This window comes from Gouania willdenowi, chromosome 17 (genome assembly GCF_900634775.1).
Source record: "Gouania willdenowi chromosome 17, fGouWil2.1, whole genome shotgun sequence".
Lineage (NCBI taxonomy): Eukaryota > Metazoa > Chordata > Actinopteri > Blenniiformes > Gobiesocidae > Gouania > Gouania willdenowi.
This window is the reverse complement of record NC_041060.1, coordinates 1,246,071-1,462,287: the sequence shown is the minus strand read 5'-3', so window position 1 is coordinate 1,462,287 and position 216,217 is coordinate 1,246,071. Positions and strand designations below refer to the sequence as shown.

General features: G+C 35.8%; 10 protein-coding genes and 1 long non-coding RNA gene across 13 annotated transcripts; 6 read left to right on the top strand and 5 right to left on the bottom strand.

Moving 5' to 3' along the window:
* Positions 1 to 68: 68 nt before the first annotated feature.
* ptbp2b (polypyrimidine tract binding protein 2b) lies at positions 69 to 17,193 on the bottom strand. Its single transcript, XM_028472714.1, has 17 exons — positions 17,072 to 17,193; positions 15,485 to 15,506; positions 15,305 to 15,356; positions 14,493 to 14,656; positions 13,832 to 13,903; positions 13,651 to 13,722; positions 13,389 to 13,547; positions 11,475 to 11,585; positions 11,184 to 11,352; positions 10,065 to 10,142; positions 9,142 to 9,254; positions 6,069 to 6,102; positions 3,904 to 3,996; positions 2,404 to 2,520; positions 2,215 to 2,314; positions 2,073 to 2,141; positions 69 to 1,510 (listed from the first exon to the last, which is right to left on the bottom strand). Exons 1-17 carry the CDS (start codon positions 17,077 to 17,079, stop codon positions 1,381 to 1,383), a joined length of 1,563 nt encoding a protein of 520 aa, XP_028328515.1. The 5' UTR covers positions 17,080 to 17,193; the 3' UTR covers positions 69 to 1,380.
* Positions 17,194 to 18,517: 1,324 nt separating this feature from the next.
* On the bottom strand, positions 18,518 to 42,851 carry dpydb (dihydropyrimidine dehydrogenase b). Its single transcript, XM_028473147.1, has 25 exons — positions 42,500 to 42,851; positions 34,414 to 34,524; positions 33,663 to 33,745; positions 32,210 to 32,297; positions 31,934 to 32,095; positions 30,420 to 30,616; positions 30,154 to 30,235; positions 29,986 to 30,073; positions 29,806 to 29,913; positions 29,088 to 29,257; positions 28,801 to 29,011; positions 27,632 to 27,816; positions 27,338 to 27,553; positions 25,895 to 26,059; positions 24,990 to 25,058; positions 24,783 to 24,866; positions 23,369 to 23,489; positions 23,151 to 23,270; positions 22,053 to 22,195; positions 21,728 to 21,782; positions 20,653 to 20,774; positions 20,379 to 20,528; positions 20,220 to 20,282; positions 19,611 to 19,688; positions 18,518 to 19,531 (listed from the first exon to the last, which is right to left on the bottom strand). The coding sequence occupies exons 1-25, from the start codon at positions 42,527 to 42,529 to the stop codon at positions 19,367 to 19,369; spliced, it is 3,066 nt and encodes a 1,021-aa protein (XP_028328948.1). The 5' UTR covers positions 42,530 to 42,851; the 3' UTR covers positions 18,518 to 19,366.
* A 1,952-nt stretch (positions 42,852 to 44,803) lies between these two features.
* On the bottom strand, positions 44,804 to 52,081 carry odr4 (odr-4 GPCR localization factor homolog). 2 transcript variants are annotated; one of them, XM_028472336.1, is made up of 14 exons: positions 51,933 to 52,081; positions 51,556 to 51,660; positions 50,898 to 51,017; positions 50,707 to 50,799; positions 50,148 to 50,254; positions 50,026 to 50,062; positions 48,977 to 49,120; positions 48,796 to 48,891; positions 46,827 to 46,874; positions 46,612 to 46,731; positions 46,425 to 46,518; positions 45,104 to 45,301; positions 44,974 to 45,027; positions 44,804 to 44,897 (listed from the first exon to the last, which is right to left on the bottom strand). In XM_028472336.1, exons 2-14 carry the CDS (start codon positions 51,652 to 51,654, stop codon positions 44,827 to 44,829), a joined length of 1,281 nt encoding a protein of 426 aa, XP_028328137.1. In that variant the 5' UTR covers positions 51,655 to 51,660; positions 51,933 to 52,081; the 3' UTR covers positions 44,804 to 44,826. The 2 variants fall into 2 exon arrangements, with proteins under 2 accessions (XP_028328137.1, XP_028328138.1); XM_028472337.1 differs by having other exon boundaries at positions 46,612 to 46,728.
* A 1,060-nt stretch (positions 52,082 to 53,141) lies between these two features.
* LOC114478962 (nucleoprotein TPR-like) lies at positions 53,142 to 99,450 on the top strand. Its single transcript, XM_028472335.1, has 56 exons — positions 53,142 to 53,184; positions 53,261 to 53,419; positions 55,274 to 55,378; positions 56,836 to 56,903; positions 57,261 to 57,351; positions 58,203 to 58,306; positions 58,374 to 58,538; positions 58,621 to 58,713; positions 59,750 to 59,830; positions 60,481 to 60,568; positions 60,653 to 60,790; positions 60,876 to 60,970; positions 62,615 to 62,812; positions 62,909 to 63,016; positions 63,118 to 63,335; positions 67,453 to 67,616; positions 67,711 to 67,835; positions 67,916 to 68,064; positions 69,119 to 69,281; positions 70,199 to 70,333; positions 70,775 to 70,915; positions 71,751 to 71,952; positions 72,853 to 73,049; positions 73,116 to 73,256; positions 74,819 to 74,935; positions 75,018 to 75,221; positions 75,322 to 75,500; positions 75,701 to 75,848; positions 77,437 to 77,574; positions 77,983 to 78,114; positions 78,199 to 78,329; positions 79,536 to 79,746; positions 79,847 to 79,996; positions 81,002 to 81,115; positions 81,217 to 81,321; positions 81,402 to 81,593; positions 82,480 to 82,518; positions 83,223 to 83,387; positions 84,370 to 84,481; positions 84,593 to 84,786; positions 87,030 to 87,100; positions 87,245 to 87,447; positions 87,524 to 87,709; positions 89,622 to 89,734; positions 91,048 to 91,119; positions 91,262 to 91,459; positions 92,087 to 92,300; positions 93,769 to 93,977; positions 94,051 to 94,122; positions 94,567 to 94,655; positions 95,371 to 95,483; positions 96,241 to 96,339; positions 96,408 to 96,543; positions 98,433 to 98,530; positions 98,967 to 99,068; positions 99,246 to 99,450. Exons 1-56 carry the CDS (start codon positions 53,181 to 53,183, stop codon positions 99,287 to 99,289), a joined length of 7,482 nt encoding a protein of 2,493 aa, XP_028328136.1. The 5' UTR covers positions 53,142 to 53,180; the 3' UTR covers positions 99,290 to 99,450.
* Positions 99,451 to 100,107: 657 nt separating this feature from the next.
* On the bottom strand, positions 100,108 to 108,882 carry prg4a (proteoglycan 4a). The gene is made up of 14 exons (XM_028473268.1): positions 108,785 to 108,882; positions 107,552 to 107,668; positions 107,113 to 107,226; positions 106,991 to 107,038; positions 106,267 to 106,329; positions 105,308 to 105,418; positions 105,035 to 105,217; positions 104,880 to 104,969; positions 103,726 to 103,812; positions 103,485 to 103,624; positions 103,125 to 103,284; positions 101,723 to 101,809; positions 101,268 to 101,387; positions 100,108 to 100,301 (listed from the first exon to the last, which is right to left on the bottom strand). The coding sequence occupies exons 1-14, from the start codon at positions 108,840 to 108,842 to the stop codon at positions 100,108 to 100,110; spliced, it is 1,572 nt and encodes a 523-aa protein (XP_028329069.1). The 5' UTR covers positions 108,843 to 108,882.
* Positions 108,883 to 113,734: 4,852 nt separating this feature from the next.
* dusp12 (dual specificity phosphatase 12) lies at positions 113,735 to 121,111 on the top strand. Its single transcript, XM_028473108.1, has 8 exons — positions 113,735 to 113,886; positions 114,714 to 114,979; positions 115,824 to 115,937; positions 116,094 to 116,212; positions 116,655 to 116,742; positions 117,526 to 117,617; positions 120,447 to 120,526; positions 120,731 to 121,111. Exons 2-8 carry the CDS (start codon positions 114,717 to 114,719, stop codon positions 120,872 to 120,874), a joined length of 900 nt encoding a protein of 299 aa, XP_028328909.1. The 5' UTR covers positions 113,735 to 113,886; positions 114,714 to 114,716; the 3' UTR covers positions 120,875 to 121,111.
* Positions 121,112 to 123,097: 1,986 nt separating this feature from the next.
* On the top strand, positions 123,098 to 132,088 carry LOC114479783 (BTB/POZ domain-containing protein 2-like). 2 transcript variants are annotated; one of them, XM_028473636.1, is made up of 8 exons: positions 123,098 to 123,754; positions 125,516 to 125,672; positions 126,695 to 126,800; positions 126,866 to 127,063; positions 127,192 to 127,384; positions 128,539 to 128,626; positions 128,701 to 128,847; positions 131,150 to 132,088. In XM_028473636.1, exons 1-8 carry the CDS (start codon positions 123,147 to 123,149, stop codon positions 131,309 to 131,311), a joined length of 1,659 nt encoding a protein of 552 aa, XP_028329437.1. In that variant the 5' UTR covers positions 123,098 to 123,146; the 3' UTR covers positions 131,312 to 132,088. The 2 variants fall into 2 exon arrangements, with proteins under 2 accessions (XP_028329437.1, XP_028329436.1); XM_028473635.1 differs by having other exon boundaries at positions 126,866 to 127,078.
* A 1,012-nt stretch (positions 132,089 to 133,100) lies between these two features.
* Positions 133,101 to 166,094, bottom strand: LOC114479407 (elongation factor 2). The gene is made up of 14 exons (XM_028473072.1): positions 165,952 to 166,094; positions 164,186 to 164,400; positions 163,109 to 163,290; positions 161,883 to 162,094; positions 160,933 to 161,111; positions 141,156 to 141,261; positions 140,824 to 141,076; positions 139,895 to 140,090; positions 139,699 to 139,822; positions 138,564 to 138,806; positions 136,929 to 137,282; positions 136,660 to 136,842; positions 136,257 to 136,389; positions 133,101 to 133,649 (listed from the first exon to the last, which is right to left on the bottom strand). Exons 1-14 carry the CDS (start codon positions 165,952 to 165,954, stop codon positions 133,456 to 133,458), a joined length of 2,577 nt encoding a protein of 858 aa, XP_028328873.1. The 5' UTR covers positions 165,955 to 166,094; the 3' UTR covers positions 133,101 to 133,455.
* On the top strand, positions 159,735 to 160,371 carry LOC114479409 (uncharacterized). Its single transcript, XR_003675992.1, has 2 exons — positions 159,735 to 159,769; positions 160,073 to 160,371. It is a non-coding gene; the product is annotated as an uncharacterized LOC114479409 (long non-coding RNA).
* Positions 166,095 to 174,861: 8,767 nt separating the features above from the next.
* LOC114478839 (cyclic AMP-responsive element-binding protein 3-like protein 3-B) lies at positions 174,862 to 187,604 on the top strand. The gene is made up of 10 exons (XM_028472126.1): positions 174,862 to 175,019; positions 175,465 to 175,560; positions 175,879 to 176,140; positions 178,747 to 178,877; positions 179,181 to 179,291; positions 181,172 to 181,278; positions 183,939 to 184,007; positions 186,182 to 186,269; positions 186,826 to 186,919; positions 187,009 to 187,604. The coding sequence occupies exons 1-10, from the start codon at positions 174,999 to 175,001 to the stop codon at positions 187,158 to 187,160; spliced, it is 1,131 nt and encodes a 376-aa protein (XP_028327927.1). The 5' UTR covers positions 174,862 to 174,998; the 3' UTR covers positions 187,161 to 187,604.
* A 14,959-nt stretch (positions 187,605 to 202,563) lies between these two features.
* LOC114478838 (relaxin-3 receptor 1-like) lies at positions 202,564 to 207,087 on the top strand. Its single transcript, XM_028472125.1, has 3 exons — positions 202,564 to 202,812; positions 204,036 to 204,479; positions 206,404 to 207,087. Exons 1-3 carry the CDS (start codon positions 202,600 to 202,602, stop codon positions 207,004 to 207,006), a joined length of 1,260 nt encoding a protein of 419 aa, XP_028327926.1. The 5' UTR covers positions 202,564 to 202,599; the 3' UTR covers positions 207,007 to 207,087.
* Positions 207,088 to 216,217: the final 9,130 nt, after the last annotated feature.

The window sequence follows — 216,217 nt, the reverse complement described above, 5'->3', positions numbered from 1 at the left end:
ATGAGAGCAGAGGCCGGACACCAACACACACACACACACACACACACAAACACTTCAACTGGGGCTCGTTGGTAGAAAAGATGCGTTTTTAATTTGTGCTAATCTGAAGTTTTTTTTTTTTTTTTTATCACAAATTAAACTTACAACATGTAGAAAATTTACAACAATCCCTCAAAAAGAAAAAAAAAACAAAACAAACTGCCCCAAAAACACACTTTGCTGCTGCATGCTATGATGAAAACTGAAAATAAAGAATCCACAGCTCAAGTTCAAACGCTGTTGGACCAAAAAATATAGATTATCACCAAGACTGAGACGACCACGACACTGCTTCGTCCAAAACCAGATACTATTCATGTTTGAAAGGTAAACACCACGTCACAGACTAAAGGCACATGTACTTTGGTCCTCAATCAGAGACCAGGACCAGCATCACGTTTGAGACCTTGTCCAATCACAGCTGAGATGGCGTTTAAAACAGTAACCTGCTCCACTGACCCCCTCCCCCATGTGTGTGTGTGTGTGTGTGTGGACCACAATACATTCCATGTTGTGCTGTAGACGACATTAAAAGTGAGTTCTTGGCCCCAATTTAAACATCACGAACTTTATGAAAAGCTTCTCACTCGCGTTTTCCTGTGATCATCACATAGAAAGGATTACATTGGTATTCACTTTGTTTTCATTTTTGCATTAAAATCACAAAATTAAAACAAGGATAAACATCAAAGAATTGCGATTCTCTTTTTCAAAAATGGTCAAAAACACTCAGATGTTCAGCTACATTTTTTTTTACAGCTGAAAGCCGTCTCTGCAAAGTAACACTAAAGGCTCACGTTAACATTACATCATCAGAATCACTGAGTGACTCGTCACTTTTCTTTAAAGTGAAAGTTATCAGGATCAGTGAGCAAGTCAAAAAAAAGCTTGAACACAAAAAATATGTCTGGTTCAAAAAAGCAAAACGCTGATGAGATGGATTCTTTTTAATCTCAAACCTCAAGAGAAACTCACGTCTCTGAAAGCAACACAGACTCAAAGCAGCGATGTGCACTTAGTGAAACAACTACTGGAACAAGTCTCTAATTCTCTACGTTTCCAAACCCCACACCAGATTTCAAGTTGCTTTTTTTCCCCCCAACAAATAAAACAAGTTTGCAAAGTGTTGCTCATGGAGACGTTTTTCCAAATCCAAGAATCAGAGGAGCTTTGAGGGTCGACTAAAGTCCTGCTTCTGCAAGATATTCATCTTTAAACGAGGGATTCTTTTTCACAACCCTTCAAAGAAACTAAAAAATACTGCCACGTCTTCCCTCACACGTGTTGGATCTTTATGATGAGGTGCCGGGGAGGGTGTGTGTGTGTGTGTGTGTGTCCAGGTTAAATGGTGGACTTGGAGAAGGAAACCTTCAGGTGGTGATTTCCTCCCATGTCGTAGTTGTGAAGATCCATCAGAGACTGAATGGCTTCCTCCACCGAGGTCATCTGGATCAGAGCCATCTTACGACCCCTGGACGAAGAAAAGAACCGACCCACAAATATTACATTACAGCGTGACACGAGAAATCAGAGACAGGCAGAAATTAAATTCCTCCTATTGTTTTTTCCCTTCACACTATATAATTATTATTAGGGCCTGAGCACAACGGTGCGTAGGTCCTATTGTAATACACCTTGTTTATTATTATTCTGAATAAAAAGTGATTGCATTTTTGAAAGCCTAAACACGTTAAAAAGCTCATGAAAATTTAAACGCATATTAGGACTGGTGAAAAAATTTGATATTTTGGGAGAACTGCACATGTGAATGACAAAATGACTCAATGGTGCCCCCTTGAAAGTTGCATTTGTTCTCAGCTGGGACTGATGATATATCACTGTGGAACTTCTACAACATTCTGTAGAATTCTGACATCACTATAGAGGTCATTTGGATGTAAACGCATTGTGCTAACAATTCGACAGAAGTGAGAAAGACTGATTTAGAGAGGAAATGAATCAATCTGTGTATGCAGGATTAGATGAAGTAAGACTGAGATGTTATAAAAAAGTAAACATCTGAATCCCCTCACTGGAAAAACTTGAAGGCCTTGACGGTTCCTCCGAACAGAAGACGTAGATCTTCTTCTCCGATACCATCTCTGAACACACAAACACAACCTGTCATTCAGTCTGCAGTGAAACACAAAGAGGACAAATGGCTGATTGATCTACTTGATGTTGGACAGGTGGAGAGTCGCTGAGGGCGGGAAAATGTTCTGGAAGTTTTTAGATCCGGGCTTTTTAAAGCGATGAAGGGGGGATCCAGAAAAATCTGGAACAGAAAAACAAACAAACAAACAAAGCCTTGAAAAAGTCCTTCAAAGTAAAAAAAATACACAAATATAGTGGAGTGGGATTTACCTTTAGTGAGCAGCTGGTCATCCAGTCCTTCTCTGGGCAGAGCCACAGTCTGATGCTTGGACAGCGTCACTCGCATCACTTTACCAAACACCTTCTGACCGTTCAGGTGGCTCATCGCTGCACACAGAAGCAACAGGAAGCACGATTCAGTTTGATAAATGCATGACAACAATAAATCTTGAACAAAATTATGAAAAAAATGCAATGAACAGAGAAAACAGCAAAAAAAAAAAAATGCAGTTTTTTGTCTAATGTTCACTTCTCACGATCAAATGCTTTGAAACCACAACCACCGCGTTTTCATGTTACCGAAAAACAAACGTCCCTACACACGAGGACCTGATTTTCGGTGAAAAACACATCATATCCTTTTTTAAAGACAGCAGTATTGACATGTATCGTATCGGCTGATACTATGCAACTGGGTATCGGTAAAAAAGAAAAGAAGGTATTGAAACAACACTATTTTCAGCTTTGTTTTTTTGTCTGCTATGGCCAACATGATATAGGGTGCTTTCACGTATCGTTTCGTTTCACGTATGGAGGACAGCTGATATTTTTATCACCTTGGTTTGAGTTCAGATCCACTGCAAACAGCCTCTGGTGCAGTTACATGAGCTAGCCACTTGGGGGCGTTGTTACTGGAGTAGAAACTTCTCTAGGCAGAAACTTGTGGTTTTAAAGTCATGTTTTGCACCGTCGCCGACTCTCCTGACAACCCACAATGCCATGCACTTAACATCATCTCCCATAGTTTGTGTTTTTGGTCCGTGCTGAGTGCGCATTGCATTCACTGCGTTCCTAATCGCTCTAGACTTCGATTGGAAATGCTCCGAGAAAGGCAGAAACAATCGCCCTAGACTTCATCTGTTTGATCTGCTCTAGATTTAGTTTGCGTATTCACACCACCCAAACAAGATGGACTATTTAAGCAAACAAATCCTAGAGCGTTTTAACCTCTTTAGGGTCCGTCGATGTGAAAGCACCCAAAGAGTATGCAGAATAAAAACTCAAAACATACTCAGGCGGACTCCGCTCACAACGGACTCTCTCCTTAGAGCTTACATACTTGGGCGCACCACCGTGTAGTAGTTTCCATTAAAATCCTACATGTCCCATGATTCTTAGCGCTTCTCTGGGACGTGTTTTAAAGATGTCCGTACTGTCGTAGCTCATCTTCATGTGTTTCACCAGGAGGGTGAAATATAGGTCGGTGTTACATTTAATGCGGGTTGATACAATGCCGAGCAGTGTTTTGTGAGACCAACTACGCGGAGAAGTCAGCGCGGTCGTAAAAACTGAGCTTTGCATGTAATTGACCTGGCGGAGTTTGCTTTGCGGGCGTCCGCCCGAGTATGTTTGAGCTTCAACTCTGTTAATTCTAGTACTGAAACTAGACAATCTCTGCAATTAAGTGTATATCGTTATTGGACAAAAAAAAAAAAATCACATATTGTGCATCCCTAGGATCTATTTTATTTTTCATTTTTGTAGACTTACCGAGTTGAGCTTGATTGCCATCTGACAGCTGGATCAGAGCGCTGTCCTTTTTGTTGTAGAGGATCTTCACCCTCTGGACATCACCATAGACTCCTAAAGGTAGAGAGAAAAAAGGGGCAGAGAGAGAGATAGAGAGAGAGAGAGAGAGAGAGAGAGAGAGAGAGCACAAAGCAAGAGACAAAGAAGAGGAGGATAGAAAAGACAGAGCAGGAGAGATGGAGCCGACCAAGATAAAAGGAGAGGTGTGAAGGATGGAAGGAATAAAGTTAGTGCCAGAAAGACAAATGAAAGAGAAGTGGAGTCTTCCCATTTGATTCCCAACAACAACTCAATCAAATGCTTCTGTTGCAACTTCTGACTGGAGAGAAAACCTGAGCTGATGTTAAGGACTAACTGGTTATGGTTTAGTCTGAGCGGCAGGTGTAGAATTAGTACAACGTAGAGATTATAAATGTACAGCAGCAAAGAGAGGAGAACAAGAAAACACTGGCTGCAGAAGAAAATAAGGACTTTGTTTGGATATCGAAGACTTTCTGAGACAATATTAGAAGAAGCTGCAGAGACATTAAAACTGGTCTGAGTGACTGGGACTCAGCTTTACCACTACTGTGATGAGAACAAATACACATTTTTATTTAAAGACTCATTGTAGAAGAAGCAAACAGGAGTAAAAAGTTTGAATAACAAGAAACATGATGGTGTCGTAGGAAAAATGAAGGATTTGTAAATACATTAGTATTTATGGGAATTTTCACAGTTGGAAACTTTCCATGGGAATGAAGAGAAATTAATAGGAATAAACTGTACCTTAACAGAGATGTTAAATACAGTTGTGAAAATATATTGTTGCATCATCTTGGCTTAACCACATTACATGCAATTATACTTGAGATTCAGGCCACGCCCCCTACAAATAAGGGCTCAGGCAGATGAGTAATATTGTTTTTGTTATGAAATAACTTCAATCAAATAATTTTAGTTCAAACAAACACAGCACCGTTTGTGCTTAAAAAGCAGTTATTGGCATCAGTGCAGCTGTTTTTGCCAGATTGTTTTATTATAAAAGTTGCATTTTTGATGTTTATGATGGTATTACTTTCTGCAAGTCTGGAGAAAAAAAAGCTCTAAGGTCCTTACAAAACTTAAATGACTGTAAAATTCTACTTACAAATATATCTGTTGAAATGTTGTGTTTTTTTTGTATTTATTTTTAATGGATGCCAATATTAATGTATGAATATCAGAGGTGTGCATTGCCTTGATTCTGATGATACGATTTGAATGTCACGATACGATAAATTCCAATATATCCCGATACTAAACAATACGATTACATCGTGAAAATAATTAAAAATTTCACCTTTACAAATAAAAAATGGTTTGAACTACAATTTATTTCATTTATTTAAACTAATAATAATATGATAATTATCATATATGAAATATCATGATGATATATCATGATGACATGATGATATATCAGAGAATGGATTTTTTCTTACATCCTTGATGAATATGATACAGTGATTTAAAATTACTCCCAATTTCCAATTAATAATACTTTCCATGAAATGTTTCTATTTTGGAAAATTCCCCAAATTCTAAAGCTTAAATGCCTGTGCAACTGGACTCAAATATAAAAAAAGAATAAAATGATTTCTTGTGAATTTTAAGAAGTCAGGGCGTAACTATATACAATTTTAAAAAACATAACAATAATGCTAAATTACTTAATTAATTAATAATGCTATGATCATGTCATTTTTGGTTCTTTTTCCTAAAATCTTAAACCTTAAAAACCGCTAACGTGTATTTCAATTTCAATAAAAAAAAACACTCAAAGCAGTATATTTACCTACATACACACTACATTTGCATCTGCTTTGTTTTGACTGAAAATTAATACATGAAAACCAGGATTAATCTTAAATAGAAAAGCTTTGAATTTTTGTTCTCATCAAGTAAAAGATAAGCCGACCAAAGAGACTCAGACTCTGCACATTATTTTTCACACCTTAACTCTGCCGTGAACCATATAAACAGTGGAGAGTTGGAAAATACAGAACGATACAGAAGAACAGTGTCCACGACATCACTGAAGAAAGTGAACAGAACTGGATTAACAGAGAGAGATATACAGATAGAATAGTAGAGGTTGAACATACCGAAGAGGGTAAAGAGACTTTGAGGCGTGACCATCTTTAGAGAAAGAGACCGCAGAGCAGAGTGACAGGTAGAGGAGCAGAGGAGGAGGAAGAGGAGAGACGAAGGTAGAGATCAGATCAGACCGCCCAGCGTTGGACAAGGAGTAGGTGGTGGTTCCAGGATGATGATGAGAGGTGGAGCAAAGATGGAGGCCAAAACGGGGGGTTTGAAATAAGGAGGACGTTAAGACAGCAAAGCCAAAGTTAAGTTCAGATCAGAGAGTAAGGAGGAGGAGGAGGAAGCAAAAATTGATAGTGGTAGAGGTTTGGGGGGAGGGGTAACAGTAAAGTATGTTTGGGCATCAGGAGGTTCCGATGCATATAAAATAAATGTGTGAATGGGGGTGGAGGGGGGGTGGGGGGCAGAGGAGGGAAGAAAGGAGGCGGGAGGGAAGAAAGGAGAAGAGGAGGACAAAAAACCAAAGCAGAAGTCAGTAAACAGAGCATCAGTGGAACATCAACGGAGTCTCATGGGTTCGCGACCAGAAACGCACACACACACACACACACACACACACACACACACACACACACGTATTCCAGTTTGGTTAACACATTCAAACACTCTGCTGGACACAGTTACCCATAAAAATAAATAAATAAATAAAAAAACAATTAGGCAGAAATTAAATATCGCCAAACCAAGATGAATGACAGCAGGAGCAGCAGGATATATTGAACCAAAAGGATGAAAAGACAATGAAACAGACGGCTCCAGGAACCAAAGAACTACAGCCGTCACAGACACGAGGTGACGAGTCACCACAGCTTTACCGTTTTAGTGCAGCAAAGTCATCTGTGACAGCTTTAATAATGTCACTTCCATGAAAAACACACAATTGATACAGTAGAGACATGCAATGTCTTTGCTATTTTTCCTTGTCGCTGTGCCTTTTGCCCATGCAGCATAGACTTCCTGCCTAACTAAGCAAAGAGGAACACCAACATACCATCATCAACATTCATCTTAGAGTCATTATGGTTCAAAATTTACACCATGTGAGAGTTTGCACTGGATTCTCTCAGATGAAGAGAAAAGTTGTCGCCGTTAACTGAAGAGACGAGGAACAACTTAAGCAGATGTAGGTGCGATTATCTTCAAGAAGAAAAGAATCAAAATTTCTTAATTATAATCTACATTTCCAATCAGACAGTTTCCTTCAGGGGAAAAGGAGATATGATTAGAGCTGGGTTAATCGATTCATAAAATCCTAAAATCGATTGTTTACTATGTCTTTCCTAGTGGGCTCAATTCCTAATGTGAACATTAATATTTTCATCACTGCATCAAGTTAGTTACTTTCTACTGTATACTTGGGATGCACCAAAATGAAAATTTTTGACGAAACCGAAAATGAGAAAACCCAAGGCTGAAAATCGAATTGTTATTGTTAGTACCATTGCATTTCTGACTATAAATGTGTTCAAACATCACATAAAAATTAAAGCATTGCAGTTGTATAATTTAATAATAATGGTTCAAAGAATAAATTAATTAAAAATATATGAAAATATTAATTTTGCACTAACGTTCCAACAATGCACAGAAAATAATGTATTTATTTTTTAGGCGTCTGGTGCGTAGCTTGGATTTTTTGGAGGCCTGCGTCAGGCGTCAATGTGTCATTAACATAAATGACATTTGAGTGTGTACTTTTCATAGTTTTTGCTCCGTCTCAACCTCTGCTTAGAAGAGGCTTTAGTGTTCAGATGTGTTGAAACAGCTGCTCTACGGACACGTTGGTCACATCTTCTGACACGATTTGATTTTTTTTTCAATGCACTTAAAAATTTATTGTCAAAAGTGCAACTTTATTGCTGTAATTGTCCTCAAGAGTTAAAATGCATAAAACAATCCCAAAATAAAAAGTAAAGGAGGCACTGTCATTCAACAATTTCAAGCTTTAACCCAGGTTTAAGCAAAAGTACAACAGCAACTTCATAGTAGCTTAAATTTTCTGATTAAGAAATCAGATAACTACATATTTTACAATATATAACGTTATAATAAAAAAATAATAAACTCTTCCCATAGCATCTCAGCATATAAATAAAATAAAACAAAAATTAAACATGCCTGTGGCACACATATAGCCTACTCAAAGGGTAAACACACATAAACACACGCATGCGCTACAGTAACCCATAAGGACGGAACGCGAAAAAGTCAGAAAAAACTGGTGGGGGAGAAAGAAAAAATAAAAAATAAAAATAATAATAATAATGAAAAATATATATAGATATTTTAAAACTCGAATTTGCAAAATAAAAATAGTTTTTATCTACAAATTTGACAACTCGATTAAATTGATTTGTTTTCTGGCCCTAACTGCGGTGTTTCTTGATTCGATTGCGTTGTTTAGGCGTTAAAAGGGTTTCGGTCTAAAATGGCCCAAAAGAGCAGTTTTGGTTTTCGGCCAAAAACTTTCATTGCATCACTAGATTCACTACCTTATACATCATCTGATCTCTGAGAATCCCTTCAACATTCAAGTAAAATCGGTACCATGACTAAAATATCTTTAACTGTATCGGAAATCAAACAGATTCGAGCATCGAATCTGTTCGACAAATTGGAATCGATACCAAACTCTAATCATTATCTACTCTAACACTACAACCTGAAGAACAGTTTAAATGCACCCCAAACCATGCAGAGAAGGGTACAACAAGAAACATGTGAATAAGAAAACTGATCTTTATCTACTTCTGTTACCTTTTGTGTTGCTTGATGTGAGAAAACACATTAACACAAGCCTAAAAACACAGTGTCTGATTCATTAACTTTAGAGTCAAATACATTACCTTCAATGAATATCATAGCCGAGCGACACTAAAAACAGTCACGTTTTAAATATTTTATATATATGGAGATTTTAATAGTTCTTTGATTTAAAGTGGTGGGTGATGAAGTACATAAAGTAAACGTACGAACCACAAGCATTCAAACCACGATAGAATCAAGTGTTTGATAAAAGAAAGGGATTCAGAGCTTGGTTATGTTGCTGGGTTGTGTGTGCAGTGCTCATCGTACCTCTTCATTCAGGTTAGAGGCCAAAAGAACTCCAGAAACTCCCGAACCCGACAGAGCAACACGACCCGCTGCTGCTGCCGCCGCCGCCGCAGCGCTCAGAGGACTGATGGCTCCTGGAATAGTATATGCAGGATTTTTATCAATGGAAATGAGTAATTGTGACTAAAATTGTAAAAGTAATAAAAAACAAACAAACAACAATACATTAGATCTTATTTAAAATAGAAAAATAGTAACTGCAGTATTATAGAAGAATGTATGAAACACCAGGACAAAACAAATGAGTGGATTATAAAAACCTAATTGACTTATGCAAAGCTTTATCAACCTTAAAATGACAAAATGTACAAGCAGGTAAAACACGGGTGTGTATTAAATAAATGTGGGAATGTCATGTACACATCTCATCAAATAATAGGAAATTATCAGAAAAGTTGAGCACTGGACTAATTAAAAATAAATAAATCTATTAAACCTTTCAAATGGAGGTAGATTTGTATCTATTATTCAATTAAAGAAACAACATTTTTAATAGAAGAAAAACATGTTTTAATGCAAACAAATATATAACACCCAAAAAATAGCATTTAACAATTTATTTATTTGAAAAGGTTGCTTTTATTGAACAAAGTGATCTTTTCTTGTATTTGGGCACTATCGTGGGTGTTTCTTTATTATTCAATAAAAATAAATAAAAATTATCCAATTTCGTGGGTGTCAAATATTTGTTTACACTTTATTTTATTTAATTGAAAATGTTTTTTTTTTAATATTGAAAATTGTTTTTTTTTTTTAAATTGTAGCAACTTTTGATTTAAGTTAATATTTTTGATTGAACAATTAGGACATAAATCTACCTCCATACTATCACACTTTGATGGCACAGAAACACAGAAGTGAATAAACAGACGTAATAAACGTACCTCCTCCCTGTGAAAGGGACAGTGAAGACGAGTAACCTCCTCCACTCGAGTAAGAAGCAAGTGCTCCAGATGGTGTTCCTACAAGACAATGATCATCTATTGTAGATTTAAAACCTTTATAGAAAACACAACACAACACTGCTGTGCCGTATTCACTACACACTAAGGGTGCAACGATTAGTTGACATTGTCGACAAAAATCAATAACAGAATTAGTCACCGACAAATGTAATAGTTGACAATTGTCTGTTACATCATCACCCGTCTTTATCAAGCTGTGGACGGAGCTGAACATTGTTTTTCATGTTTTTCATCTCATCTTCTACATATCTTTGCTCAGAGCTATATGCACGTTACGCCCTCAATTTAGCCAAGAATGTCTCTAAAAACCTTGTTCCATGGGAAAAAATTGCCTCCAAGTCATTTTTCAACAACTTATTCCCTGGAGCGCTGTTACCGGGAGCTCCGCGGTGCTTAATTTCATACAATAACACTAATAGAATGACCCACATGCACAAATATATTTCAAAAAATAGCAGCCCATGAAGAAGAACTCTGAGTCAGCAGCTATTGTAGCTTTTTTTAATGTGTATGCTATTACTGAATCAGTTTCAGTATTCAATTTAATTTGTGTTTGTAAGAAACCTGTTTACACTATAAGATGGGAATAATTTTATTTATTTATTTATGGATTTTATTTATCGTAATTTTCATCATTAATGTGATGAATACCAGAAATTATTGAGATACATTTTTAGTCTATATCGCCCATCCCTAGTCTGGGAGCATTTCACTCTTGACACAATTAAATTAAATTACCTGTCCCAAGCCAAATTTTAAAGATTGTAGCAATATAGAGCAAATAATTGTATGATTTATTATCCGATTAGTCGATTAATCGTTTCAATAATCAATGACTAGTCGACTATTAAAATAGTTGTTAGTTGCAGCTCTACTACACAGTGGGACATTCAGTAAAAAAAGCTTTGAAAACTCAACATACGTCTGTTTAAAGCCTATTATTAGTAGATATTAAGTATAATATCCCGATAAAGACTGGTGTCCATTTCCCGTAAAATCACAATTCCAGCTGCACTGGTTCTGTAAGGAGAACTTTACCCAGTAAAGAGTGATCCTTGTTGGTTGACTCTCCATCCCCAGTGGGTAGGTCAGGTCTGGTGTAATCTCGACTCTTATCATTGTTGTATTTGACGTTGAGGTTGACCAGTTTACTGAAGTCTATCCGCAGAGTGCAGCAGGAGTTATAGATGTTCTGTCCATCTAAAGACTGGGATAACAAGAGAATATGTCATCGTTTAAATCATGTCCCAACAGCTAATGAAATCTCATTTGATAAATACGAGCTAACCAGCACAGTTCTAAGTAATATGAAAAGTTTGATGAACGTACCAGTTTGGCTTGTTGTGCATTCACTGGGTCGCTGAACTGAAGAAGAGCCTGAAACTGGTTGTTCTTAGTAAAGGTTATAATCTTCATTACTGTCCCAAACTTACTAAAAATCTGTAAGAAAAAAAACCCCAAAGAAATTAATACCAATGAAGATAAAGCTAACACAGAAAATAAGATGAGGTTCACTTTTAAAGCTTAAACCAGGCTTTTAGAATAAAGGGCCACTCATTTTCCATGGTGACGAAAGCAGACGGAAATAAAGGAACTCACTGAAATTGTGTCTCTTTAATTAAAACTAGGCCCCAACATGACGCAAAAATGCATCACAAGCATGTTTTGTGCATTTAAGTGCTCTTTTCCTGGAAAATGGGTGACTGAATGTTTAGCAAGTGTAGCAAACGGACAAATATGTCCAATTTCTCTCATTGTCTAATTCAAAATCCTGTGTTTCAGTGGTGATCGTGTTATCATGTGACTGAAAATGCATGCAATGTGTGTTTTTAATGTGTTTAAATGAACAAGTGGATTATTATCATCAGATTAGTATGTCTGCTAGGGGTGGGAACCTCTGGGTACCTCACGTTACGATACGATACGCGATACAAAGCTCACGGTAACAATTATCTCATGATATGACGATACTGCTATTATCGATATATTGGTCAGAAATCAATCTACGATAATCTATGACATAAGAGAAAAAAAAAGATTCAGTGAAAAAATACAATTTTTATTTTATATCTCTGAAAGACAAATTGAAAAAGTGTCCTATGAACAGTGACACTATTTTAGTGCAACATTTCTATAAATAAGTGTCAACATACCAATGTAAACGAATAAGTATGTCTAATAGTGCTTTATGTAAACAATAAATAGGGTCTTTCTTAACAGTGACATCATTATAGTGAAATATTACAGTAAACAATATATTGGTTCCTTCAACAAACAGTGACAACATTTCTGTGAAGACGTAACTGATAGCCACTAAAATGGAAAGGTGTCAAAGGTGGCCCGGGGGCCAAATTGGATGATCTAAAGGGCCGGATTTGGCCCCCGGGCCTTGAGTTTGACACCTTTCCATTTTAGTGGCTATTAAAGCAGGAGAAAGTTAAAAAAAATGTCAGAGAAAACATGAGTCATTGTGTAAATCAGGGGTTCTCAACTGGTCTCACCCTGGGACCCACATTTTGCCATGGTCATTAAATCGTGACCCAATTTTTTTTTAGAATTCAACCAATCAAATTTTGTTTTTCAAAAATGGCTGTTGAAAACACACAAATATAATCTTTTTTAAAAACAGAAATCTATACATTTTCCTGTGCAACATGCATTTCACAACATGCCTGTCAAAAGAAAAGTTTCTTTCAAAATAAAAGGCCTATTGAGTATCTATTTATTTATGACTAGTTGTCGGCGACCCACTTTTAAGTCTCGACCCACCAGTTGAGAATCGCTGGTGTAAATGAAAGTCAACAATATTTGCAGGGATTCACAGTTTTTCCGGTGCTCATATTGTAGTTGTTTTTAATGTTAAACTAATGAAAAATACTCAGTATTCTTACAAAATTCTTTAATTTTCCTCAAATTATTAAATAACATTTCCTCAAATAAAAGGAATTGGTCACAAAATCTAAAAAATACAAAGTGAAGATCCTGTTGAGACTGATATCTGTCACTTATCGCTTGGATATCGTTGGTGTCTTACATATTTTGTATTTTATTTATATGTAGAAGTGTAAACTAGGGCACAATAAATAACTCGTTTTCACTCACAAGATTTAACAATAAACTGCTCCGTATTTGACCCCTGAACTAAAATGAGCTTGACACCCCTGGTGTAAACTGACTTTTTTTTAATTTTGAAAGAGAAAATCTGAGCCCCTAAAGATGTTATACAGGGTGTTGAGATGTTACCTGTTGTAACACATCCAGTGTGACAGGATAAAACATGTTGTCGATGATAATTCTCAGGACCGGGCTCGGGGGCGGAGCCAGGTCCAGCATTCCTGGGTCAGAGGATGGAGAGCTTCCATCCTGGACCGCTGACACAGCCTGCAGCACTGCCTGAGCTCTCTGTGTGTGGGAAAAGAACTGAGTACGACAGAACCTGAGCAGGATTTAGGCACATGTGTGTGATGTACATATAATACCCCTATGTGTGTGCATGTGTTTATACCTGGTTCAGAGCAGAGTCTGTTTTCAGTTCCTTATGGTTGGAATACTGAATAAACACAGGAGTGTTCCTGACCTTTATAGGAAAACATTTGTACAGAACATGTGAGTCACTTTGTCCTTTTTTTTTTTTTTAAATCTTAATAATCATGTGAAAGACAAACACGTGAAGATGTAGCTCAGACCTGTGGTGTGACAGCAGTGTAGTAGTTCACCATAGTAATGGCTGCTTCCTCTGTGCCCAACTCTAGAAACGCCTAAAAAAATCAAAAGTCACAACAACTTTAAAAAAAAAACTCTCTAATTTCTTCTTGTAAAAATGAATATTATTTGTATGTGGTAGATTTCTGTAACAGAAGCGTAGTTTTTTTAAGTTACAGCAGCAGTAGAGCAAATATGGGCAACTGACGGCCCTTAAAGTAAATGGAAAAAATAAATCCCAAAAATACACAAAATTACTACGTGAATGAAAGAAAATCCACAAAATGACTGAAAATGAATACAAAACAATAACAAACACACAAAATTAATAGATAAACAAAAATACAGAAGAATACACAAAACAACTATACAAACACAAAACCCTGTGTTCTTCTTGTGTTAATGCTCAGAATGGTACATAATTTAAATTCTGACACCAATAATAATTGAGAATGTGGCCCTCTGATTTTTGCTGCCCCCACTGTGTTGCCTATCTCTGCAGTAAAGACTATAACAAGCTATTGGGACACAGACAGCAAGTCAAGCAAACAAAAGAAACATAACTAATCTTTATTATTTTTAGCTGCCATTTCTGCATATAGCAGCTGTGACTGTGTCTGCACGTAGTGTTTAATGGTGCTTTACCTGATTCTTGCCCTTTAACATGAGGATGTTGGTGACCTTTCCAAAGGGCAGCCCCAGAGCAATGACTTCTGTCTCTGACACCTCGTTGGGAAGTTTCCTGATGTGCAGGACTCTGGAGGGCGGGGATTCGTCCAGGCGCTGTTTCTTACTGTCGCCGCCATTTGCTAAAGCAGACGTCAAGAGTAGATAATAAGACACACAGTTGTGTACAGCATTCAATCTAGGAGCCTGTGCATAAAAAAAAACATTATGGGTTCAAAGGTTGGGCTCTTTGGTGCGTTACATCCTAAAGCTTTTCACGCTAAGCTTAAATTTTCTATTTTAATTTTTTTGAAATCCTAGCACGTCTCTGAGTATAAAGAGTCATATTGGTAGCAATTTTCCTTAAATTAAACCTTAGCTTTAATATTAGCCACTTAATTTTTTTTTTTTTTTTTAAATATTTGTCCATTTTCTTTAAAATAAACACACAATTTAATTAACTAAATACCTAGAGGACTTTGTTGACTAGAGTATAACCTTTAAAGATCAGTGTATTTTTTATATGGTTTAAAACAGTGGTTCCCAACCTTTTTTGTCCCGTGTACCCCCTTTGCAATTTTGTCAAATCATATGTACCCCCTCTTCATATCATACTGTAAGTACCCCTTTCACGATTCCCATATGCTGTTTCATTTATATATTAGAGGTCTCTCCTGAACGCCTTCCTTTATCTTGAACATGCTTTCCTAAAGCTGAATCCACTATTTATAATAATTACTCCTTCATTTGTTTGGAAAACATATTTTTTTGTATTTAAAGACCAAACTCACCAGTCACTGAGGTGGGGCTGCTGCCGTACATGCTGAGCTCATCTGAGCCTCTCTTAAAGGAGAAGGACAAGAATAGGATGAAACCATCATATCGTAAAGACACACACACAACTGTTAAATATCATAGATTCTAAAGTCGTAACATATTTGGTAGGTTTGAAATTAAAAAAATAAGCTTACCTTCACACCAACTGCAACATCACTGCAGAAAAGAGACCAAAAAGGCAAATAAATAAAAACACAAAGACCCCAAATCAACATAGTAACTCTAACTTTGTATTTTGTTTTACATTTTATTTTACAGTCCAGTCCATGTCTTCTCATTAATCAAACATATTAGGGAGATGTTTGTATTCTGGGTAAAGGGGTGTTACAACAGTTGGTCACGGATCTTACTAAAGTGACTTTACTTCAGAAGCTTTCACTAAACAGTATCAGAGGAAGATAGTTCATGGCCACAAATGCAGCTTCATATATAGTAGGACAGCCCTGCATTTAGCAAAAAATACAATAATTACACTGACAGCTGGATGACTATGTTTAACCTTAAATCTGTGACAACGCTTTGAGAAACAAGAATTGGCTAATCTAAAAGGTTTATAAATTTAACCTGAAAAAAAATAATGTTTAAAAAAATCAGTGAGTATGAAACACCTTATTCAGTATATCAAAAGTTTATTATTATTATGAGAATAATGGGAGGTAGTAAGCAAACATGTCGTAGCACTCGTTTATACTTCTTTATAAAAGTTTAGATGATTTTAGGGAAATGAAAATTTGTGGCCGAAGCCAAATAAAATATAAACGCTTGGCCGAACACAAAATGTTTCCCCCATGGGTATCAATTAAGGCGTATTATATATATATATATATATATATTCCGTCATCTATAGTAAATAAATATATAGTCTATTTTAGTGGCTGTGACAAAAGGAACTGTTACTTATGACTTATTCTTCATTTACTAACAGAAAGATAATACTTACGAATTTGATTTCAAAATATGATACATTAAATACAATACTAAAATGAAAAGGAGTTGCTTAGTTTTACTGATTTAAAAAAAGTAATTTCTAACCACTTCAGCAGAAACCCACTGATACAACAAATCAATCAATAATTAATAACCTCGTAATTACGAACATAAAACAATAAATTAAACTACAATTTTCGCATAGTCGAGGTGAATAGGAAGATGTAATATTAACATGACCGTTACATCACAGTCTTTTATTATGGCCCAATGACTGTAACAATGACAGAGGTTGGTAACATCCAACAGAACAAATCAATTAGTCATTTTAAATCAAACAAAGGGACAGTATATGCAGACACTAATATGGCTTTACGACTGTGTAATTACACACAGACAATCCCGTTAATAAGCATTAATACAACAGAAATCACGACAGAATGTCACTAAAAACACAAGCTACACACGTACTGATGTTGAGCTACAACCAAAAGCGGGCAAACAGGACAATACCGAGGTATTAAGACCTTAATGATGTAAAAATATGATTCTGAAGCATTATTTTATGTGTCCCGCAACATAAATATTGTACATATAATAGGACGTACTGCTGCTACTGTTAGCATGATGCTAACGTCACACACTGTTCACAATGCAGACAGACATCATTATCTGCGGCTAACACTTGTGCCTTCCAGACGACCAAAAATAAAGAGCTAATTTAAACGAAATAAACATGTACAGCTCGGTGAAATAGAGCCAGGATATTAAAGTGTGCCGTGATAAATAAATACCCATCCATTGCAGCTCTTTGTCCTCTTCAGTGAGTGGATGTTTGCTCTCGTCGATGCGACACCGGAGCAAAATGGGCGGTTTCTTTTCTTCGTCAATGTGTTTGGGCGGCAACGGTGACGTAGGGGCGAGTTATTGCCTCCTAGTGGCGAAGAGGAGTACTTACAGCAAGGATGTGACGATTATTGTGGAAAAAAAGATGGAACAGTTGTATTATTATGAAGGTAGATTTGTGTCTTTATTGTTAAATTAAAAAAAAGTTTTCAATATTAAAAAAAAATATCACTTTTTCAAGTTTTCAATCAAAAGAGAGTTTAATTCAATCAAAAATAAAATTTCGAGACCCAAATGTTTGAATGTGAACACTTTTTTATTTGATTGAAAATGTTGTTGTTTTTATTGAAAATGTTTGGTTTCTATTGAAAATGTTTTTTTAGATTGATTATTTAAGTCATCTTTTTTCTATTTAGGCCGTGTCATGAGTAGTACATTTGTGTCTCTATTATTCAATTAAAAAATGTAACATTTTTAATCAAAGAAAAAGATTTCAATAAAAAAAAAAAAGACTTTAAACGCAAAAAAATTAAAACCTAAAAAAATTGAGCATTTTCTTTGATAGGAAATGTTATATTTTATTTTTTTTTTTTTAAACCTTTCTATCAAAAAAAAAAAAACTTTAATAATGAAAAAAAACATTTCAATCAAGGAAAAAAAAGTGTTCAAATGCAATTATTTATAAAGTGATTTTATTTATTTATTGAAAAGTTGTTTTTTTTATTGAATAATAAGGTCACAAATCTACCTCCATAAATGTATAGCTTTTTCAAATAAAATTTCTAAGCTTAATTAGACCTAAAAGCTTCCCGAGATGGCTTTGATTTGAAGCTGTACTACAAATTCAGTGATGCTTAATTACCCATGAAATATAACATTTTGACATTTTTTAGATCTTTAACTAATTTGTTTCAGATATGTCAGAACCAGTGCATGTCATGTTGTGCAAACACATACAAAGAGAAAAAGAAAACATGAAATAAAAATAATATTTAAAAGTAAATATATCTAGAAGGCCATATAAATATTTGTTGTATAAAATAATACAACTAAAACCAGTGTATAAAAACAAAAACTATATATAAACATACATACATATTTCTTACATCTGAAAAGAAAATTTGCCTTTTTTCAGAAGCTTGCATTATTAAGGCCCTGGCGATTTACTGTCCAAATTCTGAAATAATGTCAGTGTTGTGTGTTCACCTGTTGCACATTATTTAAGCCCATGGAAAACCATGGAAAATGAAAAATAATGTAAAAATATGTTTTTTGCTAGTGTTATATCATAACTCTGTTGTATGTGGATTGTTCAAAAGTTAGAAAAAGAAACAAGGGCAAGAGGAAACAAAATGATTGAGTTGGCAGTTTAATGAAAAAATAGCATTCATATGTAGTCAAACAGAATGTTTATTGGCTGATCTTTATTATTCTATGCTTCAGCACACTCATAATACATGTGTAATCATATTTCACTGTGTTGAAGGAGGAAAAAATATAAATTACTCTTTAATTCACACATTTATACATTATCATCACACACGTTTGCTATATAACTGTAATATTACTAATAATATGATATATTATGCCACTACAATGTTTTCACAGTATATTTCTACATTTTCATACAATTATATTGGATATGCAACAGTGTAAAATCATTTTAACTATTTAATTTAGTAATAATTGAAATATTTTAGATTTTTCTAATAAGGAACCTAAATATTATTCTTTTTAAAAATGTTATTAATTTAGATGATTTAAATTGAAAACAGGTGAATACAATACTTTGAAAAAATTCTTAGATACTGTTACCTATTCATTTATTTATTTTGCTTTTTTTTAATTTTTTTTTTTTAATCCAGGCAAGCTCACGGTATTTTAGTATTCTAAATTTTTCCACAATGTTTTTTGCTTTATGTAACAACAAACCATGATCATAAAAAGCAATAACTATCTTACCTCTTACCACTGATTTTTATTGTTTGACAATCAAGTTAATTGTAAATATAATTAGTTAACACGCTTAGTTTAAATCAAAGACATCTTCAGGTTACGGTAAATGTCAAAAAAATCTAAAAAAAACCCTCCACATAAATCATCAGTTAACTTTAAATTTAAAATTATGCATTCCTTCTGTTATTTATGTTTAAATGTATATCATTTTTCACATTAGGTTTAAAATACAACACTTTTAATAAAGTCTGTTATCTAATTAATGGTTGGGGTATGAATTTATCCACTCAGCAGACAGGATTAACGGGCACGCCCCTTTTGGGTGTATATGGCGTCGTCCTGGTAACCATCTTGATGCAGTCTATGATGGGACAGACGCTGAAGCACAGAGTACAGCCCGTACAGCTGTCAGTGACAAAGGGGAGGTGGGTCTCAGGGTCAAACTTGATCGCCTGCGTAGAATAATAGTCCGTCACATCATTGATGAGCAACGTTTCAATAATGAGACTAAAAAAGAAAAGAACTTCCCACCTGGTATCCTGAATCATTGCAGGTCATGTAACATTTACCACAGTTGATGCACATTTCTTCATCTATCAGAGCCAGGACCTGAGGGGACAGAGGAGGCTCAGTTTTTAACCAATCAATCAATCAATCAATCAATATTTATTAATAATTAGTGAAGATGCAGGAGGCATCCTCACTATTGTTATTCATTTTTTTCCCGTCTAGAACGTTAACTCCTCCTACACCGTTTGTCCGATTTTGACAAATAAGCTATTAAGAAATTCAGAAAGTTCCAGAGATTTATAATTTGCAACTTTTAAACTTTTTGACTTATTATTTTTTTTCTTTCCAATTTATTTCTAATGGAAATTTCAAGCCCTTCATCACCAGCCATTGTTCAACCGATTTTGACCTTGATGAAAATGTAAGGCTGTAGGAAAAAAAAAACACAACAAATGTGCAAATGATTCTGATTGATTTTCTTTTTCTACATATTTCTTCTTTCTTGAATTGATTTATAAATAAAAGTACATCGGTTCAGTTTAAATGTCCAAACTGTTTTACAAAGAGTGCCAAATTAAACTTCTGTGATGACACAACTGCTTGATTTGTATTAGTCATCAGAGATCGTACCTGTTCATTGTTGTTTAGTTCCTGATATGCTCCGATGTGGCGGAGAGCTCGAGCAATCACGTCCTATAAGCATGACAAAAACGTACAAAAAGTATGTATATATTATGTATGCCATGTATATATGTCATACGTGTGCGCGCGTGTGTGTGTGTGCCTCACCTTGACAGCAGGAACAGGTTTTTTGAATACATTGTTGGGGTTTTTATTGCTTTCAATAATCTCGGTGGTTCCAGCATCCCTGAGCTGCTTTTTATATCTCGCTATTAGTTCTTTTTTCTCCTCAAGATACGGTCCAAAGCTGGGAAGACTCTGTATCAACCAATCACAAAACATTTACTATACGACCTTTATAGAAATCAATAAGAGGAACAACAACCATGCTTTATAAATGCTAATTTTAATCACGTCATGTTTTATCTGAAGGATTCTGTACCTTTCCAACCAGTTCATCCAGTCTGGGCACTGGTTTTCCTTTCTGGTGTCTTTGTGTGGGAGGAGACTGTCCATCCCAGTCATTGAGGTCAAGACTTTTCAGGTAAAGCAGGGCCTTAAGACCTAAACACACACACACACACACGCACGCACACACACACACACACACACACACACACACACACACACACACACACACACACACACACACACACACACACACACACACGCACACACACACACACACACACACACACACACACACAGTGTTACCGTCATGCTTTGAACAATTTTACACACCATATAGTTAACTATAACTAAAAAGTAGAATACATATTTAATATATTTGAGTAGGAGTTTCCTTCCCTGCTTAGTTAAAAATTAAATATAGTAAAAAACATTTTAAAATCTAAATTTAAGTTTGGTATGGGCATGTGGGGTAAAGTTGCGCATGCTAAAATAAACGGCATCGTTTGGAAACATTTAGCAACAAACCACATTTTATAAACAGATGTGAATTTTTTTTGTTACTTTTGACCAGATTTACAGCAATATTTGTGATTTTTTCTTGTAAAAATATAACGTTTATGTTAAATCTAAATCTAAATATTAAATCTAAATATCACATTTAAATCTAAATGATACATTTAAATGTTAATTGTTAAATATAAATTTAAACGTTGAATCTAAATCTAAATATTAAATCTAAATGTTATATTTAAATATAAATAATACATTTAAATGTGAATTGTTGAATCAAAATCAAAATATTAAATCTAAATGTTAAATCTAAATCTAAATGTTACATTTAAATGTTAGATCTAAATTTAAATGTTACATTTAAATGTTAGATCTAAATCTAATTGTTAAATCTCAATCTATATATTAAATCTAAATGTTACATTTCAATGCTAGTTGTTGAATCTAAATCTAAATCCAAATGATAAATCTGAAATGTAACATTTAGATTTAACATTTAGATATTCATTTACATTTGTGCCCTTTCAAGTCTGAGCAATATATACAATCCAAAAGGACGTGACAGTTGTGCATGACAAAGAACCAGTGGAACGTACCGAGGCAGTAATCGTCAATCAATGTGAAGTCCTGGTTCTGAACTGCACTGCAAACCTATGAGATCAAAAAAACACATGTTAACAATACGACAAAGTCACCAAACCACACTTTATAAATTTATAAAGTTAGAGAAATGACCTTCTAACCCTATCATATATGGATAAAATAAAACGTATAAATATTGTCAAAATTCTACCCTTTTTGGGGGGTTTTAAACATTACCACAAGGCTGACACCTTACTTTACAAAGTAAGTGTATATGAATGTCATTGACCTTTTGTGATTTGCGAGAACAAAAGCAGTTTGTGTATTTTCAGCTCTCACCTGTAACACAGAGGCCCCTGCGTGGAGGAACTGGAGTCCAGCCTCTGCTGAGTCGATTCCTCCAGTGGCTAAAATAGGAAAACCAGGAATGGCTCGTCCAATGGCAGACACTGCTCTGAGAGCAATGGGTCTGATAGCGTTACCTGCAGTAACACATCATTTATACATCAATGTTGAATCATGTTGCCTGTACTGTACCTTGTGTTTTGAATGCATTACATACAGATAATGGTCATCCTAGTGTGATTGTATCTGATCACATTTATGTCAGCATGTAAAATAAGGACCAATCTGAGCATTAATACATGTAAGAACAAAGGGTTTATGTGTGTTTTGGTTGTGGTTTTGTGTGGTATTCCTTTCATTTTGTGTGTTTTTGCAGTAATTTTACATATTTCTATTTCATTAAGCATATTTTTATTGTTGTACTGACGTTTTTTGGGAGTTATTTTGGAAGTCATTATAAGTGATTTTTTATTTTGTTTTTGGAATCATTGTTCTGTTGCCATTTTGTGTGTTTTTGTTGTCATTATGTGCTGCTCTGTTGTTGTTTTGTGTATTTCTGTTGGTGTTTTATATACTTTGCATATCCTTCTCTTATTATGTGTTTTTTGTTGTTGTTTTGTTGTCATTTTGTGTTCTGTTGTCACTTTGTGTATTTTTTGTTATTTTGTGCTGTTTTGTAGTTTTGTATATTTTGTATACATAATACAAATATATACAAAATGTCTACATTTTGTATATATTTAGCATGTTCTTGTTGTTGTTTTGTGTGTTTTTGGATTAATTTTGTACATTGTCGTTGGAGAACTCACAAAGTTAAACTGAGGGCTGCATGTTGCCCATGTCTTGTATGAGATTATATTTTAATACATGATAGTATATTTTATTTACCAGGTGCTATTGTTTTTTATTGTACCAAACTACATCACATATTTGTGCTTTGTATGGCTGTTATTATGTTGCTGTATTCAGTTTATCGTCTTAAATCATCTATTGAGGTACAGCTATCATAGTATATTAACTGCATCTTAGATGGTAAAATATCAAATCGTGTTGCGTGTAGATTTTGCGATCCTTGTGCTGATGTAAATTTACCAGACACTCCTCCATATGTCGTGCGCTTGCTTGCACCAACACCCGGCCAGGGTGTTCCATCCGCCTTCAGTCCCATCATACCAGAAACTGTGTTTGTGGCCGTGACTCCATCTGCTCCTCCTTTAAAACCCACAGAAATAGGGATTTATTTCACACATGCGTCGTCGAATTTGGATTACGATCACTTTTTGAGTGAAATAAAGTCAAAGCAATAGTACCTTCGTGAGCAGCTTTAGCAATGTCAACAATGTTAGTGACGTTTGGCGTCAGTTTAGCAAAGAAGGGAATGGAAACAGCTGCACGAACCCAGCGGCAGATGTTACGAACCAGAACGGGGTCCTAAAGACACAACAAATGCTGATTTATTTGCTGTAAGATTGGGTTTCAGGTGTGTGATCTAATTACAGACTTATTGCATTTGAAAATTGAAAATTAATCTTGTTGATATTCTTATTATTTTTGTTCCGCAACTCCTTTGTCGTGGAACTCCTCCAAATCTATTAATGCAGTACCAATGACGCGTATGTCATCTCATAGGGACAATGTCAAGGATGTGCAGTCGACCTTTTTTGGAGCTAAAATATCAAGGTCGCGTCAAGTGTCAAAAACCAAAATATCTCTATGAATATTTATCGTACAAGTTCAATGCTTACATTTATGAAAAGCTCATCTCAAGTAGAGTATTTTATTTAACTGGACCGAAGCTGTACGACCTACCAGTAAAAAGATCGGTAGGGGTCAAAGTTCATGACAACACAAAAAAGCTGTTTTTTCTATATCTTAGCCACTGGTACCATTGAACAACATTTCCTTTCAATGTGTGACCTTGACTGTCACTCAAGGTCAAAATATAAGGTCAAGGTCAGTCTTCAGTTTTTTCTGCATTATTACTTTCAATTTAATTAGTAAAAAGAACAAACTTGTCAACAAATCCAGATGCAGGTTGTCATTTTTGCCAATTTTTTCAAACTGCCAAATACATATTTGCCTAGTTTTACATAATTCTTTGTTTTTCCTAATTTATTTGTAGTTCAGAAGGCTTGTTAAAATACACTAAATTAGAATAATATACAAGTACATTATATTTCTTATTGATAACATTAGGTCCAGGAACAAAATTTCAAAACACAATCAAAGTGTTAGATTACTTCAAACATGTTTTAGTTCAGGGGCCAAATACGGACCAGTTTAATCTCAAGTGGGCCACAGATGTCACACTGGAAAACCAGCAATTTCATAATAATGTACCTTTGTTTTTCGTGTACAATTGATATAGAAAGTATTTAGGAACCTACAATATTCAAGCAATAAATTAAAGATTTTTCTTTAAATTTCCTTGATTTTGTGGCATTTTTAAAATGTAATCTGGGTAAACTGAGATTTGGAAAAAGAAATTGAGTTCTTTCAGCAATTTAAGATGAAAAATAACTGTCATCATGTGATATAAGCATTATATTGTAGAACTTTATTGAATTTGTGTCGTTGGAGGGGCTGAGATATCTACAAATTAAATATTTGGTAATTTACACAAAAATTCATTTTTACTTTCACCTGCGGGCCGAATCGGATGCTTTTAATGGCCAGGTTTGGCCCCCGGGCCTTGAGTTTGGCACATGTGGATTACTTGATTACCTGTCCACAGGCCAGTCCCATGCCTCGCTCCCCCATTCCATGAGGACACGACAGGTTCAGCTCCAGTGCATCTGCTCCTGATTCCTGAACACACACACACACACACACACACACACACACACACACACACACACACACACACACACACACACGTTTCCTATTGTTGGCGTGTTATTGTGCACACGCTAAACGTGCAGCATGACTCACCTCAGCCATCTTTGAAATCACCGTCCAGTCTTCCTTATTGTAGCTGCACATGATACTGGAGATAATTACCTACCAGAGAAACAGGGAACTTACACGTTAATTATTATTTAAGTGCAACCTTTTTCAATACTGTAATATAATGTAATATATTGATAAAAAATGATATAATATAATATAAAATGATACAACACAATAAATAAAAATATAATAATTAATTTGATATGTATAATATATTATAAAATGATATAATAATAATAATGGATTGGATTTTATATAGTGCTTTATCATAGACATTCAAAGCGTTTTACAGAATTAAGGCATTATCGTTTCACTCCATACTTATAAAATATAACATAATATAATGTAATATGATATAAAATGATATAAAAATATAATATAATAAAACATATAATATAATATAATATCATGTAATTTAATATATAATATAAAATGATATAACTTAATATAATGTAATATAACATAATATAATAAATGTATAATGTAATGTGATATATAAAATATAATATAAAATGATATAATATAATGTATTAAAATATATAATTTAACGTAATATATACTGGTATTATATCATGTAATGTAATGTAATGTAATAAGATATTCGATAAAACAATATATTTCATGTCCTAATATGATACTTTTAGGACAGTTTTTTCATGTCCTGAAGGGTCACTGTGTAATTTGTTTTTGATGTTTTCCTGATTCAACACCTGAATGAAGCACATGAATTAGTTTCAGGTGTATTAAAGCAGACACAGAACCAGAAAATAACTTTACTCCAGCCCATTATGAAGAAGACGGATGAATATTCAATTGTGAAAAGCCAAGTTAGTCAGATTTCTGTAAAAATACCAGTGCATTTGGATATTTTGAGATGTGAAACCTACATTATCAGGGAAGTCCTTCTTCAGCTCAGCGACTGACTGACACCAGTAGGCAGCCGTCTTCTCACTGATCAGCTCAATGTTGAGGAAGGAACCCTGGCCTGGTCCATACACGTGACCCGATGTGGTTCCACGCACGATACGAGGAGAAACATTGGTCACCAGATCCTTCAGAAATAACAGATTCAAAGAGTTAGTCATGTTGGATAATTTAACATACTGTACAGATTGAGGGATATATTGTATGTACAGTATATGCTGTAGTGCAAAGGTGTCAAACCCATTTTAGTTCAGGAGCCAAACACGAACCAGTTTCTGCAGATTATAGGCAGAAAAACAAGAAATTTCAAGAATAATATCCCCTACCTTTCACTTCCACCTTAAAATGATAATTAAAGTATGTAAAACACTGACAATATCCAAGCATAAAGTGACAGATCACCAGGATGTTGCTGCAGAAACCATCCTCCCCTCCCCCACCACCACCTGGAACTTTGTTTCTGAACTGGATCTATTCAAGGTTGTCACACATCATCTGACTGTATTCAGAACGGAGCAAAGGGCTGCACGCTTGCGCCCCCCAGCAGCTGGCAATCATTTCCTTTTCTCCCCACTAAACCCCCAACCCCCTTACTCCCCCATGGGAATTCAGTTTAGATCCAGCCTTTTTCCTCCTCTCCCCTCCCATCCCTTTCTCCTGTTTTTCCCACTTTTCATCTAAACATGATGGCGCCACAGATGGCCGCTTCAGTGTGTTGACGTGTGTTCTTTGCTCCAACTACCAAGTTAAATTCCTTGTGCTGTTTTTTAAACTGTACCTGGAGAATAAAATCCTTTATGATTCTGATTCTGACATCAGGCCTTGCAGGATCTTCACCTAAATTTTCTTGCTTTTGTGATTCATTTTTATTTAATTCCGGTAGATCCTGTGGAAAAATTTCAGTTAAATTGCAAAATTTCTGGAAAAATTGTCTGGTTTTGTCAGTTTGTAGTCATTTTGTGTGTTTTTTGGTCATCTGTGTTTTTGTTATTTTTTTTGTTCTTGTTGTAATTTTGTGTATTTTTCTGTAATTTTCTGCATTTATGTTGTCGATTTGTGCGTTTTTGGGGTCACTTTCTGTATTTTTGTTTTGTTTTTCTGTATTTTCCTGTCATTTTGTGTAATTTTGTTGACAGTTTGTGTTTCTTTGGAGCTATTCTGTAATGTGTTGTTGTTTTTTTGTGTTTTCATAGTCATTTTGTTTGTTTAAGTGGTTGTTGTGTCTGCCTTTGTTGTCATTTTGTGTATTTTTTGTTTTTTTTGTGTGCATTTTTCTGTCGATTTGTGTGTTTTGGGAGTTATTTTGTGTATTATGTTGGGCTTTATAATCCTTCTTGAAATACAATTTTTGTGGGCCAGAATTGGCCCCCGGTCCTTGAGTTTGACACACGTGCTGTAGTGTGTACCTTATCTAGTCCAAATGTCTTGGTCAAGGCAAAGCCCCATCCTTGTTCAAAAGCTCTTCTGATCATGGCTGTGCTGGTGGTGGGCGGAGCCGACGCCAGACCAAAAGGATTTGGGAATTTTATCCCACAAACTTCAACACTGATGTCCACCTGATCAATGGCGCTGTAGAACAACGGCAGCTTTGGATCGGCATCCACTGTGTGTTCATGGAGAGACTAAAGAAGGACAAACATCAGTGATTTACCTTGTAAATGTTAATCATTTATATGAAATTATTCACAGTAAACACTGACCTGTATGTATCTGTGAATATGCCACGAGGCCTGTTTCCCATCATTGACTGACTCCACTGTAGTGTTGGCTAAACCAGCGATGTCCCCCCCAGCAAACACCCAGGGCTCACTGGTCTGCATGGTGTCAGTGTTCACCTCTGGAGTCCCCCATCGGTTCAGCTTCACAGGGGCCATGGCTTCAGTCACTGCGTACAGTACGTACACAACACTGATCATGCACGTTTGTCAGGGTCGCCCATGCCACCAAAGATTTAGACTAAAAATGATAAATTCAAATGTTAAACCTTAACTTTCTGGATGATAAAAGAAAGTTAAATTCATGCATTGTGCTCTGTTGTTCTTTTATCACAGCGGGGGCCACAAAAAGAGATGATTGATCTGAGGGCCACATTATTACCATTCATGTTAGCATTTAGATTAATCACCAATCTGAGCCTTAACACAAGAAAGAATAAAAGGTTTGTGTGTTTTCATTTTAATGTTTTGTCATTTATGTGTTTTTTGTTGCTGATGTGCTAAATCTATCTATTGTTTTGTATATATTTCTATTTGTGTGTATTTGTTTTGTTGTTTTGTATGTTCTTTATGTTATTTTTGTGTATTTTTTTCTTTCGTGTTTTGGAGTAATTTTGTTGTTTGTTGTTGCTGATATGCTACTTGCATGTGCAAGTATGAATTGCATACTTGTACATTCATATATATATATATATATATATATATATATATATATATATATATATATATATATATATGCCATTCTGTATTTTGGGTGGTGCTTAGTGTGTTATTATTTTGTATGTATGTACATTTTTGTTTTGAGCATTTCTATCTTTTATTGTATATTTTTCTATTTGTGTGTATTTATGTTGTTGTTTTATATATATTTTTAGGTTCTTTTGTATTTTTTGAGTAATTTTGTGTATTTTGGTTGATATTTAGTGTTAGTTATTTTTATTGTTTTTGCCATTTTGTGTATTTTTTGTGTGTTTTTCTGTCACTCTTTATGTTGTTGGAGTGATTTTGTTTGTTTACTTTGTGGGCCGCACAAAATGAGGCCGTGGGCCGCCTGTAGCCCCTGGGCCACCAGTTGTCCATGTGTGCTATACAGCATGCTTTTCATTAACTCATTCCCCTATTATGCAAATTGGCGTGTTCTGTTGCTACTTTACCTTGTGGTTCACTCAGCATAGAGCCAAAAGCACTGATGATATAATCAGCCTTCAGCTTAACAACCTGCTCCTCATCCTCCAGCCAATCACCATCCTCCATCTGCTCAGTCCGACAAAATTGCAAACCGGCAACTCTCCCGTTCTTCATGATGACCTCACGAGGCGACAGGAAGGGCAGGAACTCACATTTCTCCTCTTTGGCTAACTCCATCTGACAAAGAATCCCTCACGTTAACAATTGAAATGATTAAATGTGTTTGTTTGTTTATTGTTTACGTCAGTCACACCTCCTCAGGAACAGCTCTGATGTTGGTGAATCCTTTCCTGAAGCAGACAAACACCCTCTTGGCTCCACAGCGGAGGGCCGAGGTCGCACAGTCAAAGGCGGTGTCACCGGCCCCCAGAACTATCACCACACCTTTGACCTCAGGGAGGACAGAACGACACTGACACATGCCTACATAAGACACGTGTCATTAGAATAATAGCTTTAGCCAATCAAACAAATAAAGGTGTTTGTTTTCCGTTCTCTGCACCGAAGTAAAAGAGCTTGAATTTGAAAAACAAGACATTTTCTGTTTTTTCATTTTGGTTTTGGAAACAAATATCAAATAATGAGTGGTGTTTTTTTTCATGTTTTTGTTACTCAATGAAAAACAAATGAACGAATGATACACGGACTCTCTTAGAACAAAAATATTATATATTTATCGTAGACCTTTTATAAATATATTTCAAACAAGTTGCTCTTTGGATTCCAGTCACTTGGGTTTCTTGAGTTATTTTGTTTTAATTTGGACTTTGTGGGGTTTGGTTTCAGAATTATTTGGATTTTTGTTCTAGCACTATTCCTCATCTCTGCACATTGGTTCCTCCACCATCTCCTTAAAGTCCATCTTATTGCTCTTAATTTCTTTCACTTGGATATTTGACTATTCTGCATATGCCAATTGGTTTTTAAGCCTTTCTGCCTAGTTTTGATGAAATAGCACATATATTTCTTACCTTTCTTGCTTGCAGATGCAACTATAGGAAGGAAGTCCTTAGAGGTGAAGAAACCCTGATCAGTGGTTAAACCCTGGAAGATTTTTGCTCTGTTAGCCTGAGGGAGACCTGGAACACACAAGCAGCAGTGTTTTAATGAGCAAAGTTATGGAAGTTGTCATATCCAGATGTGCAGCTCACCAATCCCAATGAAGACGGCTTTAAATCCTTCTTCCTTTAGGGAAGTCAGAGTCATTTCATTAAGGCCCAAACCTTTCTCACAAACGACCTGTAACCACCAAACAGATCAATCATCAGCACTACAAGCGACTCATTTTGACTTCACATACTGTAATTCCCAGATATTACCTTAACTCCCAGATCTTTCATCAAGCTGATTTCAAACTGGACGACTTCATAGGGAAGTCGAAACTGAGGGATTTCTGCAGTGCTGCAACAAAAAACATTTCAAGTGTCAAATCTTATTCTCTAGAACAGACCTAAATTTCTCAAAGACAAACTAAAAAAATAAACCTTATAAGATACTGTATAGTGAGATTTAAGAAAACTGGCTTAAATGATCTGTTTCAAACATAAAAGCATTTCATATAGCAACTGTTTGATCTTAAAGTTACCTTAGTCCTCCAGTGTACTTTTGTTTCTCAAATATGGTAATGTTATCGTATCCAAGACGGGCCAGAAAGGAGGCACAGCTGATGGAAGCAGGGCCGCAGCCAATCAGAGCAATCGGGGAATGGTAAGACTCTGGCATCTCATTGGCTGGAGGGAGTTGAGGATTCCTGATTTGAGGAATTCCCATTTTACTAAACACCTGAGAAAAAGGGAGCATTGAATTACAAATATGCATAAATAGTGTCTTCACTTTATTCTTACTGGAGGAAAGTGATTAGCTAGACTCAGTTTTTGTTCTCGTTTGTTCCAAGTATCACCTCACTTCAGCAGACATTCAATTTTGGCTGGATTCTGATCTTTAAGCCCATAAATAATCATATTAATATTGGAGCAACGTTCAGTGAAAACACCAGAAATGTGCTGCGAAAGCACTTTGGCACAATGAATGAAGTAAAAACACACTTCTATGCATCTGTCTACAGGACTCCACATCCCACAATGCAATGGGCTAAACTTTTCAATGTCAATAAACCAAGTGATCACAGTGGAGATAAAAACAAACTTTCGAGCAGCGAATTCAACAGTTTACATCTTTCTTTTTCTCTGGCAGCTTTAAATCGATTTAATGTAAAGTTGATAATAAACACAAATAATGTAGCTGTTAAAGCCAAGACAGACCATCCTCAAAATGGATTTATTGACTGATTGTTTGATTGATGTCTTAATATCAATGTAAAATGAAAAGATCAAAAGTTTAAAAAAATAAGCAAAAATTGACATTGTGTAAACTTCACTACCTATTTTGTCTTTTTAAATACAACTAACAATACAATAATTACTCATATACCATCATACAAACAATCTACATATTCACAAATAGTTCATAGCAAATCAATATTACTCAAAACAGGCAAAGGAAAAAACAACAACTGGTGATTCGTAAAGCCCCTCTGTCTTCATTCCTGTACCTTCAAAATAATAATAATAATAATAATATTAACAACAACAATTCATTGGATTTATATAGTGCTTTACATTCCATTATTCTTTCACTCCACACTCATTGGTGGTAAGCTACAATTGTAGCCACAGCTGCCCTGGGGCAGACCTTGTGAAAATCATTTCCTGTTTTTAAACTGAATTATGTGTAAACATTTTTTTATCTCCACACTTATTCTGTTCCATAGTTTTACTCCACAAATTGACTGACAATGTTGTTCGAACACTTAAAACCTTTAAATTTAACATTTCCTTTAATTGATAACCTACGTTTTGGATATTTTTCCGGCCCAAGATTATTTCTTGCTTTGTATAAAATTTGTGCAGTTTCAAATTCTACGAAGTCACAGAACTGTAAAGTTTTAGACTGTGGGAATAAGGAATGTGTGTGTTCTCGACAACCAACATTATAAATTATAATATCTAGTGCCTGTGTTACATCTATGAGTTATTTAACAGGTCATGTGATAAAGTCAAATGTTTTTCTGCATATACTGTAAATTGAAACGTTATTTACCTCAGTAGCAAACTGTTGCAGTCCTCCGATGTTAATGGGTCCTTCTTCAGACGCGTACAGGTTACATCCTCCAACACACAGTTCTGACGTGGGACAAACCATCCCACAGGTCAGACCGAGAGGGTTGTCTGATAAGATGGCCCGAGCTGCTCCGTAGTAGTTCTGTTCAAACACAAACACACCATATATACATATATATGTATATATACAGTATGTACGTATGTTATTGTAATCCAACAGAGCATAATAATATACTCAAAGTGTGTCGTACGTTACCTTATTGGAAATACTGGTGATAAATGACTTGATGTCAAGGTTGGTGGGGCAACTCTTCTGACACGGAGCATCAGCACATTTTAGACACCTGGAGAGAAAGTTTGCTTTGATTTAAAGCTGAAACTAGAAAGATAAATGGCTGACTGATTTACTACCACAGAGATATGGGGTTCACTGTATCATAGCCCACATATTTTGAACATTTAGCTCACTTTCCTCACATTTACTGTAGCTCATTTTTCTTTAATTTCAGACTGAAATTAATTTAAAACCACATTTTCTATATTATTGCAAAAATGTGTACACCTGATAAATAAATGTAAATGTTAAATCTAAATGTAATGTTAAATCTAAATGTTAATGTTAAATCTAAATGTAAATGTTATATCTAAAAGTAAATGTTAAATGTAAACCTAAATGTAAATCTAAATGTAAATGTTAAATCTAAATGTTAAATCAATGCCCAGGTGTAAAGCTAAATGTTTAGAAATCATGCAAAGTGAACAGGTGAGCCCAATTTATGTGTGGTGCTGAATGTAAAAACTTGGTCACTGTTTCATTGACCGACATATTTTGAACATTTAGCTCACTTTCCTCCTCACATTTAGCCCAGAAATGAATGTAAAACAGCATGTTTTATATCTTTGTTACAAAATGTGTACACATGGAAAAATAAATTGTAATGTAAATGTAAATCTAAATGTTTAATGTAAATGTAACTGTTAAATGTAAATGTTAAATCGGTCACCAAGTGTAAAGCTGTGTTTAGCAGTGCCGTGTGATCGACAGGCGCTGACCTGCCCACGTTGTATGATTTCTAAACATTTAGCTTTACACTTGGCGAGTGATTTAACATTTAGATTTAACATTTAGATTCAACATTTAGATTTAGATTTAACTTTTACATGTAGATTTAACATTTAGATTTAGATTCATTTGTCAAATGTACACATTTCTAACAATGATATAGAGCATGCTGTTTTACATGAATTTGACTCAAATAAAAGAAAATGAGCTAAACGTTAGGAAAGTGAGCTAAATTGTCAAAACAGACCGAGTTTTTACATTCGGCACCCCATAGATTTAGGCCTGATTAACATTTAGCTTTAGATTTAACATTTACATTTAGATTTGACATTTACATTTAGATTTGATATTTACATTTCGATCCAACATTTAGATTTAGATTTAACATTTAGATATAATTTTAACAGTTAGATTTAAATTTATCTTTGAGATTTAGATTAAACATTTTCATTTACACATTGTTAACAATGATATACATGCTGTTTTACCTGAATTTCTGTCTCAAATAAAAGAAAAATTAGCTAAATGTGAGGACAGTAAGCTAAATGTTCAATATATACTGGCTATGAAAGTAACCGAGTTTTAACATTTGGCACCCCATGCAGAGAAGGAGTGTTCATTACAGCTAAATAACTAGAGCTATCACCTCATTGCTTCTCGCAGAGCTCCTCGCTCACTCAGCGTTGTGTGTTTGATGTCATCAAAGTTGTTTTCCAACTTAATGCAAGACTGAGACAAAAAGAATAAAAAAAGAAGTAGAGTGAGCGGAAATATCACATTTGCAGTGGGAGTAGACTCATATGGGACGTCCATTGCAAAGTTGTGCATGCTAAAATAAACAGCAACTTTCTAAACTTTTAGCAACAAACCACATTTAAAAAACATATGTGAATTTTACATGATTTTTACTGAATGTTCCTTTTGACCAGATTTACAGCAATATTTTTGAAAATTGTAATATTTACTTTTATTGTAAATAATATAATCTAAATATGAAATCTAAATCTAAATGTTGAATCTAAATCTAATTCTAAATGTTCAATTTAAATTGTAAATGTTAAATCTAAATTTCACGGGTGAAACTAAATATTTAGTTAATATGCAAATTCACTGGAATTACCAAAATAAAAGAACATTGACTCGAACAAGCGCTATCCACTGTGCAACATTTAACATCTAATTTTTAGAATTAACATTTAGATTTAACATTGCCATTGTATTTTTTACGAGAAAAGTAAATATTACAAATTTAACAAATATTCCAGTAAATCTGGTCAAAAGTAATGTAAAAAATGTCACACGTTTGCTGCTTAATGTTGTGAAAAGTTGCTGTTTATTTTAGCATGTGCAACTTTGCAATGGACGCCCCATATGAATCTATTGAGAGTCGTACACACATCACAGCTCTTCTCTGGGTTCCTCTTCCAGTGTTTCTTCTCCTTTTTCTTGCTCGCTGTGGAGAAGATCTGAGCGTGTGTTTTTACTCTGGGGTTCAGAGCCATGATGCTCTGTACGAAGCACAAACACAGACAACATGTTCAAAAAACAAAGCATTAAAATAAAATCCCTGCTACTTTGGTGATCATTTATGATACATTTTTAAAACTTTGAAGTTTTTTGTATTTTTCTGTTATTTTGTGTGTTTGTTGTTTTTTGATATGTTTTCTAGAGTTGTGTGTTTATGGAGTCATTTTGTATATTTTCTCTCAATTTGTGTGTGCTTGCTGTTGTTTTGTGCTTTATGTATTTTCATTCATGTATTTTTTCATTTTGTACATTTTTGGAAATATTTTACATACTTTTTTTGTCATTTTGTAATTTTTTTTTTTTGTATATTTCTTTTTATTTTGAGTGTGTTTGATGTTTTTTGTGTATTTCTTTTAATTATTTTGTATATTTTTCTGATATTTTGTGTTTTTTTGGAGTCACTTCTTGCATTTACTTTGGGGACCGTGTAAAATTAAACTAAGGGCTGCATGTAGCCCCCGGACCGCCAGTTGCCCATTGCTGTTCTAATTATTATTTTTAATTTTTAATGGTACTACACAGAGATAGAATAATATACTGTGTTTCATCTCTGCAGCAAATGTAATAATATATTTTTTCTTTTATTGTGGTAAATCATTTTGTCTCATTTACAACTTTATTTGTGCAGTAAATACTTTAATTATAACTAACGGTATTTTTCACTTTTGTAGTGGATGTTTTGACTGTGGCACGTGCAGAGATTTTCTGTTGGAAAAACCTCTGGAACATTCCTGGAACGTTGACATTACAGTTTGGACCATCAAACTGATAAGATAAGGTTTGGTGGGTCATTGCACTGAACAGGTCATGTGATCTGTTACATTAATATATAACAGCAGGAATAAATGATTTAAAATGAGGAATTAAAAAGATTGTGGAAAAAAGTGGAAGTAAGTTGAAAAGTTGATTAACATTGGATTGTAGCTCATTGTCTGAGAGATTTGAATCTTCCTGACTGATTATTTATTTTCCAATGGATCCTTCAACCACACATTTGTACACTTACTGTATGGTTATTAATGGGGTTAGAAAAGTCTCCTAATCTGACCATGATCCAGATCACTGATCCAGATAACTGGCTATATATAACAAATATATACACTCTGGTTCTTATGTATTTTTGTCATCATCTTGTATAGATTTTAGTCATTTTTTGTTGTATTTTTGTTTTTGCATTTTTTTCAGTTATTTGTTTTGTGTGTTTTTTGAGTGCATTTATGTATATTTTTTGTATAATTCTGTATATTTTCTGGCATTCTGTGTATTTTTGTCATAGTTTTGTATACAATTTCTTTTTTTTTGGAGTCAATTTGTGTTGTTTTTTGCTGTGATTTTTTGCTGTTATTTTAGTGATTTTTTGAAATATCATTTTGTATATTTTTCAGGATTTTTGTAGCCATCTTTTGTTGTTTTTTTGGGGGGGGGAAACTTAGTGTATTTTTCTGTCATTTTGTGAGTTTACTTTGGGGGCCACACAAATTTTAACCGAGGGCCGATGGGCCCCTGCATGCTTTAGATCAACAGTTAATTGTTGTCTTTGGCTCCGCCCCTCCACCTCCCACCCACTTTCAAGTTCTATGTGATTGGTTCTCCTGTTAGAACTGCATGTCCTGCTGTGGTCACCTGCCTCTTATCACTGCATGTGCATCAAACCTCATGGCTCATCATCACATTACACAATAAAAGCACGTGGGATACACAATATTTCACAATTAACTGTGTTGTCAATGCCAATGAATCTGGTCTTAATGGGATTGATCTATCTTTATCAGTCGTGCAGAAAGATTAGAAATCAAAGTGTTAATGGATACTTCACAGATTAGAATTAAAAGTTCAACTTAAGCTTTCCTTCAAGTTCACTGAGAAACAGGTTCAAGCTCAACTTGTTTAAACTCACTTGAGGTTTGATCACATATTTACCCTGTGATCTTGTGTGTCTACATATTATCAGAGCATGTGACTTTGCACAGCCAATCAGCAGCGATCAAAGTCCAATAACAAGATTCTATTATAATAAAAATCTGCTATCGCTTACATGTTTCTGTAATTATTTTTATTTTATTAATCTATTTCATTTTTATTATAGTTTTGTGACATTTTTTGTAATTGTGTGTGTCTTTGAAGTGATTTTTTATCATTTGTTTTTGTAGGACTTTTTTGTGTTTTACGGTTGTTTTGTGTCTTTGTTGTCATTTCGTGTCTTTTTTTTTTTTTTAAAAAACTGTGTTTTCCTTTTTTGTTTTGTTACCTTTTGTTGTCATTTTGTGCATTTATAATAACAGACGCTAACAGAAAGCTAACACAAGAGGAAGATTAACTTATACTACATTATTTATTTCAGGCTCATTAATTGTAATTTGAATTTTTTTTTACCAATTACAATTAAATTACAATTATTTTTTTCTCCTCAGTAAGTCAATTACAATTACATTTTCAATTACTAAGGTTCAATAATTAATCACAATTACTGAGCCTGAAATAAATAACCTAATACAAGTTAACATTCCTCTTGTGTTAGCTTTCTGTTAGCATCTCTAATGCTAACAAGAACCTAATCAGCTGTAAAATATGCTAAAAACAAATATCTATCATATAATTTATTTCCTATCTATTGATTACCTTGTTAGGCTTCCTAATCAATGTAAATATAGGTTTTAATATTTAAAGTGTGGGCGTCTGAGCCTTTTTTCAATCAATCAATCAATCAATCTTTATTTGTATAGCGCCAAATCATAACCAATGGTATCTCAAGGCACTTTACAGTAGAGCAGTCTTAAGGACGGACTCTTCATTTTATGGATACACACATATGCATATATACGTATATACACATACATATGTATCCCACACCCAACATGAATTCATCATGGCGGCAAGGAAAACCTTCTGTTAAGCAGCAGGAACCTTGTGTGGATCCCATTCCTATGATGAACAGCCATCCACGTTATGCTGTGTTGGGTGTGTGCAGAGAAAAGGGTGGAGACAGAGCCGCTGAGTCTCTGTAACTCCACACTGAGGATCCCACGGACCTGCAAGACAAAAGCCAGAAGGAGTACAGGAGCAAACACACAAGGGAAGTAAGCAGACATAGAGGGAGTGTTTGAAAGAGGAATGGGACCCTCTCCGGTCCCTCTCTAACCTAAATGACCTCTCTCTTAACGCCCTCTCCAACCTCTCTCCAACCGAGCATGCCAGACCCCCCCCCCCCGGCAGTCTATGCCTATTGCATCTTAATTATGAGCTATGAGCTGGTTCCTAACTAAAAGCTTTATCAAAGAGGAATGTTTTGAGCCTAACCTTAAAGGTAGAGAGGGTGTCTGCCCCCCGAACCGTGGTTGGTAGATGGTTCCAGAGAAGTGGGGCCTGATAACTGAAAGCTCTTCCTCCTATACTACTTTTAGAGATGAATGGAACAACGAGTAGTCCAGCATTTTGAGAGCGTAGTGTTCTGGGGGGATTGTATGGCACTACAAGCTCCTTGAGATAGACTGGTGCCTGTCCATTTAGGGCTTTATAAGTGAGAAGAAGAATCTTGAATTCTATTCTATATTTTATGGGAAGCCAATGCAGAGAGGCTAATACAGGAGTAATGTGATCTCTTCTCCTAGTTTTAGTCAGTACACGTGCTGCAGCATTTTGAACCAGCTGAAGTGTCTTAAGCGACTTGCTCGGGCAGCCTGCTAAAAGAGAATTACAATAATCCAGTCTAGAGGTAACAAAAGCATGGACTAGTTTTTCGGCGTCGCCCTGAGACAGGATAGATCTGATTTTAGCAATGTTACGGAGATGAAAGAAGGCAGTTCTTGAAGTTTGTTTTATGTGAGAGTTGAAGGATAAATCCTGATCAAATAGAACCCCAAGGTTTCTAACAGTTGTGCTTTGTGCCAGAGTAATGCCATCTAGGGCAGTTAGGCTAGCATAGGTTTCTCTAAGGTGTCGCGGGCCCAGTACAATGACCTCAGTCTTGTCTGAGTTGAGAAGAAGAAAATTTTGGTCCATCCAGGCCCTAATGTCCTTTAGACAGGCCTCAAGTTTAGATAGCTGATTTGTCTCACCTGGCTTCATTGATACATACAGTTGGGTATCATCAGCATAGCAGTGAAAGTTAACAGAGTATTTTCTCATAACATTACCAAGGGGGATCATATAGATACAGAAGAGGATTGGACCTAGCACAGAGCCCTGAGGAACCCCGTAGCTTACTTTAGTGTACACAGAAGACTTATTATTCACGTGTACAAACTGGTACCTATCAGATAGGTAGGACTTAAACCAGTTTAGGGCAGTCCCTGTGATTCCAAGTAATTTCTCTAATCTCTCTAGTAGAATATAGTGATCTATAGTGTCAAAAGCTGCACTAAGATCTAATAAAACCAGCACTGAGAGTCGTCCTTCATCTGAAGCCCAGAGTAGATCATTAGTTACTTTAACTAAAGCAGTCTCTGTGCTGTGTTGAGCTCTAAAGCCTGACTGGAAGTCCTCGAACAGGCTGTTGTTTTGAAGAAATTCACAGAGCTGAGCTGCCACAACTTTCTCAAGAATCTTTGAAATAAAAGGAAGATTAGATATAGGCCTGTAGTTTGCTAAAGTGCTGGAATCAAGAGTAGGTTTTTTGAGAAGGGGTTTGATTACAGCTACTTTAAAGGACTGTGGCACGTAGCCTATTGATAGGGATATATTTATTGTCTCCAACAAAGATGGGCAGACTAGGGGAACAACTTCTTTAAACAGCTTAGTTGGGATCGGATCTGAAAGGCAGGTCGATGGTTTGGAGGATGAAATAATAGAGTTAAGTTCCTGAAGTCCTATATGTGTGAAACAGTTTAGGTTAGGCCTATTTACATTTAATGGTACAGCAGGCCCAGGTGAAGGCAGGGAGTGGCTAATTTTATCTCTAATCTTGTGAATTTTATCGTTAAAAAATGTCATAAAGTCCTCACAGCTGAGGGCTAGAGGAATCATGGGCTCAATAGAGCTCTGACTTTGTGTTAGCCTGGCTACAGTGCTGAAAAGGTACCTCGGATTATTTTTATTTTCTTCAATTAGTGAGGAGTAGTATGTAGATCGACTATGTCGTAAGGCTGTCATGTATTTACTATGGCTTTCTTGCCAAAGTATTCGTGACTCCTCTGTTTTATTGGAGCGCCACATTCTCTCTAATTTACGGGTTGTTTGTTTGAGTGTGTGAGTTTCAGAGCTAAACCACGGAGCTTTCCTCTGACGTTTAATAGTTTTTTCCCTCAATGGGGCAATTGAGTCCAAGGTGGATTTTAGTAGGCTAGCAGAGCTATCGACAAGCAGATCCAGTTGAGAGGGGTTATAATTAATATCATAGTTATTTATTGGATGGTGCACTGAGTTTAAGGCAGCAGGAATGGCCTCTTTAAATTTAGCCACAGCACTGTTGGATAGATTTCTACTTGTAACTATTTTATTGCACAGTGCGAGATCCTCTAGGATAATGTTAAAAGATATTAAAAAGTGATCTGATAGCAGAGGATTTTCAGGGTAGACTTTTAGTTCATTAATATCAAGGCCATATGTTAGAACAAGATCAAGAGTATGATTTAAACGATGAGTAGCTTCATTAATAGTTTGAAAAAAGCCAACTGAGTCTATTAGGGACATAAAGGCTGAGCTCAGGCTATCACTATCTTTGTCCACATGGATATTAAAATCTCCTACTATCAGTATTTTATCAGAACTGAGGACTAAGTTTGATATAAACTCAGAGAATTCTGATAGAAATTCAGAATAAGGGCCTGGAGGACGGTAAATTATCGCAAATAAGACTGGCTGGCAGGTTTTTGATTCGATATGAGATAAATTTAGAACCAGGCTTTCAAAGGAAGTGAAACTGGCCTTTGGTTTAGGATAGATTAGGAGAGAGGAATGATAAATAGCTGCTACACCACCTCCACGGCCTATGTCTCGTGGCATATGAGTATTTAAATGACTGGGAGGAGTGGCTTCATTTAAACTAACATATTCATCTTGATACAGCCATGTTTCAGTTAAACAGAATAAATCAAAGTTATTTTCTGAGATAAGGTCATTTACTAGTAGAGATTTGGATCTCAGTGATCTAATATTTAATAGAGCACATCTAATGGTTTTATGTTTTGGTGTTTCTAGATTTGAGATTTTAATTTTTTTTCAGATTTTTATAATTGATAGCTCTTTTATTTGATTTTATGTTAAAATCATTGTGAAATATGGGTCGGGGGACTGACACCGTCTCCATAAAATAATATTCATCACCATCACAACAGTTGTCATGGCGATGAACACAGCTATCCTGATAGCAATGGGAGGGAAACTGTCCTAAGGCAAGCGCAGAGGGGCGTGGAGGACTCCCCCTCTGTAACATGGTCTCATTCATGAGATGTCATAAATGTGCCATGTTTTCTGATAGTAGAGATGCTCCCTCCAAAGTAGGATGGATTCCATCTCTTCCTATCAGGTTCGGTTTTCCCCAGAAGGATCTCCAATTATCAATGAAGCCCACCTCGTTTTCTGGACACCACCTCGATAGCCAGCGGTTAAATGATGACATGCGGCTATACATGTCATCACTGGTCAGATTTGGTAAAGGACCAGAGAAAATTACGGAGTCCGACATTGTTTTAGCATAAGCACAAACTGATTCAATGTTCACTTTGGTTGCTTCCGACTGGCGACGTCGGGAGTCATTAGTGCCGACATGGAGGACTATCCTATCAAACTTACGATTACTCTTTGCCAGCAACTTTAGATTTGATTCTATGTCGCCCGCTCTGGCCCCTGGGATGCACCTCACAATGCCCGCTGACTTCGCTAGCTTCACGTTTCTCACTATGGAGTCGCCAATTATCAGAGTTTGTTCCCCGGTGAGTGTGTTGTCCTCACAGAGGGGGGAGAACCTGTTTGAGACGTGAACATGGTGGTGTCCCGAGCGGCTTTTTGACCTTCGACTATGCTTACCACGGACAGTAACCCACTCATTGCTGGCCGGGGGGGAGGCTAAGCTAGAGCTAGCACGGTCCGCACCGGCTAGGTCCTGCTTGCTAGCTTCGGTTTTGGTATCAGGGGTGCGGAACCGCTTCTCCAGATTGTTGATCCTCGCCTCCATATCTAACAGTACGCTACACTTTATGCAACTACCATTGTCCCTAAAGGAGGACGAGGAGTAACTAAACATCTGACACACCGGGCAGGAGAGCGGAGGGGAGGAGAGAGAAGCCATAGGTGCTAAATTTAAGCTAAGCTAAGCTAAGGACAAAAGGAAGTTTAAAGGAGATTGTACTGCCTATAAGAGGCGAGATTGCTTTTTACTTAACCTTCGTACGTTTAACTGTACGGTAAAAAATTAAAACAAGTGTTTTCAAGGCTAAAATATCAATGACAACAAGTTTGATTAGAGTTAGCAGAACACAGTAGTAGAGCGCTGCAAACAGCGGTAGAGTGTAAACAGGAAATGATCGATACGTCACCACGTCAGCACGTCACCAGCCAAAGTACTGGCTGGTGACTCGGGGTGTGTCAGTACACCCCGAGATTTCTAATTTTTAAAATAGCAAAATGTGGGAAAGCTTGATATGATACATATTTTAATAATTGTTAACTCCATATGTGTAGAACTACATACAACTGTAACATGGTTCACCAACTCAATTACAATTTAATTACAATTACGACAGCAACAGATTGTTTGAATTACAGTTACAATTATAATTACACCATAATTGTAACATTACAACCCTAGTAAAGACTGTCACAAGCAGAATGTTAATGAGGTTTTCAGATTAATGTTGTGTAAGAAACGTAGAGAATAATCCTTAAATCCCCTCATAACAACTCTTTGTTTTCTGATCGTCTGCACTGACTGTAAATATTGTGCATTTTTAAATAAAAATGTCTTATAGACAGTATATATAATTTTAGGAAAGAAAAGAATTTAAAAAGGTGTGTGTTTACCTCGATGTCTGGGAGATCTTTGCTCAACATATTTCTGTTCAGCTTCAACTACAAAAATGTCAAAAATATTTCCTGCAGGTTTTTCTGTTTGAATCTCAGGGTCCGGATCTTCTCTGATTCTGATCCAAAGTGTTGTTCTTAATCCTGTTCCTCACTCACTGTGCTTCTACAACACAAACTGCTTTTAAAGTGAACTCTCGCTCAGTCTTTATCACTGAGTGGAATTGTTAGGTCTAAATACGTTAAGACCGTTGCTCAATCACAACTCAGGGAGAAAAACACTATCTGACTTAAAAGGCGACTAGAGGCAGAGAGGTGCGAGCTGCAGCTCGGAGAAAAACCCAACAAAAAGAGACACAAAAGTCCGATATAAGTTGGATTGCTCTGATGGTGATGCCTCAGAACTAGGTATTTATTATAGAAAACATAGACCACACCCAGAGGGCTGTGCAACAGCGCTCTGGGTGCAGGATTAATACATATATGGTAACACAAAAACTTTGGGGAAGAAAAAGCTCATATGTCCATGCAGTGGGTCACATACCCCCACACTGGCCCAAACTAGTTTAAACCAGCTATGGTGGACAATGGATATGTTTTGCAAACACACACACACACACACACACACACACACACACACACACACACACACACACACAGTTAATCATGGATAATTTCATATTCTAACTATCGTTTAATCATTTAACTATAACTAATAAAGTAATAAAAACCACACAGACTATAACATATCTTACAGGAATAATAAGAGTCAAAGTTTAACTCAGCTGCTCCCAAACCAGTGGCGCGTCCAGGTTAGTTTCAGTGGGGGCCAAAGTGGACCAGGTTATGGGGTGCATGCACACAGACCATCATCATATTATCATATTATTAGTGAAGGAAAAATAATGCAAAGCATAAACTTTTTTATCAGGAATTTTCATTAACTTCAGCAGTTTTTAAAACTGAAATAAATACAATTATAATATGCTGCAAACTTTCATAGCAAGTTCTCTAATTAGTAAAATATTCTCATGCTGAAAGATGTAAACAATGTTTAGAGGAAATTAACATTTCCAAATTAAAAGCGACATTAACAGTTTGTTGACCCGCTCCATAGGAGTTTTACTTGTCATTTTTTGTTTTTATTATTTTGTATTCTTATTGTCATTTTGGAGGTTATTCAGAATTTTGGTTGTCGATGAGTACGTTTTTTGTTCTTGAAAAAAAATAATTTTCTATTTTTTGGTTGTAGTTTTGTGTAATTTTGTTGGCATAGTGTGTCTTTGGAGTCATTTTGTATCTTTTCATGTATTTTTGTGTTTAAGTGGTTGTTTTGTGTTTTTGGGAGTCAATTTGTGTATTTCTTAAAATCCTTTTTGTGTTTTACTTGTTACTTTGTTAACTTTTGTTGTCATTTTGTGCATTTGCTGTTGTTTTGTGCGTTTTTGGAGTAAATTTGTGTATAATGTTGGGTTTCATAGTTTAATATTCTTTCTACCCTGAAGGACAAACATTGACCATCATAAATAACTGACCCATCATAAATTATGAGAAACAGTTCAAAGTCTACCAGTGAGAGGGGAGTGGAGTTCTGCACAAAGAAATTCCCATTCTACAGTCCCAAAAGAGAGATTCTGAATTTCAAAGCTGCAATATACCATAGTCTATACTAGACTTGAGCACCTGGTGGCCTGGGGGCCACATGCGGCCCTCGTTAGAATTTTCTGCGGGCCTCAAAGTAAATGCATGGAATGATTCCAAGAAACATTGACAAAAAAAATACATAAAATCACTCCAAAAACACACAACTGCTAGAATAAAAAGAAAGAAAAGAAAATGACAACAAAAAGGACATTGAAAAGACACAAAAAAACAACATGAAAACACACAAGAAAAAAGTGGAAAAGTATTTTTAAAAATTACAAAAAAAGGACTCAGAGAAACCCAAAAATAAAAAACAAAAATATAAAAGAACAGAATGACAGAAAAATATACAAAACAACTAGAAAAAACCCCACAAAAAATACAAACAAAAATCCACAAAATTACAACAGTTATTATTTTAAACCCTGACATGAATGTTGATTGTTGTTGTTTTTGGCCCTCACTTTATTAAAAGTTGCCCATGTCTGGTGGTGGTTTAGATCTTTTGAAGGCAAAATGTGAAATTGACAGAATACAAAAAATAAATCAAAAATCAAAGAAATGTTCACTCAAGTGCTCATTCATGCATTCTATTCAGATTGCTGATATTTAGAGAGAGAATAAGACCTTTAAAACCCTTAAAAAAAAGGAAACTAAATCTATTTGGGGAGACCACTTTAATCTCAAACGTCACTGAGGTACAGCATCGAAGCAGCAGCAGAAAGTAAAACAACAGCAGCGGCCGTAACAACCCCTGAAATAAAGAAGAAATATCAAATATCAGGACAGTAAATAAACCAAAATGTAACAAATGTAAGTGTTTTATTTACCGATGTAATTTGTTCTCCTAGGCTCTGGTGCTTTTACGTCGTCCACAGTGGGCTCTGGTGGAAACACACAAAGCATAATGTTCAAAATTGTTCAAATCAACGTTTAAAATATTCCTGTAGAAGCACAAACCTGCTGTGACGTCATCCTGGATGAGTTCAGCAGCCGTTTCCTGTCTGACGTCCAAGTCTTCATCAGTTGTGCTGATGTCTAACATCTCCTTTAGTCGCTCCGACACCTCACACAGGCCCTCGTCACTGAACTGGTAGTCGCACACGCTCACTGGTCCGTTCACTGGGCAAAAAACACGACGTGGGAGGCACAAATGTTCTGGAACAAATAAATAAATAACAGCTTTAGGAAACGCCATCATTAGAAACTTTTATCATCAAATAAACCTGTAGTTGTGGGTTTAAAAAGGACTGTAACAGAGAGCGACTACAACAGATTGTGTGCATTTTTTAAACCGTTATTAATTAGATGTGGATTTATGATTCATTTCAAATAACACTTAATTAGGGTATTTATTCCTATTATCTATACATGCTGCATTTTCTTCCTTTTCGTTGGAGGAAATCCTACTTCCCGTGTGCGAAAAATCACCAGATTTTGCAACAAGGTCCATTTCCATCCCACATGGCCTCAGATGCAAAAACAAGCCAATCGTCCTAAAAGTGGCCCCACAGCAAACCTCTAAAGTAAACATTTAACATTTAAATAAAACATTTTGAAAAAAAAAAAAACCCAATGAGCAACAGATTTACAACTTTCATCAAAACGTAGCTAAAACACTGAAGGAATCTTTGTATATTTAAACTTATCGCGAATTATGAAGTCCATTACTCTGTTTTTAAAAACATCAGTTTTTCCATTTATGGAGTCAATCAATCATTGTTAAAAACAAACTACCAACATCTCACATCACGCAAAATTTATATTTTTGTCTTAATAACTGAATTTTTACCAGCCGTTTTAAATCTGCCTTTAAACGCTAACAGCTGCTGTTTTGCACACAGGTGACTGGTGTAGTTAGCTACTGAAGCTACATGTGCTAATTAGCTGTTAAAAGTTGAGAGTTAAAGCCTCAGCTTATGCAACGTTTTCATTTTTGCCAAAAATTGCCTGACCCCGACAAGTGCTGCGCAGCGGCTATAATTGTATTTCTATTATCTTTACTATATTCTATTATTATTTATTTCCCTTTATGTCTTTTCTTTTTTTCCTGTTTTTTTTCTTTTTTTTAAAAAAAATCATTTATTTTCTATTTTATAAAATCATAATTATATACTGTATATTTGTTTTTAGTCCTCAGTGAGCTTTGGGGTCCAGAAGTGTAAAGTTCTCTGTTGGTCTTATCAGTGAGCTTCACTGTGATTGGCTGAGCCTGAGCCAACGTACGGTTGACCCTGAGATGTGACTAATGTACAAACACACGGGCAGTAAACATGTGCACCTGTGTGTCTATTGTCCTGGCCTGAGGTCAGCAGCTCCTCCAGCACCATCTGAACCCTGGTGGTTACCGTAGAAACCACATCTCTCTTCAGCAGCTGTACACAAATAAACCTTTTGTTTTACTTTCATTTATTTTCTACGCGTGCTAGTGAAATATTAATAATAATAATAATAATAATAATAATCACCTTCTCTGCTAGTTTGGCCTTTGGTTTGTTGCTGTACAGGAACGCTCTGCTGTGGATCGCTCCACTGATGGAAACGCGGCCTCCAGAAGGTCGGACCAGATCTACAGGACTCTGTTCCTGCTAACGCACACAGTTGTAATATTAATAATCCATTCAGATAAAAGGAAACAATGTATTTATTATGAATGTTTAGGAATACGGTGTGTGTCTCTTACGGCTGCGACAAGTAGCTGAACTTTATATGTCTGTCTCTGATTTCTCCTCTGGAAGAAAAATTATTCATTTTAGAGAACAACACTCAACAAGAGTGTTAAATAATGGTGTAACGTAGTGCTGTGCGATATAGAGAACATTTTATATCACATTATAGTATTTCTTCCTTAAAAGTACATGAAATTACTGGAAAATTCATTATATATAAAATAAACTAATATATATATATATATATATTTAAGTATCCCAAAATAAATGTTACTTCCTCTTTAAGAATCTTCTCAATTAAGGAATATTCGTTGTGGAATACGCGTGTAGACTACGTCACTTTCTTCACTCGCAATCTTACGACGTTTGTTAAATATTTTAATTGTACACATGTAAATATTTGACTGTTTTTGTGGTGTTTTTAATTGTTAATTAAAACAAACAAAAGAAAGACAAAAAAGGAAAAAAACACAGACGATATATAAAAAAAAAACCGATCAAAACACAAAACACAACATTAACGATCTAAAACCAAACAGAAAATAAGACGAAAACCAAAATAAATCAGAAAAAATACATTTCTAATTATTATTTAAATATTTAAATAGCATGCGTTGAAACAATTCTATGGGATCAAATTAGGGTCAAAGTGTGTGTGCACAAAAGAAAATCTGTGTGTGAAAAATAAAATTTATATTTGTAAAATACATTTTGTGTGTGAAATATTTACACCAGACACAAAATTTATTTTACAAATACAAATGATTTTTTGTTGATCAGGCACTTTGATGTATTTGTTGAATCAATAAATAAGCTCTTGATCATTAAACTTTGTTCTCTAGCGCCACCATCAGGACAAACTTTTTAATCATAATGAATTTATCTTGAATAGTTTTCATCCAAATCTTCTTAAATTTACCAACAACAATAATGAGCAGTAGAGTATGTACCCTATTGGTTGCAATGATCATGTAGCGCCACCATCAGGTCAAACTTTCCGTTTTAGAGTCAGTGAATAGAGATAATAATAATAATAATAATAATAATAATAATAATAATATTAGGGTTAAGTCACTGAATTGTTTCAGATCGAATTGTTCTAATTTAACCAAAATTGTCCATTAATCAAATCAGTAACAACGAATCGTGATTCAAATTGAATTGTTAAAACAAATTGTTACTTCCCTAGTGTTTATTTATTGGTTTATTTAACTGGGACAGTGTACATTAATATCTATATAGAACATGTAGCAGATTTAGCCAGAATGATATTTTTAGTCCCTGGAAAGAATGTTCAAATGTCACCCTAAAAAAATTCAAATATACAATAAAATATACAATGACAAATGTAGCTACATAATAACATATCACACTTCCATATTACATATAAAAAATAAAAATAAACAGCATGTGAAAAAGGCTACCGGACTTTACACGCCCTCACTTTGTTCTTCTTCTTCTTGTTGTTGTTGTGTAAACTAGTTAAAATCACTACTTCTCTGTTATTTGTGAACAGATCAGGCTGAAATGATGTAGATATAATCTATAGATGTGTACGCATCGATGCTCAGAGCCACTCTTTTTTCGGCAATTTACATGAAAGTTGTTTTCTCATTTATTTGTGAGTCAAATATTGCGACAGTTGGTGGTACTAAATCATTGCCACATATTAATTTATGAATGGGGTCCATTACTCTGTATGTGACACTGGGGTGCCAGGGGGCCCCATTTCTCAAATGACTCCTAATTCATTAATGCTCGTTGAATCGGGCTGTAATATGACATGGATGTTCTATGAGCGGATGTCTAGAGCCTCTCAGAAACATTTTTTACTCTGTGGAACCGAGTCATTTGACTGAATTCTCGGAAACGTGGTACGTGCTATTCAGCGTGAAACGTTCCGCGTAGTTCATCTGAACTTGTTTATTTATTATTTTTATAATATATAATATTCTTCTCCAGTCGTTGTAGGATTCATCCAACCTGTCCCGCTGTGAGCTCGTGTTCCTCCGTCAGCTTCTTCCCGTCAATCAGACACACTCCGTTGTTTATTTGGTGCGTCCACGTCTTCAGCCCCTCCTGAAACAAACATTTAACCTGAGAATAGTTTCTATTACAGTCACAAATTACAGCTTAGAGCGTGTGTGTGTGCGTGCATGTAAACCTTAAGACATTGATCCAGGTCCTCCGCACTGGTCCGGTTCTCTGGTAACTGGACCAGTAGATCTACGTTGAGACAGCAGGACACACTGGGCCAGGAAGCACACACACCTGATTGGTACTTCCAGTCTGCAGGTTTAGCTGAGCTCTGAAACAGACCAGGAAACACACATGACTGACAGCAGCAAAATACTGCATGGATACTGTGAATTATCAATGAAATAACAGTGATATGAAATAAGTGAAATGTCAAAGATACTAAAAAATGTTACACAAAAACAAAAGTGGAGTTTTAGCTCAGCTAATTCAAATTTAAAAGGACATTATTATATTAAATGCTATTTTTTTCAAAAGATTATTGAAAAATTAAAACGTGTAATATCTTGAGAAGTTTAATCTTTGTTTCTGAATTATTAGAATTGTGCACCGAGTGTTTAAAGCAGACCAGGGTGACTGATGGTCCGGGGGCCACATACGGCCCCAAAAGTAAGCAGGCAAAATGACTCAGTGAAAATATTGAAGAAAAAAACACCAGAAAAACACACAAAATAACAAAAATAAACAAAAGTCAACTAAAATAATCACAAATGCACAAGGTGACAATAAAAATAAAAGAAGAATATACAAAGAACCAACAAAATTACACAAAATAAACAAAAGTCAAGTATAATAATAAAAAACACAAGATCACAACAAAAATAACAGAATATACAAAAAACATCAAAAGTATACAAAATGAGAACTGATAATTACAACAAATGACACAAAACCGCAATAAAAACACATGACTCCAAAAACACGTAAAATTACTCCATTAAACATAAAAAAATCACAAATAAATACACAAAATGACAACAACAACAAAAAAAGTCAATTAAAATAGTATAACAGACAGGGTGACAATCAAATCAAAATAACAGAAAAATATACAAAAAAAAAAACTCAACAAAATGACACCTGAAATAAACAAGTTGACAACAAATTATGCAAAATGCCAATAAAATACACAAAATGACCAAATCTTTTTTAACACTTGTAAAACTTAAAACTAACCTTTGGGTCTTTGACGTCAAATGTTCTGCAGACAGTTCTGTTTAACCATTGTTAAAAAAAAATAACCAGGAACAATTGTTTCTTCTACAAAGAACAAAGTCTTTGGGAGGAAAAAAAGATACTTTCTGGTTTTAGGGTTGACCTGAAGCGTCACATGGTCTGTGATGTCATCATCTGCTGGGGTCCACAGGCAATCTGAGGAGATCAGGTTCTCCACACCAAACACCAGCTAGTGGAGGAGCGCACACGCACGCGCACACACAAACACACACACGCACACACACACACACACACGGCAATGCAAAATAAAAGCTCTGCCAAAATGTCCACTTCCTGTCGTGTCATGGATTGAAAGTTGTTGTCAAAAAGGCGACGAATGTTGATAAGAATCCCCTGAATACGGCCGATACATGAAGTCATATTAAAAAATAAAAAACAAGTAAACCACTGTCTTTTCTGGCAAAGAAACGCAAGAAATCACAAAAGGAATGAAGTTAAAAAAGATAAAAATAAAAAAAATCTTAAACATTTTTCTATGGGACTCCAAATCCCACAATTCAATGCTTTTTGTCAGTAAATCCCTATCAGAGCATTTATGAGAACAACTTTTGCACAACTGTGACTTTATGTGGTTAAGCAGCTTTAAAGTGTACTTTTTGTGTGGCTGTTGATGATTCTCACCTGTCGGAGTGTTGTCAACGTTTCCTTGGAATCTGTGTCAGAGATGAGGAAAACTCCTAAAACAGACAGACCTCCAGGAAGCATCCTGGAAACCTGACAACCAACAGGAACAATACGCAGACACGTTTAATTTTGGTAAACGAAAACAAAAAAACAGGATGTAATACATATTATATCAACGACCATCTCACCTGTCGAGCGTGCTCCGTGACCCACAATTTGTCCACAGGATTTCTGGCTAGCGTCGTAGCATCATCCTCTCTTAGCGGGGTTCGTGTTGCCATGACAACAAAGTCTCTCAAGGCCGAGCTCTGAAGTGATACGATGGAATTGTTGGGAATTTTATATTTTGATAAGCGCTACGAAATGCCTGTTTTATAATAATAATAATAAAGAAAGTTGAATTTAATTGAAAAAAATATATACAGTATGTATATACAGTACGTCATTTTTTTCTTATTCAATGAAAAACAGTGGACTTTTTTCACTTCATATAATGTTATTTCTTTTAAAAAGTGTCTGAAATAGAAGGTGATGTTTTTTTTCCGCTAGTCTAAAAACAAAAGAACAACAACAACAACAAAAAAAAACCTGAAAGTCAGATCAGGTTGTTTTTTTTCCTTTGATGTGGATTCTCATATAAATTGTATTAACATAAAGATTATTGACCCTCGCTCTTATATATAGGGACGGTTGTGGGTTTGAATCTCAGCACATTTATTTGTAACCATCCAGAATAAGATGCAGGTTTAGAGTTTGTATTTGATTGAGTGTAATAATGCATTGTGTGGGATTTTAATGCATTTTATGTGTTTTAATTGCTTAATAACAGGTGATAGTGGACCTCACCTGTCCAATAAGCAGGCCTGTGATTGGACCTGCTTGTTGCTCACATAGTTTAGACAGATATCCCTCCACAGCTTCCTCTACTATGTAGCCACGACCCATTGTGTCCTAAAATGTAAATAAAGGAAGAAGATGCTGAGTTTACATGATTTTCATGTTTGGCGTTATGTTTTAGAATAATAATAATAAAAAAAAAACAGTTGAAATCAGGTGAAATTTAACGAGATATCCAAAGCAGTTAAGTCATATAAGCTTTTAATTGTATCCTTCCAACTTCTGCTAGCTCATATCAATCAAAGGCTACAGTTAACTAATAGAAAAATGTCCAAAAATGACATTTACAACGGCTAAATATCTAATATTTAACACAATTTACGTACCTTGAGAGAAAGACCATAAAACGCAAAGTGGTGTTTGGAGTTTGGACCAAACGAAAACTGTTTTTACAGTTTTATTCCTGACAGCTGTAATGGGTTCGTCAGCAAACGTGAAAAACACAGTTTACCACAATGCTTTGCGCCATGACGTATTTCCGTCGCGCTGATTTTCCGTAAACGAGGCTCGTTTTGTAATGTTAAAGAGATGAGATATGGCAAAATTGTATTCAAAATAAAACGTCAAAACTCGTGTTGGTTTTACTTATTTACTAAAAAAATTAAAAATTGATGAAATAATTCAAGAATGCGTTATTCAGTGGCTACATTAATTATATTATATCTCATATAAACTTTATATCATCTTACCTAAATACAATTTGAATGAAATTGTGTCATAATTTTGTATGGGCTTCAAATACTAAAATAATTAATCAACATTTAATAATGACAATTATTATTCATATGGAAATATTATGTATTATGAGTATTATTAGTATTAGGCTTTTGATTATTCCAGTGAAAATGTCTATTTTACAATTCAAGTGAAAAAAAAAAATGACATATTCTTTAATTCGTGTTCTAAATTGAGTGTGGAATATTTTTCTTTACCTTTTTTTTATCAGGTCGGTCACTGATAACTATTTCTCATTTGTAGTAATGGTGTCAGTGTCCAAGTACCTAATAATACAAATAATAACCACTAACCTAAACTAATATTTACTTTCAAAACTTTGAAAAAAGTAAATATGTCAATTTTAAATTACATTTTCAAAGCATTTTGGATATGACACAAGACGACAAAAAAAAAATTATAATAATCTAATCAATTCATCTTGTGTCATATTTATTTACGTGTTTATGTATGTATTGAGTCATTTCTTTATGTATTTAATTACTTAATGGTAATAATATTAACGACTAATATCTTAAATATATCGTCCTTGTAAAATAATGTAGCTGCTTGTACTTTGCAATTAAAAATATTTTGCAATTGACGTTGCACATTTAAATGAGCAGCAACTTTTTTTAAATAAAGAAAAAGCAATGTGTGTGCATTTTAACCGGTAATATATTTTTGCCTTCACCAGTTTGAGATTATTTTATTTTATTTTATTTCATTTCATTTCATTTCATTTCATTTTATTTTATTTTCAAGTGTTAGGTCTTGACGAGCACTACATTTTATTTTGAAAGTTCTTGGGGATGCGCTTGACACTTCTATGTGATTTTCACACCGTCTCTCGGGTGTCCATGGGTGAGATTATTTCAATTTAAGCCTTTTTTTTTTGGAAGAGTTTAACGGCTCCGTTTGGTTATTGTTTGCCTGTCAGTGGCGGACATGGCGACCGTCCTGCTGCAGGCCCTGGAGCGGGCGGAGTTGAACAAACTCCCGAAAGGCATTCAGAACAAACTGGAGAAGTTTGTGACGGAGCTACAGGGCGCTAACGAGCTGCTCCGGACCCAGCATGAGCGATTCAAAGCGGATAGCGGTGCGTATGACCGAGCCCCTGCTGCTGTCTACAAGCTGTCATAGAACAGCAGAACCGCTGTTGAAGAATACCGATATAACTTGTATTCGTTCGGCACATTTTTTCGTTTTGCTACTATTTAAATTTTTGATACAAGCTTCTCTCGCTAACAATTGATAGCATATTGTGCTAATGCTAACTTTGGCGGAACACGAGTTTAAACCTCAGCTTTAAAGTATATTAAACATTACAACAGTCTCAAAATAGTGCCGAATGAATGACAAGTCTCTTATAAAACATTAACCATCATAAGAAGTTGCATTAGTTGTTGTGGTATTTGTAAATGTTCATAAAAACCACAATTTACTCTAAAATCAAATGAAGTTTGGCCTGACTACAATCATTTATTGATATTTAATTTACTACATATAATTTTGTCCACCTGTAGTCACAATGAAAAGTCAAGTATTTTGCTCATTAGTTTTTGCCATTTGGTGCCACATTTGAAAGAAATAAGTTGCCAAACAGTGACAAGTGTTGTCATTCCCACAAAATCAACGCAATAAATGACTCTAAAAACACACAAAATGACAGAAATATTAACAAAACTTAAAAAAATATACATATCGACTCCATAAATACACCGTACACTATTTTTTTTTCCTTTCTGCATTTTTGTATATAGTTTTTTTTTTTTTGCTTGCTGTAACATGTGGATTTCTCCATTGAATAAAATAAAGTATAATCTAATCTAATAGCTCCAAAAACACAATCTGACTATAGAAACACTCAAAAAGTAAACAAAAATGCATTAAATATCCACAAAATAACAGCAAACACTCACAAAATGAGAGAAATATTAATTAAATAAGATTACAACAAAAGCAGATCAAATTAATCCAAAAACACACAAAATGACAACAAAATATTACAAAAAGCCTTTGTTTTTAATGCTCAGATTGGTTAATATTTTAAACTAGTGCAGTAACCGTAGGAAGTATGCATTGCTATAGAAAAGTGGGAGGCTTAATATTTAGCACTGTAATACAGGCTAGCATACATTTCTTCAGTGACACAGATATCGTGATGTATCGTGGATAGGGATGTAAAGATTAATCGTAAGGCGTAGGTGTCATGGTTCACGTCGATACTCTGAAATTGAATCGCAGTACTTTTTTTAACAGCAGAGGGCGCTATCTATTTCGGGATTTGTTTTAAAGTCCAATTGTTAAGGCACAAAATACATTTTCAGTTGCACTTTTAAAAAGAATTATTATGCAGTTTTGCATAGTTTACTGTAGAGCCAGAATTTAAATGAATAGGCTTCTTCTTTTGTAGTATTTCTTTATTTATTTCATTCAGGATTTATTTCTAATTCAATTGCATTGTTTTGCATAGTTTATCAAGGGATTCTTTAAAATAATACAATATTTGTATTTATTTTTTCGAATAAAAAAACGAATAATTTTCAGTCATTTTTCTACAATCTCATTTTGTAAAATAAGTCATGAATCTAATCGTATCTCGAGTTGAGTGAATCATGACTTTCCTGATCGTGGATGAAATTTCTTGCAATATATCTAGTTTCACAGAATCGCTGTATCGTGATATAATCGTCATTGTGGGCAAAATATCATGACAGTATTGTATCGTGAGGTACCTGGCGATACCCTTCACTAACCCTGATATTGATTAAGATGAACTTAGGTTCATGTGTTTGTTAACTGCAGAATAAATACTTCGTTTTTCTCATTAATGTTACAGTGTTTGCTTGTGTGTTGTTCTGAACACATGGAGTAGTTCCCTCTAATGCTCTGTATTTTTTATTTCAAAGACATGTGTGTAATCATCATGTTTTTTGTTGTGGCCCTACAGAGCAGCAGTACTTTGACATTGAGAAGAAACTGGTGGAGAGTCAGGAACAAATCCTGTGTGCAACCAAAGAGCTGCAGACCATTAAGGAGGAGAACAAGAAGCTCAGTGAGTGCACACGCACACACGTGTACACAATCTGCTGCTCATGGACTTTAATAATCATAGATAAAAGTTAAACATCACTATTCTTCAACTAACTCACTGAAACACAGACTGGGCTAAGAGCTAACGCTAACTACTTCCTTAAAGGAATAGACCAAGTAAAAACAGTACAAGTCTTACTGTTTATGGTCAGATTTAACACTTGTATGGAAGGATAAAAGTCAACATGTCACACGTCGTATGAAATAGATATTAAACTAACGTCACTATTCATCTGTCCCAACGTGTGAAACGCTATAATTTTACATGTTCACAAGACAAAGCTGGTTCCATTAGACAATAATGTAATTATTGTGATTATTACACCTAAATATCCTGTTAGTGATGCTCTCAGTAATTGTTGATTAAATCATCAGCTTGATCAGGTTTATTTATAGGAAATATGAGATTTATCAACCATAACTTTATGTAACTCATTATCAGATGTAAAATAAACAACATTCAGCAGCAGTGGTTTATATTATACTGTATCATGTGCTTTTTCATTATTATTATTATTATTTAGAAAATAAATTCATTATACCTGAGGAAATAAATGCCAAAATTTCCCCATAATATTTTTGTAATACATTCCCTGCTGTTCGTTTAATGTTAGATGTTACTTTTACCTCAGGTGTCCGCACCGATTTATTATTTACAAAATGCCATGCACATTTTCTTTAATTAAGCATTTATTTGATGTTTATATTTGTACATTGAACAGTTTATTTTATTGAGTTTTTTTTGTTTTTTATTTCTAGTTTTTTTTTAACCTCTTTTTAAATGTTACGTTTAAAATAACTATTTTTAAATTATTTTGAATGTGTTAAAAAAACCGAATCAATAATTATCAATATCTACTGATATGATACACTTTTATCGTGATACATTTTTCAGTCTTTGTTTAGTGGTTCTCTGTGGAACCACTGCTTTAACCATAGAAATAAGTGAAAAGATCACTTTTAAAAAACTATTTATGTCGCCTAGGGCTGCACAATTAATTAAACTTTAATCGCCATCAAAATTTTGGTTCCCACGATTAAATTAACCTGATCGTCTGCAATATTTACATTTGAAATACTGGCTCTGCACTGATGGTGTATTTATTCAGTTAACAGTTAGTCCGTTTTAAAGTCTTGGGTTATTTAATTAATTATTATTCTTATTTAAAGTGTCATTTTACACTGTAAATAGTACACATATTGTTTTTTTAAAAGTTGTGTAATAAAACCCCAGATTTTTTTACCTAACATGATAAATAATTGTGATTACAGTATTGATCAACAATCAATTTGGCCATAATTGTGTTGCCCATGTGGGGGCAGTTGACAGGGGACTACAAGCTGATAATTTCATGTTTTTTTAATACGCGAGAGCAGTTCTTCATCTTTTCTTGTATATTTCATTTACTGTCTGTACAGATGAAGAGTTGTCTGCTCTGAAGGGAATAGAGGGAGAAAACTCAGATGAAAAGCCACCACCACAACAGGTAAAACAAGTCTGATAAATAGCATGCTAGTACATTAGCTTATTGTTCTCAATGTTGATTTTAAAATGTGTTTTTCTTTTTAATCTTTAAATGAGAAATTATGTTGTTTACTTGAATGTCTAAACTACATGCATTTGTGTTGCAGCTTTTAGTCACTTTTCTTACAGGACGTTGGTTAACTCATGCTAACAGTTTATTATTGATGATTTTACAGTTTTCAGTAATTTATTTAATTTTTAAATGTTGATTTGGTGGACTCCATCTACATTATTCACTTCAGTGAATATGTCTACAAGTCTAATGTAATCTTGTGTTTTCTATGGTGTGTGATTTGTGTTAATACGTGCGTTCACGCAGCAAACCAAGGCCAGGTTTGAGATTGAGGCAGAGAGGAAAGAGCTGGCCAGGCTGCTGGAGAAAAGGACTCAGGAGGTGGAGAATCTGACAGGTAGAACGTGATGTTTACATCCACAAACACCAATGGTAAATAAAATATAAGGGTTTTAAGACTGATTAACAATCAGTGAAAGTGGAACCAGTTACTGATCACATGATCATTTAGAAATAAGATTTTCAATTTGTCATGGAGGAGGACTTCTAATGGAATTCCTGTAGGCAATGTTGCATACTTATCAAAGAAGTAGATTAATGTTATTTAAATGTTCGTTAGTTAACGATTAATGTTCATGTGGAATTGTTTTCTTAGGAATTTTACATTTTGATAAGTGCTACAAAACTGTTTTTGTAATTGGTGTTATATAAATAAAGTTGAATTAAATTTGATATGAAAACAGAAGGACTGCTTGGATTAAATTTAACTTGCCTAAAACTATCTAATTTGAAATAAATAAATGAATAAATATTAGCTATAATGCTGTTGAAATGTCTGTCAACTCTTGTTTTTTTCAGCATCTAACAAAAAACCTTGTAAACATCTAATCCTACAGCCACTTATTTAACCATATCATCATTTAGAATAAAGATCATTATTTTTTTGTGTGTATATTTTCCCATCATTTCTTACTATTTTAGTTTTATGGGATTTTCTTTGTGAATTCTTGTTGTTTTGTGTGTTTTTAGAGTAATTTTGTGTTTTTTGTTGCAATTTTCTGCACTTTTTAAGTCATTTTTGTGCATTTAAAAAAAATTGTTTTGTCATTTAGTGTGTTTTTTATTCATTAGGTGCAGTTGCTTTAGGGACATGCAAAATTAGACCTTGTAGAAATGTTGACCTATAGCACAGTATTATTAAGTATTTGTTTTACATACACCAAAAGCTTCTGTCTCTGTGGTTTTTAGATGATGTGAAGCGACTTAATGAGAAACTGACTGAAACCAACAAAGTGAAAATGGAGCTGCAGCTCAAACTGGATAATATTCAGTCCTCTGAAGCCACCGTACAGGTAAACATCAGATCTACTCAGACAAATCCAGCAAACTGGGCAATTAAAACCAAACATTTTGATCTAGCATCGGGAAAAGCGCTTGGAGCAGGAAAAAGAGATTCTGGAGCAGAAAAGCGAGTGGCTCACGGCTGAGCTGAAGAGCAAAAGTGAAGAGCTGCTGAATACCAACAAAGACAAAGGTAAAGAGATCCTGGAGCTGCAGGGGAGTCTGAAGAACAGCAAAGATCAGGTAATGAACCAAACTACAAGTGATGCAGCATGTAAAGCTCAACACGGCGCCAACGTCCTTTGTGATGAACTTTGTTGAACAGGTGAACAGGTTGGAAGTTCAAGTGGAGTCTCTGAAGCAAACCAATGAGCATCAGAGGAAAATAGCAGAGGAGCTCAACTACAAACTGAAACAGGTGAAAAGACGCCAGAGCAACACGGGACGCAGTCTCAATTGTAAATGTGTTGGATGAGTTAGTCTTACTGGGTTTAATTATTATATAAATCAGAATTATCGTACTTTTTTGTGAGCAAAAAAAGAAGGGGGAAGACTTTTCTTGATTATTTTTACCAATTTTTACTAGAGCTGTGTTCAATAGAATGAATGCTTTCAACTAGGGATGTAATGATTAATCATAAAACAGTTAAAAATTGATGCGTAGGTATCGCTGTTCATATTGATGCTCTGAAAATTGAATCGCAGTACTTTTTTAAACAGCAGAGGGCGCTATCTATTTATCCTTCTCTTGTCCAGAAGCCTAGGTGGAGAGCGGAATCTGCTACTACTCTCATTCTGGCCGCTTTCTACTCGTAAACATGTTCATAAATGATTCCTTACCCTTTTAGCTCCAAAAGAATATCTGTAATATCTGTAAAAGTCACGTTTTTCTATTAGCTCTGTCTGCTAGCGCAAAGCATCTCTTATTCACTGCAAGAACATCTGCATTCCAACCGACCACTGGGTTACCAGCGCCCTCTGCTGGTTCAAACAAATATCTGATGTAAATAGAGTGCAATGACTGGTTTTTTTAAAGTCCAATTGTTAAGGCACAAAATACATTTTCAGTTGCACTTTTAAAAAGAAACGGAACTATTATACAGTTTTGCATTGTTTACTATAGAACCAGAATTTAAATTAATAGGCTTCTTCTTCATTTGTATTCCTTTATTTCATTCAAGATTTATTTTTAGTTAAATTGCATTGTTTTGAATAGTTTATCAAGGGATTCTTTTGACAATGAAAAATAAAAGAAAAATAGTACAGTATTTACTAGTTTTTTCCCGAAAAAAATAAAGGAATATTTTTCAGTTATCATTTGTCTACAGTCCCATTTTGTAAAATAAATCGTGAGAGAATCGTATCGTGAATCGTATCGGGAGTTGAGTGAATCGTTACATCCGTAGTTACAACATAGAATTTTATAAAATCTGAATCTGTTCATGTGTCTTTAGGCCAAAGAAGACCTGAGTGCCATGGATGAAAAATATCGCAATGAACTTAACGCTCACGTCAAGTTGTCATCACTTTATAAGGTGAGAATCAGGGTTGGGGTCAATTACATTTTTAATTTTCTATGTTATATTACAATTAAATTACAATTATTATTGTAAACCTGTTTTGATGATTGTGTGTGTGCATTGGATTAGAATGTAATAGAATAATAATTGAATCTTATGTAAAAGCCCAATGGGACAAGAGTTGGTATTTATCAATAGCTATAAACTCTTTGGACAAAACATCAGTTACATTCACAGTATTATTATGTAAAATTGTATCATCACTATTTCAATAAAATTGCGTCCTACTTCTAACCCACGGTTTTTCAACCTTGGGGTCGTGACCCCATGTGGGTCACCTGGATATCAAAAGGGGTCCCCTGAAATGTCTAGTAATCCCCAGTTTTGTGTCTAGAATTTTTATGCCAATTACGAAGTCAATTCTCTAGACTCAATTACAATTCAGTTACAATTACAATGACAACAGATTGTTCTCCTAATTATAATTACATGATAATTGGAATTATCAATTATGTGATTACAGTTATAATTGACTTCATTGTGTTTTGAAGAAATAGTTTCCCAAATATTATATATTTTTGTCAAAACACGAGTCAGCAGCAGTCTGTAAAATCCCAACATTGTGTTGTCTTGTCATTATGTTGTAATATAATTCCTCTCTGTAGGGGGCAGCAACTGACATGGAAAGCAAGAACCAGGAGCTGAACAGAGCTGTGGAGGAACTCAGTAAACTGATTAAAGACACTACGGAGGGTACGGTTCCACACATCCTGAAACCTTTAAGTGCTGAGTAATGTAATGCTTTACCCTCTGTGTGATGAGATATCTTCTTTGCAGCGAACAAAACTTTAGAGAAGAAGGTTTCTGAGGGCGAGGAGCTCAAACGCAGACTTGAAGCAGAACTGAGAGAGAAAATCAAGAAGATGGAGAAGGAGCTGGAAAATGCAACAGTGAAGGCTGCAGGAATACACTGCTGTAGGAACATGATCCCTGGCTCTCACATCTCACAGAGAATTTAACCATCAACCTGTGTGAAGCTGCCTTTATGTTTTTATTGTAGGTGTACCGTCTGTGACGGAGGAGCAGCTGGACTCCATGTGTCCGTCAGCATCGGCCATCGCTGCCATTGTTAAGCCTGGCATGAAGTTTTTTGATGTAAGTTTAGTTTGGTTTATTCACATCAGTGAGGATGAATACATCTGATATTTTTAGTAGCAGTGCTTAAATTCCAACTTTATATGTAATGTTATTTTCCAACATAAATAAAAATAATGACCTTTTTTACATTGACCACAACATGATTGTTGGTAAAGTTTGTTTATTTCTGCATCTGGTGTTATTTGGACACAATCAGTTATGAATCAGCTGCACTGGAGCTTATCCCAGTCTACTAAAGTGGCTTACACACATAGGCATTTATTACCTTTAAAGACATTTTTTCATCTGTTACAGACCCCACACATGAAGGAAGATTAATAATCAGACTTTCTAGTTTTTCTCTAAATTCCTCCTGGATCTTTTAATTGAACAGCTCTGAGGAGAGATGACAAGAGTAGTACTATTTAAAAAGTGGTTTATTCTCATTACAGTCACAAGTCAAATACAGGCACAGGTGGCTAGCAGAAGAAACTTATGTCTGTCTGTGTCTTTCTATTTCTGTCTGTCTGTCTCTTACTCACTTTTGAACAAAAACATTGAAAAATACAGAAATAAACGAAATATCTCTCAAGCCATAGTCATAGCCAACCGTTTTGATTGTACTGTGTGCAGTGCGCTCCAGTAATCTCAACACAACACAACACACACACAATTTTGTTCCATCACCAAGCCTAAATATCCTTCTACAAGCCAGAAATCTACTGTGAGCAAACATGATCTAACAAACAAAAGAAGAAGAAGAAGAAGAAACATGGCGACAACCAGAAAACGCAACACGCGCCATGGAAGTGGACATGCGAGAGAAGGGAATGATGGTGGACCAGTTTTTATTTGAAAAATGTCAAGCTAAGAAAAAGAAGGATTTTAGAAATTTAAAGAGTAACTAAACCCATGGTTTTTGCTGACCTGCCACTAAAAATGGTTTGATTATGGGAGGGGTTCCTGGAGCAGTTAAGACACGCCCAGTCTTTACTATATAATCTATGCTATGCAAACTAGCTACTATATTTATTTGCTGTTTCTCTCTATTCCAAGTTCTCTCAATCCAACCTACTCACCACAGATTGTAGAGTCTCCAGGTGATAGTTTATATTTGAGGGGCGGGGCCAAAATTGCTTGTTTGTAACACATGATGGTCCAATGAATGCCAATAGAAAAATTAAATTGTAATAGCCGGATTTCAACTCATAGAGGGCAGGCATTCTGACATTTTACAGCTAAATACGGCAAATTCAATTCATGGTTTTGGGGTTTATTTACTCTTTAATCTTTACGCCTGCTTCCTTGTTTTTCAGCTCGCTTTTTGATTGGCTGCAGACTACAGTCCCTTTCCACGTTACAAATCAGTCATGATTTTCCCCACACACTTGAGGTCTTCAACATTTCTGATTGTTGGGTCCGACCTGTTTCGGAGTCGATTATTAGGACAAATTCACACTTAACGCACCTCAGACTACAGGATAATCTTATAAAACATAAAATAATCTGGCGAATAATCTAGCGTTTGTCATCCTTGGTCAGGGAAGGGGAAAATCAGAACAAAAACAGCGTGATTTTTATAAGTATAATCAAATCTTAGGACCACAGCATCGAAAGTGTCACATCAGAATTAAGATGTTTCTTCCTTTTCCTGCGTTTCAGCTGTACAACGCCTACACAGAGTGTCAGACTCACCTTCAGATTGAGAAGCAGGAGACCCGGAGGCTGAGTCGGGTGCTGGATGAGATCGTACTGGAGGTGGAGTCCAAAGCACCCATCCTGAAACGCCAGAGAGAGGAGTACGAGAACATGCAGCGATCCATAGCGTCCATGTTCAATAAAATGGAACAGGCGCGAACGGTACGTGAAGGAATTGAAATATTGAATCAATCGTCTCTGTGTCCTTTTTAATGTGTTTCTATGAAAAGTAAATTATGATAAAACTTCTGGTTTTAGGAAATTTATGGCTTACAGAAAGAAAAAGAGGAGGCCAAGCAGCAGAACGATGCTCTACAGAGAGAAAAACAGAGAACTGAAAGACAGCTGGAAGACACATCTGCACAGGTACGCAATCATATACTAGGGTTGGTGTCAATTATAATTGTAATTATGATGAAGAATAGGGAGATAAAGTAATTTTTCTGTGTTTTACTTTCTTTTCCCAGGTTTGCGCTCTGTTGTTGGAGCTGGAGGAAGCCAGAGGAAACCAAGTGACCAAGACTGACGACAACTCCATCAGCAGCAGCTCAGAGGTCACCAGCTCTCGTCGATTGACCTTCCGCAGTGTGGAGGAGCTCCAGAGGCAGAACCAAAGCCTGCTGGGAAGGATGAGGGAGCTGGAGGACGAGAAGGAGAGGGAGAAGACTCAAGTAGCATCAGCGCGGTAAGGAAAACACTCCTGGTTCTGCAGAAACCAGGGATATTGGTTTTTGATCAGCAAAAACAGAGCTGCCATTAAGTGGCAGCATCACTGACCACCTGGTTTAAAAGAAGAAGAAAAAAAAACAATACTGTAATTTCTGGAGTAATGAGCCGCATTAAAAAATAATGACAATATTTTGTCTATATACACGCTGCGCATGTCTATAAGCTGCAGGTGTCTACATTAAAACTTATTTACACAGGCGCTTGTGGATATTTACATGTTTAACGAAAAACATTGCCTGTAACAATGTGAGTTAAAAGAGCCCTATAAATATAATCCATAGTATTTTTTCCCAAATTCCATATTTTCCACATACATTTTTTAAATTTCTGCTTATTTAGAAGTATTTAATCAATTTATCCAAAACATATTAGTTGTTAACTCATGTGAGGAAATCAAATAAATAATAATAATAATAAAAAAGAACACCACAATTAAGCAAATGTATTTAAAATTAAAATGTAATTTAAAATAATGTGTAAGCTAAAATTAATAGGTATAAGATATAAATTGTATTGACATGGATTATTCTGACTGCTACTATTTACAATATGTCACTTTGGTTACGTTATGAGCTATTGATAAGAACTACATAAAATCTAGGTTTGCGAGCCACTGTTAGTTATGAGATACTCTTGTGTTCAGTGCATGCAGAGAGACATAGTCAGAGGTTTTGCTTTGCTGAATTAATCAATTTATTACAGATGAACACAAATGAATCAACAACAATATCAAGTCAAGGAGAACAGGTGCTCATCTAATGCACGGCTGTGGGCCTCAGGGTCGGCTCACGGTTGTTATCTGGTCACTCCTCCCTTTGCCTATAGCACATGGCTGGGCCATGTGTCTTCTTTTGTTATAATATGTAAGACATTTGTGATTTTCAGGGCCCTACATACACAAATTATTTGGGTCAAAGCAAAAGTTTATATCTAACTATTCTTTTAATTAGACTAGTGCAGTGCCCGTAGAAAGTATGTCTTGCTATAACCGGGACGCCACGGGGCGGCCGTGAAACACCGTTCCTCGTGCCCCCCTGTCTCAGCTCTGCTACCCCGACACAGAATCTCTACAGTCGAAACAAATTCAACATCGCACACCCTTGAACCAAGCAGCAGCCATGTTGAAACTCTCAGGTTAATCTGAACCACACGCAGCTTCATAGATAAAAGATGTTTTACATTTAAGAATCAAACGATCAATTTATTGTCATTGGTTAAAGATGACATTTACTGTTGATTTAAAGCAATTCAAATTTTGTACAAGATTATTATTGATTTAATATTATATATCATTTAAAGGTCTATTCTGTCTGCTTATTTGATTTATTAGGTATATGAGTTATGTGTATTACGTTTAGTATTTAAAATAGAATTATTCCTATTTGAAAGCAAAATGCCCAAAATCTAAATTGTTAACAAACTGTCTTTTTAATGTTAATCTGAGTGTCCCAGTTATTTATATTTGATTTGTCTCTTTGCTTACGTACGTGATTGTGTTGTTGTCAGATTTAGATTAAGTTGAAATGAGATGTTCTGAAACTGTTTGACCTTGTCCCTGAAATTGGCAGCTAACAAGTTCACCTGAATATATTTTATGAAAAGAATTATTGAGTATAAAGATATTTAATTATAGTACCGTATTTTTCGGACAATAAGGCGCACCGGATTATAAGGCGCACTATCAATGAATGGGTCTGACTGGGTCTATTTTCATACATAAGGCGCACCAGTTTGTTGTTGTTGTTATTATTATTATTATTATTATTAAGACGCATTAAGCAAAATAAAATAGTCAGATAAGTCAAACTTTATTCAACTCATTAAAAAATATTACATAAAACATAAAATACAGAACAATACACTCACTTTTTCTGTTCAGTATGTTGAAGCACAGTAGTTATTTATTTGTTTATTTATTTATTCAGTTTATTTCCGACATGGTTACATTCACTTTTTTTTTTTTTTGTACATGCCGAAAAAGGAGACGAGAGAAGCAATTTGCTTATCTGGGTCCCGTCCCCTGTTTTACCATCGCAAATTTACATGGGTTTACATGTCTCTCTGGTCAAACATTCTTGAGTTGTTCTGAACAGTCCTTTTTTGTGTATTCTCATCTGTAGTCAGTGTTGTCTTGTTTTTTTTTTTTTTTTTGTTTTTTTTTTTCCTCCTCCTCTCTATCGTTGTTCGTGTTGGCCTTGTTCCCTGCCAGACGTTGTTAGCATTCCTCCAGTGCAAGAATAGTTCCTCTTTCGAAGGTGTTTGGAAGTTTTTTCCCTTTTCATCCATAGTGTCACCACTCGGGAATGTCTCTTTTGGACACACAAGTTTGCAGCTTGTTTTGTCTCTACATCAAGGTTAATCCAGCTGTTGTTAGTTCTATTGGCAGTGTTGTATTTTCCACTGTTAGATTTAACTTGTATAAACACATTATTATATCTTAGTTCATAAGCAAGGTAGTAATTTCATTGTACAGGAAAACGTGTTTCTAACTGCACATATGACAATAAACACTTTGAATTTAAATTTAATGTAATCCTTAATCACCCCACCACCTAGCAATTGAAATGAATAAATGACAGACCTTTTTTACTCTTGGTTTCCACATTTAATTCAGTCTCCGTAAAATAATCACAGTCTGAGTTTTGTTTCCAGTGTTTATATAGATCTGGGTCTATATCCATGATTACCATCAGTAATGTTGTTGTTTAGGTGGATCCCTCGTATTTTCCCAAGTCTTCCATCGTTTTGATGAGGATTGGTTTCCGTTCTCTTCTCCCAGTGGTGTGATGTAAATTCTGCAGTTCCTTGTCCACGTCTTTAAAATCTTTCCTCCTTTTTTTTATTTGGCGTGCCTTCCATGCGATGCTTGCATTTTTTTTTGTCAGGCTTTCATTAATAAAAACCTTCATTTCCTTCAGCTTTCTTCCTTGCTTCAGTAGTTCTCCTTTGAATTTCATTATCGTGAAGGTTATTTTTACAGCTCTGTTATCATTTTTCTTTGGCAGGAGATGGCAGGAGTTGATGTTGTCAGGGTTCAGGACAATGTCCTTCGACTCCAGGTAGTCAATGACCTGTTGTTCAATCGATTTTGTTTCTTCGTCACTCGCGTAACTCCTGGGTTTTATCTTTAGGCCTGTGATGATGACATCTTTCTCTCTTTCCTTTTGTTCCAGCTGTTCAACCCTGGCTTTCAACAATTTTATCTCTTCAGTATTTCTTTCATTCTTTTCTTTCATTACCTTTGCTTCGCTTTGTAGGTTTTCCAGTGAGTTTTCCAGCGTCTTTTCCAACGACTTTATCTCGGCAGATAGGTTTCGTAGACCCTCGCGTATCATCTCCTTGACCTCTTCCAAACCCGAATTGGGTTCTGAAATTAAATTAAATTAAATTAAGTTAAACCGGGCTTTAGGGACGCTGGGCTTGTAATCGGAGGGTTGCCGGTTCAAGCCTCACCGGGGCCGTCACTGTGGGATGTTGAGCAAGTCCCTTAACCCCGAACTGCTCCCCAGGCGCCGCAAAATGGCTGCCGACTGCTCCTCAGGGATGGGTTAAGTGCAGAAGACAAATTCCAATAATGTACTAACATTACATGGCCAATTAAAGGCGAAAGCCTGGTTTAATTAAGTTTATTTCATATATAAGGCGCACCTGATTATAAGGCGCACTGCCAATTTTTGAGAAAATTAAAGGATTTTAAGTGCGCCTTATAGTCCGAAAAATACGGTATGTTAAAAAGGAAACCATGAATAATAATACAATATATAATAATAATACCACACTTTAGAGAATATTACAAGGTGCTTTTAAATGTTACGTCGAAATATATTGGTTAAAAATGCTGTTGGTATTTAATAGAAATCTTACATTTTGTAAGTTTAGTTGGTAAAAAAAAGGCCTCAACACACATAAACCAAGTCAGAAGACAGCACTGAGTTATTCTACATGGGATAAGAGCACAATCTTTTAAACCTTGCTTTAAAATACTCACTCATTGTTTTGGATTTGTGATTTTTCTAAGAAGACGTTGTGTTGAAATGTAGCAGGAGTAAAGTAAGATGTTTCTCTTTTTTTAGTGTATCTGAGTTGGAGTCCAGTGTGGACAAACTGCAGAAGGAGGTAGAGCAGCTGAAGGAGCAGAGGAACCAGCAGAAGCAGCTAGCTGACTCCAACGCCAGGCAGAGAGACATGTTTAAAGCTCTGCTGTCACAGAGCACTGGCTTCAGCTTCCCTCCACAAGGTGCAGAAATAAAAAAAAAAAAAATCATTTCATTTTCATTAGGATTTGGTTTTGTGGTTTAGCTGAAAAAGACCATGTGATCACGTGCACGCAGGTCACGATTCTTCTGGACATGCTCCAGCCGTTCGTCCTTCAGTCCCAGCCACTCGCTCTACTCCTCAGAGGGCAGCAGCTGCTGAGTCAGCACAAACAGCTCAGACCAAAGCTGCTCTGAAACAAGTACAGTCACAACTTCACGTCAGCATTTCACCTCAGTTTTTAATCTGAAAATGTTTAATTCTGTGTTTTTGGTTTTCCAGCTCAATGATGCCTTTACTTTATATAAGAAGGAAAAGGCTGAGAATGACAGGATGCTGAATGAATCAAACGACCGTCTGCAGAAGGAGCTGACGGAGCTGCGCTCCAGTCGGGCCAAACTCACCTCGCAACTGGAATTCAGTAATAAGAGGTAAGGCTGTGCAGTTAATCGAAATTCGATAACGATTTTTTACGATTACAAAAATTACATAAATGAGTATAATTTTTCAATTATACATAGGTTTTTTTTGCTCAATAAAACAAATTTCCACGATTTAGATTATCTACAAAGAATGAAGCTTGGCACGCGAGAAAAAAATGATTAATACTAAATTTGAGTTGTTTAATGCATGCGCATGCAAGCTTCTCAGCCCCGCCCCTCTCAAAGCTAAAGCTAGCCTAGCCAGCAGGCCAACACGAGGAAAGTTGTTGCTAGCGGTCTTGAAACATGGCAGGAGAAATGCAGCAAAAACGGTTGGTTAACAAGCAACGCAAGTCAAATTCTCTTATATGGGAACACTTTGGGTTTGATGATAAAGATGAAGGCAAGGGCAACTAGCGGCCCACATCATTTTGTGTGGCCCCCAAAAACACACACAATGATACACAAATATACAAAATGACTATGAAAAACATATACATTTACACAAAAAAGGACAACAAAATACACACAAATTACTATAAAACACAAAGATTAATTCATAAATTACAAAACAGCAAGAATATACAGAAGGACAAAAAATTATACTACTTGACAACAAAAAAAATAAATAACTGAAAACATACAAAGCAACATTATTTCACAAAATATTCAAAAGTAATGACAAAGACATAAACACTACACAAACCCTTTGTTGTTTCCTGATTGGCCATTATTCTAAATGCTGACATGAATGTTGGTCATGTGACCTTCAGATCAGATACAATCACATTTGTGTGGCCCTGTTGTTGTAAAAGTTACCCATTCCTGACCTAGAGTGAAGACACATCACCAGCCAGAAGTGTTTTGTTTTGTGCAAAAGTGAACATACTTGATTTTAATGTTTGAGGAATTTTATTTATGTCTAAAGAAAATATTTTTTATTGTTTTTTTTTTTAATAATTGACCTGCCCTAATAAGAGCTGTGCTAAAGTAACAAATCCATCACAAAGCACATCTTTTCTTTACGCCATATGTATGATTGAGGTTGTTTTGTTGTCATCAGGTTTGAGATGCTCCAGGAGACGGTGTCTGCTTACCGCAGAGAGATATCAGCTCTGCAGGAGAGGAGTCAGAAAATGGCTGCAACGGCACAGCGACACGAGCACATCATCCACACCATGAGCCAGGACCTGAGACACTCCAATGAAAAACTGGCATTAGAAGAGGTGAGAGGGAAGAACAGCTGAGGGAGGAAGTTCATAGTGGCCTCACATCACCCTGGGCAGGTTTTCTGCTGCTGGAGGCTTACATCAAATAAGTTCCCATTTCAAAGTGTCCTCAATTCCATTTTTGTATCATCTCAGCGTCAGTTTTCCTTTGACTAACGGAAGCCAGGAGCATTAGGGATGGGTGACATTGACTAAAAAAATGTATCTGAATAATTTCTGGTATTTATCATGGTAACGATGAAAATTACGATAAGTTAAATATATAAATTCCCAACTTAAATTGTAAACAGGTTCCTTACAAACACAAATTAAATTGAATACATCAACACTAGAATTTGCTTCAGTAATAGCATTTACATATTTAAAAAGGCTACAATAGCTACATGCTCAAATAACTCATGAGCTGCTCTTTTATGGAATATATTTGTGCATGTGGGTCACTCCATTAGTGTTATTGTATGCAATTAATTTATTTCCTTTTTAATAATGACATTATTTTAACTGTAATAGTGTTTTTACAGTTTAATATACTGTAAACCACTGCTGCTGAATGTTGTTTATTCTATATCTGATAATGAGTTACATAAAATTTTGGTTGTATCTCACCAGTTTTCCAGAGAAAAATAGGGCGTAAATACGTGATATTGTTCCAGAACATACAGTTTTCATAAATAAAGACGTTGTCTGTTTTCTGTTTCAGAAGATTAATTCTGCATTTTCCCTCCATTTGTTGTGATCACGAAAAATCAAGGTCCCTACCATAGTTTTTAGTTTTAGGACAATTTTTATGCATTCATGGTAACCACATAAATAAATAGTTTTATTTATTTTTTTATTAAAAAGTTGGCGGAGCCCCTAGTATTTTAGCACATATGATCTTAGCTTTTGTTGACCACTGCATGTCACTCATTCAGGTGCGTGTGGTGAACGTGACCAAAGAGAGGGACATGCTAAGACAAGCCGAGAGTCGGCTCAGTCGTGAGAAAGAAGCGATGCTCGCAGAGCAACGGAACCAGAACCTGCTGCTCAGCAACCTCAAGGCCATAGAGGTACGCTTCACAGGAAACATGTCGCACATCATTAATGTTGATGATTAATTAGTAGGTGTTTTGTTAAAGCTTTGATTTAAAGTCATAAAATAAGTGTTTCAGGGCAAAAGGTCCAAAGTAATTCATTAGGAGCCTTTAAACTTCATATGTCAACCTTGAGGCTCGTGGGCCACTTTTGGCCCGCCAGGGCATCTAGTGCGGCCCACAGGAAGATTTTGTCTCAAGTAAAAAATACATTTAAAAAATATTACTTTTTTAAAAATGATCATATAATTTGTAGATAAAATACTATTAGTACTACATTATTTACAATATTATTGAAATGCAGTTATTTTCAAAAGCCTAATATTCTAGCATATGAAAGCTGAATTCAAACTGTATATTCAGGTTTTTTTTAATTGTATCGGTTCGTTTTTCCGTTTTAACGTCACAATTTTGCAGCTGACAATGGAGCGCACAGAGACTGAGACTCGTCAGCGACTGAACAACAAAATAGAAAAACTGGAGGCAGAAGTGACTTCAATGAAGACCAGAGTGGAGCAGGAAGTGGCACAGAGGCATGCCCTGGGACGCATTATGGATGTACGTATCAGGCTGTGTCAAACCTCACAGTTGTTATTTGGCTGTAGTTTGGTCTAATTCCTTTATTTCTTCAATTTGGTTAATTTAAATGACATTGATCAAAACTTAATCAATAAACCTGCTCTGATTCAGTGAACCCTTGATCCCTGAGGGGAAAGTGGGTGACATCTCGGTGCTGCTTCCGTTCCGGGTCCTTCTGGCCTGGGGTCCGGACCCTGCTGGCTCTGGGCCCACCGGCGGGTGCCCGCCGGCTGCCCGTTCCGTGCAGCTCTGGCTGTCTGCTGGGCGGGGGCCTTGGCTCCTCTGCTGGGGTCTCGGGCGGGGCGCTCTCTGGGCCCTTCCCTCGGGGGGTTGGGTGCTTGGGTGTGGGTGGGTGGGGGGGCTGGATGCTGGCGGGGGGCCTTGGGGTTGGTGGGGGTATTTATTTTGTTTCCTCACAGGAGTTAAAAACTTATGTTGTGAAGAAATGGATAAATATTTCTTTAAAAAAAACCCTGAATTTCAAAAAAAATTATGTGGAAAAACACGGAAGTTAAGTGAAAATTTTATTTTATTTGGAAAAAAAAAAAAATCAAATGGATTTTATAGGGCCCTGGTCCACCGTGACAAGGCAAAAAAAAATAACGGCATGAAGCTTCTGAACCTGGAAAAAAATCTATAAAATAGCTTCATCATTGTCATTAAAGCCGCAGGGTTCAAAGCGTCTGAGAAAAGTAGTGGTTTATTGTCCGGAAATGACAGTGATTGTGTTTATTGTGGCGTGATGATTCCATATGTTGCCTTTTTTTGGCTGTAGTTCAGTCTAATGCTTCTATTTCTTTACTTCTGTCTTCAGTCTCAGCTCGTGGAGGCTAAAAAGCAGCTGGAGACACAGAACACGCTGCAGCAGAAGACCAGAGAGTTGCTTCGTGGCTCTGAGGCACAGGTGGCCGCGCTGAAGGCTCAGCTTGCTTCAGCCTCCACTGAGTCCTCCGTCCCCCCAGGCAACGCAGCAACACCAGCAACCAGAGCTGCTGCCCTCAGAGCTCCACTCAGAGGTAGAGCAAGTTCTGTCCATTGGCTTCCTCCCATCACACAAAGACATGACTGTTGGGTTGATTGGAGTTTCTAAATCAGACATAGGCAAATGGCAGCCAACAAAACAGGAAGTTGGAAGTTATATGAAGCCCAACAGAAAATGACAGAAAAATGTCAACAAAAGTACACAAAATGATAACAAAGACACACTAAACTACTACTTAAACACAAAATCAATACAAAAATAGCAACATATGCAAAAGGATTTCAAAGACACATAAAATGCCAACAAAATTGTGCAAAATGACAAAAAATTACACAAAAAGACAATAACACATTATATAAAAAAACCAAAACAAAACACATTTGTCGTATTGACTAGAAAATAGACAAAATTAATTCAGAAACACACAAAAGGTCTATAAACACACACACACACACACACACACAAAGAAAACCCACACAAAAAACCTACAAAGACAAAACCCTTTGTTCTTTCCTTTATTAATGCTCAGATTGGTCATTATTCTAGAAATGTATTTATAAAGCGCTTTTCGCAGATAAAATCACAAAGTGCTGTACAGAGTTGTGGGTAAATTAATACAAGTGCAACATCATAAAAGCATAATAAAACATGGGTGCATATATACACCATAGATGCAGCATCATAAAAAGGATGTGTGTGTGTGCGTGCACCTTTTGTTTTGTAAATATAGCATATTTTGTGTTTTTCTTATTGAAAAAAAATCAGGGGTTTATGACAAAAAGGGCATAAAAACAAAGTTTTTTATTACATTTTTATATATTTATGGTTAGTCTGAAGTTCTGATGTGAAAAACACTTTGATAAAGGGGGCTGTTTAAGATATGATTCTATGCTCGTAGATTCTTCTGATTTAGAAGGTCTGTTTGTTTTAACAGTGCGTTCTCCAGTACCAGCAGCCTCACAACAGTCCAGCCAATCTGAGCAAGAGCTCTCAGACGTGAAGAACCTCCTGCGTACCGCTGAAGAACAGAACAGTGAACTAACGGAGCAGCTAAAGAACGCCAACGCTACAGTAGAACAGTACAGATCTGTAGTGTTGACCTTGGAGGACAGTCTGAAGAAAGAGAAAGAGGTACAGATAAAAAAAAGTCACTGTTTACGCATGCTTTGTTACATCTTCCCGTCTTTGTTTTTCTAGTTGCGCTCTCCTCTGGAGTTGCGGCTGAAGGAATCGGAAGAGATGCAGAAGCAGCTGGAAAACCGCATCCTGGAGGTGGAGAAGATGAAGCAGCAGGAGGTGGAGGAGAGAAGGAAAGCCGTAGATGAAATAGAGAAACATGTAAGAGCATCACGCACAGACTTTTCCCTCGACTTTACATGAACAGGTCCTCAACTGTTATTGAATATTATTAAAGAGTAACTAAACCCAAAAACCACTTTTTTCTGCTGAAATCAAATCTATTTGGGTATTAAGTAGTGCTGTCAATTAATCCTGAGGATTCTGTAATCTGTGGTGAGTAGGATGGATTGAGAGGATTGTGACTAAAGCGGAATAGTGAGTCTTGAGTATCTTGTTAGCATAGCATAGATTTTTCTTTGGAGATTTTACAATATAGAGACTGGACATGTCTTAACTGCTCCAAGCTCCCCGCCCACAGTCAATGCATTTTCCCCCCAAAGTGTAGGCGTTATAGATCAATAAATCAAAGATCATTTACTCACAAACAAACCTATACGGTTGAAATTGCTGCTTGAAAATTTGTTTTTATCTGCATTGTAAATGCTCTGTTTGACATTGTCGGAAAAGTTTTCTGCATTGCATTGTGGGATGTGGCGTCCCATAGATGGATGCATTTAAAGGTGCTGGTTTCTCACATCTATTCCAGTGGACTCTGTGCAGTTCAGGCGGTAACTCTGCAACATTGTTGGATTTTAATTTGGTCTAATCCGCTTTCACACTGCTCTTTGCTAAGCACATCAAACTTTCTAAACAACATCACACGGGCACAACATTCATCGCCTATTGGACAGAATACTACCACCTCCTTTTAGTAAGTAGACGAAAACAACACTTTGGTCAGAAAAAGGCATTTTTAAAAGGAAATCCTAAAAAACCAACAACCCAGAAATGTAATTAATAATAATAATAATAATTCCAAAATAACCCATAATCACATGATCCCAGTCACAATTGCGCTTCAACATCACGTCCTATATTTGGTTCAGGTTTGCTTTCTCAAATCGTAAAAAACCTATGCTTCACTTGAAGCGAACCGAGAACCACGTTTTACAGGGGACCAGACTTTGCTTGTTTGGTCCACATGGGACTTCGAGTGAGCTTTCACACCAGCGCAAAGGGACCAGACTATCCGAGAAACAAAGCATGGTGCGGATCAAAGAGGAATATGTTAAAGCACTCAGTGGTTTTACTTCATTTTTCTTTGATCTCTTGTGTTGGCGCCAAAAAACTTCCCAAAACATATCTGGTGTTATCACGAAAAATCACAAGCTTGCCAAAATTAATTGTCTAAATGAGTGAGGTGATATTACGGAGAACATCGAGAACAAACTCGATAAAAAAAAATCAACTCAAGCCAATCACTGCCGCCCTTGTCTGATGAAGAAACACAAAAAACTGTAAGAATGAAGGAAAAAAAAAACACTTCTATGCATCCGTTTACAGGACCCCACATCCCACAATGCAATGCACAAAACTTTTTCGACAATGTCAGCGTTTACAGTGGAGATAAAAACAAACTTCCAAATGGCAGTTTCAACCTTTTATATTGTTTTTACGAGTAAGCTATCTACGATCTATTGATGTACGAATCCTACAATATGTCTTTATCTTAAAAAAAACAAGCTTTAACATTAATAATATAATAATAATCCTTCTTGTAGGTTGGTGAACTGCAGCGCAGACTGAAGGCCAGTCAGGCTGAGCAGCAGGAAGCACTGGAGAGATCTACTGCTGCTGTCACACTGGAACAGAAAGCCATCCAGGACAGCCTGCTGCAGGTTCCTTTACACACACACACTCACATACACGGTTGGATCAAACCTGTTGTCAGATCTTCACAGGCTTTTATGGTCCTATCAGACTAAGTTGGCTGGGGAGGCACAGGCAAAGTACGAGCGGGAGCTGATGCTTCACGCTGCAGACGTGGAGGCTCTGCAGGAGCTGAAGAAAAGATTTCAACTGGAAGTTACTCAGAGGATGGAGCTGGAGGAGCAGCTAAAGAAGATTTCATCACAACTGCAGGAAAAAACTGCTGGCTGGAATGCAGCAGAGAAACAAATGAAGGTTAAAAAAAAATTAAAAATACCCGATTGCCTCACTTGGGTCACACTGTATGTTTGTATTAGGTTTGATGCTGACAAGCGTTCGTGTGACTTACCTGCAGGAGGATCTGTCCAATCTGAGTCGCCGCTGTAAAGAATTAGGGAATCAGAACGCTCTCCTACACAAACAGATGGATGAAATGGCCTCAAAAAGCCGTGAGATGCAAATCCATCAGCAACCGCTCGACGTCTCGTTCAGTGAAGAGGGGAAGACAACTGAGCAGATACTAGAAATACTCAGGTAGCTTTCCACAGGCAAAAACACACAATACTTTAAATTATGGTGCAGAAATTGGCAGTCTCGGTATTTGCTTTCCGCTGCAACTACCAAGTAGAATTCCTTGTACTGTTTTAAAATGTACCTGGTGAATGAAATCCTTTCTGATGAATTATGAATAATAAATGTCATCCAAATTGTGTTTGTGATGCTGTGCTTTGCAGGTTTGTGAGGCGTGACAAAGAGATTGCTGTCGCTCAGTTAGAGGCGTCTGACCAAGAAGCTCTACGCTACAAACAGCGAGTGGAACATCAAGACAGAGAGCTGAAGGAGCTACAGGAAACTCTGAATGCTGAGAGAGAGAGGATGCAGGTATGAGAACAAGTAAACAAACATGCATAAAACCTAATTTCCTCATCTGAAGCAGCAAACCATTCCAAGCCGATCTTGTGGCTGATGGTCATCTCCCCCATCTGTCGAAGTGCAGCGTTCTCCGCCCACATGTCCTCTATAACACTGAGGGCTATGTCCAATGCATCCGACGCAGTAGTCGTGGTCAGGACATGGTACATCCATTTCCTCCTCGGAGTTCTCAGAGGCAGAATGTAGTTTCTCTCTTTGCTCCCAACCCTCGGAACGAGGGGCAGAAAAGGAGTAATTATTCAAAAAGAATGGGGACAGCTCCACCGACGTCCTTGTGCTTTTTCATGTCAGGGTTAGGGGTTAGAGTTTATCTCACCGGATGTTGATGATCCACTTTTTTTGCAGCTCATCCTTTTGTGGGAACGTAAAAAAACTCAAATCAGAACTACATTTAGCTGAAGCTGTACACTTAAAGCCACAACAGTTGTATCTTGATGTGCTATCTTTTGTTTAGAAGCTAAACTTCCTCCTTTTGGATGTCATTGTGTAGACACAACCAGACGGACAGACACAATGAAACGAAACCGTGACTGCCCGAAAGAAATACCGGAACTACGTCATGTCTCACTGTGCATTTAGCCCATTTTAATGAACACAAGCAATAAATCAATCTGTTTCATAATAAACAATTTCAGATTTATTTAAACTTTAAATAAATATGAAATGTAAATTTTAAAGCACAGATTACAACAATAAAGCAAACAAATCTGTGGCTTTACCTTTTCAACATATCTGACTTCACGTTTCATGAAACATGTAAACATGTGGACTGCACTTCTTAAACACTCTCTGAACTTAACGGGACAGGACAAGAAAAAAGATAAATAGTAATTGCAGCTTTTGCAATTAGAAAATTGTGTTTTATGATATCGCGATAATGTGGCAAATGCAATTAATCGTTCAGCTTCGGTATTCATTGATATAAACTTCTAACTAATTTACACTATATTGGGGAAAACCAAATCCTACTTCCTGCTAAATTAAGACTACCGAAAATAAGTTTATAGGAAATCAGCTCTAAAGCAAAATGTAGACACTACAAAGAATACCATTCAATAATCAATGGCTGTGTTGGAAATATCACACTCCGTACTATACACTAAAAACTCAATGAGTATATACTGTTCATTATATACTATGTAAGTATGATGAGGATGGTGAGCGTTCCCACTGACGTATACTTCCAAGTTTCCCAAGATGCTTTTGGAACCTACAGCGTTAAAAACCTGAAGCACACTGAGGCTACACGGTTACACATTTCATGCCAACATTTCAGAAGTATTCAGAAACTAATACAAAACTTCCAGTTAACTTCAAAACAAGAGCCCTATTTACAAAAGCATTAAAAACTAATGCAAGACAAAAAGAGATGCTTTTGTTTTAAAAAGAGGATGTTTGATTTCTCGCGTGCTCAATCTTTTCATGCTATCTAATCTGAATGCACTTCATACTAAGTTTGACATCAGACTTCATATGAGTAGTACGCTGGTATGACATTTACAACACGGCCCACGTGTTCAATCTCTTTTGTCCTCAGGCTACAGCAAAGACTCTGGCTCAGCAGGGGGAGCAGCTGAAGAAGATGGAGACCGTCGGCGCACTCCAGGAAACCAACAGGATGCTGAAAATGGAAAGAGACAAACTGGCACAGGAGCTGCATCAATCTAAGGCTAAAGTGCGATTAATGTGTTTGTTTAATTTTTTTGTTAGCATTAGTTATTGTGTTTGAAATATCTGCTTTATAATGCTTGTTGTTGATTAATCCCGTAAAATACTTGTATCCTAAAGCAGGGTAACATATAAAGATGAGCAGGCTTTTTTTAATTGTTGATTTTCCTCCTTTTTGACCAAGGACGACAAACGCCAGATTATTTTACGTTTTCTAAGATTATCCTATCAGATTATCTTGTGGTCTGATGTGTATTAAGAGTGAATTTGTCCTGATAAGTGGCTCTGAAACGGATCGGCGCAGACAATCAGCCAGTTTCTAAAGCCTGCTATCTTTTGATTTTGTGTTTGCCATCACAGTTGCGTCATCACTGTGAGCACATGAAGAACTTTTTATTTAAAATTTCTTTATCAGGTGACAAAGCTCCAGTCCGACATCAGCCCACTGCATCACAGCCTGTCTCAGCTGTCAGAAAAAAATGGCTCGTTGCAGGCAGATAAACGGCTACTGGAGGAGGACCTGAAGCGATTGAGGGTCAAATCACAGGTATGTGTGTATGTAACGCAGGTAAATATTTCTCAGGGACGGTTTTGCAGTTTAATTCAGTTCAGATTTTGCGTCCATTTACAGCAACTGAGCAGCCAACTCAGAGAGGGCGACAGCGACGAGCGGCAGAAACTCTGCAGTGAGAGAGAAGTTCAGCAGAAACGCATTGCGCAGCTCACGGAGGAACTGGCCAAGCTGAAGACTGAACTTGCCAGGTAGAGAAAAGCTCAGATAAGCATACACTACACCAGTGGTACTCAATCTTTTCAGCCCTTTAGCGACCCCCAAAAATAAAGGTTCTAGAGAGCGGGGACCCCCACTGTAGCAGAAGGTGGTTGAACACAGACATGAACATTGAAGAACAGTCATGTGGAGACAGGACCATCTATAAGGAGGAATAAAGGGGAGAGATTTTTGGGGTCCATCCTTAAAGTCAGTAAAATGATGGTCCATTGTTCTATGAATCTGTGATAACCACATTTATTTATTTATCTGAATAATATCCACTGTTATCCAGGAACGTTTATTATTATTATTATAGTCATCTTAAATATGGAAATTATTGTTTTAATCAGAAATAAAATGGGTTCAAAGTGACCGAAAATGGAGGAAAAGGAGGTGCAATGGGATTTTAAAAACAACTGAAATTGGTTCAAAGTTGCAAATTAGAGTGACTAAAATGTGCACGCGCGCGTGTGTCTCTCTGCTTCTCAATCAGTGCTGTGCTGAGAAGTTTTTAACTTTCAGAAGCAGTTTACTACTTCATTGAATTTTTATATCTGTTAATGTAATTTAAAAGTTTGTTGCTTAATGCACATCTGACATCACGTTTTTTTCCTCTGCTAATTTATGTTCTAGGGTTGATTTGGAATGGATTATTATTCATGGTTTCTTTTTGTGTTTAATACTATAATTATATATCTTTATACTCAATAATCCTGTTAATAAAATATATCAGTCAGGCCAACTTGTGTCAAAGCTATTTTCAGGACAAGGACAAACAGTTTTCTTTCATAATATTTCATGAGATGTCTCTCACTTTTTACTTGTTTTTGTTCTACATCACCTGTTTTTATAATTTGTTAAATATTTTTTACTTGGTGTCGTTCTACCTCACCTTTCAATAAATGTTCCTTTTTTTAAATTGAGACTTGTACCATTTGTTATCATCATTGTGTAATTTTTATGATGTAAATTAAGGGAGCAAGCGTAATATCGGAATCAAGGAAATTGTCAGTCTGTATCGGTCATCGGCCAAGGCTGATGGGAAAAAATCGGTATCGGCCCTAAAAAACCCATATCGGTGAATCGCTAGTTCTTTGATTTGCTCACACTTTTGTCAGTTAAAAGGCGAAGGATGAGATCAGAACTTCCAGGAGATTTTATTCATCACGTAACACATCCTTTTTCTGTTAATTTAGGTCCAATGCGAGCAGTAACTCGGCTCAGTCCCAGCTGCAAGCCCTCAAAGACTCAGTGACCCGCCTTTCCTCGGAAAGAGAATCTCAGAAAAAGGAGTTGGCGATCAAAAACCACGACATCCTGGAGAAAAACAGGACCATCACACAGGTGAAAAAGATCGGACGCCGATATAAGATGCAGTACGAGGAGCTCAAAGTCCAGTATGACAAGGTGTGACGATTGCATTGAAAATGAATGGCATCAATATGTTATATATATATATAAATATAAATGTGGACTAAAATGTTACAATTTATATTTATTCTCTCAGCTGGTCGCTGAAACAGCCGCTAAACCAGGAAGTGACGCTGCTCCGAGTCAGGAGGTGCAGCAGGATCTGAACAAAGCTCAGGAGGAGCTCAGCAAGACCCGAGAGGAGCTGAACAGCCTGAAAGAGGAAGCTCAGAAAAAACAAGAAGAGGTGAGCAGATGTTTGAACTAGGGCTGTCAATAGATTAAAAACAATTAACTAATTATTCACACAATTTGTCTGTGATTAATTGCATTTTTTTATTTAAGACTGAAGCTTGTAAAAGATTATTTATTTATGGAAAATCATGGAATTATTGTAGAATTAATACACAAAGTATGATTAAATTTAAAGAACATCTTAATAACTTTCTTTCAGCTTTGAATGAAATCAGTTTCCAGGTTTAGCAAAATTATTTTATTTCTCCCCTTTTGTGTGTTTTTGTTTTCCTGTTTTTGGTGTTACTTTGTAAATTTTTCTCTAATTTTATGCATTTGTGTTGTTTTTGTGTTTTTCCTATCATTTAATGTGTTTTTTCTATTGTTTTGTGAATTTTTCTGTTATTTTGTGTGATTTTTTTTTTTTTTTATTGTTTTATTTAGTATATTCTTCTCTTTTCTCTCATTTTTTGTTTTTGTTTCTTTTTGTTGATATTTGTGTGTTCTTCATATAGTTTACAATATTTTCTCCTTTCTTGTGTGTTTTTTTTTTTGTGAATTTTTCTTTAATTTTTAGTTTTTTGTACTGGTAGTCATTTTTTAAAAATATTTTTTGTCATTTTGAGTTTTTTAGGGGTCTGCATAAAAAAAATCTTACTTATAACCACTTGTAGAATATAACAAAACCCAAACCTATATAATATATTAAAGTGCAGGCTCACAAATTGGAGAATAAATATTTCAAGAAAAGAAATTTGAAACTTGTTACATGGACAAAAGTTCAATAATGTAATATCTACTGACACAAATAATGCATACTCAGGCTAGGGGGTCAGTCGGAAGTAAATAAAACTGCATTGATTGGCATTAATGTTTTTTTTAACAAAATAAACATTTTAAATTAATCGATTAAAATAACGAATTAATTTTGACAGCACTCGTTTAAACCATTTATCATGTTTACTTGCTGTAATGCAGCAACAATTGTGTTCATTTTTAACTCGTTTTGTTTCACCAGGCCCAGAAATCCCAGCAGGAGTTGGAGTCGGCCCAAAAGGAAAACCAGCAAACTAAAGAAAAGCTCCAGGAGATCCAAAACCAGCTGACACAAAACCAGAACCAGCTGACACAGGTACGGCTCTGCCGATCCAACTATAGGCCTTCCAAAGAAAACAAGGGGAAGCAGAATGTTCTGTACTCCAAATAGAAACCACTATGTATACCGTCACACAGGTACAGACCCAGTTGTCCCAGTCCCAAACTCAGCTGCAGCAGAATCAGAACCAGCTGACCCAGTGTCAAAAGGAGCTTCAGCAAGCCAAGAACCACACACAGCAGGCAAGGAAACATATTAAGTGATATGTTTTAAATCCAGCATCTTCATTCATAACCAACCTCACCTCATTTTCTCTTTGTAGGTGCAAAACCAGTTGAAATCAACGCAGTCTCAAGCTCTGGCGCGTCAGAACCAGATTCAACAGATCCAAAGGGAGCTCCAGCAGGCCAGAGACTCTTTGCACCAGAACCTCACTAGCCAGAAGGAGCTCCAGCAGAACCACAGCCAGGAAGTCAGCAGCCTCAAAACTGCTCTGAGCCAATCAGAGAGCAAGGTGAACACTCCTAACCTGTGCCACATGTCATGTGATCAGTATGTACAGGATCGCATATAGAGAATTGGCAGATGTGGCAACGCTTGATATTCCTGCGTAGCTTTTTGATCAGAGGTCCAACATTATTTCATTATCATTTATGATTTTCTATTCAATTTTTTTTTGTGGGGTAAATTACATATTTGTCCAATTTTTAATTTACAATGAAAACTGATATAGGGTCAGTCTGTGTGAAGTTATTTGTTAAAGTGTTCTGTAATTAGAATCAGAAGTACTTTATTTATCCCAGGGGGAAATTACTTTAAAAAGTATTACAATAAACTATAAACAAAGAAAGAAAGTGACAGAAACACAAAGAGGTTAAAAAAGTGAGCTTGGTTGTCTCATAAAAATAACATTAAATTTACAATCATATATTTAACAACAGTAATAAAGCTCTTTATAAATAAATAGATTTAGTTTTTTTCAGCAAGGCCATTCTATCGCCATCACGCGCCCCCCAGTTTGAGAACCACTGTTAGAGATTAACCGTGTTTCTAAGTTAACTAAATAATTATTACATTGCTGATATTATAAATAGACTATTAATATAGAAAATATATGTTAAGGTTTCACTTATTCGGACAAAGTTTTTGAAGAAATTCACTCATAAGGACCCATCAAAGCAATCAGCAGACGCCTCTGAGGAAGACTGGCAGTTGACAGTTGAAACATGTCAGGAGATCAAAGTAAATTTCCTAAAAAGAGTTGTCTGAATACATGAAACTTTAACCTTATATTTTTTTTTTAAAGAAGATGACATGAACCTGCTGGAATTAAGATAGAAAAAAGTTTTTCTTTTTTCCCCTAAAAACGTATGATTACAGTTTTTAATTTCTTTCTCCAGGTGACTGAGCTTCAAGGTCAGCTGGACAACGTCCAGAAGGTGTGTATATCATTTTTAACCATCAAATAAATGTTCTTGGTCAAGTACAAAAACACTGATTTGTAAAGTTTTTTATACTGTGTTTTTTTATTTTACGTTATTTATATATTGAATATATCTGCCCTACAGTTCTTACATTTTGCACTATTATCTATTATGTTGGTATTTATTTTTGTTTCTTACTGTTGGCTCTTTTTTATTGTGCTTTTGCAAAAGCATATTTTACCCACTGGGGGATCAATAAGATGTATTATTCTGTTCTCTATTCTCTATAACACAGGTGTCAAACTTAAGTCCCGGGGGCCAAATACGGCCCTTTAGAGCATCCAATTTGGCCCTCGGGAGACAGTATAACTTAAGGAGAAAACATGAATTATTATTTAAATTAACAAATAGTCCTGTTTTAGATATCTCAAATTCACCAATTTAATGAAACTGTTTATATCACACGAATGCAGTCATTTTAATTGCAAATTGTGGAAAGAAAGAACTCTCAATTTTTCCACAAATCTTGCAATTTCTCTAAAAAAAAATTCAACTAAATTACACAAAAATTCTTTACAAAGTCAAGAATTGAAGTGAAGATCCAGCAGGTACTGATATTCAAAACTAGGGCACAATTGAAGTAAAAATTGTTCTATTCCCACCTAAAACCTGCGGCCTAATTGAGATCAAACTGCTCCATATTTTTTGTTTTTTTCCAGACGGTATCTGAGCAAGAGACAGACAACAAACGCCTGCAGGAGCAGCTATGCGAGGCTAACGAAGCGGGGCGGGCCGCTCCCAGTTCTCAGCCTACGACCACTTCTGACACAAATACTGTCAGTGACGCTGAGCATCAGGAGGAGCTGGAAAAGCTCAGACAGGAGGTACAGCTCCATCCAGATTCATCTCATTTAGGGCTGGGATAAACGATTATTTTTTAAATGATTAATCTAGCGATTATTTTTTCGATGCATCGATTAATCTAACGATTAATTTTTCCAGTTCGGTTTGACTCGATTTGATTATCGATTATCTCCCCATTAATTGACTAAAAGTAATTTATACATGTTGATTTACATATCTAAAATAAAAACATGAATTCCTTAACATGACAATGTATGTTTATTGCTCTTCAACTCAGAATTCCAAAATAAAAGTACAAATTAATGCATTCAGAGTCAGAGGTAGCATTAAAATAAACTTTCCCTTTACCTTAACGTGTGTGCGCGTGTGTGTGAGTGAGTAACCCGAGCAGAAGCTGTATGCCGTTTTGAATGATTGGCAAAATAAATGTTATAGTCCATATTGACAGGTGGACAGTGGAGGTGGAGTGCACACACACATGCGCGTTTCTGTGTCCTGAAACGGACTGAAATGTCCGCTGTGAAAGTAAACGGGAGTGCATCGCTCTGCAAAGGAAAAACTCCAATAGATGTCTATGTGTACAGCAAACATGCATTGTGTTTAATTTACAAATCAGGACGGACTACTAGGGTATCACAGTGGTCTGAAAATGTGTTCTTTCATCGCGTGCTGTTGCTGCTGCCGCTGATGTCACGGCAGGTGTTTCCTCCTTGTCGCGTTGACGCGCTGCCGTCTGGTCACACCCGGGATAAAGGACGAGGGTTAAGGGGAACAGCTATCTTCAACAAACGAGTGCGTGTCTTCACGGCCTTGCACTTTTGAAACTTGGAGAAACCGCGTTAGTTATTCTCCGGCGCCGCCATTTTTGTTTTGGTCAGACGATGCATCACTGCTCACATTTTACGTTGACGTCATCGATCACGTCGACACGTTCTCCCGGCCCTAATCTCATTTATTTAACCAAAGGTGTCTGTATTTATTTGCACGTTGTTTTTTGTGTAGTTGTCTGAGAGTAAGAGCAGAGAAGAACAGCTCAAACAACAAATGGCTGACAAAGAAGAGAAGACTAAAAAGGCTATTCTTGGAGCCAAAACCAAAATCAACCAGCTGAATGGTAAATCAATTTTCACATTCAGTCCAGTCCCACTTTTATTGTGTCAAACGTTGCACAACTCACGAGTTTTAGAGTCTAACCCAATCTTTTACTAATATTACACATGCTCAGGTGCTAAAAGCCAGCTGAATCAGGAGGCAGTGGAGCTGAAACAGAAAAATGAAGAGTTGGAGGTGAGAATGAGCGCCCTCAAGTCTCAGTACGAAGGTCGACTTCTCCGGCTGGAGCGAGAGCTGAGAGAAGTGAGAGAGACGCAAACGCACTTTGAGAGCAGAGAAGATCCACAGGAGCAGACTGGGACAAAGGTACACACTGCCGTCACACAGATATATTATGTATTTGTTCAACAATTTAGCTTGTACATGGTTTGTCAAAGCAATTTGAAAATACTCAATATTGTCAGTAACAATGCAAGAGTTCTGAAGACAAATGGGATTCACACTCGGTGCTTACCTATGTAGCATGGCATGTATTTAGCTGACTTTATATCCTCATAAACTCACATTTCTCAGAATACAATCAGCTTCTGAAGTGCCTCTGATTTTCCCTTTTTAAAATTCTCCTAATTCTGTTTCAGGGTTCACCCATTTCTACATCACTTTACATTTTTCCATTTCATTTCAGTTTCATCGTCTTTCCCTGTTTAGATGATTTTACTGAATGTTAAACTTCCTGAAATCATACCAAACATGTGAATGTGTGATATGATCACAAAACATTGTTAGTGAAACCTTAAATACCACCAGTCTGAGAATATATCTCATTCACGTTTTGCACGAAATCCCACAAAAGCCTGTGATTGGAGGAGCAGTGTTTGTAACATGACATGTCACCAGGTAAACTAATCACCATTTCAGCTAATACACCAATGGCTAAATCTGTCATTGTTCCAGTTCCTTTTTAGATTTGTATGCAGTCATAATAACTTCAACTTTTGTTTATCACAACACATTAAAACACACTTCAGATGAAGCTCTGTATTAATTTCCAGTCACAGGATAATAAGTAGGGATCGACCGATATGGATTTTTTAGTGCCGATACCGGAACAGGGAGGAGAGACTCGAGATGGGAAATGTAAAGGATGGGGAGGAGTTGATTATTTTAAAGTGAGAGTGAGATGTGAAGTTGTAGTTGTGTATGTTGTGCAGCCACTGCCCCCCACATACACATTTGAGATAGCCCCAAGCCGAAGACCCAGCACACCCCGCCACTGACCCCCAACCCCAAGCCCCCCCGCCAACATCCACGCTCCATGCTCCCTCAATTTACATCATAAAAATTACACAATGATGATAACAAATGGTACAAGTCTCAATCTTTTTTTAAAAAAGGAACATTTATTGAAATTAACAAAGGTGAGGTAGAACTACACTAAGTAAAAAATATTTAACAAATAATAAAAACAGGTGATGTAGAACAAGAACAAGTAAAAAATAGTGACATCTCATGAGATATGAAAGAGAACTGTTCTTCCTTGTCCTGAAAATAGCTTTGACAAAAGTTGGTCTGACTGAAGATATATTTTATTAACAGGAATATTGAGTATAAATATATTTAATCATGGTATTAACACAAAAAGAAACAATGAATAATAATCCATTTCAACACAACCCCAGAACATAAATTAGCAAATAATGTGATGTCAGACGCGCATTAAGCAACAAACTGTTCACGTTTTTGTTCTAAATTGCATCAACTTTAACAGGAATAAATATTCAAACAAGTAGTAAACTGCTTCTCAAAGTTTTAAAAACTCTCCTTCTCAGCGCAGCGCTGAGTGAGAAGCAGAGAGAGAGAGAGACACACAACCCAAACCTCCAGCCAGCTGCTTGTTAAATACAACAGTGAAACAACACATAGAACCACGGAACAAGTTAAGCAGTTAAAAGATGCTTTGAAAGTTTAAAACTTGCCGTTGGGGTTGAAGAGCTTATTTCATGATCTTCTAGTGGGGGGAGGGGCTTTGCACTCTGTCTCCAGCAACAGGAGCAGCCTGTGGCAGCCGCTCTGCATATAAAATGGATCGCGAACGCAGCAGTGCGCATCGTCCGATGCCGATGCACGTAAAACATGTAAAAATAGGCATTGATGTATCGGCATCAAACGATGCACGCTGCTGTGTTCGCGATCCATTTTATATACAGAGCGGCCGATGAATCGGTCAATCACTAATAACAAGGTCACTACTTGGATTGTAACGCAAGATTTTGAGCAGGATTATGGGTAGAATGTAAATACTAAATATCCCAAAACTACAATTTTGTTTATTAACCACACTCTTCTTTAAAAACGATTTGTTTTTTCTTGTATATATTTGTATTATTATTAATATATATATTTTTTTTTTTAATTCTTTCTACTGTAATGTGTGCGCAATTTTGTTTTCTACCTTATTATGTACGTTTGCTTCTTTATTTTCTTTTAGTGTGTCTTTATTTTAATTTATAATATTTTTTGAGCCTCTGTAATGAAGTAATTTCCCCTTGTGATCAATAAAGTATCTCTGATTCTGATTTTTCTGTTTTTGCCACTTAATTCTATTGTAGGTGGGCGATCAAGCCAGATCTGCTGACCAGAGACAAATTACTTTGAAGAGTCCAGCTCAGGACAGAGGAAGGTACATACGATGTGAATGAAAACATTTTTGCACCATCTTCAATTTTAAAGGATTTAACATTTCTATAAATCTAGTGTGAGTTAATGAAGCTCTGAACATAGAAAAGTAATAAAATCATTAATACCATCATTGTTTCACCATCAGCTCAAGTATGTCTGAGCCTCCCACTGCCAACATCAGACCAACTCCAAGCACGCCTTCTCCTAGCAACAAGCCCAGCCCCTCCTCCTCCAGCAGCAAGTCCACGCCACGTGCCAGCATTCGCCCTATGGTTACCCCGGCAACGGCCCCCATCCCAACACCTACAGCTACCGTAATGCCAACTACACAGAATGAAACCCAAGATGGTGAGACGCACATTTTACAGCCATTCTGACCATTTGTGGGTTTTTATTTAAAATCACACCCGTGTTGTCACCTCAGCGCTCGTCAGTGCTGGTCCCAGTATCCACCCCACCAGCTCCAGTCTAGTAAACACCTCCATAACTCAGCCAACGAGCACTCAGACCACGGCCTTCGTCCAGCCCACGCAGCAGCAGGCATCCAATCAGGAGCCTGTGTCCAGCATGGATGCAGAGCGACCTTCCACTTCTTCTCTCCTTGGATCAGGTGAGAGGAAGTGGGACCGACGTCCCCCAAAGAAAGGATTTCTAGTTAATTTAAAACTATTATATTTTATCAAACCTTTTTTTTTTTTTTTTTTATCAGTTACTCGTTCACCTATTTAAAAATGTGTGAGTTTGTTCTTTTAGTCATTCATTCATATTTATTGAGCTATTTTTAATTTTTTTAATCTGCGTATACGTTTTCATTTGATATAAAAAATATATATATCTAAATCCTGCCTGATATGAGGACTGCATGATTATGGCCTAAATGATAATCACAATTATTTTGATTAATATTATAATCACAGTCATAATCACAATTATTTCTAATAGTAGGGAACATTTTTTTATTGCACTACTTTTAAACAAACAATGTGTGTGCAATGTTAAGCTTTAAAAAGGAATTATAATTTTAAAAAAACTTTCATAAATTAACCTAAGAATTTACTGAGATGGACTGGTGCCATGTCCTGGGTGTACCCCCACGCTCGATGAGAGCTGGAGATGGGCACCAGCAGAACATGTGACCCTGAAAAAAAGGAACAAACGGGTCAGAAAATGGATGGATGGAACCCAAGAAATTAAAATGTACCAAAGGATAACTGAATAAATACACTTACAGAGTGCAAAGCAACCAAAATCGTGATCATGATTGATATTTGATTAATTGTGCTGCCCTACCTTATATTTTGAAAATCTTCATGATAAATTTATTAAATGGATAAATATTGTCAAGTCTGTTTGGGTTTGTTTCACCTCTGCCCAACTTGATCTGTAAGGCCGAGAACCAAAAGTGGCTTCTGCCATGGCAGGTTTTTTTCTGCCATATGCCAGTTTCTTGTGGTATGCTTCACATTGTCCCAAAGTGTCTTACGTTGTCCCAGAGTGTCCATATTTGTCCTAAATTGTCCCAGACTGTCCCACATTGTTCTACCGTGTCCTTGATTCTCCCAGAGTGTCTCAAATTGGCCTTCATTGTCCTACATTGTCCCAAATTGTCCCAGAAAGAAAAAAAACTGGCATATGACATTAAAAAAAAAAGAAAAGAAGCCATTTTTGGTCCTGGCTGTCTCTCAACTTGATAGGCCAGAGAGGACGACAGAGGACACCGAGAACAACTCAATGTTTGACAGTTTATTTGAAGTGTTCGTTGTTAACCTGGACAAAGGAAGAAGAGGGAAAGTTAAAATCAAAGTACATTCAACAATTTTCTCATGAATTTATATATGCATTTAAAATAAAGAATCTAAATTTACCAGCACAATATATTTAGGTAACTTGATCCCTTTTTCTGTTTTAAACTAAATGCTGTTGTTGTATTAAACAGTATATGCCCAAATTATACTTGCCTAATAAACCAGTACACAATATACTAAAAATCAAACCCAAAATGTACTTAATTTATAGTTATTATAAAATCGTTACTATAAATCCTTAGTTTGAAATTTATTTTTACTTGAAAATATTTTTATTATCAGTTACATTTTTCTCATTTTTTATTCATTTATTTATTTATTAAATGGTAAATTTATCTATTTATCTTTGACTGAAAACTTAATTTGAATCATTTTTATTTTGGTTAATTAACCAAATCGTTCCTTTCCTAACTTAAACATGTCTCAAATCAAATTATTTTAACAACAAAGGATGACGTTTTAATAGATCAGGCCATACCATCCACCTAATGGCGCATCACCCTTTTAAAGCCCTGACCCACGCAACTGGACAGCCCAGCATTAGTAAATGATTTACTTTGGAATAAAGAGAAGATAAGAAAAAAAGTGTAAATAAGAAAATACATATTTATAATATTTTTTGGGATGGTTTGGACTTCACAAATATGGAAAAAAAATGCTTTGAAGTTATTGACAATCCATCTTTTAATCTTTTTGTGTTTTATGGCTGTAAATCAGGTTTAAAGCGAAGCCGAGACGATGAATCTGAGGAGGAGGAGGGCAGAGCGGAGAGTTCACTCAGCCCTCAAACCTCTAAAAAGCCTCGACAAAAACCATCCTTGGCATTACAGGTAAACAAAAAGAGGAGTCTGACAAACACTTGATGATGATAAACACAATAACAACTCTGCTATTGCTAATAGGTTTCCATTAGACCCTGGGTTCCTAAAGTGTGGTACGGGTACTGCTAATGCTAGCTTAATATTATTGTTAGTAAATGTTAATGTTAGCAAATGTTAATGTTAAGCTAATACTAATGTTAACTCATGTTAGTTAATGCTAATGATAGGCTAATGCTAGCAGGGAATGCTAGGTTAATGTTAGGTTCAATGTTAATGCTAGCAAATGCTAACGTTAATGCTAGGTTAATGTTAACTAATGGTAGCTAATGCTAATGATTGGCGAATTCTTGCTAATGCCAACGGTAATGCTAGGTTAATGCTAATGCAGTATTCAATGACATGGGCCATCTCCTGCATTTTCACTTTCGTTTTCTTCAGGAAATGCAAATATTCTATTTATTATTCCTCAGACAATTTTCACTATAGGGGGACATTGTATCTGATGTTACATTATTATGTTTTTGTGCAGGAGTATGGGGTACATGGGTTCGGGTTAATGTCTGAAGGGGTACAGGATTGTGGAAAGTTTGGGAACCACTGCTTTAGACACTTTTTTAATTTTCTGTCCATCTAAACTGAGTAACTTTTTTATTTTTTTTATTTAAATAACTTGTCAACAGATATATAAACCAGTACAGACAGTCATGTGAACGTAACTCATTTTTGTATTTTAGATTCTTAGAAAGAGAAAGCATGAGCTAATCTGAATAATAATAATAATAATAATAATAATAATATGATACATGGGTTAAGGCTTTCTTGTGGTCGCATTTTTCCTTTTGATGTGGATGGTCTTTAATAATGTCAGTTGGAGTTTGTAGGGCTGGGTATTGTTAACAACTTCACAGTTTGGTTTCGATTTGATATTGATAAAAATACGTAATGAATGTCGATTAGTATGAATTAGAAACACACCATTTTTAAATATTTGTTTTCATGCTAACCTTACATTTTAAGGAATACAAAAGTGTGTGCATATGGAGAACCAACGTAAAAAGAAATAAACTCCCACAGCGCCCCCACTGGCCAGGAGGTGAATTGATTCATAGGATTTGCTGCATCGATATTGAATTGGGGGGTGAAATATTGCAATGTATCTATTAATTGATCTTTTTACCCACCCCTAGTATTTTGTGTATTTTTCTTTTAAATATCCTGTTTTATACATTTTTTTTTTTTGCATTTACTGTAAAAGCATTTTTTTTGTTTTGTGAGTTCATCTTTGTAATTAGATTACCTAAAGCTAAGTTGTTTGGTTTCAGATGGAAGAAGATGAAGAAATTGAAGAAGATTCTAGGGATGAAGAGCAACAGGATTCACCAGATGACAGACAGGTTTGTTTTTAATCATTAAAAAAGAAATAATTTTTGTTTTTAATTGAGATTGTCAAGATTTTTAGTCTCAGGTGTTGACCTGTAGCTCCACACTTAACTGAAGCTCTGTGATTTACAGACCAAGCTTATGTTTGTGCCACAGGAGCTCCCAGAAGGATTCCCAGTAATATCTGAGGAGGATGACGAAGAGGGCGTCTTCCAGTCTGTCCCATCAGATCAGATGTCGTCCCAGAGGTCGACCATAATGCTCGATGTGATCGTCATCGACACAGACAGCGAGAGCCGCGAGAACACGCAGGAGGAAGAGGAGGAAAAGGAAGATGAGGAAGAAGAGGAGGAGGTACCCAGTTTATTTAGGGCAGGGATTTTCAACCTTGTGGTCGCCTGAAATGTCTATTAATTAAAAAATTGAAATAATTACTCGTTAAAATTGTATTAAAGAAAAAAAATATGTATATATTTTTAATTGCAGCAATGTCCTTAGGGCGGGATTTTTAAACTTGGGCTTGTGACTCCTTGTGGAGTCGCCTGGAAATGCAATGACAATGGGTTTGCCTGAAGTGTCTGGTAATAATAAAATAAAAGAAATGACACATTAAAATTATGTATTTTAATTTTTTTAATTTAAAGGAAAATTTAGATTTAGATTTTTATCTATTAGCACAATTTAAAAAAAAAAAAAAAAACATAATATTGCAGAAATAGATTTACAGTGCAGGAAGAGGAAGAAAACTCAAATAAATCAGTTATTTTCCAAATTAAAACACCACACAATCTTAAACAATTGTATTTCTGTACTTTCACTTTCTAAAATATGAATCTAAAGTTAAAATAAAATGCAGAATACAAATATCTGAGCTGGCCGCATATTGTCATTACGTGCACTAATACTGGCTACTCTGTATTTGTAACACAGTACAACAAACATAACACAAATTTTAGAGAATAATTTTTGCTTCTGCTGCAGTATAAAGAGGATGAGGAGGAGGAGGACGACGACGAAGATGAGGATGATGATGCTGCTGACGGTGGGATGAGAGGAGGCGCTGAAAGCAACGAGGAGAGCAGAGAAGCTGAGGAGGAAGAAGAGGAGGAGGAGCCATCAGATAGTAACACAGCTGAGGAGAGCACGGGGGGAGTGTCATCAGGCTCTCAACGACCATTGGAGACGACACCCAGCAGTAAGTGTCAGTGCTCGATCCTTTCAGATCGGATCAACCAGCGTAAGACGAGTGCTCTGTTTTAGGGTAACGGCTCCCTCTGGGGGTGCTAATGCTTCATGTACTGATTAGTGTAACTACCCACCCTCACAATGAGGAGATGTTTATATATTATTTGAAAAGTTTTTAAAGCTTTGGTATTTTCTGAGCACTTGAAGTCCTATAGTATTTAAAGTGTAACTAAACCCCTGCTTTCTGCTTGATTATGGGTGTTACTGCTGTAGTAGTAAGACGCGCCCAGTCAGGCAGCGCTGCACGCAGAGACAGCCGGTGATACACACAATTGTGTCTGTACACACACAGCGAGTTCATAAGTTGAGATGTGTCACTACATTCACAGGCACACATGATCACGATGTGAAGCTCACACACAGCCTTACAGACACCACTCAGGGGCAAACAGCCCTACTCTCCCACCACCTTACGTGTACAGCAATGAGACCTACACACCCGTCCGCTCGCTCACACAGACAGACGTGAATACACACATGATGTGTCTGTAAATATACGCATAGCTTGATGAACCACCTGATTAAACCTGAATCTGTTCTTTATAGAAGCACAGAGTCAAAAACATCACGGCTACAGCGTGTTGTTTCACACGGAGCATTAAATGTCCTCATTTAGGCTGTCAATCAGTGCTCAGTGAGGGCTGTGATTGGAGAAAACCCTCCTCCCTCCTCTCAGCTTTTATAGGAGGGGCGGGGCCAACAGTGAAAGTTGATGATGCATGATAATCCAAATAATCAGTCTCAGCCAATAGCAAAATTCACTTGTAATAGCTGGCGTTCAACCCTTGGAGGGCTGTAGCTCTGACATTTTACAACTAAATACGCAAAATTAAAATACTTTTTCTAAAATGTGAAGAGTGGGACTAGGATCAATCAACTAAACTCAACCAAAGTGGGTTTGGGGTTTAGTTACTTTTTAAATATTGAAATAAATGCTTAGAAAACAGGTTTTGAGCCAGTATAAATAAAATAATAAACATTTTATCTGTCTATAATTTAAAAATACCAAATGACATACTTGTCAAGATGGATTAATAAAGTAATAATAAAAACTGAAATGACGCACCTAACGAGTTCATTTTTTTTTATTACATTTTAATTTATCTAAACAAATCCATTTCTGCAGGCAAACATAAAAGCTAGAGATTGAAATTGGCGGTATTGTGAATTGATGTATTTAATGAAAATGAAGTAGTTAAAAAAAAAAGATTGATCACATTGTTTAAAGAAAATTATTCGCATTGATGAAATAAACTAAAACTGATCAAAACACAAATACTCAACACTGACAATCAAAAACCAAAATGAATTGCAGCAAGTTTAGAATGCACACACTATTTTTAAATGTTATTTTAACTCAGTCAAAAAAGTGACAAACATGGCATTAACTCTCTCTCTCTCTCTTTAACCCCCCCCAGATGAAAGCAGCAGTGTTGCCCCCTCAGAGCTCAACCCTCCCAGAGATCATGTTTATTTCCCTCCGATGTCGTCTTCATCTTCTGCACCTTCACCCTCCTCTTCGTCACTCACACCCCGTCTGCCACACACTCGTAGGTCGCCACACGCGCTCCCGCCGCGGCTCTACATCCAGCCCCCAGCCGCTGAGCTGGGACCCCCACACACACAGGTGATAACACTCTCATATGACCACGTGTTGGTGACCACGCGTTGGTGACCATGTGTTAATGCTTGTTGTGCAGAGACAATCCTCTCAGCTGCGCAGACCGTCATCAGGACGTGGACCTCAACTGACACCTGGAATAGGCAACATGGTAAAACACGTGTGCACGCACATACACTCACTATTTGCTGGAATTTAAAAATTAATGCTGAGTTTCAGAAGAAAAAAGTTATGATGTTTGACTTGAAATTACATTTTGAAATACATTTTTTATAACCAAATTCTGCTAGGACCTGGTGTTTTTCTAAGTTTTAATATTGTTGGTTATTTTCTATTGTTTATTTTACTTTGTTTTTTTAATTTTCTACTTTATTTTATTTTTGTTTTACTTACGGTAATTTCATTTTATTATTTATTTTATGTATTTTAATTTGTACTTCCTTTTATTTCAACTAATTTTACTTAATTTTTTATTTATTTAAGACTTAATTGTATTTATTTATTTTTACATTTTATTGTATTATATTTTATATTTCTGCATGCTTTGTCATTTTTTTTTAATAAGTATTACTTCATGTTGTGTTTGTCTTTCTAGCCTTTCTTTGATGATGATGACCGAATGGTTCCCAGCACTCCCACTCTGGTCGTCCCTCACCGCACTGACGGCTTCGCTGAAGCCATACAGTAAGAAACTCGTCCACTAATATAATATAAGCAGTGAGCAAACTGTGTGTGACACTGTAAGATGTTTGTTGTGTTGTGTTGTGATTAGCCACAACTATGGTTGCAAAAATATAAACGTTTCGTGGGAATTAATTATTTGAATTATCGTATCCGAAGTTAATATCTATAATAAAATACAATTTAAAAAACATAACATTTCAACTAGGGATGCAAAATTTCCTTAATTTTCAAAGTTATTAAAGGAACTTTTCAGAATTTAAAATTATCCCTTAACATTGATGTTAGTTGTTGTTTAGTAAATCATTTAAATTTTTAAATGTACAGATAAAAATCTTTTTTGTTCATGTTTTAACATGTTTTTTTCATATCAAATCACCACACACAATTAAATACTTAAATACTAAAAACATTTTCTATTGTATTTTACTCTTCTTTAGTATAAAATGCAGTCTATAAATATGTTAGTCGGTGCATCTTTGCACTTTGGCCACTAAACCTCTGTATTTGTTTTTTGTTTTTTTGGTGTTTGGTTTTTTTTTACCTTGTATTTGTAACACAGAATAACAACTTTACAAACATGATGAAAAAGAATAAAAATCAGAGATCCCCAGAAATTTGCATTATCAAAATGGGGTCACAACCCACAAAAGGTTGGGAACCACTGCCCTAGCTACAACACAATGGACTAAAGTCAATGTTGTTGTGTCCTCCTCAGCTCTCCTCAGGTCGCTGGTTTGTCTACCAGGTTCAGGTTTGGACCTCCTGAGGACCTCCTGCCTCAGGCGTCTGCCTCACACTCTGACCTGGGACAGTTGGCCTCTCAAGGAGGTACGACACACACCTTTAAATCATCCACAGTTTGTTTTTCAGCTTCTGAAACAAAGGCAGGGGTGTCAAACATATTTTAGTTTAAAGGCCAAATACCAGTTTGATCTCAAGTGAGCTGCAAATATTAGGCTGGAAAACGAGCTCTTTTCAATGTTATTCTGCCCTGTAAATATATGTAAACAATATCCAATCTTTTAAGTTTCGAAGGAATTTTTTATTCAATTTAGGCAAAAAATTGAGGAATGATTTTAATAAAATTGCAAGATTTTGGAAAAGATAATGATTTATTTTTCCACAATATGAGATTAAAAATTACTGCCATCATGTGATGAAAGTGTGGTGAAAACTGTGGAGGTTTATTTGGATTTATGTATTTGGAAGGGCTGAGATATCTACAACTTAAATACTTGATATCTTTTTTACACAATAATTCATGTTTTCTTTATCCTGCGGACCAGATTTGGGCCCCGGGCCTTGAGTTTGACACGTGTTCTAAGGACTGTTACTATAACCTTTGATTGTACAGTAATGCAGCATCTCGTTAAATAAATACTCAACTTTAACACATTTAAGCACAATAACACATTTTATGTAGAACTTTAAAATAAATCAAGTGTCTTTTATTCCCTATAAATTCAAATTACAGGTGGACTAGCAGCAGCAGTTTTGTAATCTATTACACTCTGTGAGTTGTTGAATGGTTTAGTTTTTTATTTTGTGACTCTGGATGAACGGGTAATCTGTGTGTGATGTGCAGGTCTGGGTATGTACGAGTCTCCATTGTTCCTGGCTGCTCACGATGAGGACGGTGGAGGTCGGAGTGTTCCTACGACTCCTCTACAGGTCGCAGCTCCAGGTAGGACAATCACATGCTGCTCTGAGTCACTCTGACCTCTGACCTTTGACCACCTCTGTGTCTCTCAGTCACCGTTTTCACTGAGTCCCTGCCCTCGGATAGCAGCGACAACATGGCCTCTCAGTCCGTTCCCATGGTAACCGCTTCCTCTGGAATGACTGGCGATGACGCCGATGAGGTCTTTATGGAGCAGGAAGGAGATGGGTGAGTACATAATACATTATTATGATTTAAATGATCCCAAAACTTGAATTTAACTCAAATGTAGCATGTGCATTATTAGACATTATTAGCCACCAAATTATACAACATAATTACAGTTTAACTAGTGCTGTCAGTAGATTAAAAAGATTGTGTGATTAATAAATCATGCTCTGTAATTAATTAATCTCTTTTTTTAATCTCACCTAAAAAAATAGCTGAGAAACGACCTCAATTTGAGGCATTTTCATTAAAATGACATCATTGTAGCAGATCCAAACATTGATGTATAACAAAGTAATTTATAGTTTTTAACAGACTTAAACGATTAACATTCCTCTGTATGTGAGACTATTTACACCGTCAGGGGTAATAGTCAACCTACAAATAATAGAAAATACAAATGAAATAAAACATCAGGTAATGATATAAGTTAGCATATCATAAACAATAAGAAAACTTTTATGAACAATATAATTCTTGAATTATTGCTTTTTCTCTCCTTCAGATAATATATAATAAATAAAACAGACCCGTCCATCACAGTGTTGTAAATTAGCACATCAAAAGTAACATTGTTCATCACAAAATAAATATTCTAGTAGTAGTAGTAGCCCCGCCCACATCCTCTACCACTGAGTGGTCGACTGATCACTATAATCATTTATCCACTGATTTTGTTCATTTGTCATTCATGGATTTATTCGTTTTGGCTCTGAACTCTGTCATCATGTCCAGTGTGGATTAGAAACACCGCTCAGTCTAGTGTAGCGTCTGAAGGATAAGATCCAAAACATTTTTATAAACACAAATATTGTTCACAAATGTGTCTAAATGTGTGTTAGTGAGCAGAGATAATCCATCCCACCTCACAGGTGTGGCTGACTAGACAGCATGATTATTGCACAGGTGTGGCTCAGGGTGGCCACAATAAAAGGCCACTCTAAAAATGTGAATTGATTGCATTGAGAGACAAGCTGACCAATTCCATAATATTGGTTTCAGGATGAAGTGCAGAGAGAGTCTCCTGTTAGATACAGAAGACAAAACAAGCAGCAAGGGCAGATAGGGTGGGAGCAGAGAAGAAGGCAACCGCCTTTACCGAGTAGAAGAAGAGAAGAATGTCCCTCACCTGTAGGTACCTAAAGAAGTCAGTGCATCAGTATTATAGGTATACCGGGAACGCGTGCAGTGAGAAAGGTTCCGCGCTGTTTGAAGTTCAAAAAAAAAAGATGCGATTAACGGCGTTAATTTCTTTCAGTGCGTTATTTTTTCCGATAATTAATTAATCGCAATTAACGCATTAAAGTGACAGCCTTAAGTTCAACAGTAATTTATGTCAGTGATGGGCAACATTTATCACAGCAAGGGCCACATTATCAACATGTTTAGATTAATGAGAAATATGAGCATTAATACAAGAAACAACAAAAGGTTTGTGTATTTTTGGAATTCATTTTGTGTTTTTGTTTTCCTTTTTTTTTTTTTTTTGCTTTGAGCTTCTTCGTGTATAATTTTGTGTATTTTTGTGTTTGTGTGTTGTAGGAGTCATTTTGTTGTGTTTTAGCACAATTATTGGCTCATTTTTCTGTTTTTGTGTGTTTTGTAAGTCATTCTGTGCATTTTGTTATCGTCTTTTGTTTTGGAGTTATGTTTATAGTCATTTTGTATATTTTTCCATGGTTTTGTGTATACTGTAGTTAATGCTTTTTAGAGAAAATCTGTGTGTTTTTGTTGTCTTTGCATTGCGATTTCATACGTTTTACTCTGTTCATTTTTGCTGTTTTGTGTTTTTGTTGTCCTTTTTTGTATTTTTTTTGTCATCTTGTGTGTTGTTGGCGTGCTTGCGTGCACGCCAACACCTTTTCTGAAATTGTTTGTGTTGTTGTCAGCCCTGGTATCGAGTCTGCCTTGGAGAGCCAAACTGACATGGAGTCAACAGAACAGCAGAGTGATGACTCAGCAACGCCATCCACCAGCCAAGTTCCCAGTAATTCACCTCCTACACCCATCTTATTACTGGAAATACAAAGAGTCCAAATATGAAGCAGTAAATTACATGTTTTCAGTTAGTTTGTCTCTTTATTCAATGATATCAACATAATTCATTGTTTCTTCTACTTTTTTCCTTAAAATAATATATTTTGTTTACAATTATTTACTGATATTTTTCTAGACTCAGTTTTTTAATGATACATACAATTGCAGCTCTTATTTAGTTTTATAATGACCAATATTAATGATTCTAGTCAAACTTTAACTTTATAGCTACAGTATTAGTTGTTGTTAAAGCTGAAATAAGGAACATAAAAGTTCAAAGAGCGCTAGATGTGGAAAATCTCATCCTGTCAGACTTGACTTTGTTTAAAATGCTAAATGTGATGTGTTTTCATGATTAACACGTGTTTTGTGTCGTTTCTTCTCAGTCACAAGCAGCGTGAACCTGCGGCGCACAGCGGGGTTAACCGTCCCCAGCAGGGGGGGCCGAGGGGGGAGAGGAGAGGTCAGGATGTTAATCACCCGTAGAGGTAAGAAACTAGATCTGCCCCCGGCATAGAGATCAACATCTGGATCTGCCCTTAGACATCTGTATCTGTGTAACACATACAGAATAAAAACACTGAGTAATGACCAAGCAGTTTATTGAAACACTTAACGCACAGTTAATATTCTGTTATTAATTCTAAATCGCTTTGTTTTGAAAGGTGCGTTCTCTCAGCGAGGAGGAAGAGGAGGAGGAGCTATCTGAGGAAAAGCTCATTTTTTTGTTTAAAAAAACCTGAAAGTTTGGATCACATGACTGCTTTGATGTTCCACCGCTCTGTGTCTGAGTTTAAATGTTTGTAAACGTTTGTTTTTTCTCTTAAACTGTTAATACATGTTTTATTAATAAAGTGGACTCAATATTTATTTAGTTTGTTTTTTTACACCTCATTAAGACTGGAAAAAAAATTAAATCTTTATTTTTAAATGTTTAAAATAATAAAAGTATTCTGAGCTAGATGCAGGTTAGGGTGAAAATGAAAGAAAAAAACTACAGTTTAAAATCATTTTGAATTTAATTGCCTAAACTAAAACTAATTGTGGTAATTATTATTAATAAAGTGGAGTCAATATTTATGGTAATATAATTTAGCATTTTACTAATTTTGCTTTTATTTTGTTAGCCCAATTTTTAAACTTCATTAAGACTAAAGAAAAAGTAGAATGACTATTTTTATGTTTTTATATGTTAAAAAAGAATGACTGACACCATTTTTTATTTTTGAAAAATTATTATTTTAAGTTTGAGGTATGGGCAGATTTTTATTACAATTTAAAATCACTTTGAATTTAATAACCTGAACAAAAGCTAATTCTGGTAATTATAATGAATGTATTTGTCATATTAGGGACAGTTCTAATTCAAATTAAAAAGGTTCCTGCTAATAAAAGCTGTGTATGTCATAAAGCAGGTTAATAATGCTATAATTATTAAAACTGTTACTTCAGCTGACAGAAATAAAAGAAGTGTATTATTGGTTAATGATTATAACTGTTCTGTCTCTATTGCTCCCTTTGAACTGTTTAATACTCAGATACACAGCGGAGCCAAACTCTGATGGAGTTTGCTGGAGGAGGGGGAGGGGGAAGGTCGGGGCTTTGAGGGGAGGAGCTCAGCAGCACCACAGCGAGGATGGGAGGGGGTCCGAACATGGTTGCAGGGTCTGGTTTGGTCAGCACTGGAATGTCGTTGGAAATCTGGACATTGTAGAAAAGATCTGTGGAGAGCAGAGAGTTTATTTAATGTTTAATAAAGTTCATACAACGAGAGATGGATTTATATCCAACGGAAATGCATTGCAGTTGATTAAACCAGTGGTTCTCAACCTTGGGGTCGTGAGATGCTGGGGTTGGGTCGCCAGATGCCTTCAAGAAACTAAGAATATTTTCTAAACAATTTGAGCCCATTTTTGTTTGTTTTTTTACTACACCAAACTGACCATATTTTAACCTATTTTCATCACTTTCATGCCATATTTTTGCTCATTTTAATCCATTTTTGCTACATTACTCCCATTTCTTACACTTTTCCATTAAATTTCTGTGCCTTTTTTGCACATTTTTACCCACTTTCAAGACATTTTTTGCACTTTCCACCACTTTTCCACCCAATGTCACATATGTTGACACGTTATTGTCACTTTTAACCTCTTCACCATATTTCATACATATTTTTTGCCAATTTAACTACATTCATGATTCGTCATGCACGTTATTTGCCAGTTTAAACTAATTGTTCCAATACTGACACTTTGAACCCTTTTTACCACTTTTTCTGTCAGTTTTTGCCCACTTTAATTTGCAACTTTTAACCAATATCTATGGTTTATAAAATCCATTTACCACCATTTTGGTCATTTTGAACCCATTTTATTTCTGATTTAAACCAGGATTTCCATCTTTAAGATGACTATCATAATAAACGTTCCTGGATAACGGTGGATATTATTCAGATGAATAAATAAATGTGGTTATCACAGATTCATAGAACAATGGACCATCATTTTGCTGACTTTATGGGTGGGCCCCAGTGGGGGTCCCTGGTCTCTGAAACCTTTTTTTTGGGGGCTCATGGACTGTGAAGGTTGAGAACCACTACCCTATAGGGCTGGGTTTGGGCCCCGGGCCTTGAGTTTTACACCTGAATTTTAGTATTCAGTTGAAATAAATTCTAGCATTCTTACGTCCAGAGAAGATGTAGTGCTCGTATGTTTCTGTGTTCTGAAGAGTCAAAGCTGAGGTGACAGGAACAGGAAAGTCCTTCATTGTCACCGTAATGTTGAACTCAACACTCAAAGGACCGTCTGGATATAGGAGAAAGAAACAATTACATTTTTAAATAATTGTTTTTGTAGGACAAGTGAGCATCAAACAGTAGTTTTCAAGAAATAAAGGTGAATATATTTTATGGTTACATTAAAAAAAAAAAAAAACTAATGAGAAACTCAAAATGTACAAAACAAGTTTATAATCGTAATTTAACAAGTAAACTGTAGAAAAAAAGAAAAACACAGAAATAACTGGTAAAAAATAAAATAAAAATCCACAATCTCAATGAAGAATGAAAAGAAGTGTAAAAACAGGACACACTTAAAACTAGTATTGAATATTAAATCTCACATGTTGGTCAGTCACTAACCTGTCTGTTTATACAGAAAACTCTCTGGTAGTTTGATGCATGATGGATCACTGGCTGGTGGGAAGGTGAAGCTCTGCATGATGTCCCCTAGAGGGCAGTAGAGAGACGATATGTTAACGCATTTTACCCTTAGGGTCAATCTGACCCCAGGGATATTTACCTCCAGAAAATGATTTTCAGAAATGTGTTAATCAATTTTTTGTGTTAGGCACTTTATTTATTTATTGAATACATAAATAACCCCTAAAAAAACATAAATAACCTAAAATGCTCACAAGAGCAGGGGTTCTCAACTGGTCCCACCCTGGGACCCACATTTTGCCACGGTTATTAAATCGCTACCCACTTTTTTTTATTTTTAGAATTCAACCAACCAAATTTAGTTTAACAAAAAAAGCTGTTGAAAAAACACATATAATAATTTTAAAAACATAAATCTATATATTTTCCTGTGCAACATGCATTTCACAGCGTACTTGTCAAAAGAATAGTTTCTTTCAAAATAAAAGTATTTATTTATATTCAACCAGCTGTCTGCGACCCAACCTGTACAGGTCAGCGACTCACTTTTGGGCCCCAACCTACCAGTTGAGAATATTTGCACTAGAGTATGAACCCTATTGGTTGTGGTGTTGATATAACCTTTAGAATGCCTCAAAATCTGGGTCCTCCTCAATCCTCAGCACAATCCTCAACACATTCTCCTCTACGTCACTCTTACTGTGAAAGAGCTGTTCCAAAACCTCATTGATCGTAAACCTTTTCCTAGAGGACGTTTTCCAGGATTTCGGGAATACCCATCAAATTAGGAAAAGTTATGAAATGTGAAGCAAAAAAAGAATTAAAATGTCAACTATTGTTTTTTTAATGATAAATATTGAATAGGGTCAAATTGATAATAGGAGGGTTAAAACGTCACATTATGGTATGAGTAGTATCGTGATGTCGCAAAGTTGTGATGATGACGACATGTTTTGGTTTTGATTTTAGACTGACATTAATTGTCTGTTTTTGCATTTTATTTGCACAGTAGCACTTTTTACAATTCATTAAAAAAATTATTTATGTTATTGTTTAGTTTATTTTTTATGTTCCCATTGAGTTGAAAATGTCACAGACTAAGTATGTAACTATTCCCAGAGTTAAAGTCAAATACAAACGTGGTCATTTTTCCACCTGCAATTATTATTATTATTTTATTTTTTTTGGTTTTGTTTTTTTTCCCACTTTTCAAAAAAATATTGTATTAGAAACTATTTCTGTTTGCTTTTTGTAGAGTTCACTGACACAGGACAGTGTTACAAAGCTAAATAATAACAGGTTTTTTGCAATTTGCCTCTGAGTTTTCAGTCTCTAAAGCCAGAATATATATTATAAATATATGCGTTTGCTGTGGTTTCACCTGGTTTGAAGAAGAACACGGTCTCTGGTGTGTTACTGGTTCCTGGTACGACCAGTGCTGCACTGATGCTTCCTGTTAGACCAGGAAACTCCGCGCTCACAGGTTTGGGGTACCCCGCCTCCAGCATCATGTTCACATCCAGACACCAGATCTGATCTCCCTGCATTGAAAGAAGACGATGAGTCACTGTATTCAGATTTACAGCAAAAATAATCCCTTTTATCCAACATTATCTCATCAAAAATATTTATTACATAATTATTTTGCAAGGAAAAGAAAAAAAGAATAATGGTTCGTAGTAATTTATATCTATGTTAGAGCAGATTGAATGATATATTAATATAGATTCAGATCCTTCACCTTGATAATGTAGGTGTTTTTAAGGCAGTCGAAGCGAGTGAAGATGGTATCAACAGGAGACGGGACCCCCAGTGTGTCTGTGATACTCTGTGAAGGACCCACCAGACGACTGACAGGGTCAACAGACCAGAAATAGTCACCTGATTAGAAACACATGATGAGGTGTTAAGTCATATGTGTGAGAATATTTATGCTACTGTGTAAATGTGAAAACAGTTTGTATCAGGAGGATGTACTCAACCTTTAAATATCAGGATTGTCCCGTTGTTTAGAGACGTGAGTCCATTGATGGGAGTGTCGTCACACAGGAGGATATCAGCAGAAACTCCTGCACACAACCATATAGCCTTTACTGTATATTCACTCATTAATGATTTCAATATAAATATGGATAAATCTAAGTTTAACAAATAAAGACACAATGTAGATGTCATAGATCAGGGGTTCTCAACTGGTCTCACCCTGGGACCCACATTTTGCCATGGTCATTGAATTACGACCCACTTTTTTTTTTTTAGATTTCAACCAACCAAATCTAAAAAATAGCTGTTGAAAACACACATAAATAATATTTTTTTTAAACATAAATCTATATATTTTCAGTTCAACATGCATTTCACAGCATGCCTCATCAAAATAAAAGACTAGTCCAACATGAGAGATAGTCATTTTTTGTTTTTGACCTGCTGTCTGCGACCCACCCAGTACAAGTCCGCGACCCACCAGTTGAGAATCACTGTCATAGCTCATTAAATCGAAGACCAAAAATGAAATGGGGATTTTAAAAACCACAGAAATTGGTTAAAATTTGCAAATTAGAGTGGACAAAAACAGAAAGAAAAAAGTGGTAAAAAGGGTTCAAAGTGTCAATATTGAAACAAATAGTTTAAGCTGTCAAATAATGGGCATGACAAATCGTAAATGTGGTTAAATTGGCAAAAATAACTATGAAATATGGTGAAAAGAGGTTAAAAGTGACAGTAATGGATCAATATATGTGACATTAGGTAGAAAAAGTGTTGAAAATGTGTTGAAAGTGGAAAAAAAAATGCATGAAAGGCATTGAAATGTGATGATGTGTCAGAAATGGGAGTAATGTAGCAAAAATGCAATAAAAGGAGCAAAAATATGGCAAGAAAAAAGAATGAAAATAGGTTAAAATATGGAACGTTTGGTTTAGTTGCAGAAAAAGGGTAAAAATAATCAAAAATGGGCTCAAATTGTTACAAAAATATTTTTAGTTTCTTGAAGGAATGCATCTAACGACCCCCTCCCAGTGTCTTCAGGACTCCACTTCCCATCAACTTTGATTTATTGATTTATTGATCTATGAGGCCTAAACTATATCTTCTCTATTAGTTTTAACAATACATCAAATGATCATTTTTATCTTACCTCCTCCCGGTCTCCCCATCACGGTAAAGCCCAGAATCTGAGCCACATCCTGCAGGAGGATTGGTCTGGGTCTGAAGAACGTTGGATCACCTTCACACAGACACATTTTAACAGTCAGGATTCAAACAGAAATGGTGTGGGCGGGGCAATCTAACCTTGGTGGGGGCCGAGGCCTCCAGGTGACATCACAAACTGGACGTTCACTGGATTCCCTAGAGCTGCACTAGCAGAGGGTCTAACAGGACCCCCAGGGTTGAGTAGGGATGAACCAGGGGGAGGAAAGTGTCCATAGGTGGGGAAGAGCAACACGTGAGCAGCAGCATTATTTATATTTACACCTAAAACAGATGGAAAAGAAAATTACTGTCAATCATCAGCAGGAAATATCAATATTTTGATTCAACACAAGGATAAATATAATAATAAACCATGTTGGAGGGGATTGGCTGGTAGAGCAGGGGGGGCGGGGTTAGAGGATCCAGCAGGTCTGACGTCTGATGAGCTCAGACAGCCAGCCCCGGGTTTCTGTTGGCGACTTCCTGTTCAGGAATAGAAATATAGATATATTTATATTTATCTACATCCAGTCAAATCAATTGATTCAATTGGAGATTTTAGATACAACACAATATTTTTTTTTTTTGCTGTTATTGTGTCAGTTTACGATCCAGGGTTGAAGTCAATTACATTTTTCAGTTACAATTACATTTTCATTTACCCATGTTCAATTACAATTCAATTACAATTACAGTGAACAACATTTTTTCCCAATTACAATTAAATTACAAATATTTTTTATTCTCAGGAAGTCAATTACAATCATGTTTTCAATAATTAAAGTTCAATTGCAATTAATCACAATTACTGACTTAACCCTCCTCTTGTGTTAGCTTTCTGTTAGCATCTCTAATGCTAACGGGTCCTAAATCAGCTGTAAAATACACTAAAAACAAATATCTATCATCTAATTTATTTCTTATCTATTGATTATATTGTTAAGATTCATAATCAATAAAAATATAGGTTTTATTATTTTCGGTGTGAGGGTCTGAGCCTTTTTTGTGACAGTACACCCCTAGATTTCATTATTTTTAAATGGTAAAATGTGGGAAAGCTTGATATGAAACACATTTTAATAATTGTTAGTTACATATGTGTAGAACTGTAACATGGTTTTCTGTTAGATTTTAATGCAATTACAATTACAAAGTCTATTATTTGAACTCAATTACAATTTAATTACGATTATGACAGCAACAGATATGCCATTACAATTATAATTGACCCCAACTCTGATACGATCAATATGGGATCAGGACATCCTTAGAAAGCGTAATATAGATGTAGATATAAATAGATAGATATAGATGATAGAATTCAGATTCACCTGTGTACAATTCCTCGCTCTCACTGTTGGAATCTTGTTGGTTTTGGTTTGATTTCTGTTTTCCTGAAATGAGACAAAAAAAGAGTCACACATTAGAGCAGTTTTTGTTTTTCAACCTTGGGGTCGTGACCCCACATGGGTTCTTCTGGAATTGAAATGGGGTCCCCTGAAATGTCTAGTAATTGATAGAAAAAACAGAACAAAAACCTACCGATTTAAAATACATATATATTTTTGAATAATCTTTTTAAACAACTATAGGCCAGCCTTTGATTCGCCTCCTCAGCATCTATTTGCACATCTTTCTCACACCACATACTGTATGCAGGCATGTAAAAAAATAGGTGTTTTTTGTTTTGGTTTTTCACAAATGAAAAAACATTTGAAGGTAGAAAAAACTAAACTTTGTGAAATCTTGCTAAATGTATTTTATTGTTCTTTGAAAAATGTTTTTCATGTCCCTTTAAGGGGTCTGTAAAATATTAATATCATGCCAAAAATTTTGATAATTTTCCCCACACTTAAAATTAACAATACAAATGCTAACGCTAACGTAAAAATGACCTATTGTTAACTCCTTATTGGGGTTGGAAAATGTAATAGTTAAATGAACTCAGTACAGTACGTAATAACTGTCTATTAGCTCTAAAAGTATTCTATAAATAATATACGGAGAAGTGATCGTTTAAATCTTTGTCCAATTGTGTGGTTCGTGGTGACAAACCTGGGGTCGTGGCCCTCTGAGACAGAGTGGTACGTGGGCCCTTGGCGTCTGTTAACAGAGGGACAAACAATGTGAGGAAGGTTATATGTTTGCTAGCTTTGAGTTATTGTTGTGTTTCTTACCGCAGTGCAGCTGGTAGTCATGACAACAAGTGTTAAATCTCACGCACAGTGGATGACAATCACATGACTGACCACGCCTCCATGTGTCCCCACAGCGGCCCCTGCACGATTTAGCTGGAAACAACAGGACAACAGAGAATATGGAGGTATATTTGTGTCAATATTGTTCAATCAAAAAATATACATATAATATACATAGACATAAAATACATCAAGATAAAATAAAGTTGATTTGAATTATATTAACGTTTACAAAGACCCACAGGTTTATTACTTGTGTAAAATATTTTACAAAGTAACTTAATGGAGAAAAAACATTTATAATTATAGATTTTTTTTAACTAAAAAAAAAAATCCCTGAAAGTGTATCAGCATTTAAACATTTATCTTGGTTCTATTTATTGTTTCTTTATTATCTGAACATTGTTTGAGTTCTTACCAGTGCTACAAACGTCCTTAAAGTCCTGGCAACACTCATTGTGCTGCAGACACTTTACATCACAAGCACATCTCTGACCTCTGAGGAAAACCTCCCCACATCGACCTGAGCAGCTTCCTGCACAGAAATAATAATACATGTATTATCAGAGTATTATTCAATTAATATTCATCATCGTTTGCACTTAAAATTTGTCAATGTTAAATCTAAATCCAAATGTTAAATGTAAAATCCAAATTTAAATGTTAAATCTAAATGCCTAATGTTGGTACTTCTAGTGAATTTGCATCGTAGCTAAATATTTTGTTTCACCTGCACTACTTAGATTTAACATTTGGATTTAGATTTAAGATTTACATTCAGCATTTAGATTTAGATTTAAGATTTACATTCAGCATTTAGATTTAATATTTAGATTTAGATTTAAGATTTACATTCAGCATTTAGATTTAGATTTAAGATTTACATTCAGCATTTAGATTTAATATTTAGATTTAACATTGAGATTTAGATTTTACTTTTAAAATTTACAGCTAACATTTAGATTTAATATTTAGATTTAGATTTTACATTTAAGATGTACATTCAGCATTTAGATTTCATATTTAGATTCAACATTGAGATTTCATGAGTAGATTTATCATTTAGATTTCATGAGTAGATTTATCATTTAGATTAAATTGTTAGATTTAACATTTAGATTAAATTGTTAGATTTAACATTTAGATTAAATTGTTAGATTTAACATTTAGATTTAGATTTTACATTTAAGATTTACATTTAAGATTTCGATTTAATATTTAGGTTTAATATTTAGGTTTAATATTTAGATTCAACATTTAGCATTTAGGTTTAATAGATTTAGATTTAATTATGAGAAAAGTAAATATCACAAATTTCATAAATATTGCTCTAAATCTGGTCAAAAGTAACATTAAAAAAATCACATACATTGTTTTTTAAACGTAATTTGTTGCTAAATGTTGCGAAAAGTTGGTGTTTATTTTGGCATGCGCAACTTTACAATCAGCGCCTCATAAATGTGTTACATTGATGTGAATATCAATATTATGACAAAGAATTCCTGATTAATAAAGTAATTCTACACAGCATCATCAATATACAATATGTGTTATTCTTTTATTTGTAATATTTATTGAGCGTCTAACACATTGTAATATAAATAAATAAAGTACTTCTGATTATTAATATTTATAATGAAATCATATATACCTGGTCCAGCAGACACAGAAGTTGCAACAAGTCCAAGCAGGATCAGCATGAGACACATTTGGACTCAGTTTGTTTCCAAATATAAATTTCAGAATCTTATTTTGGAAATTTAAAATAAAAAAGCAAATAATAAAGATGCAAAAACAGTGGCAGTAGTTCCTGTGTGTAGCAGCTTTCCTCCTTCTGTCCTCACAACTGTCAGCATCACTGTTTTATACACACACACACGCACACACACGCACGCACACACGCACGCACGCACACACACACACGCACACACACACACACGCACACACACACACACACACACACACACACACACAGACAATAAACACACACCCTCAGACTCATTAAAAACTCACACACCAGATAAATGTATAATTACCAGTAACTATATTTGGATTGATGGGTTAATACTACAGACATGGGTTTATAGAATAGAATATAGAATCTATAGAATAGAATAGAATAAAATAGAATAGAATGCCTTTATTGTCATTTTGCAATTGTACAACAAAATTATTTGGCTTCACCTTAAAGTGCACACAGCTAAAAAAAACAAAAACAACAACAACAGAAGAAAAATATTAAAAAGTAACTTTAATTAAGGTAAGATGGGCTATGTATGATAGGAGTTATTTACAGGTAGCAGCGTGTTAAATTATGAATAGGTAATCCACAAATATGAAATAAATGTTTGCACACTGTGAAGTAATCATAGCAGAAATATAAAAGTATAAATATTGCACCGAACCAAATGTAAACTATTGCATAAATATAGAAATATAATATATCACAGTACGACAAAAATGTGTTTGTTTCATTGGGCCACGTTATCAATATTCATGTCGGCATTTAGAATAATGAGCGATCTGATCGTTAAAGACTTTCTTTTTGTGTGTTTTTCTATCATTTTGTGTATGTTTGTTGTTGTCTTCCTCCTTATGAGACAATTTGTGCGTTTATGTTGTCCTTTTGTGTATTTTTCCTGTAAAATATATGTTTTTTTGAAGTTATATTGTGTATTTGTGCTGCCGTTGAACGCTTTCTGGAGTAATTTTGGTGTATTTCTGTTGTCGTTTTGCTTGTTTGTTAGTACTGTGGGTTTGCTGAGTCATTTTTCATGTTTTTCTAGTCTTTTTGTGTACTTTTGTTGTCATTTTCTGTAATTTTGTGTATTTTTCTGTAATACTGTTTTGTGTGTTTTTCTCTTGTTTTATGGCTTTTACTGTATTTTCCTGTTATATTGTAATCATTTGTTTTTCTTAATGTATTCTTGCTTTTGTTTTGTGTATTTTTCTGTCATTTTGCACGTTTACTTTGGGGACCACATAAAGTTAGATCGAGGGCCGCATGTGGCCCCCGGGCCGCCATTTGCTTATGTCTGCAGTCTGAAATGGTTTGTGTGTGCGTGTGCACATTACATTCAATTACAAAGTTTGGGTGTCATAAACTTTTAAGAATATAATCATAAATGACTTATAATGTGAAATATATTATTAAGAAACAATAGAAAGCTCTAAAGCTGGGCATATTTTCTCTGATTCTCGTTTATTTTTGTTGCTTTTCGAGCATTTTTACTGCAGCGTTAGTGTTTTATAGAACCACAACTGATGTCATGTGCTTTTTATTATTCCTGTGGCTAAGTTTGAACTGTTCTTCCCCTGGTTTGAGTCTAAAAAAGAGGAAAACACAAAGGAGCAGTGGGAATGGTTGAAGGAGTCGGTAAAACCAGTGGATGCTGGTTTTTACCAAAACTTCACCGCAACAATGTGAGCTTTTAATATTGTTTATCTTTTAGTCGTGTAAAATTAATCTGTTGTTCTTACTTGTCTTGCTTTCTAAATATGTGTCTGTCTTTTTTGGGGGGACAAACAAAAAAAAAGCATTATTTCAACTAAATAACTAAATAAATTTCAAAAATTATTAAACAAAAACTTGAATAAACAGATACTTGAATAAATAATTAATTGAATAAATAAATATTTGCAGAAATAAATACATAAATGAATAATTTAAGACTTATTTTTATGTTAAATGTATTTCTTCAAGCATGCTTTTTTAAGCATTTATTTATTTATGATATTCTATTTTTGTTTATATATCATTTTAATTTCACATTTATTAATTTTTTCATGTATGTCATTTTTTGTCCCCCACATTCTTTCTCCTTTAGTATAATTGTATCCTCGTGTCACACTCAGTAATGTTTAGTATTTATTTAGTGTTTATATTTTGTGATGTCTGGTTATTCATTTTTTTTTTTTTAATTATTAAATCTTTATATTCATTTCAATGCTATGACTTGTTCTTCAACAGCAGCGACTGACGGCCCAGGGGCCACATCCGCCCCCATCTGATTTTATGAGGCCCCCAATGTTATTGAAAAAAATGACCTCAGAAACCCCCCAAATTATGGAAGAAATACACAAAAGGACAACAAAAAGACACAAAACAACATGAATATACAAAAAAGTAACAAAAAATATATAAAATGACAGCAAAAAAAATGTCAGTATATTTTCCTCTTATTTTGTGTGTTTTTGTTGTCGTTTTTGTGTTGTTGGTATTATTTCAATTATTATATTTCATTGTATGTGTTTTTGGGGTCGTTTGGTTGTTTATGATGTCGTTTTGTAAGTTTCTCTGTTATTTGTGTGTATTTTGTAGTGATGTTGTGCGTTTTTCTTTCATTTAGTGTCTTTGTGTTGTCATTTTGTGTGTTTCTGGTAATAATAAAGTGTTTTTCTCTGTTAGTGCGTGTTTTTGGTGTCATTTTGTGTATTTTGTTGTTGTTTGTTCTTTTTTTATTATTCAGTATATGTTCCTCTTATTTTGTGTGTTTTTGTGTGTTGTTTTTGTATTATTTAAATGATTCTCTCTGTGTGTGTGTGTGTGTGTGTGTGTTTGGGGTTTCTTATGTCATTTTGTGTGTTTCTCTGTTATTTGTGTGTATTTTGTAGTGATCTATACAGAAATGACATAAATTCTATGACACTATATCAAAGTACTGTCAGATGCTGCTTGAAAGGAAAAACAAAGGGTGGATACACAGTTAAAAAGTCAGACTAAGACGAGCGAGGGGACACTGACGCAGCCTCTCAGCTATACACACTATTCAGGACATCACATTAATTAAAACACACACACACACACCAAACCAGAACACCCTGTTCTTTCCTCCTTCACCTGCTCCCCTCGTGCCTGTTTACATGTGTGTCTGCTTTCTGGTCATATAAGATTAAAGCATCTTGTAAACTTTACTGCCACCCCACATTATGACATCTCAGGGCTGTTCACACTGTCAGAAGGTGTTTAGAAACTGGAGGCTAGACGAGCATCATGCAGCAACTATTTAAAGAGTGTCTGGTTGGTAACTTCACATCTACAAAGAATAGAAGCTTAGATTTATTCAGCCACGACTCGTTAAATTATCGTCACCCCTTTATTATTATAGAAGTCAGACAGTCAGACATGGACGGTGACCCCGATGAGCTCAACTAATTCAGAGTTGTTGACTTTGTTCAGTTTAATGAATTTGACTGTGGGCTGCTGACCCATGTCTGATTTTAATCCAGCTGTTTGTGGCTGATTCCAGATGTTTAAGAACTTTTAATCCAACTCTGAGGGAGACATTCTGAACCTTTTCTGAAGATCTGCATCAGTTTGTTATATTTCAAGAAGAAAACAGTACAAATAAAATGTAACAGATGCACAAATTATCTTTTATTTTCTTTACTTTTTAACAAAACTAGGAAAAATATATATAATATACTGTATGTCAACTCCAAGACCAGATTGAACTAAATAAATACATTACTAAAGCGTTATTTGGATTAACTAAAAGTGAACATAGTTTATATTTTATTTTAAACCAATTATTTAACATTTATTCAACTTTTCCTGCTTTTTCTCACTGGTTGTAAAAAGTTCCATCTTTGTTTTTCATTTGTTGTTTAAAAGAAAATCAGGAGGAAAAAATTAATAAATGTATGTATCTGTGTATGAAGGTATTTCCTGTAAAAACAAATAAATAATATAAAACAAAAAACATTTAATAAAATACAACAGATGCAGCTTGATCCTGACATGTTTTAATTGTAAACTTTATTAAAACAAGGTGGTATAATGTAAAAAGCACTGTCCTCTTTTAAATAGTTCAAATGTGCATTTTGTATATATTAAAAAAAGATTCACAACCTTTTAAACAGGGTACTACCCACTGCCAGGAACAGAAGGTTAAATATAAAGAATTAAAGGACAAATGTCCAACGTAGTATGAATGCAGTTGATACTTTATAAATAAAAGAAAACACCCTCACAGGTCATTGATTCAATCACAGGAGAAATAGAAAATATTTCCTGAAATCAACTTGATAAAAAAAATTCCCACTGCTATTTTGTTCAAACTCATAATTCATCCTCATCCTTATAATGGATTTTATTTTATTTTACCAACAAACAAATGAGCATCCATATTTGATGACCTTGTAAAGCTTTGTTTAAAAAAAATGAAAGAATAAAAAATATATTAACAAATAAATGGCTTAATTAAAAAATGCTTGGTTTCCTAAAAGATGGAAGGAACATTTTTCTCAGTACTTTTTTGTGTTGTTTGTCTCTCAGGTAACATTTCTGTGAATGTACAGTTCTGGTGTAAAACTGTACTCGTTATGATGAATATAAATGTTAGACAGAAAAATAAAACCTTAACTAAAAAAAAAGGCTAAAACTGAGAACAATAAATTTGTCAAGACAGTGGCGTCACCAACCAAGTATGGCTTCAAGAAATAATAATAATAATAATAATAATAATAATAATAATAATAATAATAATAATAATAATAATAATAATTTCATTTTTTCCCCCTCCATTTTATAAAAAAGAAACAAACTTGCCGGAACTACAACACCAGGAACTTAAAATCCATTTGTTTCTCGTCGGACCATTTCAAAAGACGGACCGCACATCATCGTATCCGCTGCTTTTAGGAACAAACATTAGCCTCTAAATGTATTAATCTGGGGTTTTTAGGGAGTGTGAGTTCATAACAAAGTGTTTAAAATAACAGAAATACATCGGGTTGAGTCGAGCTAAAGAAGTAAGTTAGTTTGACTTTATTTCCAGACTGTCACACATGTAGTAATAATGTTTGTTATACATGATTAAATACTTGGATAATATGTGACGTTAAAACTAAACACCTGTTTGTATTCATATGTTAATGAATTTATTGTAAATAAATAAACTTGTCTTATTAGTTTACTGATGGTTTGGAAGTTGTAATATATAATTAAAAATTGCACAACAACCAAGTAATAATAATAATATTAATAATAGTATTTAGAACCCCTGCAAAAATAACCTAAACATTTTAATTAAATTAATAAAAATAACCCCAAAACCAATAAAAAAAATTGTTTGCTGATATTGGACTGATATCATTATTGTCTCGGGACACCTTTATTTAAGCCTCCACATCTGTTAGCTTTGGTCTAAAAGGGAAATGAATATGAATATTAGTCTTACACAGTGTACATCTTTAAATCTATTCCCTTGCGTTGCTTAATTTATGTTTTAATTTTTGATGCACAGCTGCTGCTGATCCTCACTCATTTTTTCCTTTCTAGGTGATATTTATGAAAACATGTTTTAATTTTTAAACATGTCTGAAGGAACAAGGTTGTCAAATCCTTAATCCATCTATGACTAACTGTACATGTCATTATAATTATAATTTTTTGTCCTTAATTTAGAGGAAAACCCTCAAGGATTCTCAACTTAAATGCTATATTTACTGTAGTTATTGATCCAGCAGATTGAGTTTCTATAGCTTATGCGTTATCAAACATTGTGAGCATTTTGGTTTGTAGCATTATTATATAAATATAACAGTTTTATCTCTTGCTGATGTTTCTCTCACCTGAGGTCATGCTCCTGGTGGACTCTGGTCTGTACATCGGCGCTGCAGCACACCTCAACGACCACCAGGCTCTGTCTGAGGCCAATGTTACTCACATCCTGTCCGTAGACTCGTTGGACCCCGGCCAGCTGCTGCCTGATGACGTACGCTTTGAGAGGAAATGGATTTACGCTTTAGATGAAGCCACGTGCGACCTCCTGAGTTACATGGACGAGTGCGTCCTGTTCATTCAACAAGCTGTAGATGGAGGCGGAGCTGCGTTTGTTCACTGGTGAGAGCTCGTCAGCACTCACTCTTTGTTAAAAAATCATGACGATTAATTAAGTTTCTCACACACAAAAATACTCATAAAACAAGAAGAAACAAAATTATGGTAAAATATAAAAAGTGACTTCAAGAACACAAAAAAGTTAAAACAACCCCAAAAATACACTAGACAACAAAAAAAACTCAAAATAAGAAAAAAAAATACACAAAATTACGTAAAAAAAATGAAATTACAGAAAAATAGACAACACACAAAATGAGGGAAAAATATATCAAATTATTGAGAAATCTACAAAATGACAACAAATATACAGACAAAGTCTCGAAAATGACAAGAGACACGACGAACATACACAAAATGACAACAGAAACGCACAATGTGACAGCAAGATACGCAAAAGGACTTCAAAAACATAACAAAACGACCACAAGAACAAGAACATACAAAATAACAAACACACAAAATGAAAACAAAAATGCGTAAAAAAAAAAAGTCAAAATGACTCCAAAAAGACAAAAATAACTAAAAAAAAAAAACCCTTTTTATTTCCTTTATTAATGCTCTGATTGGCCATTATTGATAACGTGGCCCTTGGAACAGATACCATCTTTTTTTTTTGGCCCCCCGCTGTCATAAATGTTGCCCACCTTTGCTGTAGATTAGATCAATATGGGTTGCTTTTCAATCAATCAATCAATCAATATTTTTTATTTATAAAGCCCTTTTCATACAAAAAGAACGCAGCTCAAAGTGCTTCACACGGTTAAAAGACAATTTTCTAAGCTGCATGTTCAATGAGCATTAATTCAGTTTTGTTTGTGTGTGTGTGTGTGTGTGTGTGTGTTAGCCAGGCTGGGCGGAGTCGCAGTGCCACCATTGTAACAGCTTATCTCATGCAGAAATACCAGCTGAGCTTCAGCGAGGCGTACCAGCGCCTACGGACCATCAAACAGGATGTGCAGTAAGTCTTTGTTTCATCACCTCAGAACAAATACTGTATTTAAAGCAGAGCTGTACTTTATTTACAGCCAGAAACGCATCCTAAAAATCAGTGGAGGATTCATAAATGACTCATATTCTGTGGGATTCATGGTGGATATGTTTTGTTGTCTTCCAGGGTCAACAGTGGTTTTGAGGAGCAGTTGTGTTTGTATGAGGCCCTGCAGTGGAAGGTGGACACCTCCAGCTCACTCTACAAACAGTACAGACTGACCAAGGTCACAGAGAAATATCCTGGTACGTTACGTAAGAAAAAAACAACCTTTGACTTACATTTAGGATGGTTTGAACAGATAAAAGAGGATAGACAATAAACTGTAGATGCTATGCTAATGATCGTCTGTGGTCATTTCTCCTTTAAATCATGATTTTAGAATGTATTGTCTGATAAAAAATCATCATCATGTCTTTATGTGACAAATAAAAAGCTGTGAAAGCTGAGATTCATGACAGAGAAACTACCAGAAAAAATAGTTACAATCATATATTTATCATGTTTTTCATTAAAAATGCTCAGGACACAAATTATAATTTAGATACCAGTGGGCGGAGCCATTGTAATCTCATGTTTCTCCAATATTTGTGTCCACCTGATATTCTATTAGAGCATTTGTTTTCCAACACACTCGATGCAGATGATGATGATGGTGTGTGTGTGTGTGTGTGTCTGTGTGTGTAGAGCTGCGACACGTTCCCAGGGAGCTGTTTGCGGTTGACCCCGCCCACTCCAGCTCCACTGAAGTGTCGTATCGATGCAGGAAGTGCAGGTAAAGTCAGTGAAGACCATTGTAGAGACTTTCTGTGGTCACGGAAAACGAGGAATTGACTTTCTGAAATGGAATTAACAATCCAAACGTTTGAAAAAATTTAATTGAATTAATATCAGGCCCCAATATGACATTGAAATACCTCACATGCATGTTTTGGAACAATATCACACATTTTACTATTACCATTTTACTATTTTTCCCCAGAAAATGGGTGGTTGAACGTCTAATATGTGTAGCAAACAGACGAGTATATCAAATTTCGCTCATTATTTTGTTCAGAATCTTTGGCGATCAGCCGTAATTCCATGAAAATGAAATGGAAATAGCTTTACAACATAGACTAAACCTTCACGTACATGTTTTGGGAGAATATCATGTATTTTCATGGTATTTGTCCCGTAAAACCTGTTGCAACAATCGGACATGTCACATTTCTCACAACGTATTCTTTCTGATTTCAACGTAACTCTCTATTAACAATATTTAAAACGTTTGGTCGAATTTAAGGAAGTTTAATACCCAGTAAAGTCATCTAAAGAGGGAAAACATGATGAAACAAAACAGAAATTAGTAAAATCTGAAACGGAATTGAAGGAATTTTTAAACAGAAAATGGGAGTCCCTACTTTTGCCTCTGATTACATAAAACTGTTAAGAATTTTTTATATTTTATTCATTTATTTTTGCATAAATTGATGGATTAGAGAGGGAAAAACCCAGATTGTGACTGTGTTCATTTTTGGCTCAACAAAGTTTAACAAAGTCTTCATCTCATCTGCAGGAGAACTTTATTTCGTGACTCCAGTATTCTCAGTCATCCGGTTGGAAAAGGAGCGACAGCCTTCAGTTACAGGAAGTCCATCAACTTCAGTGGTGAGCAGATGAAAACACCGACACAACCATTTACATTATCAAGGATTCATATGTAAAAAATTATTAGCACTGTGGCATTTTTCACTTCAATAATGAATGTACAGATGTGCTTCAAATGCAGACTTGTTGCTTTGATTAAAAATGGGAATTTAACATTTTTTCCCTTTACTTTTATGTTAGGTCATTTTAAAATCAACATTACTTTCTAGGGATGTAACGATTCACTCAACTCCCGATACGATTCGATTCACGATACTCGGTTCACGATACGATTCTCTCACGATTTATTTTACAAAATGGGACTGTAGACAAATGACTGAAAAGTATTCCTTTATTTTTTTTGGGGGAAAATACTATACTATTTTCCTTTTATTTTTCATTGTCAAAAGATTCCCTTGATAAACTATGAACTTGATAAAACAATGCAATTTAACTAAAAAATAAATCTTGAATGAAATAAATAAAGGAATAATACAAATGAAGAAGAAGCCTATTAATTTAAAGTCTGGTTCTATAGTAAACAATGCAAAACTGCATAATAGTTCTTTTTATTTTTAAAAGTGCAACTGAAAATGTATTTTGTGCCTTAACAATTGGACTGTCGCAGTCATTTCACTGTATTTACGTCAGATATTAGTTTGGACCAGCAGAGGGCGCTGGTAACCCAGTAGTCGGTTGGCATGCAGCTAATCTAGCAGTGAAGAAGAGATGCTATGCTCTAGCACACAGAGCTAATAGAAAAACGTGACTTTTACAGATACTCACGTAATATTACAGATATTCTTTCGGTGTTAAAGGGGTAAGGAATAATTTATGAACATGTTTAAGAGTAGAAGGCGGCCAGAAAGAATGTAGCAGATTTTGCCCGCCGCCAACACTTCTGGACAAGAGAAGGACAAATATATATATATATATATATATATATATATATATATATATATATATATATATATATATATATATATAGCGCCCTCTGCAGTTTAAAAAAAGTACTGTGATTCAATTTCCACAGCATCGATGTGAACCGTGATACCTATGAATCGATTTTTAACTGCCTTACGATTAATCGTTACATCCCTATTACTTTCTCATATTCACCAAAATGGAGTCTCAAAAAAATCAGTTTTTGTAATTATATTCTAGAGTCTGGATCAGTGGTTCTCAACCTTTTAAAGCCACAACCCCCAAAATAAAGGTGCCGTAGTCATCTTAAAGATGTAAACCCTTGTTTTAATCAGAAATAAAATGCGTTAAAAGTCACCAAAAATGGTGGAAAAGGTGGTGAAATGGGATTTCAAAAACCACAGAAATGGAAAAAGGAGGAACAATTAGTTTAAACTGGCAAATGATGGCATTGGAATTGGAATTTCATGGAAAAGTGGAAAAATCCGAATCAGAAAGGATTTTATTCACCAGGTACAGTTTAAAAAACAGAACAAGGATTTTAACTTGGCAGTTGGAGCGGAAAGAACACACATCAACACACCGAGGCGGCCATTTGCGGCGCCATCATTTTTATATGAAAAGTGGGGGAAAAAACAGGAGGAGAGGTGAGGGGCAAAGGCAGGTTTTAAACTGAATTTCCTATTGGGGAGGACATTATAAAACTAGGAAAAAATCTCCTTAGCGTACATGCACAAAGCAAAACAGAGTTACAAAGAGAGGGTGTTGGGGGCGGGGTCCAGGGCAGAGAAGAGAAAAGGGGGGGGGGCGCGTGCAGCCTCTTCTGGGCGCTCCATTATGCCTTCCCCTTAGCTTGGAGGAGTGGGAGGGCGGACAGAGGGCCAATGAGGTGTTGAAATATAATTCCTTCACTCTGTTTCTGAAAAACAGTCATAATGTGACGACCTTGAATAGATCAGTTCATAAACAAAGTTCCAGGTGGCGGAGGGGGAGAGGAGACTGGGGGATGGAGCATGTGTTTTTAATTCAGGCTAGCTCATATTCAGTAGCCTTGTATTCTGGGTCTCTCTGCAATAATCCAATAAGGTGGCCTTAACTTGCAAGCCGGGCACTCAATTTCTCCAAGATGGTTTCAATTCTGCGTAAACGATCCAAAAGTAGCTCCTGCTAGCTTTTGAGATCATTCATCACATGAGTCTGAGTGTTCAGAGCCCTGTCCTATCCTTCATAAATGGGGCTTATATTGCCCCATGCAATATAGGTCAGAAAACTGCCAGCTCCAATCAGCAACATGCCTGCTTCCATAATTCCAATCATGTAGATGTCTTTCACGTCTTCCACGTAAAGTATCAACAGACACACAACTCGCCACTTGTTCCAAGCGTCCATTACATTTTCAGCCGCTAACGTCCCACTTGGACACGCGGGCTCAGCACTGCCCGATCTTTTTGTCGAAAAAATGTGATCGATTGCATTGAGAGACCAACTGATCAATTCCATAATTCCAGTTTGGGATGAGATGTAAGGAGAGGCTCCTATTATATTCACAAGACCAGACAAAACAAAAGCAGCAGCAAGAACAGATACGGGTGGGAAGGAAGGAGCAGAGAAAAATTCGACCTTCTTCGTCCTGTAGCAGAAATAATAGGAGTAATGTAGCAAAAATGCATTAAAAGAAGCAAAAACATGGCAAGAACAAGTGATGAAAAAAGGTTAAAATATGGAAAGTTTGATGTAGTTGCAGAAAAAAGGTAAAAATAAGAAAAAATTGACTTAAATTGTTCAGAAAATATTTTTAGTTTCATGAAAGCTTCTGCCGACCCCCTCCCAGTGTCTAGCGTCCTGACCCCAAGGTTGAGAACCCCTGTTCTAGACTAAATGTGTGTAATGTTATGAGTAATGATGAGATAGCTTGTTTGTAATTAGATGACGTCCAGTGTACGTCGTACTTCATTGAGCCAGTGCAGTGGATGGAACAGGCTCTACTGGGAGTAATGGATGGACAGGTAATATAACACACAATACACACACTCACATCTACACAACTACACACAAGACTTGTGTGTCCTTAGGAACACAAAAAAAAGTCATTTTTAACAAAAAGAAAAAGGACATTTACACTGTGTTCTATGATAAATATCACGCTGCAAATATTTGATCCCTATAATTGGTAATATATATGATGCTATCATGCTAAATGTGTTTTGTAGCTGCTGTGTCCAAAGTGTAACTCCAAGGTGGGCTCCTTCAGCTGGTGTGGGGACCAGTGTTCCTGTGGTCGTTGGGTCACTCCAGCCTTTCAGCTTCACCGCAACAGAGTGGACGAAATCAGACCAGTCAACATTAAAAAATAAACCATTACACATGCAAAGGATAACTTCTATCACCTCGAAACATAATAATACATGTGTTGATTGATGCATACGCTTATTAAATTATCATGTGCATCTTTTCCCCATGAGTAAAGGAAGCTGGAGCATATATTAGTTTACTATATATACCCTAGAGAGGTCAATAATGTGTCTCATACTAGAAAATCAAACACAATCAGAAAGACATAATTGTAAATAAAGGATATTTCTATGCATTCACTACTGCATTCTGAGTTTTTTTTTCTACACATAATGTAGATATGGACAAAAATATCTTTGGCTTTGTTATTTTCCAGCTGTTTGAATATGTAGGGTAATGAAATAAAAAGTTTCTCACAAGTACAAACATTCTTATTCCAATGCTTTTAAATATATTGTATTTATTTATTTAATACTTGTTTATTTGTTTGTTTGTTTATTCATCTTAAACAAGCATAAAAACAATGTCAAAGAAAAATGCATGGGGTGAAAGTTTGAGAAAAAGGTTATGTCAACATAAAAATCGCTGTATATTTCTCAAAGCTAAATAGCATCGCACATATTCTTTATTTTTTATGAGACGTATTCAACCTTTGTTCAGGAATCACGAATATATACCAAACCAAATAGTTTTAATTATCTTTTCAAAAAATAAATCATTTTCTTCTTCTTTTCCTCTTCTCATCCTCTTTTCTGCCTTCTTTCATCTCCGTAACATTGCTAAAATCAGATCTATCCTGTCTCAGGGCGACGCCGAAAAACTAGTCCATGCTTTTGTTACCTCTAGACTGGATTATTGTAACTCTCTTTTAGCAGGCTGCCCGAGCAAGTCGCTTAAGACACTTCAGCTGGTTCAAAATGCTGCAGCACGTGTACTGACTAAAACTAGGAGAAGAGATCACATTACTCCTGTATTAGCCTCTCTGCATTGGCTTCCCATAAAATATAGAATAGAATTCAAGATTCTTCTTCTCACTTATAAAGCCCTAAATGGACAGGCACCAGTCTATCTCAAGGAGCTTGTAGTGCCATACAATCCCCCCAGAACACTACGCTCTCAAAATGCTGGACTACTCGTTGTTCCATTCATCTCTAAAAGTAGTATAGGAGGAAGAGCTTTCAGTTATCAGGCCCCACTTCTCTGGAACCATCTACCAACCACGGTTCGGGGGGCAGACACCCTCTCTACCTTTAAGGTTAGGCTCAAAACATTCCTCTTTGATAAAGCTTTTAGTTAGGAACCAGCTCATAGCTCATAATTAAGATGCAATAGGCATAGACTGCCGGGGGGGGGGGGTCTGGCATGCTCGGTTGGAGAGAGGTTGGAGAGGGCGTTAAGAGAGAGGTCATTTAGGTTAGAGAGGGACCGGAGAGGGTCCCATTCCTCTTTCAAACACTCCCTCTATGTCTGCTTCTTCCCTTGTGTGTTTGCTCCTGTACTCCTTCTGGATTTTGTCTTGCAGGTCCGTGGGATCCTCAGTGTGGAGTTACAGAGACTCAGCGGCTCTGTCTCCACCCTTTTCTCTGCACACACCCAACACAGCATAACGTGGATGGCTGTTCATCATAGGAATGGGATCCACACAAGGTTCCTGCTGCTTAACAGAAGGTTTTCCTTGCCGCCATGATGAATTCATGTTGGGTGTGGGATACATATGTATGTGTATATACGTATATATGCATATGTGTGTATCCATAAAATGAAGAGTCCATCCTTAAGACTGCTCTACTGTAAAGTGCCTTGAGATACCATTGGTTATGATTTGGCGCTATACAAATAAAGATTGATTGATTCCTCCCTTTTTTAAGACAAGAAATTATTTTTCACAAATGTTTTAAACATTGTGAAAAATAATTGTTCTCTAGACTGGGATGTCAAACATGGGTCTGTAAAACAATGTATATATTCCGATATAAGCACTCCGATGGATATTCTGTAAATTCTTACACATACTAAGATATCATCAGCCACTAAAATTGCTCTAAATTAGGTCTTTTACTAACCAGATTTATTCTTACCCCCAAATTACCATATAACATTCAGACTATGTTTATCTAATCATATGATACATTTCTTGAAATATATAGTTTAAGATAAATATATTGTTTAGTGGCTGTGACAAAAGTAATTCTTCTAATTTTCTTTTTGTGGAGAAGTGTTAGAGTAGCGTGTAGTACTAATATGAACCACCAGGAGGAGCTGATGGTTAGTGAACACTACTAGAAATACACCAAGCGAAGAAGAAGCGTTGTTTACGCCTATACCAAGTTCAAGATGGCAGCCGGAGACAACAGCGGCAGGCCTCCGTGCCTCAGTTTCTCCGGTCCGGGTCCTTTGGGCAACAGCCAGCCAAGCAACAGCGTTTTCTCCCTTCCGGCGTCTAACGGTGGAGGTGCCGGGGCAGCGCAAGGAGCAGCGCGGCGTCCCAACCCGCAGCTGGGGCCTAGCGGCCCGGAGGCCAACGGTGTCCCCACCGGAGCTCCGCCGCAGAACCCTCTGCAGTCTCCGGCCGCGGGAGCCGCAGCCACCCCGGCTTCCAACATGATCACAACCGCGGCTTCCAACGCACCTCCGGCCACTGCTCCTCCCTCCACCCCGTCTGCAGCGTCCGTGCTGGTATACCGGGAACCGGTATACAACTGGCAGGCGACGAAGAGCACCGTGAAGGAGAGGTTTGCCTTCCTGTTTAACAACGAGGTGCTGAGTGACGTGCACTTCCTAGTGGGTAAAGGGATGGGGGTGCAGAGGATACCTGCCCACAGGTTCGTCCTGGCCGTGGGCAGCGCCGTGTTCGATGCCATGTTTAACGGAGGAATGGCGACCACGTCCACGGAGATAGAGCTGCCTGATGTGGAGCCAGCTGCGTTCCTGGCCCTGTTAAAGTAAGACCTACTCAATATGTCCTCCATCTAAATATGCTTTAATCTGCACTAAAACTAGGAACTAGTGTTAAAACCACAGAGAACAGGAGCTCACTGCGCATTTAAAATGTGACGTGTTTCTTCTCAGTCATGTTGACACTCGGATTAGATTAGATTAGATTATACTTTATTAATAATTAAATCCACAACAGGGAAATGCACTTGGTACAGCATGGAAAATATAAAGATAATTTACAACATAACACTGCAGAAAGGCAAAACATAGATCTGCAAATGACTGTAGTAGAAAAATAAATATCAAATAAGTTTTATTATCAAGTAGAGTTTTCACAGTACTAGGAATTGGACATGATGGATGGTGCAAAAAACAGAAACATAATAATAATTTTATATGTTAAAAGATTTTACAGCAGCATGTTTGGAGACAAAACATTTTAAGTCAAAATAATATTTATCATGAAAAATAAAAAAGCAATATTGCACATGAGAAAAAATAGTACCAGTAGATGTAAATATAAATAAATTACATTTAAAATTAGTCATGTGATTTAACAGTAAAACAATTTTATAAGTGATGTTGATTTTTTAGATGATTATTTTGCATGTATGCTAATATTTATGTTTGGATAGTTATTTAAAATTAAATAAAGGAATTTTACTTGGTAGATGGTCCAAGAAATGGTATAATAATAATAATAATAATAATAATTTGTGTAAGATTATTTTACAGCTTCATGTATGGAGACATCTTTAATTTTAACAAAGTAATATTTAACATGAAAAATAAACAAACGATATTGCACAAAATAGTGGAAGGGTAAGAAAAACTTTACCATTAGATGTACATATGAATAATATATATTATTCATTACCATTAGATGTACATATGAATAATATATATTATTATTCATATAATAATATTTAACATCCATGTTTGATTTAGTAAATTCCCCATTTTTGCTACTGTTAATTTCCAAGGAAAGTTTCCAACTTTATAAATTCTCCAATGTTGCAGCCCTAATTGACATGTGCTGTTTAATTTATGTTTGGATATTACAGTTATTTAAAAATAAATATTAAATGACTTTGTGGATGGTACAAAAAACAGAAACAGTATAATATTAAATAATGCATTATGTGTAAAAAAGATTTTACAGCATGTTTGAGATGAAAAAATACATTTTAACAGTCATAGTAATGTTTATCATGAAAAATAAATAAAAATATTGCACATGATAGCAGTAAGGTATGAAAAACTGCACCAGTAAATGTACAATAAATAAATCACATTTAAAATTGGGAATGTGATTTAATAGAAAAACTTTTTTTTTTAATATGTGATGCTGATATTTTAGAAGTTGCTAAAATATATTTTCCCAACTTTATTTAACGTCCCAGTTCAGTTTTGTAAATTACCTTTTTTTCTTAATTTCCATGGAAACTTTTTAACTTTATAAATTCTCAGAATTTATAAAGATAAAAAGGAAATGTTATGTTTGTTTTTTTAAATTATTACAATTTTGCATGGATGTTAGTATTTATGTTTGGATATTAAAGGTTTTAAAAAAATAAATCTAATTAATCCTAATTTCCAATTCATTTTGATAAATAATTCCCATAAAAAGGTTTGAAATTTTTGAATATTTCCAGATTAATTTCCTACTTAAATGTTCCGCCCCCTTCGTAGCCCTTTATTGTTCACTTTTTTCCTTTTTTTCTCCCTGATTGTGACGGTGTTTCCTATTGTTTTCTGCTCTACAGGTTCCTTTATTCTGATGAAGTCCAGATTGGTCCAGAGACTGTGATGACCACTCTCTACACGGCTAAGAAGTACGCCGTCCCAGCGCTGGAAGCTCATTGTGTGGAGTTCCTGAAGAAGAATCTAAGAGCAGACAATGCTTTCATGTTGCTCACACAGGTTAGCCACGTTCCACCTGGAGAAAGCTCGTCTGTGCACAACCGTTGAGCGTTAATCTGATTAACTCCTCTTGTCCTAATCTGTGTCTGAGACCAATTTGGCACCGTCACATGTTCATAAACCTCTGTACTGTATTTATTTCTGATATTTTACCCTGAAATATTATAATGAGTTGTTTTTTTAAGCTCACTGACACACACATGCTGATCCTAAGGTTATTTTTCTTGCAAAAAAGTGGATTTTAAAAGATGTGCCATAGGGTTGCTCAAAACAACTTAAAACAAAATTACAGACAAATACACTAGATAACAGACATACACAAAATCACTACGAAAACATCAAATAGACACAAAATAGAGTCCAAAAACACAAAATCACAACAAAAACACCCAAAATTACTGATAAAACAGAAAATGAGGAAAAACAGACAAAACGACAGCAAAATACACAGTGACTTCAAAAACAAAATTACAACAAAAACACACACAATCACTCGAAAAACACAAAATGAGGGAGAAATATATCTAATGACTGAGAAATCTACAGCAGATATACGCCATGTATATACTGTACACACAGTCTCCAAAATTACAATGTGAGAGAGAAATACACACAACCGCACTAAAATGACACTGAAAATGCACAAAATGACAATACTATAGAAAACAACAAAATACACAAAACAACAAACAATGACTCCAAAAATGCACAGGTTGAGAACAAGTATGACAGAAAAAATGCACTAGATAACAAACAAACCAAAAACACAAAATGACAACAAAAACACATACAATTACTGATAAAACAAAACTATGGCAAACTACACAGTGACTTCAAAACAACAAAAAGCACAAAATAACTTCAAAAAACTAAATTATAGAAATATTCGTGTGTAACTTTGTGTTGCACACGTAACACGCGTCACTTTTTTATTCTACTTTTCTCACATTTTAAAAGATATTTCACCACTCTGATTTTAATTGTTTTATAAGTACGTGTAAAGACCGTTTTCTTTGTTTCAGGCTCGATTGTTTGATGAGCCGCAGCTCGCCAGCCTCTGCTTAGAAAACATCGACAAAAACACGGGAGACGCTCTCGCCGCTGAAGGCTTCACCGACATCGACTTGGGTATATGTTTGATTTGAATATAAGTTCCAGTTCTGTTTCTGCACTCACACGTTGCTCTCCGTTAGATACGCTGGTGGCTGTGTTAGAGCGAGACACGCTGGGAGTCAGGGAGGTGCGTTTGTTTGGCGCGGCAGTGCGCTGGGCGGAGGCCGAGGCTCACAGGCAGCAGCTCCAGCCCACGCCAGAGAACAAACGTAAAGTCCTGGGAAAAGCCCTCACGCTCATCCGCTTCCCTCTCATGACCATTGAGGAATTTGCTGCAGGTGAACAGAAACACTGTGAGGCTTTTGCAATGACTGATCAATATCAGATTTTCACTTCTTTCACACTGAACGATTGGCGTCTGACGCAGGCGGATGACACGTGTTTATGTTTTGTGACGGTCCACCAGGTCCAGCTCAGTCCAGTATTCTGACGGACAGAGAGGTGGTGAGTCTCTTCCTGCACTTCACCGTCAACCCTAAGCCTCGCGTGGAGTTCATCGACAGGCCTCGCTGCTGCCTGCGTGGGAAGGAGTGCAGCATCACACGGTTTGGTCAGGTGGAGAGTCGCTGGGGCTACAGCGGAACCAGTGACCGCATACGGTGAGTCTGAGCAACATGAGACCACTGCACATGTGGCCACTCTCTAACTTTGTGCAACACACTTAAAAAAACATACACAATTACAGTAGATAACAAACGTACACATAATCACTAAAAAAAACCCACAAATAGACACAAAAAAGACTCAAAAAACAGACAAAATCACTCGTAAAACAAAAAACCAGGAAAAATAAACAAAATTATGGCAAAATACAGGAAGTTACTTTTAAAACTTACAAAACGAATAAAAAATACACAACAAAATGAGAGAAATACACAAAATTACATTAAAAAAACTTGAAAACAAACGTACACAAAATCAAACAGACAAAAAGAAGACTCCAAAAACACGCAAATACTCGTAAAAGAAAAGAAAAGAAAAAACAAACAAAATAACGGCAAACTTAACAAAGTGACTTCATAAACACACAAACAAGAAAAAAAACACAAAATGACAGGAAAATATACTGGACAACAAAAACAACAATTGCGGCAAAAAACTGAAAGTTACTTTGAAAACACAAAACGACCACAAAAATACACAAGGCAACTACAATAAAAACTGAAAATGAGAGAAAGATACACAAAATGACTTCAAAAAACAAAATTACAGAAAAAATACACTAGACAACAAAGGAACACAATCACTCCAAAAACAACACGAGTCCAAAAAACACACAAAATTACTGATAGGAGGAAAAACAAACAAAATGACGACAAAATACACAAGACAATAACAAAAAAACAGCACAAATTTAAGGAAAAATGTACTAAACATAAACACGCAAAATCACACAAAATGAACAAAAAAACAACCCACAAAATGAGCGGGAAAATATATCAAATGACTGAACAAAATAACAACAAATATACAATTAAGTCTCCAAAATGAGAAAATTACAACAATCAAGAAAATGACTCTAATAACAACAGAAACGCACAATGTGATAAATACTAAAAACCACTACAAAATGACACCGAAAACACAAACATACTATAGAAATACCACAAAAATGCACAAAACAACAAAAACAAAGAGATATGACTCCCCACACCCACACACACACACACACAACTCAGACTCATTTAATGACACATGCTGAATAGACTGATGGCAGAATTATAAACTTTGTACATGTTGAATATATTCTCAGGTTCTCTGTAAACGGGAGAATATTTGTGGTTGGGTTTGGACTTTACGGTTCGATACACGGACCCACAGACTATCAAGTCAACATACAGGTGACGTGCACTCTTCTCAGAAGCGATGGCGGGGTGCGTTCGGCCGTGACTGATGGATATTTAATGTGTTACAGATAATTCACACGGACAGTAACACGGTGCTGGGACAGAACGACACAGGCTTCAGCTGTGACGGCTCAGCAAACACCTTCAGAGTCATGTTCAAGGAACCAGTGGAGATTCTCCCCAACGTCAACTACACGGCCTGTGCCACGCTCAAGGTCTTTTTTATTTACATAATCATGGTTAGACGATAGAGATCAATATATGTGCAGAAAGATGAAATGTCTTTATCTTATAAATGCAATCATTTGATTAGAATCATTATCATTTGTAACATTAATAACTTTACTGATTTAGTTTTTTTGTGTAACATAATGCCGCTAAACTAACACCTGAGATTTTCTGTGATATTGTAAAATACGTCATTCTCTTCCTGAAATGGAAACAGGAATATTATTAATATATTTTTAAGTTATTTTTTACCTATTTATTGTCAAGCAAAATCAAGCGTAAATTGTAATCCGATATGGGAAAATTTCACGCTTTTATACGCAATTTGTCTTCATAAACGAATGGTCAGGGATAGGGATGTAACGATTAATCGCAAGGCAGTTAAACATCGATTCATAGGTATCACGATTCACATCGATGCTGTGAAAATTGAATCGCAGTACTTTTTTAAACCAGGCGCTACCCAGAAGTGTTGGCGGCGGGCGGAATCTGCTAATACTTCCTTTCTGGCTGCCTTCTACTTTTAAACATGTTCATAAATGATTCCTTACCCCTGGGAAAGCGCCCTCTGCTGGTCCAAACAAATATCTGACGTAAATACAGTGAAATGACAGTGAAAGTCCAATTGTTAAGGCACAAAATACATTTTCAGTTGCACTTTTAAAAAGAACTATTATGCAGTTTTGTATTGTTTACTATAGAACCAGAATTTAAATGAATAGGCTTCTTCATTTGTATTATTCCTTTATTTATTTCATTCAAGATTTATTTTTAGTTAAATTGCATTGTTTTGAATAGTTTATCAAGGGATTCTTTTGACAATGAAAAATAAAAGGAAAACAGTATAGTTCTTTATAGTTTTTTCCCCCAAAAAATAAAGGAATCTTTTTCAGTCATTTATCTACAGTCCCATTTTGTAAAATATATCGTGAGTGAATCGTTACATCCCGAGTCAGGGAGACAGAAACATGACTCAACCCTCACAAACCATGCTTTTGAATAATATCACATATTTCCACCATATTTGTTGTAAAACAGGTGGTTTAATCTCTAACTTTAGCGAGTGTAGAAAATGTCAAATGTTGTGCATAATCGTGCGTTTGTTTCATTGCATTTCTGCCTATTTATTAATCTGTATTTAATGACCAGCGTTAACTCTGTCGACCGTATTAACGAAGCATGATTTCAGGATGTCATGTAAAGTTTTGAAAATCTAGTTTATTTTACTTAAATGTTTAAAATCCAATCTTTGCTATTACTATGGGACGTTAAGTGTATGGTTTGGTCATTGAATTTTCCCTTCAGAAAAGGAAATTGAAAAACAAAATACGATGCATATTTCTTCATCAGAGTCAATTTTTGTTTCTAAAACCAAAAAACAGAAATACCAGAGGACAAAAACAAAAAACGCCCGTTTTTTTATTACAGTCAGACCGGAAGTTGTTCTTTTCAAAATAAGAGCTCATATGAAAACGCTGCTGTTTTTCTGGTGCCAAAATATATGAATTATCTCTATATTTTTGCTGCTGTTTAAAATGTCTTTGGAACCGTACAACAAAATAATTTTTGAAATGGCAAAACAAGATTTTTCATCTGTAGAAATCGCTACAAATATTATGCTCATATTACATATATTATATCCAACTCACACTATATATATATATATATATATATATATATATATATATATCAGTGAGTCAGATTAAATCTGCACATTTTTTCCACTTTCCAGACATGTTCAGCACTTATAAACCATTTCCACCACTTTTCCACCTAATGTCACATATGTTGACCCATTATTGTCACTTTTAAACTCTTTTCACCATATTTTATGCTATTTTTTTCCCGATTCAACCACATTCACAATTTATCATGGCCATTGGCAGTTCAAACTAATTGCTCCTATATTGACACTTTGAACCACTTCAACATTAGGTGGAAAAGTGGTGGAAAGGGTTTAAAAGTGCTGAAAATGTGTTGAAAGTGGAAAAAATGTGCAGAAAAGACATTGAAATGTGATGTAGAAGTGTCAGAAACGGGAGTAATGTAGCAAAAATACAGTAAAAGGAGCAAAAATATGGCAAGAGAAAGTGACGAAAATAGGTTAAAATATGGTGAGTTTGGTGGAGTTGCAGAAAAAAATAAGCAAAAATGGGCTCAAGTAGTTGTTTGTTGAAGGCATCTGGCGACACTAACCCAGTGTGTCATGACCCCAGGGTTGAGAACCACTGCTGTAAAGAACGAGTGAATGTGGGATCAATGTGTTGATGTTTCCCGTTTGTCCCACAGGGTCCAGACTCTCATTACGGGACGAAGGGAATGCGTAAAGTCATCCACGAGTCGTCGTCCACGGGAAACAAGACGTGCTTCACCTTCTGCTACGCCGCAGGAAACAATAACGGCACCTCTGTAGAGGACGGACAGATTCCTGAGGTCATCTTCTACACATAGTCACCACGGAGCACCCCCCCCCCCCCCCCCCCCCCTTGACTTCATACTGTTCCTCCACTTAGTGCGAGTTCTGAGCGATCTAGGGTCACTATGTGGTGTGTAGCTTTGTCATCTGTCTCTCTCCTTCTCAGTGGCTTACTTTATTTTCTTTGGGTATTCGAGACACGTGACTGTAAAGCCTGAGAGAGAGAAAAGGGGGCGGAGTCTAACTGATTCTCACAGTATTGACGTCTCCTCAGCGTCAGGATTGACATGAAATTATCATAAGCTACGATTTTCCCTTCCCGAGAGTCACAACAGTGTGAATGTACAGTTTATCACGTTTGCCAAGACGAGCTATCATCATCTTCATCTTCTCAGCACTACAGATTATTATTATTATTATTATTATTATTATTAGCTGCATCCTCCATAGACCGTCCCACCAAATAAACTCTATGAATACAAACCAATGGTAATAATGATCAGATCCATGCTAAGCTAGGCTAGCAGCAGCATTCTTCTTCTTCTTCTTCTGTGGTTTCCTGTGTCCTCGCTTGGTAGAAAAACCTCGCACTTCTTGGCCTTTGCATCGCGTTGGGTTGGTTGTTCGATGGATGACGGATGGATGCACACTAAATCTTCAGACGCGCTTCTTTTTACGCTTTTGTTTTAAAAACGTGGGGCTTCGGAGCTTCCCATCGTGGAAGTGAATGGGTTGTATATTAAAAGTGGCATTTATTATTAACATTATATATGTAACTTCAATTAAGTATTGATTAAAGGATGAAAAACCTGCTTTTGAGGTGTTTGAATTTATGTTGGAAGAGATTTTTAATCATGATTTAAGTACAAGGATTTCTTTTATTTAAGTAGTGTATTATTATTTAATGAAAACTTTCCGGTTTTATTTAAGTTATGCAGTTTGGTGTAAGGTAAAATATTCTCTGTATGTCACTCAATTGCATTTGTTTTACAGTCTTCCAGTGATTTATGATTTCGTAATAATCAGTAACTCTCTTCATGAGCTAACAAACTATATCCTAGTTAAAATTATAAATTTAAAATGTTTTTCATCTGGAAAATGGATCAAATATCCATTTTTATACCTGTTTATCACTATTATTATTACAAATGTAATTATTACTGCAAAATCACTGCAAATACATGTTTAGAGAGTAGATATTAAATGTCACGTTAGCTCAACTTCTTTATTGGAAGAAACCGACATTAATCAAGGTAGATTTTTTAGTTCATTTTATAAACCCTACCCAGGAACTAAACACCAAGACACATGTAAACACTGACTTTTGTGCTCCAGAATGATAATATATATATATATATATATTATCACCTCTAACTGGTGGCCCTCTTGACTACTTTTGTGCGGCCCCTGAAATAAATGCACAAGTTGACCCCAAAATAGACAAAATGACAATTACATACGAAATGTGAGAAAAAAATTGTCAAAATGACTAAAAAACACAAAATGACGACAAGACTCCAAAGACATAGAACAACAACATACATACATACAAAATAAGAAAAATATACAAAAACACAAAATGACAAATGCATACAAAATTTAAAAAGTCTACAAAATGATGGAAAAAAATTACACAAAATCAAATAAAAACTTAGAAATAAGAAAATATACTGAATAAAAACAAAAACACACAAAATGATGGAAGCCCATTTGTAGGAAAAGTAAAATAATAAAATATAATTGAGATACTATTTATTTTTTTTAAATGGTGGAAATGGGATTCCATACAAAATGACTTCAATAACAATAAAAAAAAGACTCATATTTAGTTTTAGTTTTATTTATTTTACATCCACTCAGTTGATCCATTCCAGTCAGTTGAAACACTTTATTTGGACTTCCATCTTTATTTCTTGGCCCGATCCACCTTTATATGTATTATTGCAGCGTACAGGCTTTTCTGCTTCATGAATGAGAAAATGAGATGAAACCCAAACCATTCTCCAGGCACTTAGTGTAACTTTAGCTGTGACTTAAAATAAAAAAGAAAGCCGTGTTCCACTAGCCTATAAAGCTAAAGCTTTAGTTTCTGTTGTGAAAGCCTGTGCATATAATAATAAGAGCCCACTGGGTTTGGGTTCAGGGATTGAATTGGCTTCTTAAAATTCAGCGTCAGCGTTTATAATTTGTCCAGGTAGTTGTCCAGAGCAGGTATTCCTTCTTTTAGACCTTTACGTTTCCTGATTTCATCCACCACCTGGAAGGGTTTGCTGGTGGGGTCTCTGGGGTCTCCCTGGAGGATCTGCCAGTGGTCGAACACACACTGAGGAAAGGCCTGGCCTCCAGTGTTGCTGCGGAGGTCGGCCGTGAACCCTGAGGGAAGCGGACCGTGCACGTCAGAAATCACAACATTCAAATCAGGTCAGATATTTCAAGATATTTCTTTCAAAAAACAAATGTCAAAAGATTGTTTTTCACTCCGTCACAATTGTTGACAAATGGTCATGTGAATAGTACTTTGGGAAAGTTTTGAGCATTGCATTGTGGGATTGGGAATGTTGCAGAATGTTCAGTTACATTTTATTTTTTTTACTTCCTTCTCACCATGATTTCTTCACAAGAAATTTGGATGAAATAAAAGTACAGTTTAAAACAACATTAGGGATCTCCTCCAACCTCACGTTGACTTCTTTTTATGATGCTGTGTGTGTATTAGGGCTGCTCAATTAATCAAAACTGATTTTGATTATTACACCCAACGATTGAAAAAATAACATAATCGAGAAAAAACGATTAACAAAAATTAATAAATAAAATACTTATTAATTTATTTTATTTTCTTTTTTTTTTTACATATGTTTTATTCGCTAAATGAAACAAACCCACTATTTTGGACATCTACAAATAATAAAGCTTGGCGCACACGTACGTTAATAATACTAACTTTGAGTTGTTTAATCCATGCACAGGTAAGCTCCTCATACATACAGTATGAACTAACAAGCTAACATTCTACCAATACTTAACCTTAGCTCCTAAAATCAGTGTCCATAATCTGACTGCATTTCTCACTGACAATTGGAAACATAAAGAAGTGAAAACACTTCTTAAAGCTGCAGTATGTAGAATTTTAAGACTTGTATGGAATCAACCACACTCCCCCCTCCCCTCCCTGTTTCAAAATCACCAGTATCCTCATGAACGTGCACAACTGTGGAGCTCCTAGTGACTTTTATTCACAATATAGACTAGTGACAAATGTAGGGACTTGATCTAGTGTTCTTGGTGAGTTTTCTGATGTTTTTGAGACACTGACATGAATGCATGCATCCTTCTGTAGTTACTGTCCTCACTCTGTAAAAATATCTTTGATTGGCTGAAAAATAGCGTCACCCTCCTGGCTTTCTAAAGCTTAAATACAGAGCCAAGAGAAGGAGCAGAGTTCAACTGTCCTCTCAGAACACTTTTAATTACAATATAATCAAAGGTTAGTATGGATTTATGACCAAATTAAGCTATAAAAAAATGTACATACTGCAGCGTTAAAGAAACTTTTTTGCTTCTGTGCTGTCTTTGCATTTTTCTACAGGACTCCAATTCCCACGATGCAATGTGTGAAATCGTTCCAAATAGGGATGTAACGATTCACTCAACTCCCGATACGATTCGATTCACGATACTGGGTTCACGATGCGATTCTCTCACGATTTATTTTACAAAATGGGACTGTAGACAAATTTTTTTTTTTGGGAAAAAAACTAGAAAATACTGTATTATTTTCCTTTTATATTTCATTGTCAAAAGAATCCCTTGATAAACTATTCAAAATAATGTAATTTAACTAAAAATAAATCTTGAATGAAATAAATAAAGGAATAATAGAAATGAAAATGAAGCCTATTAATTTAAATTCTGGTTCTATAATAAACAATGCAAAATGGCATAATAGTTCTTTTTCTTTTAAAAGTGCAACTGAAAATGTATTTTGTGCCTTAACAATTGGAAAAAAAAAAACGTGATTACACTGATTTACGTCATATTTGTTTGAACCAGCAGAGGGCGCTGGTAACACAGTGGTCGGTTGGCATGCAGATATCTTGCAGTGAAGAAGAGAAGCTATGCTAGCAGACAGAGCTAATAGAAAAAAGACTTTTACAGATATTCAAGTAATATTACAGATATTCTTTCGGTGCTAAAGGGGCAATGAATCATTTATTAACATATTTAAGAGTAGAAGACGGCCGGAAAGAAAGTATTAGCAGACTCCGCCCGCCGCCTACACTTGTGGATCTGCTGGTTAAAAAAAGTACTGCGATTCAATTTTCAAAAAATCGATATCAACCGTGATACCTATGAATCGATTTTTAACTGCCTTACGATTAATCGTTACATCCCTAGTTCCAAAGCTTAAGTCACATGACCGTTTGACAACAAACCTGCTTATTATTGGAGATGATTTCAAAAACAAACTTTCGAGAGTAAATTCCAATCAGAGGATTTATTAGAAACAAATATTAGATAAAATGCAGTTTTAAAAATGTGAGTTATGTGCTTAAAGAGTAACTAAACCCCCTGGTTTTGCTAACCTGCCTCCAGGGAGGAAATTCTAAAAATATCTTGATTATGGGCGGGGCTTTTGGAGCAGTTAAGACACGCCCAGTCTATACCATAAAATATCCAATGAACAATCTATGCTATGCTAACTAGCTACTCACTATTCCTCTTTATTCACAATTATCTCAATCCAACCTACTCAGCACAGATTGTTGAGTCCAGAGGTGCTGGTTGTTATAGGAGGGGCGGGGCCAAAAGTGATGCACGATGGTTCAATGATGTCAGAGAATCTTGTTCTCAGTCAATATCAAAATTCAACTGTAATAGCTGGGTTTCAACCCATAGAGGGCAGTCATTCTTACACAAAATACTCCACATTTTGGGGGTTTAGTTACTCTTTAAGCAATTTTAAATAAGAAATCTCACCAAATGACTCGTTGACAGGCAGGTGGGCTTTCACCACAAACATGGGGGTCCCGATCACTTGGGACTCCTCTATTACGTGTCCTCGTTTCCTGTTGAGCACGCCGTAGATCCCTCCCACCACCTGCTCTGGGCACTGAGCAAACAAACAGAACATGTGATGTTAATAATATGTAAGGTTTCATTTATTCAGACCTTATGGATTATTTCCTAAAAGAAGAAAAAATGAACTTGCTATCCCCCTTAAACAGTGCGCTGACACGCTCTGGTGGCTAAAGTTACTGAGTAATCACAGACTGTTGAAGACACACAAACCCTGAGGATAGAAGGACCCCCCCCCCCCCCCATGTGATGTTAATGAACTGTTTGTTTCTTTGTTCTGTGACGTCTCTGCTGTGAACTTCACCTGGATCTCCACCAGGTAGACGGGCTCCATGAGGCGGGGCTGGGCGGTCAGCTGGCAGGCGTACAGCACCCTGCGAGCTGTGGGGATGATCTGACCTCCACCGCGATGGATGGCGTCAGCGTGCAGCGTCACGTCGTGGATGTCGAAGCGAACGGCGCGCAAGTTCTCCTCGCACAGCGCCCCCTGTGTGACGATAACAAAGAGTTTGACACTAATAAATATGATCACATGGCTTAATAACTTCAAATATGGCACCGTTTTGGCCCCACCTCCTTGGTGGCCCACTGGAAACCAGCCACCACACTGTCCTTGATCTCGTTGAGGTACTGAACACCTTTTGTTACGTCTAACAGCAGGTTGGGTCCGCTCCCGTCTGGACCGAAGCACCAGATCTTCCTGGCCTCCGTCACCTCCCACTCGTATTTATCTGCCAGGTAACGCGCCCGAGCCTTGAGTTCCTGACGAGCGCTGACCTCCCCCTTCTCGATGTCTTCGGCCAATCCGTCGGGGAAGGGGCGGGACTTCATGAAGAGACGATTGTGCTTGTTGGGGGACTTGGAGAGACACATCTGGTCTGATTCTTCTGTCACTGTCTCTCTGTACGACACCACTGGATCGGATTTCTGCAGGTAAGAGACAATGGAAACATATGAAGATCACTTATTATGATCCTCATCGCTAAAACGTTAACCTAAATAACATTTAATTGTCACGATATGCATTTTGCATAAAAAACACAGCCTTTGACTTAAAAGTTTTGTATTTTCTGGACTATAAGTCACACTTTATTTTGGTTTTTATTTTTTTTTCGGTTTGGTTTTTGATTGTTTTGATCTGTTTTTGTATATTTTGTCTTGTGGTGGTCCTTATTTGTCTTTCTTAATCAACAATTAAAAACACCACATATTTACATGTGTGCTATTGAAATATTTAACAAATGACGTACTAGTGCTGGGCAATTTTGGCTGAAAAAAAAACTGAGATTTTTCAAAGAAAAATTCGAGTTTTGATTTTTTTTACAATGTACTTAAAAATGACAGCAGACATCAGATTTATTGTCACAAGTCAAATAAATCTGTGGTGGAAAAAAAAAAAAATTAAAAGATTATTTTTTTTTTTTTAAAACTCGAATTTGCAAAATATCTTTATCTACAAATTTGATAAATCGATTGAATTGCCCTACGATGTATGGTCAGGTTAAATTCAGGAGTGCTGTCGTAAAGATTGCGAGTGAAGGAAGTGACGTAATCTACGCACAAACACCGTCGACCACAGAAACAAATTACTGAAACGATTATTTTGCAGATACATTACAATGTCTATTATTGGTCTTGGATTTTGTGGATAAATTTAAAAATAAATGTAATTTATAGTCCAGTGCGACATATATATATATATATATATAATGAAAAAACATGTTTTAAAATGCTAATTCCTGACTGACATTGGCCAAGGAGTAAACATTACCATCTACAGCCAATAGAGGGCGGTCTAAGCTACTACAGAAACAAATTATTGAAACGTTAGCTTAAAGACGACCAAGAAAGACTGAATGGCCTCAAAAAGAAAATCATATTTTGCAGATAGAATATGGACCTTTTCCAGATTAAATGTACTGGATTTTGTGAAATAAACTTCTAAATAAATGTGATTTATAATCCAGTGTGACTTTTATATTTTTGGGTTGTTGTTTTTTCCACTCTTCATAACGCATTTTTGGATTAATGTGATTTATAATCCAGTGCGACTCACATATGATTTGGGTTTTTTCCACTTCATAAATGCATTTTTGAACTGATGCGACTTGTACTCCAGTGTGACTTATATTCTAGAAAAAAACCCAGTAAATTGGATTTGCATGAATTCCTAATGAATATCAGTGTTTTTGATGTTGAAAGTCTCACTTTCAGAGGGATGCAGGCGTGGTCCTCCTCCAGGTCCTTCAGGCAGATCTCCAGGTGCAGTTCTCCCGCTCCAGCGATGATGTGCTCTCCGGACTCTTCGATGATGCATTGCACCATGGGGTCGGACTTGGCCAGACGCTTCAGACCCTCCACCAGCTTGGGCAGGTCTGCGGGGTTCTTGGCCTCCACAGCGACTCTGACCACAGGACTCACACTGAACTTCATCACCCGCATGTTGTGGGCCTGCAGACAACCATGGAGATTTGACACTCTAGTCTCTTTTTGATAAGATAAAGAAATAGTACAGACAGCAAAACCTGAGGTAAACTAAGCCAGGGCTAAGCCAACTTTATTCAGCAGTTAGTTCCGACCAAATAACTTGATTGGACAAGAGATATTCCATGAGTGCTGATATACAGTAACTATAACTTTTTATAGACATTGACCCTCCGCTGATTGTCAGGCCTTCTAAAAGCCGTCAACTTTCAGTTCAAAAATGTTTGTGTTGCCTGGCAACCGCCTTGGCTCCCTTCCAGTTGTAATAATCTCTTGTTTCTTAATACTGTTGACCAGGGGAGTCAAACTCATTTTAGTCAAAGAGCCACATATGACGTAGTTTGATCCGCACCAGAAAAATCCATGTTTTTGTGAAGGAAAAAGCACAAATTCAAACAAAATTCTGAATGTTAAACATTTGTTGAAAATTCCTTGACTTTGCAACAAATTGTCTCAAATTTGTTGCAAAAAAGCAAAATCCCACTCACATTTTGCCACTTACATGAAACTTCTGTTTTGCTAAACAAGTTGAGGACCAGATTTTTTCTGCTGAAAACAAATGTATTTGGTATGAAGTAGTGTTGTTGACTGATTCTTGTTCAACTCTTGATATTTTAGTCAAACTATTTGATGTAATTAGTTGGAAACATGACTGACTGCCCTCTATGGGTTACTACAATCAAATATTGCTATTGGCCTTTTGGTGGCTTCTTACATAACGAACCAATGTTGTTGGCCCCGCCCCTCCTATAAAAACTTGCACCTGTGCACTCTGCAATCTGTGGTGAGTATCTTGGATTCAGAAAGCGTATCTTTAGGGTTTAGTCAATGCAAATGTGAAAAAGTGATGTTACACTACATGCTCAAAGGTGGTTATTGTCCCAGTCTTCACCAGGAACTGGTCGACGCCCACAAGCCCCACGATATTGCCACATGGCACGTCTTCAATGGGCTCCACGTACCGACCCATCATCAGGATAGTTCTGCACAGAGGGCCACAAATAACAAGGTAAGTGGATGAAGGCTAGCAGATACATTTAGGTTTAGACGCTCACCTCTGGATTGGTTTGATGTAGAGATCGTCCTTCTTTCCAGGGGAGAAGTTTGGCCCCATGATGCGAACCTTCAGGCCAGTGGACACGACACCAGAGAATACCCGACCAAAGGCGTAAAATCGACCCTTGTCCGTGGTCGGGACCATTTTAGAAATATACATAATGAGCGGAGCCTTGGGGTCACAGTTTTTAATCCCTGAGGGAAGAGTTTCATACACAGCTTGAATGAGAAATATCTTCTTTTCTGTTTGATTTTTGTTTTATGTTTCCAGAAAGTTCATTTTGTCTTCTTTTTTGAAATATGTTGGGGTTTCATTTATTGAGACAACTTTTTTTTTTAGGAAAAACTGTCAACTGCCATTCTTCCTCAGAGGCATCTACTGATTGCTTTGATGAATTCTTACAAGTTAATTTCAAAGGAAAGCATCAAAGCATCGACTGATTGTTTTAATGTGTCCTTATGAGTTCTTTCTGGGCATTCAGACAACTGTTTTCAGGAATTTTACTTTGAAATTTATCTTAATCTCCTGACATATTTAAACTGCCAACTGTCAGTCTTCCACAGAAGCATCTACTGATTGCGTTGATGTGTCCTTATGAGTTCTTTCTGTGGGTTCAGACAACTTTGTTCAGAAAATTTACTCTGAATATTTCTTCTATCTATATAACATGTTTCGACTGCCGACTGTCAGTCTTCCTCAGAAGCATCTGCTGATTTCTTTGACGTATCCTTGGGATTTATTTTCAAATGAAAACATGAGATTCCTCAGAAAAGAACACATAAAGATACATCAAAGCAATCAGTAGATGCCTCTGAGGAGATGAATGTAAATTTCAAAGAACATTTTAAAGTAAATTTCCTGAAAAAATGTATCTGAATAACAAATGAAACCTCAACGTATTTGTTTGATGTGTTTATAGTTACTGACCCATGGCAGCCTCGTCGTCGCCGGGCCCTTCGTACAGAAGCTCACAGCGGTATTTCTGCGCCGTCACAGGTGAAGGCAGGTGGATGGTGATCATCTGGAGCAGAGCGTCTCCAGCAGGAAGCCAGCGACGCATCACAGCCTTCAGCAGAGGCTTCCCCTCCTTCTCCCTGTCCTCTGCATCCAACCTTACATCCAACTTCTCTATCAGTTTGGCTGTCTCATCCTTTTTAAAGTTCATGATGGCGTCAAACACCTTCAAGTAAAAAATAATGTGAAGGTTCATCCATTATGAGTCAGACATTCTGTTAGCAATAAATGTTTTGCACATTCACCTTAAAAATGGGATCGAGAACAAGTTGGCAAAAGGTTCGAGGTAGCTTCTGTCCATCTGGACCAGTGGATGTTTTACTGATTTTCCCGGCTGCTGGATCGAAATATCTGAAAACAAAAAAAAAAAAAGCATATGAGGATGTTACACAAAAATCACCTGAAATTTCTGGTTCATGTACAGTATGTTTTTTTCTGGTGAAAACAAATGCATTTGGTATAAAGGAGTGTTGATCAGCATTGAGGCACAAAAATGGAAAAAAATTAAAAACCACCAAAAATCGAAGCTAAGATTATTTGTCAAAAATTAAAAAAAATTGAGTTAAGGCCATCATTAAACCCTAAAAACTACTGCAAATATAATGCACATACTTAAACAAGGCTAAGAAAACAGTAAGGTACAAAAAAAGATGAAAATCAAAAATCACCCAAAATCGAAGATAAGGCTATAGTAAAGCAATTTTTTTTAAATTTCAAAAAAAATAAAAAAATAATTGAGTTAACGCCATTATTAGACCCTAAAAACTACTGCAAATATAATGCACATAATTAAACAGAGCTAAGAAAACAGTAAGGTACCAAAAATTATGAAAATCAAAAATCACCCAAAAGTGAAGGTAAGGCATATTTTTTCAAAAATTTCAAAAAAAAATAAAAGATTGAGTTAGGACCATCATTAGACCCTAAAAACTACTGCAAATATAATGCACATACTTAAAATGGGCTAAGAAAGCAGTAAGACACAAAAAATGATGAAAAACTATAATCAGCCAAAATCAAAAGTAAGGCTATAACATGGCATATTTTTTAAAAAATTAAAAAAAGAAATTGAGTTAGGACCATCATTAGACCCTAAAAACTACTGCAAATATAATGCACATACTTAAAATGGGCTAAGAAAGCAGTAAGGCACAAAAAATGACAAAAAACTATAATCACCCAAAATCAAAAGTAAGGCTATAACAAGGCATTATTTTTACAAAATTTCAAAAAAAAAAAAAAGATGAGTTAGGACCATCTTTAGACCCTAAAAACTACTGCAAACATAATGCAAATACTTAAACAGGGCTAAGAAAGCAGTAAGGCACAAAAAATAACAAAAAACTATAAACACCCAAAATCAAAAGTAAGGCATTATTTACTAAGTAAGGCATTATTTTTCAAAAATTTCAAAAAAAAAAAAATTGAGTTAGGACCATCATTAGACCCTAAAAACTACTGCAAATATAATGCACATACTTAAAATGGGCTAAGAAGCAGTAAGACACAAAAAATGACAAAAAACAATAATCACCCAAAATCAAAAGTAAGGCTTTAACAAGGCATATTTTTTCAAAAATTTCAAAAAAAAAAAATTGAGTTAGGACCATCATTAGACCCTAAAAACCACTGCAAGTATAATGTACATACTTAAAATGGGCTAAGAAAGCAGTAAGACACAAAAAATGACAAAAAACAAAAATCACCCAAAATCAAAAGTAAGGCAATAACGAGGCATATTTTTTCAAAAATTTCAAAAAAAAAAAAAATTGAGTTAGGACCATCATTAGACCCTAAAAACCACTGCAAGTATAATGTACATACTTAAAATGGGCTAAGAAAGCAGTAAGACAAAAAAAATGACAAAAAACAAAAATCACCCAAAATCAAAAGTAAGGCTATAACAAGGCATATTTTTTCAAAATTTCAAAAAAAAAAAAGAAATTGAGTTAGGACCATCATTAGACCCTAAAAACTACTGCAAATATAATGCACATACTTAAAATTGGCTAAGAAAGCAGTAAGACACAAAAAATGACAAAAAACTATAATCACCCAAAATCAAAAGTAAGGCTATAACAAGGCATATTTTTTCAAAAATTTCAAAAAAAAAAAAATTGAGTTAGGACCATCTTTAGACCCTAAAAACTACTGCAAACATAATGCAAATACTTAAACAGGGCTAAGAAAGCAGTAAGGCACAAAAAATAACAAAAAACTATAAACACCCAAAATCAAAAGTAAGGCTATAACAAGGCATTATTTTTCAAAAATTTCAAAAAAAAAAAAATTGAGTTAGGACCATCATTAGACCCTAAAAACTACTGCAAATATAATGCACATACTTAAAATGGGCTAAGAAGCAGTAAGACACAAAAAATGACAAAAAACTATAATCACCCAAAATCAAAAGTAAGGCTATAACAAGGCATATTTTTTCAAAAATTTCAAAAAAAAAAAAAATTGAGTTAGGACCATCATTAGACCCTAAAAACTACTGCAAGTATAATGCACATACTTAAAATGGGCTAAGAAAGCAGTAAGACACAAAAAATGACAAAAAACAAAAATCACCCAAAATCAAAAGTAAGGCTATAACAAGGCATATTTTTTCAAAAATTTCAAAAAAAAAAAAAAATTGAGTTAGGACCATCATTAGACCCTAAAAACTACTGCAAATATAATGCACATACTTAAAATGGGCTAAGAAAGCAGTAAGACACAAAAAATGACAAAAAACTATAATCACCCAAAATCAAAAGTAAGGCTATAACAAGGCATATTTTTTCAAAATTTCAAAAAAAAAAAGAAATTGAGTTAGGACCATCATTAGACCCTAAAAACTACTGCAAATATAATGCACATACTTAACATTGGCTAAGAAAGCAGTAAGACACAAAAAATGACAAAAAACTATAATCACCCAAAATCAAAAGTAAGGCTATAACAAGGCATATTTTTTCAAAAATTTCAAAAAAAAAAAAAATTGAGTTAGGACCATCATTAGACCCTAAAAACTACTGCAAATATAATGCACATACTTAAACAGGGCTAAGAAAGCAGTAAGGCACAAAAAATGACAAAAAACAAAAATCACCCAAAATCAAAAGTAAGGCTATAACAAGGCATATTTTTTCAAAAATTTCAAAAAAAAAAAAAAAATTGAGTTAGGACCATCATTAGACCCTAAAAACTACTGCAAATATAATGCACATACTTAAAATGGGCTAAGAAAGCAGTAAGACACAAAAAATGACAAAAAACTATAATCACCCAAAATCAAAAGTAAGGCTATAACAAGGCATATTTTTTCAAAAATTTCAAAAAAAAATAAGATTGAGTTAGGACCATCATTAGACCCTAAAAACTACTGCAAATATAATGCACATACTTAAAATGGGCTAAGAAAGCAGTAAGGCACAAAAAATGACAAAAAACAATAATCAGCCAAAATCAAAAGTAAGGCTATAACAAGGCATATTTTTTCAAAAATTTCAAAAAAAAAAAAAATTGAGTTAGGACCATCATTAGACCCTAAAAACTACTGCAAATATAATGCACATACTTAAAATGGGCTAAGAAAGCAGTAAGACACAAAAAATGACAAAAAACTATAATCACCCAAAATCAAAAGTAAGGCTATAACAAGGCATATTTTTTCAAAAATTTCAAAAAAAAAAAAAATTGAGTTAGGACCATCATTAGACCCTAAAAACTACTGCAAATATAATGCACATACTTAAAATGGGCTAAGAAAGCAGTAAGGCACAAAAAATGACAAAAAACAAAAATCACCCAAAATCAAAAGTAAGGCTATAACAAGGCATATTTTTTCAAAAATTTCAAAAAAAAAAAAAAATTGAGTTAGGACCATCATTAGACCCTAAAAACTACTGCAAATATAATGCACATACTTAAAATGGGCTAAGAAAGCAGTAAGACACAAAAAATGACAAAAAACTATAATCACCCAAAATCAAAAGTAAGGCTATAACAAGGCATATTTTTTCAAAAATTTCAAAAAAAAAAAAAATTGAGTTAGGACCATCATTAGACCTTAAAAACTACTGCAAATATAATGCACATACTTAAACAGGGCTAAGAAAGCAGTAAGGCACAAAAAATGACAAAAAACAAAAATCACCCAAAATCAAAAGTAAGGCTATAACAAGGCATATTTTTTCAAAAATTTCAAAAAAAAAAAAAATTGAGTTAGGACCATCATTAGACCCTAAAAACTACTGCAAATATAATGCACATACTTAAAATGGGCTAAGAAAGCAGTAAGGCACAAAAAATGACAAAAAACTATAATCACCCAAAATCAAAAGTAAGGCTATAACAAGGCATATTTTTTCAAAAATTTCAAAAAAAAAAAAATTGAGTTAGGACCATCATTAGACCCTAAAAACTACTGCAAATATAATGCACATACTTAAACAGGGCTAAGAAAGCAGTAAGGCACAAAAAATGACAAAAAACTATAAACACCCAAAATCAAAAGTAAGGCTATAACAAGGCATATTTTTTCAAAAATTTCAAAAAAAAAAAAAATTGAGTTAGGACCATCATTAGACCCTAAAAACTACTGCAAATATAATGCACATACTTAAAATTGGCTAAGAAAGCAGTAAGACACAAAAAATGACAAAAAACTATAATCACCCAAAATCAAAAGTAAGGCTATAACAAGGCATATTTTTTCAAAAATTTCAAAAAAAAAAAAAATTGAGTTAGGACCATCATTAGACCCTAAAAACTACTGCAAATATAATGCACATACTTAAACAGGGCTAAGAAAGCAGTAAGCACAAAAAATGACAAAAAACTATATTCACCCAAAATCAAAAGTAAGGCTATAACAAGGCATATTTTTCAAAAATTTCAAAAAAAAAAAAATTGAGTTAGGACCATCATTAGACCCTAAAAACTACTGCAAATATAATGCACATACTTAAACAGGGCTAAGAAAGCAGTAAGACACAAAAAATGACAAAAAACTATAATCACCCAAAATCAAAAGTAAGGCTATAACAAGGCATATTTTTTCAAAAATTTCAAAAAAAAAAAAATTGAGTTAGGACCATCATTAGACCCTAAAAACTACTGCAAATATAATGCACATACTTAAACAGGGCTAAGAAAGCATTAGGACACAAAAAATGACAAAAAACAAAAATCACCCAAAATCAAAAGTAAGGCTATAACAAGGCATATTTTTTCAAAAATTTCAAAAAAAAAAAAAAAATTGAGTTAGGACCATCATTAGACCCTAAAAACTACTGCAAATATAATGCACATACTTAAACATGGCTAAGAAAGCAGTAAGGCACAAAAAATGACAAAAAACTATATTCACCCAAAATCAAAAGTAAGGCTATAACAAGGCATATTTTTCAAAAATTTCAAAAAAAAAAAAATTGAGTTAGGACCATCATTAGACCCTAAAAACTACTGCAAATATAATGCACATACTTAAAATGGCTAAGAAAGCAGTAAGACACAAAAAATGACAAAAAACTATAATCACCCAAAATCAAAAGTAAGGCTATAACAAGGCATATTTTTTCAAAAATTTCAAAAAAAAAAAAAAATTGAGTTAGGACCATCATTAGACCCTAAAAACTACTGCAAATATAATGCACATACTTAAACAGGGCTAAGAAAGCAGTAAGGCACAAAAAATGACAAAAAACTATATTCACCCAAAATCAAAAGTAAGGCTATAACAAGGCATATTTTTCAAAAATTTCAAAAAAAAAAAAATTGAGTTAGGACCATCATTAGACCCTAAAAACTACTGCAAATATAATGCACATACTTAAAATGGGCTAAGAAAGCAGTAAGACACAAAAAATGACAAAAAACTATAATCACCCAAAATCAAAAGTAAGGCTATAACAAGGCATATTTTTTCAAAATTTCAAAAAAAAAAAAAAATTGAGTTAGGACCATCATTAGACCCTAAAAACTACTGCAAATATAATGCACATACTTAAACATGGGCTAAGAAAGCAGTAAGGCACAAAAAATGACAAAAAACTATAAATCACCCAAAATCAAAAGTAAGGCTATAACAAGGCATATTTTTTCAAAAATTTCAAAAAAAAAAAAAAATTGAGTTAGGACCATCATTAGACCCTAAAAACTACTGCAAATATAATGCACATACTTAAAATGGGCTAAGAAAGCAGTAAGACACAAAAAATGACAAAAAACTATAATCACCCAAAATCAAAAGTAAGGCTATAACAAGGCATATTTTTTCAAAAATTTCAAAAAAAAAAAAAATGAGTTAGGACCATCATTAGACCCTAAAAACTACTGCAAATATAATGCACATACTTAAACAGGGCTAAGAAAGCAGTAAGGCACAAAAAATGACAAAAAACTATAATCACCCAAAATCAAAAGTAAGGCTATAACAAGGCATATTTTTTCAAAAATTTCAAAAAAAAAAAAAATTGAGTTAGGACCATCATTAGACCCTAAAAACTACTGCAAATATAATGCACATACTTAAAATGGGCTAAGAAAGCAGTAAGACACAAAAAATGACAAAAAACTATAATCACCCAAAATCAAAAGTAAGGCTATAACAAGGCATATTTTTTCAAAAATTTCAAAAAAAAAAAAATTGAGTTAGGACCATCATTAGACCCTAAAAACTACTGCAAATATAATGCACATACTTAAACAGGGCTAAGAAAGCAGTAAGGCACAAAAAATGACAAAAAACTATAATCACCCAAAATCAAAAGTAAGGCTATAACAAGGCATATTTTTTCAAAAATTTCAAAAAAAAAAAAAAATTGAGTTAGGACCATCATTAGACCCTAAAAACTACTGCAAATATAATGCACATACTAAAACAGGGCTAAGAAAGCAGTAAGACACAAAAAATGACAAAAAACTATAATCACCCAAAATCAAAAGTAAGGCTATAACAAGGCATATTTTTTCAAAAATTTCAAAAAAAAAAAAAATTGAGTTAGGACCATCATTAGACCCTAAAAACTACTGCAAATATAATGCACATACTGAAACAGGGCTAAGAAAGCAGTAAGGCACAAAAAATGACAAAAAACTAAAATCACCCAAAATCAAAAGTAAGGCTATAACAAGGCATATTTTTTCAAAATTTCAAAAAAAAAAAAAAATTGAGTTAGGACCATCATTAGACCCTAAAAACTACTGCAAATATAATGCACATACTTAAAATGGGCTAAGAAAGCAGTAAGGCACAAAAAATGACAAAAAACTATAATCACCCAAAATCAAAAGTAAGGCTATAACAAGGCATATTTTTTCAAAAATTTCAAAAAAAAAAAAAATTGAGTTAGGACCATCATTAGACCCTAAAAACTACTGCAAATATAATGCACATACTTAAACAGGGCTAAGAAAGCAGTAAGGCACAAAAAATGACAAAAAACAAAATTCACCCAAAATCAAAAGTAAGGCTATAACAAGGCATATTTTTCAAAAATTTCAAAAAAAAAAAAAATTGAGTTAGGACCATCATTAGACCCTAAAAACTACTGCAAATATAATGCACATACTTAAACATGGCTAAGAAAGCAGTAAGACACAAAAAATGACAAAAAACTATAATCACCCAAAATCAAAAGTAAGGCTATAACAAGGCATATTTTTTCAAAAATTTCAAAAAAAAAAAAAAATGAGTTAGGACCATCATTAGACCCTAAAAACTACTGCAAATATAATGCACATACTTAAACAGGGCTAAGAAAGCAGTAAGGCACAAAAAATGACAAAAAACTATATTCACCCAAAATCAAAAGTAAGGCTATAACAAGGCATATTTTTCAAAAATTTCAAAAAAAAAAAAAATTGAGTTAGGACCATCATTAGACCCTAAAAACTACTGCAAATATAATGCACATACTTAAACAGGGCTAAGAAAGCAGTAAGGCACAAAAAATGACAAAAAACTATATTCACCCAAAATCAAAAGTAAGGCTATAACAAGGCATATTTTTTCAAAAATTTCAAAAAAAAAAAAAATTGAGTTAGGACCATCATTAGACCCTAAAAACTACTGCAAATATAATGCACATACTTAAACAGGGCTAAGAAAGCAGTAAGGACACAAAAAATGACAAAAAACTAAAATCACCCAAAATCAAAAGTAAGGCTATAACAAGGCATATTTTTTCAAAAATTTCAAAAAAAAAAAAATTGAGTTAGGACCATCATTAGACCCTAAAAACTACTGCAAATATAATGCACATACTTAAACATGGCCTAAGAAAGCAGTAAGGACACAAAAAATGACAAAAAACTATAATCACCCAAAATCAAAAGTAAGGCTATAACAAGGCATATTTTTTCAAAAATTTCAAAAAAAAAAAAAATTGAGTTAGGACCATCATTAGACCCTAAAAACTACTGCAAATATAATGCACATACTTAAACAGGGCTAAGAAAGCAGTAAGGCACAAAAAATGACAAAAAACTAAAATCACCCAAAATCAAAAGTAAGGCAAATTTTTTCAAAAATTTCAAAAAAAAAAAAAATTGAGTTAGGACCATCATTAGACCCTAAAAACTACTGCAAATATAATGCACATACTTAAACAGGGCTAAGAAAGCAGTAAGGCACAAAAAATGACAAAAAACTATAATCACCCAAAATCAAAAGTAAGGCTATAACAAGGCATATTTTTTCAAAAATTTCAAAAAAAAAAAAAATTGAGTTAGGACCATCATTAGACCCTAAAAACTACTGCAAATATAATGCACATACTTAAACAGGGCTAAGAAAGCAGTAAGGCACAAAAAATGACAAAAAACAAAATTCACCCAAAATCAAAAGTAAGGCTATAACAAGGCATATTTTTCAAAAATTTCAAAAAAAAAAAAAATTGAGTTAGGACCATCATTAGACCCTAAAAACTACTGCAAATATAATGCACATACTTAAACATGGCTAAGAAAGCAGTAAGGCACAAAAAATGACAAAAAACTATATTCACCCAAAATCAAAAGTAAGGCTATAACAAGGCATATTTTTTCAAAAATTTCAAAAAAAAAAAAAATTGAGTTAGGACCATCATTAGACCCTAAAAACTACTGCAAATATAATGCACATACTTAAACATGGGCTAAGAAAGCAGTAAGGACACAAAAAATGACAAAAAACTATAATCACCCAAAATCAAAAGTAAGGCTATAACAAGGCATATTTTTTCAAAAATTTCAAAAAAAAAAAAAATTGAGTTAGGACCATCATTAGACCCTAAAAACTACTGCAAATATAATGCACATACTTAAACAGGGCTAAGAAAGCAGTAAGGCACAAAAAATGACAAAAAACTATAATCACCCAAAATCAAAAGTAAGGCTATAACAAGGCATATTTTTTCAAAAATTTCAAAAAAAAAAAAAAAAGGAGTTAGGACCATCATTAGACCCTAAAAACCTACTGCAAATATAATGCACATACTTAAAATGGGCTAAGAAAGCAGTAAGGACACAAAAAATGACAAAAAACTAAAATCACCCAAAATCAAAAGTAAGGCTATAACAAGGCATATTTTTTCAAAAATTTCAAAAAAAAAAAAAATTGAGTTAGGACCATCATTAGACCCTAAAAACTACTGCAAATATAATGCACATACTTAAACAGGGCTAAGAAAGCAGTAAGGCACAAAAAATGACAAAAAACTATAATCACCCAAAATCAAAAGTAAGGCTATAACAAGGCATATTTTTTCAAAAATTTCAAAAAAAAAAAAAATTGAGTTAGGACCATCATTAGACCCTAAAAACTACTGCAAATATAATGCACATACTTAAAAATGGGCTAAGAAAGCAGTAAGACACAAAAAATGACAAAAAACTATAATCACCCAAAATCAAAAGTAAGGCTATAACAAGGCATATTTTTTCAAAAATTTCAAAAAAAAAAAAAATTGAGTTAGGACCATCATTAGACCCTAAAAACTACTGCAAATATAATGCACATACTTAAACAGGGCTAAGAAAGCAGTAAGGCACAAAAAATGACAAAAAACTAAAATCACCCAAAATCAAAAGTAAGGCTATAACAAGGCATATTTTTTCAAAAATTTCAAAAAAAAAAAAAAATTGAGTTAGGACCATCATTAGACCCTAAAAACTACTGCAAATATAATGCACATACTTAAACAGGGCTAAGAAAGCAGTAAGGCACAAAAAATGACAAAAAACATAAATCACCCAAAATCAAAAGTAAGGCTATAACAAGGCATATTTTTTCAAAAATTTCAAAAAAAAAAAAAAATTGAGTTAGGACCATCATTAGACCCTAAAAACTACTGCAAATATAATGCACATACTTAAACAGGGCTAAGAAAGCAGTAAGGCACAAAAAATGACAAAAAACTAAAATCACCCAAAATCAAAAGTAAGGCTATAACAAGGCATATTTTTTCAAAAATTTCAAAAAAAAAAAAAATTGAGTTAGGACCATCATTAGACCCTAAAAACTACTGCAAATATAATGCACATACTTAAACAGGGCTAAGAAAGCAGTAAGGCACAAAAAATGACAAAAACATAAATCACCCAAAATCAAAAGTAAGGCTATAACAAGGCATATTTTTTCAAAAATTTCAAAAAAAAAAAAATTGAGTTAGGACCATCATTAGACCCTAAAAACTACTGCAAATATAATGCACATACTTAAACAGGGCTAAGAAAGCAGTAAGACACAAAAAATGACAAAAAACTATAATCACCCAAAATCAAAAGTAAGGCTATAACAAGGCATATTTTTTCAAAAATTTCAAAAAAAAAAAAATTGAGTTAGGACCATCATTAGACCCTAAAAACTACTGCAAATATAATGCACATACTTAAACAGGGCTAAGAAAGCAGTAAGGCACAAAAAATGACAAAAAACTAAAATCACCCAAAATCAAAAGTAAGGCTATAACAAGGCATATTTTTTCAAAAATTTCAAAAAAAAAAAAAAAATTGAGTTAGGACCATCATTAGACCCTAAAAACTACTGCAAATATAATGCACATACTTAAACAGGGCTAAGAAAGCAGTAAGGCACAAAAAATGACAAAAAACTAAAATCACCCAAAATCAAAAGTAAGGCTATAACAAGGCATATTTTTTCAAAAATTTCAAAAAAAAAAAAATTGAGTTAGGACCATCATTAGACCCTAAAAACTACTGCAAATATAATGCACATACTTAAACAGGGCTAAGAAAGCAGTAAGACACAAAAAATGACAAAAAACAAAAATCACCCAAAATCAAAAGTAAGGCTATAACAAGGCATATTTTTTCAAAATTTCAAAAAAAAAAAAAAATTGAGTTAGGACCATCATTAGACCCTAAAAACTACTGCAAATATAATGCACATACTTAAACAGGGCTAAGAAAGCAGTAAGGCACAAAAAATGACAAAAAACTATAATCACCCAAAATCAAAAGTAAGGCTATAACAAGGCATATTTTTTCAAAAATTTCAAAAAAAAAAAAATGAGTTAGGACCATCATTAGACCCTAAAAACTACTGCAAATATAATGCACATACTTAAACAGGGCTAAGAAAGCAGTAAGGCACAAAAAATGACAAAAAACTATAATCACCCAAAATCAAAAGTAAGGCTATAACAAGGCATATTTTTTCAAAAATTTCAAAAAAAAAAAAAATTGAGTTAGGACCATCATTAGACCCTAAAAACTACTGCAAATATAATGCACATACTTAAACAGGGCTAAGAAAGCAGTAAGGCACAAAAAATGACAAAAAACTATAATCACCCAAAATCAAAAGTAAGGCTATAACAAGGCATATTTTTTCAAAAATTTCAAAAAAAAAAAAAAATGAGTTAGGACCATCATTAGACCCTAAAAACTACTGCAAATATAATGCACATACTGAAACAGGGCTAAGAAAGCAGTAAGACACAAAAAATGACAAAAAACTATAATCACCCAAAATCAAAAGTAAGGCTATAACAAGGCATATTTTTTCAAAAATTTCAAAAAAAAAAAAAATGAGTTAGGACCATCATTAGACCCTAAAAACTACTGCAAATATAATGCACATACTAAAACAGGGCTAAGAAAGCAGTAAGACACAAAAAATGACAAAAAACTATAATCACCCAAAATCAAAAGTAAGGCTATAACAAGGCATATTTTTTCAAAAATTTCAAAAAAAAAAAAAAAATGAGTTAGGACCATCATTAGACCCTAAAAACTACTGCAAATATAATGCACATACTTAAAATGGGCTAAGAAAGCAGTAAGACACAAAAAATGACAAAAAACTATAATCACCCAAAATCAAAAGTAAGGCTATAACAAGGCATATTTTTTCAAAAATTTCAAAAAAAAAAAAAATTGAGTTAGGACCATCATTAGACCCTAAAAACTACTGCAAATATAATGCACATACTTAAAATGGGCTAAGAAAGCAGTAAGGCACAAAAAATGACAAAAAACTAAAATCACCCAAAATCAAAAGTAAGGCTATAACAAGGCATATTTTTTCAAAAATTTCAAAAAAAAAAAAATTGAGTTAGGACCATCATTAGACCCTAAAAACTACTGCAAATATAATGCACATACTTAAAATGGGCTAAGAAAGCAGTAAGACACAAAAAATGACAAAAAACTATAATCACCCAAAATCAAAAGTAAGGCTATAACAAGGCATATTTTTTCAAAAATTTCAAAAAAAAAAAAATTGAGTTAGGACCATCATTAGACCCTAAAAACTACTGCAAATATAATGCACATACTTAAACAGGGCTAAGAAAGCAGTAAGGCACAAAAAATGACAAAAAACTAAAATCACCCAAAATCAAAAGTAAGGCTATAACAAGGCATATTTTTTCAAAATTTCAAAAAAAAAAAAAAATGAGTTAGGACCATCATTAGACCCTAAAAACTACTGCAAATATAATGCACATACTTAACATGGGCTAAGAAAGCAGTAAGACACAAAAAATGACAAAAAACTATAATCACCCAAAATCAAAAGTAAGGCTATAACAAGGCATATTTTTTCAAAAATTTCAAAAAAAAAAAAAAATTGAGTTAGGACCATCATTAGACCCTAAAAACTACTGCAAATATAATGCACATACTTAAACAGAGCTAAGAAAGCAGTAAGACACAAAAAATGACAAAAAACTAAAATCACCCAAAATCAAAAGTAAGGCTATAACAAGGCATATTTTTTCAAAAATTTCAAAAAAAAAAAAATTGAGTTAGGACCATCATTAGACCCTAAAAACTACTGCAAATATAATGCACATACTTAAAATGGGCTAAGAAAGCAGTAAGACACAAAAAATGACAAAAAACTATAATCACCCAAAATCAAAAGTAAGGCTATAACAAGGCATATTTTTTCAAAAATTTCAAAAAAAAAAAAAAATGAGTTAGGACCATCATTAGACCCTAAAAACTACTGCAAATATAATGCACATACTTAAACAGGGCTAAGAAAGCAGTAAGACACAAAAAATGACAAAAACTAAAATCACCCAAAATCAAAAGTAAGGCTATAACAAGGCATATTTTTTCAAAAATTTCAAAAAAAAAAAAAAATTGAGTTAGGACCATCATTAGACCCTAAAAACTACTGCAAATATAATGCACATACTTAAAATGGGCTAAGAAAGCAGTAAGGCACAAAAAATGACAAAAAATAAAAATCACCCAAAATCAAAAGTAAGGCTATAACAAGGCATATTTTTTCAAAAATTTCAAAAAAAAAAAAAATTGAGTTAGGACCATCATTAGACCCTAAAAACTACTGCAAATATAATGCACATACTTAAAATGGGCTAAGAAAGCAGTAAGGCACAAAAAATGACAAAAAACTAAAATCACCCAAAATCAAAAGTAAGGCTATAACAAGGCATATTTTTTCAAAAATTTCAAAAAAAAAAAAAATTGAGTTAGGACCATCATTAGACCCTAAAAACTACTGCAAATATAATGCACATACTTAAACAGGGCTAAGAAAGCAGTAAGGACACAAAAAATGACAAAAACTAAAATCACCCAAAATCAAAAGTAAGGCTATAACAAGGCATATTTTTTCAAAATTTCAAAAAAAAAAAAAATTGAGTTAGGACCATCATTAGACCCTAAAAACTACTGCAAATATAATGCACATACTTAAACAGGGCTAAGAAAGCAGTAAGGCACAAAAAATGACAAAAAACTATAATCACCCAAAATCAAAAGTAAGGCTATAACAAGGCATATTTTTTCAAAAATTTCAAAAAAAAAAAAAATTGAGTTAGGACCATCATTAGACCCTAAAAACTACTGCAAATATAATGCACATACTTAAAATGGGCTAAGAAAGCAGTAAGGACACAAAAATGACAAAAAACTAAAATCACCCAAAATCAAAAGTAGGCTATAACAAGGCATATTTTTCAAAAATTTCAAAAAAAAAAAAAAATTGAGTTAGGACCATCATTAGACCCTAAAAACTACTGCAAATATAATGCACATACTTAAACAGGGCTAAGAAAGCAGTAAGGCACAAAAAATGACAAAAAACAAAAATCACTCCAAAATCAAAAGTAAGGCTATAACAAGGCATATTTTTTCAAAAATTTAAAAAAAAAAAAAAATGAGTTAGGACCATCATTAGACCCTAAAAACTACTGCAAATATAATGCACATACTTAAACAGGGCTAAGAAAGCAGTAGGCACAAAAAATGACAAAAAACAAAAATCACCCAAAATCAAAAGTAAGGCTATACAAGGCATATTTTTTCAAAATTTCAAAAAAAAAAAAAAAATTGAGTTAGGACCATCATTAGACCTAAAAACTACTGCAAATATAATGCACATACTTAAACAGGTGCTAAGAAAGCAGTAAGGCAACAAAAAATGACAAAAACTAAATCACCCAAAATCAAAATAAGGCTATAACAAGGCATATTTTTTTCAAAAATTAAAAAAAAAAAAAAAATTGAGTTAGGACCATCATTAGACCCTAAAAAACTACTGCAAATATAATGCACATACTGAAACAGGGCTAAGAAAGCAGTAAGGCACAAAAAATGACAAAAAACAAAAATCACCCAAAATCAAAAGTAAGGCTATAACAAGGCATATTTTTTCAAAAATTTCAAAAAAAAAAAAAAGTGAGTTAGGACCATCATTAGACCCTAAAAACCACTGCAAGTATAATGCACATACTTAAAATGGGCTAAGAAAGCAGTAAGGCACAAAAAATGACAAAAAATAAAATCACCCAAAATCAAAAGTAAGGCTATAACAAGGCATATTTTTTCAAAAATTTCAAAAAAAAAAAATTGAGTTAGGACCATCATTAGACCCTAAAAAACTACTGACAAACATAATGCACATACTTAAAATGGGCTAAGAAAGCAGTAAGGAACAACAAATGACAAAAAACTAAAATCACCCAAAATCAAAAGTAAGGCTATAACAAGGCATATTTTTCAAAATTTCAAAAAAAAAAAATGAGTTAGGACCATCATTAGACCCTAAAAACTACTGCAAATATAATGCACATACTTAAAATGGGCTAAGAAAGCAGTAAGACACAAAAAATGACAAAAAACTATAATCACCCAAAATCAAAAGTAAGGCTATAACAAGGCATATTTTTTCAAAAATTTCAAAAAAAAAAAAATTGAGTTAGGACCATCATTAGACCCTAAAAACCACTGCAAATATAATGCACATACTTAAACAGGGCTAAGAAAGCAGTAAGACACAAAAAATGACAAAAAACTAAAATCACCCAAAATCAAAAGTAAGGCTATAACAAGGCATATTTTTTCAAAAATTTCAAAAAAAAAAAAAATTGAGTTAGGACCATCATTAGACCCTAAAAACTACTGCAAATATAATGCACATACTTAAAATGGGCTAAGAAAGCAGTAAGACACAAAAAATGACAAAAAACTATAATCACCCAAAATCAAAAGTAAGGCTATAACAAGGCATATTTTTTCAAAAATTTCAAAAAAAAAAAAAAAATGAGTTAGGACCATCATTAGACCCTAAAAACTACTGCAAATATAATGCACATACTTAAACAGGGCTAAGAAAGCAGTAAGACACAAAAAATGACAAAAAACTAAAATCACCCAAAATCAAAAGTAAGGCTATAACAAGGCATATTTTTTCAAAAATTTCAAAAAAAAAAAAAAATGAGTTAGGACCATCATTAGACCCTAAAAACTACTGCAAATATAATGCACATACTTAAACAGGGCTAAGAAAGCAGTAAGGCACAAAAAATGACAAAAAACTAAAATCACCCAAAATCAAAAGTAAGGCTATAACAAGGCATATTTTTCAAAAATTTCAAAAAAAAAAAAAAATTGAGTTAGGACCATCATTAGACCCTAAAAACTACTGCAAATATAATGCACATACTTAAAATGGGCTAAGAAAGCAGTAAGGCACAAAAAATGACAAAAAACTATAATCACCCAAAATCAAAAGTAGGCTATAACAAGGCATATTTTTTCAAAAATTTCAAAAAAAAAAAAAATTGAGTTAGGACCATCATTAGACCCTAAAAACTACTGCAAGTATAATGCACATACTTAAACAGGGCTAAGAAAACAGTAAGTTACAAAAAAGCCGAAAATCAAGGCATATTTTTCAAAAATTAAAAAAAAAAAAAAAATTGAGTTAAGGCTATTATTAGACCCTAAAAACTACTGCAAAATTAATGCACATACGTAAAAAGGGCGAAGAAAGAAGTAAGGCACCAAAAATTATGAAAATCAAAAGTCACCCAAAATCGAAGGTAAGGTATATTTTTGAAAAATTCAAAAAAATTGAGTTAAGGCCGTTGTTAGACTCTAAAAAACTACTGCAAATATAATGCACATACGTAAAAAGGGCTCAGAAAACAGTAAGGTACAAAAAAAGACAAAAATCAAAAATCACCCAAAATTGAAGTAAGGCATATTTTTCAAAAATTAAAAAAAAAAAAAAAATTGAGTTAAGGCCATTATTAGACCCCAAAAACTACTGCAAGTATAATGCACATACTTAAAATGGGCTAAGAAAGCAGTATGGCGCAAAAAATGACAAAAATTAAAAATCACCCAAAATCAAAGTAAGGCTATAACAAGGCATATTTTTTCAAAAATTTCAAAAAAAAAAAAAATGAGTTAGGACCATCATTAGACCCTAAAAACTACTGCAAATATAATGTACATACTTAAACAGGGCTAAGAAAGCAGTAAGGCACAAAAAATGACAAAAAACTATAATCACCCAAAATCAAAAGTAAGGCTATAACAAGGCATATTTTTTCAAAAATTTCAAAAAAAAAAAATTGAGTTAGGACCATCATTAGACCCTAAAAACTACTGCAAATATAATGCACATACTTAACATGGGCTAAGAAAGCAGTAAGACACAAAAAATGACAAAAAACTATAATCACCCAAAATCAAAAGTAAGGCTATAACAAGGCATATTTTTTCAAAAATTTCAAAAAAAAAAAAATTGAGTTAGGACCATCATTAGACCCTAAAAACTACTGCAAGTATAATGCACATACTTAAAATGGGCTAAGAAAGCAGTAAGACACAAAAAATGACAAAAAAGTAAAATCACCCAAAATCAAAAGTAAGGCTATAACAAGGCATATTTTTTCAAAAATTTCAAAAAAAAAAAAAATTGAGTTAGGACCATCATTAGACCCTAAAAACTACTGCAAAGATAATGCACATACTTAACGGGCTAAGAAAGCAGTAAGGCACAAAAAATGACAAAAAACTAAAATCACCCAAAATCAAAAGTAAGGCTATAACAAGGCATATTTTTTCAAAAATTTCAAAAAAAAAAAAATTGAGTTAGGACCATCATTAGACCCTAAAAACTACTGCAAATATAATGCACATACTTAAACAGGGCTAAGAAAGCAGTAAGGCACAAAAAATGACAAAAAACTATAATCACCCAAAATCAAAAGTAAGGCTATAACAAGGCATATTTTTTCAAAATTTCAAAAAAAAAAAAAAAATTGAGTTAGGACCATCATTAGACCCTAAAAACTACTGCAAATATAATGCACATACTTAAAATGGGCTAAGAAAGCAGTAAGACACAAAAAATGACAAAAAACTATAATCACCCAAAATCAAAAGTAAGGCTATAACAAGGCATATTTTTTCAAAAATTTCAAAAAAAAAAAAATTGAGTTAGGACCATCATTAGACCCTAAAAACCACTGCAAGTATAATGCACATACTTAAAATGGGCTAAGAAAGCAGTAAGACACAAAAAATGACAAAAAATAAAAATCACCCAAAATCAAAAGTAAGGCTATAACAAGGCATATTTTTTCAAAAATTTCAAAAAAAAAAAAATTGAGTTAGGACCATCATTAGACCCTAAAAAATACTGCAAATATAATGCACATACTTAAAATGGGCTAAGAAAGCAGTAAGACACAAAAAATGACAAAAAACTATAATCACCCAAATCAAAAGTAAGGCTATAACAAGGCATATTTTTTCAAAAATTTCAAAAAAAAAAAAAAATTGAGTTAGGACCATCATTAGACCCTAAAAACTACTGCAAATATAATGCACATACTTAAACAGGGCTAAGAAAGCAGTAAGACACAAAAAATGACAAAAAATAAAAATCACCCAAAATCAAAAGTAAGGCTATAACAAGGCATATTTTTTCAAAAATTTCAAAAAAAAAAAAAAATGAGTTAGGACCATCATTAGACCCTAAAAACTACTGCAAGTATAATGCACATACTTAAAATGGGCTAAGAAAGCAGTAAGGCACAAAAAATGACCAAAAATAAAAATCACCCAAAATCAAAAGTAAGGCTATAACAAGGTATATTTTTTCAAAAATTTCAAAAAAAAAAAAAAAAAAGAGTTAGGACCATCATTAGACCCTAAAAACCACTGCAAGTATAATGCACATACTTAAAATGGGCTAAGAAAGCAGTAAGGCACAAAAAATGACAAAAAACTATAATCACCCAAAATCAAAAGTAAGGCATATTTTTTCAAAAATTTCAAAAAAAAAAAATTGAGTGAAGGCCATCATTAGACCCTAAAAACTACTGCAAGTATAATGCACATACTTAAACAGGGCTAAGAAAACAGTAAGTTACAAAAAAAGCCGAAAATCAAGGCATATTTTTCAAAAATTAAAAAAAAAAAAAAATTGAGTTAAGGCTATTATTAGACCCTAAAAACTACTGCAAAATTAATGCACATACGTAAAAAGGGCGAAGAAAGAAGTAAGGCACCAAAAATTATGAAAATCAAAAGTCACCCAAAATCGAAGGTAAGGCATATTTTTGAAAAATTCAAAAAAATTGAGTTAAGGCCATTGTTAGACCCTAAAAACTACTGCAAATATAATGCACATACGTAAAAAGGGCGAAGAAAACAGTAAGGTACAAAAAAAGACAAAAATCAAAAATCACCCAAAATTGAAGGTAAGGCACAAAAATGGAAAAAAAAAAAAATATCACCGAAAAGAAGGTAAGGCTATAGTAAGGCATAAAAACGGGCAAAAAAATTTCAAACAACCCTAAGCGGAAGTAGGGCTATATTAAGGCGTAAAAATGGGTGAAAAATCTCAAACACCAAAACAGAGGTAATATAGTAAGGCTTGAATTTTGACGAAAACATTTCAACCGCCCCTAAATGAATGTAAAGCTATAGTAAGGCATGAAAACAGGCAAAAAAATTTAAAATGCCTCAAAACAGAGGTAACATAGTAAAACATGAATTTTGAGGATTTTTTTTCAAACACCTTAAAATAGTAAGGCATAAAAAATATAGTGACATGAATTTTGAGAATTTTTTTTTAAATGCCTCAAAAAGAAGAAAGAAGGTAAGGCTATAGTAAGGCATAAAAATGGGCGAAAAAATGTCAAACACCCCAAAACGGAGGTAATATATTAAGGCATGAATTTTGACCAAAAAAATTCAAAGTGGTTTTGGGGTTTAGTTACTATTCGGTTCTCAATCAAACTTCCTCACCTGTCTCCCCACAGCTTCTTCATCATATCCTCCACCTTCTTACACCAGTTCACTGGTCCCAGCTGGGAAAACCCCTTGGCAGTGAATTTAGCCACGTACATTTCAGCAAACTGCTTTAAAGTGAAGGCCCAGCCATGGAGGCCAGAGCCAAAGCCCACAGTACCGATGACCGGGTCAATCTGAGGGGAAAACACAACATATGAATAACTGTGTAGGGACACACCAGTGCTTTTCAACCTTGGGGTCGTGGAATTCAAATGGGGTCGCCTGAAATGTCTAGTAATTGATTAAAAAATATTACTGATTAAAATTACGTTTTCGCAATTTTGTAAAATTGTTATTCCTTTTCAAATTAAAACACCATCACACAATCTCAAACAACTGTATTGTATATTTTCACCTCCTCAAATATAAATCCAGTTGAAAAAATACAGTGTAAAAATGAAATAGTTAATTAAATAAATAAATAATGAAAATGAAAATTGTAATATTGTAACTTTTGTTTAAATTACTATGCTTTTTCAAATTAAAACGCCACAAAAAATCTCTGTATTCTAACTTTTACTTTCTTAAATTTAAATCTAGTATAAAAAATACAGTATAAAAATTATGAAATTGTTAATTAATTAAGATTGAAAATCTAAATTATATTTATGTAATTTCAAAAAATACATTATTATTTTTCAAATTAAAACACCACAGACAATCTCAAACAACTGTATTCTATATTTTCACCTCCTCAAATATAAATCTAGTTAAAAAATACAGTGTAAAAATATCTGAGCTGGTGCATCTCGCCACTATAGTTCCACTCGTAACAATACATCACAAACATGATCAAAAAAGTTTTACATTTGTGAAATCAAAATGGGGTCACGATCCCAAAATGACTGGGAAACACATTTAAAAGAATTTTTGATGATGACTCAGAGACACATGTGAAGCCTCACCATGATGCTCCCCATGGGCCCCCCCTCGTTCTCTCCGTAGGTGGAGATAATGACGTTGACGTTCTCTACAATGCGCTGAAACGTCTGAAAAAGCTCATCAGGTTGGAGTTGCAGCTCCAGCAGAGCCCGATCCATCTTGTTCATCATCAGGACCGGTTTGATGCGCTCGGCGATCGCCTGCCTCAGCACCGTCTCTGTCTGCACACACACACCTGTACAAGAGGACACACACACACACTGGTGAGTCTGAGGACAAACAGGATGAATTATGTCACATAGGGCTCGATATTTCTCAATATTTTTTCACAAAATGGCGATAAATTTGCTGATGCAAAATGCCACACAGGCTAAAAAAACATCAGGACACTTTAACAATTGTAAAAAAAAATAAAAAAAAAACTTGTGTGTGAACGGCCTTAAAAGTAAATGCACAAAATGACAGCAAAAAATACACAAAATTACTACAAAAACACAAATTAACAGATAAATCCACAAAAGAAAAAAAGAAATACTTAATAGGACAAAAAAATGCAGAAAAAGAGAAAAAGTGGACAATGGGACAACAAAAATACATAAAAAATATACAAAGAAAATAGAAAAATAGAAAAGAAAATCCCAAAAAAATGAGTGATTACAAAAATACACAGAATGACTCAAGAAAACACACAAAACAACAACCAAAATACACAAAACGACAAAAAATTACTCAAAACTAAAAATCTACACAGAATGATGTAGAATTGTGCAAAATGAACAAGAAAAATACACAAAAGAACAACAAAAATACACAAAAGGACACAAAAAGAGAAATAGGATAACAGAAATACATAAAAGAACAAAATACACAATGGGACAACAAAACTAAAGAACCACATACAAACCAAAAAATACACAAAACAACGCAGAAAGGCATCCAAATTACAGAGAAATACACAAAATAACAACACAAATACTCAACACAAATTGTCATAGGACAACAAAATATACAAAAAGAGAAAAAATTGACAATGGGACAACAAAAATACAAGAACAACATACCAAAAAATACACAAAATGACTCCTAGAATGAGTATTGAAATACAAAAAAAGCTATTAAATAAAAGAAATATATTAATATAGGCGATACTGTATTTTTCTAAATCAGCAAAATTGAAAACTCGATATATCTTGAATCTCGATATACTGTATTGCTCAGCCCTAATGTCACACCTTATGTTGTAAATCACCTGAGACGCAGTCCACCACGACCAGGGCTCCATCGGTTACTCTGAGGGCGGCTGTGACCTCTGAGGAAAAATCCACATGACCCGGAGAGTCGATGAGGTTGATGAGGAAGCCGTTTCCATCTTTGCTCTGTTTGATGAAGGCCAGGTCGTTTTCTCCCAGCTCGTAATACAAAGAGATGGCTCTGAGGTAACACACACAGGGATGTAAAAAAACTATCCATAAATCCACACATTTTAATAACATCTTCATATACTCTGCAGATAGTAACAATAGGATTTAGATTACAACTAAAATATGACACAGTATGTCCTTTAATAACATAATAATTACATTAAATGCTTAATATGTTATTGTTTATTGTGACACAAAGGTGCATTAAGTTAAAACAGACATTGGGCAACAAAAATACTTCAAAAACACAAGATGAGGACAAAAGTACAAATAAAAATATACAAAGAAAATAGAAATATATAAAAGAAAATCACAAAAAATGAGTAATTACAAAAATACACAGCATGACTCAAGAAAACACAAGATGACAACAAATCTACCCAGAATGATGTAGAAATATGCAAAACGACAACAAAAATAAACAAAAACACAACAAAATGACTCCAAAAAAACAAGATGACAACAAAAACACACAAAAATACACAAATAAAAAAAAGAAAAATACAAAGGAAAATAAAAAAAATTACACAGAATGACAGAAAACAAACAACAACACAAATACACAAAATGACAAAAACTTACTCAGAGAAACAGACAAAATAAACAGAAAAATACACAAAACGATGACATAAACACACAACACATGAACAAAAACACACAAACTGAGAAAAACACACTTAACAACAACACAAACACACCAACCATTTTATTCTTTACTGTGTTAATGCTCAGATTGGTCATTATGTGACCACAAACATGTGACCCTCACATGTTTGTGGTCCACTGTGATAAACTCTGAGTTACATTAACTCTATGTCTCAGGATTTGACTGAACTATCACTCCAGCTGGATTTTTCATCTACTTAACCTAAGAATAACTTGTATTTTCATGGCTTTAACCATACGTAGATTTGATGGTGATGCAGCGCTCCTGCTCATCTTTGCGTGTGTCAGTGAATCGTGTTTCTCCAGCTCGAGCTGAGGCGATGATCCCAGCCTTGGACACCAGCGAGTCAGTCAGCGTGGACTTCCCGTGGTCCACGTGGGCGATCACAGACATGTTCCTGATGTTGGACTTTTTGTCCATGATGGCACGAATCTGATCCACAGTAAAGTTCACCTGTGAAGGTTAAATATAATGACATTTACTCATTTTAAAAACCTTCATTCATTCATTCATTCATTCATTAATGTTTCTATTTATATCCAACACCAACTCCTGATGCCAGTTCCAAGTAGAGTTATAAAAAGAAAGATATGTTTGAAATTGAATCCAGGAAGAGTGGACACTGCATAAAGCAGACATGGGAAACTGGAGGCCCGGGGGCCACATACGGCCATCGGTTCAGTTTTGTTTTGCCCCGAAAGTACAAAATGACTGTGAAAATACACAAAAATAACAAAACACGCAAAATGACAGAAAAATATAAAAAAAGCACAACAAAACACAAAATAATAACAATTACTGCAAAAATACACAAAATATGACAACAAAATACACAAAATATGACAGACATACAAAAAAGGACAACAAGTTTTTTTTTAAAACACACAAAAGGAGATAAAAATATATACAAAATGGCAACAAAACCCCCACAAAAATAAAATGACTCCAAAAAACACGTAAAATGAGAACAATAGCAAACAAAAGGAGAGAAAAACTTATACAAAATGACAATATATATACATCAATAATATATACATCAATAAAAATGCACAAAATGACTCCTAAAACACAGACAAAACTCTTTGTTGTTTCATGTATTAATGATAAGATTGGTTATTATTTTAAATGCTGACATAAATGTTGATATAATGTGGCCCCACAGCTCAGACAATCACATTTTGTTTGCTTATTTTTTGTGTCATTTTTCTTGTATTTCTCTGTCATTTTGTGCAGTTTGTGTTTTTATTGGTGTGTTTTTATTGTCCCTTTATGTATTTTTCCATCATTTTCTGTGTTTTTAAGTCATATTTGTGGATTTTCTGCCACTTTCCATATTTGCATATTTATTTTATGTTTTTGTTACCATTTTGTGTATTTTTCTATAATTTTGAGTGCTTTTGAAGTCATATTTGTGTATATTCTATCATGTTGTGTGTTTTACCTGTCCTTTTGTGTATTTTTGCTTTGTTTGTGTGTGTTTCTGTTGCCCTTTTGTTTTGTTTTTTTGTCATTTTGTGTGTTTTTGAAGTCAATATGCAATCTCATCTAATGCTTTTGACTGCTTTACAAAAATATATACCTATCAATTCAAGGAGGATAGAAGAAAAAAAGAGAAGAAAGACCAAATCTAAACTAAATCCTGATCAAAAACATTTAAAAATATCATTTTTTAAATAAATTATAAAGTTGAGAGAACAGAGTTTATTTTAGGAGCAGTTGTCCCGTGGTGACCCTGCTATGGTTTTATAATGACATATTTCAGTGACGCAGTGCCTTTAGTTGCAGATTAAACGTTATTTCTATAGAACAGGCCTCAGCACTGTTGTTTCACACTGACATTAGTAAACATGATATCCCTCCGCACAATGACACAGCACTATAATATAATATTACAGCGTTAAATGGGCCAGAAAGGGCTGGACAGTCAGCAGTTATTACAGTTTATTCATGTTTTACAGCTCAACACCTTTTTAATTTATAACTGACAGTGGTCGGTACACTCACCATGTTGTCAGTAGGTCAGTGTTGTCGGTGTTTAGTTGTAGACAGACTCAGAGGACAGGACAGACACCGCCTGATGCTGCAGCTGATGTTTCACGTCACGTAGTTCTCTGAAAGAAACAGCAGGGGGCGACATAGCTCAGCATTAGGCCTCAGCTGTCATTCACTTTTAAAAGTACAGCACAATTAAACTGGGAATATCTATAGCAGTGGTCCCAGTCCCCGTCCCCCTTCAGACAATTAACCTGAAGCCATGTACCCCCTACTCCTGATAACTTCAAACACATAATAATGTAATGTCACATATAATGTAGCCCGACTGTGAATTTTACCTATCATGTTGAGGAAAAGTAAATAATAATAATAATAATAATAATAATAATAATAATAATATTTGCATTTCAAGTTAGGATGCAGATGCTCTCCCGTGTCACACTGCATTAGCTTATCAATGGCATTAACAAGTATTATCATTATTCAGCCTAGCAATAACCTAGCAATAGCATTAACCTAGCATTATTATTTACCTAGTATTAACTTTAACATAGCATTATCTTTAACCTAGCAATAGCATTCGCCTTAACCTAACATTCGCTTAGCAAAAACCTAGCATTAACCTAGCATTAGCATTCACCTAACATTAACGCTAACCCAGCATTAGCCAAACATTAACATTAACCGAGCATCAGCATTAACCTAGCAATAACATTAACCTAGCATCATCATTAACATTTGCACTAGCATTAACCTCGCTTTATTATTGACCTAATATTAACTTTAACCTAGCATTATCTTTAACCTAGCAATAGCATTAACCTAGCATCATCATTAACATTCGCATTAGCATTAACCTAGCATTATTATTGACCTAGTATTAACTTTAACCTAGCATTATCTTTAGCCTAGCAATAGCATTAGCCTTAACCTAACATTTGCTTAGCAAAAACCTAGCATTAACCTAGCATTAGCATTCACCTAACATTAACTCTAACCCAGCATTAGCCTAACATTAAAATTAACTGAGCATCAGCATTAACCTAGCAATAGCATAACCTAGCATCATCATTAACATTCGCATTAGCATTAACCTAGCTTTATTATTGACCTAATATTAACTTTAACCTAGCATTCTCTTTAACCTAGCAATAGCATTAACCTAGCATTTAGCCTTAACCTAACATTAGCTTAGCAATAAACTATTTTTACCATCATCATCATTAACCTAGCATTAGCATTCACCTAACATTAACCTTAACCCAGCATTAGCCTATCAATAGCATTAACTTAGCATCAGCATTAACCTAGCAATAGTATTAACTTAGCATCATCATTAACATTCACATTAGCATTAACCTAGCTTCATTATTGATTTTAACCTAGCATTATCTTTAGCCTAGCAATAGCATTGACCTAGCATTAGCTCTAACCTAACATTAACTTAGCAATAACCTAGCATTAACCTAGCATTAGCATTAACCTTACATTAACTTGAACCCAGCATTAGCCTAGCATTAGCATTAACCTAGCATTAGCATTAATCTAGAAATAGCATTAGCTTAGCATTAGCATTAACCTAGCATTAACATTAACTGCTACAATTATATTCTAGTTTCCAATGTTGTCAGCGTTTTTAATATCTATGCGCGTACCCCCATGACAATACGCGTACCCCACTTTGGGAACCTAGGATCTATAGCAGACATAAGCAACTGGTGGCCCTCGGTCTAATTTTGTGCGGCCCCCAAAACAGATCACCAAAACTTGTATTGCAATAAGTTGGAACACACACAGACAGAGTTGCTCATCCCCCATCTATAGCCTATACCAGGCGTTCTCATTTGGGGCCGCGAGACACTGGGAGGGGGTCTCCAAATGCCTTCAAGAAACTAAGAATATATAAATATATATATATATTTTTTTTAACATTTTGAGCCATTTTTGCTTATTTTTTGGCCTTTTTCTGCAACTACACCAAACTTGCCACATTTTAACCTATTTTCATCACTTTTTCTTGCCATGTTTTTGCTTCTTTTAATGTATTTTTGCTACATTAATCCCATTTCTGCCACTTCTCCATCAAGTTTCAATGACTTTTCTGAATTTTTTCCACTTTCAAGACATGTTTGTCACTTATAAACCCTTTCTACCACTTTTCTACCTAATGTCACATATTTTGACCCATTATTGTCACTTTTAACCTCTTTTCATCATATTTCATGCTTATTTTTGTCAATTTAACCACATTCATGATTTGCCAGGCCCATTCTTACTTTTTAAACAACATGCAGAACTCTGTTATTTTGTGTGACTCAGAGAATACACAAAACAACAACAAAAAACACAAAATGAGAATAAAATGACTCGAAAAACAAAACAGAAATACACAAAATCACAGAGCAATACACAAAATGACTCCAAAAACACATAAGACAACAACAATAACACACAGAATGAAAGAGAATAAGACTTCAAAATACACAAAAAAACAAAAATATATACAATTAATAACAGAAAAATCATATAAAATTAGAACAAAAACACACAAATAGTTGATCATTTGGCCCTCGGATCAGATACAATCCCATTTTGTTGCCCTAAAATAGGAAATAACTTTGGAATTAGAGACAAGTTCATTTTTATTATTTTAGCTTTTTGCTACTGACCCAGGACTATTCCACCAGCTGAGGGCAGAGCAGGACCAAACACAGGACACTGGAAAAATGAAAATGGGATCATTTGAAGACCTGTATGCTTTTCATAAATGCACTCAGGAGAAGAATAACATTCTGCATTTGAATGGAATAGATGCTTTTATTCTCCCATCAGACAATAAATGTATAATGTCATACTGTTGGTCGCTTAATAACAGGTGAAGGGGTTAAAATCACTGTAATGGATCAGTAATAATACATTATAGGAAGATAAGGCCTGTAGGCTAATAAAAAGCAATCATTAAGCACGTACATATTTTACATAATAACACTCTACATTTCCTCTTAATAATACAAACTGGTTTTCCATGGTGTAGCTTGATTTTGCTGCTGTTGGTTCTGTTAAAAAAATCTGAGTAATTCCAGGAGGAAAACTCAATCAAATCTGTGCTCGTTTCATTCCTTCATGTCTCTTCCCAGCACAGATGGTTTACTAAAATTATAATGACAGAGCCAAACAGATTGCACTGTTCACTGTACTCACTCAAAAGAAATGTTGTGCCTTTTTTTTAATCATAGCGTGGCCATTATATATAGACAGTGAACGTCAGGATAAGCTTTCTTCCTGTTTGTGTCATGCAACGGCTTAGTGAGATCATATTTTATTAAGTATTAAGAATAAAAGACATGATAGGTATGTACTTTCACCACCACTGAAAATGTGCTTCTTTCAAACTCCAGGGAAGTAATTTAACATCCTTTCAGCAGTAAATGTAAATTAAAAAAAACAGCATTATATGTATCAGACTTGGCAGCCCGGGGGCCACATGTGGCTCTTGGTCTAATTTTTTTTACGTCCCCCATAGAAAAAAACCCCAAAATTTTTATTTTATTTTTTTATTTATTCAGTTTATTTCCGACATGGTTACATTCACTTTTTTTTTTTTTTTACATTTTTTTGTACATGCCGAAAATGACTCCAAAAAACCACAAAATTACAGAAATTGCACAGAGGGGCAAGAACAATAAAAATAATTGTCTCCAAAAATACACAAAATGACTCCTAAAACACACAAAACAAGCTAAAAAAAGAAAAAGAAAAAGCAAAACACTCAAAATGACTCACAAAACACACAAAAATACACAAAAAACAAAAAAAAACACAGAACCTCTTATTGCATAGATTGGTAATATTTCCAATACTTAATTAAATGTTGTTAATGTGGCCCTCCGAACAGACAATCATTTTTGGCTCCCACTGTGATAAAAGCTGCCCATCTCTAATATCTATATCTATACAATGATTTATTGCTAAATACATACTTGTGAAGAAGGTAAAACATTTAACTAATGAGAAATGTTTCTTTAAATGCATTAATAGTGGATGTTTATTATTTAATGAGTAGCTACGAGCTCAAACGAACTGCAGTACATTGTAATGTGTTAAAGTAGGAAAAGAAAAACATTCAAAACTAATGAATGAGAAATATTTATTATGACCTATATAACATACAGGTAAAAATACACAATGAGAAGAATTGCTGTGTTAGAATAGAAACGTATAAAATGCTTCCAACTATACAAAGTAGTTTAATACAGTAAAACAAGTTTGGATGAACTACGGCCAGGCCGGCGAAACGTCTCCACGCCCAATAGCATGTACCACGTTCCCGTGAATTCAGTGGGAAAAAAAGGTCTCAGAGAGGCTCTTTACATTTGCTCATAGAACATCTATGTCAAATTACAACGAGCATTAACGGAAATTACTGGCGCCCCCTGTGGCACATACGGGGTAATGGGCCCCATTTATATATTGGTATGTGCCAATGATTCGGTACCACCGTCGCAATATTTGACTCACAAATAAAAGAGAAATTGACTTTTTTTTGGGGGGGCTCCTTGGGGCACCCCTGTGCCACAAATAGAAAATTGGACTCAGAGCGTTGATGCGTACACATCCATAAATAATACCTACCAACTTTCAGCCTGATCCGTTCTGGAAAAACAGAGGAGCAGTGGTTTTAACTAGTGTACTAATGTAGCGTAGCCTAATAAATAATTAAAGCTCAACATTCCTCACAGGATTCACTTGACATTTTCTGTTTCTTCCTCTGGTAAAAGCATTTCTCCTCTGGGAGGTTTTAACATCAGGAGATCTGATGGCTGGAAAGTGTCAGCGTGGAGACCATTGGATACAAAAGCTTTTCCAAGGTGTAGCAGACATGAAGGAAGTGCAGAGTGAAGCCTGGGATCAAGGAACCAATGGGGAACAGGTGATATTATTAGTAACATTAAAGAAGCTTCTAGAAACAATGATAAGTCTAATTTATTACTGCTACACGTGACAGTAATCTGTCACAGGTTCCTTATCAGAGGTTCAGACTAAAGGCGGAGGTCCACAACCTGTGGCTCCCTTTGCCCCTCCCCTGTGGCCCAGTGGCCAATCACAGTGCCCCTCTGAGCATCTTTGGCCCATTTATTGTCAGATAACTTAAAGCAATAAAGAATATTTTTATTTATCTCTTTTAAGACCTAGTGTGGGCCTTGTATCAATAAATTGAAGAACATTTACTTAAAAAAAGCTGAAATTGCTGCTCGAAAGTTGGTTTTGAGCTCCACTGTTCACTGACATTGTCAGAAAAATATTTGGTGCATTGCATTGTGGGATCTGGAGTCCTTAGACAGATTAATAGAAGTGTTAAAAAACATTTACGCAATTAACACAGTTTTGTTTACGTCCAGTGTCGACTGATCACTAACCTTTAGGTGAGTGTGCAGTCTGTGCAGTCGAACCCAGAGACATAGAGCAGCAAATACCGCAATGTTGAGAGATGGAATATTAGGCGGAAAGTTTGACTTGAAATTTTAACTCATTGACAGCGCTAGTTGTTTTTTTTTTTACAACACACACAACAACGATACAACCTCTCAGACACACGTCCATGCTTCTGTTTTTTCACAAAAAATGACAAGTTACAAAATTGTACAAAGACTTCAATAATTCCAAGAAAAAAGAAACAAAAAGGTTTTTTTTTTTTTTTTTTTTTTTAAACTCAAACCAGACAAATTCCCAAAATAAGAAAAAGAGGTTTCTGAGTTACGGCTTTTGAGATGATATTTTTTTTTAAAACAGGCCCAGGTTTTTAGTTCATTCTTACTGTGATTTCTTGTGTTTGCTTCAAAAACGTTGTCAAAGTCACTTCCCAACACATTTCTGGTGTTTTCACTGACAAAACAATGGTAATGTAATGGGCCCCATTCATATATTAGTTACCATCAACTGTTGCAATATTTGACTCACAAATAAATGAGAAAAGGACTTTAATGGAAATTGCCAAAAAAAGGGGGGTCCCTCGGGCCTCTAATTGAATTGTGTGAGGCATAATCGTAATCTATTTTGAATTACCTTTGAAACGATATATCACACGACTATGTTCCCATAAATTTTGAAAATGACCGAAAATGGGGGGTGGGCCCCCCTGGCCCCATTTCAAAAAAAGGGCTCAGAGCGTTTCATGATATTCATTCATAAAGTATTCATAGCAAACTGCATTCTGATCTAATGAGAACTAACGGAGGAGTAGTCATTTGAAAAATGGGGCCCCCTGCGTCCCCATGACACGTACGGGGTAATGGGCCCCATTTATATATTGGTATGTGCCAACCGTCGTAATATTTGACTCGCAAATAAATGAGAAATAGACTTTTGTTTTTTCTTCTTTTGGGGCTCCTTTCAAGTGTCGATGCGTACACATCCATAGATTATAGCGACCAAATTTCAGCCCGATTTGTTCATGAATAACAGAGGAGTAGTGATTTTAACTAGTGTACACAACAACAATAACAACAACAACAAAGTGAGGGCGTTTTGGCCAAACAAATGGTGTCATGTGACTCACTCTGAAACACTAGAAGTAACGGTAAGAATGAAGTAAAAACACTTCTATGCATTCGTCTGTTGGATGTACCAAAAACAATGAGTTTCATGCCAGGTATCAGAGGAGTGTGTTTATGTTGTGATTATGTTGTGTTCCTACAGTGAGTTCAACTGAAGATGAAAAATAAAAGATGTTTGTAACCCATGAAGATAATGTGCGTGTGTGTGCGTGTGTGCGTGTGTGCGTGTGTGTGTGTGGGCTGTGAGTCGTACTCCAGGTGATGATCAAACACACTGTGTTGTATTCAATGAGCCTCCTTTATAACTATCGATACATCATGTGCTTTACAAGTAAGCAGACACACATGCAGTACTCTATAGTGTGAGTAATAGGGACGTTCAATGTGATAGCGTGTGCAATAGCACAGCGGTCACATGTACTGTGCTCTGAGCTCTTCTAGGTAAGGATGGTTGATCATATCTACATGTACTTTAAACTGTCCTCATCGCCATAGATAGAGAAACAATAAAGATAGCACAGCTCCATCCACACGTAATTTAACATATTTATACACTGATAAGTGTCTGTGGTGGATACTTGAAATAAATGTAACCAACACTTCAGGACCAGATGAGAACATGGTGACTCACTGTGTTTCACACAGGACTGATAGAGTGCATCACACTGTCATAAACAACTACATTAAATACATCTTATATCATTATATTAAATATTATTTTATCCACTAGAATAAGATTAAAATTCTTCTTCTTCTTCTTCTTCTTCTTCTTCTTCTTCTTCTTCTTCTTCTTCTTCTTCTTCTTCTTCTTCTTCTTCTTCTTCTTCTTCTTCTTCTTCTTCTTCTTCTTCTTCTTCTTCTTCTTCTTCTTCTTCTTCTTCTTCTTCTTCATAACTGATTATTTGACAACCATTGTAAATGGTCTTGTTAAGTTTAAAATTGTCTAGAAATAGAAAGTAATGAATACTTTAGAGGAGTCTCAGAAAAATGCTTCAGACACAAACAGAAAAGATGAGCGTTTGTACATCTGTGGTGATGGTATATTCTTTCTAGCCAGCCTTGAAAAATAGATGAGGGAACGAAGATTGGACTCAGTTAGAAATGTGTTTTTTTGTGTTTCGTTTGATTCCATCTCTTAGCAAACTTGCGTTGCACCAAAGCCTTTTCATCATGCCCCAAATACTCCCTTCATTTGTGTTGTTGCTTTCTGAACACCTCGCTGTGTTTACAGCAGTCATAGGAAACCGGCGGCTTCAGGTGACACACAGCCCTCAGAAAACTACATACACAAAAATAACAGAAAAATACACAAAATCAAAACAAAACTAATGCAAAAACACAAGACGGCTACAAAAATACACAGAATGACAGGAAAATATACAAACATAACAGAAAAAATATGGAAAAAATAACAGAAAAATATACTAAATGACAACAAAACTACTGCAAAAACACAAGACGGCTACAAAAATTCACAGAATGACAGGAAAAGGTACAAAATATACAAAAACAACAGAAACATATACAGAATTACATGAAAACGACTCCAAAAACACAAGATGACCACAAAAATACACAAAAATAAGAGAAAAATATACTAAATGACAACAAAACCACTGCAAAAACACAAAAATACTACAAAAATACACAGTTCACATCAGTTGAATTTAGAACCGAAACTGTTTTCCAACTGAGGGGGAATTCAAAAGCCCTGTAAAGCTCTCCTAACTTACTGATAACACAGATACGTCTTTGCAAGCCAGCATGTTTCTGTTCCAGTGTTGCTGCTGGGTGAAAATATTACATAATGTCTATTATTTTACGATGTGTACACTCAGTAATCACATGAAACAAATGTACCTAATAAAGATTACAGAGAGCAAGGTGTGTTTCGACTGGAGGAAGAAACACTGATCTAATGGATTTACCTGATGCTGTTCATGGAAATAGAATTTCACACAAGTCTGTTTTTTTTTCTTACGTTTGTTTTTATATTCATGTTTTCATCATCAGATTTAGCATTATCGCCACTATGATCAACACAGATCATCTCTTTTCAATGTCACCTGTTAAATCTCTCTGAATTCAATAAATCCACTCACTTTAGAGATGTTTACTACTTAATGTACATTTTAGATTTTGGATTAAAAGTTCCCAAGCTGTGGTAAGTTTTTCTGTCGTAGAAAAATGGCAAAAAAAAATGACTGGAATCAAAAAACTAATGAAACATGAAGTCATCACGTCAACATTATTACCAGGTTACTTTAGGTGAACAGTTACAGCCAATCAAAGGGCTTTGATCTCCTTCCAACGTGGGATTGGACAGTGAAGGAAGCCCTGTGTGATATGGAATTTACACTTTGTCCCTGAATAATTCAGTCAGACATTTTATCACACAGTCAAAGCAGACAAAGGAGGCTCTTCAGCTGGTTGTGTGTGTGTGTGTGTCTGTGTGTGTGTTGTGTTTATTTCCTTTTATACTGCTGCGTTTATGTCAGGATAATGACCCTCACATCAAACAAGGTAAGACATTGTTTGAGAAGGAAAAGTAGGAAAAGAAAGTAAAATTAGCTAAAAATCCAACAGGATTCAACCTGGTGACTTTGTACAGTAGTTATTAATATCGTCACATCAAGTCGTTTTTGGGGCTATTTTGTGATTTTATATATATATATATATATATATATATATATATATATATATATATATATATATATATATTTATATAAAATATAGAACTTTCTTATTCTTCTCCTTCTTTCTTACTATCATTTTAAAATTTTTTAAAATGTATTTTAAATGTTTTATTTAGAAATTAAAGATATTTTCACATTATTAAAAACAACATCAGTAAGGCAAAAAAACTCAAAATGGCTAAAAAATAAACCACTACTGATATTTTTCTGCAATAAAATATAACCAGGAGGAAAATTTTTGACATTCTTGGGGGGGAATGTCTTTTTTGAAGTTCGACGGTGGGATTGACATCATTGACCTGCTCCAAAACACGGATGAAACTGCTGGTTGCTATGCCAACCAAGCATGGAGCATCCAAACCATTGATGTACGTATATGCATGCACTGCAGTTTGCTCAAAGGAGAACTAATACAATACAATGAATTATTTACAGGAGATCTGTACGAATAGTGTAATTCAAAGTGGAGACTGATGTCATTTGTAATGGACTCTAAATATAATGATGATGTTTTTGTTGTTCCTTTTGCTGCCATCAATGCAGCTTTGAGTCAGAGCCAGTGGAGCAGAACAATTGAAGGGGAGATGAGCTGATGTGTGTGTCTGTGCTTGGGAATACAATTGTCTGATTAAATTGGTCACTCCAGAGTCTGATGTGCCCCCCCCCCCCCCCCCCCCCCCCACAAGGCCCTGAGCTCTGAGAGCAGTGGAGCTGATGATTTCCTGGAAGCTCTGCTCCATGGTAGTGCGTCGTCCTCTGGTCCAGCCTCTCCCCTTTGGTCGCCCTGCACCACTGACAGCAGCATTAACGACGACCTACTGACAGACCCTGACGACAACCTCCACTACAGCCCCTCAAACGCAGTGTTTCCCTCAGGGTTCCCTCAGCATCAGTCTGCAAAAAACACAGCAGGAAATGAGAAAAACTCAGACGTTTGTATCAATCTGGGTAAGAATCTATTGTTGAACTGAATATTTGTTCCCACCCAACTCTGACAAAATGTCTGCATATTTGGGGCAACTTTTCACAACTTTATCACACAAAAATTGTGTGATCCGAGGCCCACATTATCAACGTTCATGTCAGCAGAATAATAACTAATAATGACCAATCTGAGCATTAACACAGGAAAGCAACAAGAAAGAGCTTTTTGTGTTTCTGGAGTATTTTTTGTGTTTTTGTTATCGTTTTGTATTATTTACTCCCATTTTGTGTCTGTTATTGCCATTTTGTATATTTTATTTTCATTTTGTGTATTTTTGTGGTAATGTTTTACATGTTTTTGTTGTCATTTGGTACATTTTACTCTCATTTTGTGCTTTTTAATTGTCATTTCTTAAATTTTTTTTTGTTGTCATTTTATATATGTTTTTCTCATTTTGTGTATTTTTGTCACGTTTTATATTTTTGTGGACATTTTGTATTTTTTACTCTCATTTTATGTGTTTTTGTTCTTATTTTTTATATTTTTGTTGTCATTTTGTATATTTTTCTTTCATTTTGTCATTTTGTCAATTTGCATATTTTTGTGGTAATTTTGTGTATTTTGTTGTCATTGTGTTTTTGGGATATTTTTGTGCTTTTTTGTTGTCATTTTGTATATTTTACTAACATTTTGTATATTTGTGTATTTTGTTGTCATTTTGTGTATTTCTGTTGACATTTTATGTGTATTTCTGTGGTCATTTGTGTTTTTTGTGTGTTTGTACATTTTACTCCCATTTCCTGTTTTTTTGTTCTCATCTTGTATATTTTACTGTAATTTTATGTGTTTTGGTTGTCATTTTGTATATATTTGTTGTCATTTTGTGTAATCATAGAGTTCATTTGTGCATTAACTTTGAGCACCGCACAAAATTAGACCGAGGCCAGCATGTGGCTGCCAATTGTACATGTCTGCTGTAGTACATGAAAACACATCAACACATTTTTATCTACATTTTTCCACTTATTTCATTTCTAAGGATCAGTGCAAATCATTCTGCAGCGGATTGGTAAAATATTCAGCATGGAATTCAAATTAGTCTGGAATTATTAGCAAAGCTGTCATGTTTGTGTCCCACTTTATTTCAGCATTGCTGCAAAAGCAACATTTCTACGCTCAATATACTGCAGATTATAGAAACAAGAAATAAGAAAAACAAGGTAAATCAGGGCCAATCATTAAAACAGTTTTCAAAATAAAAGGCAGGATGTATTCTATTAAACTGCCTCGTGGCAGTGATTTGTGACCCCCTTCAGTATTCCCAATGAGAAGCAAATGTGAAACATCACAAAGCGGTCCATCAGAGTTAAGTGCAGCATAATTTCACGTGATGGGAGCATGTTCTGCTCTGCACACACGCCAAATAAACCCTGTTCTGCGTGACCTGCTGTGGTTGTTGTGTCTCCTGCTGTGCACTATAAATTTTCCTGAGAAAAAGTTGTGGACATTTAAGCAGCATCAGTGTCTTCTTTGCATGATCCCAGAATGATACTTTGGGGGGCTCCAGCATCTGCTAGGTTTGGCTTCTTCTTCCTTTCACTGACAACAGATCGTTGCTAATATGTGTGAGGTTTGATTTACTGTGGGAAAAGATGTATAAGCATGACATAATTAGATGTCGTCTCAACAATATGACATGAACTTACTTTCAACGGAGCTTCCTGTAGTGCAGAGACATGAACAACTGCTATCACAGTAAGGGCCACAAAAATAGTGATTATTTGATGCAAGGGCCACATTATCAACATGTTTATATCAGCATATAGAAAAATTAGCATTAGCACAGGAAACAACAAAGTTTTGTGTTTTATGTTGATTTTTTTAAAAATATTTCATTTATCCTTTTGTGTATTTTTGTTGTAATTTTGTGTGGTTTTTTTTGTTTTGTTTTTTTCATTTTTGTGTAATTTTGTCATTGTTTTGTGTTTATGGAGTTATTTGTGTACATCTTTCTGTCAATTTGTATGTATGTATGTGAGTTTTTGTTGTTTGTCATTTTTGTATATTTTTGTTGTCCAGTTAATTTAGTTTTTTGTGTGTTTTTAGAATCCGTTTTCTATATTTTTGTTGTCGTTTTGGGTTTTTAGGGTCATTTTTGTGAGTTTTTGTTGTCTTTAAGGCTATTATTCTGTCATTTTGTGCATTCTTTGACTAATTTTTGTGTATTTTGTTACCCATGTGCATGTTTCTGTCAATTTCTGTCTTTGGAACAATTTTTGTGTATTTTTTGTCGTTTTGGGGTCACTTTTGTGTGTTTTTGTTGTCCTTCAATGTGTTTTTCTTTCATTTTGTTATAATTTTTGTATATTTTTGTTGACCTTTTGGCTATTTCTCTGACATGTTGCATGTTGTTCGAATCATTTTTGTGTGTTTTTGAAGTCATTTTGCACATAATTAGACAGAGGGCTGCATGTGGCCCCCGAGCCATCAGTTGCATATGTTTGCTGTGGTGTACAGTATATAAAAATGCAAACACACATATGTATTGTGTTGATGTCGTTTCTGTGCGTAACACTTGAATCACAACCTTTTGTTAATCTTCTACCTGTTCTTGTGCTTTTATGTCCAGACTGGGAACCTGAAGGCGTCCATGAGGGGTCGGGCATTGCGTACTACCTCACCACCAGTCGAAGTCCCCTGCTGCCATCCAGCCACAGTGTTACTGTGAAGGACCTGCTGCTATCCAACCTGGGACACAAAGTGAGCACGGCTCAACTTTTCTGTGAACTTTAATTGGAGTTTGTTCATCTTTTTCAGCTAGAGAGGGATTTATCAATAAAATATGTCATCCTCAGCATTATGAATCATAAAAAGCCCGTGTTCCATATTCATCTATAAAACCAAACATGGATATGATGTGACCCACACTGCAAGGTGACCTTTTCTTTCTGTGAAACCTGAAATAATGAGCCAGGCTGTACATTAATGATTAGATCGTCTTTGGCTGAGGTGGAGAAAAAAAAAGTGCTTTTAATGATAAAATTCTGTCCGTCTGCTTCACAGGCTCAACAAATCCCACAGCACAGCCTGCAGACGGTCGTACTTAACGAGGATGAAAAGAGGCTTCTGGCTAAAGAAGGGGTCAACCTGCCCAATAAGCTGCCCCTGTCCAAGGTACCAGTGGCAGAATACACACACACACGTATGTAATATCGATTAGTTCATAGTTAAGATCTACTAGTGCTCAAATGTGGTTTACTAGTGCGTGAGAGCACTTTACTAGTGAAGCAAATCCAGTCTTGCCATTGGCTTTCACAAACATTACAACCAATCATGGAGCTGGATTTGGTTTTAATCCCTCCTACTTCATTTGCATTAGGTCTACTAGTACTACTAGTGAATCCTATGGCTTTACTAGTACTACTAGTAGACTAAAAACAGTCTACTTGTACTACATGTAAGATATTTTAAGTGTACTAGTACTACTGGTAGACAAAAACAAGTTTTAGCCAAAAACCTGCACTCGTATTTTTTTTGTTTACTAGTACTACTAGTAGACTTTAATATCTTCTAGTGTCACTAGTAGACAATTTTAGCTTTACTAGTACTACTAGTTAGATTTTAGTGAACTATAGTAAACAAAAACCTAAACTAAACTAGTGAAGGTTTTTGGTGTACTAGTGCACGAGTAGACTTTACGGGTAAAGCAAAATTGTCTCCTAGTAGGTAAATTTGTGTTATTAGTAATACTAGTGGACTTAAATATGTTACTATTTAAAACTTAAAGCTTTACTAGTACTACTAGTAACACAAAATTGATTACAAGTTGATGATTTTGCTTTAATAGTAAAATCTACCAAAAACCTTTACTAGTAAAAATTGCTTACTTTACTAGTACTATTAGTATAATATCTTACTAGTGTTACTAGTAGACAATTTTAGCTCTACTAGTACTACTAGTGAGACTTTAGTGCACTAGTAGAACTAGTAAAAACTTCTTCACGCAGAATAGCAGGTACCACGTTCTGGATAATTCAGTCAAATGACTCGGTTCCACCGAGTAAAAAAGGTTTCAGAGAGGCTCTAGACATCTGCTCATAGAATATCCATGTCACATTACAGCCCGATTCAATGAGCATTAACGGAGGAGTAGTCATTTGAAAAATCGAGCCCCCGGGAGCCCCCGTGGCACATACAGAGTAATGGGCCCCATTCGTATATTGGTATGTGTCAATTATTTGGTACCACCGACTGTCACAATATTTGACTCTGGGCCCCTAATCGAATTGTGCGAGGCATAATTGTAATCTACATTGAATTACCTTTAAAACGATACATCACACCACTATGTTCCCATAAATTTGGAAACTACTGCAAATGGGGGGGGGGGGGGGGGGGGGGGGGGGGCTCATCACATTCATTCAAAGAGTATTCATACAAAAATGTATTCTGATCTAACAAGAACTAACAGTGTACTAGTGTGCAAGTAAGACTTTACTAGTAACGCAAAATCTTTGTGTTATAGTAGCATTAAAAAACATTAAGTTTTTAATAGTAACTTATTTGAGTCTACTGGTATTACTAGTAACACAAAATTGTCTACTTCATCGAATTTTCTTTACTATGACTAGTAAACTCAATGTCTCACTAGTAGTACTAATATACTGTTTCTAGTCTACCAGTAGGACCAGTAAAGCCAAACGTTTCACTAGTAATACTAGTAGACCTCATGCAAATGAGGTAGGAGGGATTAGAACCAAATCCAGCTCCCTGATTGGTTGTAAACATATGTCAGGCATCATTTGGCTTTCCCCTGACCCTTACTAGTGTATTTGTGCACTAGTTAATCAAAACTGAGTCCATGTGCTCTAAATGTGAGTACGAGTGGAGTTTATTTATAGTTTATATCTCACTGAACTCCATCACCTTTGAATCCAGATGTTTATCCATTGTTAAAGTGCTTCAGGTTTCCTCCACATCTCCTCCTGACCTAGTTTCCATCATCTATTATTTTCCTCCCACGTCTCCATCTCCTTGTTTCATATCTCACATAGTTTGAAGAACGGGTTTTGAAGAAGATCCGGCGGAAAATCCGCAACAAGCGTTCGGCTCAGGAAAGTCGTAAAAAGAAGAGAGAATATGTTGACAGTTTGGAAGGAAGGTAGGAGCGTTTGGTGCATTCACTGTCATTCTCACCTCTCGAGGGTTTTATCTAAACATGTGTTGACCTTGTCTGGCTCTAAACTTTCACAGGGTGTCAATGAGTCAACGCTGAGGTATAATTAAACATTTTATGAGTCAATATGTTTCAAAGTTACTGAAAGCATTTAAAGCCCACACAATAACCTAGTTTTAATTATTATTATTATTTTTTAATAACCTTTGGTTTCAGTAATACCAGAAAAAGAAGCTGCTTTCAGAGCTGAGCCTGTACATAATAAAGATAAGGTTTAACATCCATCAAAAAACATAATTAATATAAAGAAAATCAAAACAGATACACACTTGTCAGAGGTTGTGTATTCATATATCTATACACTGATCTATGGAGGTAGATCTGTGTTTATTATTCAATTAAAAAAAAAAAAAAAAAAAAAAAAATATATATATATATATATATATATATATATATATATATATATATATATATATATATATATATATATATATTTCAATTAAAAAATTACTTCAATAAAAAAACAAACCAATTAGTTTAATCAAAAAACAATATTTTCAATCAAAAAAAAAAAGCGTTCAAACAATTTTTTGGGGTTCAAATTTTTACGGCACTTTTTTTGGATTGAAAATATTTTTTTTTTGACTGAAATATTTTGTTTTGATTGAAATGTTTTATTTTTTGATTGAATAATAAAGACACAAACTACTACCCATAATATAACCCAAATAAAAAAAAATATTCAATAAAAAAAAAAAAAAGTTTTCAACCAAAGAAAAAAAATGTTCAAATGCAATTATTTGAGTCTCAAATTTTTTATTTGCATTTAAACACTGTTTTTATTTGAAAAATATATATATTTTTGAAGAAGTAAACTTTTTTCTGATTGAATAATAAAGATACAAATCTACCTCCAAACTGATCTACAGTATGTCCCAGAACAGGAAGCCATAATATAAATGTTATCAGAGTTTGTCCATCCATGGGTCTCCTCTACACTGATCTATGTCTAAATGTCTGGATCAGGTCTTGGACTGGGGCTGAAACTGAAAATCTGGTGTATTTGTGTGTATTTCATGCACTGGAGTGAATGTGTGTGATTGTATCATGATGTTTCTGTGAGAAGTTTCCCATCATTTATTCCCTGAGTTAATAATAATAATAATATGTCGGTGTAAGCAGGTGTTTCTGGATTACTGTGTGTTATTTCTAAAGAGTGGAGCATTGGATCTGATCTGTATAACAAAGCAATGACAGGTTGTGGCTGAACAACATGAATTAACAATAGATTTTGTTTGCTTTTGTTCACCTTGTGAATACAGGTCTTGCCTATTTTTAAATTGTTTTTGTGCTGCTTGGATTTAGCTCCAGGTTTAGGGTCTGTTGTTTGTGGAGTTTAGTTTCATGAGTTCTCTTTGTTACTGTCTGATTTTATAGCCAAAAGTTATTTGTTTAATTGGTGAAAGGTCATGATGAATGTAGTTAGAGAGTTACCCATGCTTGGTATATACAGAATATATATATATACGTATACTGTATATAGGTCCTCCACTAATAAATACAGACACTGTATAGGCAAGTAATAACATTTTATTGAAAAGACGGATTCTTTTGATATGTTTTTCATCTTTAAATTAGGGATTATGTGGGACCCACAGTAATATTGGGACTGTTATGGACACCCCCAAACCCCCCCCCCCCCCCCGTAATCATATCTGTATTCACATATTTTCACGCGCATAGAATGATCCGCTGCACGTTATAAAACATGACGAGCAGCTTCATGTGCCGATAAATGCTACGACCTGTTAAAGCTCTGTTTATATTAAACGGTAATTACGGATACCAAGCGTAGGATGCACACAGGCAACATTGGGGGCAGATAAGCGGCTAAAGCGGTCCTCGGGGTCCTCAGACAAATAGACGGTGCTGCTGATGTATGTGTTTCTCAGTTATGCAGATTAAAAAGAGAGTTTAAACAACACGGCCACGCCTTTAAGTCCAAGTGTGCAGCAATTATTACAAGGGTATTGATTAAAAAAGGAAAGAACAACAGAAAAGCCCCCGACGCTGGTTAAAACCGAGCGTAGGGGGCGCCATCACTCCATAAGGGAGCCAAATGACACCGTATGGGGCCCCTATACTCAACAGCATGGGGGTGTATGTCTATAACAGTCCCGATATTACTGTGAGTGTACAAAATTTGGCCGTGAGAGGTTAACAAATTTCAGTTTTCTGGGGGGGGGGATGCGCACAGACCTCCCTACAACACTTGCGCCGGCAGCGCTCAATCCCCCTACACTGTGCTGAGCAATTCATGTCAAAATATGGCACAAGCTGTATCCCGTAGGTTCATTAAAGACTTGATTAGATTTGAATTCCATTCAGGCAAATCAGCATTTGCCAGGAATTAAACCAGCTTTGAGCAGAGAAAGTATCAACATGGGGCCATCAATCACCAATCACCAATTATGAACCATAACAGAGTTTGATTAGAAATAATACGAGTCATGACAGAGAAAAGAGACAGAAGAAAAACACAGGAGTGCACAGTGTGGGACAGAATAACAGGATAATTGTTCATTTGAACACATGATGGATTGATCTACTTTAGATTTAATTCTTCCTCTTCTTTTTTTCTGCAGGATGTCTGCGATTAGTGATCACAACCTGGAGCTACAGAGGAAGATCCACAACCTGGAGGAAACCAACAAGTAAGAACCTAAAGGAACCGGAACAGAATAGACCTTTATTGAAAACCCCCAGAGAGGAAATTCATAATGTCTAACGTCAAATGTTGCATTTCATTAAACATTGTCAATCATTTTTAACCTTTTATGCAATAAATTTCCTTCAAATTTCTTCAATATTATGCTTATATTAATGGAGCGCACACACATACACACAGTATAAAGATATTGGAGATGTTTGGATGCAATTCATTATTCATTATTTATCAGAAATCTCATTATATGGTTCAATAATGTAAAATGATTTTTATCTCATGATATTTAATGAAATGGGCAAAGTTCACATGAATAATTAAATGGAAATAAATATAAAAATACTTATATATGTATTATATTATACAGGGCTATAATATAAGCAAAACAGGGAATCTGAAGAGCATTTTTTTTTTTTTATTTAACACTTTGAATAATAGAATAAATTACAGAAGTATTTTTACTTAACATTTACTTGTAAAAAAAAAATAAAAAAATAAAAGTCAGTGCATATAAACTAAGTTACTGCATATTTGGTATATTTTCATGCATTTAAACCTAAAAGAAATGCAGCTGGACAGAATATTTAGGTGTCATGTCATTTACCCATATACGTATATTTTTGCAAATTCAATTAAAGGTTTTTTTTATATCTAGCAATACACAACAATTGTTCAAAGCCTTATATTTACTTAGGAACTTAATTTGGTACACATTTAAAATTAATTGTGATAACATTTATCAATAGGGGCAATTCAGTGTGCAAAGATATGGGGAGCAAAAAAAAATAAGCAAGCCACAATAAAACACATAAAAGAACATAAAAAAAAAAAACAACATAAAAACATGTAGCAGTGCATTTTGAAACATGAAAAACACTGCAAAAGAAAATCATTAATTTTTCAGCTTGTTTATCACACACAGGTGTTATGCATAATTTAACCACCTCAAGCATGTAAATGAAGCTTCTATGTGTGTGTGTGTGTGTGTGTGTGTGGTTCCCTGGCGGTCAAATCCTTTTTTGCTTTGTGCTCCATTTCTATTTGTAAACTGGAGCAGGCGACTCATATTTACTCAACAGCTGATTGGTTAAACACTGCTAGGTTTGCATTCAGCAAACAACAACTGATTGCATTCAGCGTTTTATACATTTAGCATTAGCATGAAGCCTTTTCATGTTGATTGGGATTCTATGGTCACACAACTCCAATAGCAAACATGTGTTTGATTTTCTGACTCCTGCTCTATGAGTTATAATAATCCTATATTTTTACTCACTTTGTTGTTGTTGTTGTGTACACTAGTTAAAATTGTGTACACATCAACACTCTGGGCTGATTTTTGATTTTGGACCTAGGGGGCCCTAAGGAACCCCAAAAGAAAAAAAATTAAAGTCAAATATTACGACGTTTGGTGGTACCGAATTATTGGCACATACCAATATATAAATGCGGCCCATTACCCCGTATGTGTCAGGGGGCGCCAGGGGGCCCCATTTTTCAAATGACTACTCCATTAGTTGTCATTAGATCAGAATGCAGTTTGGTATGAATACTCTATGAATGAACGTGATGAGACGCTCAGAGCCCTTTTTTTAAATGGGGCCCGGTCCCCCCCCCCCCCCCCCCCCCCCCATTTCCGGTAATTTCCAAATTTATGGGAACATAGTCGTGTGATGCATTGTTTCAAAAGTAATTCAACATAGATCAGAATCAGAATCAGAATCAGAATCAGAAACAACTTTATTGACCAAGTAATGTATGTTATACACACAAGGAATTTGATTTGGTGATTATGCATCACACAATTTGATTAGGGGCCCGAGGGGCCCAGGTCAAATATTGTTGGTGGTACCGAATAATTGACACATACCAATATATGAATGGGGTCCATTACTCTGTATGTGCCACGGGGGGCACCAGGGGGGGCCTCATTTTTCAAATGACTACTCCCCCGTTAATGCTAGTTGAATCGGGCTGTAATTTGACATGGAAATTCTATGAGCAGATGTCTAGAGCCTCTTGGAGACCTTTTTTTACTCATTTGACTGAATTCTTGGGAATGTGGTACGTGCTATTCAGCGTGGAGACGTTCTCGTGGACCGTAGTTCATCAGAAGTTGTTATTTGAAGTAACAATGCTTTCATTCGTCTCTATTTGTTGCAGTGTTCTGAAAGAGCAGCTCAGTCAGCTTCAGGCTCTGGTTCCTCACAGCTCCAGTAAACCAGCAGCGCACAGAGGAGCGTGCATACTGGTGAGAGAAGAGTTCCTTCATTTACGCTATTGAGAATCAGGTTTGACTGACAAAGAAATTAGAGCTCAGAAATAAACAATATAAAATCAGTTACTATCAGCACTGAATACTAGGGGTGTGCATTGCCATGAATTATACCATATGATTCACAATCTGCATGTCACAATACAATATATCCCGATATTTCCCAATACTAAACAATACAATAATAATCAATAATAATTATTTACCACACACAATCTCAAACAAAAGTATTCTATACTTTCACTTTCTCAAATAAAATGCAGAATAGAAATATCTGAGCTTGTCACTTTGCACTAAACCTGGCAACTCTGTATTCTTAATAAACATGATCAAAAACTATTTATATTTATATAAAAATGGGGTCACGTGACTCACGACCCAAAAATGGTTGTAAACCTCTGCTATAACTGAAAGAGTTCTAATGACTGACTTGTGTTGCATAAGTTTCCTTTGAGTCCAACTACATCATCATTTTCTGTCATCACAAACTCTGCTTACATTAAATCTGTTCTTTCTCGTTCCTCATGTCCAGGTTCTGCTTCTCTCCTTCTCGTTGATCATCTCCTCAAACCTTCAGCCGGACTCTTACAGCCAGCTCAGCCAATCAGAGCACACGGAGACCAAAGGTCTGAATGGATCATTTTAATCTTCTCTCTCACACACACACACACACACACACACACACACTCATCTTTGCTTCTCCTCTGCTGCTCAGCGTGGTCCCGTTCCCTCCAATCAGTGGATGAAGTACAGAATGCTCCTCGTGCACCTTCTCCCTCAGCACTCTCCTTCACCAAAGGCTTTGAAATCCTACGAAGCTTTGCAGAGACACTACGGCCTTGGATGGAGCTTCCAACCGCAGGTTGACCCTCGTCTCATCACAGGGATCAGAACCATTGAGCTGACGGTTGTAAATGTGTAGCAACTCCAAATGATCGTTTACTGTAAATGTGTTTCAGCTTTTGTGTCTCACGGCAGACATAGACGTAAGCTACAACACGTTATTGTAAAATATTTACGTCCCTATACATGAGTGACCAAAGCAGTCGCTCATCAAGAATGTAAGTTTACATTCAGCTTTGTAAAACGTTGCTCAGAAACTTGTTGGATGATGCATTTGTTGAATTGTTGGTGTATCGTCAGGACACACACGTGAGCTGCAGAGACTTCTATGTAAATTCATAATGTATGTATTTTATTATTGAATGTAAACGTTTACTTTATCTTTGAATGTAGAAACTTAAGGTGTATTTTTTGCAAGAAAAAAAAAAGAAAAGACAAAGCCGACTTAAAACGCGCTTTGAAAACAAATTGTGTGTTTGTTGTTTGTTTTGTTCCCATAATTGTCAAGTAATGCTTTTATTTTGATGCTTCCGGTGAATTTGCATAGAAGCTAAATATTTATATTTAATATTTAGATTTAGATCTAACTTTTTGATTTAGATTTAATATTTAGATTTAGATTTAGATTTAACATTTAGATTTAACATTTTAAAATTTACATTTAACCTTTAGATTTTACATTTGGATTGAATATTTTAAAATTTTCATTTAACATTTAGCTTTATATTGAACATTTAGCTTTATATTTAACATTTAGCATTTAGATTGATATTTAACATTTATCATTTATATTTAAATTTAACATTTAGATTTAACATTTCTTATTTAGTATTTATATTTAACATTTATATTTAACATTTAGATTTAAATGTCACATTTACGTTTATATTTAAATGCATAATTTATATTTAGATTTAATATTTAACATTTAGGTTTAGAATTAACATTTAGATTTAGATTTAACATTTAGATTTAAATGTATCATTTACATTTAGATTTAATATTGAACATTTAGATTTAATATTTAACATTTAGGTTTAGAATTAACATTTAGATTTAGATTTAAATGTACATTTATATTTAACATTTAGCATTTATATTTAAATTTAACATTTAGATTTAACATTTCTTATTTAGCATTTATATTTAAATTTAACATTTAGATTTAAATGTGTCATTTACATTTATATTTAAATGTATCGTTTACATTTAGATTTAATATTTATCATTTAGGTTTAGAATTAACATTTAGATTTAACATTTAGATCGGGTCAAAAGGAACAAAAAAAAATTCCATACATTTTTTAAACGTGGTTAGTTGCTAATAGTTGTGAAAAGTTGCTGTTTAAAATCACGCCCCATAATAAACAATAAAAACATGTTTTAATCTTTATCGATTAGAGGCAGAAATTCTCTGTAGCTTATTTATGGAGCTAATGACTAATTGACTGGTTAAAAATATCATCATCCTCACATTAATTACTACATGTCTACATCCAAAGCTGTGCAGGGAAAAAAATTCTGCTTCATACTAACTGGCAACATCCATCACACGTATCATATGTTAATATTGTGCACGATACATAAACCAAGAATACATACGAGATAACTGAGCACAGCGCCGCACATATAGGAGTAATTTATATGTGAGATGTTTTTTAAATATAGAATCCATTACTGTGGTTGGGGGTCAATTATAATTGACCCCAACCCTAATTGTAATTAATTGATAATTAATTACAATTATGGCGTAATTATAATTGTAATTTTAAGAAACTGTTGCTGTTGTAATATTGATTAAAATGTAATTGAGTTCAGATAATTGACTGTAATTGTCATGAAAATTCAATAAAAATTGTCATTTATATTCAATGCAAAGCTGACTCAGACTCCCACACCAAAAATATTAAAACCTATATTTTCATTGATTAGGAAACCTAACAAGGTAACCAATAGATGATCAAGTTATTTATTTCAGGCTCAGTAGTTGTGATTAATTGTAACTGAACTTTAATAATTGAAAATGTAATTGACCCCAACCCTGTCTAATCAAGATCATTTCTATCATAATTTTTGTGTTTTTGTGTCATTTTGTGTGGTTTTTTTTGGTGTCATTTTGTTTGTTTTGCTGGTAAATGAGTGTTCTTTTTTATTAATCAGTATATTTTCCTCTTATTTTGTGTGTTTTTGTTGTTTTTGTGTGTTGTTGGTATCATTTCAATTATTCTCTCTGTGAAGTGTGTGTGTGTGTTTTTGGTGTCGTCTGATTGTTTCTTCTGTCGTTTTGTATGTTTCCCTGTTATTTTTGTGTATTTTGTAGTGACCTTGTGTGTTTTTCTCTCATTTAAGTGTGTCTTTGTTGTGGATGTGTTAGTGGCTGTTAGTGTGTGTGTTTCTGGTGTCATTTTGTTGTTGTTTGTCTGTTCTTTTTATTATTTAGTATATTTTTCTCTTATTTTGTGTGTTTTTGTTGTCATTTTATTAGTTGCTGGTAATTTTTAGCATTATCATCATTTTTAACTATGAAATAAACATTATAAAACCCCATATTATAAATGCTTTTCATTTTTTTTTCATTTGTATATAATGTTAATTGCTTCTCATATTTTGTCTATTTAAGTACTTGTTATTTTAGCCTTGTTTTTATTTTGCTTTTGGAAGTTAATGAAACGTAATAAAATGTAAATTTATAATAACCTAAACTCATATTTATAAATGCACACCATGAATTCCATTCATGTAATTATGATTGATCTCAAATTGTATTTTGATTCTGTATGTGTATGCACTCTTTTAACTGAGTATGTGGAGGTGAACTGTTTTAGTTCACCCTGCCCTACAGCATCCTGTCTATTCCCTAGTGTAGTTCTTCTGATCCCAGTGTTCCATTTAAATGTAAAGTTACTGTATTTTATGACCCCTCTGTTCCTTGTCCTGTATGTAATCCTGTTGTATATTGTTTTGTGACTCGCCTCGTCTTATTGTGTGAATTTATTCTCCATCAGCCTGTCTATAGGGACAACAGATGGAAACTAGCCTATGGCTCAAATCTGACATATTTACATTTGTTGTATTTTCATTGATATGTCCTGTCCCTACTTAAATAAAAAAAAATAAAAATAAAATAAATAAATACATTAGAGAAACACTGCTTCACCGTAATAATTAAAACAATATGAAATAAAATATGAAAGCAGATACAAAGAGGAAAACCAGAGAAATCTGGTGAGAGCCAATATAAACTCAATGGTTTGAAGTCACATACTGTAGCTGCTCTCGTGCGAGTGTTTTCTTGAAATAAACGTGCACATATTTTATTCATCATTAATACATTTTAGACATTTTATGTTACAGGACTAGTTCGTTGTGGTTTTTAATGTAATTTACTTCTAAGAGGAGCAACCTACACACACTTGATATTTTTCCTTTGTGGAGAAACTCAACTCAAAATTGAAAACTTGCAGATTCTTTGTGTGTATTTTACAAAAGATATTATTCTTTGCTCATATTTTACCTGTCGGGAAAATCACGCTGCCAGGGTTACATCACTGAAAGCCTGCGTCATTAATTTGGAAGAGCTTTTCACGTCTACTTGAGAAAAAGTTCTTTGTAATTTGATTTATTTTTTTTTTTTTAACACTGCATTGTTTTCTTTCAAATGGAAAAAAAAAAGAGTTCTCCAGGTTTACAGAAAAGAAAATCAAATTAAACTAGGCAAGACCTGTACTCGCACTGACCGATTCGATACGAATTGATTTGATACAGTGTAGGAACTATACCATTTGTTTCTACAGTAAAGATTTGTTGGAGATATTTTATAAAATAAAGAAGCCAATTCTAAAGTGACTAAATATTTTCTTTTCAAATATGTATAAAAGACCACATATCCCAAGCATTGTGGCTTTATATCACTGGCAAAACAAAAACAGAAGAACAAAATCACACGTCAATGTCTGGCTGATTCATTAGATGGAACTCCAGAGCCTTTACAGCCTGAGCATAGTGCATGAGAGGTAGGTAACAAAGATGCAACATTTCAATGTAAACAAGTTACACACCTATAAACAATAACCTTATAATGATGAACCCTGGTGGTCATCTCAAAATGTGGCCTCAGGTCTGGAGAGTGGAAGGACAAAGCAGCGACCACATTCTTATTTTTCTTATTATTCTCAGCTACATTGTGTTCAAGTGCTCATTTTTCTGTGAATTTTCCTGTTTTAAATGAGTTATTTGAGGTTGAAAAACAGGATTTGACGTCTTATATAATGATCAGATCGTGCGTAGTTTTATTTGTGAATAGCATAAGCAGTTACGTCGTGAAAGAAAGCTACTAGTACTAACCTCTATGATCTGATCATCTGTATACGACGTTGGTAAAATTTCCAGTGGGAAAGATACTAAAGTTCGTGGCATAGCTGGGCTGTGTAAGTCATCAGGGAAGTACTCTAAATGGGCGGGGCATGTTACCAGGGCTCCTCACGCCGGATCCTACTGTGTAGACTCTGGTTCCAAATGACGTGAAATTTGCAAGATAGAAGCGCCCCGAACGTTGAGTGGGAACAGCCACAGTGCACGCCCGTGATACCCGATCCATGACTCTACAACCGATTCATCTTGGAATTCATGGCTAATTCCTATCGATTGAGGAGCTGCTACCGATGCAGCCGTTTATCGTTCACAACCTTAGTATTTGGCAAAAATGACAACCTGTATCTGGATTTGTTGACAAGTTTGTTGTTTTTACTGATGAAATTGAAATTCATTATGCAAAAAAACCAGAAGACTGACCTTGACCTTAAATATGACCTTGAGTCAAGGTCAATGTCATATTTAAGGTCAAGGTCACACAATGAAAGAAAATGTTGTTCAATGGTACCAGTGGCCAAGATATAGGGAAAAAGTATATATCTATATTTTTTGTGACCGATCTTTTTACTGGTAGGTCGTACAGCTTCGGTCCAATTAAATAACATACTCTACTTGAGATGAGCTTTTCATAAATGTAAGCATCAAACTTGAATGGTAAACATTTGTAGAGATATGGAAAATGTAGACGTGACCTTGACCATGACCTTGACATTTTGGCTCCAAAAAAGGTCGACTGCACATCCTTGACATTGTCCCTATGAGATGACATACGTGTCATTAGTTCTACAACAAAGGAGTTGCGGAAGAAAAATAATAATAATAACTCCTATGAGAACAATTTTCAATTGCCAAATGCAATTTCCAATTCAACTCTTATCCGTTATTTTCCTGTCAGTTATTTTCCTTGTAACAAACCTATATTTGCCCATTCTAACTCAATTTGATAAGTGAGTAAAATAGAAAATAGTAAAATAATGTATTCGACTTAAAGCTGTCTGCAATCCTGTTTATAAACTCTCTTTGTTAAACTGAGTTTAAATGTTTCTTCCATTCTGAAAATATGTCAATATGTGATTTACAGTATTCAGAAAAAGGAAAGATAAGAATCAGACTCTCTGAAAATGCTGTAATACCGTAAGATCTCTGACCAATCACTGCTATTCGGTCCGATTGGAAAGAACCAATCAGGTGCCTTCATGTCTCGTCCTGTGTAATTCCCTCCAATCTCCTGTGTGCATATAAAAAGAAGAGGAGGCAGAAAATTATGCAAAAGGATGAAAAAATGCTGTGGGGTGTGTGGCTTCTGAGGGAGCGCTAGAAGAGGTGCAACGTCTATATTTGCTAGCTTTCCAACATTATGGACCATACCTTTAAGTTGTTGAAGCCTAGAAGTGAGAAACTGGACAAAAATCAGCATTAAAAGCATTCTCACACCACCCAGCATAAATAAATGAAGAGGAAGGTGTGGATTCATATCTGCAGATCGTTGAGCTGCTGTAAAAAAACCAATAATGTTCCCATCAGAATTCAACAATGGAGCTAATAAGGCCACAGCAGGCCGACGTCGATTCCTAAAATATATTATGCAAGGCTTGTGGATTATCGAGCCCTTCAACATAGTTTTAAAATTACTGACACGGATTTGCCTTTGTCCACATTTTCAGTTTTTATTTTATTTTATTATTATTTGAAATAATAATATATATTACAATATATTATTGTAATATAATATATATATATATATATATATATATATATATATATATTATATTACAATAATATATATATATATATATAATAATAATATATAATATATATATATATATATATACACACACACAGTATATATATATTATTAATATTTGCAAACAATTATCAGTCTTTTGCCTTTGCCCACATTTTCAGTTTTAATTTAATTTAATTTATTTTAATTGTAATTATTTTATTTTATTATTTGAAATCATAAAAAAAGTTTATTTTTTGAATTTACAATATATTGTATTTAATCAAAAATGAATAATCTGCTGAGACAGCTGCATCTTATCACATCATTTCTTGACTCTGGCCTTCTTCCTGCCAGACGTGTAAATAAAATCTGCATTTTTCCACTTCTTTTGGGAATTTATACAAAAATATGAAGTTGACCCCAAAAAAGAAAATCAAGCAAACATGCAAAGATCTGCAGAGACTGATGAAAAGATGGATGTGTGACAGTTTCTGTTTCAGGACATCACGCCATCATTAATGAAAAGTCATGAATAAGAAGTTATTTTATGACCTACATCCTGCAGCTGCACTTTGGTTATTCAGCAGAACAATAATCCATCACGTGCTGGAAATGTTGGACAAAGGATGTTACAGATAGAACTAAAGATAGTTTATTTTTGTATTATTTACTCTACAAAGGCACAGCTGAAAAGTCTTTTTTTAATGAAATATAATGTAGTTTTAGTCCAAATTTAGTCCTCAGAACTGCTTCAGTCAGTTTTAGTCAAATAAATGACAAGATAGTCGACTAAAATATACAGCATAAGATTCAATTCTCATTGATCAACCTAATGTTTGTAAATTATCACAAACTGATCGGATGAGATCAATGAGTAAGAGAAGACGATCATGGATTGATGGATTAGGTGTAACACTGCTCTCCCTTTTTATATCCTCCCCATAATAAAAGATTTCTTACCCTTCCTTAGGGAGGGCTGGTGATGGTCACAATTAAGCAATAAAAAAAATCAATTTATTTTATTGCAATAACAAAACATGCGTTGCTGTCTCATAATGATTGCACTTCTTGTAGTGTTGACCTATGACAGCGTGTGCAGACAAGGAAAAAATAAAATAAAATAAAATGGATTGATGCATTTCGTCCCATGTGACGATATCATAGTTTTGTTTCTATTAGTCAATGGAAATATACTTCACACATTCATATTTTTATTTTAAACATACATGTTTATTTGGTTGTGTTATTAAACAATCTTGATAATAAAGTTGAATGTTTATAGATATAAATATTCCTCTGAACAGCCTGTTCACTAGGATGATGTGCTACGCTTATGGAAGTTATGAAGAGTTTGTAGAGCTAAGTAGATGCTAATTATTATAGCAGCTTTCATTTGTATGCCAAAAAAATGAGTTATGGTTTAACCCAACTGTCATTCATAGTCATAGCGCCACCTATTGGTAAAAATAAATCATAGACATACTTGCACAGAACATTGCAGGAAAGTTTTTGATATAATCCTTGAAAATGGTCAGCTACGTCTCAACACGCGTGTGGTTGCGAGGGACCGTTCTTTCAATTTAACTTTATTTATATAGCGCAAATGGCAACAAAGTAATCTCAAAGTGATTATTCTATTCTATTATTCTACTCTATTCTATTCTATATGTTATTATGTATTTTTAAATTTGTCATAGTTCAGTTATTGTCACTTAAAAAAAAATTTCAGTCAACAAAATGAACAGTTCTAAAAAAGAAAGAACATTTAAATAAGTTTTAAAATAATAACTAAATAACCCCATATTGAAGTGATCATGTGAAAGTCTAACATTCAAGTTTATTGTAAAAAAAATTGTGTTTTGTTGTGTACAAATGTTGTGATGTTTGATTCTAAACCAAATCCTTACATTTTATTATTCTTTTTTAACTCTAACTTTTGGTTTGTGTAGTCCTGATATCCAGCCTGTGAATGATAAATCTAAATTCTACTACAATTGCAACAATGCACTATATTTTCTGAGGTTATTTATCATGAACCATCACTGATAAATAACTACACATTACTGCACAGCCTTGTGTGGGTCCATTTATTGATTCATTCTGTTCCATTGTGTAGAATAGATAGTAATGATTACAATTCACAATAATTCATGTCATTTACACAAGGACGAGATAGAGATTCAGGTTGACATGGAGCCTTTAATGGCTGAAGCAGTGCAGCGAGGTTAAACTATATTATACTCATTTCAGGAATGTAATCAAAATCAATAGTAATCTCATAAAGTAACAGTATCAACACCTACAGAACAGCTTCACTCACACATCTAACGAGTTTTCAAGGCAGCACAGGGAAAATGTATTTATTGGACACATTTCACAAAGTAATCCATTGCACTCCAGTATGTACTCAATAAGAAATAATCAGTGCGGCGTGTATACGACTGACATCCACAGTTCACACATTCATAAATACACAAAACAGGACACGGTGCATTCAGACTGAATGTCAGCAGCTGTGTGTGAGTCAAATGTTCTTTAGTTAACCTCACTGACATAATGCGTCCAAGCTGCAAATTATACAATATATGCTGTATATAAAGCCCGCAATGTAAACAAACAAAATGACTCCAAAAACATACACAATGACAGAAAAATACAAAAAAGGACAATAAAAAATACTCGAGAAAAATTTTTACAAAATTACAAAAATTGTGCAAAGGGACAACAAAATATACACAAATGTTCTCCAAAAAGATACAAAATGACTCCTAAAACACACAACAAAGACAAAAATAGATGAAATCAGCAAAAAAAACAAATACACAAAAAAGGCAAATTACATAAAATATAAAAACAACAATGAAATTACACAAAATAATGATGATTGAATTTATGTAGTGATTTATTCAAGGAGACTCAAAGCGTGTTGCAGAAACCATTATTCATTCACACCAATCACAGCAGTGGTGGTAAGCTACACTGACTAAAAAAGCACGCGAAAAACAAAGAAAAAAATGAATGACTCAAAAAACACAAAAAAGAGAGACAGAAACAGACGAATCCATTTTCAGACCCACGAGTTCCTGTTTTCAGGATCACGAGGACAAAAGCAGACAAAATAAACAAAATATATAAAATGATATCAAAAATACACAAAAACTTCAAAAACATTAAACAAAAGCAAAAAAGAGAAAATGATTGCATAAAAAAGACAAAATTTACAAAAACAATTCATGCAAAAATTTATGCAAAGTACACAAAATTACATTTACAAAACGTAAAATACACAAAATGACTCCAAAAATATAAAAAAAGCAAAAGAGAGAAAATTACTCCAAAGTTACAAAATTACACAAACTGAACAAAACATATACAAAATTATATCAAAAATGCACAAAAATGGAAAAACCCACAAAATAACAACAAATGTAGATAAAATGACTCCCAAAACAAAGACAAAAATCATACAAAATGAGCAAAAACATAAGAATAGATAAAACATACACAAAATAACTTCTAAAAACCTACAAAACAACAACTTAAAGACACAAAATCTTTTTTTTTTTTTTTTTTTTTTTCTAACAGAAGTGCAATCTTTTAACAGCAATGCATATTTTATTATTGCAATTAAATAAATGAATTTATTTCATTGCATAATTGTGACCATCACCAGCCCTCCCTAGGGAAGGGTAAATACTTTATTAAAGGGAGGATGTAAAAGAGAGAGGGCAGTGTTACACCAGGGTGAGGGGGGTGGGGGGGGGGGGAGTTAACAGGGAGGAGGGATACAAGATAGGAAAACGAATGGGTGGGGAATAATCAATAAGTTTCAAGTGATGTGATGTGAAATTGTGGTTGTGTATATTGTGCTTATTGTTGTGTTATCAAGCCAGTCTGGTGACCAGTGTGCGGCTTAGGAATAATGATGGTGGCTGTGAGCAGAGGAGGAAGTGAGTGGAAGTTACATAAAACAGGTATTTGGGAACAACGTGTCTATGGTTGAGCCCAGTATGAGTGTTATCCCACAGCCCGAGGCCAGTGCGTCCATGACAAATGTGATTCCAAGAGCCGCTACTGCAAAACCCATAAGCCGCCCCCGGGCCCGAAGAAGCAGTCGGGCCAGCAGAAAGAGCGAGAGATCTAGGGGCCCCCGGCGACCACCCCACGGCCAAGCAGCCCCCCGAACGCCCCCAAGGTCCCAAGCCGAGAGGCTGCCATTGCCCCCCCCATACACACCCGAAAAGCCCCCAAGGAGCCAAGGACCCAGCGCACCACGCCACCGACTCCAACCCCCAACCCCCAGGCCCCCCAGCCCCCCACCCCCCCACCACCACCCACACCCCCGCGCCCAGCCCCCCGAGGGGAGGGCCCAGAGAGCCCCCCGCCCGAGACCCCAGCGGAGGAGCCAAAGCCCACGCCCAGCAGACGACCAGAGCCACGCCGAACGGGCAGCCGGCGGGCCCCCGCCGGTGAGCCCAGAGCCAGCAAGGACCCGACCCCAGGCCAGGAGGACCCGGAATGGATGCAGCACCAGGAGCAGCCCGCCCAGGGCGAACGACCACACCCCAAGCCGCATAAGGCACCAGGGGGCCGCTGGGAGTCCCCCCGCCGGTCCCGAGGCACCCCAACCTAGCCCCCCCGGGCGCCCCAGATGCCGATGCCGCCCGCGCCACGAGCTTCAGTTCTTTAAAGCCAGGGCCCCCTCCAGAGGCCAAGCCAGACCGCCCCGCCGGGATGTGGCCCCCTAATTTAACCCCGACACTCTGCCTCACGGGGGACTGCCCAAACAGGGGCCGCACCAGAAGGTATGCAAGGGCGCGGCACGCGCCACCCGCCCCAGAAGACCCCCGCCAGGACCGGCCCGGCCAGCCGGCCAAGCACCCCGGGCCCCAGGAGCACCCCCAGGGACCAGGACCCCCCAAGGGCAAGCCCCCGGGCCAAGCCCCCCGGGACGCGCCCCCCACCCCAGCCCAGGTCCCGGCCACAGCCCAGCAGGACCGCACAGCCCCAGACGGCACAAGGCCAGCAGCCCAGGGCCCGCCGCCCCCCGGACAGCGCAAGTCACAGGGCAGCGCCCCCCGCCGGCCCGCGAGCAACCGGCGACCCCCACCGCGGGGACGGAGGCACCCCAACGGCACACATCCAGCACGGGACAGCAGCCCCCAGCCAAAGATGCCCCGGACCCACCCACCAGTCCGCAGATGGCAGGACATACCCACCAGGCGGCCGAAAGCAACCTCAACCATCGGAACAGCTAACGCCGCCCCCCCAGTAAACAGCATCATCCCGAGGCGCCAAACAACCCTGCCCCAACCCCGGTGAGGACACCAGCACCCCCCCAGCACACCCACCCCCCAAACCGGCGAGGCAGGCCGCCCCGGGCCCGCACACCGCGGGGCCCGCCCCCAAGGCCACCAGGAGACAAAGCAAGCACCAAGCCACACCCAAGGGGGAGAGGCACCCCCGCGCCCCACCCGGCCGACACAGCCCGGAAAGACCCCGCAAGGAGAGACCCCGGCAAAGCCCCCCCGAGACCCACCGCCACGCCCGACCGCACCATCTTGATGTGCTTTTACTCTATGCAGTGGCCCAGCCACCAACAGAGGGGCCAGGCCCCCACCGGAGAGGCCCAAATATGTGTGCCAACCCACCACCCTGTTATGGTGCCTCTCCATTCCCCAATGGAGAGGCACTTCCCGATCCCCTGTGTGAATGTGTGTGTTTGGTGGATGTATGGGGTGTAATTAAAAGAAGGGGGATGGAGGGGAGCGGTGCTCCCCCTCCAGCCTCTGTGGATTTATGTGTATGTGGTGTAATAGGCCGGAGGGTGTAAATGATGATACACCCTCCGGGGGGTGACATGTTGAGATGCGATTAAAATTGGAGGGATTAGTAGGGCAACTAGAGGTGGGAGGGCCGCCCCCATGCCACTACATAGTAACACAGGTGGCGGCCTCCTCCACCCCCAGCCCCACCATCCAGCCCCCCAAGGGTTGGGTATTGGTGTGTGGTGCATTTTCTGAGTGAGCCAGACCAGCTGGGAGTGGGGTGAAGTGAACATGTAGGAGGCCTGTCCAGTGTGAGCCGGGCCCGTCCGCGTGGCGGGCCACGCGAGAGGGTAGATGGTGCAGACGGGCAAGTGGCACTGCGGGCCCCGGAACAGCACAGCCGGAGACCCCCCCCCCCGGCACCCCCCCAGACCGCGCCGGCCCCGCGGAGCACGGCGACACCCCCCCACCCCCGGGCACAGCCAGGCACCAACAACATCCCCCGGCGCCCCAGGGGGCGACCCCCGCCGCCCGCCGGCCCGGAGCAACGCCACCCCGCCACCAAGGGGAGCGGCCGAGCAGGGGGGAGGCCCATGCCCGCACCAGGGCCAGCACAGGCCCACCCGGCGCCACGATACAACACTCTCCACCGGGAGGCGGCCCCGGCCCCCCCGACGAGAGAGGACGCCATCCACCGCCAAGCAGGGCCATCCCGCCAGCCACGGACCGGCAAGCCAGAGTACCGAAGCACCCCCAGCCCGGAACCGCCCCCCCACGCCAACGGCGCCAACAGAGCCCCCCCCCCCCCCACGGAGGCAATCCCCGACGACCCACGCACCGGCACGAGACACCCCCCCGACGCCAGCACACCCCGAACAACAGCGGGCCCAAGGCCACCAGCCCCGCCCCGCCCAAGGCTGCGCAGCGCCGCCACGAGCCGCGGCCGGTCCCCGGGCAGATTGCCGGAGAGCACCTCCCCGGACACGTAGCCCAAGGATCCGCCCCCGGGGCACCCCCGCCCCGGAATCGCGCCCACGGCGCCCGGTGCACCCAGCCAGCAGACCAGCCAATCCCAACGCGGATCCACCGGGCGAGGAACCACGCGCCGCGCCCCCGCACACCCGCCCAATACGACCCCCGGGGAGGCCCCATAGTACCCCTCACCCCACCCCCTAGCCATAACGTCCACACCCCGGCCATTGCGGTCGTACAAAAAGCCCCCGAGGGGGCCCCGCCTGGCTCGTCGCGCAAGCGACATCCCTAGCAAAGGTGCGCCCCAGGGAGCCAAGCCAAGGACCCGCAAGGGCCGACGGAGCAACCCACAGCCACACCCTGCCACCCAGCAACCCAGGAGGCAATCGCCGACCCCGGGCAGCAGCCACCCCCAAAGCTACCCCCACCCCGGATCCCCCCGGACCGGAGCCAAGGACCCCACCACCCCAGGCCCCCCAACGAGACCACCCCCCAGCCAACCCACCCGGCACGGCACCGCCCGTCCCCCAGGCGGGAGCCACAGCCCCCCCACCAGTGCCCCAGGCCAACGGGAGCCCCCCAAACCCAACCCCACAGGATGGCGGGCGCAAGAGCAAAGGAGGAGGAGGGGGGGGAGGACGAGACAGGGGGACAGGGAGCAAGGGGAAGGAGCGGCAGGGGAGCACGCAGGGCCCCAGCCCCAGAGACCAACCAGATGCGCATGCAAGGGGCAACGGCGCCAAATCAAACAGCCCCGGGACCCCGTGAACACCCAGAAGGAATGCACACCCGTGCTGAGGCAACAAGGCACCCCGGCAACCCACCCCAGCCATCCTGACCAAGACCACCCCAGAGGCCCAAGGCGGCCCCGGCCTACAGTTGGGCTAGTGCGTTAGTAAAGAGTGGTGCTGGCAGTCGCTTGCAGGCTAGATCATCAGGCTTTTAAAAATTTAGATTTAATGCAATTAAAAAAGGAGTCCAACGCTCCTCAAAGCACGTTATTTTTTTTTGTTTTCTGAGAGCAGACATCTTTTCCATGGAAATAAATTCTGTGAGGAGATTTTGCCATTGGTTTATGTTTAAGGATTTTTTGTCTTTCCAATTTAGTAATATTGCTTTTTTTGCTATGGCTAGTGCCGCAAGGATTGATTGTGATTGGTTTGCTGGAGGTTGAAGCATTGTCAGGTCTCCAATCAAACAGAGATTTGGAGATAAAGGAATTCTGTAGTCCAAAATGGAGGACAGTTTTTCAGTGATTAGAATCCAAAAGTGTTGAACTGGGGAGCAAAGCCATAAGGCATGTAAATAGGAATCCGCTGTATTCTGGGTGCACTGAGAGCAGATGTCTGTTGCTGAGAAGCCCATTTTATGCATTTTCTGTTGGGTAATGTGGGATCTGTGGAGGACCTTGTATTGAATTAGCTGAAGGTTTGTGTTTTTTGTCATCTTAAAAGTATTACAACAAATTTCTGCCCAGAAATCAGTGCTCGGGGTGATTGAGAGTTCGGCCTCCCACTTCGCGATTGGTAAGTAATTACAGTTAGTGTTCGAAAGCGCTCTGTATATTTTTGAGAGTTTTTTTGATTTTGTTGAGATTTTTTTCATATATATAGCCAGTTCTGGAGGTTGTAACGTAGTTAAGTCTAGTGGAGTGGTTTTCTTTATTGTCTCTGTTACTTGTAAGTACTGTAGAAAGTTACTTTTATTTATATCGAATGCTTGGGTTAGATTGTTATATGACCTGATCTTGTCATTTTCAAAAAGGTCTTGGAGATGAGTGATTCCACTCTCTTCCCATGTCTTCAGATAGAGTGGTGTTTTTTTATTTTTAAAGTCGGGGTTGTGCCAGATTGGAGAGAGTATACTAGTTTTTAATTGGCCATTTGTGATGCCCAGGGCTTTCCACCATGCAGTCAGTGTGGAGGCAATTAGTGGGTTTTTAAAGCAGTTGTGATGTTTGAGGGTCGCAGTGATAAAAGGGAGATCAGAGAGTTTAATGTGTTTGCAGTCTAACTGTTCTATTTCTAGCCAGGTGTTGTAGTATTCTTTTGGATTTAGCCATTCTGTTAAATATAGACACAAAATCTTTGTTTGGTCCTGTAATAATGCTGACATGAATGTTGCTAATGGACGGATGTGAAAGAATATAGTGACGTGAGAATGCACAGTGTTTGTTGAATCAAAGATAGAAGATAAGCCGTACTGTGTCGTCCTTTAACGTGAAACAGACAAACACAGAAATGACTTTTCATTCTGAGACGTGTCTGTTGTAATAACTACAGTAGCTGGTGAACACTGTGGTAGATCTGTGGCTCCCTGTGTGTGCACCAAGTGTGCTCCACAAAGCCGTGAGTGAGTGAGTGAGTGAGTGAGTGAGTGAGTGAGTGAGTGAGTGAGTATATAAGTGTCTGCCCTGCTGTCAGTGAGCTTCAGTGAAGGAGGAGACACCATCAGCATCAGCATCATGATGACAGATTTCAGCGTGAGATGATGCTCATTCTTTTATCATCACTTCTAGGAAGTTCTCACTGTGAATAAGAGCATCAGAACGGGCGACATGAGGTATTCTGCATCCAAAGCTGAGTGTGGAGGTTAACGTGGAAGGTTGAGGACAATCCAAGGCACCATGCAGAGCAACAGCAGCAGCAGCAGCAGCTGGTCTGGATCAGTGAGCACGCTCAGTGAGTGTGGAGGAGAAGAGGAGCATCTATCAGAGCTGGTCAGTAGGACCGGAGCAGCTTCCACCCTCCCTGCCTTCAACCTGTCCCTCAACTGCTGGCTGCACATCCTCTCCAAGGAGTCCTCCGTAGACCTCCACGGAGACAGCGCTAACCTAGCAGTAGGTTCTCTATCTCCATTAATCAAACATATTCATCATAGGACTACTCATTTCTGTCGTCATCATCTGCAGTGAAATTTATAGGAACAAAATATTAAATTATTAATTTCAATCTGAAATATTTGCATTATGCTGATGTTTTCATCAACATTTCATTCTTATTTTGGTAATGTGGTTACATATTTTCACTCTACATTCCAATGTGGCTTTAAAATGCTTAATAAACATCTTTTAAAAGTTTTAGACTTGCAATTTGTTTTGTAATTTGGCTCAAATTAAAAATATATGAATGGTTTTTCTATCACTTACCAAATGGATATTCTTATTATAGAAATAATTCATTCATGAGGGGAAAAAAAAGTCATTTATGTGGGCTTCTGTGCCAGATGGTTCTCTGTTTTAATCCAAATCTTGAGTGCATATTGATGCTCTTCAACAAACCAAAAACCTATGACAGATTAATGAAATTTAATAATTTAAAGCAGGGGTCACCAACACGGTGCCCACGGTAAACTGGGAACCTGTTCAGAACATTGCCTGCATTAGTGGGTTTAAAGTAACAGAATGTAGTGCAGCCTATGAAGTAAATACACAAAAGAGTGCAAAAACACACAAAATGACAGTAAAATGTAGAAAAATGGACTAAAATGACTCCAGAACCCCAAAAAGGATAATAAATATGTACAAAATGACTGAAAAATACACAACAGGACAACAAAAATTACTCTAAAAAACATAGGAAATGTTAATAAATTACACAAAATACAAGAAAAGTACACAAAAGTATCCAACAAAAGGACAAAATGATCCCAACAAAACAAGAAATGACAAAAAAAAGTAAAAGGCAACAAAGTTTACTCCAAAAACACAACAACACAAAGATGAGGCACAAAACACTCAAAATGAAGAAAAAATACACAAAAAGGCAACAAAGATACACAAAAATTACTCCGAAAAACACAAAACAACAACAGAAATGATTCCAAGAACACACAAGATGACAAACAAAACACTCAAAATGAACAAAAAATACACAAAAGTACAACAAAAGTAGAAAAAGATTACTCTAAAAACATGTTACAATGAAAATGCAGGAAATGACAAGAAAATGCACAAAAATACAACACAAATTACTCAAAAACCCCTTTATACTTTAAGATGTTTTTCTCCTTCTAAATGATTATGAATGTGTATTAAAGTTGCTGTTTTTCTTCCTTCTGCAGGTGCGGGTCCTCATAGCGTCGGTCTACTTGGTGGTGTGTGTTCTGGGGCTTGTGGGGAACCTCCTGGCTCTCTTTCTGCTCCACTCACGGCGAAGGCGACACCAGCATTCGTCCATCGACTGCTTCGTGATGAGCCTGGCCGTGACCGACCTGCAGTTCGTGCTCACGCTGCCCTTCTGGGCCGTGGACACCGTGATGGACTTCCGCTGGCCCTTCGGACGAGTCATGTGCAAGATCGTGAGTTCGGTGACCACCATGAACATGTACGCCAGTGTCTTCTTCCTCACCGCCATGAGCGTGACACGCTATCACTCCTTAATCACGTCACTGAAGATGGCCAACCCCAGGGTGGCCATCGCCCAGGCCAAGTGGGCCAGTTTATCTATCTGGGTGGTGTCAGTGGTGGCCACGCTGCCTCATGCTTTCTACTCCACCACAGTCCAGGTTTGTGTTTTAACCTCAAGCATCAACTCTGATTGTAGAAAGCAGTTATTTTAGTTCAGAGCCTATCAAAGCACCATATATAGGACCATATAGCACCATAACCCTGGCAGTTGACTACTCAAACAAGTCAGGAGATCAAAGTAAATTGTAAGGAGATCAAAGTAAATTGTCAGGAGATCAAAGTAAATTGTCAGGAGATCAAAGTAAACATTATTCGAAAAGAAGACAAAAAGAACTGAAATTATTATGTGGCAGTCAAAGACACATCAAAGCAATCAGCCGACACCTCTGAAGTAGACTGGCAGCTGACAGTCAAAACGTGTCAGGAGATCAAAGTAAATTTCCCAAAAAACTGTTGTCTGAATAAATGAAACTTTAACATTTTATTCAAAAAGAAACATAAAGAAATTGCTGGAATTATTAGGAGGAAGTCAAGGACACAGCAGACACCTCTGAAGAAGACTGGTAGTTGACAGTCGAAACATATCAGGAGATCAAAGTAAATTTCCCAAAAAAACTGTTGTCTGAATAAATGAAACTTTAACATATATTAATCAAGGCACCAGTTTGATCTCAAGTAGGCCAAAGATTTTAGGCAATTTTAACATGAATGTACCCTAGTTTTCACTTACACGTATAAATGAAGCACCGACAATATCCAAGCAATAAGTGACAGATATCAGTCTGTGCAAAATTTACTTAACTTTGGGACCAATTTTTATTTAATTTACTAAAGTTTTGTGGAATTCTTTGAGAAAAAGTTCTTTCATTAATTTGAGGCTAAAAGATGACCATCATTTTGTGATATAAGAACAAGAAAATGTTGAGCCCATGAAAATATTGTAGAATTTAATCAAATTTGTGTATTTGTATAGCTGAGATATCTACAACTTAATTATTTACATAGTTTACACAATGATGGGGCCAAATACAAAGTAGTTTGATCTTAAGGTGGCTGCAGATTACACATTAAACACATTAAAAATAAATGTAAATGACTTTTGTTCTAGTTTGTTCCCAGTATTCTCCGTGACATCACCTCACTATGCGAGTCACTCAAACTCCGATCATTCCATGGAAACCCCAAAATAAACATCTGTCATTGTTTTGCTGCAACTTTCAGTTCATGAAAACACCAGAAATGTGTTGGGAAGTCATTTTTGTCAGTGTTTATTGTGAAATGAAGTAAAAACCTTTCTATATACGTAATTTCAACTTTTTTACATCAATGAGGTGTACACTTTGGCTGTGTTCAAAAGGGCACAGTAACATACTTGTGCGTTCACATTAAATAGTATGAAAAGATTGAGTATGCAAGAAAAACCCAGATGTATACTATATGGGGACATTTTTTAAGTATGCACAAACAAAAGCATCTCTTCTTGTTTTCTATTAGTTTTTTCATGCTTTTGTAAATAGAGCTCTTGTTTTGAAGTTAACCGGAAGTTTTGTCAGTAGTAGATGGCGGACAATGGAATCTCCAAAATACCAGAATGAAATGTGTCTACGTGAGTTTTATGGATCAAATGAGCACATGTTGATATTCTACTTGGCCACATTTCAAATGTTTTCAGAACTTTCAAAGTAAAGGTGGAGAATTAACAGATATTTGGCCTCAGTGTGCTTCACATTTTTGTTGTTGTAGGTCCCAAATGCATCTTGGGAAACTACTATCAGTGGGAACGCTCATCATCCTAATCACTTAGTAAACAGTATATACTCTACAGTATATAGGCTGTGTTGGAAATGTCACACTATACTATACATTACACACTCAATTAGTATATAGTGGCTACTATATACTATTAGTTTGATCACATGCGCATTACCGAAAAATGCATTTTGCTAACAAAATAATAATTCATTTTTGTTTACTTTTGTTTTCAAAGTGAACGGACCTCTGACTCGTTACGTTTGTTTCCAGGTGTCTACAGACGACGAGCTGTGCTTGGTTCGCTTCTCCGACTCGGACTCGGGTCACTGGGATCCACAAGTCCTGCTTGGCCTCTACCAAACGCAGAAACTCCTTCTGGGATTTGTAGTTCCTTTAATCATCATCTCGGTGTGCTATCTGCTCCTGCTAAGGTTCATCCTGAGCCGGCGCGTCGTAGGCAGCGTGGTGAGCGACAACGTCACAGAGAGGTCAGAGGGCGAGAGAGGACGCCATCAGCGGCGCTCTAAGGTCACGCGCTCCGTCACCATCGTGGTGCTGTCCTTCTTCCTCTGCTGGCTACCCAATCAAGCCCTCACCCTGTGGGGGGTGCTCATCAAATTTGACATGGTGCCCTTCAGCAAAGCCTTCTACAACGCCCAGGCCTACGCCTTCCCGCTGACCGTGTGTCTGGCCCACGCTAACAGCTGCCTCAACCCGGTGCTCTACTGTCTGATCCGTAAAGAGTACAGAGTTGGACTCAAGAAGCTCCTGCTCAGAGTTTCTCATCTTCTTACTTTAGCTCTGAGAGGAAGGAGGGTGGAGGAAGCGCCTCCAGTCATGGGCATTATTCACCACAAAGACACCAATGTGTGATCAATTCCATCATCAACATCAGAGTTTGACATTGGGAGGGCGTTGTTTCTTGTGGTGTGGATGGTGATGACAAAAAATGTGGTGTGGAAAAAGCCTTCGGGACCAGTGACTTGTAAATAATAGGCAGTTTATTAATACAATCAAAAGTCCTAAACAAGTAACAAACAATGAAACCTGCTGAGAGCATGCTGGCCGGATCATTGCAAAACTCTGAGGCTGGTCAGGGGAAGCAAACGCATATATGCTTCAGAGGTATGTCCTCCAATCTTCAACATTAGCTCATCACCATATAAGGAATCAGCTCAGTTCTGGGTTGTTGATGTAAAGAGAAACAGTCTATTATCAAGTAAAACAGGAAAATTGAGCCTGTCGCCCCAACAGTGCAGTAATACACAGATTTGGGAAAAACAAGTCATACATCTGGAATAGCTCTTAGGTTCCCATGCCTCTGAATAACAACTAACGTCTGTGTCAACATTCTCATTGCCCCAAAAGATGTACACCTCCCCTTAACTCATTCAGTGCTATTGACGAGGTATCTCGTCATTTGCATTTTTTCACGGGGATTACTAGAAAACACCCTGGCGGAGGTCCCTCATCAATATCTAAGCTGTGGGGTGTTGTAGTGACCAACTGTGTCCTGAAGATGGCAGCAGTGCACCTTTAGATGAGAGATTAGCCACTGATGCTACCCAGCAACAGAGGAAGAAGCAGGAAAAGAAGTGAGATTATGGCGCTATGAAGTGATTTTGTGACGTATCCAGCAGCTCACAGCTCCACATACTAACACAGAACATGTGTGGACCTGAGTGGATTATTGATAATGTTGTGATCGTGAGATAAAACCATCAACTAACCGGGCCAAACGGGTCATCCCTGCGTGTCGGGGGGAGGGGGGATGTGGAGGTGGGTACAAAATACCCCCAGCCTGTGAACCAGATAGCAAAATAATTGGTGACATGTAGGAGGTAGCAGCACACCTTTGGATGAGAAATCATCCATGCTCAGCAGAGCTCAGAGGGAGAGAGGAAAGGAGTTTACGAGACAGAAAATGGCGCTACGTACGAGAGTTGACGCTCCCAGCAGCGCACACTCCGACCAGAGCAAGTGTGGAATTCATGGATAGTGTGGCGATTGTGAGATAAAACCATAAAAAAATGGGGTAAGCAGTGACACTCTGTATGTCGGGGAGGAAGAGGAAGTTGTGTGTGTACAGACTGACGGGAGAGAAAGTTGGAGGAACGCCAAAGTAAGAAATCCATTCAACTCTGACCCAGATGGATAAATAAATATAATTTTGCCATCAAAAGCCCGGTCTGTGTTTTTTTTTTTTTTAGTTTTATATAAGGAAACGATGTTCAGATGTTAGAGTTGTCACTAAAGCAAAAAAGTTTAAAAGCTTTAAAGTCACTGACAGAGTTTTTTTTTTTTAGAAAAAGGCTTTTTTCTCAGCTTTTTGAAAGTAGAGACTTTCAGAATCTGGTGTCAGATTTCAGATAGTCATAGTAGAAAATATTCTGTGGGTCTTTAAAATCAGTCAAAATACTAAAAAACGGCTGGAACTGAGGGGGGAAGAAAATGTGAGAATGGCTGGCACTGAATGAGTTAATATCAAAATAGGGTACCTCTATCTCCTTACAATTTATTATTCAAGAGGAACTTTGCAGACACAGTCTGAATGCCTGTTTTCCATCCTTACCCCCCCAACACCCCCAAATTCTGGTGAAATTACTGTTTAAACAGGGCCTCTTGTTTAACCTATAGTTTACACATATGCATCTTGCTGGAATCAATTCTTTATTGAAAAGGACTAAAGGACTATAAACCTTTAATAACACATGTTAAATGCTTTAATACACATCAAGGGTTAAATTATATGCTTTGTTTCTCTTTTGGTCTTGAAAAATAAATAAATAAACATGCAACGTCAATATTTTTAAGTGTCGGTGTTTATTTTATCTTTATTTTTTTAACTAATTCAACTAATCATATAATCAACCAATCAAAGCAAATAGCCAATAACCAACACAGGTATCGGACCCCCTGTTTAGATCCGTCCGTTCCCTGTATGACTGGAGTCAGAGCTTGGACACCATCGCTGGCAGTAAGTCGAACTGGTTTCCAGTGAGGGTTGGACTCCGCCAGGGCTGCTCTTTGCCACCGATTCTGTTCACAACTTTTATAGACAGAATTTCTAGGCGCAGCCAGGGCGTTGAGGGGGCCCGGTTTGGGGGCCTCAGGATTGCATCACTGCTTTTTGGAGATGATGTGGTCCTGTTGGCTCCATCGTGCCGTGACCTTCAACTCTCACTGGATCGGTTCACAGCTGAGTATGAAGCAGCCGAGATGAAAACCAGCCCCTCCAAATCCGAGTCCATGGTTCTTGACTGGAAAAAGGTGGAGTGCCTTCTCTGGGTTGGGATGACATAGTGCTCCAAGTGGAGGAGATCAAGTACCTCAGGGTCTTGTTCATGAGTGAGGAAAGAATGGAGCGAGAGATCGACAGGCGGATTGGTACGGAGTCTGCACCAATCCTCCGTAGTGAAGAGGGAGCTGAGCCAAAAGGCAAAACTCTTGATTCACAGGTCGATCTACGTTCCTATCCTCACCTCTGGTCATGAGCTTAGGTTAGTGAGTTTCCTCCGTAGGGTGGCTGGACCTCCCCCACAGAAAGGGTAAGAAGCTCAGTCATTCGGGAGGGGCTCAGAGTAGAGCCGCTGCTCCTCCGCATTGAGAAGAGCCAGATGAGTTGGTTTGGGCACCTAATTAGGATGGCCCCAGAACACCTCCCTAGTGAGGTGTTCTGGGGGCCACCTCCCTAGTGAGGTGTTCTGGGCACATCCCTCCGAGAGGAGACCTCGTGGAAGACCCAGGATACGCTGGGGGGACTATGTCTCTTGACTGGCCTGGGAACACCTCGAGGTCCCCCCGGAGGAGCTGGAAGAAGTGGCCAGGAAGAGGGAAGTCTGGTCTCCCTGCTAGAGATGCTGCCCCGCAACCCAGCAACAGATAAGCAGAAGAAAATGGATGGATGGATGGATGGATGGATGAGGATTGTGAAATTGTTAAAAAGCTGTTAAATTTAAATGTAAATGTTAAATCTAAATGTAAAATGTTAAATATAAATGTCACAGGTGAAACTAAATATTTAGCTAATATGCAAATTCACCAGAAGTACCAAAAGAAAAGCTCATTTAACATTTAGATAAAATAGACATTGTAATATTGTAATACATACAATACTTTTATGGGCTCAAAGTTTTCCCATGCTTATATCACATGAATGCAGTAATTCTTTATCAAAAATTATAGAAAGAAATCGACATTTTCAATAAAATCTTGCAATTTCTTACAAATAATTCCACAAAATTCCACAAGAATTGGTAAATTTTTTAAGTGAAGATCCTGCAGGGACTAATGTAAAAGATGCAAATTCACCAGAAGTATTAATATAAAAGCTAATTTAACATTTAGATTTAAGAGACTGTAATATTGTAATACATATACAAAGTTTTTACCCCCACTTAAAAGCCGTGGCCCACTTGAGATCAAACTGGTCCATATTTGGCCCCTGAACTAAAATGAGTTTGAAACCCCTGCTCTATGCTATAATATAGCTAGCCAAAAATGTTCCTGTGCTGTTTGACAAGAAATGCATGGTGCTGGTGGTGACAAAATGAAATGTTAAACCCTTTAAATAAATGTTAAATCTTAATGTTTCATCTAAATCTAAATGTTCAATCTAAATGTCATGAGTGAAACTAAATATTGAGATAATATGCAAATTCCCTGGAAGTACCAAATTAAAAGCTAATGAAACATTTAGATTTAACATTTATATTAGATTTTTATGAGAAAAGTAAATATCACAAATTTCACAAATATTGCTGTAAATCTTCCTATTATTTTTTTTAACATGGTTTGTTGCTAAATATTGTGAAAAGTTGCTGTTTATTTGAGCACACGCAGCTTTACAATCTGCGCCCAATAATCAGCGACGCCTCTTCCAACCACCCTGTGAATTCATGTCGACTGTGACATTAAATAAACCAAAAGGACAAAAGTTAATCTTCAGTGCAGTCACCGCAGCGTTGTGACGGTGAAGAAAAGCAGTCAGGGGGACAAACGCTTGACCTTTTGCAACCTTTACATTCTGAACATGGATAAGAATTTTCTGCTTCCAACACAAACATCAAATACCAGCTGAACTCTGCTGCTACATTCTGTGCCATTGTCTGCCACTCAGGCTGTAATTACCGTCACAAACTGAGGAACACGTTTACTGTGTGGGGGTTTCTACGCCAACAGGTTACCACGGAAACCTGCATCTTCCAGTTATGAATGAAAACTAATAAAACACAATCCAGAGGGCGTGATGGTTTTGTAGATTAAGCTTTATGGAACTAGTTATGGATCAATAGTAACCACAGATCAACTCGTGCTGATATCGAACGGCTTTCTCATCAAGGGACGAACGATAAACAACTATGAAATATCATCTGAGAACAGAAAAACAAGACTGGACATGACAGTGACGAGTATCTAATTGATAGTTGTTCTCTCTTCAAGTTCAAAAAACAATTATATACAATCCCACGAATGAAACGCAGAGTATGACGTGTGTTGTGCATATGCATTTCCACTGAGTTAAAAATAAAATAAAAGCATAGAAGACAAACACAAAGGGTAAAAAATGTGTGAAAGTCACTCACACGTCCTGTAAGTGTGTAAATGGAGCACGCACAACAATAATCAAACACATTCTGCTGAAAATTATGAGGGAGAAATTACAAAAACACTCCCACAAGATGAAATAATTCAACACTCTTTTAGTGAACATGTAAAAAAAAAACAAAGATATTAACAACAAATCCAATATACATCACACACATGCACAAGAAAACAAAACAAGGTAAATTCTTATCACGTGGAAGTCAAGGAAATATCAAAGGAAACATCAAAGGAAGCGATCCGCAGACGCCTCTGGCGAAGACTGGCAGTTGTCAGTCGAAACATATTAGGTGATCAAAGCGGATTTCCTGTTGTCTGAATAAATGAAACCCAAACATATTAAGTTAAAATCTCACTGTCCTGCTTTGTGTTATTTTTTATTATTATTTTATTTCTTCTAAATTTAAAGATGCTGAAACTTGTATATATATATTTTTTTTAATCAGATAAAGACAAAGTGTAGGCCTCATAGATCAACAAAACAAATATTATTTGCTAAAAAAAGATGTAAAAGGTTTAAATTGGCACTCAAAAGTTTGTTCTGATCTCCACTGTTGTCCGAAAAGTTTCAAACATTGCATCATGGGATGTGGAGTCCTTTAAACCAGAGCGAGAGGAAAACTACTAAAATAAAGCATTAAAAATATGGGGACTTTTTTTTTTAAAGGATTTTTTGGGCTCTAGTGGCCTTTATATGACAGTTGCTTGACAGGAAAGGAAGAGCAGGGAATGACACGCAGCAAAGGGTCCCGAACCGGGAATCGAACCTGGGACCGGCTGCAGGTGAGGAACTACAGCCTCCATTTATGGGGCGGGCGCTCAACCCACTACTTAAGTAGTGTATTTTTTGTTAAAAATTACTGTGTATGTAAATTTGCTGTGGCCACCGTATAATGATGATGATATGGATTAGTGTTTCTCAGTGTTTTTAGTTAAAAAAAAAAAAAAAAAAAAAAAAACACTAATAGACAAAAAATACAAAAAACACAAAAACTGACTCAGTAAACTCACAGTACTAACATAAAACGACAACAAAAATACACAAAAAATACTCCCAAAAATCCAAAATTGCAGCACGAATACACAATATGACTCCAAAAAATATATTTTACAGGAAAAATGCTTCACAATGAGCAAAACAACAACAAACAGAACTTTGTTCTTTCCTGTATTAATGCTCAGATCACTCATTATTCTAAATGCTGACATGTTGACCGTCAGATCAAACTAACACATTTTTAGGGCCCTGCTGTGATAATAGTTGCCTACCTCTGATATAGAACAACAATGACAGACACATGAAGAGCATTAATTAGTGCATCAACAGGTATGCGCTAATCACTGCTTTAATTAACATGATCTCTGCTAATCAGTAACTGTAGATGAACTGTACAGCGTGTACAACCTAGGTTTATAGATGTAAAACACATGCGCCCCCCCAGCTTTGTATTCTCACAGAGTTTCTCATGGCTGAGACTTTTTTTTTATCATGACTTAGATAAATGTCATCAAAAGTCACCAGCAGAGTGAAAAACATATCAAGGCAAGGCACATTTATTCATAGAGCACAATCAATTCTGAAAGATGTCTTTTCAAAAATATTCCCACATCTACACGGAAAACGTTCCTCCGTGGCTTATTATTAATTTCTGTCAGTGATCATTCCAGTCAGCACAAATAGCAAATAGTGACAGTAAAATGTCTTATTTTAATTATGACAGATCAAGTTTAGGTCTTTGTAATCTGGAACGTTCAAAACATGTCAATAAGAGCAGAACGCAGTGATGCAGGGTTCTTAAAGCAGAATGGAGGAGCGTGTTTGCAGTGATGAATTGCTAGTTTAACTGGTGTCACATTGTCAGGCTTCAATGCTGTCACATACTGTATAGCAGTGTTTCTCATATGGGGGTACGTGACGCGGTTACACTACAGGGGGTACTTGAGAGACTGAGGACATTTAACAAATAAAAGCATTACAAATATGGGGTTTCATTATGTTTATTTTTTGTTAAAAATGATAATCCTACTAAATATTACCAGCAACTCACAAAACAACAAAAACACACAAAATAAAATGATATATAACAGTGAATAATAAAAAGAACAAACAACAACAAAACACACAAAATGACACCAAAAACACACACACGAAGGGGGTAAGCTACGAGTCTAGATTAGCTCTTATCGCGCTAACGTCTGGGATTTAATCAGTGTGTGCTGCACTACAAAGCTTGCTTGAGCTTAATCACTATGACAACTAATGCTGAACGGCTAATCTGCTCGTGACCAGGTTTTTTTCTGGCTTGGATGTTAGCGAGTCCTAAAGCTCCGCCTCCTGACCAATCAAATTTCTTAGAAAATGACCTGCTCATTGATGGAAGATCCTGGTTGGTGCAGATCTGACAGCTGAGTTTATAAAGAATATTATTAATTATAAATGTAATCCTTTCATTTACCGATGACACCATTTAGGAAATTTATAGATTTATATCTGATGAACTGATCTACAGTCAGCTGATGAAGCCTGTGTGCGCGGACGGCTGAAGTCATTCATTCATTCATTAATTCATAATCTGGGGCTGACATTATCATCAGGAACGTACTACAGTTAAACAATGTGATCTCATCCCAGTGTGTGTAATAGAGAGTCTACCTGAATAGAAACACGTGTGTGCTGTAATAAAGTTTAACTGCAGAGCGCTGTCTGTTTATCATCCAATGGATTAATATCATAAATAATCTCACGCTGTTGAGCATTCACAGTATCAGCAACTTCCTGTCTGAGTTCTCTCATTCCTGCCTTTTCTGTAACAACAGTGTTGTCTTTGGTCTGAATTATGGATTTTAATTATTCATCATTTTAAACTTCAGTAACCTGGTCGGTACCAAGTTATGAAGTGGATCAGATCTGAGTGAGTATAAAAGCTCCGCCTCCTGCTGTGTGCTGCACTAACACTGTCATCATGGATTTATATTCATTATATTTATTTAAGATCATAAGCTGTTCCTCCATTCATTGTAAAGACACTCAGTCTGACTGTTCTCTCTATTGATTGGTCAGATGCTCCACCCCTTTCATGTGGATGTGCACATAGTGAGGCTGTAATCACTTAGCTTAAATTAGCATGTTGTGATCATAGGTGATCAATGTTTGTAGTACAGCTCCTGTCTGACAGGGAATGTTTGATTAGTTAAAGCCAGTTAACGTAGATTAATCACATCTAGATTCATAACATAAACCCAAAGTGAGAGAAAAATAATTGATTAGAAAACTGAAAATACAAAGATCAGTCTTGGTCCCACATTAGGAGGGAGATGACCGTAAAGTATAAGAACTAGAGAAATAAATCTATTCAGGAGGCACTAAATTTTGTTTTATTCCACTTATTTATGAAGTTAGATTCTTTAAAATGTGTGTTATCACTCATTCATTCCATCTTTGTGCTTTTTACATAATTCTGAGCAAAATGTTATAGTAAGAAAAGAAGGTACTTGGATTGAAAAGGAAGAAAAAGGGGGTACTAAGTTTGAGAACCACTGATCTATAGTGTAAATGTATTAGTGTGAGAATCCTTAGAGTTTGGACATGAAGTATCTTTGGGTTTCTTCTTAGTTTGACCTTCAAAAGGTGATAGTTTCCAACCTTGAGTTGGAGCTAAAGTATTTGGGCATTGTAAAACAAGAGATTGGATGTGTTCTAGGTGCTTTGTTAGCAGATCAAAAGAAGCTGGATTAAATTAGAATCACATTCTTTATTTTCTGCTACACTGAACCTCCAACAGCTCGCTCTCATTTACGCTTGAGCTGACTTACTTTTAATGAATAACATCTGAAAACATCTCTATTTCCTTGTCTCTAATGCAGACGTGGGTCGTATGTGGCCCTCGGTCTGATTTTCACTCAGTAAAGGCACAAGGACTCTGAAGATTACAGAAAAATACACAAAGTTACTCCAGAAACACACACACATCTACAAAATAACTTAAAAATAACAAGATATATATAATTCCAAAGACAATAGAGTTAATTTGTGTATTTCTTTGTCATTTTGTCTATTTTTTGTTGTTGTTGCTCATTTTGTGTTATTTGTATGAGTTTTGGAGGTCATTTTGAGTATTTTTCTTGTCTTTTTGTGTTTTTTGATTCACTTTGTGTATTTTTGTTTTTTAAGGAATTTTTGTTGTCATACTGTTTATTTTTTAGCTCATTTTGTGTATTTATGTTTCTATTTTGTGAATCATGTATTTTTGTTTTTTAAGGCATTGTCACTTTTCAATAATTTTTTTGCTCATTTTATGTATTTTTGTCTGTTTTGTCACTCATTTTGTGTATGTTGTTTTGTGTTTAAATAAGGTAAATTTCAGGAAATCCAAATCAATTTCCTGAAAAAAAGTCTGAACAAATTATACCTCAACATATCTATCTATCTATCGATAAAGCAAGGAACCTCTGTCTGTGTCTCAAATATCTCAGCATATCA

Bases quoted from the DNA above. Each gene is read 5' to 3' on its own strand.
- LOC114479407 (XM_028473072.1), bottom strand. The intron at 141,077-141,155 runs GTGAATGTGCAA...TTTTACTTGAAG, and splicing joins TTCTCGATCCCATTTTTAAG to GTGTTTGACGCCATCATGAA. The intron at 137,283-138,563 runs GTGAGACTTTCA...TCTTACCTGCAG, and splicing joins ACGCCTGCATCCCTCTGAAA to AAATCCGATCCAGTGGTGTC.
- dusp12 (XM_028473108.1), top strand. From the start codon at position 114,717: ATGCTCCTGGTGGACTCTGGTCTGTACATCGGCGCTGCAGCACACCTC. The intron at 114,980-115,823 runs GTGAGAGCTCGT...TGTGTGTGTTAG, and splicing joins GGAGCTGCGTTTGTTCACTG to CCAGGCTGGGCGGAGTCGCA. The intron at 116,743-117,525 runs GTAAAGTCAGTG...TCTCATCTGCAG, and splicing joins TATCGATGCAGGAAGTGCAG to GAGAACTTTATTTCGTGACT.
- ptbp2b (XM_028472714.1), bottom strand. The intron at 15,357-15,484 runs GTAAGCTTATTT...TTCTCCTTTAAG, and splicing joins ATGTTGCAGTTGGTGTGAAG to AGAGGCTCAGATGAGCTCAG. The intron at 2,315-2,403 runs GTAAATCCCACT...TTTCTGTTCCAG, and splicing joins TGACCAGCTGCTCACTAAAG to ATTTTTCTGGATCCCCCCTT.
- LOC114478839 (XM_028472126.1), top strand. From the start codon at position 174,999: ATGACCCTCACATCAAACAAG. The intron at 178,878-179,180 runs GTGAGCACGGCT...TCTGCTTCACAG, and splicing joins TATCCAACCTGGGACACAAA to GCTCAACAAATCCCACAGCA. The intron at 179,292-181,171 runs GTACCAGTGGCA...TATCTCACATAG, and splicing joins ATAAGCTGCCCCTGTCCAAG to TTTGAAGAACGGGTTTTGAA.
- LOC114478838 (XM_028472125.1), top strand. From the start codon at position 202,600: ATGCAGAGCAACAGCAGCAGCAGCAGCAGCTGGTCTGGATCAGTGAGC. The intron at 202,813-204,035 runs GTAGGTTCTCTA...TTCCTTCTGCAG, and splicing joins GAGACAGCGCTAACCTAGCA to GTGCGGGTCCTCATAGCGTC. The intron at 204,480-206,403 runs GTTTGTGTTTTA...GTTTGTTTCCAG, and splicing joins TCTACTCCACCACAGTCCAG to GTGTCTACAGACGACGAGCT.
- LOC114479783 (XM_028473635.1), top strand. From the start codon at position 123,147: ATGGCAGCCGGAGACAACAGCGGCAGGCCTCCGTGCCTCAGTTTCTCC. The intron at 126,801-126,865 runs GTATATGTTTGA...GCTCTCCGTTAG, and splicing joins CTTCACCGACATCGACTTGG to ATACGCTGGTGGCTGTGTTA. The intron at 127,385-128,538 runs GTGAGTCTGAGC...ATATATTCTCAG, and splicing joins GGAACCAGTGACCGCATACG to GTTCTCTGTAAACGGGAGAA.
- dpydb (XM_028473147.1), bottom strand. From the start codon at position 42,529: ATGTTGAGCAAAGATCTCCCAGACATCGAG. The intron at 20,529-20,652 runs GTACAGAATCCT...TGGTTGATACAG, and splicing joins TGGATGAACTGGTTGGAAAG to AGTCTTCCCAGCTTTGGACC. The intron at 19,532-19,610 runs GTGGGAAGTTCT...TATTCTACGCAG, and splicing joins GCAATGATTCAGGATACCAG to GCGATCAAGTTTGACCCTGA.
- LOC114478962 (XM_028472335.1), top strand. The intron at 75,501-75,700 runs GTAGCTTTCCAC...TGTGCTTTGCAG, and splicing joins CAGATACTAGAAATACTCAG to GTTTGTGAGGCGTGACAAAG. The intron at 91,460-92,086 runs GTACCCAGTTTA...CTTCTGCTGCAG, and splicing joins ATGAGGAAGAAGAGGAGGAG to TATAAAGAGGATGAGGAGGA.
- odr4 (XM_028472336.1), bottom strand. From the start codon at position 51,654: ATGGGTCGTGGCTACATAGTAGAGGAAGCTGTGGAGGGATATCTGTCT. The intron at 46,732-46,826 runs GTAAGAGACACA...TGTGTGCGTTAG, and splicing joins TTCAGCTACTTGTCGCAGCC to CAGGAACAGAGTCCTGTAGA. The intron at 45,302-46,424 runs GTGCACATGTTT...TATTTGTTCCAG, and splicing joins CCAGGACAATAGACACACAG to AACATTTGTGCCTCCCACGT.
- prg4a (XM_028473268.1), bottom strand. From the start codon at position 108,842: ATGTGTCTCATGCTGATCCTGCTTGGACTTGTTGCAACTTCTGTGTCT. The intron at 106,330-106,990 runs GTTTGTCACCAC...GTCTCATTTCAG, and splicing joins TCAGAGGGCCACGACCCCAG to GAAAACAGAAATCAAACCAA. The intron at 101,810-103,124 runs GTGAAACCACAG...ACTGCCCTCTAG, and splicing joins CGTGTTCTTCTTCAAACCAG to GGGACATCATGCAGAGCTTC.